Source organism: Urocitellus parryii, chromosome 15 (assembly GCF_045843805.1).
Source record: "Urocitellus parryii isolate mUroPar1 chromosome 15, mUroPar1.hap1, whole genome shotgun sequence".
In the NCBI taxonomy this organism is placed as follows: domain Eukaryota; kingdom Metazoa; phylum Chordata; class Mammalia; order Rodentia; family Sciuridae; genus Urocitellus; species Urocitellus parryii.
In genome coordinates this window covers 25,490,298-25,778,655 of record NC_135545.1, presented here as the reverse complement: position 1 = coordinate 25,778,655, position 288,358 = coordinate 25,490,298, and the positions used below count along the sequence as shown (strand labels likewise).

Genomic DNA, 288,358 nt, shown 5'->3' with positions numbered 1-288,358 from the left:
CTCGAATTAATTTTATTCTGAGCCCCTGTTGGGGTAGGTGGCAGAAACGTCATTTCAGGCAATGTGGGGGTGCTTGCCTTTCTCGGGGCTATTTTCTGGGTGACTTGTCAGGGGCTTGTGATCAAGGGTCCATTCAAGGTCCCTTCTGTCCTCACATCTTGCTGTTGGGACCTCTTCTCCTCAGTGCTCCGGGTGTAGGGCCCTTCCAGTGATGGGGGTCTTGCTACTCCCCAGTCTTGGAAGCGGCCTGTGGTTCTAAGTCACTCTTATTTTCTGGGACTTGCATCTCCCCAAAGTCCCTCCCAGGAACTGGCCCTGGGCCCTCTGGTTGTCAGCTCCACAGTCTTGTCTGGAAGGTTGGTCTCCAATCTGAGGCTTCGAATGGGTTCCCTCTCCAGGATCCATCCCTCTAATCTGCAAAAGTCACTTTGGGCAGAGATGGCTCTGACATGGGCTGCACCTGTGTTGGGGAAAGTGGGAAACAGGAATCTGCCTGCAGGTCAGTGACGGGTCCCTCTGCCTGTCCCACCTGTACTCAGGGATCGAATTTCCTTGGCCACTATCTGGCTTCTGTACCTAGGATGATGGAAGATTATCAATGGGAAAGGCTGTCTTGCTTGTAATTGGAGCTAAAAATGTAGCCCTGCTTCAGGTCCATTTTTGACATTAAAGGTAAACATTTCCTTCAACTGCCAGCAAACATCTTATCCTCTAGGTAGCTGTCACCTGCAAAAGCTGTCAGCCTTTTCTGTCATCTTGCAATCCAAGTTCCAGAAACAGGAGCTGCCTTTCTTGGGGCTGTAAGTATTTGTGGTTGGTTAAGAGATTGGAGTCTGATTGGGGCTACTCACCTCCTGAAGACTTTGGAAAGATAATTTACATACCCGGCGTGTCAGCTTTCTCATCCATGGTGTGGGGAGAATAGTACTGGGTTGGATCCATGCAAAGTCTTAGACACTTGCCCTATGAAGTCAGCCCTCAGCAGATGGTGGCGGCTTGAATTATGAGGTGACCGAAATGTTACTTCACTGTGGCCCTCGGGAATTTATGAAGACATCGGCATTGATGGATTCAAGATTCTAAACTAAAGAAAAAACTCTGGGAGGAGGGGAGAAATCCCGGAAGGGAAATGCTAGGGATTCCAGGTCACAGGAACAAAGCAAAATGATAGCATTTCCACTATAAATAGCAGAGCTGGCAAGTCCTCTGTCATCCTGCAAAACAATGACCTCTTCCTTCGTGTCACCGGAAGGATAAATGGAGGTCCCACCCCCTCTCCAGACACACATGCAGGGAAGTAACTTGAGAGCCGTGTCCACCCACAGGGGGATCTGGGAGTGCCCCGGAGGGTGCTGGCCTACAGCCCTTGTCCATCATTTTTCTGTGAACTAGAGCCTTCCTTTGGCCACCCAGAGACTGGGAGGCCCTGCCATGAGCTTCCAGATAAAGAAGCCCCACCAGGGCAGGACGGTCCAGTGTGGACTTCCTGGATGGGGCATTTGGACCCCTGCCAGGTGCTCGGCTCTAGGAAACTCTGACAAGAGAAATATCCCTTAGGACTGCAGAGCTGGACATATTCTCAGGAGCCCAGCAGCTCTGGCCTCTGCCTCCAGATAGCCCAGCTTGTTAGTTCAATCCTCATCTCTAATGTTTCTCTTGAGCATCTATTACACACCTGGCACTTGGCCAAGTGCTGATACATCCTCATGCCAGCACACAAGGCCCTTCAGACTTCCTATAAAGTTCTGCCACCAAAGGACCTCCCTCCAGGATCCAGGACACCTCTGTTGCTTGCAGAAGCTGACAGAGGTCAGGTCACAAATATTTATCACTAGTTGGCTGGACTGGTGATATGAGCTAGGTTCAAAGGAGCTGGCTGTATTAATAACTAAGAAAACGTCAAAGAAACCACACAGCACACGAACATAAGTTTCGAAAGCAGGATGGCTCGGTGACCCAAGGATCAGCTCCAGCGCTGGAAGGAGCAAGAGAGTGAGCACATCCGAAACCTTCTATTTATTGGAGAAAAGAGAAAGTTCCACCCAAATAAGGTGAGGGATTGGGTTTCGAAGGGTGGAGTCTTTGCTTGGTGATGTCTGTGGTCAGCAGATTGACTGACATCTTGGAAAGCCACCTCCATCTCAGGTGCTGTGTGGGATCAAAGGCAGAGCAAGAGAAAAGATTGAGGCACAGCCCAATCAGGCAGTAACGTCAGGCCAGTCCCCTCATACGCTCAAATGCACGTAGGTTACACACCCAGCCCATGGATGGCTCACGACAAATATCTGTTGGGCATCTTCTGTGTGCCAGACCCTTCTCTGAACCAGACACGTTGTCACTGCCATTAAACAACCAACTATAAATGTGATGGAGGTAAGCAAAGGGAATGTCCACAGTCTGACCCTGGGGAGTGGCCACCAAGGAGGTCAGCCTCTTCCCCAGGCCTCCAGGCCAGAGCTCATTGATTAGCCGCTCCTTTTCTCTGTTTATCTTCTTGGACATTTTAAAGATAAATATGTGTGCCCCTTGCTCTCTGTCTCTGGTGGATGGGTGGTTGAGTGACTTTATGGTGACAGAGCCAGTAAGGACTCTGGGGTCTCTGAGGACAGGGACACACCTCACACCTGTATCTTAGTGCTCAGTAGAAGACATTCAGGAATAAACGTGCAGGGAACGAATGCAGAAAGGAACAACAGAACAGATGAAGGCTTCATTGCCTCCAGGAAGACCAAGTCATAGGGGAACTTGTGCCGTCTTCCCTTCTGTCCTGTCCCATGCTCCACCCAGTGCTTGGCTCAGAGGAAGAACTCAGTAATACTTGTTGAATCAATAAATGGATGCATTCGTGAATTAGTTTAGCCCTGGTATCTTTCACAGCAGCGCAGTGTACAGTATGAAGTCTATACATGTTTTGTGAATACACTAATGGGTGAAATTATTAATGATTTGCATCATTAGAAAATGATCAAAACTTTTTTTCTATTATATTCCATGTATATTTCCCAGTGACAGAGATTCCACAACCACACAACTGTTTATTTTCTTTTCTTGAACTTCTTTCTTTTTTACTTTTTATTAATTAATTTTAACTAAGTATATATGAGAGCAGAATGCATTTTGATTCATTTCGCACAATTGCAGCACAACTTTCATTTCTCTGGTTGTACGTGTGGTAGCATCGCACCATATGTGCCGTCATACATGTACCTAGGGTAATGATGTTCATCTCATTCCACCATCTTTCCTGCCCCCATGCCCCCTCCCCACTTTTTTTCTTTTTTATACCAGGGATTGAACCCAGAGGCACTTAATCACTGAGCCACATCTCCAGACCTTTTTATTTTTTATTTAAATACAGGGGACTCTGAGTTGCTTAGGGGTTCACTAAGTTGCTGAGGCTGGCTTTGAACTTGTAATCTTCCTGCCTCAGCCTCTGAGTCCCTGGGGTTACAGTGCCACCATGCCCAGCTCCTTTTCTTGAATTTCTTAACAACTTTTTAGAAAGCAACCAACTTTTGGGGAAAAGTTGGTCTGAGTCTAAATTTAAGAACTCTATGTGAACGTTCTTCCAATAGACCATGGAGCCTGCCCATTGCCTTCTGAGGCTCGAGTTGCTTAGAGCGAGAGCCTGGGTTGTCAGGGAGGAGCAGGCTGCTTGGGAAAGTACAGCTCTCTCAGCTGTACTCCCTGGGGATTCACTCTTTTCTCATTTTCAACATCATTATCCCGTGTCCATATGATTTCACAAGATGCAAAGCAAATATTCGTACAGGTATTTCTTTGCAAAAAGAAGCTATTTAATCTGATGAAATAGGTCCGCAGGGATGGACGATGTTTGGACAAGCTGGCTTCGTGCAAAGTCAACATTGACGGGACTCTTGGAGCGGATTCCTTTGCAGGCTTTATTGGAGCATCCCACCTCTGCTCAGCTTCAGTCTCCAGCAAAGAGAGAATGAAGACAGAGAGGGAGACAGGGAGGGAGCCACACTTCAGAAACTTGGAGGCTGAACACCCACGGCTGGAGGGAGACTCCTGGCTGAGTAACCCTCGCGGACTTTCCCCGGGTCCTCTGGTCCTCTGAGGTGGTCACTGTGAGCTGGCACCATCATCAAGCACTTTTTGTTTTCTGCCTTAAAGGACAAGCAGACGAAGCTCTTTGTCTTCTCAACAACTTCTTCCTTCTTCCTCTTTTGCCAGGGATATTTGCCTTAATAATAATAAAAAAAAAAAATAGCAACAACTGAAGATCGGGAGAGGTATGGACACACACAAGCTGGGAGTCTCTGATTTCTCCTGCACCTTTCTGCAAGGGAAGGCCTCCCATGCTTCTGCCCCCCACCCCAGATGTTTACATCTGTCACAAGCATCAAGACTGAGGTCCTGTGTCAGGAAACACACTTTGGAATCAACTCTGGCTCCCACCCACCTCCACACCCTCACCAGGGCAGACGGGCCCGAGCCCGTCCAACTCCCAGCATCCAACTCTGTGACGACTTAAAAGGGGGCCCTCCTCCATCCCACTCAGTTCTGCCACCGTCATCACAGATCCCCCTCTAGCCGGCACTGTTTTTTAAAGATCAGCCCTTATGAAGTAGAATGTAGGTCAATTCACCCACTTTAGGTGCACAGCCCGGTAAGTTTTGATAAATGCTCATCACCACCCCCTGTAGTCATGAATTATAGCGCATTTTCATGCACCCAAAAGTTCCCTCCAGCCGCCATGTGATGGCACATGCCCGTAACCCCAGCAGCTGGGGAGGTTGAGGCAAGATGGCGAGTTTAAAGGCAGTCTCAGCAATGGCAAGGCACTAAGCAACTCAGCAAGACTGGGGCGGGGGGCGGGGGATTCCCGCCTGCACCTCGGCAGTCACTCTCCTCTGGCAACGCTGATCTTTCTATCCCTATAACTTTGCCTTTTCAGAGTTTTATGTAAGAGGAAAGATAGAGTACTTCATTTTTTATGATCGTTTCTTAGAATAATGCTTTTGAGATCCATCTAAATTCTTTGCATGTATTAATGGTTCGTTTCTTTTATTGCTGAGTACGAATTTACCTCAGTTTGCTTATCCGATTACCAATTGAAGGACATCTGGGTTGTTTCTCGCTTGGGGCTACCTATGGATCAAGCTGCTATAAACATTTGTATACAGCTGATAATATCTTTTTATTTAATATTCCTTAAATGACATTGAATTTTTAAAAAATAGAATTTTTTGAGTGACACTTAATATCACTGCCATAAATGGAAACTCTTTGTAGCTTGCTCATAAATCAACCAGGTGGAAATACAAAAAAAAAAAAAAAAGGTTAATTTTTTTTTTTCAAAGTGATGACATTTCTGCTTGCTCACACTGCCTGCTACCTAAGAAGCAAAGTCAGGAGTGGGGCTTCCTATGCATGTGCTATATGGAGGAGGATTCCTGAGAAGGAAGCGGAGAAAAGAGACCAATCAGGGGAAGCAGGGGAGCTGAGAGGGGTGGAGCCTCAGCCTGGTTCTTTAGGGAGTACTGGGGTGTGAAGGGTGCCCTGGAATTGGATAATGAAAGCATCAGACTGGGCTTTGCTCTCCTGCACCCATCCGTCATTGCCTGAAGACTGTGCCTGGGGGGAAAGTATAACCTCCCATTATTTCTAGGTGAGGAAATTCCCAAGAGCAAGGTGCAGCTGTAAACTGCTAACAGCCCCAACTCAGAGCAACTGGGAGGTGGGTGTATCAATAGGGTAAAGGAGATGAAGGTGGGATTGGCTGCATCTATGACCCCAGCCAAAAGCTTAGACCTCAGGTTTGCTATCTCTTGAAGTTAAAAAAAAGCAGAGAGTAGAAAGTGTTAGAGCAATCTTAAAGAGCGGTTAGCACAGCCTTGGTGCATGTTGTGTTGCTTCAGTAGAATACCCAAGGCTGGAAAGTTTATAAAGAAAAGAGGTTTTATTTAACTCAAATTTTTGGAGGTTGAAAGTCCAAGATCAGGTGGCTCCATCTATTTGGCCTCTAGTGAGGGTCCCCTTGGATGTGTCACAACATAGCATGGAAGTAGAAAGGGACATGCCGAAGGAGCCAAGGGAGTGAACTCACTCACTCTATGAAACCTGCATAGATCTCTTCTGAGGACAGAACCTTCCTGACCTAATTACCTCACACTCGCCCCACCTCTTCAAGGGCCTGCCCCTTTTCCAACATTGCTACACTGGGGACCGAGCTTCTCGCACATGAAACTTTGGGGGACACACTCAAGCTATCAGACGCCAAAACAGAAACTGAGGAGGGACAGCTGTGTCCCTCACAGGTAAACTGCTGCTTCCCGTCCTGCCTGGTCTGTTTGCCACTTTGCTCAGCTCAGGTACCTCGGTCGTGGGTCCAGTGCTTGGGGATACACTGTCAGGCTGTAAGTGGGGTCCAGCCCCGGGCTGCCTGCTTGACCCCCCCCCCACCCTTCCACTCTATGGGGCTTAGTTCTCAGACATTTCATCCAGCAACCCTGTTTCTGACTTCCAGGTCTATTCCCTGCCTTTCCATTGCTCAGCTCTGTGGTGCAAGAAATTGTATTTCCCAGACTCCCTTGCCAAGCGCTCCAGATACTCTCCCTGATGGGAGAAACCAGAACATGACTGGAGTACAGCAACTCAGCAAGACTGGGAGGCATTTCTCCCCTGGCTCTGTCTTTGGGCTCCTTGGGTAGTGACTGCATCTCCCTGTGGTGCCCACTTCCACAGGGAGGCCTGATGTGGCTCCAAGTCCTGCAGGACCACTCTTACCCCACCCCGAGTCAGCCCTCACAATAAAATCAGACATGAGAAGTTGTGCATCATTCAATCTGTAGCTAGGTCACTCGACTGCAAAAGTCATGGAAACCCGAGACCTCAGCTTCACCTGCTTGAAATCTAGATGAAACATAGAAGGAGGAAGAGGAATCGACTACGCAGATTCCCTACGCGGATTCCTCTAGAGGTCCAGAGATGTGTCAACCGTCTTGGCCTTGACCTTGTTCTTTTCCTTCTCAAAGTAATGCCTCCTCCTCCCCTTCCCCTTCTTGGCTTGATTAGTTAGTGTGGGGTCACTGGCTTATAAAAGAAAAAGAAAAAAATATATATTTCCAGGCTGGACATGGTGGCCCACACCTGTAATCCCAGCTACTTGGGAGGCTGAGGCAGGAGGATCACAAGTTCTCGGCCAGTCTGAGAAACTTCATGAGAGGCCCCGTGACAAACTAGGAAATAAAAAAGGGGCTGGAGATGGGGCTCAGCGGTAAAGTGCTTGCCTGCCTGTCCAGCGGGGCCTCTCATTAACAACCAGATGTAGAGAACTGGAGAGCCACCACAGTGGGACTTAATTTAGAGCCATTTAAACACACGGTCTTATGAGACCTGATTCCCTCATGTCATTTCTGAGTGGGCCACTGAGGATTTGGAGGCCGGTACCCAGCACAGCTCCTGGGCACGCGGGAATCGTCCTCCAGGTGAGAGGGGAAGGGGGGTTGGGGACAGTCAGTCGGGGATTTGTCGTCCGTTTCTCTTTGGAAATGTTTAGAGAGAAGGCCAAAAAGGAGTTCCGGCAAGGCAGCCCGAGGAACAAGTGGCCTGGTGCTGGAGCAGCCACGGGTACCTGGGACACTCTTTTCTGGGTATCCTGAGATTTTTTTTTTTTTAATCAATTTCCTGGGACTGACCCCAGGCCTGGTGCACATGGAGGCTCCCCAGGAAGCAAGATCTGCTCCCTTAGTATGCTCCTCTTTGTGATGTATCCTATCTTCAGAAAGAAAAAAATCATAAAACTTTGAAGATCTGTTACTGTATCTGGATTTTCCTCAGGCAGAGACAATTGTATTTCATCCTTCCTGGGCCCTAGTTTTCTGAAGGGCCTGGCTTGTCATGGAGGAGTGATATCAGACCCCTCTTGGCCAGGGGAAGCTGAAAAATTACTCCAGGACAAATGGGCCTAGGAGCAGGGTTTGGCAACAGAGAAACAAGTGACCAAATGGGTTTATTCCTCTTTCCATCACCATAAGCTTTTATTGAGTATTTACTATGTCAGGCACTGGGCTGGGCACTGCCCACGCATGAGTTAATTTGATCATCATAGCAGCCTCAAGAGTCAGGTACTATTTTTTTTTATTATTTTTTTTGTTTTAGTTATACATGGGCACAATATATTTTGTTGATTTTTATGTGGTGCTGAGGATCGAACCCAGTGTCTCACATATGCGAGGCAAGCGCTCTGTCACTGAGCCACAACCGCAACCCAGCTGCTATTTTTAATTGCCATTTTTGGGGGATTTTTTGGTGGTGCTAGAGATTGAACCCAGGGCCTTGTGCATGTGAGGCAAGCACTCCACCAACTGAGCTACATCCCCAGCCCTTTAATTGCTGTTTGATTGATGAGAAATACCAAGGCTCAGAGAGGTAAAGCCACATGCCAAGGTCACAGAGCAGTTTGTGGCTCACGTTGCAGGAACAATGTTTTAAACTCCTCAACCCGGGAGGCAAAATCTGGGGAAGCAGGATCAGCCGCTAGAGAGGCAGAGGAGAAGGGCCCTGCTCAGGAATGAGAGCAATGTGCTGACCAAACAGTTCCACCCAAAGAGCCGGGGGAAGTGGGGACAGAAGGAACCAGCTGCCAGGCACTGATAAAACAGATTTTCAGGGTGACGGGAAGCGTGCGCATGTGCCCTTCACCTGAAGGTGCACCTGGAACTTGCCTTCACTGTGACACTTTCCCAAGAAGCACTTATTTCTCAGACATGTGTCCTGAGGCTCCCCCAGGGAGGTGGGGGACCCGGCAATGAGACACAGGGTCTTGGCCTTGGAGACACCCACAGGGTACAGGGGAGAAGTCCATTTATCCAGATAGAAATGAGCAGGGCATGCTCGAGGAGCGAGCAAACTCTTGGAGACACAGACAGGAGGGCTAACGGGGAAGATTCTCCAGGGAAGGCCCCCCTGGGCTACCCAGGAGGGTAAGGAGCTGGGTGGGACTGGAGCAGGAGCTGTTGAGACTGGAGTAGGGGAATGTGAGCCTGGAAAGGTCATTTTGGCTGGAGTTTAAAAGGTCTTAACAGAGGAGAAACTTTCCACACTAGAGATAAGTGTGGCATTACAAGTTTTTCATTCATGAGCACCGATGGTAACACTCAGCTTTTCCATCATCGTCTCTGACCTTAGAACTCTGCTCTCGGGAAGGGCACAGGATCCCCACTGTACCCAGGTGGAAACCAAGGGTTACAGCAATTCTTGCTCTCAACTTCCTTCCTCCATTACCATGAACAGATTTTCCTAGAGAGCCTCTCTGTTCCCTCAAGAATACCCATTCTACCTGCAAGGTGGCTGAACATAGGAGTGCCATTTCCCCAAGAGAAATGCTGCTCAGAAAAGCGTGGTGAGGGAACCGGGCACAGGACTGGGAGGTTGGAAACCTGGGCCCCCTACCCTGGACCACCTTACCAACCGCAGGACCTTGGTCACGTCACTTCCTTCCTCTGGGTCTTATTTCCTCATCTGTAGAGTGAGGAACTAAAGATCTACCGACTTCAAAGGCTGAGTCGTGAACGGACCCATAGGTACGAGGGAGAGAATGGAAAGAGCTTGCTGTCATGTTTAGGCATTTTTTTGTGTGCTTATTGGACATTGTGACTCAGGCTAAGGGTGGGGCAGAGGAATGAATAAGTCCGGGGACCTCCAATGAAGGAGAAAAGCAAGTGACGTGAAAGAGGCAGATGTGTGAGCCCCTGGAAATAGCAGAGCTCACAGTGAGGGCAGCAGGGGTGGGAGAGGGCCTCACAGGTGCTTGGCACCTGGGAAGGAAGGATGGGCGTCACTGCAGATGGACAGAACAGCAGGGCCTTCTAGGCAGGAGGGACTGTGTAAACCCAGGTGGGAAACGGGCATGTGGCTCTCAGGCAGGCACAACGGGGAGGCCCCAGGAAAGAGAGGTCTGGCTGGGAGTGCTCCATGGGCTGCACAGCCGGGGAGTTCTGGCCCGGGGACATGACCAGGTTTGCCTGCTGGACCCTTGGTCTGACCAGTGACTTGTGGATCACCCAAGAGGCCCGCTGTCATCCTATGGGGTCCTCGCCTCTTCAGGGAAGCGAGGTGACTCATCACAGCTACCCCACGTGGGAGCTCCAAGTGGAAAACAGGGCTCCTGTGGGAATCACAGAGGGCCACAGGTGGCACAGGGTCAGGGGAACTAGGAGGCACACTCTGCCACACGTCATTCTCCAACCTGCAGCCTGAGTGCCCACAGCATTAAAATTATCATCAGAGCCAAAAACTGGGCTGCACAGGTTCAGTACCCAGAGCACATTCCCTGTGGGCCGGGTGTAAGGATTCAGTAAAGATTGTAACCTTTTCACCTATCAATGACCCATTCCAGCCAACAAGATTGACAGCTTCATAAGGGCTAAGAAGATCTTTTTTTTTGGGGGGGGCGGTGGTATTGGGGATTGAACCCAGGGGCGCTAAGTCACATCTTCATAGTCTAACTTCATCTTTAGCCTCTGGCTTTGAAGTTACACAGAACTGGGCTCTACCCGCAGCCTGGGATACTTTCTCTTCTTCTGTGACTTGCCAAGTCACCCAGAAGAACTGTGCAGACCCAGGCCAAAGTGCTGGAGGACTCTTGAAGCTGTCCTTGTAAAGTGGCTGTCCCTCCTGCCCGACACCCCACGGAGGCAGCTCCTGGGACCAAGGTTACTGTGGTCTGTGCCTGGATGAGGAAGTGGACCTTGGGTAAGACTTCTCTGGGTTCCCAGTTTGTCCATCTGTAAACAGAGGTACTGCAGGACTTCTTTTTCTGTCTGCTTAGAACACCTCGGTGCCCAGTGCGTCCTGTAAAAGGAGTCTCCTGGCCACTGGCTTCCAAGAAACTCCCCGGCCCTGTGAGCCATGGAAGTTAGAGGAACATGCAATCCCACATTCTTAGACTCTAAGGTCATGAATCCTTCCATGGATGAGCCTCAGGGGTGGCTGGGGAGCCTTTTGAGTGGAATACAAAATGTCACGAGTACGTTTGGCGGGGAGGAGGTTCCTATTAATTGCCATTTTAACTCACAAAATCAGTTCACTGTCCTAATGGGTCGTTGTGGTTTTATTTTGTTTTTTCAGTACTGAGGATTATTGAACCCCCAGGAGCACTTAATCACTGAGCCACATCCCCAGCAATCCCGCTCACCCCTTTATTCTTTAAATTGAGAGACAGGGTCTCAGGGTCTCAGTAAGTTGCTTAAGGGCCTTGCTGAGTTGCTGAGGCTGGCTTTGAACTTGCAATCTTTCTGCCTCAGCCTCCTGAACAATAGGTATGTGCCACCATGACTGGCCTAAAGGGTCATTTTTATTTTAAGATGTAATATATATGAATAAAGATGTTCACTGTGTGATTTTTAAGGGAAAAAAATTTCCTGATTTCCAAATAATATGTTCAGCGTGATCCCTGAAAGGAGATAGAGCCATATTAACAATTGTCATATCTGAGTTGTAGATTATGGGTAATTTTTTAAAATTTCAGCTAATTCAATATTTCTTCTTTTAACTAAAAAAAACACTTTAAAATATTTGTCTCCTTTACAGTAAACAACAATCATTCTTTATTTCTAGTTTCCTCTGGGCTTAGTTTATTTCCCTTTCAATTTCCCCAAACAATAATTTCTCATTTATGGATTGGTCTTTTTAAATATTTGAAATGGTGGCCTGGTTCTTAGATACAATAATATTTGCTGTGTCCAATGCTTCCTTCTTTTTCATGCTAAATGTCTTATTCTGTTCAGTTATTCGGTTCTTGAGGGAAAGTTCTAGATTGTCAGGTTAATGCCAGGAAAGCCATCTTACTCATCTTTCTCACCCTGGGGTAACTTTTATCCTGAAGGGTCCTTGAGCATTTGCACTGAGACTCCAAGGCTCAGCACAGTTCAGGTGTTTGTGGAGTGAAATAAATGAACAGTCGTGAGTTGACAGTATCCTCCAGCTGGGTCTTTTGTCCAAGAAATGAAAAAAAGATCAATTTACAGTGATCTCTCAATTCTGTGGCAAACCCCCAGTGATGGGTGGATGGCATCATCCTGTCATTTGGTTGAATTTCAGGCAAGTTTCTAAAATCTGGTATATTCTCCATGTTTTTAAGATTCATGTTATTAAACTAATAGACGGACATGGTAATAAATAGTTTGGGGTTGCTGATGCCAACAGTCTTCCATCCCACTTATCCCCACCCTGGAAGGCATCTCTTCAGCACTAGGGATCCCAGTTCTAGCTGGTCAGTTCTGCCTTGGAGCACATCCTTTGATTCATGCTGTGGAACTTGGGGCTCTGACACCTTCACCTCCTTTCCACCTCTTCTCTCCGTGGTAGCCAGTTCTAGTGTCAGATTTAAGTCTAATTTAAGTATTCAGAACTTCATTCTTTTCTCTGGACCTGACATGCTCTGTTAACGCCTCACTTGTAAGACAGAAACCTTGACCATTTTCTCCAGCCTACTTTCACATTTTGTTTTTTTTTTTTCAACTACACTTTAAAATAAAGAAAAGCAAAAGCACTACAATCAACGCTTCCCATAGTTCAACTTTTTCTTATAGCACATGTCCTAAGAGCACAGGTTGATGGATTTTTGTGCATGGAATATACCATGGACCCAGCACCTAGATCAGGAAATAAAGCATTCTTGGAGCTCAAGAAGAGGGCAGAATAGAGGAGGTGGTGTTCCTGGCTGCCCTGTGGAGTGGGACCAAGAAAACTGACAGGTAGCTTTTCAGCAAGGCGGGTGAACAACAATAACAACAACAACAACAACAAAAACCAAGGGGACTTTACTGGTATTTAAAACTGGACACTCAAAGCAGATCGGCGACTCAGTAGGTTGTATGTATTATAAAGGAAGAAATCCCTGGCGGTACAGTCACTGCCACAGCTGGGCCAGAAGCTCCAGCCAGAGTGGTCCCTCCGTGAACATGGTGGATGGGTAATGGAATTACAGAAACCCACACTTTTAGGAGGCCTGAGGCATGTCTGAGAATGGAGCAGTTAGAGACCAAGGGCATTTCCCACCAAACCTGAAGGAGAAGTGCTGCCTGACATCGGTGTGGGGGAAAGAAGCCGCCGTCTCTCCATGCAGAGGACAAAGGAAGGAGCCACTTTGCAGCTGCGGCTGCAAACCCAAGTTTGGCCTGAAATGCAGGCCCAGGAACACACACTGCACAACACAGAGTGTGCTTAAGTGACCAGGAGAGAGGTTTCCACAGGGGACAACTGGTCATGGAAAGCCACCTGGGTCTACTCCTCCCTCTCCAATCTGGCTGCCTGTAGGACCTGCTGGGAAAGATGCATCTGGTCCAGAACTCGAAAGGGTGGGGGCTGGAGAAACTGGAGACTGAACCTGAGGCCAGGAAAGGTGGGGTTTGCAGGTAACACAGGGGACTAAGAATGGGGCCCCCCTCCACATGAGTGGAACCCAGGGGAGATCCCCGGGGTACCAGTCTTCCAGCATGGACCAGCAAGTACCGGACACTGGAGGTGCACTGACTTAGAATCTCCAGACGAATTAGTATTCCACAAAGAGCCTGGAGCCTGCCTAAACCTAAACCCTGCCTCCAGGAACTCGGCCTATAGGATTCCCCATCAGTCCAGTCATCCAGAGGGTGGAGCATCACACTCCAGATGACCCCACTAAAGCTGCTGAGAGAGAAGCTGAGAATATTTTGAACGCCAGTGGAAAGAATCAAGATTTTTTTTCTTTTTTTCAATTCTTTTTCAGATTCTCTTTTCACTGATTAATTATGACCTTAAATGTACATGGACATTTATACAATTTTTTTTTATTTTTTACCTTCTCATCTCTAGCATTTTTGAAGGCAGTTATTTTACATGGGTTAGCTTTTTGTGAACTAGGATCCCTGGCGGTACAGTCACTGCCACAGCTGGGCCAGAAGATTTGTATATTTTGTTTTGTACTCTATTTTATTTTTTAAATGGTTGTATGTATTTGTTTCTCCTGTTTCCGTTGATTTTCTTTTCTTCTGCTAACAGCCAATCTCTATTGTTCTCTCCTTGAATCTTCCTTTAACTTTTTCCTTCTGTCTTCTCTCCTCTTCTCTCTTGTATCATCATATCCTATATCACTTCTCTTCTCTCCCTGCCCACCATTTGAAAATGTAAACCCTTTGGCAAACTTGCTGTTTTTATTATAGGCAAAAACTGATCATTTCTGTTTATTGTGATAATTAACATTGTAGACACCATACTAGAAATTCTTTAGTTTAATATTATAAATTTACAGTAGTTATTTGTCTCCCCCTAAACGCTGAGATACTGAAAACTTTCAGGGACACTATAAGTCCACAGGGTAGAAACTTTACTGCCTCAGATCCATACTGTTAGATGGGTAGACACACAAACAACATGAAAAAGCAAGAGAACAAATCACTCCCAAGCAAACCAAGATACTCCAATAATGGAAATCCATAGAATGTTCATAGTTACACTGATCTGTGAAGTAAAAGATGATATAAAAGAGCAAATACAGGTAGCAAAAGATCACTTCAATCAAGAGGTAGAGATTCTGAAAAAAAATGCAGAAATCCTTGAAATGAAGGAAACAATAAACCAAATTTAAAAATTCAATAGAAAGCATCACCAACAGACTAGACCATTCAGAAGACACAGAACCTCAGGCAATAAAGTCAAAATATGTAATATTGAAAATAAAGAGGACCATGGAGAGAAGATGTTAAGAAACCATGAACAGAACTTCTAAGAATTATAGGATAACATGAAAAGATTTATCAGGATAGATGACAGCATGTAGATAAAAAAAAAAAGAATGCACAATCTTTTCAATGAAATAATAGAAAATTTTCCAAATCTAAAGAATGAAATGGAAAAATCAAATAAAAGAAGCTTACAGAATCCCCAAATGTGCAAAATTATAACAGACCCACATCAAGGCACATTATAATGAAAATTCCCAGCACACAGAATAAGGATAGAATTTTAAAGGCTGAGAGAGAAAAATATCAGATTACATATAGGGGAAACCAATATGGATCTTTTCTCAACCCAGACCTTCAAAGCCAGGAGGACCTGGAATAACATATACCAAGCTCGGAAAGAAAATAGGTGCCAACCAAGAATCTTATATCCAGCAAAATTAAGCTTCAGATTTGAAGATGAAATAAAAACCTTCCATGATAAACAACAGTTAAAAGAATTTACAACCAGAAAGCCTGCACTTCAGAATATTCTCAACAAAATAGTCCATGAAGATGAAATGAAAAAAAAAAAAACAGTGAAGGGAGGAACTAAACTAAATGAACAGTCAATCAAAGGAGAAACTAATTCAAAGTAAAAACTAGAATTAAAATGACTAGGAACACAAATCATATTTCAATAATAACCTTGAAAATTAATGGCCTAAACTCATCAATCAAAAGACATAGACTGGCAGATTGGATTAAAAATCAGAAACCAACAATTTGTTGTCTCCAAGAGACTCACCTCATAGGCAAAGACATCCACAGACTGAAGGTAAAAAGATAGGAAAAAAACATATCACTCACATGGATCGTGCAAACAAGCAGGTGTTTCTACCCTCATATCAGATAAAATAGACTTTAAGCCAAAGTTAATCAGAAGGGACACAGAAGGACATTTCTTACTACTTAAGGGAATTATACATCAACAAGACATAACAATCATAAATATTTATGCCCCAAACAATGGAGCATCTGCCATACATCAAGCAAACCCTTCTCAACTTCAAGAATCAAATAGACCACAACACAATAATAATACTGGATGACTTTATCCCACCTCTCTCTCACTACTGGATAGATCTTCCAAACAAAAATCAAAGAAACTATAGAACTAAATAATACAATCAATAATTAAGACTTAACAAAGATATATAGAATATTCCATCCATGAATGACTGGATATACTTTTCTCAGCAGCACGAGGATCCTTCTTTAATACAGACTGTGTTATGTGTGCTATCACATAATGTTAGCATGCAATTGTAATATTAACTTAATATATTTTAGCATCTGTAGGGTTCTTTTGAAGCTCCCTTTCCATTGATATTAATTTTTGTGTTCTTGCTTTTTTTCTAGATTGGAATTGTTTGATTTTTATCAAATTTAAGCTGTATTATTCTCTATTTCATATATTTCTGCTCCTAATTTTTCCTTCCTATAACTTAATATTTGAAAATCTTTTGAAAATAATTTGTTATTCTAGCTTATTTCTGAGGCAGGTACTTTGAATTATAAATGTTCATCTGAGTACTGTTTAATCCCAGAGATCCTGATATTTTAGGCTTTTATTATCACTGAGTTCAAAGCACTTTTTATTTATTTTTCTTGTGCTTTCTTCCTTGACCTCTGAGATAAGCGTGCCATTTAATTTTGAAATATTTGACATGGGGCTGGGGTTCTATTTATCTTAAGGTAATTGATTACTAATGTAATAGTAATCATGCAGGAAACACAGCAATGGAAATGCTTTTTATATTGGTTGTTTTGTTACATGTCAAAACTGATCAAATTTCATAATTCAAATATGTGCATTTTATTGTACTTCAACTTTACCTCAATAGAGCTATGGAATTTTTTTTAAATTTAAATAAAGAAATAAAACATTCTTAACTTCCTGAAAGCACCCCTCATTGCTCTAGGAGAGTCTCAATGGGGCTTTAAACAAAACCAGTTTTATTTGTATTTATTTCTTTACTTTTGTACCAGGGATTTATCCCCAGGAGTCGCTTAATCACTGAGCCACATCCCCAGCCCTTTTTGTGTTGTATTTAGAGAAAGGGTCTCACTAAGTTGCTTAGGGCTTCTCTAAATTGCTGAGGTTGGCTTTGAACTCACGATGCTTCTGTCTCAGCCTCCTGAGCTGCTGGGATTACAGGCGTAGGCTACTGCACCCAGCACAAAACTGGGTGGTTTGATACATGACTTCCACAGCACCTCACATCCATCAGCCTCTAGACCTGCCTTGCAGGGTGCCACCTTTGTACTATGGCTTCATGTGACCTTTACCCTGCACATGCTCTCCTGATGTCTCTTCTTCTGCTCCTAAGGACGCTAGTCCTCCTGGCCAGGGCCCCACGTTAGTCTCCTCATTTAACTTTATTGCCTCCTTAAAAGCCCTATCTTAAATACAGTCACACTTCGGGTTAGAACTTCAACATACGAATGTGGGCACAGCATAATTCTACTCAGGACAGCCGGACACACAGACTGGTAGTCTTTGCTTCAGGGTGAGCAGGAGGAAAACCAGCTCCCAAGCAAATGTTGAATAAGCAAGTTTTTTCTCTGAAACACTGTGTCACTTCGGAATGTTTTCAGTCATGCCTTTAAAAACACTCAATTAGCAGAGGTTTGTTTTATTTTTCTACATAAGGAATTTGGAGGCAGATAGATCAGCCTTGTGCAACAGTTTAGGGAGCTCTTGGAGAAATGAGGCCCTTTCCTCTTTGCGGTCTTAGCATTTCTACTTTTCATCCTTTTGACTGCAAAATGAATCCACCGCTCCAGGCATCACGTCTGCATTCAGAGCAGGACCAGGGAAGGGCTGGCACCAGCCAGGCCTGTCCTAGAGGGTAGGGAAGTCAGGCTTTGCCAGACGCTCACTAGCAGGGTTGTCTTAGACCAGAACTGGGTGACAAGCCACAGTTACAAGGCAAGGGACCTGGGAGACTGAGTATCCGGCAATAGAAACAGAATCAATCATGTACCAGTGCTTAGGAGGGGCACATGTGAGCCCCCAAATAAAACTGGAGTCCTTGACCAGGTGTGGTGGCACATACCTATACCTCAGTGGCTTGGGAGGCTCAGGCAGGGGGATCACAAGTTTGAGGCCAGCCTCAGAAACTCAGTGAGGCCCTAAGCAACTTAGTGAGACATGGTCTCAAAATTAAAAATAAAAAGGGATGTGACCCAATGGTTAAGTGCCCCTGGGTTCAATTCCTGGTTCAGAAATAAATAAATAAATTGGATTTTTTTAGGAAGGAACAGGGAGAAGAGAATAGTTTGAGGTGTTCCACAGACAGCCAAGTCTATATGAGGGACACAGAGAATCCTCCTGCAAAATTCATACACCTGCCGAAGCAGAGTCAAAAGATTCCCCTTTCTGCTCCCAGAGCCCCTGCAGAGGCCTTGATGTTGGCCTGGATTACCCAGCTAAGAAGTTGCTTGGTCTACAGTCCTTTGTTTCTCGTTTGAGGCCTAGCCCCAAAGGGCAAGGAACGTGAAGGGGCCAACCTTCTCACCCTACCCTCTAGATCCCTTTTTCTCACAACACTTTGAGGAGTAAAGAACACTTTTTCATGTTCTCTGAGTGGATGAGATCACCACATTTCCACTAACCCATCCCCTCCCCTTGGACTCCCATTCCATAGTTTTTCTGGTTGCAGACAGAGTCTCTGGAGTGAGAGAAACCAGCTCACCAGTAGGAGAACCTAGCTATTATTTCAAAATATCATAATGATACAAAATTAATGCATGCCGCAGTCCGGCTGCAGCAAAATAACCGGGGGGTGACGAACAACTTGTGTACATTGATACAGCAGGAGTGGGAGCCGTTTATTGTAGGACAGGAGGGGTATATATACATTCCACACAGCTTATCTAATTAACATAAACTAGATACAGCAGTCAACCAATAAGGAATCTCCACACTTAATGGCTCACTGGCGCCACCTCACAAACCACTCCCCCTGGCAAAATGCCAGGCGCCATCCTGACTTGTTTACAGACTCTAACATTTGCCAGGTGCCATCCAGACTTGTTTACAGACCCTAACAAATGCAGATATAATTGAGAAGAAGAAATCTTTACTATGCAGATACAGAGATCTCACATGGACCCACAGTGAGCAGAAATGACAGGATAGAATTAATCCCCCTCACAATCCCTTATAATAACTAACACGACATTTCTAAGCTTCAAATATGGATTCTCAGGACAGAAACAGGTAGCCCAGCTTGGGTCCTGATGAGGGGAGAGGGGATCATGAGGATCAAGCGTGGCTTCCAGGAGGACACCCAGGTGGGAAAGGACCCTGGGGAGCAGGTGTTTTTAGAAGGAGCAATGGCTTCTGGGTTAGGCAGACACCTTTCAAATTGTCCACTCCGATGGAGACCCAAATAACTGATGAAATAGGAAATACCTTGTTAAGTATGAGAACTGTCTAACCAAAACATTTTAGCCAATATTCAGTGAAAATACGAAGCTTTTCAAATATTTTCACGTAGTATGGCAGTATTCAGTTGATCTGCCACTTCTATCTACCACCGTTAATTCTTTTCTGGGACATTGATATATCCCACCTCTCTTGCACAAGAGTTATGAGGTGGCAATGGATCTTACAGATATAATAAAAGCACAAGCAAGAAAAGAAATAGATAATTGTACTTCATCAGAATGAAAAAATTTTGTGCGTCGAAAGACATTTTCAGGAAACTGAGATGCAGCTCAGGGGTAGAGTGCTTGCTTAGAGTGTATAAGGCCCTGGGCTTGATCGCCAGCACACAAAAGAAATAAAAAAGGAGGAGAAGGAGGAAGAGGAGGAGGAGGAGGAGGAGGAGGAGGAAGGTGGGAAGGAGGGAAGGAAGGAAGGAAGGAAGGAAGGAAGGAAGGAAGGAAGGAAGGAAGGAAGGAAGACTGAAGAGACAATTACAAAATGAGAAAAATATTTGGAAATCATATCTCCAGTACGTGTTTGATACCCAAAATATGTAAAGAATTCCCACAACTCAACAAAAAGACAAACCAATTTCAAAATGGGCAAAGGACTTGAATATACATTTATCCAAAGATATAGAAATGGCCAATGAGCACAATGACCCCCAAAAACTTAGTCATTAGGAAAATGCAAATCAAAATTACAATGACATACCACTTCATATCTTCTAGATGGCCATAATTGGTGGTGGGGGTGGAGAGATTTTTGTAATTAAAAAAATGTATTGATGAGGATATAGTGAAATTTAAACCCTTGTGCATTGCTGATGGGAATGTAAAATGGTACAGTCACTTTGGAAAAGTATGTTTTCCTCAAAAAAGTTAAATACAGAAATTCACTTCTAGATGTGTACTCAAAAGAACAAAAAAAAAAAAGAGGGGCTCAAACAAATTCTCGAATGCTCACGTCACTGAGCATAATTCACAATAGCCAAAAAGTGCAAATAGTGTCAACAGCGGATAAACAAAATACAGTATAGGCAGACAATGGAATATTATTCAACTGTAAAAAGGAACGAAGTTCTGATTCACACAATAACTTGGATGAGCCTTGAAAACATGTAAAGCAAATTAAGCCAGACACTGAAGGACAAATGATTCCACTTATGTGAAATATCTAGAAGAGACAAATTCACAGAGACAGAGGGTAGAGTAGAGGTTGGCAGGGTAGGAGGAGGGGAAAATGGAGGGTTGTTTGTTTTTGTTTTTCCAGAGGGGGTCAGAATTTCTATTCATGGTACTGGAAAAGTTTTGGAAGTAGACAGCGTTGATGATTGTGCAACATTATGAAAATAACCAATGCCACCAAATTATACACTTAAAAGTTGATATAAAATGGCATATCTTAGGTTGTGTTTTTGAGAGTCATGAGGAGGTCGGATGAGAATTCTCTGCGCTAAGGTGCATGTTTCCCCCAGCACGGGAGGCAGGTCTGCTGAAATTGCCTCATCATTACTTCTCTTCACTTTCTCTATGAGAAACAAACAAGCATCTAAGCAGAAGGGGAAAGGATGCAAAATATTGTGGCTGGGGATGCATTGAGCCCAGTGGTCGAGTGCCTGCCTAGCATGTGTGAGGCACTGGGCTCAATAATCAGCACTGCAAAGCAAACAAACAAAAGAAGTGAGGGATTAGGGAAATATCATACTGTAATTATCACGAAATGTAATTAAAGGGTAAGAGGAGATGATGTGTGGCAACGTTCCCCTTTAAGACATATTAATGCTATTGGATGTTTATCTCTGGTTAAAAATAGGCTGCATGCACTGTGTGTTAAGTTAAGCAGGGTCTTTCTCTGTGTGTGTATCCATATCTAAGGATGTGCAGGGTATTTGGGGGTGGTTGAGTTCCCTGGATTGAAAGGAATTCACTACGTTACCACTACAGTCAATAGACCCAGATCTATTTCTGTTGAATGGCTCAACTAATACCATCACTAGGATCTTACTACATGATTATGCTTGATCCAGCAATTCCAGTCCAGTTCGTAGAACTTTTCTTCATAATACCCCAAAGTGGAAATGACCAAATAGCCATCAACTAATGAATGGATAAATAAATATGGTATAGCTGTACAAGGAAATGCAATCCATCCACAAGAAGAAACAAAGTCTGGATACACGTTACAACATTCCAGAACTTCAGAAACATTATGTGAGTTGAAAGAAGCCAGGCACAATAAACCACTGATGGTATGACTCCACTTATGTGAAATGTCCAGAATAGGCAAATTTATACAGGCAGAAAGTAGGTTAGTGGTTGGCTGGGACTGAGGGAAAGAAGGAAATGAAGAGTGACTTCTAATGTTTATGGAGTTTCTTTTGGGTTCATCTTGCAATTCTATGAATGTGCTCAAAAAACCCTGGATTGTATACTTTGAGCGGATTGCCTGGTACGTGAATTATATCTCAAGAAAGCTGTTGCCACACACACACAAAAGTAAACTGAAGAGGTCTCTGTAACCCCCTAGATGTGAAGACTGATAGAAAGTGAGGCCCGAGGGTATTTGTGAATCTCTTCTGCTGCACCGTATAATCCCTATGGCTTTTAACAGTGCTCTAGTTTTTAAAGAAGTGGTTATTTGGAATAGCATTCCTAAGATGAAAACACATGCATTGAATTAGATTAAACAAAACACAAAACTCCAAATTACAAAAACCTGCCTGTATTTTACAACCCATGATGAGTGGTTTCGATTGCCTTTGACAGATAATTTATTTAGGGAGTTGCAGAGAGAAAATTACCCTTCTTGAGTTACATTCATGTAATCTTTTAAAACAGCTTTTATTGAGATGTAATTCACGTAGCATACATTTCACCCATTTAGAGTATACAACTCAATAGTTGTTAGCATATTCACAGTTAGGCAACCCTCACCATAACCAGTTTTAGAACGTTTTTATTCACTCCCACCAAAAAAGCCCGGTCCCTTTAGCTCTCACCTCTCATTCCCCCCCTCTCAAATCCCCAGGCCAGGGCAACCACTAATTTTTCTGTTTGTTACAGATCTGCCTACTCTAGACATTTCACATAAATGGAATCATATCACATGTGGGCTTTTATGACTAAGTTTCTTTCCTTAGCATAATGTTTTCAAGGTTTACCCCTTGTTTCAGGACCTATCGGTACTTTATTCCTGTTGGTAGATATCCCCTTGTATGGCTAGGTCACATTTCATTGTGCATGATTCAGTTGGCAGTTTTCAGTTCTTGGCTATGATGAGCAATTGCTTCTACGAACATTTGTGTTTATGCAGGAGTTATGTTCTCAATTTCCTCGGTAGACACTTATGGAATCAGATTGCGGGATCCTAGACGAAGCTCCCTTTTGGGGGGGGGGACTGCCAGAATGTTTTCCAAAGTGGCCGCCCCCGCAGTGCCCAAAGGTTCCCGTTGCTCCACGACCTCACCAGCACTTGTTATTATCTGTCTTTTATCATAGCCACCCCAGTAGTTATGACATGGTATCTCAGGGCAGTTTTGACTGACATTTCCCTGATGGTTAATTATGTGAAGCATCCTGCGTGCAGATTCCTTTTAAATTCTCTCTCCTCTCTGTGTCCCCTACCCCTGCGGATTAGGCTCTCATCCTGCATGTCTCCTAACTGGTCTTTCCATCTTCCATCCTGCTCCCTAAAATGTAGTCTCAGGTCGCATCACTTTCGGCCTAATACCTTGAATGGCCCCCTACTGCCCCTGGGGTGAAGGCTGAGTTTCTGAGTAAGGCAGGCAAGACCCTTTCTCCAACCTACGCCCTTGCCCATGACCTTCCCTCCCCTTGTCATCCTCTCCCAGAAATGTCTACTGGCAGCACCCATTATTGAAAGCACAGCTTAAATAGAATCCTCAGAGGGAAGCTTGCCTAATAATCCCACCAGACAGAGCCCTCAAACTGCACAATTCCAAGGTAATTTACATCAAGGTCAGTATTAAGCACAGCCCCAGGGCAAAATCCAGCCCTCCATCTGCTTGCTACATTGCAAGCACTAAGAATGATTATTATGTTTTTTAATGAAAATAATCTCCAAATACACTATTTAATGACACAAAGTCAGTATCCATAAATAAAGTTTTATTGAAAGGCAGCCGTGCTCATTTGTTTGCATATTATCGGTGGCTGCTTTTGTTCAGAGTTGGGTAACTGCAAGAGACGGAATGGCCCACAAGGCATAAAATATTTACCCTCTAGTTTCTTACTGAAAAAGTTTGCCAAACCCTGTTTTACATGAATGGCACCCTGGAGTGGTGCAGGGTACAACTCATGTGGATATTCCCCAGCAGTCCTGCCTCCGGGGTACCCTGCAGCTGTCTGCAGACCTCGACCATGGTACTTGTCTTCTTTCCCAGAGACCCTGAGCTCCAAAACCTGGGTCTTGCTCATCTTCCAGGATATAGCCCAGGGTCTGGCACAGAGAAGAACCTCAATAAATATCTTTATCACTGCATTGAATTAAATATTTCCTGGATGCTGAAAATGAGCTCATAAAATGCTGTAACTATTTCAGGATTAATATAACTCCAAAGTAAAAATGATGGTTCTACTGCTGGTGAAATTCTAGATCTGTTGCTTGCAACTTTACAAAGCATGCCACATCCCAGTGTGATTTTCTTGTGCTCATTGGCACATTTTGTGGAGTCAAATTAAAACCACCGTGGTTGGGGGGTTGATGTTGAAGATGTCTTAACACCCCCTAAAGAGACCAGCCATAGCCAAGGCTGCACAGAGTTGGAATGGAGAGCCCAGGAGAGCCCAGCATCTGGACAGGGATCCATCTGATGGCATTGCCTGATCTTGGTTAGGAGATGATTTAGAATAAAAATTCTTACAAGAGTGTGGTGATGCACATCTGTAATCCCAGCAGCTCAGGGGGCTGAGGCAGGAGGACTGCAAGTTCAAAGCCACCCTTAGCAATTTACCGAGGATCTCAGCAACTTAGTGAGACCCTGTCTCAAAATTTAAAAAAAAAAAAATATGAAGAGCTGGGGATGTGGCCCAATGGTTAAGCATCCCTGGGTTCAATCCTCAGTATAAAATAAAAGAAAACCAAAAAAATTCACCAATCAACAAGGGTTTCCACAGACCTTTTGTGACTCTTGGTGTTTCTTTAGTTTCCCTGAAATTGATTTATTACCCTGCAGGAGAAACGTCCCAACCTCAACATGAATTAGAGAGTCCTTCAAGGTCCTATCTACCTACCTCTCTCCCTTCAGTTTTATTTTCCTTCAATTCCCCTTCACCTTTGCCAACCCCAGGCCTCCATGCCAAACAAATTAAATTTAAAAAATAACAACCAAGATTTCTTTGCTGTTTACACCCTGTACTAGGCAATTTGAAGTAATTTCTTTTTAAATTATTTAATTACCTCATTCAAAGTTTTATCAAGAAGATATAATTGTAAGTTTCATTTTATAGATGAGGAAGCTGAGCCCAGAGAGGATAAGTAATTTGCCTGAGGTCACACAGCCAGTGAAGTGTGGGAGTTAGAATTTGAACAAAGGCAGTCTTTTAGTCTGACTTTCAGTTTTTTTGTGTTCCATCCTCTGTCTGTCTTGCAGCATTTGCATTTTAGTTCCTTCTTCCTAACACACTCTCCACTCTACCCGACTAACTCCATTCATTCTTAAGATTTGAGCTAAAATATCACCACCTCTGGGAAGCCTCCACAGTTTTCCTAGTCTGTTTGCTGCTCAGCTGTTACTCCACAGCAGAGAGAGCTCTGCTTCCCCTCCGTAGTACTTATCACACTTGATTGACAGAGCTGCTTTACTGTCCCAGCTCCCTCACCAGACTGCAGGCTCTGTAAAACCTGGGAACATGCAGGGTAGGCTCGTGTGAATTATATCCTCTTGTGCTAACACTCGACTTGACCCAGACAAGGTTCTTAATGCTTGTTTGTGGGGTGCATGGATTTGGCAGTGAACTCCTCTGCAAAATCTGGATGAAAGAAGTCAAATCAGTTTTTCATGCTATTGTCAAACCCAAGTGCTTGGAAGGAAGGCAAGGAAAGAGACCAAGCAGGAGCCCTTAAATTGGTTTTTGTTTTTGTTCTTGGTACCAGGGACTGAATCAGGAGCTCTTAACCACTGAGCAGCATCCCCAGCCTTTGTTAAATTTATGTTATTTTGAGACAGGTTCTCGATAAGTTGTTGAGGGGCCTCGCTCAATTGATGAGGCTGGCTTTGAACTTGCTATCCTCCTGCCTTAGCCTCCCAAGTCATTGGAATTACAGGTGTGCACCACTGTGCCCGGTGGGGGAGCCCCTATATTGTAAATGATACAGAGTGTTCTTTCATCTGCTCCCATAAATCACCCCCAGAACTCATGGTATGTTTTTAGCACAGATCTAAATCAGTGGTCATCAGCTACAAAAACCCAACAGCTCCAAGAAGTTTCCCATCCAGTCCTTCAGCCAACCCTGCTGGGATCAGAGCCACTGAGAAGCCAGGGACTCCAGGATGTTGATACCACTGTGCAGTGGATGATGCTTGCTGTAAACCATCCACCGACCCAGGACAACCTGAATGATGTGACACTATTAGTGCAAGGAGGAAGGGGATGAGATAGATCCATATAGCTTGTGCTTCTAGAAAGAAGCAGGTCAATATCAACCAAATTATCTAGTTATAATATCATGTGCTTATGCAAAGAATCCAATTAATATGTATAATTTAATGCACCAGCAAAAAAAATATGAAAAAATGAAGCAGGACATTTGCTAACAGTGGTTGTCCTGGAAGACTGACTACAGGAAACACCTGGGAGGGAGAAGTCCATTTTTCCAGCAGACCCTTTGAAAATGCTGGAATTTTATTTTATTTGATGGGCATGCATCGTCTATTTAAACACAATTGAAATGTTGGTTTTTAAAACTGAAAGTAGAGAGTCAGGACAGTTGCAGGCTTCCTAACCAGCTTAGGGGTTCCTGCCCTCAGAGCCTCTGAGGAGGTGGCCTGGGCTGATGGCCAGGCACATTTCAGCATGGGTTGGCCGAAGGGCTGGCAAGTCCTTGGTGGCCCTGGGCACATTTCAGCAGGCTGGCTAATTAGCCAGGAACAGTTCACTGCCTCCTTCTCCTGACACTGCAGTTCCTACACCTTCTTGGGATTTCAGCTCATCTCAACTTTCCCCCAGTGACTCACGGAGGGGTGTTTCCCAGGGCAGGGCTGTTTGCATTATTAGGAAAGGTGGCACCACTGTTGGATCCCGAATCTGGCCAATTACACCACCTGGTTAAGAACCCCCGTCAGTGTGGAGGGCTGGGAGCACTCTCACTTTCTATTTGCTGCAGGGTTTTTTGTTGTTGTTGTGTGTGTGTGGGGGGGGGGTTATTATTATCACAAGTCTGTATTCTAATGTTCACAATGTATATTTACTATTTTTGCAAACAAAGAACTTTAAAGGTATAAACAGCACCTGAAAAACCCCCAGGTGGATCCAGTTATTCTACTTTTGTAAAGTCTTGCAGAAGAGGCCCCTGCCCTTAAGATACCCAGGGCTGCAAAGGAGGCAGCACCCATCCAGAGGGCTCCCCAGAGACTGAAAAGCACAGTCAGAGCTGGGCATGATGGTGCATACCTGCAGTTCCAGGTGCTTTGTAGGCTGAGGCAGGAGGATTGCAAGTTTGAGGCCAGTCTTGGCTATTTAGTGAGATCACTAAAAAACCTAGCTCAGGGCCTGGGATTGTAGCTCAGTGGTAGAGCACTTGTCTAGCCTGTGTGAGGCCCTGGGTTCATTCCTCAGTACCACATATAAATAAATAAAATAAAGATTTTGTGTCCATCTACAACTAAAAATATTTTTTTAAAAAAGCAGCTGGGTTAAAGCCTGTGCCACAGGCAAGAAGGAACTTTAGGCTGGGAGTACACGGGTCTGCAGGGAGCTCAAGTGTCCTGGAATTGTTTTCTTCTTTGCTTTCGGCATATTTAAGTGTCATATGATCTTCTATATCAAACATTCCAAACTTGACTTTTGATTTTTCCTACTCCACTCTGAGCATACACACCCTCGCTCCCTCTGCCTGCCTGGATTTTACTCTTAGTTTGGGTTTCTATGACAAAGTACCAGACAGCAGGTGGCTTATAAACAGTGGAAATTTATTTCTCCCACGTCTAGGAGCTAGGAGTTCGAGACCAGGATGCCAGTCCTGGTGAGGTCTGGGTTGCAGACGGCGACTTCTCCTTGTGTTCTCACACGTCAGGCTGGAGAGATGTCTCGGGGTCTCTTTCACTGGGGCACTGCTTTTGCTCTTGAGGGCTCTCCTTTCATGACCTAATGACTCCCCAAAAGTCCCCCTGCTAATGTCATCACACAGGGGACGAGGGCTTTAACCTCGGGGTAGGGGCATAAGCAGTCTGTGGCACCATCTTAATAAATGGCTCAAGAAGACACTAAGGTGCTTTGATTCTTCCTTATCTCTTACCGCCCCTTCCCAACCCACAGCTAATCCCATGCACTTCATTTCTGAATGTTGTTTCCAGTTCACCCCCGTCTCCACACCTACGTTCCAGCTGAGACCCAGACCTTCTCTTGCCTGGGTCACTGTGACAGCCCCTCACTGCTGACCCCAAATCCTACCCTTCCTGCTCTCTGACCCCTCTTGGACTTAGCCGCCAGGATGCTCTTGCCCAGACACACCTAGTTACTTGTTGCTTGAACTCTGTTCTCAGATGTTGCTCCCCGACATCTGTAAGATAAAATAGAAGCTCTGTAATGTGACCTACAGGATTGTACCCAGCACCGTTCCCAAACTTGTCTCTTGCTGTTTCCCACTACACAGCCCTCCCACACAGCCTCCATGAGGTTTTACTCATTTATTTATTTTGGTACTGGAGATTGAACCCAGGGGTGCTTAACCCCTGAGCCACCACCCCAACCCTACCCCATCCCTCTTATTTTTTTTTTTTTGGTGCCAATTTTGTATTTTATTAGAGACAGGGTCTCACTGAGTTGCTTAGCACCTCTCACTGTTGCTGAAGCTGGCTTTAAAAGTTGTAATCCTCCTGTCTCAGCCTCCCAAATTGCTGGGATTACAGGCGGGCACCACCACATCCAGCCTCCCCAGCCCTTTTTATTTTTATTTTTTTTTTTTGAGACAGGGTCTTGCTAAGTTTCTTAGGGCCTCACTAAATTGCCAAAGCGGATCTTAAACTTGTAATCCTCCTGCCTCAGCCTCCCCGGTCACTAGGATTACAGGTGTGCACAACCACACTTTCACTACTTCTGAAACCGCACTTTCATGCTTCTGAAACATCTTTGCTCATGCTTGGTACCCTGGGATCCGATTTCTTCACTAGAATCAGTTCCTTTTCTGGTTCCTCGCCTCCTCCTCAAATAGTATCCACCTGACCCTGTCTACAGCTTCTAGTAGAGAAAACTCAGATTTCACTTCCTCATCCAACTCTCCCTTATTGATCGATCACTATTCACTAAACTTGACAACTCACCCAGTAGAATATTTTTTTTAAAAAACTCAACAAATCTTGGAGGGTGATTTGATGATGTTTAAGGGGACCCAGGGAACAGTGCCAGTGGGGTGCCTTAGTGAAGCACAGAAGCATGCCTTAGGGAGGCTGCCCCAGACTGGCCACTTCCTGAGGACCTGGCCAAGGTCACCACTGTGAGGTGCTATGTTGGGTGACAGCTCCTGAGTCATGGCTCATTCTGGTAGAGGGCCCTCATGTTCAGAAGCATGTGTGGCTAGTAATAACTAGCTCTCAGGATATCACCTCCACGGCTCCACTTTCTCTGGCCACTGAGTTTTGTTAGTTGTGAACATACATACACCCGGGCATGGTGGCACATGCCTATAATCCCAGCAACTAGAAGGCTGAGGCAGGAGGATTGCGAGTTCCAGACCAGCCTCAGCAACTGAATGAGGCTCTCAGTAGCTTAGTGAGAGCCTGCCTCAAAAAAAAAAAAAAAAATCTTAAAAAGGGCTGAGGATGTGGCTCAGTGGTTAAGTGCTCCTGGGTTCAACCCCAGATAACCCCCCGACCCCATCCCACCAAAATACATACATATAGATACATGCATTTTTTTTTCTGTATTGGGGTTTGAACCCAGGATCACTCTACCACTGAGCTGCACCTGTTGTCCTTTCTATTTATTTGTTTGTTTGTTTATTTATTGATTTTGAGACAGGGTCTAAGTTGTCCAGACTGCCCTCAAACTTGCAATCCTCCTGCCTCAGCCTCCTGAGTCACTGGGATTACAGTTCTGCACCACCACGTCTGGCTCCTATATCTATTTTTTTTTTTCAGAGTAGAAATTAGAAATTTATTAAAGGACAGCAGAAAAGACTTCTCCCCGAGGAAGAAGGGGACCCAAGAGGTGGAATCCCTCCTATATCTATTTTTGAGTGGTTTATTGTCAAAATCGGTGTCAACAAACACATGCGCAGCTCTGTCCCACTGAACCCACATTTGAATACCTGCAGACAGGACGGTGGTCACGGGCTGTCTTAGCGTGCTGTTGAGGGTGGGTCATTTTCTGAGCCAGGCCAAATTGCTGTGGTTGCTAAGTCGTGGAGAAATTGTCTGAGGCAAGGATTGTGCCATGAGGCCTCACCCCGACTACCTCAACGGAGCCGCGCCACTTGCTGAGACAGTCACCTGTGCAGACGTCCACCTGTAATTAGTGTTGAGTTGGTGCAGAGGGATGTCCCAGAATTCTTGTGTGAGTGCCAAGGAAGGGGCAGGGCTGGAGACAGGAGACTCCTGGCTCACCCTGTGAACTCAAGGGCAGACTCCACTTCCTAGATGTCCCCTAGTCTTGGGCTCTGAAAGACCCCAGGGAAACCACGAGGCTGAGGCCCACTGAGGGTCAAGGAGACTGCAGGGCTGAGGGAGGAGAGTGCGCGGCAGCGGCGGCTTTGTAGTGCCTTTTGAAGGATTGCTCAAGCGTGTGCACCGTGACCCTCGGCCTACTTCTGATTTGTTGTTGCACGTTAGTAATTAGTATGTGGAGCAGCCTGGCTGACTCACCCAAGTGACTGAGAAGTCTTCTCTCTGCAGGAAGCCCAGATTCTGGGATTTGGATCCACTTTGGGAGAAAAGTATGTGAGACCAGTTTTAGAGTATTCCGGGCCATCTGGAAGGTGTCACTGGACAAGGATCTCAACGTTCCGTCTACTTAACAGATTTGTCTATTTGTTTTAATAAAAAGAAAGAGGAAGAGCCAAGGTGTTGATTCCAGCTATTAAGAGAAGGCTGAGACAGGAGGGTTGCGAATTCGAGACAAGTTTGGGCAACTTAATGAGACCCTGTCTGAGAATAAAAAAAAATAAAAGGTTCTGAGGTTCTATCTCAGTGGTAACTCCCCCCTGCCCCAAACCCAGGTTTAGTCCCCAGTACTCTGGAGGAAAAGGAGAAGCAAGAGAGGGGAAGGAGAAGGAAAGGAACGAACTCCTGTTTTTCCCTTCCAGGATTATAAGAATTGTTGCCCTCAAATCCAAATTCTAAAAGTTAGATATTAAATAAGGATCTGTAGATATTAGATACCATAAACACAAAAATTTATCTACTCTAACATCTTAAAAATTCCACGAATCTCTCCAGGCATAGTGGTGTGCATGCCTCTATTTCCAGTGACTCAGGAGGCTGAGGCAGGAGGACCACAAGTTAGAGGCCAGACAGGGTTATGTAGTAAGACCCTCAGCATCTTAGCGAGACCCTGCCTCAAAAATTAAAAATAAAAAAGGACTGGGGGACTGGCGTTGTAGCTCAGTGGTAGAGCACTTGCTTTGCACTCCTGAGGCACTGAGTTCGATCCTCAGCACCACATAAAAATGATAAATAAAAATAAAGATTATTGTTTCCACCTACAGCTAAAAAAATAATTAAAGAAGTTTTTTTTTAAAAAAAGGACTGGGGATGTAGCTCAGTGGTTCAATCTCAGTATCAAAATAAAAATATAATAATAGTTCATAAATGAAATTTCATGAATCTCAGATTTGTGTCCCTCAAATTTGTTCAGAAAAGTAAGAATGAAAAGGATAATTTTAGAATCCTCTAAAATGAAAAGACAGAGGCTGTAACTTGCTGAATCGATGTTCCAAAAGAGAAGAAGGAAGAGGGTAAAAGACTTCTGTTAACCCCTCCTTCTGCAAACACTCGCCTCCCAGAGCCTCTCGGTGACAAGGGCAAAGGGGACCAGGTTTTCGGTTTTCAGAGGTGGAGTCATTTGCAGGTGCCCTCTGCCCACTTCCTTCTCTTCTGTAGTTGACTTTCCCTGTGCCCTTGACTTTGAGCCCTCCAACACTTCCCCATTCGTTTCTCACCCTTCCTGGGGCTTTCCTCCTCTGGTTACCTCCTAGTTACACCCCCACGAATGCACGCCAGTCACCAGGAAACGTCTTCAGCAGTCCAGTCCCAATCTGACCTCTATTTGTGCTACCATGTTTAGCTTCTCCCCAGCCCACTTCTCGGTTCCCCTCCAGCATGTACCCTGCACCCCCAAACACTGCCTTCCACTCCTCACCTTCCCCCACCTCCTCTCCAGGTCCAGGGATGCCTTCTCCCTTGAGATGTGCCCCCCACGCCGAATCCCCAACTCTTCCACAGACTCACCTCTGATCTTCCTCAAATTATTTGTGCACCAGTGAGATGGCAAATTCTCTAAGGACAGGGACAAGAGCTCACGCATTTTTCTATTCTCCACCGAACTTAGTACAGGTAGGAAAACTATATGTTTTTTATTAGTGAATGATTTTTTTTTTTTAACTCAGGAGTGCTCCACCACTGAGCCACATCCCCAGCCCTTTTTAGCTCTCATTTTGAGACAGGGTCTTGCTAAGTTGCTTAGGTCCTTGCTAAATTGCAGAGGCTGGCCGGTAACTTGGCCTCTTCTGCCTCAGCCTCCTAAACAGAGCAGCTGGGATTATGGGCATGCTCCACTGCACCTGGCTGTGAATGTATGAATGATTTTTTTTTATGGTGGTGCTGGGGGTTGAATATGCTAAACTTGTACACTTACCACTGAGCCACACTCTCACTCTGAATGAATTTTTTAATTTGTTTTAATTAGTTACACATGACAGTACAATGATCTTGACATATCATACATTTGAATCAGATGGGATATAATTTCTCATTTTTCTGAGTGTACAGGTTGCAGAATTACATTGGTCATGCAGTCATGTATATACCCATAGCAATACTAATGTCTATTTTATTCTGCTGTCCTTCCATTCCCCCCTGAATGAATTTTTAAAGAACTGCTTCTCTCTCTCTCTCTCTCTCTCTCTCTCTCGAGAGAGAGAGAGAGAGAGAGAGAGAGAGATAATTCAATTGTTAATTCCCACCTCCAAAACAAAGAAAAGAAACTAATCTCTTTATAAAACAGAGGAAAGAGAGAAAGGACTTATATCTGAAATGTTGACTAGGCCCTGAAGTTTTCTTTTTATTTGATATTGAAACTTACTTTTGGCATTATAATGAATTATGTTTTATTTTTAGTATTTGAAAATCTCTTTACTATAAAGTCGTACAGTTAATTATTTAAGAAATTATAACAATATGCAAGTATGTCACATAGGAATAGAAATATCCCTTGCCCCAGGCTACTCTGTCAGGGTTATGGAGGGAAAGTCCAGCCCGGGGGTTCCTATTGACCAACACAGATGTACACAAAGATAGTGCAGGTTCCCAATAAATCCCACTCCTTTTCTTTCCTTCTGAGAATCAAATAAAGTCAACGAGATCTTTGTAATGCAGAGTTTGCAAACATTGCAATTTGATGAGCTGCTCATCTGTGCTGCACTTGTCATGTTGTGACACTAAGTAACCCCACTGGCAATTTTAAACCTCAGAAGTAGCAGAGTCTTCAGGGTCTCTGTAACTGTGTGCTGTAGAGGCTGGCAGTGTGAGTGAGGCAGAGCTGTCCCCGGAAGGAAACATGTTGGTGTTAAGAATTGTGAAAGGAGCCAGACGTGAAGATGCGTGCCTGTAATCCCAGCAACATGGGAGGCTGAGGCAGGAAGCTGCAAATTTGAGGCCAGACTTGGCAACTTAATTAGACCCCATTTCAAAAATAAATAAATAGGGCTGCAGGGTGAAACTCAGTGGTAGAGCACTCCTGGGTTCAATCCCTAGTCCCCCCTCACCACCACCACACACACACACACACACACACACACATACACACACACACACACACTATCTCTCTCTCTCTCTCTCTCTCTCTCTCTTAAAGGCCCTGTGTTCAGGGGCTGGGGATGTGGCTCAAGCGGTAGCGCGCTCGCCTGGCATGCGTGCGGCCCGGGTTCGATCCTCAGCACCACATACCAACAAAGATGTTGTGTCCGCCGAGAACTAAAAAATAAATATTAAAAAAAAATTCTCTCTCTCTCTCTCCTCTCTCACTCTCTCTTAAAAAAAAAAACATTTAAAAAAAAAAGGCCCTGTGTTCAATTTCTAATACCGCAAAAAAATAAAATAAAATTGTAAGAACTAAGAAAGTTTTGGCATTTTTGCCTTACTTGAAAGCTACCTCATTTTTCTACCAGTTTCGTGGATGCTGGCTGAAGACATAAAACCCCTGGGTCAGAGACAAAGGATCTTATTATACAATGATAGCAATAGCAGAATATTAGCATTTTCTTGCATCAGTTCCCCAAGCTCCAAGTCCCACAGGATGATATAGAGTCAAGTGATACGTATACTTGCCGTGGGTTACATTACAAAAGAGGATCTCTACACTTCACTTAGGAAACACAAACCTTTTTAATGGGCAGTAAGCACACCTCCCATTTGCTGTGATGTGAGACACACTCTACACCATCCAAGGCGGTGAGCATACCTGCTCTTTGCTCTGGAGGGAGACACTTTCTATCTGCAAAGGCTGTTCATTAAACAAACATCCTTAAAATGACTCTGTAACAAAGGCAATCAGTGCCTCTATTCTATCTGAAGACCCTTAGACACCTATCTCCCAAAAGCAGGTTTCTACTTTGGCTGATGCTTAGAATTAATCGACAAGGATCGGAACCAGTACATGGCTGCAAATTCCAATCAATATTTACTGGGTACTTCTCAGTTGGGAAAGGCAGGATATTCAGAAAACAAATTAATAAACTAAAAAGCCTTTTTGAAGAGGCGACAAATAAACCAAGATCCCGGATTACTTGGCCTTGTGAAAGGTGAAGGTAAAAAAGGTCAGCTCCCCTGGAGGAGAAGTGTGGACTTTAGTGTTGTGAAAATCCAGGGTAGGTATCAAGCAGGGATCTGGGTTACGTGATTAAAATGGAATTAAAAATGCTCAAAGGGACACTTCCCTGTTCTAGTGTCCAAGGCTTTAGACCATTCCTGTGAGTGAAATTTCAACCAAAGTCAGTTACAAATTGACTCTGCTAGTGAGTCCTCGGGGAGAGGCAGAAAGCCCACCTCTGTCTGGAAGCGGATGGTGTCCCCTACATTCACAGAAAGGACGTTCGGATGACAACCCTGGAACAGAATGAGTTGAGCTGACCTTGAGTTCTCAACTTCTGGAGCTGATCCTGTCTGGGTTAAGGAGCATGCCTAGTCCTAGGGAAATGACCCTTGGCTCCATCGAGGGGCAGTTGCTTAGCCTAATATACGAGACAGCTGGGGGTTCCATTGTAAGCTTTTGAGTGACAGAGCCTGTTTAGGTCTGTGAAGCGGAGATAACAATGGTGCTTTTCTCAGGGTCCCAGAAGCATGGGAAGGGCTAGCACAGTGCCTGGCCCAAAAGCAAGGGTTCAGCCCCTGCTCACTGTCCAAAAATGAAGTGGCGCAGAGAGCAAGCCGGTAATTATAAATACAAAACAGAAGCTCTGAAGGGTCCTGGGAGGAAAGCATGGCTTCAGCTGTCATTTCTAGCAGGGTCAGGGACTTGAAATAGAAAGCCATAAAGAAATAAAGGGCAATAGGGAGGCAGAGTGGTAGAAAGAAATGGACTTTAGACGCAGGCAGACCTCAGTGGGAAGGCGGCGGGCTCTACAACCGCCCAGCCATAATGACCTTGTTTGGGCAAGTTCCATTCTAGAACCTTATTTCCTCCTTCAGGGAATGGAGAAAGCAACAGACCTCTTAGGTTGTAAAGACTGAGTTAATATAAAGGCCCTGGCCCATGGTGTAGATGTCCACTAAACAGTAATAGTCTTCTTAGAACTCTTCCCAACCTCTCATGAAGATTTGTACAAACAGAACCAGAAAGAGGATTTATCACTCGCCTGAGCTCTTTTCCAGCTCCCAGGCCATCGTGTGACCCCATCCCCGTGAGTCCCTGTGACCCAGCTTCCTGGAGATGGAAGGAAGACCGTGGAGATCCTTCCTTAGGGAGGAGTGGAGAAATCTAATCCTGATGGGAGTTTTGTCCACTCCCTGGAAGAGCTTACATCAATTAATTTAATGGACTCTTTGTTTGCAGGCCCAGCCAAGGAGCAGGAGAGGACTGTATCTGTTTATTTGCTTTTCCCTTTCACTACCATGCCTATCCTTATATGACTCTGAGGCCCTCGGTGTTAAGAGATCTTTGCCTGCCCCTCTGTGTTGCCAAAGCAACAAGATACAGAAGGGTGCCAGGTGCATAATGTCCTCCCTTGTCCCTCAATACCCAGAAAAAAAGAAAAAAAAATGTAACCACTCAGATCGTTTACTCTTTCCAAGAAAAAAAAAACCTGTAATTAGCATAATTTTTTAAAACCACACAAAAATTATTTGAAAGCTGCTGAATGAAAGACATATTTAACAAGAATCCTACTTAGCTTGGGCTTCTGCTTCATAGCTCAGCCTTGAACACACGATCATGGACTTCGGGTCTTGCGATACTTATGCGGCTGACAAAGGCCCTCTAGAAATATGACAGACCCTCCTGGACATTCCCTTCCCCTGGCACCAAGTGTCTGAGTTGAGTGGCAAGGGCTTGGTTCTTCACTATAGGAATATCTTATTTTCTTGGGCCGAAAATGTAGCATCTTGCGAGGGATTGAAAAACCTCAAATCTATTTTCATGGAAATTATCTTGGGCTTTTCTACTACATTTTGTTCTATTAGGAGAAGGCTGGACCACTAATTAGAGAAGGAAACACTTAAACTGGGCAGAAGAACCCAGTATTTTTTCTGTGTTCAGAAAATTATTTGGTTAACAAATTAGCTCCAGCAAAAAAAAGAGAGAGAGAGAGAGAATTGAAGAATTATCTACAAATTGAGAACTTTTCAGTGTTTAGCATTTTTGGCCGTGAATGGAGCTCAATGATGGTGTGTGGGCTTACAATGTGAGAGGTCCTGGCTCAATCCTGAACACCATTAAAAAAAAAAAAAATTCTAGAATCTCTTGTAGATATCCCTAACATGATGATCTCTGGTTTTCTTGGTCTAATTGTTTTTCTTCCTACAACTTGCTTTTAAGGACTCTACAAAGTGTGATCTCAAAGTGACAAGGTATGAACACAAATTCTAAGGAAGTCAATCACGACAAAATGAAGATGAAGGAAATTCTCTCTGAAGGTATGTGTCAAGTTCCTATAGAGAGGTGGTCTTCCCGACCCACTCCTGGTCACAGAGGTGGCCTCCCTAACAACCCTGATTTAATCTCAGCCATATCACAAACCAAACAGAGATATTTTGTATATCCCTAATCTGACATTGTCTACAGGGCTCTGAACTTAAGTCCCATGTCCTGTTCTCCACCACAGCTACCTCCCTTCCTTCCTCCGCTGAAAACTTCTCACTTACCTTTGCCATCTGCTGTGGGGAAATCAAACACAGAGAAGAAGTCATGGTCCCTGTGCCATTTAGTTTTGTAGACCACATATGCAGACATTTAACACAGAACAAAAATGAGGGCATGCTGGCCAAATTGGGTCCCTTGTGCCTGTCAAAATAAAAAAGGGAACATTAAAAAAAAGAAAAAGAAACGAATACAAATGACGGAGATGTTAACGTAAAACCCATCACCAAAAAAGCAGGGGAGATTTTTCTGAAAGGGTATGCTTTGGATGAGTTCTTAAAAAAAAAAAAAAAGGAGGTAAACTGGGAGAAAGATGGCCTTCTTGGTATGTAGGGAAAGGGATAAGTTACCAAAGAAGGGATGATGATCCGGGTGCAGTGATGTGTGCCTGTGAATCCCAACTACTTGGGAGGCTGAGGTAGGAGGATTGGGAGTTCAAGACCAGCCTCAGCAACTTAACAAGACCCTTCCTCAAAATAAAAAAATAAAATAAAATAAAATAAATGAACTGAGGGCATGGTTGAGAGGTAGAACACTCTAAGTCAGGGGGATTAGTTCCTCTGCCTGGAACTCATTCCTCTGAGTTCAGCTGTGTTTGGTAGAACTTTCTGAGGTGATGGTAAAGTTCTATTAATCTGTCTTGTCCAATATGGTAACCACTAGCCAAATGCGGGTATTGCACACTTGAAATGCAGCTAGTGTGGCTGAGGAATTTTTTTAATTGATTTAAGTTTAATTAACTTAAATAGTCACAAGTGACTAGTGACCCCCATACTGAACAGCTTGGTTCATGGCTTGCTCCTTTGCAATGTTCAGATCTTGGCTTTTACTCACCTTCTCAGAGAAGCTGTTCCTTAGGATTGCTACATGTGGTAAAAGGCAGCAGCAGAATGGCCCTCCACAGATGTCTACGTGTTAGTCCATGGGACCTGAGACTGTCACTTTACTTGGCAAAGTGGACTTAGGGTTCAGATGGATCTAAGTTACTAATAAATTGACTTTGAAATGGAAAGGTGGTTAACTTTACATTGCTGTAACAAAATACTTGAGAAAACCAACTTAGACAAGGAAAGATTTACTTTGGTTCATGGTTTCAGAGGTTTCGGTCCATGGCTGTCTGGCTCCATTGTTTCTGGGCCTGCAGGGAGGCAGGACATATGTTAGAAGGGTGACATAGAGCAAAGCCGCTCACCTTATAGCAGCCAGGAAGCCGAAAGAGAGGAGGAAGAATTCACGTATAAAATATACCCTCCAAAGGCATGCTCCTAGTGACCCACCCCTCTCAACTAGACCCCAACTCCTAAAATCTCACCACTTCCCAGCTGGGGACCAAGTCTGCAAACATGAGCCTTGGGAGAACATTCGAGATCTAAACTATATTAGGAGTTTTTCCTGGATTTTCTGGATGGGCCCAATATAAGAGTCCTTAAAAGTTAAAAAAAAAAAAAAAAAAAAAAAACAGTGGTAGAGAAGTATGGGCTACAGAGATGAGATGATGGAGGGAAGATTTGGAGGGTGAGAGGACCTGAAGGTGCATGCAGGAGGAACCAAAGCCAAGACATGTGGGAGGCCCTCAGCTGACGGCCTGCAAGGATATAGAGACCTCAGATCCCACAACTGCAAGGAACTGAAATCTGCCAACAAGTTGAACAAGCCAGGAAATTAATTAATTAATTCTCCCCTAGAGTTTCCAGAAAGGAACATAGATGGCCAATACCTTGGTGAGATCCGCACCAGACTTCTGACATACAAAGCTAAAAGACTGTGTGTGTGTGTGTGTGTGTGTGTGTGTGTTTTATGCAAAATATGCTTGTTTATTGGGATGAGTTCCCGCTATCTTGATTCTGGTTGCTTTTAGTGCTGCTGCCTCCTCCTGGAAGCCTTGCTTTGCCTCCTGTAGGCTGCCAGGGACAGGGGAGCAGCCAATATAAAGAACTACTGTTTGTGCGTGGCTAAAAGCAGTGGTGATCCTATGGCATCCTGAGCATTTTGTATCCATGAAGTAGGAACTGGAGACACTTCTTGTGTTTCTTCTTCTCTTCTGGTGAGGGAGGAAGGAGATTCTTTGCTAAAGGCACATTGTTGGCAGTGCCGTGGGTGGAGGGGGTTCCTCACCAGTGGAAAGGCAATGGGTGTTGTTTTAAGCCACTAAGTTATAGTAACTTATTTCAGCAATAGGAAACTATGCACCACCTGAGACCAGTTCTGGCCCTTTTCTCTCAGTACCCCTAAGAAATCAGGAACCTATGGGTCTGAGAGGAGGTGCTCACCTGAGGCCCCTTCTGGACCACACTTCAGCAACCGGGGAACCTGGAAATCCCTGCTCAGTGGCTCAGGGCCTGCTCTTAGGGCCAGGTGCATCTTCTCTCACTCTGTTCTCCAGCAGGTGGGCAGAGTCTCAAGTGAATGCCTACCCCTTTAGGCCTAAGGGGAAATATGCCAAGGGGCATCTGTTTGGAAGAGGGGTGAAGCCCGAGGTGGGACATGTGCCCCCTAGGGTCCTTGATAGGTGGAACAGACAGAGTGGAGGAAAGACGGGGAGAGATGGGGAGACAGGAGGAGGCTAAGGTGTGAAGCCAGGAGCCATAGCACAGACCTGTCACCCCAGGAACTCAGGAGGCTGAAGCAGGGCAGCCTCAGCAACTTAGCAAGACCCTGTCTCAAAATTAAAAAAATAAAAAAGGCAGGGGATACAGTTCGTTGGTAGAGCACCCCCTGGGTTCAATCCCCAATAATGTTTAAAAAAATGCCACTGTGGAACTCTGGGACATCTGTGGATCTTAAATTCAAGCCTGGTATCCCAGTCTTTCATGAGACTGTATTTGTCGAGGTAGAACATATTTCCCTTCATAGTCCATTAACTTGACTTATACTTTAAAAATATGTAGAGGTACATCTGGGACTTCCTCCTGGGACCTCAGTCTGGCCCTCACAACGTAAGCGGCAGACTGACTGCTCTCTCTCTACCTGCGCCCCACGGCCCCCACCCACAAGGTTCATCACCTTGCTTCATCTTCTCCAGAACACTCTCTGCTGTCTGAAGTTACCTCGTGTCCGTGCTGCATCCCGGGGCCTTCGCTCATTAGGACTCAGAGAACTGGTCTCTGCTACTCCAGGCTGTTTAGCCAGTGCCTGGACAGAGCAGGTGCTTAATTGGTAGTTAAGTGAATGGGCAGATACGAAGGAGTCCCCGAGGTCTGCTTCAATTCCTAAGGTCTTGGAGGAAATGGGAAGCTCTGGAGATTCCTGGCCAAGAAGTCTCTCTTGTTGACTTTATTTCTTATCTATTGATGTCCGTCAAGTTAGCCCCAGACTTATAACAGCTGATAACAGTGAATACATATCTCTTACATATTGTCTGGGTTTTTGTTTATGGGTTACCAGGGATGGAACCCAGGGGCATTTAATCATGCAGCCATATCCCCAGCACCCTGCCTCTTTTTTTTTTTTTTTTTTTTTAATTTTGAGACAGGATCACACTAAATTGCTTAGGGCTTCGCTCAGTTCTTGAGGCTAGTTTTGAACTTGTAATCCCCCTGCCTCAGCCTCCCGAGTTGCTGGGATAACAGCTGCGGGCCACTGTACCCAGCTTAAGTTTTTTTTTTTTTTTTTTTAATTATTCTTGTTCATTTTTTCGTGCCAGGGATCAAACTCAGGTCACTCCCAGGGCAAATGCTCTACCGATGAGCCATACCCCCAGGCCTTCTTTAATCTCTGGAGTGGCTCAGCCGGGAGCAGCGGGGAGGTTCTGGGCAGGGTCTCTTAGAAGGTGGCAGTCAAGCTGTTGGCCAGCACTGTGGTCTACTGAGGGCTTGACTGGAGCATGAAGACCCCTTCCAGGAGGGGTCACTTGCATGGCACTGGTGAGAGTCCTCGATTCCTCACTGGCTGTTGGGGGCAGGCCTTGACGGCTCACCTCATGGACATGGGTGAACTTGAGATGACGAGGAGATTGCATCCCCTAGAGCATGGAATCCCAACCAGGACAAGGAGAGGCCTTTTTGACTCATCTCCTTCATTTTCACTTAATCTTATTCTCTAGACGTAAGTCACTAAGTCCAAACCACACTCAAGGGTTGGAAAATTAAGCTCTGCTTTTGGAAGGGTGGAGATTTAAAGAACTTGTGGGTATGTTTTTAATCTGTCCAATTGATCAAAGCCCGGCTCCTTGCCTGTTCCTTTTACCACTCCCTCCTGCTTTTCTCAGGTCTTGGAGTTTCCCTCTACTTTCTACTTTGCCTCTCCTGTTTTCTCTAGCTACAGAAGTAGACACAGATAGATGTCAGCATTATTAAAAGTCTCTTTTCTCTCCTGGGTGTTGTCCATATAGTTGTAAGGTCTGGTTCCTCCCTCTCCTCATCTCATTCTTCTGTTGGTTCTTCTTCCTTCTTCTACTCTTTGGACATAGATGCTTCCCAGTGCCTTTTCCTTTCTCTCTATACTCATGTTGTTGAAAATCTCATTGACTCCTGTATTAGTCAGCCTTTCATCACTATAACAAATACCTGAGATGATCAACTTACAAAGAGAAAAGGTTCATTTTGGTTCACAGTTTTGGAGGTTTTTAGTCCATGATGGGTTGGGCCAGTTGCCTTGGGTGAGGCAGCAACAACCACATCATGAAGGAGGCATGGAGCAGAGCAAAACTGCTCTCCTCATGGCTGGAAGTACAAGAGAACAAGAGAAAGGGGCTGGGATCCCATTATCCCCTTTGGTGGCTTGCCCCCAGTGACCTAAAGACCTTGTACTAGGTCCCACCTCTTAAACGTTCCATAACCTCCCAATAGCTCTAGCTCGAGGCCTTTACCACCTGGACCTTAAGATCCAAACTATTACAGCTTCTGATGTTAACTCCCGCCCTCTAGGTTGATGATACTGCGAAAGCATGCTACCCTCTCAACTTCCATTCCCAAACGTCCTTTGCTCTACTTCTTTATCTGGATACCCCAGACAACATTCAGTATGCCAGGTCTAGATTTTACTTCCTCCCCTAATCTCTTCATGCCCTTCCCTAATCTGCTCACCATTTTCAGCCCCTAAGATCTGAAACCTGGGTCACTCTGACCCTTCCCTCTCCCTTACCCCATAATCCACTTCCCTTTGGGATCACCACCATTTCATGAATCTACTCTGAGAGCATCCTCATACTTATCTGTTTCTGGGTACTAGGCCCAGTCCTTCAGCCTTTTGTCCCTGCGACCAAAGTACAACTTAGAGGAAAAGTTGATTTAAGGTTCGTAGTGTCAGAGGTCTCAGTCCATACATGACTGACTCCATTGCTCTGGGCTCTAGGTGAGGCACCACATCACATGCTGACAGTGGCCCACCTCCCCGATTCATGCCCCACCTGCCTTCAGTCTATTCAAGCAGGAGGGACTGATTAGATTACAGCTCTCACAATGCAATCATTTCATCTCCAATCATTCCTGCATTAACACAGGAGATTTTGGAGGACACCTCTTATCCAAACCATCACTCATGCCCAGGCTGATCCTCGCACAGCAGGACTCTCTACCTGTGTTATGCTCCCTGCTCAGAAACTTTCAATGGCTCCTCCTGGGGACAGACTTAGGAATGGATTTCTCAGCTTGACACCCCAGGACTCATGGTGAGATCATGGCGGTTTAATGTTTAATCTACAATAAACTTGAAATCCCAAGACCTGAGTAAAATCCTAGATGTGTCTATTACCACTAAGTGTCAATTGCTACCAAGGGACCCTGGGCAAGTTGCTTCGACCTCTATGAGCTTTTGTTTTCTTATCTCCAAAAGGGCATCATCTCCAGTCAAGTGTCTTGGGAATGGGAGGAAATAATATATGGAAAGTACTTGTTCTTGTGCATATTAAACCAGGAACGACATTATAACTGCTGCCATTACCCCTTATAAAGGTGCTTAACAAAAAGTGCCTGCCTCTGAGGTGCTCAATAAATGAGTGTATTCCTATGGTGTTACTTGAGTGTGTACCTCGGGTTCACTTGCATTTTTAAATTATTTCTTCTCACATCTGACATATATGTGATAAATGACAGGATTTTCAAATGTATTTGTAAATGTATTTACTCTATGTCAGGTGGACAAAGTATTTACGTAAAGGGTCAGAGAGTAAATACTTTATCTTAGGGGAGCCATGGATGCAGGTATTCAACTCTGCTGCTGTAGCACAAGTAGCCATGGACAATGTGTAAATGAATGGACATGGTCATGTCCCAACAAAACTTTATTAATAGATATGAATATTTTAATTTCATGTAATCTTCATGTGTCATAAAATATGACTCTTCTGTCAGGTGCAGTGGCGCTTGCCTGTAATACCAGTGGCTTGGGGAGGCTGAGGCAGGAGGATTGGGAGTTCAAAGCCAGCCTCAGCAAAAGTGAGGCATAAGCATCTCAGTGAGACCCTGTTTCTAAATAAAAGACAAAATAGAGCTGGGGATGTGGCCCAGTGGTTGAGTGCCCCTGAGTTCAACCCCTAGGACCCATAATCCCAACAAGTGACTCTTTTTTTGTTTTGTTGTTTTGTGGTACTAGAGATTAAATCCAGGGAGACTCTACCACTGAGCTCTATCCCCAGACCTTTTTGTTTTTAATTTTGAGATAGGGTCTTATTAAGTTGCCTAGACTGGTTTCAAACTTGTGGATCCTCCTGCCTCAGTCTCTTCAGTTGCTGTGATAAATTTTTGGTGGTGAAGGGAGTTCCTGGGATTGAACTCAGGGACACTCAATCACTGAGCCACATCCCCAGTCCTATTTTTTTTGTATTTTATTTAGAGACAGGGTCTCATTGAATTGCTTAGCACCTTGATATTGCTGAGGCTGGCTTTGAACTGGAGATCCTCTTAGCCTCCCAAGCTGTTGGGATCACAGGTGTGAGCCATTGTGCCCATATAGGAATACATTTTTATTGTTCATAAAACTCTACAATCTGGGTCTACCTAGCTTTCTGGCTATATCTCCTTCAGGACTTGGCCAAACAGGGCTTCTGTTTCCTAAATACAGTCTGCAGATCCCCCAGTCCCATGGTCTAGAATATCCCCCATCATGCTCATTAAAAGCATGTCCTATAAGGGCCACATAAAATTTCTGCTTGGTAGTAGAGTGCTTATCTAATTTGAATTCAATCCCCTACACCACAAGATAGAAAAATAAAATAAAATAAAATAAACCTCCAACCATCCCTTCCTACCCCCTCAAAATGGTGCGATCCCTTCTCTGTTCCTCCTCCTTTACCCTCTTTCTCAGTAGTAGCTTGATGGAGCCTCCATTATTATATTTGTAATATAGTCACTTGACTGTTTATCTTCCTTAACATGAAGCTTCTTTAGGTCTGGGTCCTTATCTCACTCAGGATCCCACAGTGCAGCCTGTCAGGGAGCATGCACTCAGAAAGCATTTCTTAAATTTCGTTTCTTGGAATTGAAAATGGGAGTCTGACTTTATTTCGGCCACTGTGTAACTGACATGTGGAGTGGGAAGAGATAAGTGAGTGGGAAGTAGGAAAGGGAGTGGGTCTGGGTGGGGCTGGGGGTGGGGAGGTTGTGAGAGAGGCCACACCTGTGAGCCGAACTGTCCTCCGGCAGATCTTCAAGATGATGGTGTGTGGCTGGTCTGTCTCCATTATCCCTCCTGCAGGAAGCAGGTCTGAATAGGGAGAAAAGTAGGGCTTCCCAGAGCTTCCCACGCACAGGAGAAGGCTAAGCAAAGAACACTGTGGAATTCAACTGCTGATTCTCCCTGGGCCTCCGGAGAGCAGAGTTCTGAGAAGAGCCTCATGATACGCATCATGCCCCAGTTCCACGGAGTGAATCAGGCGCTGATGCAATTGGCAATGGGCCTCCATCACGAGCCCCATCTCGCAGGTTCGGTACAGATGAGCTTTGTCATTTCTCTGGGGGAATCACAGCCATTTCTCTACCAGGCTAAAAGCAGCGCTCCCCTGCTCCATCTAACCTAGATGCGATGGTCACTTAAACCTCTCCGATTACCAAGTTTCATTAGGTAAAGATGACCGATTGTGCAATGATGGCCCAAATAACCTTCAGGAGACAGACACTGTTTTTTCAAAGGCAGCGGAAGTCTTGCCAAATTAAAGGATCTCAGGATGAGATACTATGAATATCAGTTTCCTTCTCTCTGGCACTGGAGAGGATTAATTAAATGCTTGTGAAGTGCTTTGAAAATTTAAGCTGTTAAGAATTATTGTTCCGTGTAATAGGGAAAAAAATAGAATTCTTGGCTCATTAAAGCTGTAATGGGGTGAGCTTGAGCACTATTTTCAGGACATCTTTGAGAGCTACATTTTTATTAAGAGAAAGAAAAGAAACGTGTCTATGAATACATAGACACATTACTGGAAAGTCAGTTGGGTTAATCGTGTTTCTCCTGATTAACAAATGAACTGGGAGAAGCAATTGCTAACTACCGAAGAGACAGTTACCAAGCATCAGTTGCTTAAACGACGACGTAGGGGTTAGTTTTACTAAAATATTAGCAAACAGAACATTTGCTTTCTTACAATAGAATCAAAGGACTAAGAAACTGAGATTGCCTGAGTAGAGGTCACTGAGCTTTGATGGCCTCCTCTGTCTTAATAAAATTGAACAATGTGGACAACCTTCTGCCTCCACTTTGTTGACAGATTTGCCTAGGGATGTTTTGCTTTGAATTCCAGATGTTCTGTGCTATTCGAAAGCACATCATCCACATCTGTCTGCTCTAGTTTCCTACAAATTACAGCAAATTAGTGGCTTAAAGCAACACAAGTGTATATTCTCTTACAGTTCTGGAGGTCACCAGTCTGAAATCAGTCTTACTGGGATAAATCAAAGTGTCAGTAGGACTGGCTCCTCCTGGATGCTCCAGGGAAACAATCTGGTTCCCTACCTTCTTAGCTTTCTAGAGGCTGACTATGTTCCTTGGCTCATTGACCCTCCCTGGATCTCTCCGACCTCTGCTTTCACTGTCACACGCCCTTCCCCTCTCTGACTCTCCTTCTTCCCTCTTTCCCTTATGAAGATCTTCTTGCCTACACTGAGCCCACCAGAGCGTCCAGGATAATCTCCCCATTCGACAAGATCCTCCACTCATCATATCCGCAAAGCCCTTTGTGCCATGTAAGAAAACATCTTCAGGGCTGAGGTGGTGGCTCAGAGGTAGATTGCTCGCCTACCAAGTATGAGGCCCTGGGTTCGATCCTCAGTACTGCATAAAAATAAAATAAAGATATTGTGTTCAACTATAACTTAAAAATAAATATTTAAAAAAAAACATCTTCACAGGTTCTGGGGATTAGATTGCAGATTTTTTTGGGGGGAGGGGGGCAGGTGGCAGGGCAATTATTCTATCTAACTGTGTTCGTCAGCTTTACATTGCTATGACCAAATACCTGACCAGAACAACTTAGAAAAGGAAAAGTTTGTTTTGGTTCATGGTTTCAGAGGATTCAGTCCACTGGCTGGCTCCCAAGTAGAAGCATCACAGTGGAATGGCATGGCAGAGGAGAAAAGAAAAGTTTATTAGGCAGTTTTTTTTTTTTTTTTCCACTGCGGCAACTAAAAGACCTGTGGAGAGGCTGGGCGTGGTAGTGCACGCCTGTAATCCCAGCAGCTTGGCTGGCTGAGGCAGGAGAATCACAAGTTCAAAGCCAGCGTAAAGCAAAGTGAGGCACTAACTCAATGAGACCCCGTCTCTAAATAAAATACAAAATAGGGCTACGGATGTGGCTCAGTGATTCAGTGACCATAAATTCAATCCCTGGTATGGGGTGGGGGATGGGGTGGGGGTACTGACCAGAATAATTTTAGAGAAAGAAGAGTTTATTTGAGAGTTCATGGTTTCAGAGGTCTCAGTCCATAGACAGCAGGCTCCATTCCTTAGGGTTCCAGGTAAGGCTGAACATCTTGGCAGAAGAGTGTGGCAGAGGGAAGTGGCTCAAATGATAATCAGAAAATAGAAAGAGACTCCACTCACTAGATGAAAAATATATACCCCAAAACACACCCCTAATGCCCACCTCCTCCAGCCACACCCTACCCACTTTCAGTTGCCACTCAAGTTAATCCTATCAGGGGATGAATTCACTGATTGGGTTAAGGGTCTCATAACCCAGCAATTTGTCTTCTAACCCTTTTTGCATTGTCTCACACCATGAGCTTTTGGGGGACATTTCACTCCAAACTATTACAAGAAGCCTGGGAGACTAGATATAGTCTTCTGTAGTTACCACCCCAGTGGTCTACTCAAACTGTTAATCCATCATCAAACTGATAAGGTTACAGTCTTCATGATCTAAGCATTGACTAAAAATACCACCTCTGAACCTTGCTACACTGGAGACTGTATTTTCAAAACTTGAGCTTTTCAGGGGTCATTCCAAATCCAAACCATAAGATGACCACAGTTTCCATCTTCCAACGCGCTTCTGCTTTTATTCTCTTTATTCAACCTCAGCCCTGTTCCACATGTTTATCTCATTTCATCTGCACAATCATGATAGCTGAGGGGTCTGTCTTTATAGACGAGGAAACTAAGGCCAAAAAAAAAAAAGTGAAATTACTTGGTCTAGGATCACTAATTAAGTAATCAAGCCTAGGCAGAACAGCTGAATTCTTATTCATAAAGATCACGCAACTTGTCCTTGAAGACTTTTATTGTCATCATTTTTAATTATAATAGTAACACAATGTACAATTGTCCCTCAGTGGTATACAAGGGAGATTATTTCCAGGACCTGCTTCAGATACCAAAATCTGCAGGTGTTCAAGTCCTTTATATAAAATGGTGATGGATTTGCATATAACCTATAGACATCCTCCTTTGTACTTTCATCTTTTGCAGTGCTGGGGAAAGAATCCTGGGCCTGGGTCATGCTAGGCAAGCACTCTACCATTGAGCTACACCCCTATCCCTTCTTGTGTACTTTAAATCATCTCCAGATTACTTAATTAAACTAATGTCATATGAATGTTATGTAAATAGTTATTATACTGCATTATTCAGGAGATAATGACAAGGAAAAAATGTCTGTACATGTTTAATATAGACTCAATAATTTTTTAATATTTTGATCTACTGTTGGTTGAATCTATGAACTGGAACCTATGGATATGCAGGGCCAATTTTATGTGGCTAAAAATAATTCAAGGGGGCGGGGCTCAGACTGTGGCTCAGTGTGTGAGGCCCTGGGTTCTATCCTCAGCACCACATATGAATAAACAAATAAGTTAAAAATCCATTGGCAATTAAAAATATTTTAAAAACATAATTCAAGGGGGGCACTGGGGTTGTGGCTCAGTAGTAGAGCACTTGCCTAGCACATGTGGGGTGCTGGGTTCAATCCTCAGCACCACATAAAAATAAAGGTATTGTGTCCAACTACAACTAAAACAAAATATTTTTTAAAAAAAATTCAAATGCGCCAGGTGTGTGGCTCACGCCCTGTAATCCCAGCAATTCAGTAGGCTGGAGCTGGAGGATCACAAGTTGGGTCACCCCTTGGTTCAATTCCTAGTACCAAAACAACATTAATAATAACCACCACCACCACCATTACTATTTTTTTTTCAAATGTGGAGAAGGGCACAGTGACCCACACCTGTGATCCCACCTACTTAGCAGACTGAGGCTTGTAAGTCCAAGGCCAGCCTGGGCAATTTAATGAGACCCTTCCTCAAAATAAAAAAGGGTTGGAATTACAGCTCAGTGTTTGTCTAGCATGTGTGAAGTCCTGGATTGAATCTCTAGTGCCAAAAAGAAAAAGAAAGGAAATCAGTCCCCTTTTCCTCCATCCACCCTCTACCTGGCTCCCTCCTTTCTGTATCCTTCACCAGAAATGACCCTTTAACCAGTGCTGCTTTAATGCTTCCTGTGCTCTTCAGTGAATCCTAAATGCTATACTTGTATCTTAATTTTTAAGTTGACATAGAGTTGTAGGTAGTTGTCCATGTTTTATCCATTCTTTTAGCATTAAAAATGAAGACCTCGAATTTAGGGTTGGGTTATGGCTCAGTGGTAGAGCACTGGGCTGGCATGGGCGAGGCCCTCAGCACCACATAAAAATAAATAAAGATATTGTGTCCAACTACAACTAAAAAATAATTTTTAAAAAAAAGACCTTGAATTTAAAAATTCTCAAGAAGGACTTAAAGGGTCCAGTTGTAAATCCTCTGAGATCCATGCATATCTGACTCAGACACGGAACACAAAGCAAGAGCTTCCCAGCCAGGCAGACCTGGACACCAACTTTCACTTCAGTACTTACTAATATGCGCCCTGGGGAAAGAAACTTATCCTCTCTGAGTTTCAGTTTCCTCATCTGTAAGATGGGGGAAAAACAAAACTTACTTTATACATTTGTTAGTTTTAAATTAGGTAACCCATAAACTTAAGCATGTTAAGAGTTTGATAAATGCTAGTTCCTCTAAGATACTTTGGAAAGAAGGGCAAGTATCTGCTAATAAGGAATGAAAACATATTAAAAGGGAAACTACCAATAGAGTCCATAGACTCTTTTTTCAGGGCATAGTCCTAATCTAATCTATTTTCATTTTTTTTCAACCCCTTCCCCCTGCCCCGTATCCCACCCAGGTACTGGGGAAATAATTCAGGGGCACTCTACCAGTGTCGCAGTCTGGCTGCAGCAAATTAACGGGGGGGGGGGGGGAACGAACAACTTGTGTATGTTGATACAGCAGGAGTAGGAGCCGTTTATTGTAGGACAACAGAGGAATTTATACATTCCACACAGCTTATCTAATTAACATAAACTAGATACATCAGTCAACCAATAAGGAATCTCCACACTTAATGGCTCGCTGGAGTTACTTCACAAACCACTCCCTCTGGCAATATGCCAGGCGCCATCCTGACTTGTTTACAGACTCTAACATACCAGGATTTCTTTTGCTTTCCTATTTAAAAGATAGAATCTTTCTGAGTTGCTGAGGCTGGTTTCCTTTTCTCTTGGCCTCATGAGTGGCTGGGATTATAAGTATGTTCCACCATGGTTGGATGTTCAGGCGTAGTGAACATCCAGGACTCTTTATGTGCCAGGCATGGTACTGGGCTTAGATGGCAAAACAATCTGAATAGGATGTGCCCCTGCCCTCAATGGGATTAGTTAGTGTACATGGTGGCATGTAACAGGAGCTCAAGAATTACTTAATTTTAAAAAGCTAAATTGAGGGCTGGGGATGTGGCTCAAGCGGTAGTGTGCTCGCCTGGCATTCGTGCAGCCCGGGGTTCGATCCTCAGCACCACATACAAACAAAGATGTTGTGTCCGCCGAAAACTAAAAAATAAATATTAAAATTCTCTCTCTCTCTCTCTCTCTCTCTCTCTCTTAAAAAAAAAAAAAAAAGCTAAATTGATAACCAGGTGCATGCCCTGTAATCCCAGTGATTTGGGAGGCTGAGTTGGGAGTATTGCAAGTTGGAAACCAACCTGGGCAACTTAGCAAGCTCCTATCTCAAAATCAAAAGTAAGAAGGGTAGGGGATGTAGGTCAGTATTAAAGGACCACTGAATCCAACTTCCAATACTGAAGAAAGAAAGATAAAAAAAAAAGGGGGGGGAGGGAGGAGCACGTGAAAAGGGGAGAGAGGGAGGAAGGGGAAGAAAAAAAAAAAAGATCTGGATCCTTAAATGAGTATGTGCATGCTGGGAGGCAGGGGTTTTACTGAATGCATTCCAGTTGACTCTAAACTGGCATTTGGAAAGTTACCATTGTCAATGTCGACACCACCTACCTCTGCAGATCAGCAGGTACATAAAATCCTAAATGAATGGTGCTTCCTGTAATTCCAGCTACTTGAGAGGTTGAGGTAGGAGGATCTTGAGTTCAAGACCAGCCTGGGCAATTTAGTGAGATCTGGTCTGGAAATAAAATTTTAAAAAAGGGCTGGAGGTATTTGTATATCAGTGGTAGATTGTTTGCCTATCTCCTGAAGAACCATGAAGCTATTAAAGGAAAACTTCAGTTAGGGGTAATGCATTTCCTGATCTCTTGGGCTGTTGAGAATTTTTCCACAGCTAGTTCCAATTTCCATCTTGGTTTTATTATTTATCTCTAACGTCTTCACCTTGTTTGGGAGAATTTGTTTGCATTCACTAGCCCCAGACAGTGAAAAACTGGCAACAGGTGTGTCTGATAAAGAAAACATTGTTTCTGCTCTGCTTTAGGCATGTTTGACATGCTGGGTACCTGCTTTCCTTTATAAAACTGATAGTAATCTACTTGGGAGGTAGCCACACTTCCCAGTTTCAGGCCAAGAAAGGGCTAGCAGCAGAGCTAAGCTTTGAAGGGAATGCTAATGGCTCCAGAGCTATCCACCTAAAATGCATGATAAATAGTTGTCCATTGTCTGACATAAAAGGAGATAGCAGTTGAATATTATGGCACATGGCTGTCATGTGTCAACTGCTATCAGGAGACTGAGGCAGGAGAATTGTAAGTTGCTGGCCATCCTGGAGAATTTAGTGAGACCCTGTCTCCAAAAACAAAAAAAACAAAAAAAAAAACAAAAAAAAAGAAAGGAAGGAAGAAAAGAAAGAGCTGGAGATGTAGCTCACTGTTAGTAAAGGGTTCTTGAGTTCAAGTTCAAAAAAAAAGTTAAAAAAAAAAAAAAGCAGCATTCCCAAACTGGGTGCAGTGGCACATGCCTATCTATAATCCTACCTACACAGAGGCTGAGGAAGGAGGATCATGAGTCATGAGTTCAAGACCAGCCTGGGCAACAGAGCAAGTACTCATCTTTAAAAAAAAAAAAAAAAGTCACAATTACACTGTAAAAGTTGGCTGAACCAGTGCAGACTGTACAAGTGATTTCTGTGTGTTTAATATCAATATGATTATTTTACAGCAGTCTAGTTCACAAGACCAAAAATATCTGTTTAAATCTCTGTTGGGCTATGTTTAGTTCTAGATGTCTCTTGTCCAGAAAGCTACATCTTTTTTTTTTTTTTTTGTACTAGAGAATTAGAATTAAATTTAGGGGCATTCTAACACGGAGTTACATTCCCATCCCCCCTTTTTTAATAATGTATTTTTTTTTAGTTGTCAATGTACCTTTATTTATTTATTTATATGTGGTGGTGAGATTCGAATCCAGTGCCTCACACATGCTAGGCAAGTGCTCTACCACTGAGCTACAACCCCAACCCCATTCCCATCCCTTTTTAATTTTTATTTTAAGACAGGGTCTTGTTAAATTGCCCAGACTGGCTGGAATTTGCAATCCTTCTGCCTCAGCCTCCCAAATTGCTGGGATTACAGGCGTGGGGGCCCCTGCACTTGGCTGGAATTGCTTTTTAATTCATGCAGAGGACAGCATGCTTTGAGTATGTAGAGGACAACCATTGTGTTTTGAATCACATGTTCGTTGATCAAGTGAGTCGGTGAACCATTAGAGGCTTGATGGAGGAGAAATTTGAGAAATGGGTTTTCCAAAAATTCATGGATTAGAGAAAGTTAGTGATTAAAACCTCAGCAAGGCAGAAACTTCACAAAGGCAGGTCTGTTCTTTGAGAAAAAAGCACTGGTGGCTGCTTGGAGGGAGGTGTCATACTAAGTGAGGTGAGATTCTTGAGCCTTTGGGAAGCATCTGGAATGGGAAGCACTGTAATGTTGTATTGGAGGGAGGATGCAAAGGTTAGAATTTTATATATCTGAGATGTATATGCAGATGATTTGAATTCATGTTTTTGTTTTGTGTTTTTTGGCACTAGGGATTGAACCCAGGGGGTGCTTTTACCACTGAGCTAGATTCCAGCCCTATTTATTTCTTTCTGTATGTATTTTGAGACAGGGCCTTGCTAAGCTGCTGAGGGCCTTGCCAAACTGTTAAGGCTGGTCTTGAACTTGTGACCCTCCTGCCTCAAGCCTCCCGAGTCACTAGGGTACAATACTCTGTGGTTGAAACCATCTTTCTTAAATGAAGTACTCTGGATCCCAAACCTGGCTAGATAGTTGTGCCATGTGCTTTTTAATTTATGGAACAGTATAAACATAGTCATATAGAGGATGTGGGAGAAAGATGGAGTGGGTGTGTATGTGTCATCCCAGCTACTTGGGAGGCTGAGGCAAGAGGATCAAAAGTCAGAAATCAGCCTCAGCAACTAGTGAGACCTTGTCTCAGAAAATAAGAAAAAAGGGCTGGGGGTGTAGTTCAGTGGTAGAGCAACCCTGGGTTCAATCTACAGTACCAAGAAAAACAAAACAACACATAGTAATATATAATTTTGAAAACATAGTCCAAATGTTAGAAATGGATCAATGATAAACCTACAGTTTTCTGAAGAAAAAAAAAATGCATCAATGCAAAACCAGCACACACCTGTGATCTGAGGTAGGAGGACAGCAAGTTTAAGGCCAGTCTCAGCTACTTAGTAAGGCCCTAAGCAGCTTAATGAGATGCTGTTTCAAAATAAAAAATAGAAAATGGGCTGAGGATGTAGTTCAGTGGTAAAGTACCAAACAAACAAACAAAAAACCAAAACTTTGAATTTATTTTACTTGGTACTACTTTATCTCTTAATAAATTCTTACCAGGCATCATAGAAAGAAGAGTTGTTTTAGAGAAGAACAACCAATGAGTTGGTATCTGACCTATGTTAAATATAAAGTTAATACGCATCCACATGAAACCCCCAAACATAGATACAGTCATCAGTGCCTGCTTTAGTAGTTAGAGAAAAATCAATCATTTACAGTGGGTCAGTTACAGGACCAATGCTTTTGGTTCCCTTGGAGTGGATGGAATTGTCATTTGATATGGTTTGAGGAGATCAGAGAGCCTTCCTACCCTGAAATGATTTCCCAAGTGACCTGAAAAGATTTGTCACCCAATCTGAAATTTTTTTTTTAGAGCACAATTTACTGTTTACAAAATGCTTTCTTGTAGATTAACTGTAATGGAAGCCCAATTCCTTCCTGTTCAGAAAAAGGATATTTAATTACCCCATCGTGGGGCTATATAGTGCATTCTTTAAATTTCTTTTTTCATTTCTTTTAAACCCATGGGCATTCTATCACTGAGCCACATCCCCAGCCCTCTTCTCCTACCTATCAACCAGAATTAACCCAATCAGATCATCAGGTCAGACCCGCCTAAATCTCATTAATATCCATTGGGTGAAGTTAAGCTGATTAGCTTAGTTTTGTATATAAAGGAAGGGAGAGAAGGAAGGAGAAATAATTTTGACTTTTGTAGAGGAGAGCAGAAACAAACCAAGACAAGAAAACCAAGGGCAAGAAATCCAGAGGCAGAAGTTGCTTGTGGGGCTGACTTAAAACTCTGATACTTAGAGACTGATCTTGGCCATTGAGTGTTTCTAGTATGTTCCAGTCGACTCTGCTACTCCTAGGAATCGAGAACTTGCAAGGTAATTCACTGTCAGCATTGGACCAGAGAGGTATTGTATTGTCATTTTCAGAGGGACAAAATGTTTTTGGGTAGAAGAGATAAAAGTGTCGGGGGGCAAAATCCGTCTTTGACAAAGCAGGGTTGTCTAGAACCATCAGTTGCCACATTGGCAAGTTCTCTGTAGTCTCTCTTGCACAGAGGATGGGAGGTTTGGGGGCATGGGGGACAATACTGCATTCTACCCCAGAGCTGTATCTCCCCCAGAGCAACTCAAGTCAAGGCCATATGGCCACTCCTTGCCTATTGCCTGTGAGAATGGACGGTTTACCTCCAACTGGAGTGATACTCAACTTTTTAAAAATTCGTCAATGGACATTTATTTTATCTATTTATATGTGGTGCTGAGAATTGAACCCAGTGCCTCACACATGCTGGGCAAATTCTCTACCAGTGAGCCATAACCCCAGCCCCAAACTCAGCTTTTGATGTTGCCATATACATAGGAATTGCAACTTCCCCAAAAAATGTGAGAAAAAAATTGTAGTTGAAAAGTGTAATTAGAAACCTCATACAATCATGTATTGCATATGTAAAATTTATCACATGGTGGGCATTTATACTGGGACTGTAAAAACAAAATGATGTATATTGTAATTTATGGGCGATTGAAGGGGGACTTTCAAGGATAATTTTGATTATGCTTATTTTTTTCTTTACATTTTCGAACCTAATAGTGCAATACGATACCACTAAACGGTAAGTTTATCAGTATCTCTGAATGTTATCAGCTTCAGTTTCATGTCAGCTCCATCCTCACCCCCATGCTGGTGGTTGAACCCGGGGCTTTGCACATGTCAGGCAAATGCTTTGCCGTTGAACTACATCCCCAACCAAAACTTCTTTTTCTTTTTTGTTTTATAAAGAGACAGTGATCACTCTGTTGCCCAAGCTTGCCCTGAACTCCTGGGCTCCTTCTGCCTCAGCCCACCCAAGAAGCTAGGACTACAGACATGTGCCACGGTGCCTGATTTAGACTGGCAGCTTGTTGAGATCAAAGTTTTATTTCACTTAAAAAAATCCCATGATTCATTTTTGTAATATGTTAATTGTAATGGACAAATCTCAAAATGTCGGCTCCAAAATGAACCCTAATTGTTTTTTTTACAAAGCATTCATTTAAGTTAGTTTCCCCCATTAGGACCCTTTGTTGCGAGTGGATTCCAGAAAACCTGCCCGAATGGAACTATAGCCAGCCCCTTCATGGGATAGTGACCTTCGGTCTACTTCCTAAATTCTGGGTCCCTAATTCCAGCTGGTTTTTGCTTTTGCCCTAGGCATTTCTCACCTAAAACCTGCAGAGAATTTATCTTGCCTCCTGCTGGGCTCCCTGTACATCACCTTTAGTCTAGCTAATGAAACTGGTTTGGGGTTTGAATCCTGGCTCTTGCCACTATGTGGCTACCTCTCCAGTTCAGGCTTTAATGTCATCATGCCTCAATTGCCTCCTAGTTTAAATGGGAATGATAATGGCAATTACTACTTGGAGTAGGGATTGATGAAGTAATGCATGTGATTGGCACAGGGTAGATGCTTAAAAATTGCAGCTAAACTGGGCCTGGTGGCACACACCCAAAATCCCAGCAGCTTGGGAGGCTGAGGCAGGAGGTTCCCAATTTCAAAACCAGCCTTAGTAACTTAGTGAGGATACTGTCTCAAAACAACAACAACAAAATGCTGGGATATAGATTAGTGATAAATCACCCCTGGGGTTAATCCCTAGTACAAAAAAAAAAAAAAAAGGCAGCTAATACTATTCCTATTTCTACATTTTTTTGTCATTATCAGCTATACATCTGACTCTCTTGAAATCCACTTGATTCATCCAAGATCATCTATCTCTTCAAAGCCCCCCCCCCTCCATTTCTGTGGCCACTTCTCCAGTTCAGGCCTTCATTTCTTGTCTGGATTGTCCCTCTCTGAATGCTCCCTCTGCTTGGAAAGCCTTTCCCTCTTCATATGGGAAACTCCCACTGCTTAGGCCACACCTAGTTAAAACTCGACAGTCTCAATGAATCCTTTCTTGGCTTCACCAGTCTAAGTAGTATTGTTTTGGGAAATTTGAGTAAGTTGGCCCACAAAGCTCAGCCTTCTCTGAGCCCCCCTGGCTTCTTGAGCACCACAAGCTGGGCTGCATCCCAGGACTTCAGACCCTTCTGTCCTCTCTCCTGGCCCCTCTTTCCCCACCCGTCAAAAGACAAAACAAAAATCCATAGTTGTGGTTCCCCCCCCCCCCAGTTCTTGGAACAGGCAGGCTTCACATCATACAGTGCTTTTACTCTTCTTTAGGTTCTCACTAACTCTAATCTGGTTAATTCCTTCTAATAATTTAGATCTCTACCCAGTTCCCTGTCCTATTACACACTTTCTTAGTACCAGGCACCCCCCCCTTTTTTTTTTTTGCTATTTTTTGTGGTACCATGGCTGCAGTGATACACTTAATCTATGACACTGATTAGCATTTTTATTTCCTACTAGGCTATATATACTCTGTAAATGTAGAGCCAGTGGCTTTGTAGTCTCAGAACTTTCCATGAGGACTTCCTCATTTACTAATCTCTATGACCAAAGCATAGTATATGACTGAACATCTTAGAACCCCTCTGTCGATATGTTGGTGAAGAAATGAATGAGAACACCATCATTAACTGTTGGACCTACATAAGGGCACAAAAGTCTCCAACTGACATTAGAGCTTTAGGGACCAAGGTCCAACATGTTAGTAGTGTATAATTTGTGGCTAAGCACATTTTTTTTTTTTTTTTACTTTTCTGACCTCAAGAAACATTGTTTGGATGTGCTAATGGTCCCAGGGGGAGAGAGCAAGCCACAATAAACAAAATATTAAGAACAGAAGTCCAAGTATCAAGGCAGGCACAGACTACACAAATGTGCTCAGAGAAGCAAAAAATTAGCAGGTTGCATTAGTACCTAAGATAATGGATTCTCTGCCTTCAGCGTGTGAGCAGAATCTTGTGTTCCCGTCAAAAGATCTGCTTTGTGGGGAGGTTGAATATAAAGAGGATTAGTTGGTTTCTAAAATCTCATAAGTAAGACCTTTTTTGTTTGCACATTTTTGTGGGGGTTGTAAGTGTCTCAGGAACTTTGTTCACTGCATCCATCAAAGAATTGTGATGTTTTCGTTTTTTTTTTTTAAATTTATTTAAAGCAGTACAACACATCGTGCCTAAATAAGAACTTTCTAGATGAGGACGCAGAAGAAAATATGAGTTTCCCACTATCCACTCCATAGCGAAAAAAGCATTTGAAATAGGTCCTGCTCTCGCTGAAGGATCCCCTCAAAACAACAGGAGAGGCTTGGACCTCTTAGGAGGTGGGTCGGTGGCCAGGGCATCCGGTCTCTTTCTGCTTTGGAAAAGAATGGAGTTAAGAGCCCATGGAGGCGCTGTGCAAAACCAGCCCACAAAACTGGAGGAGCCATAAATAGCAACCGGCAGCTCTGTCAGGGGTACGAGGCCAGCTCCAGGCAGGCACTCCCGGTGGGGTGCTGGACTACCCCTGGGGACGGAGAAGGGTGGTCGCAAGGACCCGGGAAACAAAGCGCAGCGGGGGGCGAGGAAGGAGTGGCCCCTGACGCGGCAGGCAGGCAAGTCAGCTCCCGTTTCCCGCGGCTGGGACAGTTGCGGAGAGAAGGGTGACGTGCCAGAATTTGTTGAGAGGGAGGTGTGAGGGCGCCGCCACAGTAACCCATGAGCTGGAGGGCCAACCGCCGCCCTGGCAGACGCGCACCGCGCTATTTGTGCCGGGCGCCGCCGCCGCCGCCGGCAGCGCCAGCGCCTCTGCGCCTGCGCACCCACGGGAAGCCCCGCCCCCTCGGGGCTCCCAGCGCGCGGGACCGCGCCTCCTCATGGCGGCCGCCGCAGTGTGTGGTATTTAGCGGGAGCGCGCGGCGGGCTCGAGGACGCGCGAAACGGCGGCGGCGGCGGCGGCTAGGGGGGAGCCGTGGCGACCGTGGCGGGGCGCGCTCTCGAGCGGCGGCGGCGGCCCGGGGTGTCCCGTCGGTCTCGGCGCGGGGGAGAGGCGGTGGCGCTGCCCGCGGTGGCGGCGGTTGGTGACGGAGCGCGTTTGAGCCAGGACCGGGGTCCGAGGCGCGCTCTCCGCCCACAGGTAAGTGGGGCCCGGCCTGGAGGGAGGAGCCGGCAGTGAGGGGCTCTCCGGGAGGAGGGTTCCCAGGCCCGGTAATGGCGGCGGGCGGTTGAGCCTGGCCGGGCCGGATTGCGCGGTCAGGGACGGGACGCGGGCAGTCCTCTGCGCCGCGGCGCCTTTGTCTCGGCCGGAGCCCGGCCGCCCGACCGCCGAGCGCCGCCCCCCGCCCCTCCCCTGCCCGCCGCTGCCGCCGCTCGCCCCCGCCCCCGCCCCTTGCGCCCCGGGCCGGCGGGGCTGCGGGTGGGGGTCGGCCCGGCGCGGCGGGGCCACGGGCTGGGGAAGGGCCTCGATGGCGTCTCGGCCCCCGCGCGCCCGGAGGCGGGCTCGGCCAGGGGAGGCGCCTGGTGCGCCCCGCGCCCGGGCGCCGGCCTTTGTTGTGGAGGGTCCCGGGGTGTGTGGCCAACATGGCGGAGGTCAGCTGAGTGCGGGCAGCAGCCGGCCCTTCCTCCGGCCCCTCCCCGCGGCCCCGGGAGGCTGGGGCCGCGCGGGGCGCCGCGGCCGCCTTGGTCTCCACTCCCTGCCCGAGACCCCCGGCCGGAGTCGTCCCGGTGGTGCTGCGTTCTTCCTCTCTCTCGCCCTGAGCCTTCATTGTGCAGTGGGAAGAATGCAGCCTCCTCCCTTGTTTATGTCATTAAAGAGGAGAGCGCATGAACGACTTGCCAAGGCAGCTCTAGCTTTTTATTATAAACCCTGCTTTTCCTAGGCTTCCTTCCCCGAGGACTGTGGGGTCCTTTCTCGACTCTCCCAGATGTATAACTTAGGAATGTTGGTAACCTGGACCATATCGATTCGCAGGTTTTTCTTTGCCACCTCTGGTTCCTGGAAAGATGCAGAATGTTTGCTCTGACATTCAAAAAAGTCCAGTTTGTGTAGTTGATTTGTCAAAGTCAAAGAAGTCAGGAACAGGGATATTAGGACTGGTGTGATTGTCCGTTTCTTACCAGATGAGCATTCACCATTTCTTGCTAAGCGGCTCTCAGGGGTCAATTGTTAGCTCTTTTCATAAATTAAGAGTTGGGAACACTGGCTCTGAAGTCAGATTGTCCCCTTTGATCCGAATCCTGCCCCACCGGTTTGTGACCTTGGGCAGTATACTTAACCTTTCTGTACTTCGTTTTCCTTATCTGCAAAATGGGTGTAATGACAGCACTTCAAGCATGGTTGAGAATTGAGATGAAAATAGCTCAAGTGCTTAGATCAATGGCAGGCCCATAGTAAGTGTGCAACAAATGCTTGATACTAGGGCATCAAGTTAGTTTGATAACTAAAGATGTTATGCATGCCTGTAATCCCAACGACTGGGGATGTTGAGGCAGCAGGAGGATTGCAAGTTCAAGGTTAGCCTCAACAATTTAGCAAGGCCATATGTGGCTCAGTGGCAAAGCCTCTGGGTTCACACCAAAAATAAATAAGTAGGTTATCTTAGCATGCTGGATATGTTTGAAGTGCATAGATTGGAATTTGTGAAATCATGTTGTAAATCATTAGTGCTGTGTTTTTCTCAGTATATTTTGTTGTTGAAAAGGAGAATTAAATGATAAGTTGATACACTTTCTGAGATGATTTTGGATATTATCATGATGGGGGATTTGAATGGATCTTGTAGGTCTGGAATTTAGAAAGTCAAGTTGATTAAAATTAAGTTTCTTTTTAGCAGTTTTAGTTAACTAACTTGGAAAAGTGGAACATTGAGTCCCTTTAATTGATCATTAGGTATCTGTGGTATCCCTGTCTCCTTTAGAAGGTACTGAAGAGCAAAGTATAACCTGACAAATGTAATGATCTGGTAACTTTTTTTTTTTTTTTTAATATTGGGAATTGAATCCAGGGGCACTTTACTACTGAGCTACATCCCCATCCCTTTTGTTTTTAATTTTGAAACAGGGTCTCACTAATTTGCTTAGGGCCTCTGTCAGTTGCTATGACTGGCCTTGAATTTAGATCCTCCTCAGTCTTCCAAGCTGCTGGGATTATAGGTGTGTAGGATTTTGGTTAGCTGTTCGAATTTTCTGACAGATTTTGAGACTCAAAAGTTATTTACACAAAGTAGTTGTACTTTTTCATTCTGGGAATTTAAATGAGGGTGAATTTCTGTAATCTGGGACGTTTAGTTGCTATTCTGTCCAGATTTTTTTCCCTAGTTTGCACAAAATTTTTCTTTATATATTGTAGAACGGTTTAAATGACCCATTTAACATCTTTCTAGCATAGTTTAGTAACATTTCATATTTTAAACTGAAATATAGTATAATTAATAGAACCGTGAACTCATGGTAAGTGTTGTACAAAATACAAATTTAGAACAAATGTAGTTCAGTTTATATCTATTTAATTTGCATACGTTTTTGTTGTTGTTGTTGGAGGCCAGGTACCAGGGATTGAACTCAGGGCTATTCAGCCATTGAGCCACATCACCAGCCCTACTTTGTGTTTTTTTGTTTTTTTTTTTAATTGGTGGTGCTGGGGATTGAACCCAGGGCCTTGTGCATGTGACGCAAGCACCCTACCAACTGAGCTATATCCCCAGCCCCCTATTTTGTATTTTATTTAGAGTTAGGGTATACCTGAGTTGCTTAATGTCTTGCTTTTGCTGAGGCTGGCTTTGAACTAATATTCCTCCTGCTTCAGCCTCCCAAGCTGCTATGATTATGGGCATGTGCCACTATGCCCAGTAATTTTTTTTTTTTAAATGGGAATTGAACCGTCAGGGTCACTTTACCAACGAGCCACATCCCTAACCCTTCTCATTTTTCATTTTTATTTTGAGTTAGGGTCTCACTAAATTGTTTAGGGCCTAGGTAAATTGCTGAGGCTGGCTTTGAACTTGTGATTCTCCAGCCTCAGCCTCGAGTTGCTGTAACTATAGGCATATGCCACCAAACCTGGCTCAAGAAATTTTTCCAAAATTACTATAGAATTTTCTTACAATGTAATTAAAAAATAATATTAGATTAAAATTAAAAGATCTGAGTATAGTGACATGTACCTGTAATCCCAGCTACTCAGGAGGCTGAGGCAGGAGGATCGAAGAAAGTTCAGGGGCAGCCTGTGAAGCTTAGTAAGAAGACCCTGTCTAAAAATAAAAAGGTTTGGGGATATAGCTCAGCCCTCCTGGGTTCAGTCCTCAGTATTTTTTGGGGGGAAGGTTTACAAAAGAAATAATTATCTGGTAATAATATGATGAATAGGATTTTATTTTCAGTGAGTAAGGTATTTTGAAAACTGATCTGATATAATGAGAGTAACAAAGTAAGTTTAATAACTTCATAAAGTTTTAGGTGACTGCTTACATTGTATTATGTCAGTTTTAAAGTTCAGAAGTCCTTTTTTTGCTTAAAGAGGTCTATTGCGGATTTTTCTTTCTTCCTTTATTTTTTTAAAATATTTTTTAGTTGTCAGTAGATTTTTTTTTATTGTACTTATTTATTTATATGCAGTGCTGAGGATCAAACCGAGGGCCCACACATGCCAGGCAAATGCTCTACTGCTGAGTCACAATTCCAGCTCTTAGATTTTTCTTGTATTATAAATTATTGAATTTTTATATACTTCTTGTTAAATGTTAAATTTTGAATATTTTTTGGTACAGACTTTAATTTTCAACAAGATCTATATGAAATTTCAGAATTCCACTTCCACCCCTAAAAGAACCCTGAAGAACTTGGGGATGAATTTGTTCTTAACAATAATTTTTTTTTTTCTGGTTTTCTTTTTTGGTACCAGAGGTGTTGAACACAGGGGCACTTTACCATTGAGCCACATCCCCAGCCCTTTTTATAAAAAATTTTGAGACAGGGTCTTGCTGAGAGGCTCAATTGCCAAGGCTGGCTTTGAACTTGTGATTCTCCTGCCTCAGCCTCCTGAGCTGCTGGGATTATAGGCAGTGCCACTGGGCCTGGCTACAATAAATATTCTTAAAAATAGTTCTTTTAAATAGTATTTCTAATGTATTTCAAATGATTTGGTTTTATTTGGGTTTTAACATCTGCTGCTACATAGGGCAAAAATTGTTTTTTTAATTTCTATATCCTCTTTTTAGTGCTTTATTTAGGGCTTATTTATTTCCTCACCTACAACAGTCTATATTCTAATGACTCTCAGATCATTTACTTATTTTGGTTCAGGGAGTTAAACTCAGTGGTGCTTCACTACTGAACTACATCCCCACATTTAAAAAATTTGAGACAGGTTCTTCCTAAGTTGCTTAGGCTGTCCTGAAACTTGTGATTCTTCTGTCTCAGTCTCCCTGAGTCAGGGATTACGGGCATGTTCTACTACAGCTGGCTCAGATCTCTGTTGATTGTATCGTAGACCTGTAAATTCTCTTGTACAGTTTTTTTTTTTTAATTGACTTTTAAGAGTACCTGTAGGTTCATAGCAAAATTGAGCAGAATACCAAAGTTTCCCATTTAGCCCCTTCCCCTTTACCAGAGATGGTACATATAATCATTTAAACCACATTGATACATTTGTTACTCATGGTTATTCATAGTTTTAGGATTTATTCTTGGTGTTATACATTTTATGGATTTGGAGTAACATAATGAGTTGAACACAATTCATGAAAACATTCAGGTTTAAAAATCCCACCTTTTCGCCCTTCTAACCACTAATCTTTTTACTCTCATCATAGTTGTGCCTTTTGCAGAATGTCATAGTTGGAATTTTGTACAGTGTGTGTGGTCTTTTCAGATTGACTTCTTTCACTTAGCAGTATGTATTTTAAGTTTCTTGTCTTTTTTGTGGTCCTGGAAATTGAACCCAGGGGTGCTCGTCCCTTGAGTTTTATATCCTTAGCTCGCTCTCTTTCTTGAGAGAGAGAGAGAGAGAGAGAGAGAGAGAGAGAGAATTTATTTTTTAGTTTTCGGCGGACACAACATCTTTGTATGTGGTGCTGAGGATTGAACCTGGGCCACAGGCATGCCAGGCGAGCGCACTACCACTTGAGCCACATCCCCAGCCCAGCTCTTTTTCTTTTGAGACAGTAGTTCTAAGTTGCTGAGGCTGGCCTGAACTTGTGATTCTCCTGCTTCAGCTATGGTGTTGCCAGAATAACAGGCCTGCATCACTGCACCCAGCCTTCATGTCTTTTTTTTTTTCATGGTACTGGGGATTAAACTCAGGGACATTCTATCACTGAGCTATATTCCCAGCACTCTTTTTAAAAATATTTTTTTAGTTATAGATGAACACAATTTCTTCATTTTTATTTATTTTTATGTGGAGCTGAGGATCGAACCCAGGGTCTCACATATGTGATGCAAGCGCTCTACCACTGAGCTGCAACCCTAGCCCTTATTTGCAGCACTATTAATTTTCATTTTTGAGGCAAGGTTTCTGTAAGTTGACCAGGCTGGCCTTGAAATTGAGGGACTCCTGAGCCGGGATTATAGTCATGGAGCTCTCCAAGTCTTTACATGGCTAGAAAGTTCATTCTTTTTAATGCTGAATAACACTCCATTGGTCTAGGTGAATAAATCAGTTTATTCACCTACTGAAGGACATCTTGGTTCCTTTCAAATTTTGGCAGTTATAAATAACATTGCTATAAACATCCATGTGCAGGCTTTTGTATGGAACTAATTCCTTTGGGGTAAATAGCAAAGAGTATAGTTGTTGGATCCTATGATAAAGAGTATGCTTAGTTAATAAACTCCCAAACTGTCTTCCAAAATGACTGTATCTTTATGTTCTCACCAGCAACGAATGAGAATTACTGTTGTTCTACATCCATGCTAGTATTTGGTGATTGTGGGTTTTTTTTTTTTTTTTTTGTATTTTGGCCATTCTTATGGTACATAGTGATATCTTATTGTTTTTTATTTGCATTCCCCTGATGAGGTGATGTAGAATACTTTTCATATGCTGTTTACCATCTGTATAACTTTGGTGTTAGTTAGAGTCATTGCCCACTTGTAAATCAAATAGGTTATTTTCTTCATGAGTTTTAAGAATTCTGTATTTTGGGTAATAGTTCTTTGTCAGATAAATCTTTTGCAAATATTTGTCTAATTATCTCAAAGTTAGTATTGCTTCTCTCACATCTACATTCAGTCCTTCTCTTTTTACCTTGAACTGTCAGCCTGCTTTTGGTCCCTGTAGCATCCAGTCAGTTCTTTCTTCAGTTAAGTGAGTTTCTAATAGATGAACCTGACTTTAGCTGTAAGTGTGAAATTGTAAGTTTCTTGACATGATTAGTAAGTACAGATCCTCTCTTGATCTGGTCCTTCGTGTTCCTCCCCTGCCTTTTGGACCATATACTTGCAAATTCCTCTTTCTAAACTCTGTAATAGCCTAGACCTCTGTAGTTGAGAAGCTTTCCCTTAACTCTGAAATGAACTGGAAGCCATCTCTGTGTTACTTTAGCACACTGTTGTTCCTTCTGTAACTTGTATACTCCTGAATTGTGAATTTTGTTCTTTTTTTCTTGGCCTCCAACAATAGATTATAATCTTGGTGAGACTTGGTCTTGGTTACCCTTGTTTATCTAGAGTTTAGCATTTTTTTGGGCACGTAGTTGTTGTTCAATAAATAATCATTGATGATTGGTGTCTTCCCACTGTTGCTAATATACTTTTCCAGCCTCATCACCAGCTTTTCCTCTTTTTTGGGGGGAGGAGGGTGAGAAAGAATTGAACCCAGAGGTGTGTAATCACTGTCATACCTCCAGCCCTTTTTATATATTTTAAGACAGGGTCTTGTTAAGTTGCTTAGGGCCTTGCTAAGTTGCTGAGGCTGGCCTTGAACTCCTCCTGTGATCCTCTTTCAGCCTCCAGAGTTGTTGTTGTTGTGATTGTAAGCATGCACCAGCATGCTGGGCCAACTTTTCCTCTTTGCCCTACCTATTCAAAACTGGATTCTTCTGTTCCTTGAATGTTTCTCTACATTTCTGTACCATTGCTCATGATTGTATTTAATTTCTCAAATGTTTATCTGTGCTACTTTGGCAGATTACTTAACCTCTCTAAGCTGTAGTTTCCATTAGCACATGAACAGCTATTAAGTATATTGATGCTCCCCTCACCCCTCAATGTCCTAATGTTAAAGTGGCAGTATAATTGAGTGGTTAAGAGGAGAGTTAGATCTACACGTGTCTTTGGCTCCTGTCTTAAATTTTGTGACTTTGAGATCCTTGAAAGCAGGGACCCTGCCTACTTTTGCCCTAAAACCATGTTTTCTAACACATAGAAAGTGCTATTTAAATAATTTAAAAATTTAGTTTTAGCCATTTAAGTTCTGTTGAGGAAAGAAAGACAAAATTACAAGGCGGGAATGGGAGGGAGACTGCTGTCTGAGGTGGTGACATTTAAAGGAAGATAAAAAGATAATGAGCCCTTTGAAGGGAAGAAGCACTGAGCACCTCAGACTGAAGGAACAGCCTGGTAAAGACCCTTCAAGCTGGAGGATCTTGGATTGTTCTCCAAGAGTATTGCTGAAGTAGTTGTATAAGGGAGGAGAAACAGGCAGGAATTAGATCCTTTAGAGTCAAAGCAAGGAATGTGAAACTGTCCAAAAATTTTAATTAAAGGATAATGTAATCCACTGTGTGTGTGTGTGTGTGTGTGTGTGTGTGTGTGTGATTGAACTCTGGCACTTACTGAGCCACATCCCCAGCCTTATTTTGTATTTTATTTAGATACAGGGTCTCACTGAGTTGCTTATTGCCTCACTTTTGCTGAGGTTGGTGTGTGCCACTTTGCCCGGCTACTTTTTTTTTTTAAATATTGGTTTAGCTGTTCAGAGACTTGACTGATTAGAAGACTGTTTCTTTAATCAGATGTAGTTGATTAGAACTAGGATTAAAGTGGTGACAGTAAAGATGAAGTGGGTGGGTTTGAGATATATTTTGGTCTCAACAGGACTTATTGATGAATCAGATATGAAGGAAGGAATTAGGTTTCTGGCCAGAGCGACTGTGTGGATCATGTGCCATTTACCAAGATGGAAAAGATTGGAGGGGATGATGAGACAATGATAGCAGTAAAATTCAGAATTCTTTTTTTGTTGTATTTGAAATGTCTATGAGAGAGCTCAAATAATCCAATGAGGTAAAAGGAAAATTGGGCATACAGTGTCACAGAAGCCAGATCGTATATATTGGTGCATGTTTGTGTGGTAAAGGAAATGACCCAGTAGAGAAAGAGGGAAAGATTGATGTAAGATAGAAGTGTGAAGTCTTAGAAGAGTAGGGGCAGAGCCCAAGAAGTTCAGGTTTACTCATTCTAAAGGGAGGGAAGAAAATGGCAAGTTAGCTTGTATTCTTGTTGATGGGAAGATAAGATAGTTTGCTTTGGCTTCCATTGTCTTTTCTCAAGGATGTAGAGGTGAAGTCCTCAGTTTGAGGAGTAGACATTAAATAATTAGACATTAAGAGTAGACATTAGGGGCTGGAGATGTGGCTCAGCGGTAGTGCGCTCGCCTGGCATGCGTGCGGCCCGGGTTCGATCCTCAGCACCACATACCAACAAAGATGTTGTGTCTGCCGAGAACTAAAAAATAAATATTAAAAATTCTCTCTCTCTATCTCTCTCCCTCCCTCCTCTCTCACTCTCTCTATAAAAAAAAAAAAAAAAAAAAAAAAAAAAAAAAAAAAAAAAAAAAAAAGTAGACATTATAGTTAGACATTATACGGGTACTATACTGTGGCACTCTTAAAGCGTAGAGACAGGTTAAGAATCTTGAAGGGTTAGCTGGTGATGATATCTGATTGGGTTGTTCAAAGAGATTCTAGGCAAATTACCTACAATAATTATAAGACACTTTATTTCCTAAGTGTCAATTTTTTTGTTAATACGTAGCATAAATACATAGAAAAAGCATCATTTTATGTATACTCACCTTAGTGAATTTTTACAAAGGGAACACACTATTGTAATGAGCATACCATATTAAGACGCAGAGCATTAGCAGAACAAGAAGTCCCCTTCTTTGTCCATCTGATTACCTGCTCTCCTGCCCATCCCACCCCTCACCTCTTGACTTTTAACACCATAGATTGGTTTTATACTTTATATAAATGGAACGATACAGTATGTACTCTTTTTTGTCTCTTTGACTTCTGTCACTCAACATTTGTGAAATTCGGAGACATTACCTAGTTTGTCCCTGATAAGGTTATCAGTTGAATGAACTGCGTGTCGCAGCACTTCCATATATTTTTACTCCTTGTAAATCTTCAGAAACTCTAGGTTGAATGATCCGGGTAGGGGACCAGGATGATCCTGGCAAAGATCTTTCATTAGTTTTGAGGTTGCCCAAACATGTTGAATTTATTTGCGATTTTTGTTTATACATTTTTTGTTTGCTCTGTTATGAACAGGGGGCTTGGGCACATGAACTAGAAGAAGAAAACCTTTTGAGAACTAATCTGTGTTTATAAAACAGATAATGTTGGTGAGAAGACTTTTCTTAAAAAGAATTCAATGCTCTTCTATGTATATGTATCTGTCTCTCTCCCTTTCTCTCTCTCTCTCTCTCTCTCTCTCTCTCTCTCTCTCTCTCTCTCTCTCTCTCTCTTCTTTGTGGTACTGGGGATTGAACACAGAGTTTTGAGCTTGCTAAACAAGTGCTTTACCAGTGAGATACATACATCTAGCCCTTTTAAAATTTTTGTTTTAAGGCTGGGTCTCACTAAGTTTCCTAGGCTGACCTTGAACTTGCAATCCTCCTGCCTCAGCCTCTGGAGTTGCTGGGATTACAGGTATGTGCTACCTATACACCTATGCCTGGTCAATCTTGCATTTTACAGGAAATATTATACTGTACTTGTTATAGTTATCATTCTCTATAAAGACTACCTTGGAAAGATTACTTCAGTAGTTGGTTTAACTAAATTGAAGTAATTCTTAAATGGTTAAAAACTTGCTGGTTTGTCTCTGAATTTCAACTCCTGCTTTTTTGCATTTGACTGATGCTCAGGCTTAGTAGGTAAGGCAACTTTAAAGATTTGTCAAGGGCTGTGATGTAGCATTGTTTTGGACAACTTCAGATGTCTTGTCACTGCATATCTAAGATAATTTCTGCAGACTTTTTTCAATTTTGTGGGTCAGCAATCAGACAAATTTCATTTTGTTTTATCTTTAAAATGCTAAATTTAAGATTTGAAATGTATAAAATGTGCACAAAATATGTTTTTGTGAATAGACTGTTTTTTTATATTTTCTCCAAGTATCCAAGAAAAAAAATGGAAGCAGTGCACATTTGCGTGTGTGTGTGTGTCTGTGTGTCTCTGTGTGTGTGTGTGAGAGAGAGAGAGAGAGAGATGCATGCGATGCTTGAGATGGAAACCCAGGGCCTCATGCACTCTAGTACTGTACCACCGAGCTACAACACCAACCCTGCAATCAGCTGTTAATTTTATAAAGTGTTTTGTTTTGCATGGAAAGTTGCCAGCAGTGTAGCAGGAAAATTTGGGGACATGATGAAATAGGCGTTAAAAAGTTTAAAGAGTAGTTTTTTTTTTTTTTTTTTTAAATATCGGTGATTGAATTCAGGGATGCTTAACCATGAGCCGTATCCCCAGTCTGTTTTATTAAAGTTTGAGACAGGGTCTCCCTAAATTGCTTAGGGCCTCGCTAAATTACAACTGGCCTTAATCTTGGATTCAGTCTGCCTCAGCCTCCAGAGTTGCTGCTTAGGTTACAGGCGAATACCACCATGCCAAGCTTAAAATCCTTTTTTATTACTAATCTTATGTTTTATGATTACTTGAGAAATACAGAAATGGACCCATCTGTTCCCCATAATCATTTGTGATCTGATTTTTGAAAAGTAGCCATTATAGGCATTTGTGTGACCTGTTTGTGTATTTTTTTCCTTTGAGCCATGAGTATGTTAAGATTAATTGCTTTTATCTGACTTAAATTCATATAGGTATTTTCCCATTAAATGATTATCACCTGTTAGTAACTATTTGAGTTTGAACTGGGAAATTCCAAATGAAGTAGCTTGTGCTTAGAGTTTGTATCTTGCAGTTCTTGATGGTCTGTCTGTCCTTTGGTGGTTCCATCTCTTGGTTTCTGATTCTCCCCTTGTATATTCTAGCATTTTAAATTTTTAAACCACTTTCCGAAATTTAGCTGTCATTTTAGTTTCTTTTCTGTTCTGTTATTTGGTACTTAACATGCATAGATATATGTATCAATGGGTATATGTGTTTTTTCTTTTAACAAATAAGGTTTTGGTCTGTGTATTCTGTGGCTTTTTTTCTAGTCTACCCATTTTTTTTATTATTACTATTTTTTGTATGTTGTGCTGGAGGTTGAACCTAGGGCCTCAGCCCTTGCTCAGTATAAGTATTTTAGGCTAAATATGGGTCCCTCTTGTTTAAAAAAAGAAAAAGAAGACAAAAAGAAAAAATATTCTATTAAGATAAGGCTGTTTTTACCTTATCCGTTATTATAGACAGGATTGCTGTAGGCATTCATATTTATGTATATGCCTTTGTAACATATGAAAATTAGAAGGAGAACACTGGGAAGAAATAACTATTTGGTTGAAGGGCATACTTGATATTTTTGATACAAACTGCCAAATCATGAGGGGCCTTCATAGTAGATATTCCCAAAGGTGTAGGAGAAACTCTATACCTATTTCTTTGCCAAAACTTGGAATCAAATCTTTGAAAATAAATTTATATGTCATTTCTTTACTAATGCATGCAGTTTGTGGCATTTCTCATATCAAGTTTTTGAACTTTTTTACATGCACACAGTTTAGAATCAATAATTTGGCAAAGTTTTTTTCCTTTTCAGAGCAACTTTACCTCTTTTAGCTGATTATTTTGCATTAAATTTCTTTGCCTCTGAGCCATATGATAAACTGTGATTATCTTTTGCCCTGCCCTGTTTAATTTGTATTTTTTATAACTAGTGTTTCTTTTTTCTTTCTTTTTTCTTTCTTCTTCTTCTTCATTTTGCATGCGATTACTCTTAATTACTACCCCACATCCCTTCCCACCTGTCTAAATGTTCATTCAGTTTGTTTGCAGGCCTTAGGTTGCTGTGTTCCTCTAGCATAAAGTTGTCATTATTCTCAGTATTCCTTGAGTTTAGTCTTCTGTTTATTGTGACTCCTATTCTTTTTCTTAGTTCCTTCCTGAGAACATACCTAGGGGAGGTAATGTTTTGAAACTTTGTATCATTACTCTGCTCTCAGCATTTAAGGATAATTTGATTTGGTGTAGAATTTTAGGATGATAATTATTTTCTATTTATTTAAATTATTTACATTTTTTGGAAAAAAACATTGGTATATTGCTTTGTAACTTTGAATATTGCTGTTTAAAAGTCCAGAGCTCTTTTGTTTTCTATCTATTCATTCAACAAATATTTATTGATTGCCAGGCATTGTGTTTTCTCACCTTCCAAGCCACTCTTTGGGGAGCCAAGGGGGATCTACAACAGATATAAAAGTTAATAAATAAATTAACTCTTTATATCCTGTGAGAATGTAATATATTTGGGGGAAAGGGTAGAGAAAGGAATTGGGCGGAGAGGGAAGGAAAGAGGAGGAAGGGTGGAATATTGCAAAGACTTGGGATTGCATAATGAAGGGTTTTCTGGGTAGGGCACAGATTGCTATTTTTAAACAGGAATAGGGTCTCTTTGAGAAACCAATGTATAAATCAGAGATTTGAAGAAAGTGAGGGAGATGGTCACAGGCATATCCAGGAGAAAAGTATTATAAGGCAGAGGCCTAAAGAAGTAAACTAGTATTTCATGGAGTACAGTGGGTAGAAAGGAAAGAAGTAGGAGATAAAGTCAGATTATTAGGAGTGCATAATCATATTGTGTAGGCCTTGTGATTTCTAGGTTTTAACTTTTACTCAGATAGGGGTAGCCAGTGAAGAGTGAGTATATAGCAAAGGAGTGATATCTGATAGAAATTTGAATTGGATTAATCTGATCACTGTGCTTAGAACATATTAAGGCATGAGGGTGGGAGACAAAGAAACAGGGAGCTTGGTTAGGAAGATATTGTAATAATCTGGGTAAGAGATAATGATGGCTTGAACTAGATGGTAGTAGGAGGGGAAGGTATGGGGTTTTTTGATTCTGAATATATTTTTAAGGGAGGGACAGTACGATTCCCTCGTTGATTTAGATTTGTGGTGTAACTGGCAGGATACAGTTGCTGTCAGTTGGAAAGAGGAAGGCTAGGGTACAGGGTCTTTGATATAGTTGAACTCTGGTCCTTTCCATGTCCAAGGTTTAGGACAAATCTGGAGAGTTTTTAAAAAATTTTGTTTTTAACTCGGGGCTGAAGGAAAAAAAAATTAAGTTCTTGGCATATTGGTGGAATTTAAAACTATTAAGACTAGTGGCACTGTGGCACACGCCTATAATCCCAGTGAGGCTAAGGGGAGAGGATCTGCAGTTTTGAGGCCAGCCTGGGCAACTTAGGGAGACCCTCTCTTGAAATAATATAATAACAAAAGAAAAGGGCTTGTGATATGTCTCAGTGGTAAAGTGCGTGTAGGGTTCAGTCCCTAGTACTGTGGGGGTGGGGGTTGGAGACTGAATGGGACCATTAAAGTCACCAAGGTAGATAAGAAAAGAGCTATTGGCAACTCCCACTTTCAAGAGCTTTGGGGTTAAGAACAGGAATCAAAGGAGGCTGAGAAGGACCAGTGAGTCAGTGAACAAAATTTATCAGGTAGGAGCTAGTGATGTATCAGCTCTGAGAGAGATTGCTGACAGTTTTAAACTGTCAAGTTAAATATAAATAAAACTATAAAACCATTGCAAATTAAATTACTGATTTACGAAAACACTGAATGGCGTCTGCTGAATTTAAATCTTTAGATAATTCTGTAACTAACTTAAGATTATGGAATTGACCACACACAGGTTCTTTTGGAGTTAAGCAGACCTAATTTGCTCTGTGAGGTATGAATATCACGCACTCCCCCCCCCCACTAATGTATACATGCTTCAGTGAAAATCATGATGTCATTTGGGCTTTGCTTCATACAAATGCACATATTAGGCCCATCTTGGCTTTTTTGTTTAGCCTGCTGTAATTGGAGTACCAACTTGGAATCATTGTGACCATAAATATGAATAATGGCATTCAATTATATGACTAACAGGTAGATTTAGATGGTTCAAAGTGTGATAATATTATTTTTTTAAATATTAAAACAGGAAGATAAGACATTGGGTTTTTAAAAAATCTTGTTTATTTTGTGGTACTGGGGATTGAACTCAAGGTAATTTGCTGTTGAGCTACATTCCCAGACCTTTTTATCCTTCATTTTTAAGACAGGGTCTTACTAAGTTGCTGAGGCTGGCCTTGAATCTTCAATATTCATGCTTCAGACTCCTAACTTGCTGTAATTATAGGTGTATGCCACCATGCCCAGCTTTTATTGTATTTAAACATTAACTTTTGTAGAGAAATGTGAACTCCTAGAGACTATTGTGTTAATTTGAAGAAATTAGTGTACGAATTGTTAATTCATGTGCAGTGTCATACTTAGTTGAAACAACTGAATGGTTTGGTTAGACTTTCAGATGTAATGTTTACATAAAGATTATAACTGTTCCGGCTGCATATAATTTTAATAAGGCTCCAGGAATTTTTAAATGTCATTTCTTTCCGAGAAATTCCATTACTTCCATTTTACTAGTAAAGAGCCACCAATCATAAAATATTAGACAATAATGTGACTTTTTATCCTGTTTCCTTAACTTTGTCTCTCAAGCAGAATCTTCTTTCATGTTTATCTTAGTATTATTAACTCTTTATAGGTTACTATCAGTTTTGATCTGTTGAAGAATTTTTGTCCTGAGATTATGTTTCTGTTCTATCTATGTGTACATGTGTGTAATAGCATACTTATTAGATGGAATGCAGAGTTGCATAGGTCCTATGTTACATTGCAGTACTAGGTACAACATATTTTATGAGTGAGATTTACAAGGCATAGCTTGATGCCAGGATGGAGTAAAAGGGCAAGCATGTACTGGAATGTTTTAGAATTTTGCATTTTGAGGGAATATAAAATATAATTAGGGGAGTACACTGTTGTAATCCAACTTGGACACAAATAAGTGAATAGTATTTGGATGTTTCTCTAAATATTGAAACTTGGTTATATTGAAGTAGTGATTATGTTGTAATTATGGCTGATGTAATTTAAATAATTTAATTTCAGGTACTCCAAATTTTTTAAATTATTAAAGAATTTTTGTAATGTGATATAAAATAGTTAGAAAGGCCTATTTGGCCATCTTCTTTTGTTGCTCTTTACTTTTTGGTATTTTGATTAAGAATTTTGATTTAAAGATTTGATTTAAAGAATGTAGGGAATTTTGGAAAAATTTTGTGTTGAAAAGATGTGTTAGATGCTACACTAAATATTCTATACCAGAGCAAGGAGAGTATACACACTGTTTTTAGGGTTATTTTAAAGAAGAGATTTAGAGACAAAGCAGATAATCTGGCTTTGCTTTTATTCTTAATTTTTCTGGTTTTCAATTTCTTCATTTGTAAAATGAGGATAAAATTTACCTTACGAGGTCTGTAGGTGCTAGTTAATAAAGCTTTTTTCACAGAAAACCTTGTGACTTTTATCTCGTTTAGATACAATCTCAGATTGAGATATGTTCCAGTATAGGATCTCTTTCCACTGTAGATTGAAATAACAGTTTTCAGTATAATCCTGTTGTTTATGATGCAGATCTCAATTAATGATTCTCAGGGCAGGGTTGCTAGTGTAGCTCTGAAAACTCACTTGTTAGCAATATAATGAATGTTCTCATGTACTTGATCCCCTATAATGTCCAAAAATCTGTTGTTGTTGGTAGTTTTTTGTTTCATAAATGAGAAACTTGAGACTCAGGAGATTATAATTTTTGCCTGAGACAAAAGAAATCAGTAAGTTCCTGGGACAGGGCCGTTCTTCCATGGTCCACTCTGAATCCTGGATGGCAGACATATCCCCTTATTAGCAGGGTTATCATAACATGTATACAGTGAGAGGGTATCGGGGCCTGTTTGACCTCCACTTTTCCTCCAGGGGAAGAAGTGGGATCTAAAGGGGTTCAGCCAGGCCATGAGACCGCATCACCTCCCTTCTGTTTTGCTAGACGCCAAGGCAAACCTTAGAGTGAGTGCTTGCACTGCGAGCCAAGAGCTTTACACCGACACTGTCTTTTAATCTGATTTGTGTAGACTAGCCTATACTTTCTCCCTGTTCCTACCCCTTCCACCATTTATTTAGTTTTCAGCAGTACTGGGGATAAAGCTCAGGAGAGCTCCACTACTGAGTTACATCCCCATGCTTTCTCTTTTTTACACATCAGGTTTATTATGATGTGATTTATGTCCTTCTACATTTTTGAAATTTATTCTCTTTGATTTTTAAAAGTTTCTACTCAAATGTACAGCTCAAAGATTTTTGAGATATGTATGCAACCATGTGACCAACACCAATCAAGGCCTATGTGTTTCTGCTACCCCAAAATGTGCTCTGGTGCCCTCTTGTCCTCCCCTCCCCCATCACAAATAATGAAAGTGCAATTTTATTTCCTTCAGTCAGACATTAAAGAGATTTGTAAATATGTAAAACATCAACACTTTTCTTGATGTTATGAGAAGCAGTTATTTTTTTCATAAACATTTTACATGTAGTAGGCATTTACATGTTATATGAAAGGAAATGAGGGGCTGGGGCCATAGCTCAGTACCAGAGCGCTTGCCTAACATGTATAAGGCACTGGGTTTGATCCTTCGCACCACATAAAAAAATAAACACATGAAATAAAGGCATGCTGTCCATCTACAACTAAAAAAAAAAAAAAAAAAAAAAAGATGTTTAAAAATATTTTTTAAATTTCTTGGCTTAAATTTCTAATAAGTACCAGTACATATAAAATACATAAAAGATCTTCGGGGTACTCAGTAATTTTCAAAAAAGAGTTGACTGACAAAAGCAGATCAAAAAAGTAATTTTAATAAAATCAAAGTAATTAATTAAAACTAGTTTCTCAGCCTGGGGCTGTGGCTCCATGGTAGAGTGCTTGCCTAGCATGTGTGAGGCACTGGGTTTGATTCTCAGCACTATATATAAAAAATAAAAATAAATAAAGGTCCATCAATAACCAATAAAAAATTAGAAATAAAAACTCAGTTTCTCTTAGAATAATGTGGCTCAGTTTTAAAGTGCTCTTGGGTTCAACCCCTGGCACCAAAATAAATAAATAGATAAGCTTTTTAAAAGGTTTCAAAGCATTTCAGATTTATGGATGTTTAACCTGTACCTAGATGTTCTAATGAAAAATTCTCCCAAAGAAAAAGGGTTCTAAAGCAACCTATGAAGAGGGAAGGGAGGGTAATAGCTTCAGACTATGAACTTTTCTTGAGGCATAATGGTTGATTAGAAAATGGTACAAGTTTTATTCTGGCAGGTGGGAAAAGAAAAATTTTTACTATAATAGTTCCCCTGTATCTATAGTTTGAATTTCTGAAGTTTCAGTTAACTGTGGTCAACAAATATTAAATGGAAAATTGGGGAAGTAATTTTACATAGTACATGATGAAATCTTGGTGTCCTCTTTGTCTAGTATATCTACACTGTATGTGCTATCCATCCATTAATCACCCAGTAGCCATCCCAGTTGTCATATGGACTGTATCATATAGTCCTTCCAGTATCACAGTGCTTATTATGTTCAAGTAATGCCCCAGAGTGCAAGAATACTAATGATGGCAATTTATATATCTTAAAGAGAGATTGTAAAGTGCTTTTTTTTTAAAGCAAAAAGGTGGAATTTCTTAAGGAAAGAAAAATTATAAACTGAGATTAGGATATATGATAAATTGTTTTTCATAGGTATATATGTATGGCTGGTGAGAAATGTAGGTTTCAGCACAATCTGCAGTTTCAGACATCCACAGTAGTATTACCCATGGATAAGGAGGACTTATTGTATTAACAAGTTTTTGTTTGAGGTACTAGGGATTGAACCCAGGGGTACTTTTACCACTGAGGTACGCCTAGCCCTTTAAAATTATTTTTAAAAATTTTGAGACATGATCTCACAAAGTTGCTTAGGGCCTTGCTAAATTGCTGAGGTTAGCCTTGAATTTGTAATCCGCCTGCCTCAGCTTCTGGAGTCACTGGGATTACAGATGTGTGCCACCACAACTGGCCTATTGTATTAACATGTTAATGGACTGTAATTGTTTTGGGAAATGTTAGTGTAGTGGTTTCATTCTTGATGTTATTATAGATTAGACTTATAGTAAAAATATAAGGATAATAGCTGGTAAAATTGAAATTAGGAAAGAAACCAATGCTGTCTTTTAGAACTCCCCCCTATTGAACCCAGGAATAAGAAAACTACATTCCCAGTCCTTTGTTTTGAGACAGGGTCTTTCTGAGTTGCTGAGGCTGGCTTTGATCTTGGGATACTCCTGCCTTAGTCTCCCAAATTGCTGAAATTACAGGCATGTGCCCCTTTGTCCAGTTTGTTCAGTATTACTTACTGCTGGAGTGAAAATGTGGTTGCATTATTTTGTATTCCCACCAGCAAATTATGAATTCCAGGGTTCCATATGCTTACTAGCATTTGATAATGCCAGTTACTTTAGCCATTCTTTAGAAATACTAATACTAAAGTTTGAAGAATGTATTAAGTTAATGGCAAATTCTCCTTTGGCCTAGAAAAGACAATTGGGAGGGGGTTGAGGACCCAAGGTGATGATTTACATATACATTTTTTAGTCTGTTCTCAGTGTCCTATTGACCTGACCCGACCAATTTACGTAAGGTAGACATACTGTCTCCTTTGATCTATGGAAGAAGTTCCCTCTTCTAACAAAGTGTAGTCTTAAGTTTAAAAATCTTAAGTTTAAAAATCTTCATGTTACCAAGAACTTGCTCACATTTCAGTCTCTTCTGTATACTGGGCTCTTAGTAACATTTACTCTATTCTAGTCTCTATTATTTGAAGAAATAAAATAATCGAAAGCTTCTCTGGACCTTCTAGCCATCACCTACACTTCTTTTTCAATCATACTTCTCAGGTGTTAGTCTCATACAAATCCCCTTCAACCTTTAGTGTGACTTCAACTCTAGTCATACTTCCAAGGTTGGTTTTGCAGAAGTCACCAGTTACCTCCTTCATTTTGTCTGGATTGTTAGTTACTGTGCCATTAATTAATTTCTTACCATATGATTTAAAAAAATATTTATGTAGTTATTTATACCTTGCTGTGTATAATAGGAAAAAAACATTTTCCTGCTTTTTTAAAAAATTTAACCTCAGATGTGGAGGGTCCCACACTTACGAGGCAACTCTTTAGCAGATGCCAGTTGGGTTTCCTGTAATTCAGTTCTGACATTATCTGCCTGAAGTTAGATCTCACAGGTTAAGCTGTCGGGCCAGTAAGACTCTCTCTTACTTCCAATGACCTTTGCAAGTCCCAGGTTGTAAATTGGTATTCTCAGGACTCCCTCTTCCAGTGTGATAATTTGCCAGGAGGGCTCACACATTTCAGGGAAACACCTTACTTAACGTTTACCCATTCATTTTAAGTGATATTATGGAGGACACAAACAACCAGATAGAATAGGGAAAGGAATGTGGGAAGGGGAACCGAGCTTCCCATGCAACACCCTCCAAGCACTTCCATATACCTGCAATCTGGAAAGCTGTCTGAATCCTCTATCCCTGTTTTTCTGTCTGGTGGTACTGGGGAGGACAGCCCAGAGCCTCAAGCATATTCACCATTGAGTTACATATCCCCCCTGCCCCAATTCATGGTCCTCCTGACTTGACCACCCAAGTAGCTGGGATTGCAAGTAGGTACCACCAAAGCAGCCTTGTTTGGGATTTTTATGTAGGCTTCATATGTAAGCATGTTTGAATAAATCATTGGCCTTTTTAAAAACATTTATTTATTTATTCTAATTTGTTACACATGACAGCAGAATGCATTTCAATTCATAGTACACATAGTACACACATATAGGGCACGATTTCTCATGTCTCTGATTCTACACAAAGTAGAATCATTGGGCTTTGCTCCTCTCCCTTTTCTGGAGATCAGAATGATGGGCTGGGAACTTTTGAATGACAAGGTTGTTTCCCTTGGCAACCAGCCCCTGTCTTGAGGCTTTCCTGGAGCCACCAGTCATCTTACAAGCACACAAAAAGACACACTTTGAAGATTATAAGGATTTTAGGAGTTGTGTGCCAGAAAAAGGGACTAAGATCAAATATACATTTATTATAAATCATAGTATCACAGTTGCCAGAGTTTTTAATGTTTACATTCTAATTTGTAATTATAATGCCCACAGTTTAGTGTTGTGTATTTAAATGGAGTCATAGACTTTAATCCTTTTTCTGTAGGTTCACCTTTCTTAAATGACTTACTTTGATTAATCATCTGATTGGCTTGATTTCTCATTCATTTTCTTAAGATGTAAGGTTCATGGATGGGTATTACGTTTGAATTCTTGCATGGTTAACATGTCTGCTCTTTGTCTTTCTTTTTTCTAATTACAGGGATAATTCATTTTCCCCGTAGAATATAATAAAGCATAATTTATCCTAACATTGCTGCATATCTCTGTTTTTCTGTGTCTTTCTTTTTAAATCCTTGTTTTCTCTTTGTTTTTGAGGTACTATCCTCCTGATTTTTCTCTTCCCTTATTGGTTCTCTTCAGTTCTTTAGGCTATGCTACTCAGTAAGGCCTCCATGTGTGGCATTGGCCACACCTAGGAGCTTGTTAAAAATGTAGAATATCAGGTCCAGCTTCGGACCTACTAAATCAGAGGCTACATTTTAACAGGATCCCTAGATGATTAATAAGCGTAATAAAGTATGAGAACTATTAGACTCTAGGGTTTACTAACTCTTTAATGAAGAATCTTTAACTGTTGGGATTTGCCTTATTTTAGTCAGGCTTCTCTTCTCTGTGACTCCAAATCTCCCACTTTTTACCTTTTGTATATCAATCTTTTTTTTTTTCTTTTTGGTTCTCAGGGATTGAACCCAGGGAACTTTACATTGAGCTATATCCCCAACCCCTTTTCTTCTGTATTTGAACTTAGTTACCTCACAGACTTCTCATTCCTATTATTATTTTTGTTATTTTGGTGCTGGGGAATGTAAGGTTGCTTTACCACTGAGCTACATATATCTCCAGCTCTTTTTATCTTGAGACTGGGTCTTGATAAGTTGCTGAGGCTGATCTCGAACTTGTGAGCCTCCTGTCACAGGCTCCCCAGTAGCTGGGATTACAGGTGTATGCCAGTTGTATTTTATTAACCATATTTCAGTATCTAAAGTTTAGTGCTTGAGTTTTTAGAATTATCAGGAAAAATGAAACTTTTAGGAAAATGTACAATTAAAAAAATTTTCTCTTACTGCTTTGCTATGGTTTGGGAAACTAAAAATATATTTTATAACAATGTTTGATTTTTAACTTTTGGCATTTAAAACAGCTTGAAGCTGTTATTTTTAAGGAGATTTGCCTTGATATTGTCAGTGCCTGAGAAGCAATTCAGTCTTAAAAATAGAAACAGTGTTTAACATTATAATTTAACAAACATTTTTGACATAATACCTATCATAATGTCAAATAAATGTAGAAAACACTTTTTTTCCCAAAAAGGAATTCTTTTTTTTTTTTAAGAGAGAGTGAGAGAGGAGAGACAGAGAGAGAGAGAGAGAGAATTTTTAATATTTATTTTTTAGTTCTCGGCGGACACAACATCTTTGTTGGTATGTGGTGCTGAGGATCGAACCCGGGCCGCACGCATGCCAGGCGAGTGCGCTACCGCCTGAGCCACATCCCCAGCCCCCCAAAAAGGAATTCTGAGAAAAGAAATTTTTTGGTGGTGGTGGTGGGGGAGAGTGGGTACTGGGGATTGAACCCAGGGATGCTTAACTACTAAGCCCCTTTTAATATTTTATTTAGAGACAGGGTCTCCCTGAGTTGCTTAGGGCCTTGCTAAGTTGCTGAGGCTGGCTTTGAACTAGCGATCCTCGTGGCTCAGCTTCCTGAGCCACTGGGATTACAGGCATGCGCCAGTGGCCTAAATGTTTTAATGAAGTTTTATTTAACTCATATTCCTAATGCAAAATACAGATTCCTAACTGATAACTATTATTTTTATTAATTTTTTCCCCCTTCTTCTGTACTAGAAATTGAACCCGGGCCTCTCACATGCTGGGCATGTGCTCTAACACTGAGCTATTACCCTCTACCTGTAACTTCATTTTATAATAAACATTATGTAGTTTCTAAGAATAATTTTGGGGAAGTAAAGGTGGTATAGCAGTATTTGCATCCTATCTCTTACTAAATTAAGAATACATTTTTTTTCCCCTCAGTTTGACTGTTTTCAATCATGATCATTTTCTTTTTAGGGGTGGGAAATGCAGGGGATTGAAGCCAGAGCCTTGTATATACTACAAGCCTGTGCTGTACCATTGAGCCAACCCTAGACTAATCTTTATAAAGCAAGTTTTCCTTTTGTCTCTTTTAAAAGGAAATATAACTAAAAATTACCAGTATCATGTCACAGATAACTCATTTATCCCACCCAGACTTCCTGATTTCTTTTCCTGTCCCATTTTCTATTTGTAACTTGCTTTACAATATATGGTGGTCCTTTTTCCATATTCAACTTCATTTCTCCATTTAAAACTCCCACAGATATTTGTAAAAGGAAGAGTTTTCCACGTGAAATTAAGAATAAAGGATTATTTCCATTTAAACTTTATACCAAATTGGGCTTGAGATGTAAGGTAGATTAGTACTCTTGCTAAATTTTGGATTTTCATTAATTTTGTATTCTATAGACTTAGTAAAATACAGTTTTTGTGAAATTTTCAGCTCTTTTTAAAATCATTGTAAATAAATATTCTGCCTAATTAGGAATTAGGATTTGTTGTGCTAAATAAATGAGTTAAAATGGTGGTTGAGCTCAGGCAAACATGTTTGATCTCAGGTAAATAAATTATTCTATAATATGTACCACCCATTATATACATAAACTACTAATCTCAATTAAGCCAGACGAAAGTTATTTGTGGCTGGAAATATCCCAGTTTTACAACTGATGAAGTGATGGAGCCTGGATATGACTTTAATATACTTTTGTCTTTACTATCTTGAGGGATTTGTACATACCTTAATGGTTTTCAGGGGCTGAGGATGTGGCTCAAGGGGTACCGCGCTCGCCTAGCGTGCTTGCGGCCCGGGTTCGATCCTCAACACCACATACAAACGAAGATGTTGTGTCCGCCGAGAACTAAGAAAAAATAAATATTTAAAAAAAATTCTCTCTCTCTTTCTGTCCCCCTCTCTCTCTCACTCTCTCTTTTTTAAAAAAAAATGGTTTTCAGACAGTGCTGCAAGACTCCGTAGTCTTTGGGGGCTTGGTAATCAGGCACCAACCTTCACTCATTTTAAGCATTTGGGTTCCCTGGTATGTTTGGAGGAGTTTCTCTGCATAAAATGTTTGAAGTCTCCTGTTCTAGAAACTCAGGATCTAGGTAGAATGAATACATGTTAGACTATAAAAAAGCACAGGCAATAGTAATTTGCCCCAGGGGCAGACAGTATCTATTTTCAATTATATTTTTGTTCTTACAGATGTTTTGTGTAGCCTAATATTAAAATGAGTTTGAGGCGATTGAACACAGTATTTATAGGGTGGGAAAGTGGTTAGAGTTGAAGTTTGTTGCTGAAAGTTGGTAATGTACAATTCCCTGCATTGCGTTCACTCACTGCCAGGTCTTGGTAAGTTTAAAGGCTTCCCTCAGCATGATGTAATGACAGGTTAAACCTCTGAACACTCGAGCTGATGCAATGCATATCTGAGGCTCACAGGACTTTATGGGGCAAGGGTAATGCTTGTTTAAAAACAAAACAAGCTACTCTTAAGTTTAATGGGGCTATTTAAGATGGCTTTCCCAGAGTGGGAAGAAAATATAATCTCGATTTGGAGGTTCAAGTAACGAGTTTAATGTGTCTTTAGTGTTTACTACTCTCACTGCAAAAGTCTTTTCACAGAAAGGCGGGGGAAGTATAAATTATGCTGCCAACAGGGGAAGAAATGAAGTGAGTTAGAATTGAGGAAATATAGTAGTTTGGTAAAACTGTCGTTATTTGGTAAATACTGTAGGATGAACTAGGAAGAATGCGAAGAATGCTTTTACTGTGTGAAAACGTGAGTTTTCAGGATTCATTGGATGGTGCACTTCCCGTAGAGAACAGTGTTTGTCCGGCCACATTCCTTATTCCCTGGGTAGTTCTTTAAAGAAATTGCTGATACTCAACCGTTTCAACCAACAAAAACCAGGCTCTCCCTAAACTTCAGTTGGTGGAAATGCTGAGGACACGAGGTGGCTGGCCTGGTTGGAGCTGGGGAGCTGTGGGCCCGCCCTTGGATGTGGGCGGGGCCCTGGACATGGCTCCACCCTCCTGCGCCGCCCCGCCCCCGCACAAGGAAGCCGCCGCCGGCCGCCGCCCTGGGCGCGGCAAGCCCTGGGCCGGCCTGGGTTCCCGGAGTTGGAGCCGGCTTTCCGAGCTGTGGCCCGGTTACCAATGGCTCTCCCTGTGGCTGCAGCAGCTTCGGCGGCAGGAGTGCCCTTCCAGAACTTGCTCCAAGTGCACTCCGGCTCCTTGAGCCAGCGCCGTGCACTCTGCAGCTCCGGCCCGTCACCCGCGTTTAGTGGGAGCGCAGTCAGTGGAGGAGGGGAAGACAAACTTGTGAAATGGACGAAAGCTTAGGTGGCTGCAGAGGACAGCTTGGCCATAGCTCCGAGTTTTGGAGACAGGCGAGTTTGAGCTCACAGGGAGGTGTGGTCGCCTCCTGAGGACCGAAGGCCTTCATTTTTCCACCTTTGTAGCCTGTGCTTCCGAATGAGTGTTTTAAGAAGTCCGACCTCCCAGTCTTCTGTGCTTAAGAACAGGAGGTGGCAAGGAAGGACTTTTGTTATAGATTGTCCGTTGCTGCTTGGGGAAACGCAATGCGCTGCCTGACCTCTCATGACTGGAAAGCCTACCTTACCCTTTTTGTACTCCTGGAGGGGAGTCTTGCTCACATGTTTACCTGCGGCTAGGACAAGGAAGAGAAAAGGTATTGATGTGAAAAGACTGGGTTCCTGAAACTGAAACTTGAAAGCTGTAAATCAGTGAAATCTGGTTAAAGGAATGGCCGCAGCATAATTTACCTCTTTCCGAGTATGGCAGTGATGTTTCATTTAAGCTGCTATACTTTTCTCTTTAAATCACCTTCAGGTTCTGTCACGACCTGGGCTGTTCTTGGTTCCTGTTGCAGGGCTGCTGTATGATTGGGATTCCTTCTCTGGGTCAAGAAGGAGCTGGCTTCCACCTTTGAAGCTTTGGAAGGTTTTAGCAGTTGCTATCTTTTAATACCTCCATTCATGAGAAATAACTGCATTTCATTTGTTCTTCACATTTTTAATAGGAATTAAAGTATGCTTTCTACAATATTTGTAAAATAATTTTATCATGCAAGCTTGAGCTATTGTGATGATAAATGTTTTGCCAGGTTAAGGAATTAAACAAGTGTGTTTTTTTTTTGTTTTTTTTTTTTTTTTTTTGCTCAGTAGCTGTATTATGTTAAATACAAACTGAGCTCACTGCCTTTTGTTGTAAATAGGTGTTTGGTTTAGTAATTTGAAAGGTAATTGGGGGCTTAGACTGTGCCCAAAGAGCCACTTTTGCATTATTGTGTTGCTCACTTAAGTGAGCAGCATATAATGGACTACTCAATAGGCACAGAGCATACAAGAAGGTATTTTGGGTAGTGCTCAGCCCATTGTTTTACAAGTGACATAAAATGGATAGATCATTGTACACCCAAAGAATTTATACAGAGGGACACTGGATTATAGGAGAGCTCCTTTATAGTCCTTTTGTCAGAACAGCTGGATTACTTCAGGTGATGCGAGTTGATTCATGTTTTTCTAGGCCTGTAGGATGAGCCACATTATGATGGAATTCAGTTATACTGTGTGTGTGTGTGTGTGTGTGTGTGTGTGTGTGTGTGTGTGTGTCTGGTGTTAGGGACCAAATCTAGGGCCTCACACATGCTAGATATTGTCAGTGTTGTCACCACACTTGTTTCCCTTTAGGATATTTCTTTTAGTTACAAATGCATTAATTTTTTCACACCTCTCTCCCCATTTATAGTGTCTGTTGGTAACCACTTGAATAATCAGTAACCCAAATTGTAATTACCTGGTCACATTTATAACTACCATTGTGTCTTCAAAGTTCTTTGCCACAGATTAATGATTGTAATTGAGAGAAAACATTACATATGAAACATAAATTTTTTGAAGAAACATACCTTAGTTTAGTAGTTTCTGGGAGTAGTACACTCTTAGGATACCAACAGACTGATTGATCTTGTATCACTCCTAAGACAAATGATGACCTGCCATATCCCAGCAGAGGTAGATTCTTGGAAAAGGTACCCTGTTTTGTGTATATTTGATTCATCCTGACTAGTTAGTTACATTATTGATCATCTCTTCCAGATGACATTTATCTGAAAAGTGATGTTTGTTATTCTCCTGATGACTGTTTCAGCTACACTGTAAACCCCAGGGTACAAGGAACTCATTACCTGTTGACTCCATCCCTCATTCCCCATGTTGTGTGTCTCTCTGTGGTGTTTTATTATCATCCTCCTTTTTTCCTCCACCCGCTTTTTCTGATTCTTCTTTCCTCTTGTACATTGTATCTGACTTATATTGTGGAATGGGAATAGAATAGAATGAAGTACTTTTTCTAAGTACTAGACTAACAATTTTTATTTAAGGATGACTCTCCATTTCCCAAGTCTTCCCTATCATTTGAGGTGGGCAAAGATCAGTAGGAAGTAGTACTTAGCTGGTGTTAGCATTTTGTGAAAGATATAATAGATGAAGGTGGATAATGAGATGGCAGCAGGCTCATCCCTAGTGATGCCTTGTACCCCACTCCCAAAATATACCTGTAGAGAAGATGCTGTTCACCACTAGGGAGAGTCAACCTGATGATCTTTGGCATATGAACCTTATAAGACTTACCTCCCAACAGCTGATTCAGAATTGGAAAGAGACGGCTTTAGGGACTCTGAGAGGACAAAGTCAAATCCAAACATTTGAATATATTTAAGGTCCTATATTATATACAAGTCTCTTAGTTGTTTATGGTTCAGTTTCTCTTTTAGCTTTTCTTATTATATATACTCTATCTAAAGATAATTTTTAGTACTTTTACTTTAAAAGGAATTTAAAATATGCTGAAATATTTTGAAAAGTCTTCGTCAGTGTTTAACTCCGAATAACAGATGCACATTTAATAATTTATTTTGTTTTTATATATGCTTTAAAAATATCTTTGGTTGTAGATGGACATAATTCAATACCTTCAATTAATTTTTATGTGGTGCTGAGGATCGAGCCCAGTTTCTCACACATGCTAGGCAAGTGCTCTAGTACTGCGCCACAACCCTAGCCCCTATATATGCTTTTTACATCCTAGTTTATTCCTTTATCTCTTTGCTCACAGTAAATTTTGCATGAAACTTCAAAGTTTTTCTGGCATGTAAACATTATTTATAAAACATAAGTTGTAATTATTCTTCCATTTATTTTTTTATCTTTTATTTCAGAGATGAGCCGTCAGACTGCTACAGCATTACCTACTGGTACCTCAAAGTGTCCACCATCCCAGAGGGTGCCTGCCCTGACTGGCACGACAGCATCCAACAATGACTTGGCGAGTCTTTTTGAGTGTCCTGTCTGCTTTGACTATGTGTTACCACCCATTCTTCAATGTCAGAGTGGCCATCTTGTTTGTAGCAACTGTCGCCCGAAGCTCACATGTTGTCCAACTTGCCGGGGCCCGTTGGGATCCATTCGCAACTTGGCTATGGAGAAAGTGGCCAATTCAGTACTTTTCCCTTGTAAATATGCCTCTTCTGGATGTGAAATAACTCTGCCACATACAGAAAAAGCAGACCACGAAGAGCTCTGTGAGTTTAGGCCTTATTCCTGCCCATGCCCTGGTGCTTCCTGTAAGTGGCAAGGCTCTTTGGATGCTGTAATGCCCCATCTGATGCATCAGCACAAGTCCATTACAACCCTACAGGGAGAGGATATAGTTTTCCTTGCTACAGACATTAATCTTCCTGGTGCTGTTGACTGGGTGATGATGCAGTCCTGTTTTGGCTTTCACTTCATGTTAGTCTTGGAGAAACAGGAAAAATACGATGGTCACCAGCAATTCTTCGCAATTGTACAGCTGATAGGAACACGCAAGCAAGCTGAAAATTTTGCTTATCGACTTGAGCTAAATGGTCATAGGCGGCGATTGACTTGGGAAGCGACTCCTCGATCTATTCATGAGGGAATTGCAACAGCCATTATGAATAGTGACTGCCTAGTCTTTGACACCAGCATTGCACAGCTTTTTGCAGAAAACGGCAATTTAGGCATCAATGTAACTATTTCCATGTGTTGAAACGGCAATCAAACATTTTCTGGCCAGTGTTTAAAACTGTTGCATTCAATTTCACAGGAGAATAAGGCACCCATCTGCCTACCAACCTGAAACTCTTTTGGTAGGTGAAAGCTAGACACATGAAGGTAAATAAAAAGAAAGGCTGTTAAATACAGGAAACAGTTGCATGTAGTAACACTAATATATTTAAAAATAAGTCAACAGTAAACCACTGAAAAAAAATATATATATATACACCCAAGATGGGCATCTTTTGTATTAAGAGAGCAAGCATTGTAAAATAATTCTGACTTTTGTGTTTGTTGTAGATTGATTGTATTGTTGAAAATATTGGTTTTTTTGTTTTGTTTTTGTTCTTTTTTGCGTGTGTGTGTGTGTGTGTGTGTGTGTTTAACTGACAAGCCATCTGAGTGGTCTTGGGCCACTGCTTCTCCCTTTGTGAGTCAATACATAGTGCTGCTGGTTGTTTTCTTTTTTTCTTTTTTTGGCTGTGTGTGTGCATTTGCTAATTTTTATTAATTCTAGTTTTTCATTAAATAAATTTGACTTTCTTTTCTGTAATTTCAGGTTTTTCCTCACTTTTTTTGTACCTTTTTAAAGTTAGTGTCTTTTTGATATGCGTAATTGTTTATGGTAAAGTTTGTGTTTAATACATATTTTTCCCCTCATTAATCAGTTTTTTAGAAATATTTTAAATTCAGCTATTTTGTGAAGATGAGAGTCCCAGAAAGGAAAGGTTACATCAAAGAAAAATTATCAAAAACTATTTAAAGCAACTATAAGGTGGTCTCTTTCTCTTCTTTCATCCTCTTTTCCAGTTGAGTCATACCTTCCAGCTTACTCTGAAAAGTTAGGGAGTATATTCTGATTTATATAAATACTGAAAAAAATCAGGCTTTTTTCCTTCTCAAATATCTTGGACAAATCACATGTTTAGAAATTTGTTCTTGTATTTATTGGTTTTGCAGAAGAAGGCATCATCATACACAGTATTTGTAATTAAGAGCAAATCATTTGTTTAAAAAAAAGGCAGTTTGCAAAAAAAATTTGTTTTTGGTCTTTTATAATTCTCATTAAAAGATTATCTGGCAAATTAAAAAAATCTTAATGTGTCTGCTTCAGCTGTAAGTGTGAAGTCCAGAGTCATTTTCCTGTTCCATTTTGTGCTTTAATTATACAGCAGAAAATACTGTGCTGTCACTCTGAAGTGTGGCAGAGTTTTATTCTAAGTGCAGCAGGAGCCAGGCATGTGGCCTCTGGACTGCCCCTGGCTCCCCCCCCCACCCCCCATTTTGATTTTCCATAAGGAAATCCACAGAATTCAGGAGAAAGATTGACTAAAATTTTTAGCTGATCACTTTTGTCCCCTTAAAAACAAGAATTAGGTTTTGGTATTTCATAGCTCTGCTGGTTAAGTGTCTTGGCTCTGTTCCACTTATAGCTGTATGACCTTGGGCCCTAGTTTCCTAATGTCTAAAAAGGGGTTACATCCTAGTAGCTACCTCACAGGATTAAATTAAGACACAGTAAAGTTACCCTATCAATGCTTTGTACATATTGTTGCTGGGATTATTATTTTTTAAAAAACTCTTGGTACTTTATAATCATTGTTTCATTAAAACCTCAGGTTTTGCCTGGTGTGGTGGTGCAGGCCTGTAATCCCAGTGACTCGGGAGACTGAGGCAGAAGGATTGCAGTACTTGGCAAAACCCTGTCTCAAAGTATAAAATAAGAGGAGGACTGGGGATGTGGTTCAATGTTTAGGCACTCGTGGGTTCAATCCCTAGTATTAAAAAATAAGAAGCCCTCAGTTTTTACTAATTCAAGTAAATTTAGGTAAATTTTGTGTATGTTTGACAACTAGCTAGTAAAGCTGACATTTTTATATTTTATGTTTCAGTCATCATTCTACTTTTGGTCTGCAGTGATGAGCTCTAAAGCCACATTGCTTTGGTCCATTTGAAAATTTGGTTTATTAGGTCTAGCTCTTGTTCTTGAATTGTTACAATAATGAATGGTTTCTATTAATTTCCCTACCCTTCCTTTGGGTGTCGTCTTTCACATTTTATGGGGTAGATGTAGGTAATATTCTATTATTTTGCTTTTATATACTTTTTTTTTTCCTCATGATTTTGGGGATCAAACCCAGGGTAGGTAAGTGCTGTACCACTGAGCTACAATCCCCAGCCTGATCTATATTTTTCAACTAGAAATTGTCCTATTGGATAGACAGGGACCGGTTTAGTGTGTTAGTGATCATTGGAAAGCCTTTTTTTCCTTTGCTTTGATTTTTATTATGTATTACCTATGTTTTTTTTTAACACCCACATTTCTGTAAACTAAATTTTCATAAGTGGCTATAGATTGCTTAGCTCTCAAATAGTAGTATGTGTCCCCTCCACACAAGAGCTCTTTTTATATCCAGGAATCTCTACAATGATAGAATTATATTTCATTCAGATTCCTGAGTGGAAGAATTGGTAAGTAATCCAAATTATAAAAACTGAATGAAACTACACTATACCTGGGGTCAGTCTGTGACTGCTGACAAAAGTTAAGATCAGAATATAACGCAATGAGTAGAAGGTATGAATAACCACCTGGTACTGTGGTTATCTGTATGGGTTATACAAGGAAGGTAGATAGTGTTACAGATTGAACATTGTGGAGGTTCAGAGTACCAAGGATTACCTGGTGATTTACTGTAAAATAGATCATTTACCAAGAGAATTTCACATTATCTAAGTGTGGCATCATCCAGACTAAATTGTTTGATACTTACCAAGCACCTAGTAAAATCTGGTGGCATACATTATTGGGCTCTAGACTAACTGCCTAAACTGACTTTTATTTAATCTCTGTCAGGTTCTTCCGTAAAATGATCTAATGGTATCTACTGGTGTAAGTGAATGAGGTGGGGCTTATCATTAGGCCTGGCTCTGTAGCCCAGTGTCTTGCTTAGCTATACATTTTCCCTATCTTTATACAGATTTAAGCAATTTCTTTACATTTTAGTTGTAATGTTCTGAGGCCTTTCTAAATTCTGAGATGCATTAACAAATTTGTAGAAATTAATGTAAACAGTGGTATGAAAGAATGCTGGATTTTGTAAAGTCACGTTTTGACAGGCTTGCACTATTATGTAAAGACTAGAATTTAGCCTGAAAAATTTCATTTCCCTGGAAATGTGCTGATAATATTAGATTTGAATTTATTTAACATTTTTTAGTAACGCTAAATAGATTGAATAACTATTCTTTAGTTCGTTAAGTACAGACTATAGTATGTTTCAAATAAGTGAATTTTTATTGCGAATAAAGCTTTTCTTAGAATTAAAATTACTTTGATACAACTGTTTTAAAACCTCTCAATGACCAGTCAATTGCCTGTTATTTATTTATTCAGATATTTCCAATATTTCCTTCCTGTTTTGGTGCTTTTTTAAAAATAAAGAATATATTCTTTGTGTAGGATTCACTACATGTTAGTAAAACAAAACAAAATAATGAGTGTGTTAATATTGGATCATGAATCAAATTGGTGACTGTAGTCTGATTTCTTTTTTTTTCCTTTAATACTAAAGTTTTCACAGGGCAAGACTCAAATACAGCTTTTCATTTTGGCCAAAGTAATGTGAGCTTGAACATGTTTTTTTCATTAAAGCAAAACAAGACTACATGATGTTTACATCTAATAATCCCACTTAAACTTTGGGTTTTAGAAGGAAATTGAGAAAATTAACTTTTGTGACTTAATATCAAAGACTCTTAATAGTAAGGTTTACCTCATTTCAGTAATAAAGGAAAGTAATAAGTCCTTTTAACTGGGCAAGTTGATTACCTGACAGGGTGACTTGGGTAGGGGCATGTGTTACCTAGTACTGGAAGCTTGTGGTAGATACCACTACTAATGACTGTGTCCAGATGGGAATCAAAATCCTCTTACCTGAAGCAACCAAAACCTGTCAATTAGAGGTGTTACTGGAAATGAAACTCCTTTGTTTCTGAAGAGAATCTGTGGTATGGCCAGAATACAATTTTTAAATTTTATTTTTGTGTTGGGGGTGAATCCAGGGCCTCTCAAATGCTTAATAAGCATGTGCTCTACCATTGAGCTACACCCCCATCCCAGAATGCAAGTCTTGATTGCTATCAGAAGAAAAGGGAATCGTTACATGTTCTAGAACATAACATTGTATGCCCACTACACTTCAGGTGTTTAATATTCACAATCATGGAATCTTACCTATGGTCACATATTTTCCAGATGATAAATATGCAGTCTTTTTCACTGAATTTACAGGTTATCAAGTGCTTAAGAATCTCAGCCTCTGATGCATGGTTTTCATGGTAAGGTTTAAACAGGAACCAAAAAATGGGTAGTAAAAACTTATACACTTCTATTAGAAATATAAAATTGATAACCAAGGCCTTAAACCTTTAGTTTTAATACCTTAAGAATTTTAAAAGCCTATGCATTAAAAAACACCTGGAGTACTGTGGTTAAATACATAGATCCCAAGGTTAACGTTTTCAATATGAAGTCTAGGTTATTGTGATACAAGGAGGTCTTAGAGTAACAACTAGTAAGCTCTGAGTGTCTTCTAAATAAGTGCTAGAAAAAGACACTCAGCTCACAAGTTGTTAGGGAAATTTGAATCAAAATACTATTGTCACACTCATTAGGAAGGCTATTATCAAAGTGTTGGCAACGATGTAGAAAAACTGGAACTTATGTGCATTGCTGGTGGGCATGTCAAATGGAGCAGCCAAGATGGAAAAGAAATTTGGTTAAAAAGTTCAGATTATATGTTTGTTTGTGGTGCTGTAATAAAATACTGAAGACTAGGTAATTTATAAAAGACAAATTTATTTCTCTCAGATCTGGGGACTGGGCAAGTCCAAGATTAAGGCTCCAATAGGATCAGGGTCTGAGGGCCTGTTCTCTGCTGCCGAGAGGGAGTCTTGTTGCTGCTTCTGCACATGGGGGAAGGAACCGAAGGGCAAAAAGAGTCTAGCTGGTTCCCTTGAGCCTTTTTAAAATTCTACTAACTCCATTCATGAGACAGCCCCTGTGACGTCATCAATCACCAATACTTGGTTAAGTTGTATTTAACCAAGGCATATGGGTTTATGCCTCTTATTAATAGTATTGTGACCAAATTCGGCACTTAAGTTTTGGGGGACATTCAGGTCACAGCACATAGGAGCCAGCAATTCCACTTTGGGTAGACACCTGAAAAGAAGCGCATAACAGGGTTTTCCATGGGTACAGTTTATGATTAAAAAAATAAAATAGCGTGGACAGCAGTTATACTGTGAATGTCATTGATGTGCCTGAATTGTATATTTAGACATTTAGAAATGGCAAACTTTATATTTTGCCCAATTAAAGAGGCAAAGAAACAATAACTCAAATTTCAAACAAACATTGCCTTCTTCCCAACTAACCAACATTGCTAGAGAAAAGTCTCACAAGGGGAAGACTGTCAATTTTGTCAGAGACTTTTTTCAAAAGGGAAGACATGTTTAAAGAGGGCACAGAGGAGTCAGGATGTTGTACACAAGTTCAAACTGCATATTCAAGACTAAGGAAGAATACAGAGAACCTGAGTTTTGCTACATGTTGTAAAACTCCATCCTGGGTGGAGTGAGGCTGAGCAATTTGGGTGTGGATTAGCTCCCTCTGGTTGCTGAGGGCAAATTAACAGTCCTGGCATGTTTCTTTTATCCCCCTGTGTGAGATGACTGCATAGAAATAAAATTACGGTAGTTGATAAGATAGTCAATGAAGTGTTTTTGAATATCCTGATGATCTTTGTTTCCCAATGTGTCATAGCAGGCCTTAACTAAGTATTGGGAAACTTTCAGACCTCATTCTGATCCAGAAGTTCCTATATATATATATATATATATATTATATATAATAATATATAATAATATATATAATATATAATAATATATTATATATTATATATAATATATAATAATTATATATTATATATAATAATATATAATAATATTATATAATATATATAATATATAATAATATATATAATATATATATATTATATATATATATATATATAATTTTGTACTGGGGATTGAACCCAGGGGAGCTTAACCACTAAGCCGTATTCTCAGCCCTTTTTACATTTTGAGACAGGTTCTTGCCAAGTTGCTCAGGCTGGCTTTGAACTCTCCATCCTCCTGCCTCACCCTTCTGAGCCACTGGGATTACAGGCATGCACCACTGCTCCCAGCTCTCTTTTGCAATATAATATTTTGATTCTTAAGTCCAATACTGGTTGGAATAATAGTTAAAATTGCGTAATATTATTTTACATTTAATCTTCACAGTCATAGTGTAGTAGGTACCACTACTTACATTTCACAGATTGGAAAAGGAAGATAACAAAAAGTTTACACAGCTAGAGCCTGCCTTCATAGTTACCCACTACCTTGGACTGAACCCAGAAGATAGGGATGGGAAGTAGACAGACTTTGGAATTGGCACAAGCAAACTAACAGAAGTGAATTGCAGAAGACAGAATTTGAAGCCTTTATTCTGAAAAACTATTCCTCAAGAGGGATAGCTGTGCCTCCCTCTGAGGACTGAATTTTCCTGAGACTATAGGCACCCAGGGCCAGGATGTTTGTTTTCCACAAGGACAAATAGTAGTTGGCTATATTTTTCATCTTTGCAAGTTCCCCTTCTAAGTGATTGGTTCCAGGATCCAATAAAGCCTACAGGTGAGTCTGCTGAGGTAATGGTTTACACCAATGGTTCCTGAAGTTGACTGACAGAATTACCTGGAGGGCCCCATGTCCCCAGAGTTTGAGTCAGGTCTGAACTGGCTCTGACAATTTTTTATTTCTAACAAGTTCTCAGGTAATACAGATGCTGGGGTTCTGTGGACTACACTGAGGACTAGGGATTCCACTGAAGACAAGGATTTTACTTTTATCAGTTTATTAACAGATCATGTTTTCATAATAAACATTAGCCGCTAGTTGAATGAGGTTCATTACTCTTGTGATTACTCTTACTGATGTGAATAAAATCGAACTTGTCAGTCTCTTACAGTACTTCAAACATTAAATTCTAACAAGTTTTGGGCCTATAACTTGCTATTTACAAGACCAGGTCTGGTCTTGACAGTAAAGCCACCATCAAAAGCTGCATTAAGAACTTCATCCAGGCAGCTTGCTGTGACAAAACTTAAGTCCTGTCGTACATTGCTTGGGATTTCTTCAAGGTCCTTCTCATTCCTCTGAGGAATAATGATTTGCTTTAATCCTGCTCTGTGTGCTGCCAGAACTTTGTCTTTAATTCCACCCACCTGTAAGGAGAGAAAACACTTTTTAAGGTTTGTGATCACCCTCAAGCTGTGAAAGGAACTGATCCAACCTTCTTTCACTGAGTATAATTAAGACATCTGAACCATCTTCCATTTTAATAGAATGAGCTAGGAAGCCATTAAGAAGGTTTTAAAAAAGTGACCTTTTTCTTTCTGTTACCATTACACTGAATTGTTTTAAATGAGAGAAAATCTAAATTTTTGATAGGGGTGGGTGGGTACTTCATTTATCAACAATTCCTTTTTTATGGCCAAGGTTAACATACTCCATTTTGTAATAACACCAATCTTCAGGTTTATTCTGAAAAACTATATTTAGCATTATTTTGACCATAAATACTGTTCTTAGTAAATGGACAAATGTTTGAAGACATAAATATACTTGATTTAAATATCACACAATGTAACATGTCAAACATTATGTGGTATCCCATTAAAATGTATAATTTTCATATCTTTATGTTAAAAGTGAAATTAAGGGGCTGGGGATATAACTCAGTTGGTAGAGTGCTTGCCTCGAATGCACAAGGCCCTGGGTTCAATCCTCAGCACCACAAAAAAAAAAAAAAAAAAAAAAAGTGATTGCCAAAGGAGGAAAAATAATTTAGAAATGTTGCTACAGAGCTTAGTAAACCAGTACCTCTGTGTCACACTTCATGAAGAAAATATACCTCTAAGCTATTTAGGCAGTTTTACAATAGATCCACAATCAATAGTCCCTTCACAAAAGATGGAGTCTTAATTCCCCTCCCTTTGAATGTAGGCCAGGTTTTATGACTCTTTTACAAGAATAGAGTGTGGTGGGAGTGATGCTATATAACTTTCAAGGTTAAGTCATTTAAAAAAAAAAAAAAGCACTTCTACTTGGATAGATCTCTGATCACATCCCCCAGAGCTAGGCAGCAAGTCACCATGTTTGAGGTCACCCACACAGCTTATAGAAAAGCCTGCAAGGTGGGGATCTGGGGTCTTCTGCCAACACCAGACCTAATTTGCTAGACACGTGCATGAGCTACCTTAGAAACAGATCCAGCCTTATTGACGGTAAGATGAGAGACCTTGAGCCAGAAAAAAGTGACCAAGCCTCTCCTGAATTCCTGAGCCATGGGAATTTTGGAATAAAAAATATTGTTTGGGGGTGATGTATTATACAGCAAAAGATAACAGAGCTCTCGGTCACACCACCTACAACAGGTAATCCCTAGAGACTGCACTGGGAGCTCTATCAGGCCTTCCTGCACCACTGTCACCTTCCCCTCATGATTCTACCCCACTGGCCGTCCTCTGAAGTTTCTTTCATGCCACCAGAAGTACACTCTAAAGTACCTTCTTCAAAAAGTATGTAAGATAAACAGATTCCATTTGCACAAAGGAAAAAGTCTATTTTGCTTTCATACTTCATAGTAAGGCCATGGACACAAGACTAAATTTAAAATAATTTTCACTCAGTTTTAAAGGTACTGCACATCCACTGTCACTTATGACACCTTTATCCTTAGTGCATCTGCAAAGCCAAGAGGATGACATCTTCCTGGTTGGTACAGGTCCTTCAATCTGAAGATACCTTCAATTGGGGGAATGTTCCATTTTTTCTTTGACAATTTGTTTAATTCCACTTTCCTCTTTGCCATAATATTTCTATTAGATGCTGGATCTCTCAGATTGTTTTTAACTATAATTTTCACTTTGTGTGTGGGGGTGGGGTGGGGAGGGGGTTCAGGAGGAGACTGGGGATTAAATGTAGGGACACTGAGGTACATCCCCAGCTCTTTTTTGTATTTTGAGACAGGGTTTCAATAAATTGTCCAGGCCGACCTGGAACTTGAGATCCTCCTACCTCAGCCACCTGAGTAGCTAGGATTACAGGTGTGTGCCACCATGCCCAGTCTAATTTTTTTTCAGAGTAGTTCTTCAGCCAGTTCTAAGTCTGGACTTTTAAATCTGACAGCTTTGTCTTCTGTTCTTAAATTGTTTTCTTCAGCCTTAGCAGGTCTTTTAAATGTCACTGCTTTCCTTATGTCTCTTTGTAATAGTTTAAAACTGAAGGCTTACTCAAAGCTGTGGCTCCTCAGCTAGACATGGGGAAGCCTTTACATACATGCATTGTTATTTGCTCTTGAGGGGAGGGAACCATCCATGTAGGAGGCCTATTTGTTCTATAGAGATTTCAGTGACTTTCTTGTTCTCTTGATCTACATCTTTTGGCTCTGAATGAGGCTTTATCTGGATTTCTGCTGGGAGGTGTCTCTACTTCCAATTCTGATTCATAAGCCAGGACACATCTATCTCCCCAGAAGTTGTGTGAATTGTCAGTTTATCACATCACTGGTTTTTGAGTATTATAATTTATTCTCCTTTATTCCTTGCTTAGTCTACCATCATGGACCAGGAGACCAAAGTAAGAGTTTGTGGTCAATAAAGCCCCTCTCATTTCCTTTAGTAGCTCAGCTAATATGAACTACCACTTTATAGTATGAACTATAATAGTTCTTGGTTAAGGAAAAGAAAAGAGATGAATGATTCTTTTTAATTGAATATAGATATACAAATACACCATCATAACAGTTTAGAATATTACTTAATTGAACTTTTAAAAATTGAGCAACAGAGAGCATTTCTAATTGGTGGTTTTGTTGTTGGGGAATGAATCCAGAGGCCCTCTACCACTGGGCTACATCCTCAGTACTTTTTATTTTGAGACAGGGTATGGGTAAGTTGCTGTGGGCCTTCTAAATTGCCATGGCTGGCCTTGAACTTGCAGCCCTTCTGTCTCATCTTCTATAATTACTGGGATTACAGGCAGGTGCCAACACACCTGGCAATTCTATGATCTATTTTCACCATTACTTCATAAAAGGAGTTTTCTCAGAGTAAAGAACATTTCTTTCTCTTCTCAATTTGCTATGAACCTGCCAAAAGTTTGTTATAGACTGATAGTGATAACTAATCACTTAAAACCCTAAATACTTCCTTAAATTCTATGCATTTTACTAGTGTTTTTAAAGTAGTTTAAAATAGGGATGGAAGTTCCAAGACCCAACAAGTATAGAACTTTTTCAAAATTTAACAATTAGATATGGTTAATTCTTAAGTCAGTTTCAATTTTATAGTAGTTGTTTTTCTTAATTCTATCAACTAATACTAAGATTTCTATAAGTGGATGGGCAATCTTAAAGGAACTTCAAAAGGTAAGAACTGGGTTTAAAGCTTAAAAACAACTATCCTATATCATACATGCACAACAGATTTAACAACAGTTAACTAAGAGAGTAAATCTTCATGTGAACTGGTGATATTTCTGATGACCACATTTAACAAGTCTTTTAGATGGGAGAACATGAGGAAAATTATAAGATGTTTTCTTAATCAAAAGTTTAAAATGATTAATTATAGGTATAAAAATTTAATGTATGCTTAAACCAAAGTGTTTACAAAAAGAAGATAAATCACTATTAATTTAAATTTTAAATGAATTTCAAGCCATATAAGTAGTTTTTCCATACTTACTGGAAGAACAAGACCTCTTAGTGTAATTTCTCCAGTCATGGCTACATCTGAACGTACCAACCGCCCACTAAAAAGTGAGGCGAGACAGGTTACTATGGTAACACCAGCAGATGGTCCATCTTTTGTGACAGCTCCAGCTGGGAAGTGCAGATGGATGTCTGTGTTGTCAAGAAGATCAAAACTTCCAAAAGCTTTAAAAAGGAAAAAACGATTTTAATGCAGAAACATTGAACCTGTTTTCTTTTTCTCCTAAAAAAGAAAATCAGACAAAAATGAATGTTTTGGGTAAATGAATCCTTCAAAATATTAATGAATAGTACAATTAGAGTGAAGGTCTGGAAGAATAGATTTATTCTATTCTAAGTAAGTTTCAAAACAAAGCAAAATAAAACAGACCTTTTGAATTAATTTCTAGTTCAGTCCTAAAAATAGGTACTAGGATCCCTATAGGGGTTCAGAAACATAGTTCTGTACTTCACTGAACGGTGGAAGTGATAATTTAAAGCTCATCTTAATCTTTGTCATAGAATTGTGAGATGCCTCCTGGATCATGATTTGAAGGTGGTTCTTCCTTCACAGCTGTATCCCAAGTATTGCAAGCCACATACCATTAGTCAGATGGTATTTCTTTGCATTGCTGCGGAGCCAGCTAATAGCAAGATGGGCAGACTCCTTCATGACATCCCCTAGTTGGCCAGTCAGTGTTAACTGACCTTCACCGTCCATTCGACTTGCCTCCACAAACATGATTTTCCCACCTAAGGGAGTCCAAGCCAAACCTATTGCCACTCCTGGTTGATTCAAACGCTCAGATACCTTGAAAGAAAGAAGAAAACAATCAGTTATGCCAAGAAGTGCCAAGTTATTTTCAGACTAACAAAATCGTGCTATCCTGCAGGGGTCTGCTTTTACCATAGAAGACTTAAGTTATATATATCAATATACTTATTACCCAGCATGATTCTGAGTCATACTTACCACTTACTTTCTGGCTTTCTGCCAGAAGAAATACCTAAACTTCCTCTTTGGCATTTATCAGAAGTAATTTGACCTTAAAATATGTGTGAATAACTTTGCTTTTTAAGAATCAGATCTAGTTATATGTATTCTAATTTTCAAGAAGCCCAGCAGTCTTCTCTATTGAAGTTTCTTTATTAGGCTGTATACACATGCACACACACACACACACACACACACACACACTCCAGAACCTAACTTCACTGTAGGTAATGATGAATCTGAGGAAATAGAAACTCTCTTATTAACACATACTTAGGAAGTATTTGCTACAGGGGTCAAGTATGAAGGTCTATATTACCCCTACATTTTATTTCTCTAACACTTACCTTTACTTTCTCTCTTATTGCTGTAGAGATACTGTAAAATACCCATTAGTGATATCTTGAGTTCGTTCTTACTGACTGGAGTTCACTGTGCTGCCTGGCTGCCATTTTAAAATGAATGTGCTGCTCACCCACGTGATAGGCTATATAGGTTAACACACTGAAGTTAAGGAAACACAAAGCAACAGCTAAAAGACAGCAATATTAACTTATACCGTATCTCTTGAACTTGTGAATTTCTTATCCTATGGAAGTCATTCATGGGAGAGGAACCGAGCACAGTATGTCCACCAAGCACTATTCAATAGGAGATTTTTCTACTGACAAATAACTTTCTCACCAAGGAACAGTAATGTCTGTAGTGTGGGTTTCTAGTTAGAAGGATGGATTGCTGCTGCTTATTCCTTTTCCAATGGGCTTGGACAGTGAAAGTCTTCTTTTTAAAGTTTACTCTAGCTGGGTACAGTGGTGCATGCCTATAATCTCAGTGGCTGGGAGGCTGAGGCAGAGAATTCAAGTTCAAGGCTAGCCTGAGCAACTGATCAAGAACCTGTTTCAAAATTTAAAAACAAAAAGGGTGAAGGACTGGGGATGTGGCTCAGTGGGTAGGCACCCCTGGGTTCAGTTCCTGGTTTTAAAAAAAATTAATTTGCATTAACTTCACAGGATAGGTTAGAGCATCAGCTGAACTGGTGCTAGACTACAGATCTCAGTTCCCTCTGACTTTGGCACTTGCAATGTTCTAGATTTATGTCGAGGGGAGAGGAGAGAGGAGAGAGAAAAGGCATGTGCAACTGATTTTTTATGCAAAAAATCAGTACTATTTAAAGTGGTCACTAAGTTTTTTTTTTATCCCCCTTAATATAAAATAAATTTTCTACACCTGAATGACATCTAATTTGGCTCCTTTCTAGGGTGGGGTTAAACAGTCCTGAAGAAAAATTCTCAATATACTAAATCATGTTTAATATATCACAAAAAGTCATTTGATGAACAAGAAAAATCATTTTCTTAGAGCTGAATCCTCAACTTATTTGTCAAACAATACTGAAAGGATCCCCAAAGAAGCAGTGGTGCGATTCTCCTTGATCATAATGTTGATTCAAGAAACCAAGCGGGGTGTGTGTGGGGGGAGTAGGATGGTATTTTTATGTAAAGCCTTGACCCAGTGTTTAAGAATATAATTGTATTTAGATCTTGTTATTGCTCCAGTACATAGGAATTGTGTAGAGTGTTAAAGCAACTGTATATGTTTAAATTGTGTGTGTTGAAGATTAGGAAAAAAGATAATGGTTATTTTTCCTTAATGAAATAACTTTCTTCTCTCCACCAAATTTTTTCTGAAGTTAATGGCATTTGGGTCAAGGTTTTTATTAAAAGCTACATTTTATAACACTGGCACCCCCCTCCCCCCAAAAAAGTAGTTCTAAGCTTGAAAAAAAAGAAACCAAGCCCGTTTTCCCACACTCATCATCTGCTGGAGCGTCTTGGTTTCTTTGGGCAGAAGTGATTGAGAGGCTTTTAACTGGAAAAGGGTGGTGTAGATAAGTGCCTATGGCTAAACCAAAAGTATGCAGGCTCACTATCACTATTGTGACTTGGTAGTGAGTGTTCTGATAGATGAGACTAATGACAAATCTGTGGAACTTAATATCAACGGGTTCTACCAAACCTGGAAACTGTGATCAAGGCCAACAGGAGTTACTTAAAGAGGAAAGAACATTTAATTCTTAGACTTGAAGTCATATTTTTGAGGGCAGGTGCTCTCACAATGAAACCAGTGCCAGGTTCCACATGTTTCTCCCTCAGAAATGATGGCGTACAGACACATATTCTTGTGAGTGCAGGCCATTTTACCCCTCTACAGGAAACGAGTTGTGCTCTCTAGCATTCCCTACAGGGGGGCTCAACACAGTCATTATAAAACAGTGTTCATGTACCAGTCCTTTCCTATCAGCTTGTATTCCCATTACTGGTTTGTGGAGTCATGAGTTATATTAACCAAGACAGACTGGGGCTTGAAGTTTAGGATGCTTTTTCCGTAGATACCATGGAACCTTAGTATCTCAGTATTTCTGTTTCTCAATATTCTACCACTACTAGCAATAAGTAAATATGAAGACCAGGGAGGCATTTAAAATATTTAAAGAAAACCTAATTAATAATAGGATGGGTCTTATAAGGTTGCATTCTTAGTATGACATCAGTGTTTAAGGAGAATTTGTGTATCAATTTTATACTTCCCTTTCCTTTTGATTGGCTAAAAATAGTGATATTTGATTGAAACAACATTTTTTTTTTATGTTCCTTCCAGGGCTGTAGCAATAGTAGCTACCTACCTGATAATCTTTTTGGAGTCTTCGTATTGAGACCACAAGCCTTGGATTTATGAATATTGATTTTTCTAGTTGTGGATTTGTTTTCGTAGCATTAAGGATTATATTTTATTTTTCCAGTGCAAGGAACTGAACCCAGGGTCTCATGTATGCTAGGCAAGCACTCTACCATTGAGCTACACCCTAGCCCTGCCACAGTCATTTCTTAAAGCTGAATTGTATAGCCCCAGTCTGCCCTGACTCTTAACATTGCTAACAGCTACTTTAAGATCCTTTCACTAGTCCAGTTGCACGTGCCTGTAATCTTAGGAGGCTGGGTCAGGAGGACTGCAAATGCAAAGCCAGCATGGAAGTCTTAGCAAGACCCCATCTCAAAATAAAAAAAAAATAAAAGGGGCTGAGGATGTACCTCAGTGTAGATTACACCTGGGTTCAGTCCCTAGAACCCCATCCCCCCAAAAGGTACTTTAGGGCCTTTTCTTGGCACAGCTGCTGCTTTATGGGGTGCTGGGCCAGACTGGGTCTGTAGCATCAGTGCAGTCGTTTTAATTTTTTTATTTTCATGTGGTGCTGAGAATCGAACCCAGTGCCTCACATGTGCGAGACAGGTGCTCTGCCACTGAGCCACAACCCCAGCCCCACAGTGCAGTCTTTAACAAGGCAACTGCAGCATGTTTAGCTAGAGTAGGATGGAGAAGTCATTTACTCTCATGATTCTTTGGGGGCATTTAGTTAGTGCCCATTCATTTCTTTGACCATTTCTAGCAGCTGATTTTGTTTGCTTAAAAGATGAGCATGATGATGGAATTCCTGGAACTCACCTTTGGATGCGCCCTATTCAGGATGGTTTTAAAATCTGCATGTCTATCCTCTTCCTTTTATTGCCTGTTAAGGGTAATAACCTTTAGATAAGGGTTTTCATACACTATGGTCAGCAGCAGATACTTCATACACCACCTTGTATGAAGTTTCATACAAGGTGGGGGGACTATCTAAAAACATAAAAGGAGACAGGGACAATCAAATGACATGAATCCTGTCCCTAACCAGTTGTACTCGCGGTCCTTCATCACTTTGGGGGTGCCCCCTCCTAAAAGCAGCCTGATTTTCTTTGGTGATCTACTCTTTTCATGTAATCTCCATGAGGCAGAAACACAGGCTCTTGTCTCCCATTTGAGAAAGTACAAGGGCACAGTGAGGGAATAGGCACATGGCCCGAAACCAGAAGGCCCCTCCTAGGATCTGGGGTGTGCTTTGAGCTAGGCCTGCACTGGGAGAGCTGGGGTGGCTTGGACCTAGTCTAGGCTGCTTCAGGACACTTGTGCTCATGCCTTCTCTTCCCTGTTCTTTCTGCTGCAGCACAGGGAGACTTTTACTTTATGGTTATTTTTAAAAGTGGGTTTAACTCATCTTCTTTCTATAGGAAATGTTATGGTATTTGAAAAGGTGACCTATGATACAGTTCCTAAATTTGAAATCTAGACTAAGTTCCTAGAACCTATTTTTCAACTCATTTAGAGAATTCTAAAGGGATGTAACTCATTAATAAAGTGTGCCTTCTCACCTTTCTTCACTGCCAATTTGCTAGGTCAGTAACATTTTTGGTACTAATATATTTTTATAGTCACATCTTCAATGAAAGTAAAAACAATAATGGATTATTAAAGGTTATTAAATGTGGACACAAAATTAGGAGTATAAAAAGTTGTTTTATCTTTTATTTATTTATTTTTTAGGGAGCATGATAGTTGTAGGAACTAGTTGGTTCATTTTTTTTACTTGGTACTATAGTGGGTGTTTTATAGCCCTTAACTCACCAAATCCTACTAGCTCTCTAATAATACATGTACAATGACCCCACGAATCAGAGACATCAGATTTGAGGAGGTTGGGTTTATCATTAAGTAAGCAGCCCCCTTACCTCTTTCAGACCATATTCTTCCTCCTTCCTATTAAAACCTGTTTACACCAGCTGGCTTTCCCTCTTCCTTCTCTCCCCACTACCTTCTACACTCAAAGACACTCTTCCTTTCCTTACCATCCTAACTCCTGCTGTCATCCTGGTATTTTGGTACACACACAATATCTGGCTTCTCGGTTCTTTTTTTTTAATATTTATTTTTTAGTTCTCGGCGGACACAACATCTTTGTTGGTATGGGGTGCTGAGGATCGAACCCGGGCCGCACGCATGCCAGGCGAGCGCGCTACCACTTGAGCCACATCCCCAGCCCTTCTCAGTTCTTTTTTTAACATCACCTGAACCCATCTGTTCTTTTCTAGGTCCTTGTCACTAACAGAAAACATATTACCTCTGAACCTGCATTTTAAGTCCCCCTCCTGCCTGCCCATCACACTCTCATCCTTCTGGCTGGCCTATACTCTCGCCATGGCCTCGGCCACTTTCTGCCTGCACACCAGCTCTCCAAGCTTCACTGCTGTCCTTGTGCAGCCAGCAGACTTTCCCCCTCTATCACTACAGTCTTTTCCTTGTATATAACTTGCCACTTTCTTTATAATACCCTGCAAAGGGTATCCCTTCTCCTATGGCAAGTCACATCTTCCACTTGTGCTTTGGGTCCCATCGTCTCATATCATCAAAGCATCAGTCCTGTCTGTTGGATTATTCTTATCAGCAAATATGCTAAACGTCCCCCCTTTGAGCTCCCAATTCCCTTTTAGCCACCTAATTTCACTGTAATCATTCACAGCTGAATTTCTCAAAATCTGCCTACGTACTAATTCTATTTCCTTCCCTCCCATTCTTTCTACAGCACACTCTAAAAATCTATCAACCCCATCATTCATTGTGAAATCACTCTTTCAAAAAACCTCCAACCTCCATACTGTCAACTTCAACATACATTTTTCTGATCACCTTTTCTGGGTTTGTTTTGGAACCAGGGATTGAACCCAGGGTGCTTAACCACTGAGCAACATCCTTTTTTATATTTTAGAAACAGAGTCTCACTGAGTTGCTTGGGGCCTCACTAAGTTGCTGAGACTGGCTTTGAACTTGCAATCCTCCTGCCTCAGCCTCCAGAGCTGCTGGGATTACAGGCATGCACCATCCGGCTTCTTTTATCTCTCAAAAAACAAGTAAATATCACTTGACTTCCCTTCTTGAAATATTCTCTTTTGTTTTCATGGCAGCACAACATCCTATTGTCCTCTTTTGTGATTGCATGTTCTGTCCTTTCTTTTTATGTCTTTTGTGATGGCTCTTCTAAATAATTCCTAAATAATGGTGTTCAGCAGGGCATGTTCCTAGGCTACCTGCTCTATTCTATGTACACTTTTTCCTTAGGTAATCTCAATATTTCTGGGGCTTTAAATATCCTCAGTTTTTTGGACAACTCTATAATTTATATCTTCCTCCAAATAGTAGATCTGCATGTTTAAATGCCCACAGATACTTCATAGATATTTCAGATTTAACATGTTCAACAGAGCTGTTTGCTTTGCAACACACACCACTTGCCCCCATCTTCCCCATCCAGGAAAATGGCACTATCACAAATACCCCATCCTTCTAGCCAGACCCATGTAAGTTCTTTTTGAAAATTTTCCTTCATTCCTCATATATTCCTTCAGCAAGTCTACCTTTACCATTGTCAAGTCTACCTCTAACGATGTATCTTGGAGATGTCCAGTGCAGTTACTCCCTATCTCAGTATACCCTGTTTGTTTTCTTTATAGCATCAATCTCAATTTGTAATTATTTATTTATTTTCCTCCTAAACTTATAGAAAGGTAGAGAACATATCCTGCCTATTCACCACCGTACAAATTAGGTTCTTAATATGTATTTAAAGAATGAATGAAACTCTTTCTAGAAGAAACAACAGACCTTAAATTTTTGCCTTTCATGGAGAACACAGGCATTCAAACTAGAAAGATACCTTACAATATCTTAGAAATATTTTAACATGTATTCCAGTATTCCAGTATAATCTCTCTCTTCAGATTTTTTATCTAGAAAAGCACGAAGAAGAGAGACAAGCCTGGCCATTGGGAATTCTTTGCAAAGAGCAGAGGACCTGTTCTGTGTGTCTGTGCTGTTTCTCTAATATAACCAACAGCCAAATTTTGGAGCTAGGCAGGCCTGGAAGCCTCTCAATTCTGGTATAAATTGTGTTTTCTGGCAAGTTATTTAAATGCTCTAAGCCTTGTTGCTTTATTTATTATTGGAAAGACACCATAAATGAAGATTCTTTGTAGAGGGCCTTTCACCAGGCCTGATACACAACAGATACACCAATAGGAATGGCCAAGAGGTGGAGCCCAGCCTCTCCCCTTCCAAAACTGTGTGCTACGAATATACTGCAAATAAAAAACTGATGTAGAGCAGATGCCTTTTTTTTTTTTTAAACTGCCATACATCATTGCCACTGTCTTTTAGCAGGCAAGGGCAGGAGTTACCTTTGTCTGACAGGGTATCAAAGAAGAGTAGGAAAAATATTGAACTTGGAGTCTCCACATCTGATTTTGAATGCTGATTCTACTGATCATGCCTTCTGTAAATTTACGTAATTCACTTAATGTCTTTGAGATTATTTTTCTGTGTATAAAAGGGAAGATTTCTAGTCTTAGTGGTGGCCCTCATGAATAATAAAGAAATGTTCCATAAATCTTAATTTTACAGATTTAAAAACTGAAGCAGGGCCTGGGGTTATAGCTCAGTGGTAGAGTGCTTGCCTGGCATGCACAAGGCCCTGGGTTCAATTCCCAGTAGTGCAAACAAACAAAAGCTTAGGCAGAGTATGGTTAAATAACTTGGGGCTAATTGTCATCAGATAACTGTAGGTAGAGACAGAAACCCCAGATTACAGGGCGAAAAAAACGAACAAAATGTTCCAAACTCTCAGTCACCAGATGTTTGATTCTAAAATTCCATTTATAAAAGGCAAAATGACTATTAAGAGTCTTCCTTTTGATTCATATTGGTTAGAAGAATTCATGTGTAATAGCTCAGATGCTACAAGGAAAATAAAATCGTTTTTTCCAATGACATCAAAGAGAGTTACTAAGCAATATTTATAAAATATCTCATTTCTGTTCTCTTGGCTCTTTCTTTGCCAAAACTCTGGGAATGTCAGCAATGCTTCCAAAACTAACATCAGCAGAAATGGCTGGGAGAAAAGGGTTTATGCAACACAAACATGTATCAATTTTTTTGTTTTTATTTATAGCTCTAAATTCTTAAAGAACTGCTGGGATATACTTTTTCTGGAAAGCCTAGAGGAAAAAAGTCAACCAGACCTGTAGGAATCAGAACCCATTTGGTCATCACTCAAAATCACTGATTCTCTCAGGCCAAGAAGGAAGGTTTTTTTTCTTTCAAAATTCAAATCCATGACATCTTAAGGATTCAAAGCACCCAAATAATTCCTCTGATTCTATAGTTCAAGTCTGGATTTACTGTCAAGAGTAAACGAGTTCTATTTTTGTAACAGAGTTTTGTAGAAAGGCTCATTAGCTCTAATGACCAGTTCAGTGTTTAAATAGCTAAACAAGATAGGTTTGAGACAATTTCTCCTCTCCTCAGTTTTAAGAACTTAGGGAAAACTAGAGCCACTGGAATGATTTCAAACATTAGATAAAGAGATTTTTCTTATGCATATATAAGATTCATTTTCCGTAAATCTTCCTCTTAAACTGACAAAAGAAGGAATAATAAAGCTGAATTCAATAGTATAATACAAACTTTTTCTAGTTATTGACTTACAAAAGCTCATCTAAGTGCCCTATAAAGTATTTAATAATGCCCTCAATGGTCATTTTCTCTCTTTTTAAAAAATGTATACTTTATTTTTTACTGATGACAGAATTTTTATTTGCAAAATAAAAGTGTTAACAAACAATAAAATAAATCTGTTACTGTGTCCTATATGATAAATGAGAGAATGAACAATTACAACAAAAACATTCCAACAATCTTCTGAGCCCGATGGCAGTACTATTCAACTTGTTTTCCAAAAATATTCCATGATCAAACTTATCAAACTTATCATTTTCTAAAACCTCTTTTCATCAACTGCTTCAATTAAGTTCTGAAGATCAGGCCTTCTTCCATCAGGTAAAGTTAGGGGAGAAAGATGGAAATAGTGTCACACCTGTGCTCAGGTTTAACCTAAGGATGGCCTCAAACTTATGATCTTCCTTCCACAGTCTCCTGAGTTGCTGGGACTGCAGGTGAGCCTAACCTACGAGATTATTAACAATGAAACAATTGGTTCCATCTGGTTTGCACAGGCAGCAGCGTGAAGCTAAAGCTGTACTTATGTTTTCAGATATTTTGCATGAGATTGATTTCCTATCTCCTCTCCCAATCCCTTCATAGCACAAGAAATCCTTATGTAAAGTGCATACACTGGGAATATAATTCTTGTAGGGAGGAAAGTCAAAGAAATTTAAGACACTATTCATATAATGGAGCTGGATAACAGAAATATGAGGGTGGGTTTCTAAAATCTGGCCAGGGTCACATATTCACATCAAGTACTGAAACCTGATACCAAACAGAAAACATGTTATGATCTAAGACAAAACTCTGCCTCTGGAAACACCCAATTTATTTTCTCCTTGACCTATTAACAACAACCACAGTAAATTGGTGAGTACCAACTAAGAAATGAAAATGGTCACCTCCATTTCATACATCGGGGGCCCAAGGATGTCTTTCAGAGCATGGAAATCAATCAAAATTGGCATTTCAGGTGGTAGGGCCAAGTCAGTAGTGTCACTTATAGATTCTGGTTTTGTATCTTCTAAGATGTGTTCTCTGCAACCTAAAAGAGAAATTTTTATTTATAAGTTCTAAGAGATTTGCTGGTTTCAAAATTTATTAGTAAATATCTAACAGAAGCACAGTGGATTTCAACAGTTCAGTCCTTTTTATGCATTTATTAAAGTATAAAAATTCACTTTGTATAAAGCAGGTGGAAGAATTAGTCCTTCAAGACCCCCTGGTATAGGCAATTGCCTTCTTTGTTTATTTTGGCTTGTTTATTGTCTGTCTCTGTTATTACAGTGTAAGGTTGAGGAGGGCTGCAACCTCTTTTGTCTTCTTAACCATTCCATTCTTACATCAAGAACAATGTCTGGCAATGTTCAACTAATGGCCTTTACAGACCTGATACTGAAGAGTCAAATGCAATAGATTACTTTGTACAATTCTCTGTTAGATCAACACAACTCAACTTTATGACCAACTTTCAATTCCCTCTCCAGAGGAGTTTGATCAGGTGTCCCATTTTCTAATGGGCAACATGAACTTGGAAATGATAGAACTCATATAAGTAATGAACCTTTTGTAAACAAATAGCTCAACTCTAAAAAGGTTATCATTTGCCAATAAATAAATATAATGGTGAGAGAATATGAAGCCTGGTTTGAAATCCCTGTAATAATGGGCTACTTCTTTTGTGCCACCTTTGTGGCTGATAACTTATTAAAGTATTGACTTGGTTTGGGACTAGATACATTTAATAGTCACACTTCACAATGGATTTAACAGGCCTCCTCTATCAGTCTTTGTAATTCCAGTTTGAGAAAAAAGAATATTATAAACCTGTGGTCAGAAACCTAAAAAGAGGAATAAAAGTTCAAAATATGTACAAAATGTTGGGCACTATTGTAGCTCACCGCTAATCTTGTGTTTCTTTTTCTTTTAGATTTGCCATAATTATTCTTATAATACCTCATAAAATACTTCGTATAAAATTCTTTTTTTAAAAAATATATATTTTTAGTTGTCAATGGACCTTCATTATGTGGTGCTGAGAATTGAACCCAGTGCTTCACCCTTGCTAGGCAAGCACTCTACCACTTTTGTTACCTCTTTACATATACTCCCTTCTGAAAGTGATAACTATTATGTATTAACAAGCAATATATAATAATTACATTGTTACCTGACATTATATGTCTCTATTTTAGTTCTGCTATGATTCCTTCATTCCTTTTTTCTTCTCCTTTCTGATATCTCATGAAGTTATAATAAATTTTTTCCCACTAATTTCTTTCTTTCCAAAGTGATTACTGAATATAGTTAACTGTAGCAAGCCCTAATTTTAGACTCTAATGCTAACTGCAGACATCCTGGAGTAATCATAAATACCTTGAGGTGACATCTGCTGATTTACTGACTATTCTCCTGGGCTTTGCTGGGCTCTTCTTTAAGATGGAATCAGAAGTGATACAGAAAGAAAACAACAATTCATATTCTCACTACTTTATGGCTATCTGACAGAACAAATGATGCTATGCAAAGTGTCAAACCTCTCACTACCTGTCTCGGTGGGACTGTTCTGAAAGTTAAGAAAATCCTTTGTGGACTGTAAAGTGCAATACACCTATTGTATCAGAGGTGCTGAGTCTTGAATTACATGTACTCTCAGAATCACACCTGCAAGGTTTGGCCCAATCATATTCTAGGAAATCTTCCTGATCTTTCTAACTTCTTTTATGTCACTCATTTATTTCACAAAATCTATAATTATTGGATTTCTTAGTAGCTTGTGAAATGATAGATTTTCTGCCTGTTGTTCTGCTTGCAACACATTTATTCCGAGCAATTCCAATGACCCAGGTTAGGAAAAAAAACCTCCAGTGATCAGTTTAACTACATGTAGATTTCAAAGCTGAAGAGAAAGCAGGTGTCTTTGCTTAATTAAAATTAATGCACAGAAAGAAAAGCACTACCTGTCTCAGGTTACTATACTCCAAAGATGCAAGGAAGTGGTACTTTGAAATTTCAGCCAGTACAGGGAGGCTGCAAGTTTCTCCAGTGTGCGGCGCTTTGTGAGCTTTTCTGAGATCAAATTACTGTTGCCAGCCTGTATTTCACTATCACAGGAGGAAGTAAGGCTGGATGGGTGAAAGCCTATCCACAATTATATAACCAATGCTTTAGGACATCCAATTCTTTTCAAAGTGTGGTATTGAATTCAGTGCTTTGAGACTGAGCAGGCCGGGGTGGGGACAGCTATTTCTAATAAAACTAGACTAGACCTTATAATATAAAGGATTATAATTCAGGCACAGCAGCTGTACTGTAAAATATTCAACAAACTCAGAACTAATCTGCACTTTAAATTGACATTTTCCATATTAGAACATAAGCCTAGAGAACTAAAGCGCCAGTCAAGAAGATGGTGCCAGCTAACTGGGTGACAGGATCGCACTGCCAGGTGCAATGGTACACACCTGGAATCCCAGTGACTCAGGAGGCTGAGGCAGGAGGATCCCAAGTTCAAGACTAGCCTTAGCAACTTAGTGAGGCCCTTAACCAACTCAGTAAGACCCTGTCTCAAAATAAATAAAAAGGGCTGGGGAGGTGGCTTAGTGGTAAAGTGCCCCTGGCTTCAATTCTCAATATCAAATAAATAAATAAAATTTAAAAAATCCACTGTACCTTGTGTAATACAACAAGAGAGCAAGGAAATGCTGAATTTTCACAGAATACATGCTTGATTCCTCATTAAAGTAAAGAACAAATAAAATACCATCCTATATATGCCATTTGGGGAATGAGGCCCAGTTACAATTAAACCTTCCCAGTCTCATGCACAGTTTTTCAAGCACTCCGTTCTAGATCCATGTTTTCCCTGTCAGAAGATATCAGCACCAAGACGAGACAGGCCTTATCCAAGACTGTTACACTCAAGCAGGATAAACTCTTTCAGGGAAGGTAAAAACAACAGCAACAAAAATTTCAACCTGCTGGCATAATATGGAAGCCCCCACCCCCAAATCCTTCCTACTGGAATTATGTAGTTTCTTCTTTATGTACCCTTCTGTTGGACTAAATAGTGGTTTAAAAAATGGTCAATATGCATATTAAAATGATTGTTTCTCTAAGAAGCAAAGAAGTTATAAAAGCCAGATGTCATTTTCCTGGTTATTAAAATAAAACAGCTAGTAAAGAAGTTTAAGAAATAACAAAGGTCAACATTAAAGAAAGAGAAGAAATATTTTCAGTGTTGCTTATGATTTAATTTCTCAGAAAAGTAATTTGGCAATATATTGAACATTTCAAATGTTCAAAATCTCAGCCTCTGTTTTTTTTTTTGTAGCAATCTAGTCTTAAGAACATACAAAAAAGTACAGATAACAGTTTATATATAAAGTTACAGTAGCATTCTTCATAGTAGCAAGAATCAGACTCACTATAATAAATGGTGGAAACATGGTTAGGTGACCATGGAACATGCACATCCATCTGATAAAATACTACACAGCCACTAACACTGGTTCCCAAGTGTTTTTAAGTAATGTAAAAAGATTTTTTTTTTGAAACGTTAACCTAGAGAAAGGAGATGGCATACAATTTCACACAGCCTGATTTTTATACAATATACCAAGTGATATGGTCCAAAATGTTAACAAAAGTTACTCCACGTGTTATGAGGTTAACAATACATGAAACAGTAGTTTTCAAACCTGGCTCTGGCTTCCTAATTGGCCTTGCGCAAAGTCACTTTACCTCTTTGCATCTGTTTTCTAATTGGCAAAATCAGAATAATTACAGTATCCTCAGAGAGTTTTGGGGAGAAGATAATAATGAGAGGTACTGAGTTACACTATTAGCTCCCTTTTAGAATAATAATTATTATAGATTTCTAAGACTCCTTCCTTTCTTCCTTGGATTAAACCCAGGGGCACTTAACATCCCCAGCCCTTTTTTACATTTTATTTAATAGAGGCAGGGTCTCACTGAGTTGCTTAGGCCCTTGCTAATTTGCTGAGGCTGGCTTTGAACTCACAATCCTACTGCTTCAACTTCCTGAGCTTCTGGGATTACAGGTGTGCACCACCTCGCCTGGCAAGACCCACATATTTTTACTCGATAAATCTTTCATTTCAAGAAAACAAAGTGCTCTCCACAACCAATTTCAACACAGGAATAGATAGGGTTCTGACCACAATCAAACAACTATTGGGAATATATAAATTCAAAATATGCTTTTAAAAAAACTCAAGACTCAGCCCTATGCTATCCTATGTATTACTATTATATTTACTGTAAATGCTACCTATTAAAATTCACTTTATAAATAACTTAGAAGCATATTCTTAAAATAATAAAGTGCTCTTTAATAAAAGGCTATTAAATAGAGGTTGAAAAGAAAGGTCATGGAAGAGTAAAATGAGTACAACAAGCTAGCTCAACCTCACCCTACTTAAACTACTTTTTTTGTGGTGCTCGGGATCGAACCCAGGGTTTTGTGCATTGGAGGCAAGCACTCTACCAACTGAGCTATATCCCCAGCCCTCAACTACTTTTATTTTAAATAAAATTGGTGAGAAAGTGTGAAGGAGCTAAAGTATTTTTAGCTAATTTACTCTCCTCAAGGATATCTCCATGCTCTTCTTTCATAGATATTATCAGTCTTTTTGAGTCTAATTCAGCACACAGCCAAGATGGTCAGAGCAAAACAGAGGAGTCTGACCACTTGAGGCAGCAGAGAAGCAAATGGTAGCTGGGGCAAACCAGGAGCTTGGACTGCGGTGATGTCTGCTGGGGCAGTAAGGGGGAGTGACAGAGACCCATGGGTGTGTTCCCAGTCTGGCTGAGCCATACTCTGGAGCTGATGTCACCACAGCTATTGTGAAGGGAAATTCTATAGCTACAAACTCCTCAGAAGGAAGGATTAGGTTTTTCCTAAGCTGCTGTCACTGGGGAAACTCAAATGTTCTTCTCCACCCAGGTTTTTTCCTTTGCCACAAGAACATGTTTTCTGTGAAAGCAGGATTAAACCCAGGGGCACTTAACATTCCCAGCCCCTTTTTACACTTTATTTAATAGAGGAAGGGTCTCGCTAAGTTGCTTAGAGCCTTGCTAATTTGCTTCAGAATCACTGTGGGAAGGAGGGAAAAAGGGAGATACTCCAAGAGGAGTAAAGAGAAAGAATATTGGGATGTAAAACCTCAGGAAACTCCAGTAGCTTTTTTTTTTTTTTTAACTCCTTGTCTTTTTAAATAAATCCTGCAGCAAAATGGTGTCTCTTGCAGATGATCCAACCAGTGGAAAGTAACAGGAAGGCCTAATACCAACAATTCCCCAGAATGCGAAGGAAACTCAATTTAATTACAGATATCCCTGGGATATCAATAATCTTTATTCAAGACAGGAAATCTTAGTTATCACTTCTTATTCCTTCTATTCTGCTTATCCTTTCAAGCCCAGTTCCATGAGTTCAAAAGATAAATTCTGTGGTACAGAAGTATAACAGGAATTCCTTCTTCCACATTTGGGTGTTCACTTTTACAAAAAAGCAGGTTTTTAATGTTTGTGAATTAGGGGTGGAGGATAGAAGGAAGGGGTGTACAGAGCATTGTTAAGTCAGCAATAAAACAAGGTCCACAGGGGACTCCTCCACAGAAATGACTATTACTGTTTCTGCCATACTAATATAATGTCCCTAGGAAGACAGTTCCTTGAGAATGCCTAGGTTATATTCTGGAGCTTAGGAAATTCAGGAAGCACAGGCTAGAACCATGAGACATAAAAATTTAAAAGATGGGTAGAAACTCAAAGATCTGGTCCAATCCTCTATTTTATAACAAAGGAAAAAGACCCAGGGAGATTAAATAAATTGCCTGTAGTGGACAGCAATCACAGATGTTATTGAGACTCCGGACTCTCAGCTAGAGACACTTTTTATCCCTATAGTCCAGTCCAGAAAAGCCACCTATGGCTCAGGAGTTCCTTGACAAGACAAAGGAAACTGGTGGTAAATTTGGAGATTAGATTATTTGAACCAGGTTCAGTGGGGCATTCCCATAGTCCCAGCTACTGGGGAGGCCAAGGGTGGAGCGTTATTTGAGCCCATTGAGTTCAAGTCATCTGGGCAACATAGAAACTCTGTTGAGAGAGAAAGAGGGAGGAAGGGAAGGAGGGAGGGAGGGAGAACAAAAGAGAAAGAGAGAGGTAGGTAGGTATTTTTTTCCTTACTCTAAATAATTCATATAAATAACATAACTGGTATGAACTGGTATGAACAGACAGACTCCCTTCTAGGACTGTTGTCAGGGAAAACTATAAAAGACTTTCGAAATGAACAAAAATAGACTACTGGGTGTTGAGTCTAGTGTACCCTTCTGGGTTGTCTGTGTCTGTTGTCTGTAAGTTGTATAAAACTGTTTAGCAATGCAAATGTTTCTTGCTCATAGACATGAAATGAATTTTGTCTACTAGAGGTGCAACTGATTCTTCCCTTCTCAATAAGCAGGTTTTGCATCTCTTAAATTAATCTCAGCATTCCTGATTGCCTACAAATGTGTCTGGTGTTTTTGGATTCTCCACTGAAGTGGATGTAACATCTTATTGGTTCTTTTACTAACTAATGAATTATTAAAATCTTTGACATGTGTTTTTATTTGTATGCTAGCAATGATTTTATCATTTAAAAATTTATCCTTTCATACTATACAAAAAAAAAAAGAAAAAGAAAAAACACTTGTTTTTAAAGAGTGGCAGAGTTTAGGAGTAGCCAACTCTGAACCACTAAGAACAGTTGATACATTTAGATTTAAAAAACTTTAGGGCCACTGACAGATATACCAAGCTGCTTTAAATAAAAAACAAAATTTCCCATTTTTAGTATTCCTGTTTTGGGGAAGATCCTCCAAAATGCCCAGCAGAGATAGAATTGGTTCTCCACTCTACCTCCAAGAGGCATCAGCCAGCCTGAGTGTGAAGCTTAGCTTCTCTCACTTACAAACAGTAACTTTGGGAAAGTTCCTTAACCTTCCCCCTGCCTTTTTTTTTTTGTACCACATACCTTTATTTTATTTATTTATCAGGATTGAACCCAGAGGTACTTAGCCACTGCCCCACATCCCCAGATCTTTTTTTATTTTTATTTTGAGACAGGGTCTCACAAAGTTGCTTAAAGCCTCAATAAGTCACTGAGGCTGGTTTTAAACCTCCTGCATCTGCCTCCTGAGCTACTGGGATTACAGATGTGTGCCACCATGCCCAGCTAAGACATAATTATTTTTTAAAATATATAATTATTTTTAAATTTTTTTTTTACTTGTAGTTGGACACAATACCTTTATTTTTATGTGATGCTAAGGCTCAAACCCAGCGCCTTACATGTGCTAGGTAAGCACTCCACCACTGAGCCACAACCCCAGCCCATTATGGTATAATTATATAGCAAAATATCTTAAAATGATACTCTGGTTAAAATCCATTTGCAAATGTACAATTCAGGAGCATTAAACATAATCACAATAGTGTTATGTCCATCACCACTATCTATACCTAAACTTTTTCATCATCTCTAGCATAAGCTCTGTACCTACTGAATAATTGTTCACGTTCCCCTCCCCACAACCCTGGTAATCCACCATTATACTCTGTTTCTGTGAACCTGACTACTTTGGATACCTCATATTAAGTGGAATCATACAATATTTGTCCTGTGTCTGGTTTATTTTATGTAGCACGTTTTCTAGGTCCATCAATGTTGTGGCATCAAAATTACATGCCTATGCTATGTGGTGATGCACACCAGTAATCCCAGATACTCAGGAGTCTTGAGACAGAAGGATCACAAGTTCAAAGCTGACCTGGGCAATTGAGTAAGACCCCATCTCAAATAAACAAAAAAATGGCTGGAGATGTAGCTCAGTGGTAGAGTGCCTCTGAGTTCAATCCACACTCCAAAAGGGAAAAAAAACCTATTTTTGAATAATATTCCGTTGTATTTATATATAATATTTTGTTCCTCCATTCATCTGATCATGAACACTTGGGATGTTCATGCCTTTGGCTTCTGTGAATAATGATGCCATGAACATAAGTATGCAAATATCAGAGTCCTCACTTTCAATTATTTTGAATATATACAGTGACTAGGAATGGAACTGTTGGGTTATTATGCTTCTATGTTCAACTATTGAGGACCTACCAAAGTGTTCTTCATGGTGCATGCACCATTTGACATTGCCATCAGCAATGCAGGAGAGTTCCAATGCTTCCACATGCTTGCCAATACTTATTATCATCCTATTAAAAATAACTAATGTAGCTGGGGGCAGTGGCGCAAACCTATAATCCTAGCAGCTCTGGGGGCTGAGGCAGGAAGATTGCAAGTTCAAAGCCAGCTTCAGCAACTTAGTGAGACCCTGTCTTTAAATAAAATATAAAAAAGGACTGAGGTGTGGCTCAGTAGTTAAGTGCCCCTGGGTTCAATCCCCAGTACCAAAAATAATTAAAAGTTAAATTAGTATTATAGCCATCCTACTAGGCATGAAGTAATATCTCCTTATGGTTTTGATATGTATTTCCTTAATTACTAATGATAGTAAGCATCCTTTCATGCTTACTAGCCATTCTAATATATTCTTTTTTTAAATTTTTTTTTTATTTTTTAGTTTTTGGCGGACACAACATCTTTGTTTGTATGTGGTGCTGAGGATCGAACCTGGGCCGCACGCATGCCAGGCGAGCGTGCTACCGCTTGAGCCACATCCCCAGCCCTTAATATATTCTTTAGAGAAATATCTATTCAAATATTTTGCCCATTTTTTAATTGGGTTCTTTTTGTGTAATTAAACTGTAGGAGTTCTTTATATACATTCTGTATATCAATCTTTAATCATATATATATGATTGCAAATATTTTCTCCCATTGGATAGGTTGTTTTTTCACTTTCTCAATAGTGTCCTTTGATGTACAAAATTTTAAATTTTGATGAAGTCCAGTGTATCTATCTTTTCTTTTGTTGCCTCTGCTTCTGTTGTCACTTCTTTTGTCATATTCATGAATTCACTGTCAAGCACAATGTTATGAAGATCTTCCATAAGTCTTTTAAGAGTTGTATTGGTTTTAGCTCTTAAGTTTATATCTTTGATCCATTTCTAGTTCATTTTTATCATGCAAGAATGCAAGTCCAACTTCATTCTTTTGCATATGGAGATCCAGTTTTCTCAGCACAAATTATTGAAAAGATTGTTCTTTTCCAAGTGAAGGGTTTGGTACTCTTGTTAACAATCATTTAACCATATAGGTAAGCTTTTATTTCAATTCTCTCCACTCTATTCCCCTGGTCTATATTTTTGTCCTTGTACTGATACCATACCATTTTAATTACAATAGCTCTGTAATAAATTTTAAAGTCAGGATGAATTAAGCAAAACAGTTTGGCAGGTTTTCAAAGTGCTGAACCAGAGCTACAATATAATCCAACAATTCCATTCCTAGGTGCTGTGTATATCCCAAAGAACTGAAAGCAATATCTCTTGATATCTGTGTGTCAAACAGATATATAAACAGATATTTGTTTGATATTCATAGCAGCATCATTCACATAAGCCAAAAGGTAGAAACAACCACCTTTTTTTCTTTTCAAGACTATTTTGTCTCTTGAATCTGAAGATGTACTCTTTCATTTCTTTGAAAAAGGCTCTTGGAATTTGGAAGGAACTACACTAAATCTGTAGGTCACTTTGCATAGTATGGACATGTTAACAATGTTAAGTTTACTTAACCAAGAACATGGTTATCTTGCCATTTATTTAATGTCTAATTTATTTTGGCAATGCTTTATAGTTTTCAGCATATACATCTTTCACCTTCTTGGTTAGATTTATTCCTAAGTATTTAAATATTCTAGATAGTATTGCAAATAGAATTGTTTTCCTAATTTGCTTTACAGACATCCATTTCTTAAGCTCTTATTTCCTCATCTGAAATAAGTAAAGTAGTACCTACACTTCAAATTGTTATTATAGGGATAATGGAATGGGGTATGAGGATAATGAAAGCATAGTGTAGCTACTGACTTTAGGTTTAAAGCCAGGCCTCTTAGGTTAGAATCTTGACCATAAACCTTTAGTAACTGTGAACCTTGGGCAAGTTATTGAATCATCTGTGTTTTAGTTTTCTCATCTGCAAACTGGACCTAAAAGCATTACCTACCTTTTAGGTTATTAGAGGATTAAATTAGTAAATATATGTAAAATGCTTACAACATAGTATGGCACACAGCAGAAACTTTACAGATAACAATTATTCTTCCTGCCTAGATCATCACAACAATTCTTCACTTGATGTGGCCTTTTGATGCAATGAAGAGATGTGGTAAACATGAGATGTATGAGGCTTCTATTGGTGTAACACAGGATATTGCTATACAGTAAACCTTCTTCTTCTTCTTCTTCTTCTTCTTTTTTTTTTTTTGGTGGGGGGAAGCAGAAGTATTACACTGTAAAGTAATTCTAAAAGGTATAGTGAAGTGTGGTGGTGCATGGCTATAATCCCAGATACTGGTGAAGTTGAGGCAGGAGGATCACAAGTTTGGGGCCAGCATGGGCAATTTAGTAAGACCCTATCTCAAAATGAAAAGGGCCAGGAATGTAGCTCACTGGTAAACTGCTGGATTCAATATTGTAAAAAATAAAATTAAAAAAATAATGGGGCTGGGGATACAGCTCAGTTGGTAGAGTGTTTGCCTTGTATGCACAAGGCCCTGGGTTCAATCCCCAATGCCACACACACACACACACAAAAAAAAAAAAAATGACAAAAGGTATAGATATATACATATAGTTAATACATAAGCCAGTAACATAGTTATTTATTATCATCAAGTATTATGTGCTGTACATAATTGTATATGAGGTATAGTGATTATATAAACCAGTAACAAAGTAGTTTATTATCATCAAGTATTATGTGCTATACATAATTGTATATGCTATATTTTTATAGTACTGGGATATGGGTTTGTTTATATCAGCATTGTCACCAACACGTGACTAATGTGCTGTCGTATATTATGACAGCTACATCACTAGATGATGTGAAATGTTTAGCTCCACTGTAATCTGGGTGTGGTAGAGCACATGCCTAGCTTGCATGAGGTCCTTTGTTCAATCCCTAGTACTGGGGAGGGGCGGTGTGTGTGTGTGTGTGTGTGTGTGTGTGTGTGTGTGTGTGTGTTTGTATGTATCTACTATAATGTAGCACCAATACCTTTCTAAATCTAGTCCCCACTATTTTGAAATTCCTTTTAGCCTAGAGGAGAAACCACCAGTTCAACTAACATTTAGAGAGTACAACCTAGTATAAGAAATGGGGCCTCAGTTTCCTTATTTATAAAATAAAATTCAGACTACATGAACTCTACTATGTCCACACCATTCATCAAGGTACCTCATTCAAAACAGGTAATGAATCATGGTTACTGAATTAAACTGAATTTGGGGTATGCAATCCTTAAATTTTAATAACATTTGTGAATAAATGATAAATCACTAAAATACTTATTTAAAAAATCACTGTTTTTAGCACTGATTATGTCAAGTAAACACAAATTTAAAAAAATTTTTATTAGTTATTGATGGACCTTTATTTATTTATTTGTTTACATGTGGTTGCTGAGAATCAAACCCATGCTAGGTAAGTGCTCTACCACTGAGCCATAACCCCAGCCCAACCCAAATGTTTTTAATCACTGAAAATTAATTATTTCACAATATTATGAAAAATTTTATTTATATTTATTTATTGGTTAAATTTTTTTCTTGAAAGTTGAATCCTTTCACATTGGGTTTCTGAATTGTGAAGGAGAAGCAACCTCAAACTGGGATTGGTGAATTGTCCTTATATCAGGATGTAGGAGGTATATTACTGAGTTCCTGTCTCAAAATAAAATAAAATAAAATAAAAATAAGGCTGGGAATGTAGCTCAGAGGTGGAGTGCCCTGGGTTAAATCCCTAGTACCACTTTAAAAAAAAAAAGGCATCTAAGAGCCTTCTCATGGGACAGCAGAAAGGAAAGCAAAGTATCTTAAAAAAAATTAAAAAATAAAAAAAAACCTGAATATTTCCAACTGTATAATTTGAACTGTCAGTTTCAGGTTAATCTCTTCCAGAAAACCCTCTTCCCAGCCAGAGGAAGTACGCTAAATGCAAATGAGATTCAAGTTACTGACCAGGATTGCCAAGGCATTTGAGCCTGCATATTTTCAAAAAATTTTTTTTTCCAAGGAAGAAAGTAGCTTTGGGGGCTGGGATGAAGCTCAAAGACAGGGCATGCTTAGCACCAAAAAGAGAAGGAAAGGAAAGTATAAAGGAAAAACCTGTGAATCCAATGTCCAGAAGAACATTTTTGCTATCAATTATTCTTTATTTTCTTTCTGTCAATATTTTCTTCATTATTTTGGGGATGGTAATACAATCTTAATATTACCAAATATACTCTCTTTCAAATTTACCTACTAAACATTTCTACATTATAACCATTGAAATGTAGATGGAAGTTATGATTGCAAATCATTTTTCAATTTTAGTGGCAGTTATCTCTTTATAAAAATAACAAAAAAGTATCTGAAAAGTTTTCCATTCGCATTAGAGATGTAAATAAGTGAACTTTTGTCTCAGTTTACTAAAAGCAATTTTAAAAAGCTAACAATTAACTATAATAAAATTTCAATGATCAATTCAGTGCTTCCAATGACTTTAAAAACCAGTATTTATTCCACATTTTAAAATTATTTATTTGTATTCTTACCTCCCCCAACAGACTACACTTTTGTTAAAAGTTCTCATTAGTCAATTTCCCAATTTAGAACTTGGCATACAGTAAATGCTAGCTGACTCTGAGTGAATCAATACATGCAAGGGCCCAAGATATACGATTCTCTTTTCAGTACCAGACAAGTGAGCCTGCACCGTTTCTCAGCAAGTTATAGGCATTAATAAATTTCATTTCCTGTATTAGAGATTCAGAAAATATTCTTGGAGAATTATTTGGATTAGTAGTTAAAATCACAGAGACAATTTGTGATATTAAAAAAAACCTCCAAGAGTATTCCAAATATTTCTGTAACACAGAAGGACTGGTTTTACAGTGAATTCCACTGTTACGTATAATTATAATGCACCAATGAAAAAAATTAAAAGAAAGGCTGTATAAAAATGACACCCTGGCTGGGGTTGTGGCTCAGTGGTAAAGCAATTGCCTAGCACATGTTCGATCCCTGGTACCACATAAAAAAATAAACAAGTAAAATAAAGATACCCAAAGGCCACTGCATCTTCCTATATGATTCATTAAATGAAACAATGACTTTATAATTATTTTACAATATTTTATTTTGTTGTCCCAAAATACAATGTAAATAGTAAGTGTCTGGGACTGGTTCCTGTTATATGTAAGAAGGGCTTTTCTTTCATTCTAGTTTCCTTCCCACCTGCATATAGGCAAACAATTCTCTCTTAAACCAGGTCAATATTGATGCAGGAACAATCAGTAAATCAGTGTAAATGTCAGACTTAGAAAAAGACTATTGTATATCTTCATAATACAGGCAGATCTGATAACAAATCAACACTACCTGATTAGAATACTACCTGACTATAAATATTTATACACAATATACTGCCCAATGTCCCCACCAAATACAAAGAACTTATCACAAAAAGTCCTAATCCTAGATCTAATGTTTTTATAATCTTTGTTTGCAAAGTCTAACTCTTAGCAGAAGGCTACAAAGCCCCCAAACCTCACCCTACTAGCAAATCAAATGCCTAGAGAACTGAAACTGGCTCTGAAATCCATATTACTCAATAGTAACCTTAATGCTTTGACAATTATAAATTTTTATTTGTTCTGAGCCATTAATACAATCAAATGAAAGATAAGCATGAACAGGATGCAGGAAGACGTTAAATAGTGAAAATTCCTAACTGAATTAATTCTAACTTGTAAACCCTGACTGTTGGTTCCTTAATAAGAAATCGGCTGATGTTTGACGGATATTCAACAGCATAAACTTCAGTGTTGGCTTTAAAAATTCTTCATTTAATAAAGTGTCTTAGATGGTGATAATTGCAGAACTGCTACTGTCGTTTAAATTAGAAAATTGAATAGGAATAAGCAGAAAATTTCAAAGCTATACAACCTGAAGATTAGGAAAACAGGGGCCCATTTTAATTTAGCACCCAGAATAATGATAAAACTTTGATAATGCTCAAAGACATCTTACCATCAAAGCTGGGCATTTCTGTGGAAATTAAAATCTCACTTTTGAATATTTTAACAATCCAAAATAAATAGCCAATGAATCTGATCTGTGGTTTTTGGACTCAAGAGGCACACACATGATTACTCTCTTTTTATTTTCCAAATCAAATCAGAAAGAAAGACATGGGATTTAGGTTAAAATGTTGGCGGACTTATATGTAACTGGAACTAAGTAATAGGAAACTTCCCCATTATCTTCATTTCACTAAAGATACCTAACAAAGTTTTTATGTTTCTGAATGAGAACAGCAACAAAATCCACATTGAAAGATGACAAATAGAGATTGTTTCATTTTTTGCTAAAAGATCATTCATTTGTTTTGGGGTTTGATTAGGCTTTCTTCCCCTGAAGACCCCTGACAGTGCATAATAGAGATATTCTTACCACTTCTGCACCACAGAAATTTTCATTCTCTATTAACAAACCAAACCAAAAGTTTTTCTTAGATCTCTAAACAAACTATTTCAATGCTGAGAAATGGGGTCTGAATTAATGAAATGCAATGTATAAAAACCTTCTGTAAAATAGGAATAAATAAATAAGATGGCTCCCAAAAGCCTGTCCCTATCAGCTGGAATTCACAGCTTTGTAGAGTCAGTCCCCTCTCATGTAGTACCAGGGTTGGCCTGCATGACCCAAAGAACAGAGTAATAGTGACAGTCATAAAAAATTGCAGATTCTGGACTCTGTCCCTGGCTTTCTCTATCTTCTCTTCTCACACATTATTCACTCTGGGAGAAACCCAGCTGCCCTGTCCCAAGCCTAGGAAGAGGACCATGTGGTGGAAAATAGAACTGTGGCCAAGAGTCAGCAAGGAACTGAAGGCAGCTAACAACCATGTAAGTGAGCCTTCAGCTGGGTGACAGCTTGAGTGTAGCCTCATGAAAAGTCTTGAGCCAGAACTACTCAGGTAAGCTGCTCCTGGATTTCTGATCCACAGAAACTAATGATAAATGTTTGTTAAATATTTTAATCTGCTAAATTTTGGGGGTAGTGTTATACAGAAATAGATAACCAATGTAACATTCAAAAATAAAAAAGAGAAGATCCTGCAACAAGAAGACTGCTCCAAGAGGACAGAGCAATTTGGTAAAATGTTACACAAAGCACAGAGATTACTTCCTATTAATATAAAGAAATGCACTCCTGGCAGTAGACAAGAAAATGGAAGTGTTCTGATTCAGAGAAGACTAGTAAAAAAAAAAAAAAAAGGCTAAAAGGATCAAAAGCACTTGATTTTCCTACAGAGAGAACTTCCTGTTTTGGTTAGGAAGGAGCCACACTTAAAATAACTAGCATAAAGCATGCTTCAGGCTGGAGAAGTCAATGGCAGGAAGCCACAACAAAGAACTCTGAAAACAGCTCAACACAGAACTGATCCTTCCTGGAGCACTGGATCCTGAGAAGGGCTAAGAAGAGCAAGCCGTAGATAGTGAGTGGGATGGGAAATGACGGCAGCACAAGAAGGAGTAGAGAAAATGCAAGCAACTCTATTAGCATGAGGCTCTCCTTTGAGGCATTTTGACCCCTGTACTAAGTGTACTTGGTTCAGGGGCAGGATACCTTTCCTCAAATTACCACATTCTAGCTAACAGTTAAGAGTGTGGTTAACTAGGGGAAGTAAATGAATGAAGAAAACTAGTGTTGTTAAATCTTTTATTTTGATTTTTAACTATGAAGTTTTCAGAAAGATTATACCAAGGAATTAAGGATATAGTATTCTCCTTCTTCCATTGAATTACACTGACTTCACTGCCCTGCACAAGGCAAACACCAGGGAAACAACACATGTCACAATGTAACTCGGGCAAAATGGGATCCAGATTTCACTACAGAAATTGTCATAGAATGAGACAGATTTGTGGTCTGGCCAGCACAGTGCTCTGGTGGTCAGCAGAGGGCTCAGGAACCTATCATGAGAGGATAGACCTATCTTCACTGACATCAAAATCTTATTGTTTATGACTCATACCACCCAAACTGCTAGTCCTTTTTCAATTTATAACTCCTATTTTCCTATGGACTGAGAAATATATAGCTATGTTTACAAGTCTGTTAACTGAGGAGAACAGGTAAGGCATAATGTTTATTAGGAGATACTGTGAAGGGTTTTATGAATCAAATCAGTGTCAAACCAGAGATTTTATTTACTAGAGTAGTCAATTACATGGTAAGTGGTGGCATAAAGGCTGTATTTATTTTTCATTTTTTAATGATAATTTTCAACAAAGATCATATTTCTTTCTTTTCTTTTTTTGCTGCTGGGATAAGGATGCATTTTACCACTGAGATATCCCCAACCTCAGCTATGCTTTTTGTCCGTTTTTTTTTCCCCTAACTTGGAGAACTGTTTATTACCATAATTCAGAATGGTTAGAATATGTGCTGTTTAGAATCATGAAATAATGTAGTCAAAAGTAACTGAAAAGTTAAAGTTGTCAAAGCAGCTGAGAATTCATTGGCAAAATCTCAGAAAGGATGGAACCAGAAAGGAGGAGCTCAAAAAGCTGCATTCAAATTCTCCTCAAGTCACTGATTAACTCCTAACTTGAGCATATTCCAGGTGAGACTCCAGGAAACCCAAGAGCAAGGAGTTACAGGGAGACTCAAAGGCAGAAGGGACTTTCAGTTAAGAACTCAGAAGCCTCATGCCCTAGAAGTATAAGGGTCACACTCTAAGGAATAAGAAGCACCAACTTGGAGTACCACACCCTAGAAGTAAAGACTATAATTCCAGGAATAAGGCTAAAGCAGAAACAGACCAGTCCTAAAAAGCCTAAAACTAAGCCTTGATAAGGTCGAAGCAATCGCCACCCTCCACTAAAATTAAAAAAACCACAAATGACTAAAAACCAAGGGAAAAAACCCCAAGTAACAGAAAGACTCATAGGTGAATCAGATAATGGAATGAATGTTCTGATAGGTACTTTAAAAACCATGATTAGTATATCCAAACATACAGAGGAAAGGATGGGTTAAAGAGCTGAAAAGATGATTTCAATTAAAAAAATCTATTGGAATCTACTATAAAGAATCAAATCAACATTTGAAAAGTAGAAAATACTCCCTACATTTAATAGCAGAAGTCAACAATAATAAATTGGAACATAGGGCAACAAAAATATACAAACTGAATTAAAGAGAAAATTAATGCAAAAAGTAGAACAGAGGATAAGTAACAGAGTTCAAAGGACTCCTAGAATCTCAGATAGAGGAGGGAAAAAAGGTGGTGGTGGGAAGATATCTAAAGAGATAATGGCCCCAATTTTTCCCACCGATGAGTGTAGCCCACAAATCCAAAAAGGTCAGCAAATTCCAAGCTGAATAAACACAAATAAAATCATAACCCTGATATGTCTGACATGTTTGTTAACAGCACTTAGCAGCTAAGCAAAGGTTTATTAGAAAGTGTTGGTAAGAGATTTATTTATTTATTAATTTTGACATTGGGATTAAACCTAGGGGTGCTTTACTGCTGAGCTACATCCTCTTTCCTTTTTATTTTTATTTTTGAGACAGGATCTTGCTAAATAGCTAAATTGGGCTTGCTAAATTGCCCAGGCTGGCCTTGAGCTTGTGATCCTCCTGTTTCAGCCTCCTGAGACACTGAGATGATATGCATGTGTCATGGGCCTGGCTGAGAAGAGATTTATGAATCAAATTAGGATAAAACTGGATAAATTCTTTACTAATGGGAACTTCTAAGGAAAAATTCCTACCAGGTAGTAATTGATCATATATGGAACATGAGAAATTGAACAAACAGACATTTGCCTAACTCTACAGAGAAACACACAAGTGTATAAAACTGAATACATGGAGTATTTGTCTTGGCTAAAGGAAAGCAAAACAAACAAACAAACAAACAAACCAGAATAAAACTGGAGTCATGTGCTTTTACCCTTCAACTCAACTAATATCCCAGGATAAAAAGAGCAATTTAGAACACACTGATAGTATACAGAAAAACATAAGCAGCATTGCTATTATGAAATGATTTCCATACTTAATAGGTAGATGACTGAAACCATAAATATTCTTTCTCTACATTGATCAACTGCACATCTCACTGTCTTCTTTTCTGGTTTGTTTAACTGTCGGTTAAAATCCCACAAATACAAAAACAACTGTTCACAGACAGAGACTCTTGGGTCTATTCCAGAAAGTTGGTTTGATACACTGGAGGTTTCTGCATGTTTTGAACCTCATGGCCTGAAGTCACTTTTCTTCCTGGCAGTAACTCTAAGTCCATCATTATTTTTAACATTAAAAATAATCTACAGTGTTATACTTGAAATTTCTAAAACAACTGTTTTCTTTTATACCCCTATTTGAAATAATTAATTTCTTAATGAGAAACTTTCAGTTGCTAAGCTCCATTTAAAATTTTTGGCTTGAAAAATGAATGCAAACTCTTGTAGAAATATTTCTTTTAGCTTGGTTGATGTCATACACACCACTTCAAGATTCATTATAATTATTCTATAAAATTCTGGAGTACAATTATTTACAGTAACTCATGAATATCTTACAATATTAGGACCAATATGGAGTAATATCTGTGCCTCAATAAGGCTACAACCAAGATCATCCTCAAGAGACAAATATTTATCCTAATTGTTCATTTGAAGTACCTGGATAATACCTTAACTACCCAAATCTGTTTAGCTACATCATCACTTAGGAGATGTTCTATGATTTAAAAAAAAAAAAAAAGAAGAAAAAGAAAAACAAAAGGACCAATTAAATGTTAACCATAAAAACTTTAGGGTCATACACAGTTCACAAGCTGTTTGAACAAGTTCTTGAATATTTGTGGGTTATTTAAAAATATCAAATAAGAGCACAGATATTATTAGAAATATGCTAATGGATGTATATATAAATATTAAGCAACACACTATAATTATGGACAGTTTCCCTGGACATCAAATCCCTATATTATAAATTCTAAAAAATACTATCTCAATCTTAAATTTTTACAATATAGAGAAATTCATTTTACCCTCTATCTTCCTATTATACCACAGACAAGAACAAAAAGACAAAGGATTAGATATTTGAAGTCACAGCACAAAGGGAGTGCTATAAGAATAAAAAAGGAGAAATTCAGGAGCATGTAAATCTAGGTCTTATACTTAGAAAAAAAGGAATGGTGACTCAGTCTTCCACTGCCACTGTAGCTACACCAGTGATTTCCCCTCCGACCCCCAGTGGTTAAGTGTCCCTGGATTGTTCAATCCCTATTTTTTAAAAATTTATTCTAATTTGTTATATATGACATTTCAATTCATATTATACAAATATAGCACAATTTTGCATACCTCTGGTTGTACACAATGTAGAGTCACACCACCCGTGTCTTCGTATATATACTTAGAATAATGATGTCCATCTCATCCCACTGCTTTTTCTACCTCCATGCCCCCTCTCTTTTTCTCCCTTCCCTTTCCCCTATCTAGAATTTGTCTATTCCTCCCATGCTCCCCCACCCCATTATCAATCAGCATCCTTATATCAGAGAAAACATTTGGCATTTGTTTTTTGGGGATTGGCTTACTCCACTTAGCATTATATTCTCAAACTCCATCCATTTACCTGCAAATGTGATTTCTATTCTTGATAGGCACTCTCTCGCCTAGGACAGTTTCTAAAAATTCAGATTTCTATAAACAGTAGATTATCTTTATTATTTCTCTCAAATTCTATTATCATGAGAATTAAAAAATAAAATATATAAACCTACAAGAACAAAAGGAATGAGAAAGAAGACAACACTGAGAGGAGATTCTGACAAAATTTGGAAGGCAGAAAGTGGGTGGACCAAAAAATAATGAAAACTCTGCAAGCTAGAGAAAGCAGAGACCTTGGTGTCTGCAGGACAGGGATGTTTCATCAGCAGCAGCAAGTTCATCTGAGTCATGAAATCCTATCAAGGGTAGGAATGTAAGGTATCCCTGAAAGTGTGGGTGAGAAGTGGGGCTGTCTGTCTCTTTTATGCTGCTATAACAGAATACCAAAGATTGGGCAGTGAAGAGAAATTTATTTGGCTTATAGTTCTGGAGGTTGGGAAGTCCAAGATTGAGGGTGCATCTGGAGAAAGACTTCTTGCTACATCATACCATGCAGAAAGGACTGCATGGTAAGAGAACCCATGAGAGACAAGAGGGAAGGGGATTGAATTCATTCTTTTATCAGGAAACTACTATGATAATTAACCCACTTCTCTAAGATAATGACTTTAATCCATTCATAAAGGTAGAGGTCCCATGACCTGATCATTTCTTAAAAGATCTCACCTCTCAACAGTGATGAAGTTTCCAACATATGAATTTTGGGGGATATATTCAAACCACAGAAGGGAGTTCAAACAAACATTTTAAAGTCAATATAAGAAATGATTTTAGTTTAACAGCCCTATCCCTACTTCACACAATGAGGACATGACCCCTGTTCAATTCATCAAAAGACGGCTGGTTTATTCTCTGGAAAAAATGAACCAGTGGAGTTCCATTCGAAGTGGGAGTGGGGGTGAAACATCATACAGAAATATGAGAATTATGTGAACATCTGCTCTTCGATGCCAGTGCTGTTGTGAGCTCAGTAAGTGAGAAGTAAAACAAGGAAGATGCTTTTTAACTGTGTCTGTTCTTCTAAGCCTAGCACAAATTATGGTTCTTTGATCACATTCATTTAACTCTTTTCTGGAAAGAGCTTTGGAAATGGTAAACTAATAAATCTAATAATCTAATAAATGGTAGACATCTAATAAATCTCTTTACTGAAAGCAATCTTCAGTTCCCTACTATTCAAGTCATATTTGTTATGGCAAGTTATGTTCTGCATACTAGCATGGTGTGATAAACCCAAACTCCTACTGTGGGGTGCCACTCCAAACGCACACGCACCTTTAAGTCCTGATGCACCACAGGGATCTGAAAGATCACTGTAGTCTGGTGCATTAGTCTTTTCCCTCACTCAGATAACATGGCTAACAAGGTGTGTCTATAGGAGTAGGAGATACCCAGAGGGTGAGCTACACTCACTTGTAATCCTACCTCTTGCCTCATTTGAATGGCTTCTCCCCAATAACAGGCTCTCTCTCTCTCTTTCCATGGACCCCTAAGGTTGGAGAAGATGTCACAGGACCCAAAGGAAAAGGTATTTTTCTGTCTCTGTGTGATTATTTTGCAGCCCAGTTCACCTGGAGTGACCCTGAGTGTTTAGTCCTAGAATGCGACACCCTACCAGTTCTGGAACAAAAGTTAAAACACCATAACTGGGTAACAAAGGAAATATCTACATTTCATTAATTCCAGTAAAAGAATTTTCCTCCTATTACTACCTCCACAATTACTGAAGAAAAAATAATTTATATTGCATTTAGTCATATACCTATAAAAGAAAATGTGTCAGAAAAATTACGTACATGAAGCTCTTTCAGAGTACAAAGACCTGCTCTTGTAGTACTTGGATAGCTTGGACTTTTAAATATTGTAGTAAGTTTTTCTTTTCTTTTTTTTTGTAATAACTTTTTATGCTATACATTATTCAAAGACTTAACAACTGTCTGGGTGGGTAAAAAAATTAGGGAACACCAGAACCCATACATAAAATGTATCTTCATTATAAATCTGAAGAAGTTACAATATCCTTACAGCATTAATATTGAATATTACTCCATTTATACTCTGAACTATTTGTAAAAGAGAACTCTCTTGATAAATTATACCAAACTTTAAGTTATTACTTATTCACTGAGTGCATTTGCCACTGGAGTCACACGTGCCACTGTTCCCAATGACAACGCCATCCTCCACATCCAATTTAATTGTGCCACTCACTCCTAGCTGCCAGGTCTGAGAGCACCATAACAAGGCCACTAACCTTCTCCCTCAGTTACATCTGAACGGTCCAACTTGGCTTCCTTATGTTGTCCTTCTGCAACCTTCACGGCAACGGCTCGGCAAATGGCCCCAAACTTTCTATCCAGAGAACGAACTCCTGCTTCCCTGGTGTACCTGTGAACAAAGAAAAATACTTCATTTTGCCTAAATACCACCTTAAAAACAGACAGAAATACAACTAACCTTTCTATTAAAGGAACAGTATACATTTAAAAGTTTTTTTACTCTGCCTTGACTAATGAACTTACTCACACCAAAAATGTCTCACGTAAGTATTGTTACTTCTTAAATATTCAGATGTGTTTTCAGCCACAAATATTTCCTTTATATAGATTATCCTGAATTTTTACCCAATACCGAAAAACAAATCCTTGGTCCTTCAATTTATTTATTATTTATTTAATATACATATTATAGATGGAGGTGGACACAATAACTTTATTTTTTAAATTTTTAAATTCTAATTTGTTATATATGACAGCAGAATGCATTACAATTCATATTACACATATAGAGCACAATTTTTCATATCTCTAGTTGTATATAAAGTATATTCACACCATTTGGGTCTTCATACTTAGGATAATGATGTCTGACTCATTCCACTTTCTTTCCTATCCCTATGATCCTTCCCTTCCCTTTGCCCTATCTAAAGTTCCTCCATTCTTCCCATGCTCTCTAAACCCCATCACCATTATGAGTCAGCATCCTCATATCAAAGAAAACATTCGGCATTTGGTTTTTTGGGATTGGCTAACTTCACTTAGCATTGTTCTCCAACTCCATCCATTTACCTGCAAATGCCATGATTTTATTCTCTTTTAATGCTGAGTAATATTCCATTGTGTATAAATACCAGTTTCTCTATTTATTCATCTACTAAAGGTCATCTGGGCTGGTTCCATGATTTAGTTATTTGTGAATTGTGCTGCTATAAACATTGATGTGTCTGTGTCCCTGTAGTACGCTGTTTTTTTTTTTAATAGTTGTAGATGGAGAGAATGCCTTTATTTTATTTGTTAATTTTTATGTGGTGCTGAGGATCAAACCCAGTGCCTCACACATGTTAGGTTAGCACTTAACCACTGAGTCACAACCCCAGTCCTGGTCCTTCAATTTATATTGACAAAGTAAATTTGTCAGCATATAAAATACCATTTATTTTGTGATATATTTAAGAGTTTTCTAAAGCAAAATTTGTCAATTTAAGAAAATTCTAAATTAATTTTACTTGAAATACTACAAAAAGAATCAGAAATCGAGCCAACTGCAGTGGTGCATGCCCGTAATCCCAGTGATTTGAGGGCTGAGGCAAGAGGATTAGGTGTTCAAAGCCGGCCTCAGCAAATTAGGGAGGCCCTTAACAATTTAGCAAGACTCTGTCTCAAAATAAAAATATAAAAAGTGTTGAGAAAATAAAATAAAATAAAAAGTGGTAGGGATGTTGCTCAGTGGTTAAGTGCCCCCCTGGTATCAAAAAAAAAAAAAAAAAGACAAAAATCAGAAACTGCACTGAATGTAGGACAGAAGTCAACTTTTTACTAGGAACTTTGCTAATCACCTAGGGACTCTGTGTGTTTTTATTGTGATTTTGTAAAATACTCTACATGTAGTTAAGCAGAGCTACCTAAAAAACTTACATATTACAGCAAATTCCACAACCCATTCCATAAACCATTTTTGGTGTAATCAACTTTGGTGGGATAGGAATGGACAATATCAGGCAGAAAATTTGTTTTATCTGAAAAACTGGATTTGATTTAGGTAGTTAGACATTCTAGGGAAGGAGGTTTTAAAAGTTGTGAGAAAAGACAGATTAAAGCAGTTGGTAAAATAAAGTAAAACTCATTTCAGTCAAAAAGATAAAAGGACATAAAAATAGAGTTGACATTCTATAACTGAATATAATTTCCTTTTTTTACCCTGACACTGGGATTGAACTCAGGGTCTCACACATGCTAGGTAACTGTTCTACCATTGTACCACATCCCAGCCCCAGAATATAATTTAAATAAGGAAGAAACAGGACGGTATCCTGAAAATAAATAAATCAAAATATAAAGAAAAACCAAAACCCCAAAGTAGCTTCCTAGACAACTACATGATCAGCTTAGGTTTAATGGGACAAAAGATGAAAGCAGAGGGTCTGAATAAGCTTACAAAGGAATGGAATGAAAATACAAAAATGAGACCGTGAGGTTCAGAAGGAATTGGAGGTAGCCAAAAATAATCAGGATATGCAACAACAAAAGTACCTCTTTAAGTGTTTAGAACAATAATGGGCTAGAAACCAATTCACAGATTATATCATTAACAACTGACCAAAAAAGTAGACATACAAACTCCTATTTGATATCTTTAAATTGTAAAAGGAGGAATAACCAGGGTCAAATAAGAAAACAAGAATTGGCTGTTTGGGGTGGAGGATGTTGCTCAGTGGCAGAGTACTTGCCCAGCATGTGTGAGATCCTGGGTTTGATCCCTAGCAAACCCCCACTCCCCAAAAAAAGAATTGGTTGATGTTTCTCATGATGACTTGAACATAGGATGTTATATATGCTGATTTTCAGAAGACATAAAAAACTAACAATGAAATATACATAACTACAAATTTCAATGTTTTGGCTTTAAGAAACTAAACTCTATAAACGCAGAATGGGGTATGCCAAGCTTAGCAAAAATTAACTGAAAAGGCAAAATAATATCTCAAAAGAGCTAAGAATCTAGAGAATTATATTCAGAATAAGAAAAATATGATCTTCTTCCACTCTGAACTGTTCAGGCTATATTTGAAATAATGCGTTATACTCTGAGTATTTCATTATAAAAGGTACACTGATACATTCATTCAGAAGACTAATCATAAAGGTAAAAAGCCTTGGAACCAGGTCAAGAGGAATGGTAAAGATAACAGGAATGTTTAGCTTGAAGAAGAGACTATTTATGGGGTATATATATCTGATATCTGATAGTATTTCTTTTTATTTTGGAAGGAATGCAAAAAGGAGGAATTATACTTAAATTCTAGATGCTCCTATAAAGCAGAAATAGAAAATTATAGGGAATGAATATAAAAAATATCTTTATGGCAAAGTTCTCACTATCCTGGGACTGGAAGTATTCAAACAGGCTGGTTACACTGGGAGGAAGTAAGACTGGAATGATTATGACACACTCCAAAAATGAGAAACTTGAACACAGATACTCTATGCTGTAAGTCTAGTAGCTTACTACATATCTGAAACTTGCCTGGAGTAGCATATACTTGTAAGGTTTTAAATATAAACATAGGTAGATAAAAACTAATAAAACTGCTCAGAGAGATTTCCTAATGTCCATAGCTTTTATGATTTGATGTTTTACAGTAATAATAATGATGAAATAAATAAGAAATGAAACAGTTCTCCAGGAGACAATGGGAAATACAAATAATGTTTATTCTTCAGAATCATCATTATTCAGATTTAGATAAGATATATCTCTATCACTTGGATTTTATATAGAAAAAAGCTATCAAAAGGGTTAAGTGTCTTGTTGAAAGTCACAGAAGATATCATAGGTACTATCTGGTACAATAATATGTCTGGAAGATTTTGGCAAATCACCCAATTTATTTCTCCTGGAATTATTTACACAGTATAGCCCAAAGGAAGTTTAGAAAAACAATGCCCAGGGGAATAATAGAAGTACATTGGATTAGACAAAAGGGAATGAAGGGAAGGGAGTGGGGAGGGGAATTACAAAGAGAGTAGAATTAACTGGACATAATTTTCCTATCCTTGTATTTGAATACATGACCAGGGTAACTCTGTATCATGTGCAACCACAAAAATAGGATGCTAATTAGAATGAGTTATACTCCACATATATATAATATGCCAAAATACATTATACTGGCATGCATATCTAAAAAGAATAAATAAAATTAAATTAAAAAAAGAAAAAGAACGCTCAGGTTAGATTTAGTCTTACTATTTTATATTTAAATTTAAACAGACCCATAAGAAAGTTGGCATAAATAAAAATAAAGTTTGATAAGCCAAACTTTTAAGATATAGAGAGATGTTTTATATCTTTTGAAAAACAGCATTTACTAGAAAAGGGTACATGAGTGTTTGGCAGCCTATACAACTTGCTGGATGATGCAATGGATCTGTAACACTGAGCCAGGAAAACTGTAAGAGGCTATGGTAGATAAAAATTTTCAACAGGGTATGTTTTCCACTCAAACACACAGTCTATAAATACACAGTCTACAATACTCAAATAATTTATGCTGTGCTTGCCACAGGCTTAAGCACTTGTTAGCAAACTTGGGGAAGCACCTTCTTTATTGTTTCAGTGTTAATTCTGAAGATCAAAACTCTGAGATTTTAAAAGCCTCTCAAACAGAAGAAAAGGAAATCAGAATAACCTAAAACAGATGTTTGAAAATTGCAACTCACCTCTTACGCAAATTAAGCAACTTTCAAGATTCAAGGCATAACAAGTGTCTCTTTATTTTCATGTGTTTGGTTCTTGATCTATCAAATTAATCCCTTAAATTTCTACTGTGGCAAAGTAGAAATTCTAGTTCAATGAAGGTACTTATCAATGAAGATATTCTAAGTTGAATCTCTATGAAATTCTAGTTCATACAGAGTCTTATTTAAATCAATAGCTATGGCAGTGTTTGCTAGAAATTTGTTGGAGAAAGAGAAATGTATACTATGGGAAGATACTAAAAAAATCTGCTCAAACATTAATGAAGCCTTAGGATGGGTGACTAACCTGGTGATGATGGCAAGAGTAGTAACCTGAGGGATCTGAATCTGTTGAGGAGTCAGCCCATGTTGTTCCAGTTGCTTTGGGATTAAGTGCCTGTGGGCAATCTCTATCTTTTCCTCCTGTGTATACCCTGGAAAAGAAGGAACCCTCTTCTGTAATTATTCACATAGCTCCCATAATGCCACACTTTTTTAGTGAATCAAATGCTAATACCACAGATCTTGTACTTGGAATGAATTTAAGTATTACTTTAATTAATACTATAATCAGAACAAGAAAATTTCTCAAACAAATCTCAAAACTTAGAGACAGTTATCTCCTCATTCTCAAATGCTCTGAAATTTTACATAAGAAAATAATGCATCCTTTTCCTTTAGCATAATTTGATACATTCTTGAAAAATTTACACATTCACAATTTCAACTAGATAAACAGTGGGTTCCAAGGGAATGACTCCAAAGGAGTTTTTTATTAGAACTCTGACTATAAATTTGAGCAACAAAACAAAAACTAACATGTTCCTATAAAAGTTTTTTACCCCAACAATATGCTGGAAAAATATGTAAATATAAAATAAGAGACTTTATGTTCTTAGTTAAAAGCTTCATTTGTTTTAATTTCTGTCAGAAAAAAAATTCCACCCAAACTAATGCATCCTTTCTGTTTAACAAAACAAAATTTTAAATAAGACCTGAAAAAGCAACTTTTGAATACAAAGAGGAGTTAAAACGACCAAAAAAGCTAAAAAACAGGATGACCAAATCTGCCAGAGGAAGAAGGTGGCATCACCTGCTCCCCCACAGCAGATGCCCTGATTGTTCTACTCTACATCAATGCAGTTACGAATTTCCTGTCTTAATTTGAGGTTTCCAGGCAATTGAGTTGCAGTATTTATTTATTTTAGTCTTATAAATACACACAACCAACTTTTATTCCATCATATTTTAAAACTACTTACAGGAATCAGCAGGGCTTTCAGATAATTAAGAAATCTTATCACTCACCAAATAGTAAAAATATATTTCAGATTACTATGAAAAATACATGAAGATTACATTTAGATTCTACTCTATTTTCATTTTACAGTACTCTCTGATTTTTTATATCCTCCTGGGCAAAATAATTCTAAGCAATTAAGATTAGGTAAAAAGGCTAGAATTTGCCAGGTGCAGTGGCACACACCTATAATCCCCGTAGCGCTGGAGGCTGAGGCAGGAGATTTCAAGTTCAAAGCCAGCCTCTTTGAACTCAAGATCTCCTGCCTCAGCAACTGGGAGGTGATAAGCAACTCAGTGAGATCCTGTCTCTAAATAAAATTAAATAAAATACAAAACAGGGCTTGCAACGTTCAGTGGTCTAGTGCCCCTGAGTTCAATCCTTAGTAACCACCCCCCGCAAAAAAGCTAGAATTTAAGAATTAGAAACTACAGAATTTTATCTTTGGACACTCCAGTGAAGAAGACATGGTTTATATGCTGGGTGTGGTGGTGCAAGTCTATAATCCCAGAAACCTAAGAGGCTGAGGCAGGAGGATCACAAGTTCAAGTTCCAGGCCAACCTGGGCATTTTAGCAAGACCCAGTTTCAAAATAAAATGTCAAAAGAGGGGCTAGGGATGTGTCCATGGTGAAAAGCCACTGGATTTATTTACAAATAAATAAATAGTAACTACCTGATAGATTCTACTAAAGAGAAAGGTAAAAGCACCATGCACTTTAAGATACAAACAAGGTTAAATCTGAACATGTCAAAATTTATTCTTGATGTCTTACAGAACATACACGTATTCTTACCTGTTATGGTATAAACAAACAAAAAGTTTTACTGTCCTACATTTTTTTAAAATATTTAATTTTTTTAGTTGTTGATGAGCCTTTATTTATTTACATGTGATGCCAAGAATGGAACCCAGTGCTTCACACATGCCAGGCAAATGCTTTACCGCTAAGCCACAATCGAGCCCCCCAGATTTTAACTCTATATAAAAAGCTGGTTTATATACCTCATTCAGAACCTTTGAAGATTATACACTGGCACATTAATTTCAATACTCAAAATTCCACAGCATGACTAATTTTAAAGGGTATGCTCAGAAAAGCAAGAAATGTCAAAAATAATGATTTTATTTGTGAATTAAGTACCTGGAACCTGAATGATCTCCATTCTATCCAATAAAGCAGGTGGTATAGTAGCAGTGGTGTTGGCAGTAGCTATAAAAAGAACTTGGGAAAGGTCAAAGGCCACATTTAGATAATGATCTGTGAAGTTATGGTTTTGTTCAGGATCCAATACCTAGGAGAGAACAATAAACATTTAGACAAATTCAGAAGGTCCAATAGAAAGTTGTACAAACTGAAACATATGATATATCTGCAAGGTTGACATTTCTGCTCAATATAATTAGTCTGGTAAACAGAGGTATAATACTAAAACTTGAGCATCAGTCTTTGCATTTCCCATACTTTTAATACTTTTAAAATAATGTAACATGTTCAGTGTCAAGCACAAAGAAGCAAAAATTACACTCTGTTCTTAAATCTATTTATTAATAACTCATCATGTGGCCATTACAAGTAGTCAGTCAATCCTGAAGAACCAGTTTGGCAGCATACACTATCCAAACTGCTATAGGAATACAAAGTAAATGTGCAGAGTATTTTGAAATTCTTAGTTAACAGATAAAATAATTGTAAGTATATCTCTCTGCAAACATCATCAGAAAGTCTGGTATCAATTCTTTAACTGAAAGGGGAATTTCAAATAAGATTAAACTAATGAAAATTACCATGTTGCTATATTCTAATTTAGCACAGCAAAAAATTAACTTAAAAATGCCTTAAAGCACAATCTTTCTGTTTATAGTAAAATCAACAAATCTTTACAAATTTTAAATTAACAATTAGATTCTTAAGACAATCAACTGTATATTAAAGAGGCTGTATCTTCTTTAGGTTACTGCTAACATGCTTCAAGTTATAGACACAGACTTTTACCAGGCCTACATAAGAACCTTAAATAATAAGTACCTTCCACATGTTCTAAATCTTAAACACACTACCACTTTCACTTACGCCAGAATTACTCTTAGTTTAATATACACACTCAAAAGGGAAATAATCTAATTTAAATATTTACTACAATTTTACTATAAAAGCAGCCTTTCCCTGATTCCCTTTTAAAAAATATAGTTACCCTTAATTATAAACTCTTTGCTTATAATCTTAAATTCTATTAAACATTCATTATTAAAAAGTTTTTCTTATTACTGGAAATTCATGTTTATCTACATAACATATCCCAGAAGACTAATTTTACAAAACTAAATCATGTTTGATGTTAAAGAAAGAGGAATTTCCAAGACATCAAAGAAAACTCTTATGTTCAGTGAAGAATTAAAAGTAATCTTACTATCTGTCAGTTCAGGTGAAGTAATTTTTTTCCCTTAAATTTTGAAGCACAAAGAAGCAAAAATTACACTCTGTTCTTAAATATATTTAAATCTACTGTTTTTTAAAAGTAGAAAAATCACTAAAGCAATGTTTCTGAAATATGCATAAAATCTTTTAAAGTGCATTATAGTTATATTTAAATTATGAGGAGATAAAATTAGTGATGTCCAATTTGTCTACCTTCATTTTTTTTTATTCAGGTAAACACAAGAAATGCAGACTTTAAACAGTATCAGAAATACTGATCGATATTCTACCACTAAAGAAGAATTTCTAGCAAACATTATTCATATGAAGACCCAAGGCAATTTGATGAGTCCATCAAGGGACAAAAATTTCTCTAAGAACATTGAAGCCATCAGTCAGGTGCAGTGGTGCACACCTGTAATCCCAGTGACTCAGGAGGCTGAAGCAGGAGGATCGCAAGTGCAAGGTCAGCCTCAGCAACTTAGCAAGACCTTTTCTCAAAACAAACACACACATACACACACACACAAAAAAAAAGGGGATGGGAATTTAGCTCATTGATACACCACCTCTGAGTTCAATTTCCAGGACTGGGAAAACAAACAAACAAACAAAAAACCTCAAAGTCAATAAATCTCTGCTTCTTACTCCACATTCAGAACCAGTGTTTCCATTGCCCAGTTCACCCACATACATGGTCTGGTTTCCAAACTGATTAGACCTATTTTTTTCTCTCTTCTCCCCAATTAAAAGGCCTTCTCTTTCAATCCTAGAGTTATAATTCTCACCTAATAAAGTATGTCTGGAATGGAAGGATCTTTGATATGACACCATATTCCTAGAAACATGGAGTCCAGCTGGGGGTGGGGGTGAGCTATGAGAGGGGGGTCTACCAAGAACTGTCCTTCAACGATAATTTTACTAAGGGAAGAACAACTGATGTTTGTAGGCAATCCAGGAATATCCTCTGCTTATTACAGATGACTGTAATGACTTTAGATATGGTAATATGGTTATGTTTTGTAACAATCTAAGCCTTTTAGAGTTAGAAACTGAAATATTTGTAACACATGATGTCTGAAACTGGCTTCAATATCTTCAAAATTTAGAATGCACAGAAAATATGTAATGTATATAAATGAAGCACAACAAAATGAACACCTGTGAATCCACTCTCAATTGAGATCACATTTGTATTTATCTGTTTAGAACAGTAGAAAATGACCCACCCTAAGGGCAAGTAGAAACTATTCGTATGAATATTCATCCACATTTATCTAAAAATACCAGAAAGAAATTATCTTTTAAAATAATATATAAATAAAAGCTATGGCCTCCCTTGGTATACACATCATATATGTGAGATAAGTAAGAAAAGGATAGAAATTCTGTTATGTGAAAGGCTGATTGTGGTGCCCATGCACATCAGCTTTCACTGTAACTCACAGACTGGTCCATATGTGCCTGATCAAGTGTTCTTATACATGAAAATGGAAAAATGGAGTGGTTTAAAAATATTACTGCAAAAATAACATTAAAGATAATATATGTAAACATATGAATAAGAGAAAAATGATAGAAGAGTTGGCACTTTAATTTCCAAAATAAGTGTTGATAACCACATTAGTGTGTATGGAGAGCTATATAGTACACCTCCTTTGTTATGGATTGAACAGTGCATCCTAACCCCCAGTGTAACTATCTGAGAAACTTTAAGGAGATAATTAAGGTGTAATGAGTTTAAGAGTGAAGCCCTAATTCAATGCAACTGCTATCCTTATAAGACAAGAGGCTGGGGATATAGCTCAGTTGGTAGAGTGCTCGCCTCACATGCACAAGGTCCTGGGTTCAAACCCCAGAACCATCCCCCAAAACAAAGAAAATGACTTGTCCCCCGCTGAAAGAAAAAAAAATGTAAAAAAAAATGTATGCCATGAACCTTTGAAATAAATGGATGAACTCCTTATCTGCTAAAGACCCACCAGTACATTTACATGTGACACAAAAGCCCGTGAGCTACATAGGAAAAAATCTACAGATGGACACACCCTTCAGGAGCTGGTGGCAAGAAATAAATGGGTCAGCTCCATAACAGTGGAGTGGCCTGGATGATTTGATACATTGCAGCCAAATTTTTGCCAGCTCTTAATCCAATCCTTAACTTCACTTCCTACTACTTGCACTCTACCATGAATCCTTTATTCCTGAATGTGTCCTATCTGGTACCTTTCTGAGATAGACTGCAAATTCTGATAATATGAAGAGTTAGGAATGCTGTGTAACATAGTAAAGTAGATTTAAACTCTATCATTAAGACTTTTGTCATTTAAGTTGTACGTCTTCCTAATTTCAAATGTCTGTATAAAATAAAAACAATTCATTTTATGGAAAGATGAAATGGAGCTGACCATTGATAGGGGTTCCCATATTTCTTTTTCACAAATAATTCATTTCCTGACTATATTATATAATAAATTGAATACTGAATAGTGTTAACCTTTTTTTCCAAATGACAGAAAAAAATAAGTTAGTTGATTATCTTATCAATTTTAGGTTTTTCTTAAAATTTTCTTGTACTGCTTATCAATAAAAATTGGAAGAGTGGTTTACTGATATTAATGCAAATCCTGGACATATTTAACTGGCATAAGTTTTACATGGATACATGTGCCTGATCTTTTATTTTCTGGGCTCATAGTCACATTCAATCACTGTTTCCCCCTAAACTGATAAGGTAGAAAGAAAAGGAAGAAAATAAAAAGAATAATTTTTATATTTTTCTTGTAATATCATTATTTATTTTTACTAGAATTTTTAGAATTCATATGTCAATATAGAAGCTCCTTGACTTACAATGGGTTATTTCCTGATAAGCCTATCATAAGTTGCAAATATTTTAAGTGGAAAATGCATTTCATATACCTAACCCACCAAACATCATAGCTTAGCAGCACAGTACACTGTAGAGTATCAGTCGTTTATTCTTAGGATCAGGTAGTTAACTGGGAGCGAGTCTACTGCTGCTCCTCAGCATCTCCAGAGAGTATCATACCATATATTGCTAACCTGAGAAAATAACAAAATTCGAAGTATGGTTTCTACTGAATCTTATCACTTTTGTATCATAATAAATTTGAAAAATTATAAGTCAAGCCACTATAAATTGAAGATCATCTATATAAATTAAGTGAAATGAAAATTTAAGATAATATGTTGGGCTTCAAGTTTTTCATCTATAAAAAGATGAGTTGGATTAGAAGACTCCCAAGTCCCTCTTCAATGACATTCTTTGACTATAGCTGAATAGCTTAAACTGGAAGATCATACAGGGGTTTTATTTAATTAGTAAATACACTACTTGATCTAATTACTAACTGCATCTAATTCTAATTAAAATTAGAAGTTTTTACTTTAGTTTTAAAGAAAAAAGTTTATTACGTCTGACCATTGACTTCTCCATTTGGGGGAAATATATATTATTTAGAACTGTAAGTATCACCATCTACACAGAAAATTGGTAAAGTACTCGTGCATTTTACTTGCCCACTCACACAAAAATATTTCATAAATGCAGTTTTATTTAATAACTGTTAGGAGCCACAGCAAAAATATTGATACAGGCACCTTTGGATTTTATGACTGCCAGCCAGCAATTCACATTCATATGGTAATTGGACTCATGCTGTCTAGCTGGGCCCATTTTCAGGACTCAGGTTACTCATGTCACTCTTGTAATGGGAGAGTTCCCATTGGTTGGGAAAGGATGGTAGGAGGGTGTTCCGGGGGAAGGGGAAACCCCCCGGCTCAGGTAGAACACACACGTGGCGGACCCACCTGTTAGGGGACGCACACGGCCTCTCTCTAAATAAAACTTTGTCTCAGTTTGACTGGCTTGTGTTTTTGTGCCCAACCGGGTTGCAAGATTGCAAGCCCGCATGCACTGACAGCTCAGCAGGGAATCGCTCAGCAGGGGTGCCGCAGGCAGTGCTCGGCAGCAGGAGCGGGACTCAGCCGGCCCGGGGCCGGGCAGTTTGCGGCAAATAACTAAATGTGAACATATATCAATTATAAACATGATAAAATCTGGTAAGAAAATAATTCTGTAATTTCAAGTCTATTACTTAAAAGGAATTTCCTTACTTCTAAATGCTATTCAATAACAGACGTGTTTGAACTCTACTGTTTACCATTATTTGTTTATTAAATAGTTACACTTATTTTTATCTATTAAATTTTCAAAAGATGATATCTATATTTTGAATATCCTTTTGGACAACACTTAGCTGGAAATACATTCTATTTTACATAAACAACAATTCCATGGAAGCTCAAGGAAATGGACATGTCTTTATCAATAAACATGAAGACAATAAGAATCTATAGGCAGGGTTGGGGCTGTGGCTCAGTGGTAGCGCGCTTGCCTGGCATGTGTGAGGTGCTGGGTTTGATTCTCAGCAGCACATATAAATAAATAAAATAAGGGTCTATCAACAACTAAAAAAATATTTTTAAAAAAAGAATCTATAGGCAAAACAAGTCGATTCTTTAATTTATTCAAAGTAACTACTCTAGGTTAATAATGTAAAGCAATTTAAAAAACATTTTAAAATTTTTTAAATATTTAAAAATAATATCTAGATGTTATTTTTGTTGTTGTTGTTTGTACCAGGGATTGAACTCAGGGGTGCTTAACCACTGAACTACATCCCCAGCCCTTTTTATTTTTTAGTTTTGAGACAGAGTCTCACTAATTTGCTTAGGGTCTCACTAAGCTGCTGGGACTGGCTTTGAACTTGTGATTCTCCTACCTCAGCTTCCAGAGCCAGTAGGATTATAGGTACCACTACGCCCAGCCTAGATGTCTTTATTGTAAAAAGTTTTCTATGTGGAAAGCTTAAATCTACCCTCTTGGATCTTCCAAACTCTTAGTAGCGTTCTACTTTAATAAATCAACTTCCAAAACAGTGAGTATTAAGATGGATATTAGACAAAAAATCGTTTATCAATGATAAAACCTACAAACATTATACTTGGTGACAATTTAAAATATACTGCACAACAACCAAACAGATTGGGAACTTAATCATTTCCCATTACTTACAAAACTCTCTTTGAGGGACTTCTTTAGACTTCCAAATGCAATTTGTTGAGAAACTTCAGTATCAGTGATTTAGTGTTAAATTTGTTTTGAAAAGATAGTTATAAATGTTTAATGGGAGGATCTGTCAGATTATCTGACAAATGTACCAATGTCAATTAAACTAAAAGCCCAAAGGTATTACCTAAGAAAGCACTAAAATCTGAAATAATGTTCATTATTTTATTGTTCATAATACTGTAGAGTAAACCAGTTACTGAACCAGAAGATAATTATTGTATGATTAAAAATGAACAAAACCAAACAAAATAAGCCCTCATGTCCAAATTAGCTTTTAAGTAGGATAATTGTATTTTTTATTGTCCAGACAGAACCCACTTCTAAGACTAAAATGGAGTGCAATTAATAATTAGGCATTATCCAAGACTGTTCCAGGCAAACTAAAATGTATGATCTCCTTGCTTCTAATACACATGCCTGAGGCCATCCTGTTCTAAGATTAGAAAAGCAGAGAAGAAACAGGAAGCCTAAGGGAACTAAAAGCAAGGAAATGAACAGTAAAAAATAAAAACTTTCAAAGTAAGTTTTCTCAATTATACAAATCAATGTGAATTAATAACATTTTACTTAAACAAGGGTAAAAGTGGTAGGAGTAAAGGCACTAAGATAAAGAAGACTGGCTGAAGTGATTTACCAAGCAATCAGGTCTCACATCCCTTCCCCCACCCCAGCAAAATACAGGAGGTTTATTTTCTTAAGGACATAAAACAGAGGCTCTCTGCACAGGGGACAAGGGGCACAACTGAGAAGAGCAGGCACTTTTGTGAGAACAAGGCCTCAGGCAAAGGAGCTCAAGCACAAGTGGAACACTAGGATACTACCTCACCCCCAATCTTTCTCCCCCAACTAGGTTTCCAGAGGGCTAGCCAATTTAAACAGCTAAGAAGAAAAACATAAAGTTACTGACAAGAGGTTCCTCAACCAAACAGCCCAAAGAGAAAAGCAATTGTGAAATTCAAAGTCAATAAGCCCTATTCCTGTATTCACAGTTTCCAGTCAGATTTTTTATTGCTCACTTTTAAATATAAATACATAAACAACTAAAGAATTTCCAGAGGGTTAACAAAAGACTCTAACATAAAAGATACAAAACATAAACAGATAAAAGCAGCTTAAAGTAAAGGGATATTTAAAAAGCAAAAAATCTATCAGTGTCTTTCTCACAGAGGTTAAAGGATATGTTACAGCTACTGAATGGAGAGCAGGGTACTATAAAGTAATATGCAGAGAAGTAAAAACAGAAGTTTCTGAAAAACACATAGAGGGTTTTTAAAGATGAAGCTGAGGAAGTCTGCACAGAAAGTAGAAAAAAATAAGCAAAAAATAAAAGAGAAAAGATAACACAATTAAAGATCTAATATCTAAGTAATAGGAGTTCCAAAACAATGTGAGGGGAAAAAAGTCATCAACTAAAGAATTTGAGAAGATTTTCCAGAAATAAAGATTAAGAATTCAAGGACTCTTTAAAACATCAACAAAAATGGATAAAAAGAGACTCATATCAAGGCATCCTAGATTACTGCAAAATTTCAGCACACAGACAAAAGGAAGGTCCAAAAAGTTTTTCAAAGAGTAAAAAAAGGATCAGAACATGATTCAGTTTTATCAACAGCAATACCAGTAGCCAGAAAACAATGAAGGCAAAGTAAAATTCTGCAGAGAAATTGTTTCCAACTCAAATTCTAAACTCAAACTACCAATCAAATATGAGAGACACAAAAATATTTTGGAATGAAAAAATCTACAAATATTTACCCACGTAAACTTTATAGGAAGTTATCAACATTAAACAAAACAAAACAAAACAAAACAAAACAAAAGAGGGAATAAACCAGGAAAGAGACAAAGAATATAGGATACAGGAAATCAAACATGGCGGGAAGTGGAGAAAGATCCTACGAAGATAGCACCAGATGAAGGAAACAACCCATTCAGATTGGAAGCTTTACGAAGATAAAATTGATAGAGAACCTAAAATGTCTGAATGTCCTAAAAGAAGAACAAGACAACTAGAAAAAGTAAACAGAAGAAACAAGTCAAGTAGATCTTCAACAACATGTACAGAAAAACAAAAAAGGGAACAGGAAAGGAAAAATGATCAATTGTGAAAAATATTTACATGATAATATAAATGTAAATACTTAATAGTGACAATAAAAAAGATAAATTCTATAATGAAAGATTTGGAGTACAAAATGATACATTAGGGGTAAAAGAGAAGAAAAAAGGCAAAAATCTTCAACTTCTACAGAGGGAGACTACAAATAATGCCAAAAGTTGAAAAGTCAAAACATAGCAATATATACAAACTATTTGAAAAAATGGAACTGATCCATAAAATGTTAAAGAAGTGCAGAACAGGAAATGGAGGACCCAGGAAGAAGACTCCTTTGATGCTTTTGGTCATAACCTTATAGAATTACTGATCTCTGTAGAAAATTTTGGTAAGCTAGTTAATACAAAAAAAAAAAAAAAAAGAAAAAAGAAATGAAAAGACTTACCAGAATGAAAAGAAAGAAATATCCAAGACATTTTTATTTAGCTGTCAAATTGCTTTGAATTTTAGGCTATATCAAACCGTTCCCATAACTGATCACACACCAATGTGGATATTACGCAGATATGATCTACTCTCATTCACGCTCTAAGTGTGATTATAAATAGGGAATTTTCTAAAACTTACCTCAAGCAAAGCTGCTGCAGGGTCACCCTGCAGACTTTTCCCCAGTTTGTCAACCTCATCTAATAGGAACACGGGATTATTAACTCCAACAGTCTTCAAGCCATTGATTATACGACCAGGCATACTGCCAACATAGGTTCGCCTAGAGAAAGAAGGCAGCAAATTTACAACCATGAGATGAGGAGGAAAGAACAATATCACTTAGAAATCAAACTTGAGGCCTGTAAAGAAGTAATTCAGCTTTACCACAGCATACCAAAGAGCTCTCTTTTTTTTAATGTATTATGGTTCATCAAAAATTATTAGATTCAATTTTTATTTTCTAAGAGCTCTCTTTTTTTGATGTATTATGGTACATCAAAAATCATTAGATTCAATTCTTACTTTCTACTTAATTCTGGCTACAAGCTGACCATGATATTAGAAGAACTGTATCTTGTTTTTGCATTTAGTAAAAAAGGAAAAACACCACACTTAATCCACACAGTTTTGGCTGTTCGTCTGTGATTCCAAAATGTCCAGTGTCCCTGGGAATTTAGTTTTAGTTCCTAAAATTCTCATGGTTTTCCAGAGCACCCTTTTGCTCCAATATAACAACCATTTTACATACTGAAAGAGCTGCCCTAGGACTGGCTAAAACATCATCTTCGTGAAGGAGACTAAAAATGGGCTCAAAGGGCCACTCAGAAGGTGGACCCCCTCCGCCATAATAAATAATGAACAACAAACAAATTAGAAAAACTCCAAACTTTCAAAGATAATAATTACCTTTGAAAAGTAACAATCTGTTGTTAGTTGTAGTAAGAGAGTCTGAGATCAACAGTATTTATGTCAAAATTCCATTTTTTAAATTTCTGAACTATATACATCACATGTATTAGGTGGCATAACAAAATCCTGCCAGATATTTTGTTGAGCATTAAAATTTTAGAAGCTGTTTTATCATACTTGAATAAGGACAATCTACATAATTATGACAGATGTAGAGTGTGGTATGAAATAAAAACAAATATATTTACTAAAAGAAAGTGTCCCTAAGGTTACAAAGCTGGTGAAACTTTATTTGAAGCAGAAATTTATTAATTTTTAATTACACCCTTACTGTCTAAGTCAGGTGCAAAGCAAATGCTGTTTCTGAAAAGGCATAAAATGCTGACTGCCTAGAAGAAAATGATCAATGATAAATGGAACAGCAGCAGTTATCTCATGATCCACACAAAGCCGATTCACAGAGCAAGCCTCAATTCTGCCACATGACTGGTATAAAGTAGGACAGAATAAATAGAGTGACCTTTGAAATGACAAGAAAGCCTTAAAAATGCCGTGGGAATGCCTTTCATCCAGAGCAGGTGACTAAGGCACTGGAACCAGATACAATAAACATTGTCCTGTTCGACCTTTTATAATAAGAAATTAGCATATTCAAGATTTCAGGATGGGGCTGGGGGTTAAGTCAGTGGTAACACACTTGCCTAGCATGTGCAATGCCCTGGATTCAAGTCCCAGCACCATTAAACAAAAACAAAAACCAACAAACAAAAAATTCAGAACAGGAAACAGGAAAGACAAGATATGAAAATAATAAACTCTTTCAAATTATAACTCTAGAGAACTTACACATTTGCTATTACTCATTTTAAGAGTGGTAAAAAAGAGACATTTTCTTTTAAATCTCAAAGCCTCTGTGAGCCATATTTTGTTGCATTAATTACTTTTCCTTTTGCTAGGTAGCCTCACCAGTCTAAACCTAAGGTCATGGAGAGAAAATATATTTTAAAAACCCTTTTTAGAGAAGTGGAAATCTAGATATTAGAACTATAAACAAGCAATTTCTCCTGAACTTCCCACTGCTTCCCAGATCCTACAGAACAAGGTTCAAACACCTTTGTCTAGAATTCAAGGGCTCTTTGCAATCTAGCTCCTACCAGGTTTTCCCAACTTGCTTCTGTTACTCTCTTGTTTCATTCACAATCAAGACTCTATTATACCCCTCAGAGTTTTCTACCTTTGTTAATACGGTGTTTTCCTGTCTGCTATGATATGGAATGGTCTGAGTATTCAAGAAGGTCTACTTGGTCTCAGGTTGGTGGTATTTAGAAGGTGGTGCCTAGTAGGAAGACATTGGGAGTGGGGTATGTCCTTGAAAGCGGGTAAGATATCTCTTATGGAACTCTGAGTTAGTTCTTGTAAAAGTTGTTATAACACTCCCTGCTTCCTGTTTGCAACATAATTCCTTGCTCCCACAAGTGTTCTTACCATTGTAATCCACCATGAGGTATAGCAAACAGGAGGAATCCTCAAAAGGGTCTTACCATGCGGTTTGGCCTTTTTAGACTCCAAAACTGAGAGCTAAAAACTCTCTTTTCTTTGTTAGTAGCTTCCCTCAGGTATTTCATTATAGTTACAAAAATCTGACTAAAACACTCTCTTACTCTCCCTGCCTAAATCACAATTCTAAGAAAGCTTTCTGACCACCTCTCACAAAGTGACCTAATAAATACCTATAGCTTTTACTGACCCTACAATTCTTCTGATGCTTACCTACCTAATGACCTAGTTTTTACTCATGAGAATTATAACCTCTTCTAAAGAGGACATCAAGTGGACACTTGATGACAGCAATAGGGTATTATTATCGAGTAGATGCTGGACAGAGGGCTATAACGTTGTTCTCCACAAGATCCATTATGCAATCAACCAAAAGCATCTTTCTACCACCATTGGTAGATAGATTGGTAGGTAGATAAGGTGATAAAAGCATTTGAGTGCTGCCAAGTGTGGTGGCATATGCCTGTAATCAATCCCAGAGGTTTGGGAGGTTGAGGCAGGAGGATCAAGAGTTTAAAGCTAGCCTCAGCAACTCAGCAAGGCCCTGTCTTTAAATTAAAAACAAAACAAAACAAAACAAATCGTTTGAATGCTACTTTGGATAAATTACTTGACCAAAGTCTCAGTTTCCTTATCTATAAAATTGAAACAACAGTGCCAATTTCATAGGCTTTATGAGAAAACAAACATAAAACACATAATAAACACCAATGTTAATTATTAATTGTTAATTTCAATGTTAATTCTTATTTTTCCAGCTACTTAAAAGACTAATTTTGGTTTCTTGGAAAAAATAAAAAAGCAGAAATCAGTACATCTGAATCTGAGTCCCATGAAAACTTCTGCTTTATGAAAGTAACTATTACAAATGTATTTTTATAGCACCAAGTGTACTCAATGTCCTTAATGTTCCTCAGTCACAGGTGACATCTCCCAAATACGCACCACTAGCATAGAGGTCAAAGCACAAAGACAGTCATTACCACTGAGTCCATAAGCTATTAAGAATGTCTATTGTGACTTCATATTGAAGTAAAGAATACCCAAGCTAAGAAATACATGAATGTGCCATCTTTTATTAATATTTTGATTCTAAAAAGGTGGTAAGTTGGATTGATTATTTAATGATTTAAGTCTCTCCTGAAAGGATATTTTTTCCTAAAATCAGAAGAAATAAAAATTACTGATCTAGTGTTAACTAGCTAGATAACTAATTATTTAATGAAAAGATTTAATACTTATTTATTAAAAGAAAAACTTCTAGTTTTTCAGAAACTGCTCTAGAAATGTAGTAGATAATGTCTTACCTACATTGAATTTGTTTTAACATGTTTTTCTATTAGGTTTTATCAGAAGTTATGGAAGAATGCAATTCATTGACTGAAAAGATTATATATTTTGAATAAATCCATAGAGTATGAAATCAGATGGTGCAAAATGTTGCAATACACAAAATGAAAATGTTCTCTTTCAATATCACCAAACAACTGCAACCATTTCTTACCTAATTAACATACCAAAATATCCTCCTGAGAAACTACATAAGTAGGAAATAAATAAAAGTGGTAATCTTTTACAAACTATGACTTTTTAAAGGGCAAATATTAGGCGTGAACATACTTTATACAAACATCTGAAAATTTGTGCTCTATATGTGTAATAAGAATTGTAATACATTCTGCTGTCATGTATTTTAAAAAATAAAATTGTACAATCAACAGAAAAAGGGCAAATATTAGTATTTTCTATATTTTATTTCTCAAAATATAGCAAATAAAAAAGCAACATAGCATAATAAAGTTTATACAAAGTATATCACTTCAATGACTTATTTTTAAACCTGAATATGATTACCTAGAAATTCTTCCTCCAGTTGAAGTAAAAACATTCATTTAAAAATATACACATTCTGTTAGAACATTACAATGGTATCCCGTTAATATAGGCAATTTGTATGTTTTTATATACCAGTTAAAATAGAATGAAAAATGCTTAAAAATTTAAATGCATTTAAATATATAAACATAAAAGCAAAATTATTATTTTTTTCAAAAGAAAAATACATAAATTCATATTTTTCTTATTATTTCCTCAGGCTTAATAGATTTATCATGACTATTCAACTAGCATATAAGATACACAAAACCAAACTTTCTAAATAGTTCAAAAATATTAATTATGAGATCAGCATTTTTTATTTTCCAAAAGATAGTTTGGTTTATGCTTCAAAAAACAACTATGGAAAATTAAAATATCATCTATTTTACTGCCTTATGGTAATCAATTATCTTAGTCTGATCATACTTAAATATTTCCAAATCTAACATAATCCAAAATATATATATGTATTCATATATATATATATATACACACACACACACACACACACACACATACACACATACACACATACACACACACATATATACTCACATACACATATAAATAGATTTTTTTTATTTTAGGGGATAGTGTGTGTGTGTGTGTGTGTGTGTGTGTGTGCGCGCGCGTAGAGAGAGAGAGAGAGAAAGCACTCGCGAGCGAGAGAGCGCTCTGCCATACAGAGGTTAAACTTTTTATATATAGGCTCAGTATCCCTTATCTGAAGTGTTTCAGATTTTGAATCTTTTTGGATTTTGGACTACTTGCATATATATAACAAGATATCTAGGGAATAAGACCCAAATTCAAACATGAAATTAATTTATGTTTCACAAGTACTTTTTCATAGCCTAATGATAATTATACACACACACACACTCTATATAAAATCCTCCCTTACTCATTACTGGGGGTTTAACCCAAGAGCACTCTATCACTGAGCTAAGTCCCCAGGTTGGCCTCAAACTTGTGATCCTACTGTTTTTGCCCACTAAGTGGCTGGGATTATAGGTATGCACCACTGCACCTGGCAAATTTTGTATAATACTTTTAGTGCACCTGCATTTTGATTTAGACCCATCACATGATGTCAGGTGTGGAATTTTCCACTAGGGGCATCATATCAGTACTCAAAAAGGTTTGGATATTGGAGCAGCTGAAAGGTTTCCAGATTCCAGATGCTCACTGGATTTATGTTTTTATCTCCACAGATGTATGTTAGAAATGTCAGAGGTCTATATTGTTTAATCATCAAAGGTGCAAAATAGACAATACATGGCTAATTTAGAAAAAATAAAGATCATTACTCATTTTAATTAATGGAGGAAATGTGGATTGGGGCCTTAAAATAAACTTGTTTTAGAGAAGCAAAAAAGAGTTATATGCAAATACTTGGTTGTAAGGAGAATAGTAAGTAAATCATTATATGTCTGTTATACTATATTAAAAAAATGTTAAACATATACTACTAAAGTTATTTTTTCCCTTTTAGAGTCTAATAATGAAACTGTTAACTTATAACTTCACCATTTTGGGTTGCATATGAAAATTTATCAACAAGGAAATCACAAGACTGTTTTTCTTCTCATCATATTTAAAAATTAAGTCAATGATTCCCTACAATAATATACTTTCATTACCTAAACAAACAGCTGGTAAATTTCCTCCAAAGAGTTAATAGAAACAGGGATTGAGACATATCATAGCAATAGTATCTTTTTTAACCAAAGAACAAAGAATGAAAACAAATTTCATCAAATTTCAACTTAAAAAAGTTATTTTATATTGAATTTCTGTGAACTGGTTTAAATTATTTAAATGGAATATTTAAATATAAAAACTTCATTTAAAAATCTGATAGATGGGAACATTAAAAAGCAGACAGAAAAAATCCAATGAAGATAAAACCAAATGTGAGATGTTGAGAAGACTGAAAAACTGTATGGGTTAATATGGAACTAAGCATTAGCCTATTTTTCCTTTTTAAGTTATTCAGAATAATACAAAGAAACACAATGGGCCAATGTTTAGTCAGGTCATTATTATTTTTCCAGTTTAATATTTAAATGTAAATGAAGCCTTTCCTTTTTTCCCCTTCTTCCACCTTATTATCACTTAAATATATATCTTCCATTGTTTTTAACATCCATTCCCTACTAGAACCTTCCTTTACATAAACAGGTACTTCTAGCAAATGGCTGGTGTTTCATGCGTGGGAAAATAAGGACAGTGAGTGATAAAATCAGGAGAATAAGCAAGGAAGATGACATAAAGCAGCTCTGTTTCTCCTTGGCTATTTTAAGACTGCAGAACAGTGGTGCCTACTCAGAGGCTAAGGAAAAACAAAACTTTTCATGAACTCTAATTGTGAGCATGTGACCAGTACTCAAATGCCAAGACCTGGGTGTTTCCAAAATGCCTCAACTGTCACATGGAACTACATGTTCCCACAGACGCCACCCATGGCTGTGCTATAATCCTCCACTGTTCTTTCTCCCCTGCTCCTAGTCACCTTCAATTCATTACTCTGACATGAATGCATACTCTTCCCTCACCCTGTTCATTCCTCAACAACCACACACTACTCTCCATGCACCTTCAAATAGATTTTCAAATAAAATTTTTTCACCAGGCTTTAATAATTTAGCAGAGAGGTGAGTGATCATTTTTAATAGCACAAGGACAGGCTGTATAGTGTTTAATGAAACATCTGAACAGGGATAGTTAAGGAATAGTTTCCAAGAAGGTTAATCTAATATCAGGTTCAATGGAATGATTTGGCAATAATCATGATCTCTATGCAAGCCATACATTTCTAAACAGTTTATATTTACAAATATTTTAAGCAGTGGTGATCATAACACAAGTTCCTTAAAAAGACTTAAAAAGTAAATTCTTATTTTCCTTAGATTTAGTATTACACACACAAAAATATACTTACTTGAAAAAATGAACACACTTAATATGTCAGTAAAGAGTTTAAAAGGAGATCTGTTTAAATCCAACAATTTCTATTCTTAAGAAGTGATGAGACGCATGACAGTATACATTCTCTACCACCAGGTAATAGACAAATACATTTTCACAATTCTGTCACATAAATTAAATAGTAATGCTGAAAATAGAATAAATATTTTAGAATGCAACTTAAAAATCAGCTTAAGGCTTATCAAAAATCATACCAAACTATATAAATCCAGACTTATTCCCTATGAATTTAGAATTAAAACAATAATGAGGCTAATTTTTAGTGATGCTTACTGTATGTCATATACAGGGTGCCTTTAAACCCTTCAGAATAATCAATACAATTATAGAAAGAAATAAGAACAAATTACCTACATGTCAAATGCTTATTATACCACTTCCTCATAACATTAATGCCACAAACTGATTCTCTAAATCTCATCAAATACATACACAAAACTAAGCTACAGATAAGAAAAAAATAACTAAAACAATGTAAGGTATAAATCAAGTCACTTAAATCAGGAATACCTCCTGAAAGCTCTATAGTTAAAGATTGTGGCCCTAGATCCAGCTTTGGTCCAAGAGATGCCAATTTTGTTATGAAAGCAAACTACAGCCTCTAGTGGCACAAGTGAGAATAAGAAAGTCTAGGCAACAAAAATATCTTTTGATGTTTCCAGAAAGAAACTTCCTTTAAGTTATTCAGAATAATACAAAGAAACACAATGGGACAATGTTTAGTCAAGTCATTATAACCCAATCAATGACCCAAATCAATTCTCTGCTCTGATGTTCCCCCTCATTGCTTATTCATTAAAGTCTTGGATTGGTTCTTCTTTGATTGTAAGTGAACAAATAAGAGAATATTAAAGTAACATTTCTCAGAGAAAAGTTTTTGAAACAGTTTCCCATTCCCACCTAAGGTCAGAGATAACCTGTGAACAGGGAATTGGAAAATAAGATGTTAAGGCTGGTGTTGTAGCTCAGTGATAGAGCTGTTGCCTTTCATGTGTGAGGCACTTGGTTCAATTCTCAGCACTGCATATAAATAAATAAAAATAAACGCTCATCATCAACAACTTGAAAACATATTTTTTAAAAAATGTATCACATTAGCTGGGTGCGGTGGTGCATCTCTGTAACCCCAGCAGCTCAGAGGGCTGAAGCAGGAGGATGGCAAGTTCAAAGCCAGCCTCAGCAAAACTGAGGTGCTAAGCAACTCAGTGAGACCTTGTCTCTAAATAAAATACAAAACAGGGCTGGGAATGTGGCTCAGTGGTCAAGTTGCCCCTGAGTTCAATTCCTGGTACTCTCCCCGCGAAAAAAAGCATCATTTTTTTTTTTATAAGCAGTTCATGGCTTCTATATTTTTAATGTTCTACATTTAAGATATACATATATACACACATACAAGGATAAGCCTTAATAATTATGCTAATCTTTCTTTATTATTGGTACTTATAATACAAATCAGCTTTCATAAAGGAGGTTAAACTGCAAGCAGAAGAAATTTGCTACCCATATCTGCCCTAACTATTACAGTTGTTTTTCTAAACTCTAAATATTTATGGGTTATTATTTATGTAATATAACTGGGCCAAAATGAATGCAAAGACATTATAATATCCAATCATAAAGTAATTTATAATCACATTTAAATGAGATTTCAGAAAAGCTGAGGCATACAATAGCTACCCACTTGTCATACAAATATCAAGGTTAATTTAGGTATTCCATTATGATGAGAGGCTCTAGGCTAGCATATAAGTCTTGTAAATGTCCTTTCCATTCAAGATACTACAAATAGTCCCTGAAGAAAGAGAGACATAATATTGTGCCTCAGTGTTTTAGAGGCTCTAGTCAACAAAATGAGAACTAGAATTGGAGATTAGGCTGGGAGATACATTTTACCTGTGTCCTCGAATGTCAGACTGATCACATACTCCTCCAAGCGCAATCCTGTGGAACTCTCGACCTAAAGTCTTGGCCACTGATCTTCCCACACTTGTTTTACCAACTCCAGGAGGGCCAACAAAGCACAGAATAGGGCCCTTCAGGTTGTTTTTCAGCTGCCTGACAGCCAAGTATTCCAGAACTCTTTTCTTCAATTTTTCCATGGCATAGTGGTCATTATCCAGAAGAATTCGGGCTGCCCGAATGTCCAGACGGTCTGTCAAAAAACCCCAAAGAAATAATTTGAACAGGTCAAACTTTTTCAAGCTTGGCAAGAGCCAATTTTTTTTTTTTTTTTTGGAAAAAAAGATATGGTAAGAACAAACTTGGATCCTACACTTGGTTTAGTTTTTCTGCTTAAGATTTGGTGTCTCCAGAGATAGTGGGTACTTACTACAGTGACACAGCCAGATCAATGTTTATAGCAGCTCAATTCACAATAGCTAAATTTATGGAACCAACCTAGGTGCTCTTCAACAAATGAGTGGATAAAGAAAATGTGGCATATATACACAATGGCATATTACTCAGCCATAAAGAAGAATAAAATTATGGCATTTGCTAGCAAATGAATGGAAATGGAGACTATCATGCTAAGTGAATAAGCCAGTCGCCAAAAACCAAAGGTCGAATACTCTGATATGTGGATGCTAACACAATAAGATGGGGGGGGGATATAAATTCATTGGATTAGACAAAGGGATATAAAGGGAAGGGAGGAAGAATAGGAATAGAAAAGACAGTAGAATGAACTGGATGTACTTTTCTATGTTCTTTATGAATACATGACAAGTATAACTCAACATCATGTACAACCACAAGAATGGAATCCTACTTAGAATAAGGTATACTGCATGTATTTACAATATGTCAAAATACACTCTACTTTCATATAGAGCTAAAAAGAACAAATAAACCACTATGCTCACTTTATTTGGAATGATTTTCTAGATACACACTATTTTCATGCAGACATAATTTGCACATACTCTATTCATGCTGGCATTTGTTCCTTTGATGGGAACAAATGTGTCCATCCCAGAAAATCTGAAGAAATCAATAAAAGAAGAAAACAGTAACCCATAATCTCATATCCCCCAAAGATCATCATTACTTTCTTTTTGGTATGTTATTCTAGGCTGTGTGAATGTGTACTTACATACCTATTTCTCAAAATGGGAATGTATAACGCTTTCTATAATTTTTTTCATTTACTCTTCTACAGCCACTTTCAGTCACATGTATTTTTCTAATATGTTATGACTACTTAATATTGCATTAAATAATTATCCATATTCATTTAACTAATTCTCTATGCTGAGCATCTAGGTTATTTACAAATCCTTGGTCATAAAGAAAACACTGTGCGTTCTTGTAACTAATCTTTATATATAGCTATAATTATTTCCTTCAGCTAATCTTCTATAAATGGAAGTGCTAGGTTAAAAAAAATCATTGTAAAGAATCCCCTAATTGCCATCCAGAAAAACTGTATTCATTAAAGTATTATAAGAAGCATTTGAATTAGGCTTTGTTTCCAGAGTAAAGCTTTCATCAGGTTTACTAACATGCTTTTAGCATATAAAACACTCATAAATTAAACACCAGGCCATGGAATCCAAAATAAATTCACCAGTCAGGTGGTTGTTAGTGCATATTATTATACAGTGACATATTCATACTGACAGTGAAAGAAGAAGAGTGGAGAAAAGAAACATACAAACCTACTCTTTCAATTAGCTATTTGGAATTTTTTGTATACTTTTCTTTATGGAAAAAAATGGCCTTAAGTGTAGTTTGGTTCCCAAGATAGTCCATAAAAACCTGGCTAAGCAGTAATATATGTAATTTTTAGTTATACTATTGATTGTAGTCAGAATTGAGGTCTATGTGGAAGGCCAGGGAAATTGGGTTCTGTGATGGCAAGACTCTCAGGAATGCTGGGTTCCAGGCAGAGAGCCAAAAATGTGTTTTATAATGACAGGATATACCAAACTTCTGGGTTTTTCTTCAAAATCCAGGGAACTACCAGGAGCGGTGGCACAAACCTGTAATCCCAGTGGTTCAGGAGGCTGAGGCAGGAGAATTGCAAGTTCAAAGCCAGCCTCAGCAACAGTGAGGCCCTAAGCAACTTAGTGAGACTCTGACTCTAAATAAAATAGGGTTGGGAATGTGGCTCAGTGGTTGAGTGCCCCTGAGTTCAATCCCCAGTACACGCCCCCGAAAAAAAAAAAGAAACAAATGATCATTAGAGACTACTACCGAACAACGGTACATCAGCAAATTGAATAACTTAGAATTAATTCCTAGATACATGCAACCTTCCAAGACTGAATCAAGAAACAGAAATCCAAAAACAGAGAGAGAACTGGTAATCAAAATCCTCCCAAAAAAGAAAAGCCCAGGACCAAATGTTTTTGGTGAATTTTGCCAAACATTTAAAGAACAATTAACACAAATCCTTCTCAAATTCTTTAAAAAACTGAAGAGAAAGGAATACTCCAAATATATTCTATGAGTCTAAAATTACCCCTAAACCAAAGCCACACAAAGACACGAAAAGAAAATTAAGATAAAAAAAGATAAACATGGATGCAAACATTTTCAACAAAATACAAGCAAATCAAATGCAGCAGCACATTAAGAGTCATACATCATGATATGAAATTTATCACTGATATTGCAAGAACTATTCAACACACACAAATCAATAAACGTGACATAATAAGTTAACAGAATAAAGGATAAAAATCATATCATCATCTCAATAGATGCATAAGAACCATTGACAAAATGCAACTTACAACTATAAAATACTGGTGAAAGAAATTAAACACAAGTAAATGGAGAGATAAGACCATGTTCATAGACTAGAAGAATATTGATAAAATGTCCATATTTCCCAAGGGAATCTACAAATCCTTTTGATAATGTCTATCAAAATTCTGATGCCATTTTTCACACACACACACACACAAATCCTAAAATTCACATGTAATTACAAAAGATCCCAATGGCCAAAGCAATCTTGAGCAAGAAAAACAAAGCTGGAGGAATCATACTACCTGGATGTCAAGTTATATTACAATCTACAGTAATAAAAAAAAAACATGGTTCTGGCATAAAACAGACATACAGAACAGAAAACAATAGCCCAGAAATAAATATACACATATGATCAGCTAATTTTCAATAAAGATGCCAAGAGTGCACAATAGGGCAAGGACAGTCTCTTCAAATAAATGCTGTTGGAAAAACTGGATATCACATGCAGAAGAATGAAATTAGACTTTGATATTACATCACTCACAAAAATCAACTCAAAATGGATGAAAGACTTAAACATAAGACCCGAAATCATAAGATTCCTAGATAAAACCATGGAAAAAGCTCCTTGATATTGGTCTTGGTAATATTTTGGGATGTGACATCAAAAGTAAGGCAACAAGAGCAAAAAATAAATGAGTGAAATTACATCAAACTAAAAAGCTTCTTTAAACAAAGGAAACAATCAATAAAATGAGAAGGCTATACATAGAATAGAAGAAAATATTTGCAAACCATTTATCTGATAAGAGATTAATATCTAAAATATACAATGAACCACACAAATCAATAGCAAAAACCAAATAACCTGAGTGAAAATGGGCAAAGGACCTCAACAGATCTTTCTCTAAAGAAGACATACAGATGCCCAAGAAATAAATGAAAAGGTGCTCAACATCACTCATCATCAAGAAAATGAAAATCAAAACCACAAAGGGCTGGGAAGTAGCTCAGTGGGAGAGCACTTGCATAGAATAAGGCCTTGGGTTTGATCTTCAGCCCCCCAAAACCAAACAAAAAGCCACAAGCTATTCCTTCATGCCTACTAGAATGGCTATTAAAAAAAAACTATAAAAAAATTCTAACAAGTGGTGACAAGCATATGGAGAAAAGAGAATTCTACACTGTTAGTAGGAATGTAAATTAGTATAGCCATTATGAAAACAGTGTAGAGGTTCCTCAAAAGATCAAAAATAGAATTACCATATGATCTAGAAGTCCTACTTCTGTGTATATATCCAAAGGAATTGAAAGCAGAATCTGGAAGAGATAGCTTCACTGCCATAGTCACTGTAATGTGATTATTCACAATAGTCAAGATGTGAAAATCACCTCAACATCTACTGAAAGATTCATGAATTTAAAAAAGTGGTATATACATACAATATAGTATACAGCCTTAAAATATAAGGAAATTCTGTCACTTTTGACATCATGGATAAATCTACAAGGGATTATGATAAATGAAATAAGCCAGACACAGAAAGACAAATACTGTATAATTTCCCTTATATGTGAAATTTAAAACAATCAAATTCATAGAAGCTAAGAGCAGCAGCAGTAACTGCCAGGGATTAAGTTCAGAGGAATGGTGAAGTGATGGTTAAAGGGTAGAAAGTCTCAATAATACAAGATAGGTTCTGGAGACATGCTATACAGCCTAGGGCATGTAGCTAACAATACTATTTTGTATTCTTAAAATTTGCTAAAAAGGGGCTGGGGATGTGGCTCAAGTGGTAACGAGCTCGCTTGGCATGCGTGGGGCGATGGGTTCCATCCTCAGCACCACATAAAAATAAAATAAAGATGTTGTGTCTGTCGAAAACTGAAAAATAAATATTAAAAAATTCTCTCTCTCTCTCTCTTAAAAAAATTGCTAAAAAGGTGGATTTTATGCTCCATGGTTTTAACATCACCCACCACCACCACATATAGACAGAAAGAAATGTCAATTATAACAACATAATGAGAAGGAGGAAACTTTGAGTAGGATAGATATATTTATGGCTTTGATGATAGTGATGATTTCATGGATTAGTCTTATCCTAAAACTCATCAGGATGTAAATACCAGCTTTTACATGTCAATCATAACTCAATAAAATAGTTTCAAAAATGAAAAGTAACTAATTTATTAGTAAGACAGTCAATGGGCAACATTTGAAGTGAGAATTTACATGAGCTGAGTGATGATTAGGATGTAAACAAGGTGTTATTTTGTTGGCTCACCAGTTGTACTTTTGTTCCAAGGAAGTTCTACCATAAGTTCCAAATAATTTCTAGTCAGAGCATATTCTGGCATTGATTGAGGCATTTTTTTGAGTCTATGGGGAAAGAATACATATAAAACATATTTAATATTAAAGAATATAAAATAATACCAATACAGAGAAATCAACATGACTCCCATCCTAGGTGAGATGTATCATGAATATTTAAACAAGTCTAAAAAAGTTTTTAATGTTAATATAAATTTTATTTTGTTTCATAATATAAAAGAAAAAAATGGTGTTCTATTTAACTCTGAGGTTATCCATAAAATATAACCCACCATGGGGATGGGTTGTGGCTCAACAGTAGTGTACTCACATTGCATGTGTGAGGCCCTGGGTTCGATCCTCAGTAGCACATAAAAATAAATAAATAAAACAAAGGTATTGTGTCCAACTACAACTAAAAAATAAATATAAATAAATATATATGTAATCTATTTTGTCATCAAGGTTTCCCTGTACTTTGTGTTGCATAAAGAGAAACTGACAGTTTCTACTTTCTGAAGATTACAATCTAAGAAGAAACAGTGACAAGTAAGAATACAATGATAATTGAACAAATACTGCATCTGAACAAAGAAGTATGGTCCTTTATTTTAGACAAGGAAAAGGCAGCTACAATAGTTACAATGTCTGACAGCAAAGTAGAAATGAAAGATGTCTATCACTTTTTGGTATGATAAAAATATTAATGAAAGTGGTGTTAATTCACGAGTATTAAGAATGTTTTAAGAATTATATTCTGCTGAGGAATGATGAAAGAGGGGAAGTCTTCCAAAGAACAAAGGCATAAGCCACGAATTAGGAAAGTCATGAAAGATAAAAGTTGGCAATGGAAAGATAAAATGAATAGGGTGATCTATGAGTATATTAAGAATAAGAAAAAGAGAAAGAGCAGAGAATATAAAACAAGTGATTCAGATTTCAGCTTGTGATCCAAAGCAGCAGAATCAAGTTTCAAAATTGTTACTTTTACATAATAAACAAAAAGAAAATACTAGTGAATTAATGCCTTCAATAATTTACCTTTTTATCTCTTTGACACAGACTTTATGGGCCTGCTCTGGCATACTGGATGTTCGTATTTTTTTCTCTAACATGACAATATCATCATTATCTTCATCCTCGTCCTCATCTTCTAAAGTACCTGGGATGTGTGTGAGTCTTCTAATAGGGCGTATTGCTATAACCTAAGTAGGCAGTAGAAGAAAACTGTATGTCAAAATAATTTAGAAATGAAGTACACAGCTAAAGGTAAGTATAGGATTTATACTGAATAAACACATTTATGGCCACAGCCTATATCTTGAGGAACTAAATTTCTGAACAATTAAGAGGCAGATGTAGCAGAATTTTAAAAGTAAACTAAAATAAAGTAGATGTGATTCTTTTGGAACTGCCTACTTGAAATACTTAAAACACCTATGAATCACCTTTCCTTGAGCTACTATTGTAGCTACTATTTTCTTCGTGTTCATTATTACTTACATTTGGTGGCTGAATAAATTCCATTTTTCCTCCTCTTACATTACAAAATCTGTAATCTTTAACCTTTCCACCCCTGGCTCTATTATCACTGTCTTCAACACAGAAAAATCTTCCTCCTTTCAAAATAATGTAGCTCACTGATGGGCCCCTTCCAGTTAACCATCACACTATATACTTCCTTTCCTGTGATGTTCTACATCTCCAACAAGTGGCTATAACTACCATGTCCCCTTTCTCACCAATTACAGGTCATCAGTAAACCTTTGGCTTCTGTCCTGTGGTGCTGAAACTGTTCTTTCAATAATCATGTTCTTTCAATAATCTTCTAATAATCATGTCCCAGGCCAAGTCAAATGTTCATTGTTTATGTTCTCTTCATGATCTTTCTACCATATTTTAAAAGTACTTTCGGTTTTTTTTTTAAAATTCTCAATTCATTAATATTATGAATCAACTCCAACCATTACTAGAACAAAATGATATACTGGTATTTAATTTAAAATCCTCCAAAATTAAAATTTTTACCTGTGAAATTATCTATTTCATACATTCAAATATTAAAAATTTTAAAAATATAGTAGTAAATAAAATGTAATTTTATAAAAATATATTAAATATATACTTTTATTCTCATATAACTCATTAACAAATAAAATTAATATTTTGTTAATAAAATATTTTAAATTACAAAAAATAAGTAAAATTTTTAAGTGAGATTTTTAAAAAATACATTAGTGATTTCATTGTTGAGACAAAAGCACTTTTTGATGCAATTTCCCCTTAGAAAATAGCACTTTTCATGTTGGTGAGGATGTGGGGAAAAGGTAAACTCATACATTGCTGGTGGGACTGCAAATTGGTGTAGTTAATATGAAAAGCAGTATGGAGATTTCTTGGAAAATTGAAAATGGAACCACCATTTGACCCAGCTATCCCTCTCCTCGTTCTATACCCAAAGGACCTAAAAACAGCATACTACAGGGACACAGCCACATCAATGTTTATAGCAGCACAATTCACAATAGCTAAACTGTGGAACCAACCTAGATACCCTTCAATAGATGAATGGATTAAAAATGTGGCATATATACACAACGGAATATTAGTAGCAATAAAAGAGAATAAATTCATGGCATTTGCAGGTAAATGGATGGAGTTAGAGAAGATAATGCTAAGTGAAGTTATTAGCCAATCCCAAAAATCCAAATGCCGAATGTTTTCTTTGATATAAGGAGGCTGATTCATAGTGAGATAGGGAACATGGGAGGAATAGACGAACTCTAGATAGGGCAGAGAGGTTGAAGGGGAAAGGAGGCGCACGAAGATATAAATGATGGTGGAATGTGATGATCATGATTATCCAAAGTACAGGTACGAGACACGAATTGGTGTGAATATACTTTGTATACAACCAGAGATATGAAAAATTGTGCTCTATATGTGTAATAAGAATTGTAATGCATTACCGTGTCATATATAAATAAAAACTTTTAAAAAATTTAAAAAAGAAAATAGTATTTTTCAATTCTTAAGGATAAAAAAGGGAGATGATTTAGGCTAATTATAAATATTATCTTCTGATTCCTACAGTTTGAAGTAATCATCACCTATGTGATCATTTTCTAGAACACTTCTGGAACAACTTTCTTTTTAAGTGCCTTTTAAGTGGTAAGAACCTTTACTGATAAAAAATCCATTGCAGAGTATTACATGTGTTAGACTTTCTGCACAAAATGAATAAGCGAGTCACTGATAGGATCTTAAGCCAGAACTAATTCAGATTTCTGACATTTGCTTTGAGCAGCATGATGTCCTGAAATACTAAACACCACTTGGTGCTCACACCTCTCCTCAGCTGACTACTACTGCTTCTTTAGTCCCACCTTGGGAGTTCTTCACATCTGCTCTTCTCTACAATGTATTCTCTTTGATGAAGAAGCAACACTACAGTGCTGGTGACCATCAAATCTCTAACATTATTCTAACCTTTCACTTGTCAGAGTTCTGGATATCCAACTGCTTTCAGGGAACTGCCATTTTCACATTTGGTCCACATCAAATATATCTTCCTCATCTTAACTCTGCCCAGACATAAAAATAGTAAACTCTATAGCTCAAGGTAGACTTCGAATAATACCCACTATAAAAACCTAATGGATACATGATAATGGAAAGGAAAGAAATATTTAATTGATAATGTTGAGCCAAATAAAAGTTACTTGAGGGAAATACAACTGCTATCTTCACTTCATTAACAGGGCAAAATTACTAACATGAGTTAAAGAGTTAAGTGCTTTTTAAAAAATCCAATAAAAGTACATGTATGAAGACTTGAATTGGGTGTCAACATACTTTATATACAAACTAGATACAAAAATTGTGGTATATATGTGTATTAAGAATTGTAATGAAAAAAAAACAACAAAGTACATGTATAAAGGCATAAATTGGTGGAATATACTTTATATACAGAGATATGAAAAATTATGCCCTATATGTGTAATAAGAATTATAATGTTTTCTACTGCCATCATGCAGTTAAAAAATTTAAAAGAATTATTAATTAAAAAGAAAATGAAAAGGAGTGGATATTTATAAAGCTACCAGAGGACAAAGGACTCAATAGAGAAGACAACAAAATAGTTTAAGTGAAAATTAAAACTTTTATAAATTAAAAACAAGTCAGCACAATTATAGCACAACATACAGTTCTTTTAGCAAACACTTTTTGTATTATGTTCTTAATACCATACGTAATAAGAAAACACTATACTCAAAAGACACTCATCATATGTATTTGCTAACTTCTAAAATATGGAAAACAATGGAAATAACACACATGTTTGACTAAAAGGTCAATGGCTCAGTAAATTGTCCCTTTGCATAAGTACTAAAACAAAAACAAAAAAAATATGAGAAAATGCTTGTATGCTTAAAAAAAAATTCAGGTACATAAAAGGACTAGAGGGAAACACACCAAAGTCTACATCAGAGATAATGAGCTTTTTTCTTCATTGTTCTTTCTTCTCCCCAAGTGTGCATGTTAGGTAATCACTCTACCACTAAGCTACATCCCCAGTCCCCTAACCCTCTTTTTTTGTTTCTTGTGACAGGGTCTTCCTCTATTGCCCAGACCAGCCTCCAACTCCTGGATTCAAGGGATCTTCCTTGTCTCAGAGACTACAGATGCACAGCTGGCTTTCAAGTTTTTCTTTTTTTAAAAAGCTAACATTAAATTTCCACATAAAACCAAACAAAATAGAATAAAAGATATGTTTACCCGCTTATCATCATCTTGCTTGGGTTTTCTGGTTTTCTGAAGCAATTTCAGACCTTCAATTTGCCTGACAAGCAATGGTATGGTCATCTTGAATCGCTCCTCTAGGCTAACAGCATCTAAAATCTAGAAAATGGGAGTCATTTAATAATACTTCTTTTTCTGAAACACATGCTCCAATACAGACAGTCAGTTATGACTTAGGTAGCTGAGCAAAAATCAAAACAAAACAAAATGGAATCCACCTGGTAGTGTGCTCTTATGGTCCTATCAGGGTGACATTAGGAGGCTGGGAGGGTCTTCTTGGGGTCAGCTCCATGGCCAGCTGTGTGGTCTCTGGCCTTATTCCCCAACCCAAGCCTGCACCTCTGAGCTCATAGGTTGTCACGACCATCTTCCAACTGTAGCCTCCTCTTCTTTCTCTACATTCTCTAAGGGGTTTTGTGATGGGGCCTGTCTGGCCCACCTCCAGAGTATGTTCACCCCACCAAAAACAAAAACATCCCTTACCCATTCCTATCAGTAATTAGAGCTGTTCCGTTACTAACACAGCCAAATTAACTACATTAATCAGCCAGGCTATTTGACATGAATATGAGAATCCTAAAAAAAAGATACGAACAAAAAAATCTTGGTTTTTCATTTAAAAATGGAGCCATATTCTAAGATCAAGAACCAAACGCATGTTCAATGTCAACTCTTTCTGGGAATTATTCTCTTAGACAAGAATGTGTTTACATTTTGGACCTCAAAAAATTCTAGGTTCAAAATATTAAATTTTTACACACAAGAGAATAGTGGCATTCTTAACCAACTACACAATGATCTATTGAAATAGCAGCCACTCTCCAGTCCCTCAGGACAACATGCTTGCTAATTCCTACAGTCAAGTGACTCCTCAGTAATCCTGAACTTTCCTGCTCCCACCCAGCACTCTGTGTCTACCATCAACCAGTTTTTATTAGTTGTACTTGCTATTATAATTGTTGCATTTATGTACTAAGTAAAGTTAATAAAAGAAAGAGTGTTCAATAAAAAATAACAAGTGTTCTAAGAATATTCAATAAAACAGACTATTAAAAAAACTAGCAACAATATTCTAAAATATAATAAAAATACTCTAAATACAGTAAAAATACTTTAAATACATAAAAAAAAGTGTGCAAGGAAAACTCAAAGAGTTTTATAGCTTGAGGATTAAATCATGCAAATCTAGAACTCTACACTTAGATTATTTTTCGAGTATCTTCAAAACTCATTTTAAAGAAATAGTAACTGAATATCAAAGATAATACATCCTATGAGTGATTTATATAAGAAAAATCAAGATGTATTCTAATATAACAGGTCCATACAGTGAGAAAGTCTCCACATATTTAGAAAATAATGTGGCAAAGCATTTTTACATATTTATAATAAATGTTTACTTTTTAAATAATTCTTTGCTTTAATCAACTTCTTCCACACTTTGTGCAATTGTTTAAAAATATAAAACAACTACTTTTGAAAGTCAATTTAAGTACAAAAGCATTTTAACTACTTTCTTGAGTCACCAGTATCTCTTTCTTGAAGATGAAAATTTAACTACTCATAATCTAGATTCAAATGAAGAGCAACATTGCAACCTGGCATTCAAGAAGGAAACACCCCATACCTGAAGTTTCTCTTTGTTGCTTGTTCGAATAATTGAAGTGAGAATGTCTGGCAAAGCTTCCCTTGGAAGACTATCTAAAAGACGTCTCAATTTAGCAACTGCAGGGACAGACATATCCAACATTTCAACCAACTAGAAGGGAGAGAAAAGAAGTCTTTTAATGAAATCTGGCATTATTTGTGAATTAAAAAAAATCAGACTTTCATAAAGTTTTAATGTTTAGGCCTCACTTTTCTTTGGAAACAATGATTGATTTACACAGGGCAGGCATTTCACAGATCTCAGAGGAAAAGAATGCCACACACTCAAAATGAAAAGCAAAAATGGCTCAAAAGCAAGAGGGATGCAAAAGTTCCTTCTGGGCAAAAGCTTAATATTAATGTTTAAAAGGGGCTCTGTGAATGTGTGCTATGATTTTATTTTTTACTTTATCTTGGAGAAAATTCAAATTTATAAAAAATTGCAAGAATGGTAAGATGAACTCCTGTATATTCTTCTCTTAGATTCACCAATTCTTAGCAATTCGTGGCATTCTCTCTGCACACACTCACCCACAATTATTATTACTAAACATCTACAAATAAGTTGCAGACATCATGGACCTTTGTTTTTTCTTTTTTTTTGTTGTTGTTGTTGTGTTGTTGTTGTTTGTTTGTTCGGTACTGGGGATTAAACCAAGGGGTGCTTTCTCACTGAGTTATATCCACAGTTATATCCACAGCCCTTTTTATTTTATGACAGGGTCTCACTAAGTTGCTGAGGTTGGCCTTGAACTTCCACATTTTTTTATCAGGGCATTATAGTTGTACATAATGGTGGGATTTGTTGTTACATATCTGTACATATACATAATATAATAGTATGATTTGGTTAATATCCCTCCCCAGCACTTCCCCCCTTCCTCCCTTCCTCCCTCCCTCCCTTCCTTCCTTCCTTCCTTCCTTCCTTCCTTCCTTCCTTCCTTCCTTCCTTCCCATCCCTTTATTCCTTCCCTCCACTGATTTCCCTTTGATTTTTAGGAGATCACCCCCACCTTTGTTTTCCTTTTTTTCTCTCTAGTTTCCACATATGAGAGAAAACCTTACCTTCGGAGTTTGACCTATTTCGCTTAACATGATGGTTTCTAGTTCCATTCATTTTCCTGCCATAATTTCATTTTTCTACATGGATGAATAAAATTCCTTTATACATATGTATCGGCCATAATGATTTTTAATATAACATTTGGATAAACTAGAATTTGATCATGGACTGAATGATTTTTAGGGGAAAAAGAAAGCTTCCATTCTATGACCTTGAATTAAGCTCAGGACAAGGTTTTATGTGATAGTTTTTAGCAGTACTGACAAAGATTCCCCTTCTTTTCTGGGCACATGTAGGCCTCTTCTTTCTCATCTCCTTTAAACATAGATATGGCTATAAGTCTCAGGTGGGTCCTTGAAAACGTGAGGGATGCAAAAGTTCCTTGGGGAAGAAGCATTACAAGCCATCAAGGGATTAGACACATTTCCAACAGGTGGATTGCCATGCCTACTAGTTTTAGGCATGAAGCTTAAGGAAGAAATATACCTTATGCTTTGTGACTGACATTTTGGAATTCACATAGCAAAACTTAGTTCATACTGACTAATTCACAATGAACTAATTCACAAACACTTAGTCAACTCTAGTAATTTTTCACAGTCTAGTAGTAATCAAACAACCCTGAAAACACTGTAATATAGGGAACTGTCCATTATGGCCTAGAATCAATGTAATGAAAGTATAATTATGATGAAGCTATTTAGGTAGAAGAAGTAGATAATAAAATCTGAAACCTATGCTCCTAGAAATACATCCCAAGAAAATAAAACAGTGAAAACCCATTTCCTAATTTTTACTGAGTAGAAATTATTTGCCAGATACAATATGCTACTTAGAATAGGACAGTTAAAGCTGCTCAGAATAGGACAGCCAAAGAAGAGGGGAATTCAAATCTGGTAAGGCAAACCAATATACAAGATACATTTCAATATAATGTGATAAGCATTATATTAAAAGACATGCATAATGGACTGAGAAGTCACAGAGAAAGGAACACTAGTAGCCTACAGGAATTGAGAAAGCATAAATCAGGACAACTCACAGCAGAGGAAAAAAATGTAAAATTACAGAAAAATGAAATAATAGGAGGTGAGGTTTCTTGATATTCAGTGTGGCTAAAACTATGGGACTAAATGGAGTAACCAGAGTTAAGGCAAGATAGATTGGCCTAACACAAATTGAAAAGTGCCTTAACATATACCAAGAAATTTAAACTTCACCAATGGCCATTAAAGTCTTGCTCAAGGAAAAGACATGTGCCAAACTATTTTTGCTTTTGTTTGTTCTGTTTGAAGAAACAAAAGATCAGTGAGCAGGATAAGTTGAAATGGGGAAAAAAGTGAGGAAACTCAAAGATAGTGGATCAGACAAACCCATAATATGGTGGGAGCTCCCCAAGACTGAATTAAAATAGAAATTCTGCAGCTGCAAACAGATCTAGGAACTTGGAAAATGCCAGTAGACAAGCCAGTCTTCACCAGAGATAGCAAACAAGTGAAAACCAAAACTATCAGTTTCTAGAAGAGAAAGAGAATTAATGAAAGCAACACATGACAGGAGGGTCTGTTGAGTGGTGGCTCAGTGGAGGAGGGGAAACTTCCTTCCAAAGGGATGAAAAAATTTCTCCCATCAAGTTTAAGAAAAGCAGATACCAATGTCCAGCACAGTCACATTCTGAGCAGAAAATAAGCTTAAAAATAGGTGAACTTGCATGGAGTAAAGCCCCCAGCACATCTTCCTACTCTTCTAATCCAGTGGAGATGGTTAAAAGGGGGAACCCACAACAATTCAAAAAGAATTGCTTGAACTTTTCAAGTTTCAAACCAAAATCCCTGAAGTTGGTCTTCAATTTCATATTGAACTCTAATTTTTCCCTTTTCTTTATTTCTCTCCCCCACCCCCAACTGTTTCCTTGGTACAATTGTTTCTGAATACTCATGACCAATGAGCCACTGAGGCTCTAATTTTCACTAGATTGGTGAGCGCCTATGCTGCAACTCAGTCTGGGCATAGAGAAGAGATGACAACACAGACTGGCAAAAACTCAGGACCACTACAGCTCCAGCCATGCAGAGGAGAGAAAAACAAAGGGCATGTAAATTTGAAACTGATGGTATGAGCTCTGGGAGAAGTAACATGGTTAATATGAGAGGGTGCAGGAATTCGGAGGGGACTGAGATTAATCAGGGTCAGAGAGAGAGAGAGTGGTGAACACCTCCTTCAAGTCCAGAAGGGACTAGGGATAGACGGATCATCCCACACACAGAGCTTCCCCCTAGCTCCCATACAGAGAGACTCTTAGAACAAGACACAACAAAGGCAGACAGGAAAGGAAAGGGTAGAGATCAGCATAGAGACTTCTCTAACAAGTTCCACTGGTCTGGGTCAGAGCTGGGAATAAGCACCAGGATACCGGCCCCTCAGAAGCTTCCTCTTAGGAGAGTCTAAAATCAAAGCCTAGAAAGAAAGACCTCCATTTCAAAAATCTCAATGAGGAAAAAAAACTTTTTCTATAGGACAAATATTGTATGAACTGCTTGAAAATTCCTAGTGTCTCCCCACATTTTGTATTTTGTCAACATTACAACTAATTTTTATGTATTTTGTCAACTGGATCCTTTCTTGATACCTCTTTTCTTCTCTCCCATCTCATTCCCTTGTATTCTCCTTCATCCTTACTTATTTTAACTTCTGACTCCCTGCTCTCTTCTACCCATTTTTCTTTGTTTTCATTTTTTTGCTCTATTTTAAAAATTTTCTTATTTTTTCTTCCAATGCTATTTAATATACTATCTTTAATGCTTAATCTTTTCAGCCTATTCTAAATCAATTTCTCACCGATATTCCCCCCAAAAGTTATAGTGATAAACAGTAATAATAGATTATATAGTATATGTTGATATATGGTTTGCTCTTAAATTACTATTGCTAATAGAGGTTGTTCTTTCCTTTCAAAGAGGTACTGGTGGTTGAAATTAACACTTTGATTACACTGATCAGATGTGCTGAAGCTAAGATATATCCCCAGCCCAGGGATTATTATTAAGAAATAACTACTCACTAAAGAACCCTAACATAAAATAGGAAGAGGAATTCAACTCAACAGATGTGCAAAAACAGGATCTCAGATAACATGAGGGAACAGGCCAACAAGACACCTCCAAAAATCTATAACCCCTCAATAACTGAATCCATAGACTTTAATGTGGATGAAATCACAGACAAAGAATTTAAAAAGTTGATGGTTAAAATCATCAATAAACTAAAAGATCTAAGGAATGGACTAAGAGAAAACACAGAAAGTAAAGGAGAAGAGGTATCAAGAAAAGATCCAGGGCTAGGGTGATAGCTCAGTGGCAGAGCACTTTCCTAGTACATGTGAGGCACTGGATTTGATCCTCAGCACCACTTAAAAATAAAAAGAAATAAAATAAAGGCATATTGTCCATCTACAACTACAAAAAAAAATTTAAAAAGAAAGGACCCAGTTGAAAAATACATAAAATTAGTTATAATTTTGACAAAAGACAATAAACAGATATTCTGAAAAAGAACCAAACAGAAATCCTGGAAATCCTCAATAAATCAAATAAAAAATTCAGTTAAAAATTTCACCAATAGGGGCTGGGGTTGTGGCTCAGTGGCAGAGTGCTCTCCTAGCATGAATGAAGCACTGGGTTTGATCCTCAGCACCACATAAAAATAAAATAAAGATGTTGTGTCCACCTAAAACTAAAAAATAAATATTAAAAAAATTTCACCAATAAATAGGATCACATAGAAGACATACGCACTGAACACAAACTATATATTTACTGGAAAACTCAGTCCACAATAAAGAAAGGAAAATAAGGAATTGAGATCAGAAGATGCAAGCAATCTGGGACAACAATAAAAGACCAAAACTAAGAATCATTGAAACTGAAGAGGGATCCAAGACACAAGCTAAGAGCATGGATAATCTCTTCAGTGAAATAATTTCAGAGAAATTTTTAAACCTGGGAATGATATGGGCACCCAGATACAGGAGACATTCATAGATAAAAATCAAAAAAGAATATCTCTATAACACATTATAATTAAAATATCGTTATATAATTCCATGTACTAATATATAACAACAAATCCCATTGTTATATACAATTATAATGGATCAATTAAAAAATGTTGAAAAAAGTGCCCCACACAGAACAAGGAAAACATCAAGTCACATTTAGAGGTAAGTCAAACATAATTTCTCATTAGAGATTCTAAAAGTCAGGAAGGTTTGGAAGGATGTACTCCAAGCCCTGGTAGTAAACAAAAAAACAAAAAACTACCCCAACCAAGATTGCTATATCCAGCAAAGCTACCCTTCAGAATTGAAGAAGAAATAAAGGTCTCCCAAAATAAAAATATAATAAAAGAATTCATGACTACTAAGTCAGAACTACAGAAAAAAACCTAAAGAAATACTATACACAAAAGTTAAAAACAAACTTCAGTGCCCCCAAATGGATAAATCACATTAGAAAAGTAGCTAAACAAATGAGAATTAGAACTGAATTAAACATTAGAAATAAATCAAGATGGCAGGAAGTAATAAATGTCTCTCTATAGTAACACTGTAGATAGTCTTAACTCTTCAATTAAACAATATATATTGGCAGAGACCCACTCAAGTGTGGTGGCACATGCCTGTTCTCGAAGTATCTCAGAAGGCTGAAGCAGGAGGATCATAAATTCAAAGCCAGCCTCAGCAACTTAAAGAGACTCTAAGCAACTTAGCAAGTCCCTGTCTCAAAATAAAAAATAAAAAGGGCTAAGGATGTGGCTCCATAGTTAAGCACCAAGGGGTTCAATTTTTAGTACCTCCCCACTCCCCCAAAAAGACCCAACTATATATTATTTGCAAGAGACTCATCTTACAAGCAAAGATAGCCACAGGATAAAAGTAAAAGAACAGAAAAAGATATTCAATGCAAATAAAGACCAAAAGCAAGTAGAAGTAGCTACTCTCACATTCAACTGACTTCATGTCAAAATTCATTGGAAGAGACAAAGAAGGTCACTGTATACTGGGAAAAATTCAACTAGGAGGTATAATGATAATATTTATGCCTGAAATGTCAGTGCACCTAATTACAGGAAGAAAAAAGACACTACTTGATATGACAAGCCCCAATACAATAATACTAGGTGATTTCAACACATCTCTCTTACCAATGGATAGTTTACATGGACATAAAACCAGTAAACACTCTTCACACATTAAAAAAAAATGTGTTAAATCAGGGACTGGGGCTGGAGCTTAGTGGTAGAGCACTTGCCTGGCACATGTGAGGCACTGGATTCGATCCTCAGAACCACATAAAATAAAATATAGCCAAATTCATTTCCTTCTCAGATGCTCATGTAACTTTTTCCAAAATAGATCATATTTTAGGACACAAAGAAAGTCTTAGCAAATATAAAAAAAATTGATATGATCCCTTGCATCTTATCAGATCATAATGGAAATTAGAAATTAACAGCAAGAAAAACCACAGAAATTAAACACATGGAGACTGAACACTACACTTTTGAATGATGAATGAATCACAAAGAATAGAAGAGGAGAAAATTTAAAATTCCTAAAATCAAACAAGAATAGAGATACAAAATATCACAATATCTGGGACACTATAAAGATGGTTCTATGAGAAAAGTTCACAGCTATAAGTGTGAATATTAAAAAAAAATCTGAAAGATCCTACATAAACTACCTAATGTTGCATCTCAAGGTCCCAGAAAAATAGAACAAAACAGCTCCAAAATCAGTAGAAGGAAGGAAATAATTAAGATCAATGTGAAATTAATAAAGACTATCACCACAGGCATCATGGAAATCCAGAGGATCATTAAGAACAACTTTGAAAATTTATATTCCAATGAATTGGAAAATCTAGAAGAAATGGACAAGTTTCTAGAAACAAACAACCTACCAAAACCAAACCAAGAAGTTATAGGAAACCTAAATAGACCAACAATAAGATTGAAGCAGTAAAGCCCAGAACCAGATGAATTCCCAGTTGAATTCTATCAGATCTTTAAAGAAGAACTAATGTCAATGTTTCTCCAGTTATTCTAAGAAACTTAGAGAGACCCTAAGCAACTTAGCAAGATCCTGTCTCAAAATAAAAAATAAAAAGGGCTAAGGATGTGGCTCCATAATTAAGCACCATGGGGCTCAATCTTTAGTACCTCCCCCTACTCCCCAAAAAAGACCCAACTATATGTTATTTGCAAGAGACTCATCTTACAAGCAAAGACAGCCACAGGATAAAAGTAAAAGAACAGAAAAAGATATTCAATGCAAATAAAGACCAAAAGCAAGTAGAAGTAGCTATTCTCACATTCAACAAGGCAGATTATTCGTGCCTAGCCAGACTGAAGCATTTTGGTGGTCCATGCGGGGGAACGCCTGAAGCTCGGAGGTAAATGAAATTGCTCGCCCCTGAGGGAAGGCGAGAGAAAGGGTGACCATTTCAAAAACCAATGTGTTCTTGTTTTGATTTGTTTTGGTTTTGTTTCAAGCTGCCCATCCCTAGAACTTTCTCAGGCAAACTGGGAAAAATGGTTGGCTCAAGGTTTAAAGTTGTTCGGCCCTGAGGAAGAGATAGGGATAGACCACGAATATACATTTCAAAAAAATAGGAAAATTGCTGGCATGATAGACAGATCACCCCAAATGGAGGAGGAGCACAGCCGCTGCCCCCGCCTGCAAGGTAGGCAGACCTACAACCTGGAGAACAGGCCCAGTGGTTCCCCCCATCCCCCGTGAGGTAGACAGATCACCCCTATTGGACGAGGGGCCCAGCCGCAGCCTGCAAGGTAGGCAGACCACACATCCCAGAGAAGGGGCCCAGCGGCCCGCCGGCATGGTAGACAGATCACCCCAATTGGAGGAAGGGCCCAGCCTCCGCCCCCGCCTGCATGGTAGGCAGACCTGCTACCTGGAGAACAGGCCCAGCGGCCCGCTGGCGTGGGAGACAGATCACCCCTATTGGAGGAGGGGCCCAGCGGCCGCCTGCAAGGTAGGCAGGCAGTGTGTCCCGGAGAAGGGGCCCAGGCACCACCTGCACCTGCACAGTAGGCAGACCTGCGACCTGGAGAACAGGACCAGCAACTCACCTGAGCGGTAGACAGACCTCCCCAGTTGGAGGAGCCCAGCCTCCCGCCGGTGAGGTAGACAGACCACTCCAACTGGAGGAGGGGCCCTGCCACCCGCCCGTGCAGTCACCTGACCGAGCTCTTGACAAACATAAGGTTTCCCCAACACCCCCACCTCATCAAACACCTTATGAGAAAAACTGATGAAACTCATCTTGGAAAATCCCACCAACCCTTAAAACCCACCAACCGGTTGACTGGCGTGGATACCAGTGTGGTTCTGCAGCAGATCAGGCACCTGGTTTACATCTCAGAGAATAAGAGTAGAGAGGCCACAGGTGGAAGCTCAAGTCCTCTCATACTGACTACCACCACCATCCTGAACCCAGAGACTCAAGCTAGGAATAGACAACGCCACCAACTGTAAGAAATGAAAACAGAGTTCTGAGAGACATTTTTTTTTCTTTTTTTCTTTCTTTTTCTCTCCTCTCTGTCTTTTCAGCCATTCACCCAGTCTCCTCTACTCTTCCACCTCGGGTCTTCACAACCTCAACATATGTGAAACCAAAAATTGAACACGAAAAAGGTCTTTAACAACTAAATCACCAGAATAATATACTATAGAGGAATTGCATATGCCCCACCTCCCTTTCCCCTTTTTATTCCTTTTCTTTTTTCTCGTATTTTCTTTTTTCCGCTCTCTTTTTTCTCTCCCTTTCCTTGTTATCTGTTTTCCTCCCTCTTACTCCCTCTATCCCACTTGCAATCCCCTAAATTTTACTATTCATAAGTAGGGTAATCTTATAAATACAGATAGGAATTTGAATCTATACATTCTTCCACAAATTACCCATCTATTGGTTAGAGCTCTCCAAAGATACTAAGTTATATTAACCCCATACCCTCACTCCTTTCCCCATAAACATATCATCCTACACCTGAAATCCAGTTTTCTTCAAGCTACCAGAAATGGTATGCCTTTCATGAAACTAATGACTATATTTGTAAACGATAATCGAAACCAACATTTGTAGACATACAGTCTAGCTATAAATGTAGTAAAAAGGAAAACGTGTGCTTAGATGATGTACTATTGATATTGAGAACTGTTAACATTGTCTTTCTCCACAAAAGGAAGACTTTGCAACTATACAAGAGCAATATAAATATATAGGGGGAAAATTCAATAACACAACAGTTTCACCAAGCAGAAAGAAACTCGAGCAGTATGAAAAGACATGGAAAGAAAGGACCAGAAGCAATGCAGGTCAACTCAACGTTAGAAGAGGTAATATCTGCAGCAGATGGAATGTCAGATAAAGAATTCAGGATATACATGCTTCAGATGATCTGGAGTCTCAAGGAAGACATTAGACAGCAAAATCAGACAATGAAAGATCACTTCGACAATGAATTACATAAAAAAATCCAAGAAGCAAAAGATCAACTATACAGGGAGATAGAGGTTATAAAAAACAAACAAACAGAAATCCTAGAAATGCAGGAAGCAATAAACCAAATTAAAAACTCAAATGAGAATACTACCAGCAGAGTAGAACACTTAGAAGATAGAACATCAGACAATGAAGACAAAGTATTTCAACTTGAAAAGAACACAGACAGCTCAGTGAAACTGTTAAAAAACCATGAGCAGAACATCCAAGAAATATGGGATAACATAAAGAGACCAAACTTAAAGAGTCATTGGGATACAGGAAGGTATAGAGGTCCAAACCAAAGGAATGAGCAATCTGTTCAATGAAATAATACGAGAAAACTTCCCAGACTTGAAGAATGAGACAGAATCCCAAATCCTAGAAGCCTAAAAATGCCAAATGTGCAAAATCATAAGAGATACACACCTAGACACATTATAATGAAGATGCCCAACATACAGAATAAGGAGAGAATTTTAAAAGCTACAAGAGAAAGGAAGCAGATTACATTTAGGGGTAAACCAATCAGGATAACAGCTGATCTTTCAACACAGACTCTGAAAACTAGAAGATCCTAGAACAACATATTTCAAACGCTGAAAGAAAATGGGTTCCAACCAAGAATTGTGTATCCAGCGAAATTAAGCTTCAGGATGGAAGATGAAATTAACACCTTCCACGATAAACAAAAGTTAAAAGAATTTGCAGCTAGAAAACCATCTCTTCAAAACATCCTTGGCAAAACATTACAGGAAGAGGAAATGGAAAATAACAATGAAAACCAACAGTGAGAGGTAGTACAGTAAAGGAAAAAATAATCAAAGAGGAAAAACAAACCATGTTGAGTAACATAAATAAACAAATATGGCTGGAAGAACAACCCATATCTCAATAATAACCCTATATGTTAATGGCTTAAACTCACCAATTAAGAGACACAGGCTAGTAGAATGGATCAAAAAAAAAAAGATCCAACAATATGCTGCCTACAAGAGACACATTTGATAGGAAAAGACATAGATAGACTAAAGGTGAAAGGTTAGGAAAAATCATAACACTCATATGGACATCAGAAACAAGCAGGAGTGTCCATACTCATATCAAATAAAATAGATTTCAAGCCAAAGTTAATCAAAAGGGATAAAGAGGGACACTACATACTGCTCAAGGGAACCATACACCAACAAGACATAACAATCATAAATATATATGCCCCAAACAATGGTGCAGCTATGTTCATCAAACAAACTCTTCTCAAGCTCAAGAGTCTAATAGACCACCATACAATAATTATGGGATAGAAAGCAGAATACATCAGACACTAGAATGGCAATATGTAAATCAATGGAAGTGTAACTGATGTGATACAGTAATCTGTATACGGGGTAAAATTGGGAGTTCATAACCCACTTGAATCAAACTGTGACATATGATATATTAAGAACTATGTAATGTTTTGAACGACCAACAATAAAAAAAAAGAGCAGAGTTTAAATATTTCACAGGTTTGGACCTGTGTTTGACTTTTTACTTATTTTTCCATCTGAGTTCTATCTATGACTTTTTATAATATAAAATAGGGAAATTATTTGCCCTGTTCATATCACAGCAGTGTTTTGTGCATGAAAAAGTTGAAGTACAGTTGGGCATGGTAGAATATGCCAAAAATTCTAGAAAAAAGTAATTATGGGAGACTTCAACACACCTCTCTCACCACTGGACAGATCTTCCAAACAAAAGTTGAATAAAGAAACTATAGAACTCAATAATACAATTAATAACCTAGACTGAATTGACATATATAGAATATACCACTCAACATCAAGCAGTTACACTTTTTTTCTCAGCAGCACATGGATCCTTCTCAAAAATAGATCATATATTATGTCACAGGACAACTCTTAGACATTATAAAGGAGTAGAGATAATACCATGCATCTTATCTGATCATAATGGAATGAAACTGGAAATCAATGATAAAAGAAGGAAGGAAAAATCATGCATCACTTGGAGAATGAACAATAGGGTACTTAATGATCAATGGGTTATAGAAGACATCAAGGAGGAAATTAAAAACTTCCTAGAGTTAAATGAAAACACAGACACAACATATCGGAATCTATGGGACACATTGAAAGCAGTTCTAAGAGGAAAATTCATTGCTTGGAGTTCATTCCTTAAAAAAAGAAAAAACCAACAAATAAATGATCTCACACTTCATCTCAAAATCCTAGAAAAAGAAGAGCAAAACAACAGCAAAAGAAGTAGAAGGCAAGAAATAATTAAAATCAGAGCTGAAATCAATGAAATCCAAACAAAAGAAACAATTGAAAAAATTGACAAAACTAAAAGTTGGTTCTTTGAAAACATAAATAAGATCGACAGACCCTTAGCCATGCTAATGAAGAGAAGAAGAGAGAGAACTCAAATTACTAGCATACGGGATGAAAGAGGCAATATCACAACAGACACTTCAGAAATACAAAAGATAATTAGAAATTATTTTGAATCCTTATACTCCAATAAAATAGAAGATAGTGAAGGCATCAATAAATTTCTTAAGTCATATGATCTGCCCAGATTGAGTCAGGAGGATATAGACAACCTAAACAGAAAAATATCAATTGAGGAATAGAAGAAGCCATCAAAAGACTACCAACTAAGAAAAGCCCAGGACTGGATGGGTATACAGCAGAGTTTTACAAAACCTTTAAAGAAGAACTAATACCAATACTTTTCAAGCTATTTCAGGAAATAGAAAAAGAGGGAGAACTTCCAAATTCATTCTACGAGGCCAACATCACCCTGATTCCGAAACCAGACAAAGACACTTCAAAGAAAGAAAATTACAGACCAATATCTCTAATGAACCTAGATACAAAAACCCTCAATAAAATTCTGACGAATCGGATACAAAAACATCAAAAAAAATTGTGCACCATGATCAAGTAGGATTCATCCCTGGGATGCAAGGCTGGTTCAATATATGGAAATCAATAAATGTTATTCACCACATCAATAGACTTAAAGATAAGAACCATATGATCATCTCGATAGATGCAGAAAAAGCATTCGACAAAGTACAGCATCCCTTCATGTTCAAAACTCTAGAAAAATTAGGGATAACTGGATCATACCTCAATATTGTGAAAGCTATCTATGCTAAGCCTCAGGCTAGCATCATTCTGAATGGAGAAAAATTGAAGGCATTCCCTCTAAAATCTTGAACAAGACAGGGATGCCCTCTCTCACCACTTCTGTTCAACATAGTTCTCGAAACACTGGCCAGAGCAATTAGACAGATGAAAGAAATTAAAGGCATAAAAATAGGAAAAGAAGAACTTAAATTATCACTATTTGCAGTTGACATGATTCTATACCTAGCAGACCCAAAAGGGTCTACAAAGAAACTATTAGAGCTAATAAATAAATTCAGCAAAGTGGCAAGATATAAAATCAACACACATAAATCAAAGGCATTCCTGTATATCAGGGACAAATCTTCTGAAATGGAAATGAGGAAAAACACTCCATTCACAATATCCTCAAAAAAAAAAAAACTTGGGAATCAACCTAACAAAAGAGGTGAAAGATTTATTCAATGAAAAATACAGAACCCTAAAGAGAGAAATAGAAGAAGATCTTAGAAGATGGAAAAATATACCCTGTTCATGGATAGGCAGAACTAACATCATCAAAATGGCGATATTACCCAAAGATCTCTACAGGTTTAATGCAATGCCAATCAAAATCCCAACGGCATTTCTTGTAGAAATAGAAAAAGCAATCATGAAATTCATATGGAAAAATAAAAGACCCAGAATAGCAAAAACAACTCTAAGCAGGAAGTGTGAATCAGGCGGTATAGCGATACCAGACTTCAAACTATACTACAGAGCAATAGTAACAAAAACAGCATGGTACTGGTACCAAAACAGGCGGGTGGACCAATGGTACAGAATAGAGGACACAGAGACCAATCCACAAAATTACAACTATCTTATATTTGATAAAGGGGCTAAAAGCATGCAATGGAGGAAGGATAGCATCTTCAACAAATGATGCTGGGAAAACTGGAAATCCATATGCAACAAAATGAAACTGAATCCCTTTCTCTCGCCATGCACAAAAGTTAACTCAAAATGGATCAAGGAGCTTGATATCAAATCACAGACACTGTGTCTGATAAAAGAAAAAGTTGGCTCCGATCTACATACTGTGGGGTCGGGCTCCAAATTCCTCAATAGGACACCCATAGCACAAGAGTTAATAACTAGAATCAACAAATGGGACTTACTCAAACTAAAAAGTTTTTTCTCAGCAAGAGAAACAATAAGAGAGGTAAACAGGGAGCCTACATCCTGGGAACAAATCTTTACTCCACACACTTCAGATAGAGCCCTAATATCCAGAGTATACAAAGAACTCAAAAAATTAAACCATAAGATAACAAATAACCCAATCAACAAATGGGCCAAGGGCCTGAACACACACTTCTCAGAGGAGGACATACAATCAATCAACAAGTACATGAAAAAATGCTCACCATCTCTAGCAGTCAGAGAAATGCAAATCAAAACCACCCTAAGATACCATCTCACTCCAGTAGGATTGGCAGCCATTATGAAGTCAAACAACAACAAGTGCTGGCGAGGATGTGGGGAAAAGGGTACACTTGTACATTGCTGGTGGGACTGCAAAATGGTGTGGCCAATTTGGAAATCAGTATGGAGATTTCTTGGAAAGCTGGGAATGGAACCACCATTTGACCCAGTTTTCCCTTTCTCGGTCTAGTCCCAAAAGACCTAAAAAGAGCATACTACAGGGACACTGCTACATCAATGTTCATAGCAGCACAATTCACAATAGCTACACTGTGGAACCAACCTAGATGCCCTTCAATAGATGAATGGATAAAAAAAATGTGGCATTTATATACAATGGAGTATTACTCTGCATTAAAAAATGACAAAATCATGGAATTTGCAGGGAAATGGATGGCATTAGAGCAGATTATGCTAAGTGAAGCTAGCCAATCCCTAAAAAACAAATGCCAAATGTTTTCTTTGATATAAGGAGAGCAACTAAGAACAGAGTAGGGAGGAAGAGCATGAGAAGAAGATTAATATTAAACAGGGACGAGAGGTGGGAGGGAAAGGGAGAGAGAAGGGAAATTGCATGGAAATGGAAGGAGACCCTCATAGTTATACAAAATTACATACAAGAGGAAGTGAGGGGAAAGGGATAAAAAACAAGGGGGAGAAATGAATTACAGTAGATGGGGTAGAGAGAGAAGATGGGAGGGGAGGGGAAGGGAGGGGGGATAGTGGAGGATAGGAAAGGCAACAGAATATAACAGACACTAGTATGACAATATGTGAAACAGTGGATGTGTAACAGATGCAATTCTACAATCTGTATACGGGGTAAAAATGGGAGTTCATAACCCACTTGAATCAAAGTGTGAAATATGATATGTCAAGAACTATGTAATGTTTTGAACAACCAACAATAAAAATTTTTAAAAAAATAGGAAAATGGACACAACGATTTTTTGTTCCGTTTTTGTTTCGTTTTGCTTCGGTTTTGTTTTGAGTTATCTGTTTGAGTTGCGTTATCCTTGTAGCAGAAATATGGGGTCAGAAATTAGCAAAAAACAAACCAAAACAATGTTAAGTAAATTGTTAGAGGAAGGAGGCATCCCAGTAAAACCATAAACAGTCAGGGCATATGTTGATACCATACAAAAATGTAGCCCATGGCTTTTTAAGGAGGAGTTGTTGAATATATCACAATGGGACCATCATGGAGAAGATTTAAGGGACAGGGAAAAGAAAAACTCAGGAACTCTGCCAGTTGGCACATTGCCATTGTGGATGATGATACGATTTTGTTTGCCTAGTCCAAAGATTTCAGTTCAGATTATGGTAGAAGACATATTAGATCAGGAAAAAGAGGAGGCCTCTAGAGATAGTCAGAAAGGGGAAGAAAGTTTAGAGCAGAAAAAGCGATCAGGGGAAAAGTTACAACAGGAGGCTGCTACTAACACCTTTCTATCACCAGAGGGCATGAGTGTCCAACCAACAGCTCCGCCTATGAAGACAACATATGCTGAGTGGCCCTCAACCCCCGTAGTTGATAGATGGGATCCTGAGACAGGACCTCAAAGATTAGCATGCCCTGTATTTGAGGTGGCAGGAGAGCAGTAAAATCACCATATTTTAGATTTCAAAACAGTGAAGCAACTAAAAGAGGCTGTAATAACCTATGGTCCTCAAGCACCCTTCACTATAAGCTTGGTCGAATCCATTACCAAGTTGAACATGACACTAGCAGATTGGACTAGTATGTGTAAAACTCTGCTAAATGGAGGACAATACCTGTTACGGAAGGTTGCCAATGAGGAATTTTGCACAGAGACAGCTAGGCGAAATGCAGCAGCTGATTATCCTCAGAGAAATCTAGATATGTTGTTAGAAAAAGGACCTTATGAGGGTCAGCTGCAAAAAATTACATATGATCCTGCCATATACTCACAAATTGCTGCAGATGCAGTTAGGGCATGGAAGACTTTACAAGGACATGGAGATTTACGTGGTCAATTATTTAAGGTAATACAAGGAGCTAATGAACCTTTCCCTGAATTTGTAGATAGGCTTATCCAAACAGCTACCAGAGTTTTTGGGGATACAGAGCAAGCAATGCCATTAATTAAACAGCTAGCCTTTGAGCAAGCGAATAGATGGTGCAAGGAAGCCATTAGACCATGGAAACATGAAGATTTAAACACATATATTAAATTATGTAGAGACATTAATGAACAAGGGCAAGTCTTGGCAGCTGCAATACAAAAGGCTTTATATGCCAGGCCAAAAACATGCTACATTTGTGAACAAACAGGTCATTTTAAAAGGAGTTGCCCCATAGGAGGAGGGTTTAACAAAACTAGGTATCAAAGAAGTAGAACACCAGGTATTTCCCAAGATGCCATAGAGGGAGACATTGGGCTAATGAATGCCATTCTCAAACAACCAATGGGAACTCTCCGGGAAGGCTCCCCATACAGGCCACCAAACCACCATAGAGGATACTCCGTTATCAAAAAACGGACAAGGACCAGGTGTTTACCCACAATATCGTGGAGAAAACCATCGGGCTCCATTGCCAAAAAATGGACGGGGGGCCCAATGCTCCAGGGCCCACAACCACAAATATATGGGGCAATGGAGGAACCCAGCAACACCATCAGGGTAGTGCCCAGGAAACATTATCCATTAGATCCCTCATCAGACAAACCAGAGGGAGCGCAGGGTTGGACATCTGCACCTCCGCCAGAGCAGTACTAACTCCAGAGATGGGAGTTCAAATCATTCCCACAGGAGTAAAAGGACCTCTTCCCCAAGGAACAGTAGGCTTATTATTGGGACGCAGTTCTTCTACACTAAAAGGACTTATGATAAGTCCTGGGGTAATTGATCCTGATTATGAAGGTGAAATAAAAATTATAGCCAGTTCTCTAAGGGGTAATATCAGTAATTTCACCAGGAGATAGAATAGCACAGTTATTAATAATATCCAGCCTGCATGATAAATTTTCCAGCCATACTGTACAAAGAGGTTCCAGGGGATTAGGCTCCACAGGTGTAGATTGGGCTATGCTGTCTTTAAATTTAGATTCTTGCCCCATGCTAAAACTAAATATTCAAGGACATGAATTTAATGGGCTACTTGATACAGGTGCAGACCTTAGCATCATATCTCATCAAGAATGGCCAAAACATTGGCCATTACAACAAGCCACTCAAATGTTTCAAGGCCTAGGAGTGGTGACTAATCCCCATAGAAGTGCAAGGGTATTAGATTGGAAGGATCCTAAAGGATGTGAAGGAACTATACAGCCATATGTATTGGATCATCTTCCTATAAATTTATGGGGATGAGATGTCCTAGATCAATTAGGTTTGACATTAACAAATAACATCAATCCAAATGCGCCCACTATTAGAGCTATACAAGGTTTTAAGAAAGAAAAAAGATTAGGAGAACAAGAACAAAGTATATCAACACCAATTCAAATAGATCAAGGAATAAATAGACATGGACTGGGTTTTCAGAAGGGGTCACTGAGACAATAAAGATTACTTGGAAATCAGAAAGACCAGTACGTTCCTCATTGGCCCCTGACTAAATGCAAGATTTAAGAGCCATAAATAATGAGATGGTTATTATGGGACCTGCTCAATTGGGGACTCCTCAATTGTCTGCTTTGCCAAAAACCTGGTATATTTTAGCTATAGATATTAAAGATTGTTTTTTTTCAATTCCAATTCATCCTGAGGATAGTCCACATTTTGCATTTACTATCCCTGCACTAAAAAATGAAGGTCCCAATCAGAGATATGAATGGAAAGTACTCCCTCAAGGGATGGCTAACAGTCCAACTATGTGTCAAATTTATGTTAACAAAGCAATCCAGACACTTAGAAATCAAAATTCTGAACTACAAATATTTCACTATATGGATGGTGTATTATTAGCACATAAAGATAAAAACACATTGCTAGAATGTTATGCCACACTTACAAATTTATTAAAAAATTATAATCTAGAGATAGCAATAGATAAAGTACAATTAAATTTTCCAATTAATTATTTAGGAATTCTATTATCCTAAACCATGGTCCATCCACCAAAAATTCAGATACGAGTAGATCAACTCAAATCACTTTAACGACTTTCAAAAGTTATTAGGAGACATAAATTGGATAAGGCCTTATCTAGGCATACCAACAGGAAAGTTGGGACCTTTATTTGATATCCTAGAGGGTCCATCAGATCCAAATTCACCCCGCATGTTAACACCTGAAGCAAGAAAGGCATTAAAAATTACTGAAACATATATGAAATATATGTATTTGGATAGAATTGATATAAGTTTGCCTTTATTATTTATTGTAATACCAACAAAAAATATTCCTACAGGATTATTTTGGCAAGAAGGTTCATTATTGTGGATACATTTACCTTATTCTCCTAACACTATTCTTACTAGGTATCCTGAGGCTGTAGGACAATTAATACTCAAAGGAATAAAAGCAGCAAAGGGAGTGTTTGGAATTTCTCCCAATAAAATTATTAGTCCATATACTATGGATCAAATTGATGAGTTAGCTAATGAGTTAAATACTTGGGCAATAATCATGTGTAAATTTAATGTTTGATTTGATAATCACTTACCATCTAATCCTTTGTTGTCTTTTTGGTCTTCGCATACTGTAGTTTTTCCAAAAATGACAAGAAAAACACCTATCATGAATGTTCCAAATATATTCACTGATGGGTCTAATAATGGTACAGCAGCAGTAGTTACCCCTGATCAAACTTTTACATTTTTAGTACCCAAACAATCAGCTCAAAAGGTAGAGCTTAATGCTGTAGTACAAGCTTTTGTGATGTTTAAAGATTCTGTATTTAATTTATTTTCTGATAGTCAGTATATATTTAATGCTACAGTATCCCTTGAAGATGCTGGTAGGATTTCGCCTTCCTCTACTGTTTTCTCTTTGTTTTCCACTATACAAAGTCTAATCTGGGACAGAAAAGATCCATTCTTTATAGGACATATCAGGGCACATACAGGATTGCCTGGAGCCCTTAGTTAGGGCAATGATTTAGCAGATAGAACTACACATGACATACATATTTTCTCTATAATAGAAGAAGCTATAAATTTTCACAAAAGATTCCATGTCAATGCTAATACTGTACAAAAGCATTTTAAAATAACTAAGGAACAAGCTAGACAAAAAATAAAACAATGTCAAAATTGTGTGACCTTTTTACCACAAGTAATCTTGGAGTCAATCCTAGAGGACTGATACCTAACCATATTTGGCAGATGGACATCATACTTGCCAGAATTTGGAAAATTAAAATATTTGCATGTTATAGTTGATACTTCTTCCGGATTTTTGATGGGCTCCCTTCATGCCGGAGAAAAAACTAAAGATATTACAGCTCATTGCTTACAAAATTTTGCCACTGTGGGCATTCCAAAATAGTTAAAAAACAGATAATGGTCCTGGTTATACTTCTACCTCTTTTAAACAATTTTGCTCATCATTTGGCATTACACATATAACAGGAATCCCATACAATCCACAGGGACAAGGCATAATTGAAAGAGCTCATCAAACTATTAAAATGTACTTATTAAAGCAAAAAGAGGGAATTGGAAAGGGGTATATATCCTCCAAAGATAAACTTAAAATAACGCTTTTTACTCTAAACTTTTTAAATTTGGATTCATCAGGACTTAGTGCTGCGGAAAGGCATATGTGTCCAAAAAATATACACAAGCCTAAGGTATTTTGGAAGGATATTTTAACAGGACAATGGAAAGGTCCTGACCCAGTGATTGTCTGGAGTTGGGCTTCTGTTTGTGTGTTTCCACAGGGAGAACAGCAGCCGATTTGGATTCCAGAGAGACTAACGAAAGCGATTTCTACAGACCAAAAAGAAGATGATTTGACTGAAATCCATAACAGCTGATATCCAGAGCTCCAGCTTGGCTATTCTTACATCTGCAACAGTGGTTCTCCCACACCTGGAGGCTAATGAATAATGAACACCATTAAAGCCTATTTCAAATGTAAAAAAACTTTGGGGCTTGCTTGTGGGAATACCTTCAGACCCATTATGCAAGTTACAAGAAAAAGGATGGGATATCCAAAGAAGAGTCAAACCCAGGTGGTAACCAGGATGCCATTTTCAATATCTATTTTATTATTGCCTTTTCCCACATCATGAAGTTCTATTTTATTTTTTGAGCTCATACAGACCTCGGTTAATGTTTTTCTCATAAGTTCTATTTTTGATCAACTGTGGAGTTTTTAAACATTGCAATGGAGATTTCACCTGTGTAAAGCTACAAGGCCTTTACTATTGTCTTATGTGTTGTATATTATGTGTGCACATTTGTGTTTTGTGTTGTATGTCTGTATGTGCGTATGTCCATATATCATATATGAGGAGCACTCAAATGGATCCAAATATTTTTTTTATTCACGTGATTTATATGGTTTAATTTAAATTGGGTAAACAGCTGTTGAGGATTGTTTTAATATATGAACAAATAAGGAGGTTAACAGATCTGTTTGTTTACTTTCACCTTTCCTTTTCATTATATCTAATTCTATTCAGGATACTAAATTGTTTAGAAAATTGCTTTCTTTTAGTGCCTGCTGAATGTTACATAATTTTTTTTTAGCCATCATTGCCAGAATTCCTATTGTCATCCCAGTGCCGGTGAAGACAAAGATAAAAGCAAACTACAGCTTCTGCGATAGCTATCACAAAAAACTGTATAAACTGATGCATCAATGAATAATGTAACTCAACAAGTGATGCTCAATCAAGAAGTCGATTTACTTTGGGAGGAAATGAACATATTAATAGATTCCTCTGCTCTGAACTGCTTGCAGAACTTGCCTGGACTATGTATCACTTGTATGCATTGTGAACTATCTGTTGGTGCAGCGAATTGTGGTAGTGCTGGAGTATCTTTGCTGATGGTGTCACCCGTGGTACAATTTTTCCAAAAAGAGCTGTCATTTGGCTTGGTGTCGTGGCATTTTGCATCCTCCTCCCTTCTGCTGGCACCAAGGCCAAATTTGGGGGCCAACAGAGGTGAGGCAAAGAACCTCACCCCCCCCCACTGGCATGAAGGCCAAATTTGGGGGCCAACAGAGGTGAGGCAAAGAACCTCACCCCCCCCACTGGCACCAAGGCCAAATTTGGGGGCCAACAGAGGTGAGGCAAAGAACCTCACCCCCCCACTGGTACCAAGGCCAAATTTGGGGGCCAACAGAGGTGAGGCAAAGAACCTCACCCCCCCACAGGCACCAAGGCCAAATTTGGGGGCCAACAGAGGTGAGGCAAAGAACCTCACCCCCCCACACTGGCACCAAGGCCAAATTTGGGGGCCAACAGTGGTGAGGCAAAGAACCTCATCCCCCCCACTGACAAAGGCCAAATTTGGGGGCCAACAGAGGTGAGGCAAAGAACCTCACCTCCCCACTGGTGCATAGGCCTATCCACAAGTATGGCTGTATGCTGGACCAGTAGTCAGTGATGGGTAAGATCCAATTGCAGTGGTACCAACATAAGACAGGAGGATAACGCCTTGAGGTCAGCTCATCCGATGATGGGTAAGGACCATATGTAGTATTGGACAACCTAACAGGCACGGTCCCTAAGCCACATTGCTTGTTGTTTAATTAAACAGAAGGGGGGAGATGTTGAGAGCCACGGCCAGTCAGAATGACACCTGGCATTTGCCAGCGAACCATTGAGATGATGATTTGAGTTAAGCTATATATAATTGCTTTGATGCTGGATTGATTGTATTGTATATTTGACCTTTACTGTCGGGCAATGGGGCGGCTCTTGCTGCCTCGGGCGCCCGCTACTTTGGAGTTCTTGCACTACTTTAGAGTTCTCGTGGGGATTCCCGGAGAGTTCCCATTCGTTGGGGAAGTGCCAGAGGAGGGATTTCCGGTGTGGGGGTTTGCTGGAAGGGCCACGTGGGTGGCGTTGGTGGAAAAGCGTGCCGGTGAGAGCTGAAATAAAGTAGTTGCTGTTTGAACCTACAAGGCTTTGTGGTGGCTCGGTTATTCGTGCCCAGCCAGACTGCGGCAAGAAGAGACAAAGAAGGTCACTTGGGAGGCACTCACAAAATCATTCTATGAAGCCAGTAACACCCTGATACCAAAACTAGATAAGGACATATCACAGAAAGAAAACTATAGACCAATACCCCGATAAACACAGATGCAAAAACCTTTAAAAATATTAGTAATTCATATGAAAAATGTGTTAGGAAGACAGTACATTATGACCAAGTTGGTTTCATTCCAGGGATGCAAGGATGGTTCAACATATGTAAATCAATAGATATAATTCATCACATAAACAGAATCAAGGACAAATAGACATGATCATCTCAAAAGATGCAGAAAAAGCCTTTGACAAAATATAACACCCAATTATGTAAAAAACAACAAAGAAATTAGGAATAGAAGGAACTTAACTTGACATCATAAAGGTTCTATATGAAAAACCCAAAGGTAAGATAATATCAAATGGGAAAAAAACTGAAAGCATTTCCTTTGAAATCAGGAAGAAGACAGGGATTAACCAGTACTTGAAAGCTTAGCCAAAGCGATAAGGCAAGAGAAGGAAATAAAAATAATATTATTTTTAATAGTATAAATAATAATAATACAAACAGCAAAGGAAGAAGTTAAATTATCACTATTCGAAGAATATATGATCCAACAAATATATGAAAAAATGTCCAACATCTTTAGCAATCAGGGAAATACAAATCAAAACTACACTGAGATTTCATCTTACTCCAGTTAGAATGCCAATCATTAAAAATACAAAAATTTAAAACTGGTGAGGGTACGGGGTAAAGGAACACTTATACTCTGTTAGTGGTATTAAAAACTAGCCACTCTGAATGATTCACGTTTTCTATCCCAGAGTGGAGAGGCTTTGACCATCACTACATCTTGTAGTGACCTGGACAATGCCCTGGTCCCGGATGTTTGAGGATGCTCTTCAGATGCAGATGTCACCCTACAGCCTTTGGGTTGAATTACACTCACATGTCCCTTGTAACTCCGTCCCTTCTTATCTTTTTTGGATGAAATTTTCTAAGTAGGGTTCCCCCAATAAAAGCCGACTTCTGAATGTGCTCACGCACGCGTGTGTGCATGCCACACTCTCTCTTGCTTGCTCTCTCTCTCTCTCTATCCTCTCGTGACTATTCCTTGCTCTCCCATTTGGGGAGCTTGAGGCTGAGAGCGGAGGAGCCATCCTAAAGCTTGTTTAAAGGTAAAGCGTTTGTCTGTGTTTTATTTGGTGTCCCTGGAAATTCACAGGAGCAACCAAGTTCAGCTGCCTCTGTGGGTCCGGAGCAGCACGTGGTGCCCAGAAACAGGGACTGCTGGGGTGGGTGTGTGAATTTCCAGGTTGATTGAGAGAGAGCCCTATAGAAATTTAGTGAACCGTGATTCTTTGGGGATCACAGAGGAAGCAGACATTCAGAGCTAGGACCGTCAAAGAATTATCATGGGCAATTCCATGTCTTCAGATAAAGCAATGTATTTAACAATTTAGAGACAATAATCAACCAAAGAAGAAAACAAGTCAGAAGGGCCCAGCTAGCTCAGCTCCTGAAAACAGTTAGTGAGGTGTGCCCACTTTGTCAGCAAGACTCATGGGATTTACATACTTGGGAGAAACTAGGTAGAAAATTATATAAAGGCTGCCTCTCTGCCAAGTTGTCTAAAAGTACAATAGAGAATGTTCAGAAGGTCTGGACTGCTTTAGAAATGTGTCTTTTTGGTGATCTAGAACAGGACCAATGGTCCACCAAGGACCTGCTGAAAGGGCTTCAGAGAGCTGTTAGAAGTTTGGAGCAGAAGAAACGGCCCAAGACTGCTTCCAAGCAGTTCTCTCTTTCTGAGACAGGACTGAGGACGGAGTCAATTTTTGCTCAGTCTACAGCTCAAAAACACAGGGGCAAAACCTGAAATCAAAAGTTTAGTCTCCACTGAGCGGGTCAGAACCAGGAGCTTAGAGGAGCACCAAGGGGCATGTTCCAGAAAAGAAACTATCTCCCATCGGATTTGGTGAGGCAGATTCAAACTGGAAAGGAACAAGATGGACAGAAAGATACAAATGAAAAAGAGTCACAATCTGAGGGGACTCAGTCAGAAGGTGAGGAAAACCTGGAGGAGGGTTTTACTAAATTACATCTAGTTGGCCCAGCACCCGCCATCTAAATTTGGCCGCTCTCCCTGGGAGAATGGGGTTCAATAATTACTCTGAACTGGCAGTCGCCATGCTTAAGTCCCTACAATGTGGCCTTAGAAGAGTGCAAGCGAGGGGAGGACATTACAGGTTTTCAGTCTTTGAGTACATTAATGAACAAAATCAACATGTACACATGCATGCTGCAGTTCCCTTTAAGACTCTAAAGGAGCTCAAAACTGCTTGCGGTACCTATGGTCCAAACTCACCCTTTGTGCAAAGCCTGCTTGATTTGTTATGCCACAAGCCTCGACCCCCCAAAGACTGGATTTCAATGGCAAAGGCTTGCCTTTCCAAGGGTGATTATCTCCTTTGGAGATCTCACTGGACTGTTTATTGCACCAAACAGGCTGAGATCTATTGAGCTGTCAGGTAAAAGGGAATCAGGGAGAAACTTACGGGACATATTTTCCAGATCCACCTCAAGTACACTCAGCAGTGTGGACTGGAGAATCCATCCGGGTATTTACTAATGACTCATATACGATGGGGGGATTTATAGACATATTACTTCCAACCATGTGACTGGATTTAATTATTCTGGCTATAGCACCTTTGTGTTGGTCCCAGAATAAGCATACTGACTGTCTAAAAGGGTCATTTGAGGAAAAGACAGCAATTGGGAGACCTAGACCAACTAATCGTACTGTTACCAGAGACTCAAAACCTTAGATCAGATCAGTTATTAAAATGGGACTTTCTCATAACAAACCAGTCATCTCAGAATACTTCCAAGACTCTTCATAATCAAATAGACACAGATGAAAGGATTGAGACTAAGCTAAATGCCTTAGAGGCTACTGTCATAAATATGATAATGAACTTTCAGCTTTGAAATTCAAGGAAAGACTTAAATGTCATGCTAACTGTAAGTATGTGTGTGTTACTGCTGCCAAATACAATGCCTCCCAGTGGGATTGGGAGAAGATTAAAAACCATTTATTGGTGTGGGAGACCAACCTCGCACGTGACTGAGTTAATTCCCCTGCTGGGCGATGTGTCAGTCTGCTGCTAGACTGCCCCGCTCTTCTAGCTCTTCTAAGGTTCAAGTGACTGTCTTCATGCCTGGGCCGAGGCTTCCTACAGGCCCATGGGTGGAGCTATGCTCACCTGTTCCTTTGTAATATAACCTCTTGCCCTGTTTAGGATAGAATGTTCCATGGAAGTGCCTTGTGTGTGTCCCCTTCTCTTACTGTGCCCTTGGGTGTGGCCTACCTAGATGTCAGTCAACCTGCTGATAGCGGACATCATGTAGATTCAGCCCCCTGAAACCTGACCCCTTGCCTCATTTGAATAGCTTATCCTCAATAAAAGGGGTCAGCGAGTGCTCTTTCCCTCTCTCCCTGTGTACCCTTAAGGGCAGCGGAGCCGTCACAGCGACCCAAAGAGAAAGGTATTTGTGTCTCCAGTTCCCCTGGAGTGACCCCTGAGCCTTTTAGTCACGAACAGAAACCTGGCATATTGGGTATTTGGCAAAATAATAACAACAGCTTGAATCTTTTGGAGGTCCATCATCATATTCAAGATATACAAAAAAGATTGATTTTTTGGATCCTACTTCTTTAGTTAATCAGATACTTAAAGAATCGAAGGGCTTTAACCCTGGAAACGTTCTTAAACATTCTACATGGTCTATCCTTGTATTGTTCTCTTTGCTACTAATTCTCTCTTGTATTGTAAAGGATTCCAGACTCGAAATAATGACCCATAACTTGCTTTTTCAAAGAAAGAAGGGGGAATATGTGGGGAGCCACTCTGAATGATTCACGTCTTCCATCCCGGAGTGGAGAGGCTTTGACCATCACTACATCTTGCAGTGACTTGGACACTGCCTGAGGACACATCTTCAGATGCTGGCCTTGCCCTATAGCCCTTGGGTCGAATTACACTCACATGTTGTAACTCTGTCCCTTCTTACCTTTTTTGGATGAAACTTTCCAAGAAGGAGGGTCCCCCCAATAAAAGCCTACTTCCCAATGTGCTCGTGGGTGAGTGCTCTCTCGCACTCTCTCTCCAGCCCCTCATGACTATCCCTTGCTCTCCCTTTTGAGGAGCTTGAGGCTGAGAGTGGAAGAACCGTCCTGAAGCTTGTTTAAAGGTAAAGTGTGTGTCTCTGTTTTATTTGGTGTCCCTGGAAATTCACATGAGCGACCCTAAGTTCAGCTGCCCCAGCGGGTCGGCATATAACCATTATGGATATCAATATAGAGGTTCCTCAAAAGACTAGGAATGGAACCACCTGTGACACAGCTATACTACTCCTTTGAATCTGTCCAAAAGAATTAAAGTCAGCACACTACAGCAAAATATGCATGCCCACATTTATCACAAAATAGCCAAGTTATGGAACAAATCTAGGTGTCTTGTCAACAGATAAATGCATAAAGAAAATATGGTGTATGTAAACAATGGAGGTTTACTTAGCCAAAAAGAAGAAGAAAATTGTCATTTGCAGAAAATAGATGGAACTGGAAAACATGCTAGTGAGATAAGCAAGGCTCAAAAAGTGAAGGGTTGTTATGCTTTCTGTCATGAGAAGCTAGAGAGAAAAAGGAAAGAAAAGAGACCTTACGAAAACAGGAGACGGTAAAGAAGGAGGATGGGGAGGGAGTAGGGAAGGAAAAGGGAGGCATGGGGAAATGAAATAGACCAATCTATGTATATGTATAAATATATCACAATGAATTCCTCTAGTAAATATAATTATAACCAGGTGGAGTAGCACCTGCCTGTAATCTCAGCGGCTCATGAGGCTGAAGCAGAAGGATCTGGAGTTCAAAGCCAGCCTCAACAACTTATGGAAGCCCTAAGCAACTCAGTGAGAGCCTGTCTCTAAATAAAATATAAAAAAGGGCTGGGGGTTGGAATTGCAGCTCAGAAGTAAAGTGCTTGCAGAGCACATGTAAGGCCCTGAGCTCGATCCTCAGCACTATAAAGGTATTATGTCCAACTACAACTTAAAAAAGGGAATGCTAGGGATGTAGCTCAGTGCTCAGAAGTTAAGTGCCCCTCAGTTCAATCCCTGCTACCAAAAGATGAAATAATTATAATATACCAATAAAAATTATTTTAAAAAAGAAGAAAATGAGAGGCCATCAGGAGGCTGATGAAGAAGTCTACTGATAAAGCCTATAGAAAGTAGATGGCAGGAGGATCCAACATGGCGGCCGGCGAGGAAGCAGCGATTCCAACGTCTCCACTTTAACAGGATAAGAAAGACTCACCTGAACAGATGCAGCCTACCTACGGAATAACTTCTAGCATAATTCCCTTAAGAGGAGAGCAGCCGTGAACTGGTAGGTTTATTGGAAGTGACAGTTCGTCCCAGAGAAGTGGATCTTGGACAGCCACTCGGGCACAGAGGTCTAGTCCCACAGACATCAGCCGCTCAGCAAGCGGCTCCCCCGGGAGCCATAGAGCTCGCTCTGGGAGCAGCCACTTCACCTGCCCGGTTCCTAACCACGCGACCACAGCTACCTGGCTCCACGGGTGGCCCGGCGGCGGGTGCAGAAGTCGAGTCCTGAAACCAGCGGCCACGTTTGCAAGCGGCTGACACCCAAGCGGCTTGGCCCGCCCCGCCCAAACCGGCAGTCGGCATCCGCCATCAGGGCTCTCCTGGGATCTCAGCTCATTCAGCTACAGAACAGGTGATTTCAGGCTGGTATTTGCCTGCATCTAGCAGTCAGATTTCTTGCTCAGGCTCGGGACTGGGGATCTTGTGGAGAATACTCCTAGAGGCTCGTGCCTGGCAAGGCGTGCGCCGGGCACTGAGCAGCTGGATTCTGGTTCCCGGGGCTAACCTGGCCCAGGTCTGAGGAAACTGTGGAGACTGCCGGTGGAGGCCAGCTCCAAGTGGAGCGTGCGCTGAGCTTGGGGTGACTAGGTTCTGACTCCAGGAACAGTTTTGGCCTGGGGGCAGGGGAACCCGTGGGGGTCGCTCGCTGGAGGCAGCTCCCAGCGGTGAGTGTATGGGGATCCGAGAGGCGGGGTTCTGGCTACCGAAGCTGCTTCGGCCCAAGGATAGGGAACCAGCGGTGTCTGCTTCTCAGTCAGGCTCCTGCTTGGTGCTGTGGGGCAGAGTGGAGCTTCCTCCTGCGCCCAGAGCAGGCCAAGTAACCCGCCGGCGTGGTATCATGACACTCCAAACGCAGCTGGGGCTGAAGAGAGTAGCTGCCCCCGCCTAGAATAGGACCAGCAACCCCGAGGCGCGGTAGCCAAGTAACCTCATTTGGAGTAGGGGCTGTGCAGAGCTGCCATCTGAGCAAGCAGGGCAGGCAGACCTGCGGCCCACTGGAAAGACAGGCCAGGTAGCTTGCCAGCGTGGTGGACACGCAACACCGAGGCAGTCGCGTCACACTGGTTGGAGTGGGGGTGGAGCAGGGTCGCCGCCCGGGTCCGGAGGGGGCTCAGCGACCCGTTGGAGAGGTAGTCAGGTACCCCCATTGGGAGTGGGGGCTGTGCAGAACTGCGATCCACCGGCCTAGAGGCCTGCCAGCGCGGTAGACACGTCACACCAATTGGAGTGGGGACCCAGCAGAGCCGCCACCCACATCCAGATTAGGACCAACGACCCAAGGGCGTGGTAGTTACGTTACCACACTTGGAGTGGGGGCAGAGCAGAGCCGCCACCCGTGCCCGCAGGGGGGGCAGACCTGCGACCGATCAGCGGGGTAGACAGATCACCCTAATTAGAGGAGGAGCAGAGCCACTACCCGCCCTGCAAGGGAGACTTCCCAACTATACAAGAGCAATATAAATAAATAGGGGGTAAATTTCAAAAACACAACAGTTGCACCAAGTAGAAAGAAACGCGAGCAGTATGAAAAGACAAGGAAAGAAAGGACCACAAGCAATGCAGGTCAACTCAACTTTAGAAGAGGTAATAGCTGCAACAGATGGAATGTCAGATAAAGAGTTGAGGATATATATGCTTCAGATGATCTGGAGTCTCAAGGAAGACATGAGACAGCAAAATCAGACAATGAAAGATCACATTGACAAACAAATCCAGGAAGTAAAAGATCAATTTCACAGGAGATAGAGGTAATAAAAAACAAACAAATAGAAATCCTAGAAATGCAGGAAACAATAAACCAACTTAAAAACTCAGTTGAGAATACTACCAGCAGAGTAGATCACTTAGAACAGAGAACATCAGACAATGAAGATAAAGTATTTCAACTGGAAAAGAACATAGATAGCTCAGCAAGACTGCTAAGAAACCATGAGCAGAACATCCAAGAATTATGGGACAATATCAAAAGACCAAATTTAAAAGTCATTGGGATACAGGAAGGCACAGAGCTCCATACCAAAGGAATAAACAGTCTATTCAGTGAAATAATACGAGAAAACTTCCCAGACTTGAAGAATGAGACAGAATTCCAAATCCTAGAAGCCTACAGGACGCCAAATGTGCAAAATCATAAGAGATCCACACCTAGACACATTATAATGAAGATGTCCAACATACAGAATAAGGAGAGAATTTTAAAAGCTGCAAGAGAAAGGAAGCAGATTACATTTAGGGGTAAACCAATCAGGATAACAGCTTATCTCTCAACACAGACTCTGAAAGCTAGAAGATCCTGGAATAACATATTTCAAACTCTGAAAGAAAATGGGTTCCAACCAAGAATCGTGTATCCGGAGAAATTAAGCTTCAGGATAGAAGATGAAATTAAAACCTTCCACGATAAACAAAAGTTAAAAGAATTCACAGCTAGAAAACCATCTCTTCAAAAAATCCTTGGCAAAACACTACAGGAAGAGGAAATGGAAAATAACATTGAAAACCAACAATGGGAGGTAGGACAGTAAAGGGGGGAAAGTAGTCAAAGTGGATAACAAATCAGGTTTAGTAACATCAATAAACAAATATGGCTGGAAGAACAAACCATATCTCAATAATAACCCTAAATGTTAATGGCTTAAACTCACCAATCAAGAGACACAGGCTAGTAGAATGGATCACAAAACAAGACCCAACAATATGCTGCCTACAGGAGACGCATCTGATAGGAAAAGATATTCATAGACTGAAGGTGAAAGGTTGGGAAAAATCATACCACTCATATGGACTGCGGAAACAAGCAGGAGTGGCCATACTCATATCTAATAAAATAGATTTCAAGCCAAAGTTAATCAAAAGGGATAAAGAAGGACACTTCATACTGCTCAAGGGAACCATACACCAACAAAACATAACAATCATAAATATATATGCCCCAAATAATGGTGCAGCTTTGTTCATCAAGCAAACTCTTCTCAAGTTCAAGAGTCTAATAGACCACCATACAATAATCATGGGAGACTTCAACACACCTCTCTCACCACTGGACAGATCTTCCAAACAAAAGTTTAATAAGGAAACTATAGAACTCAATAACACAATTAACAACCTAGACCTAATTGACATATATAGACTATACCACCCAACATCAAGTAGTTACACATTTTTCTCAGCAGCACATGGAACCTTCTCAAAAATAGACCATATATTATGTCACAGGGCAAATCTTAGACAATATAAAGGGGTAGAGATAATACCATGCATCTTATCTGACCACAATGGAATGAAACTGAAAATCAATGATAAAAGAAGGAAGGAAAAATCAAGCACCACTTGGAGAATGAACAATAGGTTGCTGAATGATCAATGGGTTTTAGAAGACATCAAGGAGGAAATTAAAAACTTCCTAGAGTTAAATGAAAACACAGACACAACATATCGGAATCTATGGGACACATTGAAAGCAGTTCTAAGAGGAAAATTCATTGCTTGGAGTTCATTCCTCAAAAAAAGAAAAAACCAACAAATAAATGATCTCATACTTCATCTCAAAATCCTAGAAAAAGAAGAGCAAAACAACAGCAAAAGAAGTAGAAGGCAAGAAATAATTAAAATCAGAGCTGAAATTAATGAAACTGAAACAAAGAAACAATTGAAAAAATTGACAAAACTAAAAGTTGGTTCTTTGAAAAAATAAATAAAATTGACAGACCCTTAGCCATGCTAACGAAGAGAAGAAGAGAGAGAACCCAAATTATTAGCATAAGGGATGAAAAAGGCAATATCACAACAGACACCTCAGAAATACAGAAGATAATCAGAAATTATTTTGAATCCTTATACTCCAATAAAATAGAAGATAGTGAAGGCATCAATAAATTTCTTAAGTCATATAATCTGCCCAGATTGAGGCAGGAGGATATAGACAATCTAAACAGACCAATAACAATAGAGGAAATAGAAGAAACCATCAAAAGATTACCAACTAAGAAAAGCCCAGGACCGGATGGGTATACAGCAGAGTTTTACAAAACCTTTAAAGAGGAACTAACACCAATACTTTTCAAGCTATTTCAGGAAATAGAAAAAGAGGGAGAACTTCCAAATTCATTCTACGAGGCCAACATCACCCTGATTCCGAAACCAGACAAAGACACTTCAAAGAAAGAAAACTACAGACCAATATCTCTAATGAACATTGACGCAAAAATCCTCAATAAAATTCTGGCGAATCGGATTCAAATACATATCAAAAAAATTATACACCATGATCAAGTAGGATTCATCCCTGGGATGCAAGGCTGGTTCAATATACGGAAATCAATAAATGTTATTCACCACATCAATAAACTTAAAAATAAGAACCATATGATCATCTCGATAGATGCAGAAAAAGCATTCGACAAAGTACAGCATCCCTTTATGTTCAAAACTCTAGAAAAATTAGGGATAACTGGATCATACCTCAACATTGTAAAAGCAATCTATGATAAGCCACAGGCCAGCATCATTCTGAATGGAGAAAAATTGAAGGCATTCCCTCTAAGATCTGGTACAAGACAGGGATGCCCTCTCTCACCACTTCTGTTCAACATAGTCCTCGAAACACTGGCCAGAGCAATTAGGCAGACGAAAGAAATTAAAGGCATAAAAATAGGAAAAGAAGAACTTAAATTATCACTATTTGCAGATGATATGATCCTATACCTAGCAGACCCAAAAGGGTCTACAAAGAAGCTATTAGAGCTAATAAATGAATTCAGCAAAGTGGCAGGATATAAGATCAACATGCATAAATCAAAGGCATTCCTGTATATCAGCAACAAATCCTCTGAAACGGAAATGAGGACAACTACTCCATTCACAATATCCGCCCAAAAAATAAAATACTTGGGAATCAACCTAACAAAAGAGGTGAAAGATTTATACAATGAAAATTACAGAACCCTAAAGAAAGATATAGAAGACCTTAGAAGATGGAAAAATATACCCTGTTCATGGATAGGCAGAACTAACATCATCAAAATGGCGATATTACCAAAAGTTCTCTATAAGTTCAATGCAATGCCAATCAAAATCCCAACAGCATATCTTGTAGAAATTGATAAAAGAATCATGAAATTCATATGGAATAATAAAAGACCCAGAATAGCAAAAACAATGCTAAGCAGGAAGTGTGAATCAGGCGGTATAGCGATACCAGACTTCAAACTATACTACAGAGCAATAGTAACAAAAACAGCATGGTACTGGTACCAAAACAGGCAGGTGGACCAATGGTACAGAATAGAGGACACAGAGACCAATCCACAAAACTACAACTATCTTATATTTGATAAAGGGGCTAAAAGCATGCAATGGAGGAAGGATAGCATCTTCAACAAATGGTGCTGGGAAAACTGGAAATCCATTTGCATCAAAATGAATCTGAATCCCTATCTCTCGCCATGCACAAAAGTTAACTCAAAATGGATCAAGGAGCTTGATATTAAATCAGAGACACAGCATCTGATAGAAGAAAAAGTTGGTTATGATCTACATGCTGTGGGATCGGGCTCCAAATTCCTCAATAGGACACCCATAGCGCAAGAGTTAACAACTAGAATCAACAAATGGGACTTACTCAAACTAAAAAGTTTTTTCTCAGCAAAAGAAACAATAAGAGAGATAAACAGGGAGCCTACATCCTGGGAACAAATCTTTACTCCACACACTTCAGATAGAGCCCTAATAACCAGAATATACAAAGAACTCAAAAAATTAGACAATAAGATAACAAATAACCCAATCAATAAATGGGCCAAGGACCTGAACAGACACTTCTCAGAGGAGGACATACAATCAATCAATAAATACATGAAAAAATGCTCACCATCGCTAGCAGTCAGAGAAATGCAAATCAAAACCACCCTAAGATACCATCTCACTCCAGTAAGATTGGCAGCCATTAGGAAGTCAAACAACAATAAGTGCTGGAGAGGATGCGGGGAAAAGGGCACTCTTGTTCATTGCTGGTGGGACTGCAAACTGGTGCAGCCAATTTGGAAAGCAGTATGGAGATTTCTTGGAAAGCTGGGAATGGAACCACCATTTGACCCAGCTATTCCCCTTCTCGGTCTATTCCCTAAAGACCTAATAAGAGCATGCTACAGGGACACTGCTACATCGATGTTCATAGCAGCTCAATTCACGATAGCAAGACTGTGGAATCAGCCTAGATGCCCTTCAATAGATGAATGGATAAAAAAAATGTGGCATTTATACACTATGGAGTATTACTCTGCATTAAAAAATGACAAAATCATAGAATTTGGAGGGAAATGGATGGCATTAGAGCAGATTATGCTAAGTGAAGCTAGTCAATCTTTAAAAAACAAATACCAAATGACTCCTTTGATATAAGGGGAGTAAACAAGGACAGGGTAGGGACGAAGAGCTTGAGAAGAAGATTTACATTAAACAGGGATGAGAGGTGGGAGGGAAAGGGAGTGAGAAGGGGAATCGCATGGAAATGGAAGGCGATCCTCAGAGCTATACAAAATGACATATAAGAGGAAAGGAGGGGTAAGACAAGATAATACAAATGGAAGAAATGATTTACAGTAGAAAGGGTAGAGAGAGAAAAGGGGAGGGGAGGGGAGGGGAGGGGGGATAGTAGAGAATAGGACAGACAGCAGAATACATCAGACACTAGAAAGGCAATATGTCAATCAATGGAAGGGTAACTGATGTGATTCAGCAATCTGTATACGGGGTAAAAGGGGGAGTTCATAACCCACTTGAATCAAACCGTGTAATATGATGTATTAAGAACTATGTAATATTTTGAAAGACCAATAATAAAAAAAAAGAAAGTAGATGGCAAAAGGGATGAAAGAGAAGCACTAATTATAAACAATCTTAATGTCTAAAGAGGAATAATAAAATTGATATCCCAAGTCAATAACATTTATACAAGTACTTAAAAATTTCTTTAATGTTCTTACAAAAATCTTTACATGTTTAAAAAGTTCCTGTAGATCAAAGTAGAAAGAAGTAAAGGTGAAAAAAAAAAAGCTATGAAGCTATGCCCAAGCTGTGTCCAACAGAAGTACAAAGATCCAGGAACCCTCACCCAGGAAAAGGAAGAGAAATTCTATTTCCCCCACTATAAATTCCTAAAGAGTACATGTACCTCTCTGGTGCTGAAACCCAAGTTTCTTTTTTCAGAGTATATTCTTTCTTTTAGCTCCCATAGAAGTTACAGCTCCAAATTAATTCTTCTATTGTTCACCACGCTAGGAGTATGTCACTTCAAAAGATTATTAGATACAAAGACCTATGCTGTGAAGACTTGCCCTGCAAGTCTAACCCTAACCCTAACACTTTTCAGTGATCAATGGTGTTTAAAATCAAGACCTAGGTAGTACCTGGTCCTCTCAGATCCAGTTATAGTCAATGGATTATATCCATTGAAAAGTAAAAGACTATAATTTTATAGTTCATTGAGGATTAGAATAGAAGGTTTCTATTCTACCTAAAGTTAACCAAAAACTTAAAAATATAGAAGTAAAGAACCCAATATTTAATGCATACTTGAAGTATTCTTCCCTCTCAGCATGCTAGTTAGTCAAAGTTTTAATCAAACTTGAAATAAGTCCAACTTGGTTTTAATCTAGTTACTGAAAGACACAGTGTGACTTAGACTTTTGAAGCAATATAACTTCTATTATTTGGTGCCTAGATATTTTAGTGACATATTTAGACATTTTGTGTGGTATTTTAACACTAAATATTTAGGCTTAATAACTATCTGGTTTGAAGATACTAGAAGTTATAAATAAAGCTCTAGTGACATCTGCTAGAAAAACTTTAGAAGAGGTTTGCTAACAGTTCTTGGAATGATTTAGGTACAGCTCCAGACAAAAGCAAATTAGGATATAAAATGTGAAATCATTTAAAGGTATGCTGCCCTAAAGATTTAGCATATCTTTACAGAGCAAAGAAATCAAAGAAAAAAAGGCTTAAGGAAAAAAATAAAAGCCACTTACTTGTACTGCATATTTGTAAAACTGTTCTGAGAGTTCTCCCAGCTCCTCCCTGGTTTTGCAGGTATTGGGAAATTCCTCAAGCCGGTCCAACTGTTCCACTTCAGCAACAGGATATGGTTTCTCTTTTAAGACCTGGACAATCTGGAACCGGCACAGGCCTGTAATCAGCAACGTATAGTGGGGCTTGGGCCAGTTACTGCCCACAACCTGAACCGCCAGCGCAGCTGTCCCAATCCTGAAAAACACAGAACATCAGTATGACAAATATTCACTCTGAAAAATGGAACCTTACTTCCCAAAGTGTCAGATATTCTGAGAAATTCATTAAAAAAATAAAGAACATCAGAAGTGTAAATGAACTATGTCTCTAATTTAGCATCCGGTATGAGCTTTATTAAGTCACTACAATCAGCTGTGGGGTAAAGCATACAAACTACGATTGCACCACTTCTAAAAATTATGTAGGAATTCCCACACACCTGGATTATTTCAGCATAAAAATCTAAGAGAGAGAGTAGTTGACAATTATATAGCTTAAATTAACAGTGCCAACTACAATACTAGAATAAACATTAACATTTTAAATAGAATGAAATACAAACAGTATAAACCAATGTAAGAAATCTCTGTTCCAATATCAGTTTTAAAGTCCAATTATCTTACTTAATCAATCTATAAAACTTCTACATATCTATCTTATTATAAACTACCACTACACTCTGGGAATTAATACATATATGTCCTTAATCCTGAATTCCTAAATGTGGAGGCTAAATATTATAGACCATACCATGTCATGAACTGAGGAGAGCTAAAGACTGAGATCTCAAGAAAGTATTCACCTAGTTCTAACAAGCAATCCTCTCACTAAAATAGTTGAAAAGTCTTATTTAAGTCTTAGCTCCTTATCAGATCATACAACTGTGACCGAGTTACATGTAAACTTAATTCACAGAAAGGAAGTAACACTCAAACTAAGCCAAAGATATATAAAATATAAAGACAACATTCAGAATACGCTTCTGAATCCCAAATTAAAATATTTCTCTCCTCAGATATATTCAATTTCAGAAAAGAAACTAAAAGAGATGATAGGTCTGGGAAAATGATAATATTAAAATACTACACCTGTTTATCTCAAACATACTGAATCACATACACATACAATATGTGAATACATCAGTGAATTTGCTCACTCCTACATAAATACTCATAAATTACACATTTTGTAGATTATGAGATTTTGGTTTCCTTGTGGCACTCAGCTTATTTTAAACTATGTCCCTTATTCCTTATTATTTTTGCAGTCATGTCACATGTACAAGGGATAAAAACTGATTTTAACAATACCTTAAGCTGAATAATTAGGAAGATAATTGGATGAGAGAAAAAAATCACATACTTTAAAAACTTGAAATGATTTGACATTTATTATTTTGATTTATTTACATTTTACTACTTTTATCCAGTGACTGATCAACAGGTTATAGTTCCCATTTTCAAAAAAACAAGTCAGATTGCCTGAGGAAGTCAGCAATGCCTAAACTGATGAGAGATCAACTCAGATATTCAGCAATGTTTGCTCCATGCTGAAAGAGTTCACAATTGTGTTTGTACACTTTTGCAACCAGAACCAGATCCCTGACCTCAGGGGTTTACAAAGTAGAATCCAAGGAGAAACCAAAGAGGGGTAGATGAGCGAAATCCAGATCTCCTAGGAGATAAATTTTATTATTTGGTCTATGTCACTGATAAACAATGACATTAAAAATAAGTTTTCTGGGCTAGGGATGTGACTCAGTGATAGAGTGCTTGCCTTTAATGTGCAAAGCCCTGGGTCTGATCCCCAGTACTGTAAAAATAAATAAATAATTTCCCTACAAAGCTAAGAAAATGCTTTTGCTAATAGTGAAAGGAAGATGTTCCAAGCTGAAATTAGATTAAGTTGAATTTACACTATATGACTCTCTTCTTAGTGAGAAAAAGGTTTTAAATGTAATGGGTTTTTACTTGAAAGCACATGTAGTTGACTAAAATATACACTTTTTAAAGAAAAATATGATTTGTGAAATTATAGTTAGAAACAGTATCTTTTGGTGAAAGGCACTGTGAAAAATGACCATGTTTAATGTAATTTTAGACAAGTTATAGTGTCTATTTGGCTCCAGGTTTTATATATAAAAATAGATAAACCAACAAAATATTCAATTAATCTAATTTCCTTTTTTGATAGACAAGTCTTTACATTAAATTAGTCATCTAAACATCCTTACTCTCATATTGTAATATATACATTATCAGGTTTGACAAAAGCAACACTTCTGTCATACCTAATCAATGTAGGTCATATTTGATAACAGATCAGATCATATGTGATAACAGATCCAAATTTATACATCCAAATGAGTGGTGTCTTTCCCTTTAGGTGGTGGCTCTGTAATAAATCTACACATATGCTAAGAAAACTGATATTGCTGTAGTTCAAAGAATTTTTGAAACTCCTAATTGGAATGGACCTTCAGAGAGTATAAAATATTAAAAAATTTTAGTCCACATAAGATCTGACTAAAGTAATATGGTCTGTGTAATCTGGAAATTGATTTATATAATTCCAAAAATATTTTAAAACCATCAACTGTAGTGGTGGGAAAATCTAAGAACTACTAGAAAAAAGTGGTTTTCCAATATGATGATATCATGTAAATATCTAAGCTCTGGTCTATGGCTTTGTTTTTTGCTTTTATTTTACTTTACAGCCCTGCATTTTTCTTGAAATCTTCACTCTCCTAAGTGCTGTAATGAGACTAGTTTAGTTCCGTACATATTGAGACAATGTGAATCCACATTTGAAACTACACATTTTGGGAATAATAAATCACTAGTATACAGATTTAGAGTGCTCTGCAGTTACAAAAGGCTTCCATAAGTATTATTTCATTATATACCTCCTTTCACCCCTACAAAGCAGGCTGCACTATATAAACCCTTATTAAAACTGAGTAATTAAGATTTAAAAATGTGAAAAACAGTTATGCAGTTTCAAGGATATTTAAGAGCAACAGAGTACCTGAATTAGATTTTATGACAAATTTTACTCTTTTCTTACCACAATGAATAATATGAACTATACTAATAAGTATAAAAATAAATAATTTAATTTTTGTAAATTGTCTAAAAAGCTAAGATACTGGAAAGCACTTAATGAACAGAAGCACTTCTACCAGAGTTCTGGAAACAAAAGAAAGAGTTGTATATTTCTGGGAAAGAAACACTGAAACATCTTTTTAGTTTTGTTTTGATGTTACACTATACTTATTTTCTTGAACAGTTGATGATTTTGGGAAAAAAATTAATCATTATTAATAATGACTTAGAAGACAGGAATCTACTAGAACATTCCTTCTAGCTCTATAAACTAGAAGAGGTTTATATTGCTAGAGGATTTTTGATTCTCACTCTCTTAAAACTTTACTTGTGAATTTGAAAAATGCCACTTATAGATAGATCTTCCTTAAAAAGAATAAATGAAGATTCAGGAAATTCTAAGTAGAACTATCCATTGCATACTTGCTAATGTAAATGATTCAATTTTGAAATATTATTATTATCAGATAATATTTCTTAAATTCCTAAGAATGCTAATAGATACAAAAATAATAATGTATGGATAAAGAGTTAATCCTAATTATGGAACCATGTATCTGCCTCATATTTTATTAGATAAATACCAAAGAAACTAATTAAGGGTCTCACAAAGGAATAAAAAAGCCAACAAACAAACAGGGATTGAGGAAACAAAACCATGGACCTGAATGTAAAGTCAGAAGAACGAATGACCATGTTTAAATGCCTGAAAGGATACAGGTAGTACTCAGTTATTATCCACTTTCACATAGAAAACAATGAGTTATTTGGGAGCCACTAAAAATATAGTTCAGTTAGGTAAAGAAATGCAGGACATCCTGAGGTGGCATAGGAGCCAAGTTCTACCCTGCAGGGGTAATGCAAAGCTCTTCCTTTAAAAGGCTCCTGTCAAGCAACATGCCTCACATTAACATGCAGAGGGGGACTCTGTTGCTCAAAATGACAAAGGCAGTATCACTGGGAAGGTGACATCCATGTGGCAAGCAACATGGGGGAGCAAATTTCTTCTGCTGCTCCTTGACTACTGAAGCCAGTGCCCTAGATGGTGTGAAGGAAACAAGAGGCAGGAGCGGAGCCCTTCACCTCCTCTCTAGTGTGCCATCTAGAAGAGCAGGTAATTGGGAAGGACAGGGGTGTGTGTGTGTGTGTGTGTGTGTGTAGAAACAGACTAGTGTTAGATAACTCAATAGTTATGCTACTAAGCTTTATTTTTTAAGTGGAAAGTGTTTGAAAAGTTATAATAAAGAAAAAAGACACTGGGCACAGTGATACACGTCGTTAATCCCAGCAAGTCGGGAGGCTCATGCAGGAGGATCGCAAGTTTGAGGATAGCCTGGACCACTTAGCAAGACCTGGTCTCAAGGTAAAAAAAAAAAAAAAAAAAAAAAAAAAATTAAAAAGGGCTGGGGCTGTAATTCAAGGACAAAACACTCCTGGATCAAATTTCAGCATACAAAAGAAAAAAACATTTTGGAATGTATGACCAATCTTTCTACACATACTTTTTAGGTATCAAAACATATTTCTAAGATAACTCTAGGTAGTCTGGTGGATTCTTACAATGCTGACCTTTCTATAGACCTTTCATTGTCTGTTTTCTAATTTAAATGACTAAATTTTAACATTACTAGTCATTTAAAACAAAGACAATATAAACATCAAGAATCAGATTACGCATTATTCTTTTCTTTTTTTTTTTTTTTGTATAGGAGATTGAACCCAAGTGTATTTAACCACCAGGCCCCATCCCTAGCCTTTTTTATTTTTTATTTTGAGACAGAGTCTCACTAAGTTGCTGAGCCTGGCCTCAAACTTGTAATCCTCCTGCCTCAGTCTCCCGAGCCACTAACATTATCTAAATACTAGCAATTACTTTCAGGCAGAATTTAGTTTTTGTTGTTTTGAAGGGATTTACATAAAAGAAATTAAAAATGTTCCCAAACTGCCAGAATAATGTTACCAAATAGTCACTCATAATATGACTGACTTCACTTGTGAAATTCAGTGTATCCATAGGTAACCCATACATATATGTAGCAGAAATTAAACAAAAAATCTAATGTGAGTATTCTTGTCTCAACAAGAAACTAAGTGTCTGTGCACAAAGGCAAAAAATGATGGCAGAAATAAACATAGATTTAAGGAGTGAGGTCGTATGTAGGGAAACCAGCATCCAATACAATTTGTCAAAGAATAATGAGGCAGGCACATGCCTGTAATCCCAGTAGCACAGGAGGCTGAGGAAAGAAGATCAAGAGTTCAACCTCTTGAACTTAGCAAGACCCTGTCTCAAAATAAAAAAAAAGAAAGAAAAAGGGCTGGGATGTGGCTCAGTGGTTAAGCACCTGTGGGTTTAATCCCTGGTACCAAAAACAAAATCAAAAGACAAAACTAAGATAATTAATCTAAAGGTAAAAAAAAATTAATTTACTATCTTGACCATTTTTTTAATACTTTATTTTTATTTTTATGTGGTGCTGAGAATTGAACCCAGTGCCTCATGCATGCCAGGCGAGTGCGCTACCACTTGAGCCATATTCCCAGCCCCCTAAAGTAAAAAATTTTTAAGATTAATGAAACTTGAAAAATGTCCAATTCTATTTGGGCAATAATCAAAGCAAATCAAATGGAGCCAAGTATTTTTCACTGTTGACAAAAGCCAGGGCTTTACAATGTGAACTGTTCTAGGGTTTTTTGTTTTGTCGTTTTGGTTTTTGTTGTGTTAAGGAGGTACCAATCTCCTTTGAGAACCTACTTTCCTCTAAATAATACACAGTTCCCAAGATTTGGAGTAAAAACAAGACATTTTAACCTTCTAAAAAATCCTTCAGTTAGGAACCCTTAATTTGAAAATGAGGGATAAATACAAGGAAAGGTGAATCTCCAAACTGAAAAAAAAAACCTCAAGTTCAGTTAAAGATAGGAGGCAGGAATCTGGGAGGTAAGTTTGAAGATATCTGGTTCAAGCATACTATATACCAGCATTGTCCAATAAAAATACCACATATGTGATTTTAGAAGCACATTATAAAGTAAGAATTGGTAAAATATTAACATTTTACTTAACCCCCAATGGTCAAAATATTACCATTCTAACATTTAATCTATATAATATTTATTAATCAACAAAACATTTTCATGCTAAGATTTTTCAAATCTGGTGTGTATATATATTCCCAGCACATTTAGGGTGACTGACCACCTGATCTGCCTGGACTGAGGGGCTCCCTATAACATAGGATTTTCAGTACTAAAACTCGGTCCTGGCAAACTGTGACAAAGTGCTCTCTAGTCACATGCACTGTACAGTACTGGAAACCATAGCTATCCATCTATCCTGATGGAAAGGCAATATACATATATGCTTTAAACTAATCTTCATAACACACCTAAGAGACAGATGCTATTAGTTTATAATTTACAGAGGAAGAAACAGACACAGGTTAAGTCTTTCACCCAGTGTCACACAACTGGGGCCATGGTGGAGGGCAATCTAGTGGGCCCTAAGGGCAATCTAGCTTGGGTCCTAAGGAAAATGTTAAGATATGAGAGAAAAAAGTGGCACAGGCCTGTAATCCCAGTGGCTCTGGAAGATGGCAAGTTCAAAGCCAGACTCAGTAATTTTGCAAGGCCCTAAGCAACTTAGTGAGACCCTGTCTCAAAAAATAAGAAAGTCCTGGGAGAGGAGGAAAAGGGTTGCATGGAGTGTAGAAAAATACCCAAAAGTTAACGACTGAATGGTGCAATTCAGGAAAATGAAAACCTGTGGAGTTTAGAGTGTCTCAAAAGACAAATATGAGAGGGCGAAGGGAGAAAGGGGAAAGGAAGGAATGGGGGGAAAGGTGAGAAGGGGTAAGGGAAGGGGGTGGGGAGAAGGGCAAGAGCACCCAAGAAGAAAGGAGGGGCCTGGAAAGTTAAGGGCGCTGGCTTAGGAAACTGAAGGAGACGACAGGGACAGAGTTTCAAATCAAATGACAACAGTGGCAGGTGATATGGAGTTTTCGCCAGGTGTCAGGCACTACTTCATGAATTATCTTATTAACGGTCACTGAGCAGCCATCTGTTATCCCCATTTTTCTTGAGGGGGCGTTGAAGAGGCTGAACCAAGTAGCAAAGGCCGTCCGGAGCGGAGCTCCGCGCTCAGGGGCCAGCCGGGCCCGGGCCCGGGTCCGCGAGGAGGCCGCGCCGTCCGTCGCTGCAGCCAGGGCCGCCCGGCCTACCTGTGCAGCGGAGGCAGGTCTTGCGCGTCGCTGGCGGGGTCGGGTGTGTTGGGGATGACACCCAGGATGGTGCTCTGCAGCGACGTGCCCTTGAGCAGCCTGCTCCGCACCAGCTGCAGGTTGCGGGCCGTGTCCACGCTGGTGCGGATAGTGGAGCCGGGCAGCAGCACGCCTTCGTGGGTCAGCAGCAGCGGGAGGCGGCTGGGGATTTGGATAGGACTCACAGATGACATGGCGACAGCCGGTCCCACTGGGTGCTGTCAGAAGGAGCGGGACGGACAGCTCTGCGCTTAGTGCGCTTCAGCGATCGAACCCCGCAGACAGCGCGCCGTCGCTTCCGGCCCTGCGCTACGGCCCGCCCCCAGGCTCAAACGCCGCCGCTTCGCGCAGCCTCCCGCAGATTCTGCTTGGGGCTTGTATATCGTAAATACGCAAAAAGAGGCGCATAAAAAAATCTGCTGAGAACTTCGCCTCAGCTGAGCCTAGCTCACAGAGTGTGCTGGGAAGGATGGTTGCGTTCGATTTGTGTATACTAGAAACTTGTGTTTTAAAGTTATTATTGGAATGGACTTTAACTTTACAAAAGGTTGCGAAACTATAGCCAAGAATTTCCACATACCTCTCACTTAGTGTTCTCTGTTGTGATCTTACCTAATCACGGTTCTTTATCAAAGCCAGTTTTGATAGAGCCAGTGTTCACAGAATTGTCCCTAATTGAATCTGGTTCAAAGTTCAGTCCCACGGTCTCACTCTTCACTGTCATGGTATCTCCTAAGTCTTTGCTAAATTGTGACAATGCCTCAATCTTAGCTTTATCGTGTTTTATTTTATCGACTTTTAAAAACTATGATACTTTTAAAGGGTATCAGTCAGTTGTTTTGTCTACAAAACAACTTCTAAGTTTCCTCAATTTGGATTTATATGATATTTCTCATGAATAGATCAATGACATGTGCTGGGCTCAAATAGCATAAAAGTAATATTGTAACCTTGTTTGAATGGGTTTTCAATTCCCTTGTGTATAACAGGACAGTTACTTATGGTGATTTTAATTTTGATGACTAGATGAAGATGTTATCTGCCCGGTTTCTTCACAGTGAGTTACTATTTATCTTTTTGTAATTAGTATCAAGTATCTTGTGAGGTGATTAATTCAACATTTATTAAATGGTATTCTATAAGAAAAGAACTATTCCTTCTCTCCTATTTGCTTATTTACTCAATTACTTATGTTAGTATGGACTCAAGCATACTTATTTTATGGGTTGCAATCCAATATCATCAGATATTTCTTTGCTTGAATTGTTTCCTATTTGGCTACTGGGAGCTTCTTCATGTTGAGAATTAATTTGGATTTGCTGTAGTTTTCAGAGGGAAATTCCTCTCCAAATATGAAGTCCAGAAATGCTCTCAGAATCCAGGAGGGAGTTGAAAGCCCATTCAAATCAATAGGCACTTGTAAAGGGACTGCATGGTGCCAGGCCCTGGACTAATTGCAGGGGGGTAGAGGGAGTAAGCTAAACATGTTCCCACCCTGAGGCTTCTCTTGGCCAGAGGACAGATCTATAAACAGCTAAGTCTGATTTAGGGCAGACAGAACTACATATTTCTTTGTTTGTCACAAATAAGGAAAGGAAAAGTTAGGGTTATTAAGTGCTTTGGAGGAAACATGATGCAGGAATTTGGAAGCTCCTGATTAAAGCTTTTTCTCTGGCATGATCCCAAACTCTTTCATTCATTCACTAAAGTAATATCTTATGTACCCTACCCTATGACAGACTCTGGAGGTGATATGAACGTAAAGTATTCATTGGCCAAGTCCCTAAGAGCTTATCTTTTTATCACGAGTTTCACCAAGGGGCTACATTCTTTGAGGTTCCTGGTATTTTAACAATGGACTTATAGGGCTGGGGATGGCCCTGAGTTCAATTCCCAGCACACACACACACACACACACACACACACACACACACACAAAAGAAAAAAAAATCCAACAATGAACTTCTAAAACCATTTCACAAAATTTGTGTCCAATTTTTTTAAACACTATATTTAATGCTTTTTTATTGGTTGTTCAAAACATTACAATGCTCTTGACATATCATATTTCATACATTTGATTCAAGTGGGTTATGAACTCCCATTTTTACCATGTGTACAGATTGCAGAATCACATTGTTTACACATCCTGGTTTATACATAGTGCCATACTAGTGTCTGTTGTATTTTGCTGCCTTAATGCTTTTAATATCTGTGCATGCCCCAATAACAGCACAATGTAAGTGTTCTGTCCTACAATGTAAGTTCATACTGTAATTTAAAGGTATGGTGTGGTGTGATGTCCTGTGGTGTGGTAATGGCTGATTTAAGTTGCTTGCTTGATGAATATCTTCTTTAAATCTTGTCTGTATATTTCTGTGAAAACATATATCAGTCCACCTGGCAGAGCATCAAGAATCCACATATGAAATCTTCAGTGACAGTGTGGCTTTCTTGGCCCCTTCTTTGAAAGACTGTGCATGCGCTTCTTTAATTTATCCATTAAATATTTATTAAATATCATCCATGGGCTGAACATGATTCTAGATTCAAGGGTACAAGAGGGAACAAGACAGACAAGGTCTTGGCTTCAGAGATCTTACATTCTAGAAAGGTAGACAGAGAATGAATATGCCAAAAAAGTATATACCAAAAAATCAAGGACTGCCCAAGGAGGCTTTGACCAGACAATTTTCAGGAAGTGGTAAGTAAAGGAAATGTGATAGAAAATATGCAGAAGGTGATTGGAAGAGGGGGCCATAATTAGATAGGGAGATCTGGAAAGGATGCTTTAAGGAGGTAGTATTTGAACTGAGACCTGAATAATAAGAATGGACTAGTTCTCCTGGGCACAGTGGTGCGGGCATATAATCCCAGCAGCTCAGAAGATTGAGGCAGGACAATCGCAGGTTCAAAGCCAGTCTCAGCAATTTAACGAGACTAAGCAACTAGTGAGACCCTGTCTCACAATAAAAATAAAAAGGGTTGGGGATGTGGTTCAGTGGTTAAGTGCCCTTGGGTTTAATCCCTGGTATCAATCAAAAAATTAAAAAAAAAACAATTAAAGAATGGACTAATTCTGCAAGGTTCTGGAGGAAAATGTTTGTTCCAGGTAAAGATTAGGACTAATTGGACAGGCAAAACAGCACATGCCTGTAATCCTAGCAACTCAGAAGGCTGAGGCAGGAGGATCCCAAGTTTGAGGCCAGCCTTAGCAACTTAGAGAGACACTGTCTCAAAATAAAAAAATAGAAAGGGCTGGGGATGTAGCTCAGTGGAAAAGCACCCCTAGGTTCAAAAAAATGCAAAAATCAAAAACAAACAAACCAGGACTAATGTGAAGATTCAGGTGGGGAGGAACTTCCTAGTTTCTTGAAGCAGAGGAGAAAACTCGGGAGTGGAATGTGGGGGTTCAGCATTCAACAAATGAATAGTCACTGGCCTCTGGCAGGTATTGGAACTTACAGAAGGAAATAAATTAAGAGCAGGGAAAGTTAATAGCACAAGGTCTAATCCTTTAAACTTCTTCATATCCTGGCTTGCAGGTCCTTCTTCCCACTTGTTCTGGGCATATTCCTTGCCCTCTGGGGTACTTTCTGGTCTTAGATCCCAGATCCTGCTGGATCATGGTAATAACAATGAGGAAATAAATCCGTTCCTCCAGAACACCTTTGCCACAGGTACCTTTGCTCCATTGGCCTCCGTCCGTCCTGTTGGCAACTGTTTCACTGTAAGTAAATGGCTCCTGTCTAAACTGAATTTGTAAACATGGTCTTTGCCCCTAGGATGGGAAGAACACAGGGCTGGAAGCATCTGGTTTATTCCCAGTCATGACCCTGTCTCCATCTTGACCACAGGAAAGGTCTTGCCACTAATTAAACTTCAAAACTCCAATTTCTTCCTGAGAGGAAGTTGAGAGGCCAGGGAAATTTCCAAGGACTGCCCAAGGAAGCTTGGACCAGAGAATTCCTCTGACCAATCCAAGGAGGAGAGGTTGGGCCTTGGAGAACTGGAAGGAGGCCCCGGTTAATTTGTGGCTGAGTTGCAGTGGTATTGAGATGAACCGTTCACCTTCTTAAAACTCGTCCTTTGCATATGTGTACATTTTCTCCAATTTTATTTTGTTTAGTTTTTTCCCTGCTGTTAGTTTCCTAAACAGATCCATACAGAGAAGAGTAACACCTGTGAATAAACATAAGCCAGGTTGGCAAGTCATACCACAGCTGAAAATGGAGAGAAAAATCTAGTTTCTTTTCTGGGTTTCTAAGAATTTGCGCTTCCTCAGCATTTCCCCTTCCCAGTTAATGAGGGGAAAGTAAATGTTGAGGCTTACCATTTTAATATCTTTTTTGATCCAATCATTAAATAATTCTGTTAGACAATGCTCAGTACAGACACAGTCTCAGAGTTTTTGCCTGGCAGAGGAAGAGTTGGGTTCCTGGGCCCAGTGTCCTCCGCTCATGGGCTTTCCCAGGTGATGATTTTGTCCAGGTGGTCACTGCCTGTCCTCCTGTCATTGATGTCTTCAAGTGAGGCTCTTTGGTTCATTCTGCCTGGCTGTGTTCCCCAAGTTGCTGGGCCTCACTTATCTTTCCTCTGCTGACACCACACTCCCTTCTAAGATCTTTCCATGATTCCCGATTGTTTGCAGCTTGGATAATCCACTGGGCTCACTCACTTTTGGCTTCTTCTGGTTCCCATTTACACTACATGGGACAGGAAAGCTAATTGGCACACACAGGTGGTACTAGCACATGGAGTACTCATCAGCAAATTGGGAAAAACATGTCTTCATTGGAAGAGGATTTAGGAAAAAGTCACCTCTTCTTTTTTGAAAGGGATGTGACAGCATTTCGCTGGAGCCTGTTCACACTGGTTCCTGGGAACCAAAATTTCAGGAATTTTGAGAGCCTAGTTGCTAAACATTATTAAAATTGAAATTGTATAAATGTATAGTTAAATAAATTATTTAAAAAACAAAGGTAATGTTCAAAATTTATCATTCCTAATTATTTTGCTATTATTTATTCTGATGTTTCTTACCACAATTGTCTATACGGTGGTAATAGTATATTGTACTTTAATTCTTTTCCCAACTCTGCATTCATGGAGTTATGTTAATATCTTGAAATCAGCCATGGTAGAGGTTTTTACACTATAGAAATTGGTAAGAGTTACAAATCAGGGCTTCATTTATTATTTTGTTGATTGCTTAGACTTAAGACAGAAACATAGATGCAGATTGCAGATTAGATTTACAAATGTGTATTATCTACAGCTATATTGTAGTAGGAGAAAAAAGGAATATTCTTTTTTCCCCCTCTCCCACCGTGCTGGGATTGAATCCAGTGTCTTGTATATGCCAGACAAGTGCTTTACTATGGAGTTACATCCCCAGCCATTATAATTTTCAGATAGGGTCTCAGTAAGTTGTTTGGGCTGGCCTCAAACTTGGGATCCTCCTGTCTCGGCCTACCAAGTATCTGGGATCACAGGTGTGTACCACCAACCCCAACTACAAGGAATATTCTTTTAGTTATTTGAAAACTATTTAGCAAAGTCACTCAGGTTATGGACAAATAAGTGAAAAATCCAACATATATTTTTGGTATTTAACTTTCCTCTTACTCCTTAAAATAAAGCAAAATGTCAGTGTTCAAGTTGGAACTACATTCATTCGCCAATTGCCAACAGGCTAATTACAGATACAAGCAGTTATCAGCGCACGGCTGATGCAGCACCTTGCCAGGGTACATGACTTGCAATTTGGGTTTTGTGCTGCCTCCATCCTCCACCCTTTATCTCCAGTGGGAATCTTTGTGTGTGAACACAGCAGTACAGGATGACCCTACCCGAGGGTCTCATGCTATTGAATCTTGTCAATTTTACTTTAATGTGTCCTAGGCTGGTTTATTGCAGCCAGAAAATTGGCCTCTTCTCAGAGTTTAAACAATGTATACGGCATTCTCTTACCTAACACATCTTCTCTCCTTTCTATTTTCCATTGTCACTGAAGGGTCCACATTCTATCATTACTTCACATGTGCATCTCATAATTCCATAGCTGGGAAATCTATCTTGTGTGGTCTATAGAAGAATTCTAGAAGGTGAGTCTACCAAATTTGTTTCTGATTTGTAAGAGGCAGTGGGATAGAGGAGTTGGGTAAAGGAATTTAAAGAATCTTCTTCCAAAACAATGGGTGAGTTGTAATCTATTTAGTTGAAGCACAATTCAATATTTAAATGTCAAGAGCTGCATCTGAACACCAGGCCAACCATAGCATTTGTGGGGGCCCAGTGCAAAATGAAGAAATGGGACTCCCTTTTCAAATTTATTAAGAATTTCAAGATGGCAATTTCAGAGTATTAAGCCAACTTTGAGGCCTTTCTAACTTAGGGGTCCTGTATTGTACAGGTTGTACTCTAATGACTCTGGCCCCGATGTATACCTTTTTGTCTTTCTATGTCTTAGGAAATATTCCTAATTATCACTCCTTCCATTGGGTCAACCAGAGATTGAGTCCCATACTCAGAAAAGCAAAAATTAAATACATAGTCGTTGTTTATTTAATGCTTTGACAAAATGATGTTTCTTTCATTTGTTTCTCCTTCTGTTCATCATTTATTTATGGAGCACTTGCTATCCCCCCAGCATGAGTGAAGCCCTAGGGATTCAGTAATGAGCAAAGTAGATGTGCCCCTGTCCTGGTGAGGTTCACTGTGGATTGTGAGAAATTCTGAACAAATTATGATTCAAACAAATGTCCAAGAAGAGACTGTGAAAAGGCAAGAAACATGGTGTCATGAGCAGGCCTTTGATTGATCAGAGGTGATTGATCTGGCCCAAGGGTACAGGATTGGGAGCAAGGTGGAGAAAGTGGTTAGAGTTTCCCTAAGTGATCGGCAACTGAGGTCCGAGTAGATGTCAAGAGAGAAGGACCAAGCGCATCCCTGGCAAGCACAATGACAATGACTATTGCAAGGTCCAAATGTCCTCAATAGGATCATGCCCCTCCCTGTGACCGCTCAAAGCTATATCTAAGCTGCTCCTACCAATTGCCTTTTCAGATTCTGATTCTGGGAAACAAAGAATTGGGAGAACAACTGAAAATGACCAGGAGGAGGACATACTGGGTTCCCAACTCTTCTGGTGGCCCTGTGAATCTTGGCTTTGACATAAGTGACGATGTGGTTTCAGGACTTGGCTATGTAAGTAGATTATCCTGATATCAAAATACTAGGAAAGTGAGTTGACAGCCTATGCTCAAGGATCATAAATTAGGTCAGAAAATTTTGTGCCTTATTTATTTGCCTTTGAGTTTTTCAAAGGACCTTAGGCTTCCACAATAGATAAATCATTATCCTTGGTCATTCCATACCTTCATGGTTCATGTGTACTTCTAGCTGTCTATCTATATACCTACCTCCCCAGCTACCTATATGACCCCTGTATGTATCTGTCAATCATCTACTACCTATTTTTTTATGTATTTACTTACAATTAATAGAGTAAGCAGCTGTAAAACCATTTCGAACCTTGACAATCATGTGCATCTATGGGTTTTCCCCTGTATCTCATTTTCCAACTTTCCCTAACTGACATAACTACTATCCTGGATCTTTTTTTCAATCAATAGCTTGGTTCATTTTTATTTATTTTTTGGTACTAGATTGAACCCAGGGCACTCTACCACTGAGCTACATCCCCAGTCCTTTTTATTTTATTTTTCATTTTGAGACAGATTTTTGCTAAGTGGTTTGGGGTCCCACTAAGTTGCTGAAGCTGGCCTTCTCCCTCAGCCTGCAGTGTTGCTGGGGTTACAGGCAAGTGCCACTGTACCCAGCTCCTCCTGTATACTTTCAATCATCTCTAGATTATATATACTTCTCTGGGTTACTATACAATGTGAGTGCTATACAAATGGTTGTTACCATTCTATTGTCTAGAGAATAATAACGTGAAATAGGTCTGTACATATTCAGTACAGATATAGTTTTTTCATTCTGTGGGTAACTATCATACCCTTTATTCCTGTCCATATTCTTTGTTGACAGATAAAAATCCAAGAAAGTGGAGTGGCCTGCCCAGAGAAGGTGGAGCAGGGGCAGGGCTGGCATCTGGTGGTCCTGTCTCTCAGCCCAGGGCTCTTTCCCTGCCTGGATGCCTTTCTTTAGGGAGCTAGATGCAGAAAGATCCACCGCTCCGCAGGCAGCTGATTTAACCCTCCCTTAGGACAGCATTCATGAGATCTGAAACTGATGCCCTTTTATTTTTTTCTTTCCTAAGAAAACTGACACTCTCCAAGATGGCCCTGGGAGCCAGCAGGAAAGGAAGCCTGAGGCCCGAGGGGCGGTGGATGTCCTCCCTTGGGAGCAGTACCAGGCTGCCTGGAGAACCACGATTGCCTTCCGACCCCAGCCAACGTGAGTCCTGGGAGGGAGGGAAGGGCAGAAGCCACCAGGGTGATGGTCCTCAACCCTTACTTCCTACCCCAGGTTACAGAACCCTGTCCCTACACCATCATGTCACTCAACCCATACTTGCAGAGCAGCCTGAGGCGCACCAGGAAAGCACAGGCTTCCCACATGTTCAATCATTAGACAAGGATCTCTGAGCACCCACCCGTGCCAGGCATCATGCTAGACCACAGGGGAGCAGTGAAGTGGGAGCAAGACGGACGTGACCTTTGCCACCACATGGGGGAGAAAGACAGTGAGCAAGTTGACTCCTAAGTAGATGTGTGACTCCAAGCTGATCGAGGAAGCTGCCACGGAGACGTATGACAGATGACAGCTTGAGAGGTTGAGTGACTTAAGCTGGGGCCTGGAGGGTGAACAAGAATTTACTAGACCAGAGTAAGGGAAGAATAATATGGGCAGGGGGCGCAACCTATGTACAGGCCTTGTCTTAAGGTGAAAGGAATACAGAAGGATGTGCCCTGGAACTGAGAAGGAGGCCAGTGTAGTTAGAGTGCGGGACGATGGACATGGCATGAGATGAGGCTGCACAGGCAGGTAGATGCCAGAGGACCATGTGGGGCTCCGCAGGCCACCTTAGGATTCTGGTCTTCATTGTAAGGGTAGAGGGGGGCTGTGGGAAGGGCTCAAAGCCCTATGATATTAACCTTAAATCTAAGACTCCAAGAAATTCAATTTATCCTTCTCCCTTAAATCACCATCTCCAGCTTGCTCTCTGTCTTGATATAGTCTTGCTTTCAGAATCACACTACAGAATCACACTCCTCACAGCATGTACATATCCATTTATTCATCATTTTTTGATAGGACCTTAAAACTCTTCTAGTCTGATTCTCTAGCATTTTATTACCAAGAGTCCCTTTTGTATTTATGATTCTCTCTCCAACACATTTTCTAAGAGTTTATCTATCAACAAACTGCATTTTCTGGGCTGGGGATGTGGTTTTGTATAGCATGCACGAGGCCCTGGGTTCAATCCCCAATGCAGGGAGGCACTTGAAAACAAACTACATTTGTTTCCCCATTTTTTAAACAATCCAAGCTTCTAATCAGCACCAGCCACATTATTACCACACTGAGTTGATAATCTCCGCCAAGAGCAAAGTTCAGGCTCTCAATTCTTCCAAGTGTTCTGGAGTTCACCTCTTAGATAAACATTGTTTCTGTTGGGCCTTTGGAATACTGGCACTAGCTCACAGATTCTTGCCCTGCCTTGGGCAGTCACAGATGGCCCCACATACCTGATGATACCACTACTTCTTCCCTCCTGCCTTTCTCTAACATCTTGGGCAAAGGTGAGATTAACCTTGTCCAGAATGCACAGCCCTGGTGGGCTGGCTGTGAGGGTATAACGGGCCAGAGAGTGGAGAAAAGAGGCCACAGTGCTCCCCACCCCCAAATTTCATGAGTTTATCATTTTCATCTTCTTATCTTTATCCCCAAATATTTTTTTGAATCAACTTTTCTTCATGTTGAAACACATAACATTAGAAGCAATTTTGAAAATAAAAGAAAAAATTACACACAGTCCCAACATTCTTAATCCAATAATTTTTGTCTATATTTGAGTCATTCTCAGAGACAAGAATTGTTTGTTTTTTATTCTACTTTATTATTTTTGTAAAAGATCTGTACAAAATCTGAACAATGAGAATCTTTTCCCTTTGCCAATTCCAATCCCTTTTCCAAAAAGATTTGATACAACTGTACATATTGTTTGGTGTGTTTTCCCTCTTTTCTTCTTCTTTTTTATATAATTTTTTAAAAGTACTGAATTTTTTCATCACCAAGTGGCCTTTTTTTTTCTTACTTAAGATACTTGGAAGTTTTTCCATGTCATATATATAAATATATAAACTCTTTTTTTTAAAAAAAAAATTCTCTACTATGTTCCACGTATGGGGATAGCCTAGTTTCTCCCTTTCTTCTTAAATAATTGCTCTATTAATGGGAATTTTTTTCTGGTTTTTAACTTACAAATAATAGTCATGAAAAAATATTGTGTGTGCATCTGGAAGACCACATTGTAGTTTTTACATAGTTATAATTCATGCTTTCAAAATCTTGTGTTTAATTTCATTTTTCTCCTCTATAACCTCCCCGTTAGGTTTCCTGCCCCTCACCCGATGGATGATGCGGGCCTGTTCTCCTACCTCACACTGTCATGGCTCACCCCACTCATGATCAAGGGTTTACAGAATCGCTTAGACGAGAACTCCATCCCTCTGCTGTCCGTCCACGATGCCTCAGCCCAAAATGTCAAAAGGTAACGCATCACTTTATGGGTAAACCCATCTTTTGGTGGGATAGTGAGTGATCTGAGGTGCATAAAGGTGGTAGGTAGCTCCATCCTCAGACAATTTGGTTCTTCCTTTATAGCAAGAGGCCTCATGCTGGGTGGACGGATCTTAATCCAGGTCTCGGGAATCTCCTGAAATGATTTGCATACTTTGGAGATTTTTTTTCTGGAGCAAAAATCTACATCTTTTATGAGATTTGTGAAAAGGCTCATGATCCTAAGAAAAATAGAAATTGCCATTTCTAGACTCAGCTTCTTTCTCCTTTTTCATTTTTTTAATACCTTTTATTTAGAGAGAAGGACTTGCTAAGTTGCTCAGGGCTAAATTTCTGAGGTGGGCCTTGAACTTGCAATCCCCCTGCCTCAGCTTTCCAAGTCACTGGGATTACAGGTGTACACCTCTGCACCTGGCCCTGGTCCTTTTTGATGGTTTCTTCTGGATCAGATCAGGTATTGAACAGTGGAACTTAAATTTGGGGTAAGTGGCCCAATCTCCTGATCCTCACTAGTTAGCCAAACACTAACTAGTCATGTGATCATACTTCCTATATTACCCATAAGGTAATATGAAGCTCAAATGGAGAAAAAATGAGTAATTGATTTAAAATGTCCTGTACTCATGTTCCTACCTCTAGTTCCTTTATGAGACATACCAGGTAGACAATGGAAGCTTCCATTTGTGTTCCAGGAAATTGTAGCTTCAGAGGGGCTTCCCTGAAGTATTGAATTTTTTCATCAACAAGTGGCCTTTATTTTTTCAGGGGTCAGGAGAGTTTGTAAAATGTTGTATATTCCAGCCTGGTTTCAGGGTTAACAAAGCGAATAGTATATCTGAGGCAACTAGAAAACCTATAATATAGTAACTGGCTCAATTTTGGCCCATGACTTCTCAGACTTAGTAAAAACAAGCAAACAAAAAGATGCCCGGGAATACTTCTTGGATAATGCTAGATATTGGTCACCATCTCACCTTTTACCATGATGTTAGACAAGTGGCCCTTTCTGGTCCCTGTGTTTTTATGAATAAAATAGTGGGCTATAAAATTATCTCTTGTACCTCCTTAGGACTATCTAAAAATTCAGAAGAGGTGGTGAACTCAGTTTAAAGTGTCTAGGAGCTAGGTGTGTAGCTCAGTGGTAGAGTACTTGCCTAGCATATGTGAGGCCCTGGTTTTGACCCCCAGTAACAGAAAGTAATAATAGTAATTAAGAACAATAATAGGGCTGGGGTTGTGGCTCAGTGGTAGAACATTGGCCTAGCATGTGTGAGGCACTGGGTTCAATCTCCAGCACCACATATAAATAAATAAATGTGTGTGCCCATCTACAACTAAAATAAATAAATAAAAATAATAATAAAGTATCTAGGAAAATGCCTAATACATAATAGGCATCCACTTACATTGTAGTTTGCTTCTTCCATGACAATTGTGAATACAAGATCTGAGTACTTCTATCCACTTTTACTCCACAAATTCTGCGTTTCTTATTCCTTTACTCTCTATGTCTGTCCACCAATACTTTTGCAGTTACTCCATTTTGGGATGTTTATTTGAAAAAAAAATTATCTGTGCATTTATACCTTTAAGGATGTAAGGGTTTTCTTTCTGTATATTCACTATTTCACAGGCAGAGTTCTGGGTCCATCTTCCCTAATGCTTTAGAACAACTGTTTGGGCTTTTAGGAAGATTTTCTGACAAACTATCAACCATCATGATCACCTCCACCATCAGCAGCAACAGCAGTAGTAGTAGTAGTATTACCATTTTCATCACCACAATAACTCTTGATACGCTTTATTGTTCTCTAATTACAGAGCCGATCCCCATCAATTATGTTGTTTGACCTCACAATAATTATGAAATAAATATGATAAATACTACTTTCCCCGTTTTACAGATGAAGAAGATGAGAGTTAAGTGAAATGATGTTTCTAGAGTCATATATCTAATGAATGGAGGAGATAAAATTTGAGACTGACTCCACAATTAACTGAGACCCTGTCTCAAGATAAAAAGAGGATATAGCTCAGTGGTAGAGTACCCTGGGTTCAATCCAGTCCCAAAATAACAGTATCAAAATAACAGTTTTAGGACAGTGGTGGTGCTGGTGGTCTTGATTAGGAATTAAGATCTGCCATAGACACTGCTGTCTTTTATTCTCCAATACAATTTTTATTTGATATGATGTCAGTTGCTTTCTATTCTTCTCCTCTAATTAACTCCTTGGTGCTTTATATTGTACTACACACTACAGTGTGACTTTTGGTAAGATACTCATTCTTTGGATAGGTGGAAGGTTTTATCCCTCATCACCTCCATTTTAATTATTACTATTATTATTTGGTATTTATCAATGAAGTGTGTCTTAATGAAGTATGTCTTAAAAATTGCAATATATTTTCTATAATTACATTGTCTAGTACTCAAAAGGTTGTTTGTACATCAGTGAAAGTGTGAGATTTCCAGGTATGCTTGATAGGAAATTAATGTTAATCTTGTTTTGATTGCTTTTAACTGACAACTTATTAAAATAGGTATAAACATTAAAAAAAAAAAAAAAATTTGAGACTGAGTCTTTTGACATGGAGTCTGGTGATCATTGCCAGAAACTGGAAGAGTTGCTAGGAGAGCTGTGGGCAGGTTATGAAAAACTTGGATGTATTTAGTCAAAGTAGAACCAACTCTGGAGCTCATCATCTCTGTGGATTGTGTACATGTAGGGGTGGGAATAAGGAGAAGAGGCTCTGTGATTCAGCCCTAGCAATCTCATCTGTAAGCAAAAACCCTCTAGTACGTACAAGTGTCAACGGGAACATTTTTTGCTTTGCTGAGCTAGAGCCCAGCTCATCTGACTCATCCATTGGTGGATATAGGATAGGGTTGATCATAACTCAGGAGGGAAAGCTGGAATTTTGACTGCAGGTAAAGAAAAGCAGGGCAGAAGGATCCTCAAGGTGTTTGTTCCTGTTGGGTTTTAGGCTAGGCATATGCGCCCATGGCTAGAGGAGGGGGGTAGAGAGGGCTAGAACTGTTTGCCTTGAGACTTGGTGAGAGTCTGGACAGGGCTAAGAACCAGCTGTTGAACTCTGGTAACAAAGAGTGACCCTGAAAGGGAGGCCATTCTGTCCACCAGGTTGTACATACAAGATCTGATCACTTCTATCCACTTTTACTCCACAAATTCTGCCTATCTTATTTCTTTACTCTCTGTGTCCACCATCCCTTCTTGCAGTTCCTAAGTTCTGCCCACACCTTTGTAAATAGTCACTTTATTAACTTCTAAAATACCCAGAGCTGAAGCTTCAGGGAACACAGGAAGTCCTTTGGCATCGTCCTTGATGTTCTCATCTTATATGGTGGTAGCTGAGCTTCTCAGGCAGTGGAGTCAGACACATGGGAGTGGGAGCCAGCATGTTAAAAGGTCAGGTGCCACATGGCAAAGCAGCCAACAGACTGGATTGTAAATATACGTGAAGCATCCTAGAGCCAGATGAAGCCTTCTGGAAGCCCTCAGTGCCACAGCAACTATGCCCCTGCCTCAAATATAATCCAAAACAACAACAACAAAAAAAAACTATGAGAAAGGCAACATGTTTAATTTTTTTCATAAGTTCTTTGGTGCATTTTTGAAATGTATATCCAATTTTTCTCCAAAGAAAAATGTTTTGGGGGCTAAGCACAGCCACACCCACCTGTAATCCCAGCAACTCAGGAGGCTGAGGCAGGAGGATCACAAGTTCAAGTCCAGCCTCAGAAAAATACAAGGTCCTAAGCAACTTAGCAAAACAAAAAATAAAAAGGACTGAAGATGTGGATGAATGGTTAAACCTCAAAAAGGTGTTTTTTTTTCCTATTTTTGTTGGTGTAACACAAACATCTAAGGCATTGTTATCCAGGAATATTAAAATAAGGACACACTTCATTTGGCTGATCCAATGCTGGGACACCCTTTGGGGGACTTTTTAAAAAGAGGCCAATCAGATTTGTTCTTTAAATGCAAGGTGTGAACCCTGTTTGGATCTTGACTCAGACACACTAGCTATAAAAATGTATTTTTGAAATAATTAGGGAAATTTGAAAATAGACAAGGGATTAAATAACATTAAGGAATTATTGTTATTATGTTTATGGTGATTTTTTTAAAAAGTCTTATCTGGAAGAGATACATATTGAAGTATTTCTCCATGAAGAGATATGATGTTTGAGATTTGCTTTAAATACTCAAGAAAAATTAGAGGGGAAGAAAGATGAAGCAAAAATATCAAAGTGTCGATAATCCTAATGATGAAGGATGAGTACTTGGCAGATTCCCTATTTTGCTCTCTCTGTTTTTGTTATGTTTGAAAAGTTCACCAGGCTCAGTGGTCCAGATCTGTAATCCCAGCCACTCTGGAGGCTGAGGCAGGAAGATCCCAAATTCAATTAAGCCTCAGCAGCTTAGCGAGGCCCTAAGTGAATTATAGAGACCCTGTCTCAAAATAAAAAGGACTGGGGATGTAGCTCAGTAATAAAGCATCCTTGGGTTCAATCCCTAGTACCCCAAACAACAACAACCACTGAGAGAAGGAGGTGTGTGTGTGTGTGTGTGTGTGTGTGTGTGTGTGTGTAGAGAGAGAGAGAGAAAAAAAAATTTGCAGTAAAGCTATTAGCTTGCAAGATCCAGAATAATTGAGTGACACATGCAAAGAGATTTCACTTGTCTCAATTTCCCTCTTTTCAAGGTTTCATTGCCTTTGGGATGAAGAGGTCTCCAGGCGTGGGATTGAAAAAGCCTCTATGCTTCGAGTGATACTGCGGTTTCAAAGAACAAGGATTATTTTTGGTGTTCTTCTGGGCTGCTGCTTCTGTGTGACGAGTATATTAGGTCCAGTAAGTGCAGACTTGGTGAGGTTTTGGGACAAGGCTTTAGTGATTAAAAATGGAACAAGGGACATGTTCAAGTCCATGCCAGGAGTTGGGGATGTTTTTGTCTGTTAGCTGCATCCAGAAAATGAAGACCTTTGGAGGGCAGGAGAGCACGGTGGTTATCTGTGCAAACTCTGTAGCCATTGCTTAGGTTCAAACTTTGTCTCTGAATTTCTGGGTGATTCTGGACAGTTTAATTACCCTTTCAGACTCTGGTTTTCCTCATAGAACCCCCATAATACCCGCTCGTGTGAATGCAAAGCACAATGTCACTGGCCTCATAGTGTGACATTAAATGAGATAAAGGTGTAATGCACTTAGAACGAGGTCTGGTTCAGTATGGTTTTGCTGCTTTGAGAAATGCCTGAACAGCTCTGGGAACATAGGGAGTGGGAACTAATGGTGTCTTCGGGGTTCTGTGGTTGGGATGAATGGGCTCTATTCCCGGTCCTCTAGTTCCTCAGTCCAAGATGCTCCTTTCAGAGAAAGGGTCTGACTGGTTGGCTAGGGTCACATGCACAGGGGTTGGCCAGAGGGTGGAGCACTTTGATGGACAGTCTAGTCCAGACTGCAAGCAATGGGGTCAATGAGTGTCCCCAGAAGAAAACCGAGACACTTCTACTGGTGGTCAGGAAGAAACAGCTGATGACACCAATGAGACCGCTGACCTGTGGCTAGTTCGCAGGCCAGGTGTTTTCCATTTGTTCCTCTAGACCCACTTGCCACCATTTTCTACCTTACCCTGTGCTCTGGGTGTGGGATCTATATGGGTCATCAAAGGGGCACCCCTTTTCTCTGGCATTGGGTTGGGCTTGATCAATAACTCATAGGAGGCTAGAAGGGAGAAGAGAGGGTGGGCCACCTCTCCTCATGACCCGAGGTCCTGTCAGGTGCCCTCTTTTCATGTTCCTCTCTGCTGGGCCCATTAACTGCACCCTGCCCTCGCCCTTTACCTCTAGAGAAGAAGCAGTTTCCTGCTGTCTCTAGCCCAGTAGTAGTCCACCATTCTTTCTCGGAGTTCCTAAATTCTGCCCATGCCTTTGTAAATAGTCACTTTATTAACTTCTAAAATACCCTGTGTGTGTGTGTGTGTGTATGTGTGTATGTGTGCACATGTGTGTGTGTGCACATGTGTATATGTGTGTGCATGTCCCCTGTTTCCTTTCTGGACCAGCTCCAAGGTGGCAGAGCTGGGGGATTCAGATCTGGGTCAGTAGAATTCTCAAAGTCTTCTCCAACTGAACTTTGCCCTTCTTGAGGGTAGGATTATGCCTGAGTCCATTTTGATCCTTCAGCAAATCCCCGACCTCAACCTTGACCTCCCCATCCTTCTTTCAGGAAGTAAGTATGAAACAGGTGCCTGAAAGGATCGGGAGGTCCAAATGATCCCAACTCCTATTTCCTTTTAGTTGCTGGTTATACCAAAGATCCTAGAATATTCTCAAGACCGATCAGGGAATATTGTCCATGGAGTGGGCCTCTGCTTTGCCCTTTTTCTCACGGAGTCTTTGAAGTCTCTGAGTCTGTGCTCAGTTTGGATCGTCAACCAGCATACAGGCATCAGGATTCGAACAGCCATTTCCTCCTTTGCCTTCCAGAGACTCCTCCAGTTGAAGTCTCTAACACACATCACCTCAGGAGAGGTAAGTGACTGGGGATGCGGACTTCCCTTCCCCTCCTGCAAACGCTGCCTGGGGACAAAGGAGGGAGGAATGGGAGTTAGGGGAGGCAGAAGAGATAAATGAAAATAATTCTTAGGTTCAATATTTAAAACCATTCCCAATTGCCTCTGGGGTCATGAAAATAAGTCAAAGATAATCCAAGCTGCCACTTGCATTCAGAGTATTTGGAAAGGATCTATGTGTTCATTCAACAGATAATAACTGGGGCCTATCTGGGCCAAATTCTGTTCTGGGCACTGGGAATTCAGCGGTGAACTAAAAAGGCACAAATCCCCTGTAGAAGCACTTTGGAAAGTGCATTCCCTAAGCCAACCTGGGAGTGGGGTTTGGGGAGGCCTGATAGCTTAGGGGGTTCCAGGGAAAAGCAATCATAGGCAACCTGAGTTTTAATATTCTTATGTGTGAAAGTGAAATACTTAAACCTGCCTGATTGATTGACTTTTCACTCTTTGCTCTTGTTCTTCTTACAACTTAGCACAAACATCGGTGAGACTAGAAGATACTCCAACATGGATTCCATTGCCACAGGGGACATGGGAAATTTAACTTCAATTTTCCTATTTTTCTATTGCTCACCAATTGAAATTGAGGAGCATAAGTTACTTTTATGTTTAAATCAGCATTTTGATTTTTAGAAAAGGCAGCCCTCCTGTAATAAGGGTTCACTTGATGCTTTGACTGTATCCCTTGTGGCTTTGAAACTTACCTATGTTTTCTTTTTCCCAGTCTTCTTTTCCCTAACCCTGTCTTCCTGATCTATTTTCCCCTGATCTTCTCCTTCGTGATCTCTCCTCCCTCATCTCATTTCCTCTGAATTACCTCTTTAAAAGCCCCCTGTTCCTGCCGATGGGCAGAATCACATCCTTTGGGACAGGAGTCCCCTGGGTTTCTCCTTTGCTAGCAAAGCCATAAACCTTCTTTTTCCTTTTTCTCAAGACCTTGTCTTTGTTACTGGTTGGCATCTTTCCTTCCATCAAGGCTGGACCAAACCTCCACTCCCCTCCAATTCCCTCATCTGTCAGACATATCCACCCGCTGGTCTTTAAAAATCCCACTCATCCTTCAAGGCCCAATTTAGATATCCTGTCCTTCTTGATGGTATCTCCAAAGCCTACCCTGGACTCTATCCTCAGTAAACCTTATAGTTCTTTTTGTACAAAGCTGGCTGCCCCCACTAAGATGAGCCCCCTTCAAAGACACAAGCCATTTCAGATTCACCACTTAATCCCTCAAAAGACTCAGCATCTGAATTAGACACAAGATATCCAAAAAACATCTATTAAACCATTTCATCAAGTAGAGGTTTTCTGTAAACTCCACAAGCTGACAAACATGAGGTATTAATTGTAACCATCTCTACTCTTATCACTCTTCACCATTTCATTAGCTCTGTGTCCTTAGGTAAGATGTCCAGCCTCCTTGGCACTGTAGGACAGAACCAATCTCAAAGGCTTGTTGTCTCACAGGAGTAAATCAGTTAGCACATGCGAAGCATGTAGAAAGCAAATAGTGATTTGTGTGTCAATGGCGCATTTATTATTAGTTTCTCTTAGACCTTGAACTTGAAGGCTGTCCTACCTTCCTGCACTTGACTGACAATTAAAGGGTCCAGGCTGCCCTTCTCCCTTTTTTTTTCTATCCTTCTTGATGATATCTCCAAACCCTACCCTGGCCCCATCCTCACTAACCCTTATAGTTCTTGGCAAAGTTATCATAACAAGTGCTAAATTACTCTAAGTCAGACAGTGTTTCGGGGCCTGAACTTGTATTAGCTGAGTCACTCTCTGACACCTCTCTTGTGGTAGATTCTCTTGTTGTTCCCCTTGTCATAGAGGAGGAAAACAAGTCAGGGGCAGGGTGGGTAGCGTGTGCAGGGCCATGTGACTGGTAAGCATCAGAGCCTGGATGTAGTCCAGGATGTAGTGGCCTGGCCTCTGACTCTTGCATGTAACTGCCTCACTAAGGGAGACCAGCACTGAGGCCTGCCACCGTTCCTTTCTGCATGTCTCTGTTCTGAGCACCAGCTGTCTGCAAGGCCCTGTTTCCCCAAACATCTTCACAGAAACGTAAAGCAAATGGCCCATTTGAAAGTGGAAATGAACTGGTTATTCAAGTGAGAATTGTTATTCTGAGAATTGCTTCTATACATTTTATTTTTAGTTTAGAAAACTCAACTGAATACATTCTCCTTGGGAAAAAAAAACAAAAAAAAAATATACAGATAACTGGCAGTATAAGTCAGATTTAGAGTGCTTGCCTCGCCAACATGAGGCAATCCCTACCATCACACACACACACACACACACACACACACAAATTATATAGAGGATGCCCTAGACGTGGTCTCTTCCCTTATGCATAGAGGTTAGCACCATTATCATTTCTCATTTTTTTTGTTATATATTTTTTAGACTTCTCAAAGTCTTCTACACACATGCAAGTTACTCATAGAAAATATGTTGTATTATATGTGTGTCTACATAAATTCTACTACATTTTATGTATTTTTCTGCAATTTGTTTTTACTGATAGAAAACCTCATTAGGTTATAGCTTTTCATGTTAGCACACATACATTTTCCTCGTTCTTTTTCAGTGACGCCTAATGATAATTATAGTACTTTCAGTGTCCCCAAATAAATTGCTTTATGGGCATTATCTCACTCAGTTCTCAAAGGAAATTATGAAGTATGTATTATTATTATTATTATTATTATTATCATCTTATTTTGCTGATGAGGTCCAGAGGCACAAGGAGTGTACAAACTTGTCTATGGTTCCCACAGCTAGTGAATGACAAGTCTGGGATATGAGATCTGGTTGTTTAGGTTCCAGGACCCAATGTTCCTAGTGCTTCTGGGGTGGACTTTTTAACCTCTCCTCACCAAGGACATGTAGGATGTGTCCAGGGTTTGGCTGGGATTAGCAGTGCTTCTTGAACATCCTGTGCATGCTTCTCCAACACGTGTCCATGTTTTCTCAGCAGAGAAATGAAACTGTCAGATCACATGGTCTGTATAATTTTTATCTGGAGGTAAATTGCCTCCAAATAACCAATGTATGCCATCTAATGTGCTTTAATTTTTTTTTTAAAGGCTCGGGTTGGGACCTAGTCCTGTGAACTCAAAGGAGATCAGATGATATTAAAAGGAAATCATTTCTTAAGCCATTCAAATTGGTAACTCTGTAGGACATGAATGAATCGTTTTCTGGATTTGGAATGTCAGTTTTTAATATGACATTAAATTTATATGACATATGACATTAAATTAAAATGACATTTACATGTGGGGGGAGGACAGTGGGCAGAAGAATCTCTAGCAAAAATGAAGGATCAAGAGATGATGATTCAGTTAATACTATTAGTAGTAAAACAATGAATATAATAGACGAGTAGAATAAAAGCAAATATCTGAAATCTAGACATTTTAGTAATAATAATAGTAAAAGATATCTTTAGTTGAGTACAATTTGTGTACAGACACTTTGTATTTCATTGAAATTCCCACAAAAACGTAAGAAGCAGGAATAATTACTTTGGCTTTGCAGATGGGAAGCTGAGGGTCAGAGTGGTAAAGTAGCTTGTCAAGGGTCACATGTCCAGTCAGAAGAGGTCCTTTACCACTCTGACCACCTGCCATCATGTCCTGGTACGAGAGAGGTGACACCTGTGCCATGGGCTTGCTGTCTTACAGGCCATCGGCTTCTTCACCAGTGACATACACTACCTGTTTGAAGGGGTGTACTATGGCCCCATGTTGTTGCTCGCCTGTTCCATGCTGCTATCCTGCAGCATTGCCACCTACCATATCCTCGGACCCTCTGTGCTCATTGCCACAGTTTGCTATCTCCTGGTTTTCCCACTGGAGGTAACATCTTTCTTGTTGGACATCCCCTAGAACTCCCAGGGTTCTGGAATCTAGGATCCCACTCGGGGCGGGGGGTGTTGCCTCTTTGTCATTCCATTGAGGTCAAGATCCAGCTTTGGGTCCTACTGCCAACGGTCCTCTGGCCACCATGCTTGGTTGATAAGTAGGGTGTGAATGTGATGGGTGAGGCCTACCTCGTAGGCTTCCCCAAGGGATTATGGGATTCACAGGCTTTCCCTGATGGATGAACCTCTGTAGAAGGTGCTTATTCCTTCCACCTGGTAAAAAATGTAGATGGCATAGCATCACAGGGGGAAAGGGAACAAATGTGCTGCCAAAATGCTGCTGAAATAAAATCAGACAAAGCGGAAGTGACTCTGAATGACTGAAATGGAATGTTTTCCTCCCACAGCACAGTGACTCTCGTCGGAAGGGATTGCCATTATAGGGGCTTTCGGTTTCTGAAGGCAAAAAAGCTATATTTCTGTTGAGCTAGCCCCAGCCTGGCTTGAAGCCCAGGAAAGAAAGGCACTCAGGCTGCCCTAAGACTTGAGGTATCTGTAGGAAAAACTCTTCACAGGGACCAGCAACTAAGAGCCATAATGGATTCACTCAGTGCAGGATTACACTCAAGTATTCAATCCACATATGAAGTTTACAGTTTACATTTTCCCTTTCTTTTCCTTTTCTTTTTGTACTGGGATTTGATCCAGGGTGCTTAACCACTGAGATACACCCCCAGACCTTTTTTTATTTTGATAGGATCTCCCTAAGTTGCTTAGGGCCTTGCTAAGGTGCTGAGGCTGGCTTTGAACTTGTGACTCTCCTGCCTCAGCCTCCCGAGCTGCCGGGATCACAGCTGTGCCCAGCTGGAGTTTACCTTTGAAAATACAATTGGCCCTCATCTGCAAGTTCTGTATCCTAGGAATCCATGAACCATGGATGGAAAATATTTTTTGGGAAAAAAAACTGCAGCTGTACTGAGCATGTGTAGATTTTTTCTTGTAATGATTTCCTAAACCATACCATATAATGACTATTAACACTCTACTTTGCATGAGGTACTCTAAGGAATCTAAAGGTGATTTAAAGTATCTGGGAGGATGTGCATAGATTATCTGCAAATACAACCTCATTTTACATAAGGGACTTGAGCACCTGTGGGTTTTGGTGTCCTGGTGGGGTGTGCATGTATTAGAACTAGTCCCCCCAAGGATAGTATGAAGGAGCAAGTGTATTCCCAGTTATCCTGCCAGACTAAACTCCCCTGTCCTTGTTAATAGCCACTCTTGTGCATTAACACACTTACTGCACCCTGACTCAGGCATTCCTGACCAGAATGGTCATGAAGACTCAGGATCGCACATCTGAGGTCAGTGACCAGCGCATCTGTGTGACTAGTGAGGTTCTCACTCGCATTAAGCTGGTTAAAATGTACACATGGGAGAGACCATTTGCAGAAACGATTAAAGGTATGTAAAGTTTGTTTTTCTGCCCAGAGACTGGTGATGCCATGGTGCTCCAAGCCCATCACCTCTGAGGAATTCTTTCAAGCTTTGGGGGAGGCACTGGTACTTACTTATGATGCATTTATGTTCTTCTTATCTCCCAGACCTAAGAAGGAAGGAAAGGAAACTATTGGAGAAGAGTGGTCTTATCCAGAGCCTGACTACTGCCACCTTGTTCATCACCCCCACCGTGGCCATCGCAGCCATGTTTCTTGCTCACACATTCTTGGAATTGAAACTCACAGCTGATGAAGTAAGTGTCTTGGTGCTCTGTCCCCCTCCAAATAATGATGTGGAATTTTCACATGTGTCCTTCTCAGCCCACGACCCTCAGAGATGAAAGCTTTGCAAAGGGATACTCTATGTTGATTTTGTTTTTCCAGATGATTCGAGCTTTCTTCCTTCTCAACCCAACTGAAAAAGTGACATCTCTTGCAGAGCAGCAGTGGGTGGGAGGGACCCTCTAGAAGTGCGGAGAGGTACATGGCGCAGTTAAAACCCTGACCATTCTCACAAAATCTGAAGGATGAGAATTCCAAATGGAGGAGTTTCTCTGATGCCCAAATAAGGGCCCTGGAACCTCACTTTGAATGGGAAGATGTAGCTTCTTCAGTCTTTCCCTTTGTGGCCTGACCCTGGCCTCAAGAAGCAGCAGCTGCCTTTCATGATAAGGAATCCAATCCCTCAAAGAGAATAGGGCAGGATGCCGCTTGTGGAGAATGGTATTGCAGTCAGGGAGGCGAAGAGATTGTACCTGAAGCAAGAGGGAGGAGTCTTTGAGAATCTGTTGCCAAGGTGCGTGCTCCAGGCAGCTGTCACCTCTGCTTGACACCAGAGAGCCACCCTGAGAAGTCTGAGTGTGAGGGTGGGTTGGGGCTTTGGAAGAAAAAAATGTTCAGGAGGACTTTAGGGTCCCACAGCACTCATACCAAGTATGAGCAGACCAAGGCACTCAGCACCATTCAAGTTTATCTGTAGATTTAACTTGAAGAAGAAAGGGGTGGAGATGGGCATAGATTAGAAGGTCCTTAAGGTCCTGGGAGGTCATACTCTGAGAGCTAAGAGCCTGAGGTGGTTTGCTGTATCAGAGTGGGGCTTGCATTAGGCATGAAGGATAAGGAGATTTGGGTTGTTAAAGAGGAAATAAGCATCTAAGGTGAAGAAGAAAGAGGACCTTGACTGTGGGGATAGTACCATGCTACATGGACAGTAGATAATATTCTCTCCAATGGATTTTTTCAGGGTTTTCTAAACCTTATTCCTGTACCGACTTTGGTGTCCTATGCCAAAATGAGGACATGGAGCAATCTGCTCAGGGTTACAGAATGACCCAGTGACTAAGCTGCAACAGAAGGAGGTCTTCTAACTATAAGGCTCCAAGACAAGTGTTCCTTCCTCCCCTTTCTCAGTCTCTCCCAAACACCAGCTTGGTAGAAGCTGTTGGGTGGCCCTGTGGCTTGAGACTCAGGGAGGGGAGCCCCAAGAAAGGCAGAAAACGGGGAAGGACTGAGACCCTCACTACCTCCTCCCGCTCTGATCCAGGCCTTCATAGCAGTGGCCACCCTGAATCCCCTGCGCCTGGCAGTGTTCTTCGTGCCCTTTGCAGTCAAAGCCCTCATGAACTCCAAGTCTGCAGTGGCGAGGTTCAAGGTGAGTGGAGAAAAGACTGGCGGCATGGTGCTCTACTGTAGAGATTATTTGCCTTCATCCCCTGCGATGCTCCTCCTGATTGTGTCCCCGGCCAAGGTGGAGGAGAGAGGCATTAGCTATCTCAATGACCTCCTGTGCTCAGGCTGGGGCAACAGATGAATCAGGGCAGGTCCCAGTCCCCAAGGAGATCTTAGGATAGGGAATCCAAGCCAGGTCTCACACAGGTCTGCAGCCCTGATCCAGATTTACACAGGATGGCTTGATAGTTTCACTTAAATAAACAAACAATCCTGAAAACCAAACTTGTATTTGTTGCTGGTCTTTAAAAACCTGGAAAATTTATACTAAAACCCAAATTTCTGAATTCTCTTGAATAATCCGAAGATCTGGCAACACTGGGTCACATTCTCCTATAGCATGAAGCAGCAGGAGCTGAGCTGAGCAGCTAGTTCCCTATTTAAATGGGGCGTTCGGATAAAGTTTGCTTGCAGACTCCACCATGCCCTATTGCATCTCTGATGTCAGGGCTGCATCTTATTTACCATTTGTCCTCTGAGAAGTGGTCCACTATTCATAAAGCTAGTCTTGCTCCAACAAGCATTTGAGTTGGGGAAACCCTAATTTAAACCAATATTTAAAAGACATTTCATAGTCATCCTACTTTTAAATGCATACAATCCCCAGCCTGTATCATCCGTCCATCCATCCATCCATATATATGTCCATCTATCCATTTATCCATTCATTCATTCATTCAATAAATATTTATTGAGCACTTACCACATGTCAGGCACTTGAGAATATTACATTAAACATGACCAATAGTGACTGTTTTTAGGGTGTTCCAATCTGGTATTGGAAACAGATAATTAACAAGTAAACTAATGATGAAAGAGGATTATATCAGATCACAAGAAGAGATATGAGGCTGCCCTGTAGCCATCAATTCAGAAAGCCAGCAAGGGGTGATGGGGGATTAAGACAGACACACAAACATTTAGAGAGAAAAGTGGCATCAGGTAGGAAACTGATCTCTGGTTGGGAGAACACTGACCCAGAGCTGGCTCCACATGTTTATTATATAGGTTTTATCACCAAAAGGTTATTTGTGGGAAGTTTCTGCAAAGCAGGCAGGCTTGAAGGTCCCAGCAGTGATGAGTCATTATACTTATCTTGCTATGCTCAGAATCCTCTGTCTTTAGGAGCTAGTGTCTGAATTTCACTGAAAACTCTGAGCTTTGGTACAGAGTGTGCTCAGGGCAGCGTCGCTATAGCAACTGGACAATGTGAACCCGTACCTTTGCGTGGGGGGATCCCAGCACAAGCACACCACAACCACGAGACAATCAGACACCTTGATCCACATCACCGCTCCCCACATGAGGCCAATACCACTGTGATGTTCTACAGAGAATTTGGGGGAGGCCTGGAGGGAACTGTGGAGAGCCTGGTCAGGGAAGGGCCCTCTCCCAAGGTGATTTTGAGCTGAGTCATGATGACTAGGCAGAGGGAAGAGCAAGTCCTGTGGCTGGATGAACTTGGCTTGTCTGTGTAACACAAAGACAGTCTGTACTTGTCAACAGCCCCAAGAGCTCCTCAGAAGCTCCATCGGGTCCCTCCCGTCCCCTCTTCCTTATAGAGATGGTCCCTCCGTCCTCTCCTTCTTATTTGTTTTCACCCAGGGGGTGGGCAGACATGAAGAACCCATAATCTGGGCTTAGAGGGTGAGTCAGGGCATCCCAAATGTCAATCACCATCCTTCTAGACCTCTGTCTGGGCTGATCTCCAGGTAGAGATAGACAAATATCACTTGGCGTCAGTGAGATCATCATCCCGGCCACCTTTTTTTAAATGCCAGAAATTATGTAGTTCAACCTGAGCATTTTACAGACAGGGAGATGGAGACACAGAGAAGTCATTTTTATTTTTAATTGTTACACAAAATGTTTAATTAGAAAATTGTACACGAATCCCACAAGACCATGGCTAGCAACCCTTGGGAGAGGTTAGGCCTTCATCAACGGATAGCCAAAGTAGTATGGAAGGAAGGCCCAGTGGTCTAAAACTGTCACCAACAGAGACTGACCTTCTCCCAGTTGGTGGTGATACTTTTAACTTTCAGTGCTTATTAGAAGTTCACTAAACCATATCAACTGGCAGGTCAGCAAAACTTTCCTACTGCACAGAAGAACTGAACTCCTCCCTCCCTCCCTCCCTCCTCCCTCCCTCCCTCCCTCCCTCCCTCCTCCCTCCCTCCCTCTCTCTTTGTCTTTACAGAAGTTTTTCCTCCAAGAGAGCCCTGGTTCATATGTCCAGGCATTGGAAGACCCCAGCAAAGCCCTGGTTTTGGAGGAGGCCACTTTGTCTTGGCGACAGACTTGCCCTGGGATTGTCAATGGGGCTTTGGAGCTGGAGAGGAACAGACACGTTGCTGAGGGGGTGACCAGGGCTCAGCCAAGTTTACATGCCCTCAGGCCAGAGGATAAAGAAGGGAGCTTTGGCCCAGAGTTGCACAAGATAAACCTGGTGGTGCCAAAGGTAGCCTTGACCAGGTCACGCAGACAGGCCTGTTGCCAGACTGGCAGGGCCCCAGGCTGGGAGCTGGGCCAGCACTCAACTAGTTCCTTGACTAAAACCTGCCTTCTCCAAGATCTCCCTTTAAAATTCAAATTTTGCTTGAGGTATAACTCAGTGGTGTATGAGCTAGGGCTCAGTCCCCAGCACAAGCCATCCATAGCACCCCCCACAACTCAAAATACAATTTCTTTTATGAAAGGCCAATCCAGGACATCTTTCATACTTCAGTATAAATTAATCAATCTTCTACATTTGAGGGGAGAATAAGCAAGATCCATAATAATATGGAAATACTTTGTGCTTGTCCTTGGCTGGGGACCAGGGGGCGGGGAGGACACAGAAAAGAAAAAAGGGAAGGAGAATAAACTAACATTTATAAAATTCTTAGTATAAGCCAAGAACTATCCTACATGGTTTAATCTGGTTATTCTGTGAACTCACCTTGTCTGGCTCCTTCTCTGCCTACTGTTTACAAGAGTGAGCTTCCTGTTCTCTCTCCTTCTCACCTCTGCTCCTCTTCTCTATTGTCTATTAATATTATATTAATATATAATATTAGATTTAAAATAGATGTAGTAATTGATCTCTATCTGATGATGAATATAATACCTAAAATTGATATTACTAATAGTTATTAATATCTGCTATCTATCTACTTATACTTTCTCCCTTGGAGATTGTCTTTAGTTCCATGGCTTTAAATTCCATCTCTGTGCTCTTATCTCAAGCCTGGCAATTTCCCTTTGGCTTCAGCCTCAACTGCTTATTTAATCTGTCTCTGAAATGTCAAGCTAACATTTCAAACAAAACAGGGTCTCTTTTTTTATCAGTTTGAATATATTTTTATTTTTATTTTTTATTTAATTAATTTTATTTTTTTTAAATACATGACAGTGGAGTGCATTACAATTCTTATTACACAAAGAGAGTGCAGTTTTTCATATCTTTGTATATGTTTATACAAACATAAAATATGTTCACGCCAATTCATGTCTTTATACATGTATTTTGTTTTTTTGCATTCCAATTCTTATTACACATATATACCACAATTTTTCATATCTCTGTTTGTATATTAAGTAGGTTGACACCCAATTTGTGTCTTCATATATGTACTTTGGATAATGATGTTCATCACATTCCACCATCCTTGCTAATCCTCTGCCTCCTCTCTTTCCCTCCCACCCCTCTGCCCATCTAGAATTCATCAATCCTCCCATGCTCCCCCTCCCTACTCACTATGAATCAGCCTCCTTATATCAGAGAAAACATTCGGCATTTGTTGGGATTGGCTGACTTCACTTAGCATTATCTTCTCTAACGCCATCCATTTACCTGCAGATACCATGGTTTTATTCTCTTTTATTGCTGAGTAAAATTCCATTGTGTATATATGCCACATTTTTTTTTATCCATTCATCCACTGAAGGGCATCTAGTTTGGTTCCACAGTTTAGCTATTGTGAATTGTGCTGCTATAAACATTGATATGGCTGTGTCCCTATGGTATGCTGTTTTTAAGTCCTTTGGGTATAGTCCGCAGAGAAGGATGATTGGGTCAAATGGTGGCTCCATTCCCAGATTTCCAAGGAATCTCCATACTGCTTTCCATATTGGCTGCACCACCAGCAGTGTATGAGGGTGCTTTTCCCCCCACATTCTCTCCAACACTTATTGTTCTTTGTCTTCATAATAGCTGCCATTCTGACTGGAGTGAGATGATATCTCAGAGTAGTTTTGATTTGCATTTCTCTGATTGCTAGAGATGATGAGCATTTTTTAAAATATATTTGTTGCATATCCTCTTCTGAGAAGTGTCTGATCAGGTCCTTGGCTCATTTGTTGATTGCATTATTTGTTTTTTCGGTGCTTAGCTTTGACTTTCACCCTTTCTGAGCCAAATCTTCCCCATCTCAGGAGATGACACTCCCATTCTTCTAGCAGCTGAGGACGTGGGAGTCAAACTCAATTCCTTCATTTCCCTTCCACGAACCCAATCGATCAGCAAGCCCTGTCACTTCTGCTTGGACATCTCTCCAGAACCCAGCCACCTCTCCCCACAGCCTGCTCCACTGCCCTGGCTCCAGCCACTACCAGGGCATTTCCAGAACTTCCTTATCAGCCTCTCTGCTTTCATGTTTGCCTTCTTGTGATCTCTTACCATGCAGCGGATAAAAGGATCTTTCTAAACTATTAGCCGATTCAAGCCACTTTCCTGCTTAAATTCAGCAACTTCCCACTGCCCTTGTATAGAGCCCAGGTTTCCTCCAAGTGCTACCTTTGAACCCTTCCCCCATTCACTTCCTCCCTTTCAGCTCCCCCAACCTTTTCTCAGCTCTGGCATCCAACCTTATTCCAGCCTCAGGACCTTTGAGTGGACCTTAGGACCTTAGGAGTGTGCCCATATCCTGGAACACTCTTGCTCCAAATCTTTCTGTGTCTGGCTCTCGTCACTCAGGGCTAAGCTGCAACAAGGCCTACTCTCAAGAAGGCTTCTCTTGAGAAAACAAAACAAAACAAAAAAACACTTGGCCTCCCACCAATGCTCTGTGGTCATAGGAGCTGATTTCATCCTACTTATATCAATTATTACCTCAGATTTTTGCAATCAATAGATTTGATTGTTCTGTCTCTCCCCCCCCCCCCATGTACTAGAATTAAGATCACAGAAAATTTCTTTATCCATTACTTGGTAAAAGAAGAAACTCAGATGAATATTTGGTGAATAGATGAATGAATGAATGAGTACATTTGTGAGTTCTCTGAGACTGGCTTCTTTAGTCCCACTTTACAGATGAAGAAACTGGATGCCAAGTGACTTTCCCAGGATCAGAGTAGAGTCGATGCCAATCAGAACAGGGTAGAGCCACAATCTGGAATTCAGGCTCTTTTAGTTCCTCTCTGCCACTCGTGTGGAATCCCTCCCTCTGCCCATCCTGCCTGCACAGACTGAATTCGAAGCTCTTGAGCTTTGCTGGTCTAGAGGTTTGGGAGTGCGTGTGGTTATTTTGTTTCCTGTTTATCATCCTGTGTTCCATCCACCCTCCCTGGGCCAGTGGGAAGGCCAGGCCACCCCAACCTGCCTGTCTCTCTTGGCTTTGCAGGGGATGATGTTGGGGGTCTGTGGCAACACGGGGAGTGGCAAGAGCAGCCTGCTGTCAGCTATCCTGGGCGAGGTAAGTGACCTGTGGCCACTTGCATTTCCTCCCACAGGTAGTCCTGTAGCTCCCACTCCCGAGTGTCCCCAGTAAGGCTTATTGCCACTTTATTCCTGAGCAAGTAGGATTTTTTGATGAATTGCCCAGTTGTGCATGTGCCGTGGGAGTGAGTTATAAAGCCTCCATCTCCTAAGCAGCACCTCCCACCCTCAGGCAGCGCTGGTGGGGGTGACCGCCACTCAGCTGCCTGGAGACCTCTCTCCCCTGCTCTCTGTGATGATAAGGGGTGCTCCATAGTTTAGGATGATAATCATTTCATGAAGCCAAACTCATACCACTGAGTAGTGGGACTTGACCCTTGTTGGGCAGCATTAGGAGCAACAAGGATAGGACACAGCATTCTTTTTTGTTTACTTTTGAGACAGGGTCTCACTATGTTGCCCCGGCTAATCTTAAACTCTTGGGCTCAAGCCATCTCCTGCCTCAGCCTCCAGAGTCGCTGGGATTATAGGTGCACAATTGACCCCTAACTTATGGGGCAATCTTTTTTTAAAAAATGTTTTTTTTTAGTGCATTACAATCACGCATCACAGTGGCATTCACTGTGACATACTCACATATGCACAAAACATAATTTACTCCAATTCATTCCCCAGTACTTCACTTTTCCCTTCCTGTCTCCCTCCAGCTGTGTGATGGGACAGTCTTACTCCATCAATGGAATCTACATGCATGCTGAGCACCTATGTCTTTGAGATGTAAGCCCCCAAGTCCTTTGCCTGTGGACATTTTTGAGGTCTCTTTGTAGACATTAAGACTTATGGCTCAATATACCCCATCTCTGCTTTCCAAAATAACACTCAAAACCCTGCCCCCAAGTCACTTAGGGTCACATTGCACGCCTGATAGCAAACAACTTAAAATGCCCACAATACCTGGCAGGCATTTGTGGTCACCTCCAAGAGATGCCTCTCACCTCTTCTTCCCACATGGACCCATCGTTACCCTATCCTGGGGCGTCTCTCTCTATCCACTACTTTCTTTGCCTATCATCCCCCTTCCCACAACGTCCAGAGAATTAACAGTTTTTCTTCCTTTATTCAGCTCTTCCCTCAGCTCCTTCCTCCAAATATCCACAAACTCACCTCCTTGGACTGTGGTGATGTCATCAAATAGCAATTCTCTCCTATACTTCACTCTGACAGCTCCTGGTCTATGTGCTCCTGAAGTTCACTAGGCTCCATTTGTGATGGCCTTTCCCCAGCTCCCCTGCAACTGGGGAAAACAAAGACTGCATTTAAAAAAAAAATTAGGCCAGGCATAGTAGTGCATGCCTGTGATACCAGTGATGGGAGGCTGAGGCAGGAGGATTGCAAGTTCAAGGCCAGCTTCAGCAACTTAGCAAGACCCTGTCTCAAAAAAAAAAAAAAAAAAAAAGAAAGAAAAAGAAAAAAGAAAAAGAAAAAAATAATTATAAGAATATACATGCCTAGCTGTATCCTAAAAACTTTTCAGTATTTTCCTAAAGTCCTGCTAACAACCTCAGGAGGTGGGTGACTTGCTGTGGCCTGTTTACAGATGTTGAGCAGATGCAGGCTGCAGGGAGGGGGTGAGCCAGGGTGGAAACCCAGGTGTGCTGAGGCTTGAGCTTTCAAGGACACCTTTCTCCATGGCCACACGTTTGCTAGTTTCCTCTGCAAATGAGTCAGTCATCACTTTCCTTCTAATAAAGGAAAGCAGAGATGACATTTAGAAGTTTTCCTCTTGTTAACTAAAGCCTAACTCCAAATTAAAAGAAAAAAAAGCACAGGATCAAAATGAGAAAGGAGTAAGGACTGAGGGCCTCCTGGATGGCAGGCATGGGGGTAAGATGCTCCCTCTTTTTATTTTTCCAGTACAGGGATTGGATCCCAGGCCTCCCCTAGGGTAGGCAAGTGCACTACCACTGAGCTGCATCCCCACTCCTTTTTATTGAATTTTGAGACAGGGAGATGGGGGTCTCACTAAGTTGCCTTGAACTTGCGATCCTCCTGCCTCAGCCTCCCTAGAAGCTGGGATTACAGGCAGGCACCACTCCATTTGGCCTCTTTTTTTTTTAACATTCTTTCTTTCTTTCTTTCTTTATTTTAGCTATTCATGACTGTGTAATATATTTTGATATATCATACATACATGGAGTATAACTTCCCATTCGTGTGGTTGTATATGATGTGGAGTTACACTGGTCATGTATTCATATATGAACTTAGGAAAGTTATGTCTGATTCATTCTATTGTCTTTCCCAAACCCATCTCCCCTCCTTTGCCCCCATTCCCTGACCCCCATCCCAATTCAGTGAACCTCCATTCCTCTCTCCCTGTCCCCCATTGTGAGTCAGCATCCTCATATCAGAACATTTTTTTTTTTGGATTGGCTTATTTCACTTATGAACATTGTATAGCTGCATCACTGTAGTATGCATCACTATAGTATGCTGATTTTAAGTCCTTTGTGTTTATGAGGGGTAGGATAACTGGGTCAAATGGTGGTTCCATTCCAAGTTTTCTGAAGAATCTCCATACTGCTTTCCAGAGTGATTGCACCAATTGTAGTCCCACCAGCAATGAATGAATGGACTTTCTCTGCCCCGCCCCCCATCCTCACCAATCTTTATTGTTACTTGTATTATTTTTCTTTTCTTTTCTTTTGGTACCAGGGATTGAAATCAGGGGCACTCAACCACTGAGCCACCTCCCCAGCCATGTGTGTGTGTGTCTGTGTGTGTGTGTGAGTGTGTGTGCGTGTATAATTGGTTTTTTTTTTGGAGACAGGGTCTCTCTGAATTGCTTAGCACTTTGATCAGTTGCTGAGGCTGGCTTTGAACTGGAGATCCTTCTGTCTCAGCCTCCTGAACCGCTGGGATTACAGGAATACGAGTAACAATAGCCACTATGCCCAGCTATTGTTACTTGTTTTTTCGATAATTGCCATTCGGACTAGAGTAAGGTGAAATCTCAGTGTAGTTTTAATTTGCATTTCTCTAATTGCTAGTGATGTTGGACATTTTTCATATATTGGTTGACTTCATATTTCTCCTTCTGTGAAGTATCTATTCCATTCCTTTACGCATTTATTGATTGGGTTATTTTGTTTTTGTTTTTTGGGTTTTTTTTTTGGTGTTAAGTTTTTAAGTTCTTTATATATCCTAGAGATGAATACTCTATCTGAAGTGCAAGTGGCAAAGATTTTCTCCATTCTATAGGCTTTCTCTTCACATTCTTGGTTGTTTCCTTTGCTGTGAAGAAGCTTTTTGGTTTGATACAATCCCATCTATTGATTCTTGATTTTATTTCTTGAACTTTTGGAGTCTTCTTGAGGAATTTGTTTCCTGAGCCAACATGATGGAGATTTAGTTGGCCTCTTTTTTTTTTTTTTAAATTGATCATACAAAAAGGCAGGAAGAACACTACAGAAAGAACCATAGACCCACCACCTGCATTTGATAGTTGATGGCCTTTGCATTTTATAGAAGTATTTTAAGTTAGGGAGGCTGTGACACTTTCTCTACTAATTGCTTCATCAATATGTCCAAAAATAAGGACATTTTTCTATCTAACTACAATAACATTATCCTGCCAAACAATAATAATTCCATAATATACCGGCATGGTCAGAGATAACCTGGGACATTCGATCTCCACATGAAGATGGTAGAGGCACTGGTTGCTAGGAAATAAGGGACTGGAGAAATAAGAGGAAAAAACCTGGGGTATCTTCCATGCAGACCTTGCATTTACAGTGGGACTGGCCTGGTGGGGCTCTGAGTGTTCCCACATGTTCCCGTGGCCGTTCTCTCAGATTTCTGGGCCCTTTTTATATCAGAAGGTCTCCAGGTTCCAGAGGGCCCCTGGGGCTGCAAGCCAGGCAGGGTCCACTCCCTGTCCCTCCTTGGTCCTGAGTCTGGACTTACTCTGCTGCAGATGCATTTGCTCGAAGGTACAGTGGGGGTGTGCGGAAGCCTGGCCTATGTCCCCCAGCAGGCCTGGATCCTGGGGGGCAGCATCAGGGAGAACATCCTCATGGGAGGCCAGTATGACAAGGCCAGGTAAGCTTCGGGAAGGGGATGGGTGGCTGGTCTGAGGAGGGGCCTCCTGCTGATCATGGAGGTTTGCCAACTGCCAACCCTTGTAGGCATCACGTGTCTGCATCACTGTATTTCCTGCTCAGTTTGAAAGGGATGTCATGATCACGTCCATGTTCCAGAGGAGCCAGCTGAGGCCTCAAGAGAGTCAATAGTTCATTCCAAGTCACACAGGGGATAGGACAGGATAAAGCCAGGACCTGAACCCAGCTGCTTGCAGAAATGTATTACTACTCTGTTTTGGCTCAGAATGGTCAGTACACCTTGTTGCTCCAGAAATATTACCATTCTTTTGCGTTAATTAAACCCTTGGCCCTCTGTCGAAAGGAAAACAATGGGGATAATGAGATTATGCAACGAAGAGGAAATGAGTTCAGATTCATGGCCAGCTCCCATCAGTATCCCCTTTGAGGTCTCTCCCTCCCTCAGAACCCTGAGGTTGACCTGCTGGAGACAGGTACTTGGAATTTTAGAGCGACACCTAGTCAATGGAGGATCCAGGAAAATTGCCCTGAATGCTATAGCTATCTATGCTTCCAACTCCACTGAATCTCCTTTGACTGACACTGATCTCCTTTGACTATTTGCTAGGTTTGCATTCTGTCCCTGGTAACACCAGCGAGACATGTACTTGTAGGTGTCTGAACTAGCCACCTCCATCTGACACCTCATATCTCAACCATAACAGGCACTCCCACGTCATGTGTAATACCAACTCATGCTCACCCTGTCTGCTCAGCCCCCAGCTCCCTAGTTTCTCTTTCCCAATTGCTCTGTTCAGTTTAGTGGATCACCCAAATTTGGTCACTCACCCTGGATAAGTCTATCTCCTAAATATCTTTTGCATTTCTCTCTTTTCCATCTCTTCTGCCAGTGCCAGTCTGTGATCTCTTGTTGGAATAGTTCCCACTTTCCCGGCCCCGAGGCCTTTGTCTCTAGTCCCCCTCTTTGTTCCACCCTCCATTCTGTCCTCCAGGCAATCGTATTACAACACAGCTCTCATCTTGCTCTGCGTTAAAACTAATACAACTCATAGAACAGTTTTGAAATGTCTGACCAAAAAAAAAAAAAAAATTAAAATGCACCAAGTGTTTGACTCAGCAAATCTATTGCTAGGTATTTAATGAGTGGATATTTTTACCCATGAACACAAATCATACTGCTTTGTTCATAGGAGCAAAAGACCAGAAACCATCCCAAATTCCATTACTAGAGAATGGCTAAATAATTCATGGTGTAGTCTTATATTGGTGCCATTAAAACAATATAAAGCTGTATATCCAGATGAATATATTTTTTTCTGAATAAATACTGCTTCTGAGGAACACAACTAAAAGGAGACTTGATTTTTATTGTATTTTTCTGCTAATGCATACACTTGTCAAATATTCTGTTCAAATATTTGACAAGTATATGCATTAGTTTAAAAGAATTTTTTTTTAAAAAAAAGGAAAGAAATGAAAAAGGCCCCCAAGATCAAGTCCAAATTTCTTAGCTTAGAATTCAAGACCTTTCCCTTTAAAACTTCAGGTGGTCAGAGGTCTGGCCACTTATATGTTCAGCTACCTGTCCTTGGCAGGTACCTCCAGGTGCTCCACTGCTGCTCTCTGAACCAGGACCTGGAAACGCTGCCCTTTGGAGACATGACCGAGGTGAGCGGGAGGCGAGCGTCCCCAGCTCTCTGGTAAGGTTGGTGCCCTCTCCTTCAGGCTGCCTCCTTGGGCAGGTAGAGGAGTGATCCAACTTTCCCTTTCCAAAATAGCCCAAGCTTTGCTGCCCTCGGCCCCTGCTTCAAGGTCAAGAACAAAGCCTCCCCCCTGGGGGAAGATGGGGCTCATTTTACTGGAAACCAAAGAGCCCACCCTGCCCCATAGTGGTGGAGAGCGGCTCTCAAGCTCCTCTTTCTGGAAAAAGAACAAAGAACCTGCAAAGATGCGAAGCCACCAGCTTCCCACGCCTCCTGTCTCCTCCCCAATCCATCAGCACTTCCTCGGGCCCGTGGGAACATCAGCCATGGCTCCTCGGAGGCCATCTAATTTCTGACTAACATTTTTTCTGGTATTTCACTATTTACAGCTACTTTTGTTTTTAATCCATGTAAGACTCCTCCCCCTCATGAGAACAGAGGCTTTGTTATCTTGATTTTACTGTCATCTAGGAAGAGCTTGCTCTATTAAGCTCTTGCTATAGGCAAAGTGTTATTCTAGCAATTTGCAATGTCTTGGTTGAGCCTCCCACGAGCCTTTGGAGGGGTCCTTTTTTAAAAAAATTGTTCTAATTAGTTACACAGTAGAATTCATTTTGGCACATCATATATAAATGGAGTATAACTTCTCATTCTTTTGGTTGTACATGATGTTGAGCTATATAGGTCATGTAGTCATATATACCTATAGAGTAATAATGTCTGATTCCTGCTACTATCCTACCTACCCTCATACTCCCTCTCCTCCTTTCACTCCCCTCTCTCTAACCCTAAGTACCTCTATTCTATCCTAGCTACCCCCCTTCCATTGTGAATTGGCATCCGCATATCAGAGAAATCATTTGGCCTTTGGCTCTTTGGGATTGGCTTATTTTGCCTAGCATAATATTCTCCAGCTTTGTCCACTTATTGGAAAATGCCATAATTTCATTTTTAAGGCTTAGTAATATTCCATTGTATATATTTGTATATATATATATATATATATATATATGTGTGTGTGTGTGTGTGTGTGTGTGTGTGTGTGTGTGTGTGTATGCATATATATATCACTTTTTTTATCCATGCATTTGTTGAAGGGCACCTAGTTTGGTTCCATAGTTTAGCTATTGTGAATTGAGCTGTTATAAACACTGATGTGGCTGCATCACTGTAGTGTGCCTATTTAAGGTCTTTTGGGTATAAACTGAGGAGTGGGATAGTTGGGTCAAATGGTGGTTCCATTCCAAGTTTTTTTTTTAATTTGAGAAGTGTTAAATATTCTTTATTTAATATCATACATAAACCACACTAAAAATGCCTTTCCATAAGGAAAGAACAGCATTTTAGATACAGGGAATTCTAATTAAATTGGCATGGTCAACAAAAATATAGACACTGCTTCCTTATCTTCAACCTTTAATAGGCTAATGAACACAAATTGAAACAAATGTGAATCATGCTTGGTTCTGAGAGAGTGAAGGGATTTCCCCCATATTTTAAACATATTCACATAATCAGTTCTATAAAACTAAATATAAAATCAATTTTCAGATGTCATTCACCATTTTTGTGAAATACTGAACATTATTAATTAAGTCCAACCACAACTTTAAAAAGGGGAAACAGTGATAGAATTTACTGAAGTGGGAATATAACCAAAATATTAATTTAACTACAAGTAAGTTTTACTTAAATCAGGATTGTCTAACAAAAATAATTTTGTCAGTCATTCATGATCTGATTTCTGGTGTATCACATCAATTAAATTATGGTGCACATAACAAAGCCAAGAGACATTTCTGTTTGGTAATAAATAAGGCAGTATCTATTACTCATTAGTGGCTTTTTTGAGGTAAGCTATTAGGTCTGCCCTTTCTCCCTTCTTCTTAATGCCAGCGAAGATCATTTTTGTTCCAGGGATGTACTTTTTGGGATTCTCCAAATACTCCATCAGTGTATCCTCTCTCCAGGTGATGCCTTTGTTCTTGTTGGCATCTGTATAAGAGAATCCAGCAGTCTGACCTGTCTTCCACCCAAACAGTCCATGGAGATTTGGCCCAGTCTTGTGCTTGCCTCCCTTTTCCACCGTGTGGCATTGGGCACACTTCTGAACAAAAATCTTCTTGCCTTTCTCAACATCACCCATTTTTAATTTGTTCTTTCATGGCTAGTGCAAAGAAGCAAAGAAGGATCCCAATCAGAAGCCGGACGTCCCACTCTCTAAAATATGTAACTGAACATTTTTTTTTTTTTGGTGGTGGTACTGGGGATTGAACCCAGGGCCTTGTGCATGTGAGGCAAGCACTTTACCAACTGAGCTATATCCCCAGCCCTCCATTCCAAGTTTTTTGAGGAATCTCCCTACTGCTTTCCAAAGTGGTTGAGAGCAGTAGTTTTGTTATTCTTCTTTCAAAGATGGGACTATAAATCCTTGTACATAGAGAGCTTAATTCTCTTTTTAAGGTTGTTCTGCTATAAAATGGCTTAAATAAGACTACTGAACTTATTGGATTACTTTGAAGTTTAAATAAATTAATTCATACAAACTACTTTGAATAGTGTTGGGCAGAGAATAGGTGTTAACTGTGACTCTAAGAGCATGGGAATAGCTATTTAATAAGGATTTGTTGAATAAATGGGGAACTTGGCCTCAGTAAGGTGAAGTTGCTTGTCCAGGGTCACAGGGTGGTGACCTGGTTGCAGAGCAGTGACAAGAGGTTGCCCTCCCACCTTTTGAACTTTGCTTCTCTATAGACACCTCTGGAGTTCATGACAGACAGGGGCTAGAAAACAGTCTCAGATCTAGCTCTCAGGGCCTGGTGGGCTAGCTGGCAGCTACCTGCAGTGTTCATCTATAAGGGGATTCAAACATGTTGCCCAGCGACTCAGTTTCCACCCTGAATTCCTAACACAGCAGGTGCATGGGAGGTGACCCTTCCCATGTCTGCAACAGCAAAGCCCCAAGCTACGATAGCTGTCAGTGGTTGCAAACAGCACATATGTTCCAGATGACATCTCTAACCCAGGCTGATGGTCCCACAAAGAGCCAGGTGCAGTCAATAGAAGTTCAAAACTTGAAGGAGATATGAGAAGGTTCTGTTTCTTGGGAATGAGTGATTTATTTTTCTATCTGAATTTTTAGTAGTTTAATATGCCTCCTGAGAAGTTGACAGGTTTAGAAAAATTGTATCCAATTAGGAGATGGGCACAATTTTGAAAATCATCGGGTACCCTGGAATGTGGGTACGTCTTGGTCTGTACTGAGGGAATTCCATCTGCCACCCCTACCCACCCATTTGAGCCCAACTGATTGTCTTTGCCCTCTAAACATGGTACCTTTTGCTGCCTGTCTGCAGATTGGGGAGAGGGGTCTCAACCTCTCAGGGGGACAGAAGCAGAGGATCAGCCTGGCCCGTGCTGTCTATGCCAACCATCAGCTCTACCTACTGGATGACCCCTTGTCTGCGGTGGATGCCCGTGTGGGGAAGTGCATCTTTGAAGAGTGCATTAGGAAGACACTCAGGGGGAAGACTGTCATACTGGTCACCCATCAGTTGCAGGTGACCACTCTTCCAAGGCTCTGGCCATGATTGATGAATAATGAAGATCCTCAGGATCTACCATTTCAGAGTACATAATAACAATCTCACAGTAATTGTCCCTTCATCTCAGATTAGACTCCTCCAAATTTGGTGTCTTAGTCCATTTTGTGTGCTATAACAAAAAAAAAAAACTGAGGTTGGATAATTTATAAAGAAAAGAGGTTTGTTTTCATTCATTATTCTGGTGGTAGCATCTGCCTTACTATTTATTTATTTTTTTGCTATGAAATATTTAAGACCAAAAAAGGTTTAGAAAATAATTAATGAAAAACCTATGTATCTACCACCCAGAGTAAGCAATTAAACATTGATTACCCTCCTACATTGCACACTCTCTCCTCCCTCTTGCTAAAACATCTTACTTCATTGCTTGTGGTCTTCATGCTTTTACAATACATATAGGAATCTCTAAATACGACAAAGTTTCATATCTATACATGTATGTGTGTGTGTATTTTTAATATATTTGGTACTGGGATTGAAGCCAACATTGCTTTGCCACTGAGCTACATCCCCAGCCCTTTTTACTTTTTTATTTTGAGACAGGGTCTCCTTAAGTTGCTTAGGGCCTCCCTAAGTTGCTGGAACTTGAGATCTCCCTGCCTCAGCCTCCCAAGTCACTGGGGTTACAGTGTGAGTCACTGTGTCTGTCACCTTTTGTATATTTTCAATGTTATATTATTGATATTTTACTTTCTGTGTCCTTCAATATTTTTTTTCACTTAACTTTTTGTTTTTGAGATCTCCCATGTTGATAATTGGTAACTTTGTTGAATTCTCACTGGTATAGTGTTCCAGTATTTGAACATATTAGAATTCATTTCTCCCACATGAACTTTTTTTTTTAAAGAGAGAGTGAGAGGTGAGAGAGGAGAGAGAGAGAGAGAGAGAGAGAGAGAGAGAGAGAGAGAGAGAATTTTTAATATTTATTTTTTAGTTCTCAGCGGACACAACATCTTTGTTGGTATGTGGTGCTGAGGATCGAACTCGGGCCGCACACATGCCAGGCGAGCGCGCTACCGCTTGAGCCACATCCCCAGCCCCCCACATGAACTTTTGTTTCCCATTTTCACCTTTACCAATATATATTTACAACTGACCTTGCAAATAGGTTTGAGAGGTTTTTATTTTAGGATAGAGTTTTAGGAATCAGTTGTTCATAATTCTTCAAAAATCTTAAGGGCTGGGGGTATAGTTGCATGTGGGAGGCCCTGGAATTGGTCCCCAGTTTCCCCAAACTGAAACCACCTTGCACGTTCTTAGGTATTTTTAAATAGCCTTCCAGGTATCTGTGCCAACCTACCATCTCCCCAGCACTCTATGAGAATTCTTCTTACTTTGGCGTTTTAGTCAGTTTTTTCACTGCTAGGACCAGACCAGAACAATTATAGAGGAGGAAAAGTTTATTCGAGGGCTCACGGTTTCAGAGGTCTTAGTCCATAGAAGGGCAGCTCCATTCCTCAGGGCTGGAGGTGAGGTGACCCTCATGGTGGAAGATGTGTAGTGGAGGGAAGCTGCTCACATCATGGTGACCAAGAAGCAGGGAGAGAGAATCTACTTTCCAGATACAAATGTATACACTAAAGCCACACCCTAATTCCCACCTCCTGCGGCCACACCCCACCACTTCAGTTACCACTCAGTTAATCCCTTTCATTTCTCCTCTGAACCGTCTTGCATGGTCTCACCTGTGAGCTTTTGGAGGCAACTCACATCCAAACCAAACCACTTGGATTGTCACCAATACATGGGGTTGTCTGACTTGTGAGGTTTTTTTGCCAATCTGGTGGTACAAACTAACATTTATTATCATTTAAATTTACATTTTCCCCGATGAATAATGAAGTCGAACACCCTCACATATACTTACTGTATTGCTTTTGATTGCCCAGTACTTAGAGTTTTGCGACAAGATCATTTTGCTGGAAGATGGGAAGATGGGTGAAAACGGAACTCATGGAGAGTTAATGCAGAAAGGGGGGCGATATGCCCAGCTGGTGCAGAAGATGCGGGAGGACGCCTTGCAGGTGATTTCCGCCCCGTCCAGCTCTGGCTCCCTGGGAAGGGCAGAGCACCCTTCCTTCACCAGGCGCCTGTACTGTTTTCCCAGGACACACTGCAGGAGGCAGCAGAGACTGCAGAGAACCCACAGGAAGCAGGTCAGGCTCTGGCTACCGGCAAGGAAGAGCCCCTCAAGGAGAATGCTGGTAAGGATGAGGGGAAATCTCCAGGATGCCTCCATTCCAGGTTCCTCTGAGGTCCTGGAAGAAATGCCAGGTTCATGTCTTCCCGGGCCACTTCCCTCTCTATGCTAGATCCTAAATGTTCTCACACACGGGTTACAGCTTGGAGTCACTGAGGACCAGGGTAAGGGTGGTGGTGATGGGGGGGCCTGAAGCATCCCATCCAGGAAGTGACTGCTATGGAGCCTGCTGCGTGTGTAGAGCAGAGGCAGGATGGGAGGGGCTTTGCAAGACATCTGGAGGATCATTCCTATGATGATATAAATCAATCACCAAATATATGAAAAAAATGTTCATCATCTTTAGCAATTAGAGAAATGCAAATCAAAACTACTCTAAGATTTCATCTCACTCCAGTCAGAATGGCAGCTATTATGAAGACAAATAAGTGTTGGCGAGGATGTGGGGAAAAAGTCACACTCGTACACTGCTGGTGGGACTGCAAATTGGTGCAGCCAATATGGGAAACAGTATGGAGATTTCTTGGAAAATTGGGAATGGAACCACCATTTGACCCAGCTATTCCTCTCCTCAGTCTATACCCAAAGGGCTTAAAAGCATCATACTACAGGGACACAGCCACATCAATGTTTATAGCAGCACAATTCACAATAGCTAAACTGTAGAACCTAGATTCCCTTCAGTAGATGGATAAAAAATGTGGCATAGATACACAATGGAATAGTACTCAGCAATAAAAGAGAATAAAATCATGGCATTTGCAGGTAAATGGATGGCGTTGGAGAAGATAATGCTGAGTGAAGTTAGCCAATCCCCAAAAAACCAAATGCCGAATGTTTTCTCTGATATAAGGAGGATGATTCATAGTGGGAGAGGGAGGGGGAACATGGGAAGAATAGATGAACTCTAGATAGGGCAGAGGGGTAGGAGGGAAAGGGAGGGAATATGGGGTTAGAAATGATGGTGGAATAGATGATCTTATTATCCAAAGTACATGTATAAAGACACAAATTGGTGTGAATATACTTTTATACAACCAGTGATATGAAAAACTGTGCTCTATATGTGTAATAAGAATTGTAATGCATTCCACTGTCTCATATAAATAATAAGGAGAATAAATGCTGTGAGCAAAGGTGTTGGAGATCAGCCTCTTGTCTGAGGCAGGGTAGCGCAAGGGAAAGATTTTCCCTTCAAGAAAAATGGTTCTTAACTTACTAGAACAGATAAAAGAAAAAGAAAATTCATTCTTGAATTGAAACCCAGTTCTGCTGCTTACAAAGCTGTGGGATCCCAGCCAAGCAGCACAAGCTCTGTGAACCCTCACTGACAGAAGTGGAGATAATAGTACGGACTTTTCAGGGTTATAGTAGAGATTAGATGAGGTCAGGTCTAGGGAAATTCCCAGCACAGTGCATGGCGCATTGTAGTTTCCTGTCACCATTAGTCTTTTGCTGCCAGGGTCAGAAACAGATTTGGGCTAATATAAACAGAAAGATAATGTCTTGGCAGGACAGGGTGTGGGCCATAGACTAAAGGGAAAAGGAGAAGAATTAGGAATCAGCATCTTTGGGGTGCTCCAAGCAGCAGTAACAAGTGCAGAGTCTTTTTGGTAAAAGCCTATTGCAAGATTTTCTACCTTACTCTAGTTTTTCCCAGGATTTCAATTTTAGGAAGGGAGTCTCTTCCCAGGAAATATTGGGGTTCTGTTTTAGTAGAAGGGAGAATGTCAGGCAGACACAACAGACATTCATGGCTGTGCAGGTGGTTGCTGTTATTATCAGAGGTACCTACTAGTATTTCTTTCTTTTGTAGAGAGAGAGAGAGAATTTTTAAAAATACTTGTTTATTTTTTAGTTTTCGGTGGACACAAATCTTTATTTTATTTGTATTTGGTGCTGAGGATCGAACCCAGCGCCTGGTGCATGCCAGGCGAGCGCGCTACCGCTTGAGCCACACCCCCAGCCCCCCTACTGGCGTTTCTAGGCACTGTTCTGCAGCCCATGCTCCAGGCCAATGTCTGCCTAGACCCATGTTGTGACTGTGTTTTGAAAAGTTGTCTCAAATATGTATTGCTGCAGAGCATCCTAGCAACCATCCAGGCCTGCTATTTTTCAGATGGAAAAACAGGTTAAGTGGTCTGTCTGAGGTTTCACAGTGACATGGTGACCATTCTGGAACCCAGACTTTCTGGTCCCACGTCACTGCTTGCTTCATTTGCTCCTCCTGCCTCTCTCAACCCAACCCATTAAGCACATGGGAAGGGTGGACCCTCCAGGGGTTTTGTTTTGTTTTGTACTAGGGATTGAATTCAGGGGCACGCACTTGACCACTAAGCCATATCCCCAGCCTTTTTGTGTATTTTTTTTTTTTTTTTGAGATAAGGTCTCACTGAGTTGCCTATCACCTTGCTCAGTTGCTGCTGGCTTTGAACTTGAGATCCTCCTGTCTCAGCCTCCTGAGCTGCTGGGATTACAGGTGTGCGCCATCATGCTTGGCCCCTCCAGAATTTTTTGAATGGCCAGGGAGGGACCCTCTATCCACACTCTGGAGTTCAAATCGATGATTACCGTTAGTTATGTTTTCCATGAAAAACTTGCTGCTCAGGGACAGACCTCAGTAAATCCCAGCTCCACACTCACCCTCCCTGGAAAGTGAGGAAACAGAAGGCTTTGCCAGGACACCCTCTTGGCCCCGGAAGGGGAGCAGCTGATTGGGAGGCATTTCATTTTCTTTTTTTTTTTTTTTTCTTATCCTGACCCAGTGCCAGAAGAGCAGCTCACAAAGAAGGAGGAGATGGAAGAAGGTTCCCTGAGTTGGAGTGTCTACCTCCAGTACATCCGAGCAGCTGGAGGTATGGTCTATCGGCATCCACCCCAGGCCTGGGGCTCTTGTCCCGATCAGCACCTCCCCTGAAGCCAGGTCAGTCTGGAACCTGTGAGGTCCTAGGAGGTGGAGAGGCACAGAGGGGTCATGCCATTCGTGGAATCTGACTTGCACAAATCCGACCATTCTCCCTTGTGGTAACTCTGGCATGAGTCAACGTTGGCAGTGATGTTTTCGCATCTGCTAATTATTTCAGTATACTTGTTATTTCAGTGTTTTCTAAACTTTGGGTCCCGACTCACTAGTGGGTTGTGAAATCAACTGAATGGATCGTGAGCAGAGCTGAAAGGAAAAAAACAGGACAGAAAAGACCAGCAAGCACTGCACGTTGGGACACTGGCAGAACTTTTATTTTGCTGTATATTAGGTGTGATTTAAAATGGATTCCTTAAGGCAGGAAGGTGGCCATTAGAATTTTCAAATTTACTGTTTTATTAAATGACGTATATTATCATGCACGTTTACTGTACGATGTTGGGAACACAAAACCTAGGATATGGTACCCTCCTTTTTGAGTAATTTAAGAGTTTTTTTTTTTTTTTTTAAGTTCTTTTGACTCCTTGCAACTTTTTGCTGTTTGGTGACTTTAGAGCCTAGCTTTGGGTAAAATGCATCTCTTCTCCACCTGGGGGTGGGGATTAGGGGGTGGGAAGAGGTGGGCTGTGCACAGGTCACCCATTCCTACCCCTTCCACCATGGGTTGCATCCTTGCAAGGTGTAACATGTGGCTTGGCCAGAGCAGGGGAACAGCGAATCCTGGTGAAACGGATGAATAAGTTGAGAAGTTGATTGGTCTGAATTTACAAAGAATCTACTATGTGCCAGGCCAAGCTCTGAAAGTCATCTATGAATCAACCCTGAAATCTCTCTAGAGATAAAGAACTTGCATCCTCCAGATAGTGAGAGGGATCTTTGTGGCCAGGAATCGTCTCAGGTCTCATCAAAGAATAGGCAGACTTGGAAGAAATGTAGAATTTGGGAAAGACACATGGGCACGGGACATAGACTGGGTAGATGGGTGGAGTGCTAGGGCAAGAGGCAGATACCAAAGGAGGGAATGCACCCCAGGTCTCCCGTCCTTGACTTTTGGAATCCAAGATCTTCCACTTACCAGCTCCGTGACTCTGGGAAATGTTTTTCCTCTCTCTGAGATTCAGGTTCCTCATTGTCGTAGTCTGTCTGTGCTATTGTTACAACAGGCCTGAGACTGGGTGATTTATAAAAAATGAAAATTTATTTCTCACAGTTCTAGAGGTGGGGAAGTCCAAGATCAAAGCACTGCCCAGTTCAGTGTCTGGTGAGGGCCTGTTGTTTACTTCCAAGATGATAGCTTGAATGCTGCGCCCTCTGTCCTCCAGAGGAGGCATTTGGAAAATGGATGAGGCAGGGCTCAAAATCTCTTTTGTAAAGGCACTTACAAGAGTGGGACCCTCATGACCTAACACCTCCCAAAGCCCCACCTTCTAATACCCTCACCTTGCTGGTTTGGTTTCAACATAGGAATTTGGGAGGAATGCATACATTCAAACCATAGCACCCATGTAAATGAGAATAGGAATCAAAACCTCAGAAATGGCACACAGAACATAATAGTTCATAGTACACTTTAATGTATAAAAGGTGACTGTTAAGGTTCTTTCTAAAAGTGAACCCTAAGAATCTGCATAAGGTGGAGCTAACTTCTTTAGAATACTGCTGCTGTGCCAGGCATTGGGCTGGGTGCCTGACACACATCATCTCATTTCATCTTTGGTTTGTCCCTGAGTCTGTTTGAATGTCACCATTTAAAAGGCAAGGAAATAGACTGATCTTAAATATCACTGATTAAATATCATTAAATATCACTGATATTCAATGCCTTCTCCAGGGTCACCCAACTTGGAAGTCTGAATTTAATCCAGGAGTTGCACCGAGGGCTCTCCAACTTTAGAGCCCAGTTCTTCCCAGTCCTCCAGGGTGTCCAAGGTGGATGGGGGTCCAGGAGATCAAATGGTTCAGGGCTTAGCAGCTCTGATACTAGTTGCTTGGCATCTTCTCATGGCACCACCTGTGCACCCCCTCCGTCTTCCCCCCAGGTTGCCTGTCTGTCACAGTTTTCCTTCTTATGGTGGTGATAGTCTTCCTCACAATCTTCAACCTCTGGTGGCTGAGCTATTGGTTGGCACAGGGCTCAGGGGTGAGTATCATAACGTGGGTTTCTGTGAGTAGGTGGCTTCTTGCTCCCTTAGATCCCCTCGAGGGCTAGAGCACAGCTAGGGACCCGTGGGGCAAGCCCAGCGCTGAGTTGACAAGTGTGTTCCAGGAAGAATAGTCTGGGAGCTGGGAACCTGCACTGGCCTTCTGGCTTTGTAGAATGGGTCATCACCATGCAGTCTTTTGGGGACAAACCCAAGAGATTTCTGTTCCCAAACAGTCTCCAGGAATCCGTGCACGTCTCCTTCGTGGGTTTCTCCTTTGGTTTGAATTTTGCCTCCTTACTGTGCTTTATTAAAGTGCTCCCCTGCACTCTGGGGCACTGGAGGATGGGAGCCACCATGAGGCAGAATTAAAGTGGGTGATTTTTAGAAAGACACCTGAAAGCCAAAGGCAAAAGTCCACATCCCATGCACCTGCCCAGTTGCCACCACAGTATGATGGCCTCTCCTTTCCCACCTTTCAGATTTCCTGTGAGTGCCTCTCCTTGGTAGAGTCTAACTTGAAACCATGCTGGCAAGGAGCCTGGGAAGTCTTGTGTCCATCTTGTCTTTGCATTGCAGTGGAGAATCTAGAAGGGGTGGCTGTTGTGGTCCAGAGGATGGGCATTGAGGACCTAATCCAGGGCAGGGCAGGAGGAAGGAAAAGAAGGAGAACAGCTAAAGCATGGAGCAGGGAGGTTTGAACACGTGGTTTTCCCTACTAGACATATAGTTTTATGTAGCCCCTTGGAGAAGGACATTCTCTTCTTGAATTTCACCCTGGACCCCTGTTCTTTCTTGAAGACCAATTGCAGCCAAGAGAGCAACAGGACCACTGCAGACCCAGGAGACATACTGGACAATCCCCAGCTGCCCTTTTACCAACTGGTGTACGGCCTCAGCACCCTGTGCCTAATCTGTACAGGGATCTGCTCCTCAGGGGCTTTCACCAAGGTCACCAGAAAAGCATCTACAGTCTTGCACGACAAGCTCCTTGACAAGGTATAGATTTGGGTGCTAGGTATGCCAAGGCGGAACCCTGACCTTACCTAACTTGGTTTTTGATTTATAGAGAAATGGAGCAGAAATGGAGCATTTCCATATCCCCCCCCCATTCCCACAGTTTCTCTTAGTCTTAATGTCTTGCATTACTGTGGAACATTTGTTAAAATGAATGAGTCAATTGATACCTTGCTAATATTAACTAAAGTCAACAGTTGGCATTTGGGTTCACTCTTTGTATTGCACATTTTATGGGTTTTAACAAATGTCTAATGACATGTATCCACCATTTTAAAATCATAGAAAAGAGTTTCCCTGCCCTAAAAATACCCCAAATCCCTGATTGCTTTTTCTGTCTCCATAGTTCTGCCTTTTCCAGAATGTCTTAGTTACAAGGGAGTGTAACTGGTTCACTAGGTGGGTAGGGATTGGGGAAGGTGCCTCAGAGCTCTCCTGTTGCTGGAAGAATGAGTTAAGAGTTCAGTGTCCCTTGGTGGAGGGTTAAGGGACACACCAATGCTCGCCTCTGTTGGCTGAGCCCTGTCACATATAGAGTTGCTGGTAATTTCCCCAAGTGCCTGTTGTAGTGGGTATGGTCATCCTCATTTTACCTGTGAGATAACTGGAATTCCATGTGCATTATGGTTAGAATGTGCATTAAGTGTTATGCATGTTAGATACACATAAGGCATCACATGTTGGAATACCAACACAACACCTCCTAGAAATATCACTTCTTCCCCTCACCAGATATCACTACTGATAGATACTGTTACAGGCTTGCAGTGGTGAATGAACAATGTGGTCAGGGTTTGGGCTATGATGGGCTTATGGTTCACTGGGAGAGACGGGGAAGAAAATGGTAATATATGTGTAATATGTAACACTGTAATATGATGTGCAAGTTTACCATGGGATGGAGCACACAGGGTCCTAAGAACATGGGAGGCACATAACCTTGGCTTGGGTGTGGTGGAAGAGAGTCAGGAATGGAGGTAGTCCAAGAAGGCTTCTTGGAGGATGCAGTCACTCCTTGAAGGATGAGTTGGGATTTAGCCAGCTCAAGATTAGGAGGCTGGAGATGGACAAAAGCAGAGCATTTCTGGGGAAGTGAATGGAGTGCAGAAGGCTGGCTCAGAGCTAGGCACTCTGATAGGGGTGCGTGGAAGGGAAGGAAGAGACCCGTCATTCCTGGTAGATTGAATGCAAGTTGTGTTACTGTTGAGTGTTTCAGTCTTGGGAGGATGAAGCAAGAACTTTCCCTCCTTCTCAGATAAGGTGACTACCTGGCAGGTAAGTGAAGTGCTATCTGAGGCCTACCGTTTACCATCCAGGCAGCGGTATAGCACTTGGCCCCTTGGTTTCTACAAGCTGTCTGCTCCAAGATTCTAGAAATATCCAGAGGTTAGTCCTGCAAATGGTATTTTATACCTTAATTTTAAGAAATATCCAAGTTTCTTTCCATTAGGAAGTGTTTAATATTTTGAACATTTCTCTTTTTCTAGTTCTTTCACGGCTTTATTGATTTTAAATTTGACTTTGTAGTTTTAAATCATGAGTGAAGGATAAAATCTCTGAAAAACTCAGCTCAATGGTAAGAAGAACAACTAAACTAAACCCAATCAACCAACAAAAACATTCCTGCTTAGTTTTATTTTAGGAGGCAACCAAAAACCCTCTTCCCTGGGTCTCCAGCATTTGCCCCTTAATCCTCAATGATCCTGGGCTCAGAAAGACGGTTCGCACACTCCCAGCAGCACTGAGGTCTGTCCCAGTGCCCCCTGATCCATAGCACTCAGACTTCCCCTTGGGTGCTGGGAGTCCTTGAGGGAATGACCCTTTTGCCCTCTGATTTCTTGAAGTGATTGTAACGATTCTGATTGCTTTAGCTCAAGTGTTTAACAGAAGATTCTGGATATAAAACTAAAGGCATTTTGGAGACAGAAAAAGTAAAGATGGTAATCTGCTCCCCTGACCCTCTTAGAAAGCAAACACGAATAAGAACTATCCAGGCATTTGCTGTGACAGCTGCTGCAGGGGCCCTTGGTGGCTCTGTTAGTTACTATCTCTGAATAGTCACAATGTTCCTTCTTCTCCTACCTTTAATTTTGGCCTTAATAGATCCTGTCAGTTTTTATCAATTTCTATTTCTTGCATCGTGGCTTTTGAGAAATCCATAGGGCAGCGAAAGTGGTCTGTCCGTCAGCACCGCGGGCCTTTAAGAAGTGCCTACTGTGAAGAGCTGGCTGTGCTGAGGGTGGGGGAAGCTTAAAGAGGCCTGTCCAGGTCATGGCTTTGACATTAATATTTGGGTGACCTTCAGCAAGTCACAAAGCCACTGCCCCTCCTCTGAGCTTCACTGTTCTTCTTTTCCATCTGTTAAACAAGGACACTGAACTAGATGCTTATTAGAGTCCTTTCAGTTGGAAATGTTCTTTGATTTCCAAAGGACCTCATGCCCACTGGCTTTCAGAGATCAAGTTGGGTTCCACCTTCAAGATGGAGCAATCATGGTGAAATACAACCCAAGAGTCCTAGTCTTGTGAAATTTAAGTGGAATTGCTGCTATTGGCCTTTAGCCATCCTGAGTGACAGTCATCCATCCCTTCTATAGAAAATGTTAGGAGCTTCATATAGTAAATTTTTTTCTACATGCACTTCAATTTCACAGCAAGACCGGCATAGAATACCTAAACACAGAAGAGGCCATTCATGCAAGAAATCTAATGCATACACTTCAAATTGATCACACTGTCATTACATCTAGGGCCTTCTGCAATTACAAGGTGATGGTTTTGGAAAGTATAGCCCCCAGTATCAACACCTAGTAAGCAGTCACCACTTCTATGTGCGATCTCTCTCTCTCTTTGCGTATTTTTCTTCATTTTCCTAAATCAACTCTGCTGTTGTTGCTGCTGCTTGGCAAAACTGGTAAAGACCGAATTGTAATCATTGAACTCTGGCAATCAAGACGTTTAAAACCTTCAGTCTTCTGGGGTGAAGAAAGGACTGTGCGACAGTTAGAACTCTGATTAACAAACAAGGTGGTCACAGATTTTCCTGGCTTGATGACTTCCACAACTTTGCTGCTCAGGTGATCCTAAAAGGTCTGACTTAAGTTTGTTTCCAAGCTAACATAAGAAAAATCTGATTCTGGAGTGAATAGTCCAGTAAGTTCCATCTGATTTCATTCCATTCATTGAACATCATCCACCAGGATTGAACAGGGTGGCATCAGTGACAGATTCCACTCGCACGAGTGACATCCTTCGCGGTAACACTCTCTCTCACATAGAACTGGTCCATAACTGCTGGATCAAGCTCACTCATCAAAATTTCCAGGGTGGTTTAATCAGGTTGACTTATTACCCAACTCCCTGGGAAATCCAGAAGCTGCAAGTACCAACAGTCAGACTGTACAACATTTGTGAAAACAATTCAATTTGGTTTATGCACAGTGTACTATTTCTGCAGGAATTATCCAAAATCCCCCACTGACAAGGCTTTCGTCCTCATTAGGTGTTAGCCTCAGCCTAACCATCTGGGACTGTTCTATTAAATTGCTGCTAGAATTTTACATCCAGTTACCTTTACTTTCTAGAACATGGTTTCTACTAATGTTATCAAAACCAGTTTCTACTTCACATAGATTTTTTTTTTTGCAACAGCGATTAAATTTTTTTTCACAAGACAAATCTTTAAGAAAATGATTCCCATTACTCATTTTGTGTATTATTGTTTTAATAATTGTTTCTGCATTTGTAGTCCTTTGGTTTCTTCCCTCAACCTGGTGTCTTTCCCTCCAACCCCACAAATGAAGCAATAAACTTACACTGTGGATTTATTTACTAATATTATACCCCAGATGGGCAAAGAGGGAAAGTCTTTGGGCTTAATTTCCTTTTAAGGGCATATTAATTTGGCCCCCTTTTTATTGGCATGGGCGCTTTTGGAAAATAAATGACAAAATTAAATGTCTCCCACAAAAGAATTTTAAGTATCCAGTGTTGATTAGCAGGGATTGAGATTAGGGTATACTGACTGAACTCTACACAGCCTTCTCTGCTGTGCTCTGTAATAAATGAGAGATTAACTTCTAATGGAGTACTGTGCTTTTACTAACTTGCCAAGTAGTGGTATTAGAGGATTTTTATCACTAAGTAGTTAAGTAGGGAGATTTATCCTACAGCTTGTACTGGATTCATTTAGTCCTGTCAGTTTGGATCATCCACCTTAACTTTTACTTTCAGTAGCCATTGCCACTAATTTCCTTTAATAGTATATTGTAAACTTTGGTTTAAAGCAGAATCAGTGGTTTTCCATCTTAAGACTTACAAGTTCTGTGATTAAGTGACACATGTGTATATTCTGACTTCATCTGTTTCTCTCTCATCTCCTTCTGTGACATGCAGAGGATCAAATGTATGACTGCCAAGAATGAAAACTGACCGGGTTATTCACATATTACCATGTAGCAGAATATATGGGTGGATTTTAAAAAATTAAAATCCTAAAAATATTCAGTGGGAAATGACTAGTAATATAGGCTTTCAAGAGTTGGGATCTTTTAGTTATAGTTTTAGCAAAAACTGCAGTATTGAAGCAACTGAGAGCAGAGCAAAATTGACTAAGTTTTGTATTTCTTGAACTCACAATATTTTCTTGATAATTTCTGGATTGATGCAGTGATGCTTTGTTCCTTCTGGAATTATAAAGGAAACACATTTTTCAGTGTTTTTAAACATGCACTCTACTTGGTTTGAGATCAAATGGTTAGACACTGTTTTGACGTATAGCTCATGCATGCTGTCGATTGTTTCATTGAGGAAGCTTTCAGTCAACTTGATCTGTTTGATTCTGTAATGAGCATAGCACCTAATGTTGTGACTTGCTCTGTTGTGAGGACTTTAACTCAAAGTGGATTTTGTTTTGGAGTGGTATCCCAGTAGATCAGTAATGTTTGTTGGCTTGAGGTCTGATTTTTATTTTATTAAAAAATTTTTTTGTTTTCCTTTCTCCTAATAGACTTAAGACTTCTAATGCTGAAAACTTGCACAAATTTGTGTGGAACAAAGCCTAGAGAAATAAAAACTGTAGATGGAATAGAATCTATCCAGGTGTGATAGAAGAAAACTTTGGTGCCATGATTTCTTTCTTCATTGGTGTCAGACTTAAATCCATTGAAATGTATTTCTGTATCACAATTAAAGCTTCAATAAAAGTTTGCTCACTTAAAAAAAAATGTTAGGAGCTGATATTGATGAAATGCTTACTAGGGGACAGACACTGTTCTGAGCCCTTTCCATGCACACTGACTTATAATTCACAGACCATATTTACCCTCTTAGATGGTACAACTCATAGGTGTTTAGGATATTTGCAGAAATATGCAAGCCTTATTACAACTCTATGAAGTATCGTTATACTGGGACGATAGCAAATGTAGACCTTGAGACTCAAAATAACTTGCCCAAGGTCAGACAGCAGAAAGTAGAGGAGCTGGGTAGCCCTGGAATCCAGGCAGGTGGACTCTAGAGCCCATCCATGCTCTATGCTTCCTCCCCGGATGGCTGTTAAGCTTCACCCTGCACCCCTTCAGAGCCTAAAGGAAATGGGCATCTTTGTCCACTTCTAAGCAAGGCCTGCTGCTATGTTCATGGACCCTGTGGATTTTGTCCCTGCAGGTTTCCTGCTGCCCCATGAGTTTCTTTGACACAACCCCAATAGGCAGACTCCTGAACTGCTTTGCGGGGGACTTGGATGAGCTGGACCAGTTGTTGCCCACTGTCACAGAGGTGTTCCTGCTCCAGTTTTTGATGGTGATAGCCATTCTGATAATTTTCGGTGTGCTATCTCCATACATCTTCTTGATGGCAGCCATAGTAGGCGTGGTTTGCCTTGTCTACTATATGTGAGTATGTTCTTTCCCTGTATAAGTGGGGTTTGAGACTTGGGGTACAAGACGGGGGCCAACCCAGATTGGATGGTTCCAGGGGTGGATGGCCCCAGTCACTCACCCTCATTCTCCATGCAGGATATTCAAGGGGGCCATCAATGTGTTCAAGAGATTGGAGAACTACAGCCGCTCTCCTTTATTCTCCCACATCCTCACCTCTCTGCATGGCCTGAGCTCCATCCGAGTCTATGGAAAAACGGAAGACTTCCTCAGCCAGTGAGTCCTTCTGCTGCCCTCGGACAGTGATGGGGAACCAGGGGGTGGGAAGGAAACAGAGCTTCTGGGAACGGTGTCATCTTTAGAAGAATCAGAACATTGTTTCATTCGGTATTTCTCTGAGCCTCCAGAACCTCATCTGTAAGATGGTGTTTATAAGAATAAAAGTGGAGATGATATGGAAAATGTTTGCAAATTTTAAAGACCTAGAGTTAGTTTATGTATATCCTTGGCCCTCCATATCCACCAGTTTGGCATCCATGTATTCAACAACTTGCAGCTCAGAAATATTGGGGCGGAGGTTAGAATTGTGCCTGAACTGAATATGTATAAACTTTTTTTCCTTGTCATAAATAATACAATACAGCAACTATCTACATAGCATTGACATTGATTAGGCATTGTAAGTATTGTAGAGATGATTTAAAGTACATGGGAGGATTGTGTAGGTCATATTGTGACTGTTTTATAAAGGAACTTGAGCATCCTGGGGTTTTGGTAGCCTCAGGGGGTGTAGGAAGCAATCTGCATGCTGAAGGATAACTGTGTGTGTGTGTGTGTGTGTGTGTGTGTGTGTGTGTTTATGTTTAATAATCAGGTATATTATTATGCAATCAGGTTATTTTATTATTATGCATTCGGTTTTTTTCTTTCACTTCTGAACAAATATCTCATCTAAATAAATTAAAGAGAAACGATAGCTTTCTGAATAGCAGAACCCCATTCACTGCTCCCCATTCACTATAGATTTGCCTTCTGAATGTTTGCTGAAATAAACAAGGAAATTCTGAGATTGTAGTTGAGGCTTAATGGCGTAATATGAGATAATCTATTTGTAGAGAATAACTGAACTTGGCCTTCAGCTTAAGAAGCTCAGGGGTGGTGAAAGAGAAAACAGGGACACATCTTTTTATAATAACACAGGATTGGATAGGAAGGAAGATAAAAGAAGGGAACTGATAAGATAGCATGGAAATTCAGTGGGAGAAGAAGTGGTGGGGGAAGCTTTGGGGAGAAGATCCTATCTGAGCTGGCCTTGAATGCTGGGTGAGATTTAGCCAGGGGAGACCATGTGATCGTGGGTGAACCATGGTGCCTCGTCTCCTACTGGCATTACACCGAGGAGATCAAGGCATGACTTATTCTTTCAGTCCACACTGAGAACCCCCTGTGCCCAGCACCCACAGAGTACACAGCAGGGAAGAAGACACACACCAGCCCTGCCCTGAGGCATAAAGAAGGGTGGGGGGGGACACAATTAGACTAAGGTGAACTGGAGCTGCCCTTAAGGAAGATCCCAGAGGAAGAAATAGGGCAGAGATCTAAATGAAGTGAGGGTCAAGCTTAAGAAACGATGTGGGTCAGAACTCTCCAGGTAGAGGGGAAAAGAGATTCGAAGGACAGCAAGGTGAGCTGATCAGAGAAGTCACCAGGTCTAAATTGTAATTAATCTGGGAAAGCCTCAAAGTAGGGATAATTGAATCACCTTGGGAGGGTCGGATGCACAGAAGCTGGATTGGTTTGTGCAAAAGTTCAGAAGATATGGCCAGAATGATTCACAAGACCACTGTGCTTTGGGTGACCACTGCAGTGGTTAAGAAGATGGTTTTAGTTGGTATGTAGATGAATGTACTTTATTTCAATAATCAAAAGTTTATTTGAATATACCTTAGAAAAATTCAACTAACACATCAAACCCATTTAAGGTAGTGATAAAAATTTCTCTTAATTATAGAATATATTAAGTCAATTAAAAGAAAAAATACTAATGATTTGGGGAGAAGATCTAGTACAGGTTGTGTATTGATTTGGTAAATTGTGGTGGTGGTATATAAAAATTGCAAATTCGTAGGTTTGTTTTGGTTGGAAGTGATAGAAAAAAATGAATTCAAACGGGCTTAAAAAGGAAAGATGTTTAAGGCTGGGGTTGTGGCTCAGTGGTAAAGTGCTTGCCTGGCATGTGGGAGGCACTGGGTTCAATTCTCAGTGCCACATGTAGATAAATAAAATATAATTTAAAAAAATTTTAAAAAAAGACTTAAAACAATAAAAATGTTAACCATTGCTATATTAGAGGGTATGTGAATGTTCATTAAGTCAGCATTTTACTTTTTTTTTGTACTTATAAAAGAGTTTATAACAACAGGCTGGGTCAGATCAATGAAGAAACTTCAAGTGAGTCCTGACCCAGAGGCTCAGGTGATGTCCCCAGAGACCCTGACTGGCTCTCTATTGCTCGGCCCTCCTTGACATGATTTCATTTTCAAAGTCTTGGAGACTTTCTGGAAGCTCCAGGCTACCCTCCTGGTAGCAAAATGGTAGATTCTGTTTGGACCAGGATTCCTGTGATCCTACTACAAGTGCTCAGTCCCTTCCCTCACTCACAGATCCTGGCAATTACTCATGTCATTGACCCAGGTGTGTAACTCACTCATTTCCCCCAAAGAATCAGTCATGGAGTTTAGGGGAAGAGTGGATGCAGGTGCCCACGGAGCCTGCTCCTCAATTGGATTAGCTCTATCCAAATCCATGGTTGACAAAAGGGTAAGGAAGAGGAGGATATCTCCCAACCCCAAAAGAAAATTCACGTTTAACTGGTGGGAGTGGGGTGCTGCAGGAAGCGAGCAGTATCCTCCTTGTGGGGAGCCCTGGGCTGGACAAACCCATGGTGCTCAGGTTGTGCTCTCCTTTCTCAGGTTTCAGAGGCTGACTGATACACAGAATAACTTCCTGCTGATGTTCCTGTCCTCCTTGCGATGGGTGGCATTGAGGATGGAGATCTTGGGCAACCTGGTGACCTTGGCCTTTGCCTTGTTTGTGGCTTTTGGCTTTTCCTCCTCTCTCTATGTCTACAAGGTCATGGCTATCAACCTTGTGCTGCAGGTGAGAAGGGATTCTTAGACAGGGCGGCTCTCCTGGGCTGTGCCTATCCTCCGCCTGCAGCCCCTGGGCAAACCCAGGGGTCACAGGACTTTAGGATTTGGCCATTTGAGATCTTCCGAGGTCTGTGCCCCGCCTTCTCTGTTTTCTTGTGGTCACCTCTGTACTGGGGAGGCTACATTTAAAGTCTGTATTTAATGGACTCATAGAACTTGAGAATGAGAGGGAGCCCGTTGCCGTAGAATCTCCCACACTTATTGTATAGACGGGGAAAACCGAGGCCCAGACAGAAGAAAGGCTTGTCCAAACAGAGCATTCGCAGAGCCAGGACAACCCTGACCTCCTGGCTTCCTAGCTGATGGACTTGATTGCTCATATCCTGATTGGGTTGTCAAACTTTCCTGAATCACCCGACAAGGGGGTTAAAAGGGCAGCTTTCCCAGCCCCTTCGGGTGGGGGCAGGGCTTCTAGTCTTGAACGTGTGCAAGGCTGAAACAGACGGTAGGGCCTCGGCCAGGAGGTCTGGGTCTAGGTGGAGCCAACCGAGGCCCCATGCTTAGGAGCACAGCCGTAGAGATTCTGAGTCCCTTCCTGGGTCAGGCTTCAGGAGTCCAGCTTTGAAAATGGATTCTCTAGGAGGTGCTGAGCGAGTGACCTGTGTGCCTCTTGGCCTGAGTTTGTCCACACGCAGAGCCCTGGGTGGGAGGAGGCGTGGAGAGGGAGTAGCTGGTCTAAGGTCATCGTCCACAGAAGGGCTGTCCATGGGAGACTGTGAGGCCCGAGGCCGGCTCAGGGGAGCCTGGCTGTACAGCGCCAGGGCCCCTTCCCGAGCCGTGACTCTAACGGCCCCTCTGGGCCCATGTGGCCTTTTTTCTGGTTGGCTTGGATGTCAGGTGTCTCCCCGAGCTCTCTCTATCCTCAGTGCTGACGAGGTATTTTGGAGAGGCAGAGGGCCTCGCTCTTCACTGTTCCAAGCACATATTTGCACCAGGGTGTGTCCTGTGTGGACAGACACACACCTGTGTGTCCAGAACCAGCCATGCAGGTGGCCGTGCAGCACTCACACTCAGACACCTGCGAGTGCAGTGGGAGCTGGGCGAGTGCTACACCAGGCACCTGTACACACTGCTTCCCTGAAATCCCTCCTGAGTGCTGCAGGACATGGGCCAGGGAGGCACAACTCAGGGGTCAACAATGAATAAGGTGGTGCCCTTTTGGGTACCAAAAATAACTTGTCAGCCTTGGGGACAGATAGAGCTCGGTGAGACCCACGAGATCCCAAGCCAACTAGAGCACAGGCCACAGGACTGCACAGGGACAGTTAATGAATAACCCCCCTACCCAGGGAAGGGGTGCTCTGGAACTGTGCCAGCAGGTACAGCCTCTTCTGTTTAATTCTCACCATGAGGCACAAGACACACCAGAGGGCTTGACAATGTGTGGCCTGGGATGTCCAGGTTCAAACCAGGCCTGGCCCATTACTAACTGTGTGACTTTGGGTGAGTTTGTTAACCTCTCTGTGCTTGGGATTCCTCATTTGTAAAAAGAATGATAATATAAGTTCTGAAATCATAGATATGTGAGAAATAAATATTAGGACCAAGGCACGTTAAACATGTCGAATAGTGGCTGGTGCAGGTTAACTGCTCAGTGAACACTAACTATTCTCAGTTCTGTCTTACAGGCCTAGAGAGTAACTCATTCATGTTTCCAGAGGTTTGTCCATGGTGGCTTGTGGCTATAATAGACCAGTAAAAGTGTTTCCCAGAGTTCCGTGAGCCACCCTAGATAATTTATGGAACCAAGGAAGAGAGCCCAGGAACCCAGTTTACAGAATTAAATAGAAGGGGCTGTACCTGCTGGCACAGTTCCAGAGCACCCCTTCCCCTGGGGGTTATTTATTAGTTGTCCCTGTGCAGTTGTGTGGCCTATGCTCTAGTTGGCTTGGGATCTCAGGTGTCTCACTGAGCTCTATCTGTCTCCTCCCCCCACCCCCCCCCCCTTTTTTTTTTTTTTTTTGGTGGTACTGGGATTGAACCTAGGGACACGCTACTACTGAGCTATATTCCCAGCGCTTTTGATTTTGTATTTTGTGACAGGATCTTGCAAAGTTTCCCAGGCAGGCCTCCAACTTGTGATCCTCCTGCCTTGGCCTCCCAAGGAGTGGGGTTTCAGGCATGTGCCACTGTGCCTAGCTCCCCCCCTCCCCACCCATATTCACATACTCACATGCAGCAGTGCGTGCACACACATGCACACGCATGCACACACACACACACACACACACAAATGCAAAGTTATTTCCAAGCCTTCTAGAACTCTGGGGAGAGGTTCCAAGCTGATGTCTTCGGAGCATTGCAATCATTAAGGCCCAGAGATCCCTCCTGAGTGTGCAGGACATTGACCAGGAGTGCAAAGCTCAGGGGAAGGCCATGCAGTGCTGACGTGGCCCTGGGCACAGTCCTGTGGCAGGGAGCAGAGGCCCATCTCTCCTAGGGTCACTGTGGACTCATAGGCCCCTGCCCTTCCTGGAGGCCTAGCTGGACTTCTGTTGTGATGTGAGAGACCCTCAGTGCATGTTCCTACTCTCCTACGCTCCACCTCTGGTCGCCAAGTTGAGCTGGGGAGCCCTCCCCCACCAGCCGCCAGTGCTGCAGCAGACTGGCCAGCAGACACCAGCTGCTGTCCTCCAGCCCAATTCAGTTCTGACACTGTGCACGTGGACTGGGCGTCAGAGCCTATGGATGGGGGGTTAGTCCCAGCAGACTGCTCTCTAGGCTCAGGCCTGTTACAGGCACAGGCTGCAACCTGTATTTCTGACCAGCTGGCTATAAATTGGGGTCCCTGGGCTCTCTTCCTTGATTCCATTAATTGGCTAGGGTGGCTCACAGAACTCTGGGAAACACTTTTACTGGCCTATTATAAAGAATATTATGAAGCCGGGTGATGAGAGTGGTTCAGAAAAGGCATGTGGGAAGGGGTGCAGAGCTTCCGTGCCCTCTGTGGGCACACCATCCTCCAGGTGCCTCCACGTGCTCAGCTACCAGGAAGCTCCTGAGCCCCGTCCTTATGGGTTTTATTGCATAACATGTCAGTGTATCCTTGGCCGTTAGTGATAACTCAGTCTTCAGCTCCCCTCTCTTCTCTGGAGGTGGGGATTTGGGGCTGGAAGTCCCCACCTCATAATCCAGCCTTGGTCTTTCAGGAGGCCAGCCCCATCCTGAAGCTACCTTGGCCCCTCAGTCACCAGCCAGCTCACTGCATGCAAAACACATTCTTATAACACTGGAGATGTTGCGTTAGGAGTTTTGGGCTTGGAAACAGGGATTAAGGTCAAATATGTATTTCACAATATCACAGCTCCACAGTGGTCCTTGGGGGTATTCCTTCTTCTCGATGTCCACTGCCCTGTTTGAATGTCTCGTCTCCATCCTGGTTAGCACCCTCTTGGTTCCCCTGCCCCCTGAACACCTTCCATTCCACCTTCCACTCTCACCAGTGAGCTTTAGTTACAGTTTCCATCAGGTCACTGTCTTGTTCAGAAACCTTCAGACTCTGTCTCCTTGTGCACCAAGCTTAAGATCTGAAACCTGCCTTCCAGGCCCCCAATTTGGTCCCGGGACCCCCACATGCATTCTCTAGTTGGTTAAGCCACTACCCCATTAACTTCTGCATGCATACTTAAGGAATTATGTTCAAGCTTTAGGTGGCAAGAATAGCACATTGTGCTGCTTTGCAGACCTAAGAGGTTTCTCATTAAATGCCTGAGATGCTTCTCGCTGCAAGAGAAAGGACCAACTCAAAATGACCTTGATCATCTGTTATAACCAGAAGGCTGGGGTAGGGTGGGTCTTCATTGGTTGATTCAGTGGCCTAGCATGAACCCACAATCATTTTACCCTTCTATTCTGTAATCTACAACCCGGCTTTTGTCTGCAGGTTTGTCAACTGGGGTCACAAAGTGGCTGCTACAGCCCCAAACAACCTGTCCTCACACAAGAACAGCTAAAGGCTGGAGAGGAGATAACTTTTTTTCATGCATCCCTTTGTACAAATATGGAAGAGTTTCCCAGAATGCTCTAATCTATTTTTCACACTTCATTGTCCAGAATAGCATTATGGGTCCACTCTAAGGCAGTCACTGGCAAGAGGAATAGAATTGATGTGATTTTTTTTTTTAAATTAACCAAGCTTCCCCGAAGCACAAAGCTGCCAGACAGCTAAGCATACTTGAGGGTCTCCTGACAAGGCGGCCAGTCGGGTCTGACATACTGGGGGACTGGAAGAAAGGCAGTCTCCCAACCCAGCCTTGACCTCCTTTTCCAACTTAGTGTTGTGATGGCCACCTTCTCTGAGTAGAACACATAGAAGGCTTTTCCTTCCCTTCCACTCACTACTGACAGCTTGTAGGTCCCTGAATGTAACCTATTCCTTTCCTACTTTCAGGGCTTACGTAGGCTGGTCTCTCTGTTTGGAATTACTTTTCCAACCACTTTTAGCTACTAGATCTTACCTTTCTTTAAAAATATAAGTCCAGTTTCATGTATTTCATCTCCCCTAGGAACCTTTTAGGTGGCCCTCATCTGGGTGTCCCTTCTGCTGAACCTTTGGCTCTCCACACTGAATCTGTCATGGAGAAATCCCTCGGTACCGCCAGTCTCTGTTGACTTGTCTGTCTTTCCATCTGCAGAGCTCCTGAAGGACAGGGGTCTGTCTGCTGCCTTTTGGGACCTGGGGTTTGCCCCAGCACCTGACACAGTGTATTGAATGAATGTATGATGACCTTGTCACTCCACACCCTCTGCATGTTCTGTTTGCCTGTTGGGTGACAAACATAAAGACTGAGGAGTCCCACAGTAGAATGAGACAGATGCTATCACCCTATACTCATGCATGGTTACCCTACTGGTGTGACTCTGCACTAGGTACAGCCAGAGGAATGAGAAGTTGGCCTCCATTTGTGTACTGTGTGTCAAAATGCATTCTACTGTCAGGTATAACAAATTAGAACAAATTTAAAAATTAAAGAAAAGAAAAGATTGAGGTCTTAATCCCTGTACTGCCTCCAGCTTCCAGATGATTCTGCTTGTCATCTTCTTGGGCCTCAGTTTCTGTATTTTGGTGCCTCTAGTTCCTAAGAATCCCTACATTCCTCTAGCATAGGTTTCAGATCCTGAAACAAGGACTTGGGTGCTGCTTGTCTGGGAGACGCTCCCAAGGAAACAGGATGGAGGGAGCAGAAGAGTGAGACAGGGAGGGAAGAAATCATCACGGGAGTGTCATCAAGGCCCCTGCTCTAGGTTACTGAGGGTCGACTCTACTGGGATCTCCTGTGAAGCATCTGAGACATTCCCAGGATTGTTCCCCCAAAGGCTGGGAGATGGGGGCATTTATCTACCAGCTCCTGTTCCCCGTGAGTTGAGGCTTCTCAATAGTCCTTGCTCCACCGTGTCTGGGGTGCAATTTGCACTGTGGCTCGGGTGAAGGTTTTGAGCAGAAAGAAGACACACATGGCGGGAGTTTGAGGTGGAGCGGCATCAGGGCGATGGAGTCGCATGCGGAGATTTCACCAGAGTAGCAGCCACACTCAGAAATGCCTGGTGTGGCACGAGAGCTCCATCCATCCTTGGAGGGAAATTAACTTGCATTGAGGAGTTGCTCAGGGGCAAGGGCAGCTCGTGGTTTTCAGGAGCATTGAGGGCCTGAGCCCCCCCGCCCCCAGCAGCTTCTTGACCACTTGAGCCTCCTCCTTCCTTTTAGCTGGCATCCAGCTTCCAGTCTACTGCACGGTTTGGCTCGCAGGCAGAGGCGCACTTCACGGCTGCAGAGAGAATGCTGCAGTATGCAAAGGTGGGGTGCTGGTCTGGGGCTGGTGGGGAGCTCTGCAGGGTGGGCCATGCCTTCTGGGACCTCTGCAAGTCCTGCCTACTCCTGGGGCCCCTAGACTCCCCAGGACTTCTGCTCATCATCCTGAAGCTTTTCTGCACCTGCTGGCTCATTTTGACTACATCCTTCACCGCATCCCTGAATATACAGGGAATAATCTTCTCAGAAATAAGAGGTTTACCCAAATACAATAATAGTAATCGTCATTATTATTGCTTCTATTTGTGTCATAGTAGTTAAAATCACAGCTCACCTGAGTTCAAGTTCACATTTTGCTGCTTAAACCAGCTGTGTGACCTTGTGCAACTTATGCTCTCTGTTCACTCTCTCTGATATGGGAAAGATAATAGTATCTCCTTCGTTGAGCACAGTGAAGACTCAATAATGTTATTATCAAGATTGAGCCCTTTCCATGGACCAGGCACTTTGCTAAGTAAGGCCTTTATGCAAGTTGTCTCATGATATTACAAAACAGTTTATGAGGTCCATTGAATTTTTTTCCCCATTCTGATGAGAAGCTGAGGCTCGCCCACAGCAAGCACATTGCTTCATAAGATGACACAGCCTGGCCCTGGCAGAGCCCTCTAAAGCTGGGTCTCCTGCCCCTGTGATTACATTGTGAATCACGGGATTCTGGTTTAATGCCAAGGAGCTTTGTTGTAAGACCAACTGACAGTGGAGACCCATGGCTTTGTAGTGCTTTTCTCTAGTGCTGTCTCCTCCCAGGGCACACAGTGGATACAGTCTCCTGGGCTTCGAGGTAGGCAGGTCTGGCTTTGAGTCCCAGTTGGTCTGCTCATAAACTGTGCTTTTAAGTCATTTGACTTGTTGGAGGCTTTATTTCCCGTGAAATGAATCTTAAAAAGCCTGAAAAGTAGGATGAAGATGGAGAAAGTCGGAGCAAGATTTCTGAGTTGTAAAACATAAGGGTCAGTAATTCTGCTGCCCATGTCATTATTATCCTGGATCCTAGTTCTTCAGTGAAAAAGTGAAAGTTTTTAGGAAAAGTGCCCTGTGTCGACAGCGAGGGGGCTAGCTAGCTAGATTTCTTATCCTTCTGGGACAAACTGTGCTCATTCCAGGTAGGGACGGAGTGAAAGGATGTTCCCCCTGGGGTAACAGTAGTGGCTTGACCATGGGGTGGGACAGGCTAGGGTGGGTCACAGGAGCTGGAGGCCAGTGTGTGCAGAGGTGGACAGAGGTTGATCATGACCACTGATTTCTTTTTCTTTCTTTTACAACAAGATGTGTGTCTCTGAGGCGCCTTTACACATGGAAGGCACGTGTTGTCCCCCTGGGTGGCCACAGCATGGGGAGATCACATTCCAGGACTATCAGATGAAATACAGAGACCACACGCCTGTCGTCCTCGATGGCATCAACCTGACCATTGGTGGCCAGGAAGTGGTGGGCATCGTGGGAAGGACGGGCTCCGGTGAGCTGAGTGTCCCTGGGGAGCATCCGCATCCTCTCCTTTGGCCTTGGGTACCAGACCACTTTAGCATGTGTGCTAGGCCCTGTGCTAAGTAGACATTGGTGAGCAACCAAAGCTGTGGGACTCCAGTGGAGGAGACGTATGTTCAGCAAACCATCACATAAAGAAACAAAGGTGATAATTACAGGTTGCAGTGGACACCGTGAAGAAAATACACAGGGTGGTGTTTTAGGAGTCATGAGACAGTGCAGAGCTTCAGTCAGAGTGAGGAGCAGGGCAGAGTAGCACCGGGGTCCTCCTGTCCTTCCTTCCCTCTCTCCTTCCCTTCCTGGACCTCTCATCTGCCTCCTCCTCTTCCTCCTTCTCCTCCTTTCCTTCCTCCTTCCTGGTTTCTCTCCTTTCTTCTCCTGTTACTTTTGGGATATGGTCTACACGTTTCTCTGCATTGTTCAAAGGCACTGTTCAGACTCGCTTCTTGGACTCCATCTTCACTCCTTGGACAGTCCAGGGTGACTGGAGCCTTCAAGGGTCTCTACCTCCTCAGTTGTACCTTTCAACCATGCAAGTTGGAAGGGCTCCCAGCACTGTTCCTTTAAGTGTTGTTCCTTTGCTCTTCTTATCTGCCAGTTGGCCTGGGGGAGGGGGGCTGGGAAGTGGCATAGAGGAGCTCTCAGTAGACACTGGTCTGGTTCACTATATTCATATAGTAGATATTTGTTGAGTACCTACTATGCGCCTGGGAACTGCATTAGTCAGTTCTTTGTTGCTGTGACAAAGTGCCTGAGAAAATAAATTTAAAGGAGGAAAATTTTATTTTGGCGTACAGTTTCATGGTCCCTTGGCTTTGTTGCTTTGGACCTTTGGTGAGGCTGAACATCATGGTGAGAAGCATGTGGTAGAGCAGGAGAGGTATCCAGGAGAGGAGGGGGGGAACACGCACATACAAGAGGCCAGGGACCCATTGCCAGGGACCACTTCCCCAAGCTGACCCCACGGCGTTGTAGCCCATTTAGCTATAAGCTCATGAATGGATGAGTCCATTGATGATGTCAGAGCCATCATGATCCAATCAGTCTCCCAAAGTTCTGTTTGTGAACCCTGCTGTACTGGGGACCAGGCATTCAACACATGAGCCTTTGGGGGACATTGCAGCTCCAAGCAGAATTTAAGGGGAAACAGGACACATGGCTTCTGTCCTCATCGACCTTTGAGCACAAGGTTGAAAACTCAAATGTCTTTAACACAGATGCGCGGAAAGGGTCTGGGGTGTGATGTGGGGTGGGGAGGGTGGAGTGAAGGACCTGGGTGGCCTGTTCCATCTGAAAGATGCAGCCACGCTCATCCCTGGCTGAGTTGCCCGGGGGGACATGAGCCCAGGGGTCCCATTTCTACAGTTTCAAGAGAAACGTGCAATTTGAATTTCTGTATGTAGGATTTGGGGATTTTTAAAATGCCAGCAAAAAATTTTTAAAAAATCGCTGTCGTACTGTGTGTGGGATACAGATCCTATGTGTTGTCTGGGGGCTCCGTTGATCTAGGCTTTAAGAGAGTTGCTTGGGACTGGAAGCTTTTGGAGCCGAGACCCCGGCCCTCTTGCCCTCTCCTGGGCCAGGAGTGGGTCAGGTGCCTCCCTGGTGCCCGGCGAGGCTGGTCTCCCACACCCCTTGTTTCTCGCCCTCCAGGAAAGTCCTCCTTGGGTGCGGCTCTCTTCCGTCTCGTGGAGCCCACGGCAGGCAGGATTCTCATCGACGGTGTGGACATCTGCAGCATCAGCCTGGAGGACCTGCGGTCCAAGCTGTCAGTTATCCCCCAAGACCCCGTCCTGTTCTCGGGAACCATCAGGCAAGTGCTGGGCTGGAGGCCAGCCCGGTGTGGAGGTCAGCCTCGTGGGGAGAGTCCCAGGATGGGGATTCCAGCACTCGCCTGCCTCATGTTAGCACCGCCTCAATTTCTGGGCCTCTGATCTCTCCTCCAGTCAGGCCTGCCTGGTCCACCTCACGAAGGTGTGGTTTGGGGTTGAATGAGGTCCTCAGACAGGAGCCTGTTGTAAACCATAATGTCCTAAATGAAGACAAGGCAGGTTCCATTTTGTAATAGCCTGATAGGATTGGTCAGCCTCTGGTCCCCATGAAGGATCTGCACCACGGCTACCATGTTCTTTTGTGTCCAGACGTGACTTACCCTCTTCCCTCACCACTGGCTCACTGGGTGAAGCCCTTGGGGTGGTTGTTAGCATGTTCTGGGCAGTGAGGGAGTGAGAAAGGACACAGGCAGGCCCGCGAGTGGGGCACATGGAGCCCAATCTCTCAGCAAGCCGTTTCACGCCCTCCACTTTCTGGAAGTCAACCCTGGCACATGCATCATCCAAATTAGTGTTTTTACCATTTCTAGTTATATATCTGAAAGAGGTGAGGACAGAGACTTGAAAAGATATTTGTGTCCTTGTGTTTAGAATAGCATTGTTCACAAAAGCCAAAAGATGGAAATAACTCAAGTGTTCATCAACAGATGAATGAATAAACAAAATGTGGCGTATGAATATAGATAGCCGAATAGTACTCAGCCTTGAAAAAGAGTGAAATTTTGATACATGTTACAACACGAATGGACCTAGAAATCACTATGATAAGTAAAATAAGCCAGATACAGAAAGACCAGTACTACATGATTTCCCTTATATGAGGTAGCTGGAAGAAGCAGATTCGTAGAGCTAGAAAGTAGAACAGAGGTTACTAGGAGGTGTGGCAGGGATGAAGGGAAAGGGGGAATTGATTACTGTGTACTGAGTTTTTGTTGTAGATGATGAAAAAAGTCCTGGGTATAGACAGTACTATACAACTTTGTTAATGTGTTTACTGCCACTGAATTGTACACTTACAGGTGGTTAAAAAGACAAATATTACGTTACATATATTTATCACAAAAAACAAAAATAATTAAACTCAGTGGCTTAAGCAAAAAAAAAAAAAAGGTGTTTGTTGCTTCATAATATTGAGAAACCCAAGGCTGGATTCGGGACCCAGTTTTCCCCTGGCTCTGCCTTTGCTTCATTTTCAAGGTCCACCTGAGGGCCCTAGGGGGTTCCGTGTGACCTCTTTCCGAGGCAGGATGGTTACAGCTTTTGTTCAGCCTGGTGACAAAGATTGGCTTCCTGGGATTGCCTTAAAGTCCTGAAGTGTGCTCTCTGATTGGTTACCTTCCAAGCCAGGCCAAATCAGTGTCCAGGGATTGCCCTGGGCTGATTGGCTGGTGCTTGAGTTGCTTGCTCCACCCTGGGGCAGGTCAGGGACCCCCACTTGAAACACATGGACTCCACGGCTGGAGAGGAGGGGGTGTCCTAACACAGCTTGGGGGTCGCCGTCTACAGAAGGAGTGGGTGCTGGAGAGAGATAAGGAATGATCACTCAGGGCCGTTCCACGAGTTCTCTGAACCCAATAATCCAATTCCAACCATTCTTGGTCATTTACTGTGTAGATAAAATAAAATGCTCAAAGGTTGGTGAGGTCACTGAACCTTGTTCTTCCTCTCATATGACAGATTCAACCTAGATCCCTTTGACCATCACACAGACGAGCAGATCTGGGATGTCTTGGAGAAGATATTCCTGACCAAGACTGTAAGTAGCCCCCCAGGCCCAAGTCTTGGTCTCAGTTCTTTGAGGGGGTCCCCTCACAAGGAATCCTGGAGGCTGTTGCCTTGGGTCATGGTTTAAATAATCTCACCAGGCCATCACCAACAGTGTGCTCGGTTCTAGGTTCACCAACACACACAAGGCTGATTAGGTCTTTGCCATCCTGGTGTTTCTACCCCACAGGTGATAAAGACAAAGAATAAACAGAGATACTTTCAGATAGTAGCAAGTGCCATGAAGTTAATAGGATCCAATGGAAACTCCAGTGGGGGAGCAGCCCCCTTTGATAGGATGTGACATTTGAGTGGAGAACAAATACCGAGGGAGCAGCCAGGGAAAGGTATTTGAGAGAACATCCCAGCCCAGGAACTTGCCTAGGCAGAAGCCCTGAGATGAGAGTGAGCAAGTGCTCCTGAGGACCAAGAGGACCGGGGGCTGGAGTGCAGAGTGGAGGAGTGTGACAGAGTGATGGAGAGTCTTGTGTGGCCTCCGAGTCTCACCCACAGTGACCCACAAGTGGTCTCTCCTGCCTCCATGTCTCAGATCTCAAAGTTCCCCCAAGGGCTGCACGCAGAAGTGGTGGAAAATGGTGGAAACTTCTCCGTGGGGGAGAGGCAGCTGCTCTGCATTGCTCGAGCCCTTCTTCAAGACGCCAAGGTGAGACTGCCACTACCAAGTGGCCGTGAGGAGCCGCAGGTGACGTGGGGTGGGCACCTGCACTCTTCCCTCCTCCATCATCACAGGGCAGCGGTCACCGTGCTATCTTTTCTTTCCACCGAAATCCAAAGGGCCCCTGGTTTTGCTGATGTCATTCCACATGTTTGTGTTGCGGAGAGGCATGGTTGTGGGGAGAGTCTCAGTCTGGGCTCCCCCTTACTCTGATGTCCCACAGCTAAGCTACAATGGCGGCGACTGGAACCAAGTTAGAATGCTCTATTCTCTGAAGAAGGCAAAAAGTTAGAAACCCATTGATTTAAAAATTGCCTCCTGAACATTCTCCTTGAAACGTGTATGCAAGACATTCTTTTTGCCTTTACTAGAATCAGGAGTCAGAGGGACAATTGCTCTGGGGTAAAATGGCATTTAAAAAATTATTTTATGGTGCTGGGGAGAGAAGCCAGGGCCTCGTGCATGCAAAGCACAGGCTTTACCACTGAGCTACATCCCCAACCCTTTTAAAAAAGTTTGACGTAACAGTGTTTCTCAAAGTTTCCAAGATATTTTTCCATAATTTTATTACCAGGGGTATCCAAGAACAAACTCTATCACAAGTGAAGCAACACACACACACACACACACACACTCTTTTATGTGCATACATACCTGCCTCCATACTCACACATATATGTACATGTGTACACAGAGGTATGCACAAGTGTATGCACACACTCACAGTCACTATGGTTAGTTAATGATAAATGCAAAAAATGTTGGTGCAAACCGTCAGAACAGGCAGAAAAAATCAGTGGGGCTTGCAGTGGGGGAGAAAGTTGCAGAAGAGGTAAGTTTTTTTTTCTTCCTGTTGTGTTGTGTGGCCCATGAGTCTCACCCACAGTGACCCACATGTGGTCTCTCCTGCTTCCATGTCTCAGATCTCAAAGTTCCCCCAAGGGCTGCATGCAGAAGTGGTGGAGAATGGTGGAAACTTCTCCGTGGGGGAGAGGCAGCTACAGAATTTGCAATGTTTGTAGCGCTTTCTTAACTTCTCAGTTCCTTCTTTCACAGTTACTTAGTCACTTGGTGCTGAAGTTGCTTCCTCTGGGTTGCTTCCCAAATTTGAGTCATGTCTTTCTGATTTTTGTCATATCTGCAACCCACCTGTCTTATAATTTGCTGATGATACGCTCCTTTCAAAAATGGCCTTCTCCTGTCCAGTAACATTTGTGAAAAGATTGTTTTCTGTGCTAGTTAGTTTTCTAATGCATATTGTTAATGAATCATCACCAAAATGTCAGACTAAGAAGAATGCTTACTCATTTACTGGCTAAGACCATCTCATATACTCCCTGGGGTGTGTTTTTGACCCCCTTTGGGGAACATAGATCTATTTTAATTCAAACAAATGGGAAGGCAATTGATAAAGCAAGCAGTTGAGTCTGGGGGTTGGGGTGTAGTTCAGTGGTAGAGAACATGCTTTGCATGCAGAAGCAACACACACACACACACACACACACACACACATACACACACACACACGCACTTGGCCACTGGCCCATTTCATTTCCGGGAACTTAATTCTCTGGTCACTAAGATGTAGTTCGCTCTTGGATGAGAGGCTATCATTCTCTCCATAGTGCAAGAGATAATTAGAGCTTAAAGTGGGTTTTCAACTCAGTTTCCTCATCTGGCAGCTAAGGAAATGGAGGCCTGGTGAATTAGGGTTAGAACTAGGACTAGGCCCAGGCCTCTGGGGCCCCAGAAGGCTGCCTTCACCCCTTCTTTTGTATCCACCAGATCGTCTTTATTGATGAAGCCTCAGCCTCCATTGATCCGGAGACCGACACCCTCATCCAGCGCACAATCCATGAAGCCTTCCGGGGCTGCACAGTGCTGGTCATTGCTCACCGTGTCTCCACGGTGCTAAACTGTGACCGAATTCTGGTCATGAGCAATGGGAAGGTGAGAGCCCAATCCCTGGGCTGGTGGGAGGCTGGATGTGCCTGCTCAGGCCGTGGCCTAGACGGCCTGTGAATTCTCCTTCCCTGAGCTTAGCTGTGTCCCTGTCTCTTCCACACCTTTCTCCACCCCCCAGGTTGTGGAGTTTGACAGGCCTGAGGTCCTGCAGAAGCAGCCTGGGTCGTTGTTTGCAGCCTTGTTGACAACAGCCCATTCTTCACCGAGCTGAGGAGGAGTGGAGACGGCATGGAGACTGGTGGCTGAGCTCAGGGGACTGCGTGGGGGCAGCTGTGAGGCCTGCAGTCTATGACCTTCTTGTCTAGAGATGGCCACTTCTCCTGGAAGCAGGGCTGACATGTGGGGAGGGTGCTGGGAAGGAAAAGGAGACAGAGGCCACAAAATCTGGAATAGGTCACTCTGTGACTCCCCAAACCTTAGATCCCCAGCCTGGTGTCATGCCATGGGGTCAAGTGATCAAGTGTCTCTTTTAAGCTCATGCCAAATAATTTTAGAATAGTGTCACAGCTTATTACTATAGTTTTCTGATCTGTGTTGGAACGGTACAAATTGATGTATTGATTTTGTTAAAAATTAAACTGAGAAAACAAGTCACGTTCTTGGTTCTGCTTTCTCTGTGAGCTAGGACCTGTTCAGTTCCAGGAACAAAACTTCCCTGACACTGACTTCTGGAAAAGGAGGCTCATGTAACAGGAAGGTCCAGAAGAAGTTCTGGGTTGGGTGCAGGTATTGAAAGGACGTCTGTCTTGAGGACTCTTGTCTCTCTTCTGTGGTCCCTCCTTTCCTTTGTTTGGCTTCAGTCTCTGGCCACTTTTCACTTCCTGGTGGCAACATGGCTGCCAGCTACCAGCTCAGCACCCCAGGTCTGCTGAATCTCATTGGGTCAGCTTGGGTCCTCACAGGTGAACCCACCATGTGCTTGGCTGTTGGAATACAGTGACTTTTCCAGGCCCAGTCACCTACCCAAACCAGGGCCTGGGGATGGTGTCAGCTTCCCTGAATTATCTGGACTCAGTATAAGATTTTTTTTTCCCTCCAAAATAAAATAGGATGCTATGACTACGTGAAGGAAGAATGGATGTGGATGCTGGGTAGATCTCAAATAGTACCTGTCTACTATGCTTGTTTACTGATTAGGAATATAAATGGGTGGCATAAAAAGTTAACTTATATACCAACTAGAAGGAAGATCACTCCTTCTTCCTCCGATATGTTTATAGAAAGTAGAAAAGGAAGCTATTAATAATTTACTTCTAGGGAGACCTCATTTCTGGGAAAATAGGTTTCAAAGTACTTTTCCTTTGTTTTCAAATTATAGTGTTTGACATCAGATAGAGCTCTAATCTCTAGAGTATACAAAGAACTCAAAAAGTTAAACAACAAAAAAAGAAAATAACCCAATCAACAAATGGGCCAAGGACTTGAACAGAAACTTCTCAGAAGAGGATATACAATCAATCAACAAATACATGAAAAAATGCTCACCATCTCTAGCAATCAGGGAAATGCAAATTAAAACTACTCTAAGATACCATCTCACTCCAGTAAGAATGGCAGTTATTATGAAGTCAAACAACAATAAGTGTTGGTGAGGATGGGGGCGGGAAGGTACACTCATACATTGCTGGTGGGACTGCAAATTGGTGCAGCCAATTTGGAAAGCAGTATGGAGATTCCTTGGAAAGCTGGGAATGGAACCACCATTTGACCCAGCAATTCCCTTCTCGGACTATACCCAAAAGACCTAAAAAGAGCATACTACAGGGACACAGCCACATCAATGTTTATAGCAGCACAATTCACAATAGCTAGAATGTGGAACCAACCTAGATGCCCTTCAATAAATGAATGGATTAAAAAGTGGCATTTATACACAGTGGAATATTACTCAGCACTAAAAAAAATAACAAGACCAGGGCATTTGCAGGCAAATGGATGACATTAGAGAAGATTATGCTAAGTGAAGTTAGCCAATCCCTAAAAAACAAATGCCAAATGTCTTCTCTGATATAAGGGGGTGACTCAAAAATGGGATAGGGAGGAAGAGCATGAGAAAAAGACTACCACTAAATAGGGAAGAGAGGTGGGAGGGAAAAAGAGGGAGAAGGGGAGTTGCACGGAAGACAGAAGGAAAACCTCATTGTTATACAGAAGACATTTATGATATAATGAGAAAAAGAAAAAAAAAGTGTGTCACATTAGATTGGATAGAGAGAAAGGATGGGAGAGGAGGGGAGGAGTGGGGGGATAGGAAGGGCAGCAGAATAGAATAGACAATATGATTGATGTATGTACATTCCATGTATGTATTATATTGTCAAACTACATTCTGCTGTCATGTATGACTAAAAAAATAAAAATAAATTATATGATTAAAAAAATTATAGTGTTTGATATTCCAAAATTCCATAAGAAAATCTAATTCCGTGAAGCAATATTTCCCTCTGTTTCTTGCACTGGGATAGGTGCTAGGGATGTAATGATATCCCTGCCTTCATGGAGTTTGGAATCTTGTGAGGCTAAGTAAACAGTAAACAAGTAAACAGGTTGTACCGAGCAGAGGGCCAGGAGGTGACCACATGGTGAAGGAGATTTGGACATCCAACAAGGCTTCCCGGTGGAACTGAGGTCGCAGTTTGCTGACACCTGTAATGAACAAATATTTACTCAGATGAAGAGTGTTGGGCAAGAAAGATCTGTTCAAGACAAAGAACAGCAAACACATCCCTGCAGGAATGAACTGCCACAGGGGCTGACGATGCAATCTCTGGATCAGAGAATGCCATCTCCACCGGGAAATGGTGACAGGTGTCCATTATCTTCTGTTACCTTCTCCTTCTGAGTGAAAGCTTTTTTTTTTTTTTTTTTAATCTTAAAAATCCATTTATCCTTTTATTACCTTCCCCCAAACATTGCTTTTTAAAATTAAAATTTTTTTAACCTTTTGGGGGACTGGAGATGCCTGGGAACCCCACTTGTACTGTGCCACCCCACCTCTGCATAGAGTTACCGGGTGAAAATGATGCCACTCACCTGGCCCTGCCTTCCTTCCTGAGCTGCCGTGGGGCAATGCCCTGCAGTACCTCAGAGAATCAAAATGCATTCTGCTGTCATATATACCTAATTAAAATAAAACGATTAAAACAAACAAATGAAACAAAAAACTGTGTGCTGTGACCCATAATACTTTTCTCAGTGTCCTTTCCCAACCAACTGCTCTACTGCGTTTTCCTCAAGCAGACCAGCAGATGGCAGTCTCTTCCCAAAAATGTGGGAAGGTCTGCTGGTTTCAGAACTGGGAGGATCCACAGAGAATCCAAAGAAAATGTCAGAGGACAGGAAACAGAGCCCACTGCCACCAGATATACAGGACTCCATTCCACCTGCTTCCATCCCCACCTCCGACATTAACCTCCGTTCCTGGTATGATTCTAAAAGTTGGCTGCACATTGCAGTCGAATCTCTTTGAGTTTTTGAAATATTGATATTTACTCCTAGTGGCTCTGATTGTGTTAATTTGTATGGAAACTGGGTGTAAGGATTTTTAAAAGTTTTAGGAGAATCTAAAGTGTGGCAAATTTGAGAACTATGGGCTCCAAGTTCCAATAAAACAGATATTTTTTCCTTGAAAAGTAACACTAACAAACCATATCATAATATTTTATGTCTTAAGCTGAGTGGAAAGTGTATACTTGTATGTTTTTGTCTGTTTTGTTTTTTGGGGCCTTGAGGATCCTAGGCAAACTCTCTACCCTACATCCCCCACCCTCTTGATTTGTTTTTAATGATCTTTTATACCTTTTGGGTTTCTGAAATATTTTATAATAAAAGTTTTAAAAATTGGGGCTTGGCATTTCAAAAATCATACAAAAATAACTGTTGAGAGAAGGCAGAACTTTGTTCTACTTCTTTGTACTTCTTTATTGATTTGTTATTTTTCATCACATGCTGGTGGAGAAGAGATCATGGTGATTCTAGGGGTTGTAGAGGTTTTAATCTGTCCTCAGGGGCTAGCCTTTCTCATGGTCAAGTGCAGCAGGCCAGCTCAGGGAGTAATGTCCTCAGGGACAGCAGCTGGAGGTACAGATGAAAGGAAGCAACAGTCCCATGGCCCTGGCCCTGTCCTGCCCTCCGACCTCAGCTCTAGACACTCTATTTTAAGAGGAACACTGATAAATGGAGGGTCTCCAAAGAACAACCACTGTGGCTGACTGAACACCAGTCTACAGAGGGAAGAGGAAGGAAGGAAAACAGGAGGGCTCAGACTTCAGTCTTCACATTGCTGAAGTGTCTTTAGAGCGGGCAGGGGTGGGGGTGAGGGGGTGGGGGGATGGGGGGCGGGGGGGGCGGGGGGTGCCCTCAGGCCAGGAGGCACAGAGAGAGGGCAGGTCACTAGATAGGCCCATAGGGAGTAGCTGCTTGAGGACCCTCTTCAGGGCACGTGTACGTGAGGCAAGCATCCTACCACTGAGCCACACCCCGAGCCCACACATGTGTTCTTATGACCTCTTTGGCTCAGACTTGCTGAGCATCTCACTGGGCCACATCGTCTCCTTTCTTCAGCAGAAGTAGAGGGAGAACTCACACCTCTCTTATTTTCTCTTAGACCAATCTCTCATCGATTTCCATCCCCTCAGGCTCCAGTCTCCTTGCTGTTCACTAGTATCCTCTGTGATCTCCTTGCCCCCCAACTCTCAATTCTAGTGTTTCTACCAGAGACACTCTGGTGCCAGCTTTTAAGATTGTAAAATTTCGCCCCATTTTCCCAGATGGACCCTATTCTTTTAAAAAATTATTTATTCTAATTTGTTATATATGATGGCAGAATGCAATTCATTTCATATTACACATACAGAGCACAATTTTTCAAATCACTGGTTGTACACAAAGAATTTTCATACCATGTCTTCACATGTGTACCTAGGGTAATGATGTCTAACTCATTCCACCATCATTCCTACCCCTGTCCCCCTCCCTTCTCTTCCCTCCCCTTTGCCATATCTGAAGATCCTCCATTTTCTCCCATGCTCCCCGCCCATCACCATTATGAGTCAGCATCCTCATATCAAAGAAAATATTCGGCCTTTGTTTTTTGGGGATTGGCTAACTTCACTTGGCATTATATTCTCCAACTCCATCCATTTACCTACAAATGCCATGATTTTATTTTCTTTTAATACTGAGTAATGTTCCATTGTGTATCTATACCAAAGTTTCCCCTTCCATTCATCTACATACTGAAGGGCATCTGGGTTGGTTCCACAATTTAGCTATTGTGAATTGTGCTGCTATAAACATTGATGTAGCTGTGTCCCTGTAGTATGCTGTTTTTAAGTCCTTTGAGATGACCCCTATTCTGTCTGCCTGTCTCATTTCGACAATCCTATGAAATCCAACTTCCAACTATGTCAGAGTCAGAAGCTACTTAATTGATTCCTAGTCCAGAAGTTATCTTGTGGTCCACAGACCTGTCAGCTAGATTCAGGGGATCCATGAATTTGGAAAGGAAAAAAATTACATCTTTAGTTTTACCAACTGAGATTTAGCATTTCCCTTGATGATGCTTGAGAACAAACTTTGTAGTATAGTACCATTAGCTTTGAATTTGTCACCAATAGATGTTCTCAAATCTTATTTCAATGGTATCAGGTAATTCAAAATAACATTTATATGCATCAGTGCTTTGAAATTATAGTCGTCATTAGACTTACTGCTGGATCATGTTATTTAGTGCATCATTATGGAAGATTATATCTTATAATATCCAATTTTTGTGTTTTCATACCTATTTTGAATAATCATGTTTCCATATAATTGACTCTCTTTACGATATTACATACTTTATTGTGGGAATTAGAAAAACCATCCTGAGACTACGCTAGAGTGCCAAAGAGATCCATGGCACAAAAAGAGTAAATTAAGAACCCTCATCTAATTCAATTCTGATGTTATCGAGGGAACTTGAGTCCCAGGCAGAGGAGGTAACCTGCTTACAACTACATCCCTGGTTTCCAACAGGCTGGCTTGGGAGCCAAATCTAAAAAGGTGGAGGAAAAGAATGAAGAGGAACAGGCACACATCAAGAGCTGGGGACAGTGGCCTCACCCCAATACCGTAGTCGGGCTTGGTCTGCTGGGAGTCGTGGTGTGAGGAGTATCGTTTTCCAATTTAATAATGATGTTTCTTTGTTCCCAAGTGCCCTGCGGTCTCTACTGTGCCCTTGAGAAAACTGTATTGATTCATACACTTCTGTTCCACTCTGAGGGGGTCAGTACCTGGCAGTCACTGGAATGCTCCTATATCTTCCTTAAAGAAAAAGGGGACAGTAAAAACCAGGTGCCTGAAGGTCCCCTTTCTGTTCCCCAAGTTAACTAGCTGAGTTAAGGAGACGATGAGAGCAAGCCTGAGCGAGAAGATACAAACACACATTATCTTGAAGGACACAGGTTTCTCTTATGCACACCGGGAACCAAGGTCGAGTTATTGTTATCGGTAGAAAGAACTTTCTTGTGTATACACCACGATGGTTGCATTTTTTCTTCCTCCCTTCAGTGTTTTATTTTGAAATATTCAAAACTGTAGAAAGGTTGTAGGTAGAGTATAATGAATATCCAAATACCCTCCATCTAGATGAATAATTTGTTAACATTTTGCTTCCGTGTGTGTGTGATATATGCATACCAACACAGACCTTTGAGCCTTTAGAAAGTTACTTGTGGACATTATAACCCTCCACCCTACATCCTTTACATATAGCTCCTAAAAACAGGCACCTTCTGTCATAACCAAAGTATAATTGTTACACTCATAAAATTTCACCATTGAAATGAACAACTTCACAACCGATAGACCATTATCGAACACACAATTCAAATGTCTTCATTTATCTTAGTAATGTCTACTACAACTCAGACACCCCTCTCCAGACAATCCAGGATCTTATTAAGGAGCTATCATTGCATTTGATTGTCTTATCTCTTTAGGCTCTTTTTTAAAAAATTTAAAAATTTATTCTGATTTGTTACATATGACAGCAGAATGTATTTCAATTCATATTACACATATAGAGCACAATTTTTCATGTCTCTAGTTGTACACAAAGTAAAGTCACATCATTCATGTCTTCATAGATGTACTTAGGGTAATGATGACCATCTCATTCCACTGTCTTCCCTATCCCTGTGCCCCCTCCCTCGTCCTCCCTCTCCTTTGTCCTACCTACAGTTCAAGATGATTTTACATTTTGAGAGACAATTCATATAAGAAACTTAAGCAAGTTAATGCTAATGATGTCACTGCTTCTGCAGCTTAATATATTAAACACCTCTCTCTCTCTCTCTCTCTCTCTCTCTCTCTCTCTCCCACAGATTGAACTCAGGGGCACTTAAACACTGATCCACATTCCCAGCCTTTTTAAAAATTTCATTTTGAAACAGGCTCTTGCTAAGTTGCTCAAGGCCTCACTCAGTTGCTGAG

At 40.3% G+C, this 288,358-nt stretch overlaps 3 protein-coding genes, 2 non-coding genes and 2 pseudogenes across 6 annotated transcripts; 3 read left to right on the top strand and 4 right to left on the bottom strand.

The window, feature by feature from the left end:
- Positions 1 to 58,285: 58,285 nt before the first annotated feature.
- Siah1 (siah E3 ubiquitin protein ligase 1) lies at positions 58,286 to 90,711 on the top strand. 2 transcript variants are annotated; one of them, XM_026410228.2, is made up of 2 exons: positions 58,286 to 58,455; positions 86,157 to 90,711. In XM_026410228.2, exon 2 carries the CDS (start codon positions 86,159 to 86,161, stop codon positions 87,005 to 87,007), a length of 849 nt encoding a protein of 282 aa, XP_026266013.2. In that variant the 5' UTR covers positions 58,286 to 58,455; positions 86,157 to 86,158; the 3' UTR covers positions 87,008 to 90,711. The 2 variants fall into 2 exon arrangements, with proteins under 2 accessions (XP_026266013.2, XP_026266012.2); XM_026410227.2 differs by lacking the exon at positions 58,286 to 58,455 and adding an exon at positions 82,997 to 83,606.
- Positions 90,712 to 93,131: 2,420 nt separating this feature from the next.
- On the bottom strand, positions 93,132 to 210,751 carry Lonp2 (lon peptidase 2, peroxisomal). Its single transcript, XM_077792922.1, has 15 exons — positions 210,402 to 210,751; positions 203,038 to 203,272; positions 167,183 to 167,314; positions 165,532 to 165,654; positions 161,790 to 161,953; positions 160,720 to 160,814; positions 155,624 to 155,882; positions 146,534 to 146,675; positions 137,418 to 137,568; positions 135,281 to 135,407; positions 130,491 to 130,624; positions 108,200 to 108,342; positions 98,483 to 98,690; positions 97,875 to 98,065; positions 93,132 to 94,349 (listed from the first exon to the last, which is right to left on the bottom strand). Exons 1-15 carry the CDS (start codon positions 210,632 to 210,634, stop codon positions 94,128 to 94,130), a joined length of 2,559 nt encoding a protein of 852 aa, XP_077649048.1. The 5' UTR covers positions 210,635 to 210,751; the 3' UTR covers positions 93,132 to 94,127.
- Trnaa-ggc (transfer RNA alanine (anticodon GGC)) lies at positions 106,219 to 106,291 on the top strand. The gene has a single exon. It is a non-coding gene; the product is annotated as a tRNA-Ala (tRNA).
- Positions 210,752 to 216,487: 5,736 nt separating the features above from the next.
- On the top strand, positions 216,488 to 281,093 carry Abcc11 (ATP binding cassette subfamily C member 11). Its single transcript, XM_026406874.2, has 30 exons — positions 216,488 to 216,547; positions 217,509 to 217,649; positions 218,728 to 218,864; positions 221,026 to 221,184; positions 225,942 to 226,089; positions 227,535 to 227,768; positions 231,502 to 231,675; positions 233,000 to 233,147; positions 233,288 to 233,436; positions 234,726 to 234,833; positions 237,111 to 237,371; positions 240,514 to 240,585; positions 244,528 to 244,652; positions 246,268 to 246,340; positions 249,732 to 249,935; positions 251,870 to 252,004; positions 252,088 to 252,184; positions 254,946 to 255,035; positions 257,143 to 257,243; positions 258,046 to 258,243; positions 263,928 to 264,154; positions 264,278 to 264,415; positions 267,112 to 267,298; positions 273,056 to 273,145; positions 274,427 to 274,616; positions 276,299 to 276,458; positions 278,155 to 278,233; positions 278,792 to 278,905; positions 280,703 to 280,867; positions 281,001 to 281,093. The coding sequence occupies exons 2-30, from the start codon at positions 217,551 to 217,553 to the stop codon at positions 281,091 to 281,093; spliced, it is 4,155 nt and encodes a 1,384-aa protein (XP_026262659.2). The 5' UTR covers positions 216,488 to 216,547; positions 217,509 to 217,550.
- On the bottom strand, positions 248,182 to 248,522 carry LOC113195386 (cytochrome c, somatic pseudogene; annotated as a pseudogene).
- On the bottom strand, positions 248,631 to 248,703 carry Trnav-cac (transfer RNA valine (anticodon CAC)). Its single transcript has one exon. It is a non-coding gene; the product is annotated as a tRNA-Val (tRNA).
- LOC113195392 (S-adenosylmethionine decarboxylase proenzyme 2 pseudogene) lies at positions 261,138 to 261,784 on the bottom strand (annotated as a pseudogene).
- Positions 281,094 to 288,358: the final 7,265 nt, after the last annotated feature.

Coding starts and splice junctions, on each gene's coding strand:
- Siah1 (XM_026410227.2), top strand. CDS start 83,516: ATGACTGGAAAGCCTACCTTACCCTTTTTGTACTCCTGGAGGGGAGTC. Junction 83,607..86,156: donor TAGGACAAGGAAGAGAAAAG/GTATTGATGTGA, acceptor CTTTTATTTCAG/AGATGAGCCGTCAGACTGCT.
- Lonp2 (XM_077792922.1), bottom strand. CDS start 210,634: ATGTCATCTGTGAGTCCTATCCAAATCCCCAGCCGCCTCCCGCTGCTG. Junction 155,883..160,719: donor TTGGAACAAAAGTACAACTG/GTGAGCCAACAA, acceptor GTTTTTTGACAG/ACCGTCTGGACATTCGGGCA. Junction 94,350..97,874: donor TAAGAGGTCTTGTTCTTCCA/GTAAGTATGGAA, acceptor CTCTCCTTACAG/GTGGGTGGAATTAAAGACAA.
- Abcc11 (XM_026406874.2), top strand. CDS start 217,551: ATGACCAGGAGGAGGACATACTGGGTTCCCAACTCTTCTGGTGGCCCT. Junction 218,865..221,025: donor GCCTTCCGACCCCAGCCAAC/GTGAGTCCTGGG, acceptor CCTCCCCGTTAG/GTTTCCTGCCCCTCACCCGA. Junction 226,090..227,534: donor TGACGAGTATATTAGGTCCA/GTAAGTGCAGAC, acceptor ATTTCCTTTTAG/TTGCTGGTTATACCAAAGAT.